General features: G+C 42.0%; 14 protein-coding genes across 19 annotated transcripts; 4 read left to right on the top strand and 10 right to left on the bottom strand.

Moving 5' to 3' along the window:
- Window positions 1-54,669: 54,669 nt before the first annotated feature.
- myca (MYC proto-oncogene, bHLH transcription factor a) lies at window positions 54,670-57,383 on the bottom strand. The gene is made up of 3 exons (XM_083678172.1): window positions 57,161-57,383; window positions 56,086-56,748; window positions 54,670-55,610 (listed from the first exon to the last, which is right to left on the bottom strand). The coding sequence occupies exons 2-3, from the start codon at window positions 56,723-56,725 to the stop codon at window positions 55,018-55,020; spliced, it is 1,233 nt and encodes a 410-aa protein (XP_083534298.1). The 5' UTR covers window positions 56,726-56,748; window positions 57,161-57,383; the 3' UTR covers window positions 54,670-55,017.
- A 2,861-nt stretch (window positions 57,384-60,244) lies between these two features.
- On the top strand, window positions 60,245-71,431 carry ankha (ANKH inorganic pyrophosphate transport regulator a). Of its 2 annotated transcripts, none has more exons than XM_083694032.1 (12): window positions 60,245-60,706; window positions 62,126-62,248; window positions 62,786-62,904; window positions 63,787-63,870; window positions 64,055-64,225; window positions 64,457-64,591; window positions 65,400-65,492; window positions 65,628-65,720; window positions 67,928-68,057; window positions 68,244-68,367; window positions 70,153-70,252; window positions 70,477-71,431. In XM_083694032.1, exons 1-12 carry the CDS (start codon window positions 60,580-60,582, stop codon window positions 70,606-70,608), a joined length of 1,431 nt encoding a protein of 476 aa, XP_083550158.1. In that variant the 5' UTR covers window positions 60,245-60,579; the 3' UTR covers window positions 70,609-71,431. The 2 variants fall into 2 exon arrangements, with proteins under 2 accessions (XP_083550158.1, XP_083550157.1); XM_083694031.1 differs by having other exon boundaries at window positions 62,032-62,248.
- A 59-nt stretch (window positions 71,432-71,490) lies between these two features.
- LOC310813157 (uncharacterized protein) lies at window positions 71,491-80,836 on the bottom strand. Of its 3 annotated transcripts, none has more exons than XM_083682019.1 (11): window positions 80,503-80,836; window positions 79,401-79,772; window positions 78,538-79,224; window positions 78,194-78,394; window positions 76,537-76,863; window positions 76,204-76,292; window positions 75,906-76,012; window positions 75,658-75,801; window positions 75,358-75,489; window positions 74,505-74,774; window positions 71,491-72,822 (listed from the first exon to the last, which is right to left on the bottom strand). In XM_083682019.1, exons 2-11 carry the CDS (start codon window positions 79,550-79,552, stop codon window positions 72,595-72,597), a joined length of 2,337 nt encoding a protein of 778 aa, XP_083538145.1. In that variant the 5' UTR covers window positions 79,553-79,772; window positions 80,503-80,836; the 3' UTR covers window positions 71,491-72,594. The 3 variants fall into 3 exon arrangements, with proteins under 3 accessions (XP_083538145.1, XP_083538147.1, XP_083538146.1); XM_083682021.1 differs by having other exon boundaries at window positions 78,194-78,391; XM_083682020.1 differs by lacking the exon at window positions 80,503-80,836 and adding an exon at window positions 80,101-80,269.
- Window positions 80,837-81,578: 742 nt separating this feature from the next.
- On the bottom strand, window positions 81,579-83,120 carry otulina (OTU deubiquitinase with linear linkage specificity a). The gene is made up of 3 exons (XM_083678483.1): window positions 82,910-83,120; window positions 82,526-82,647; window positions 81,579-82,275 (listed from the first exon to the last, which is right to left on the bottom strand). Exons 1-3 carry the CDS (start codon window positions 83,021-83,023, stop codon window positions 81,852-81,854), a joined length of 660 nt encoding a protein of 219 aa, XP_083534609.1. The 5' UTR covers window positions 83,024-83,120; the 3' UTR covers window positions 81,579-81,851.
- A 9,915-nt stretch (window positions 83,121-93,035) lies between these two features.
- pou6f2 (POU class 6 homeobox 2) lies at window positions 93,036-164,334 on the bottom strand (the record flags this gene model as incomplete). The annotated part of the gene is made up of 9 exons (XM_083669666.1): window positions 93,036-93,540; window positions 97,552-97,720; window positions 101,095-101,242; window positions 103,514-103,723; window positions 109,267-109,404; window positions 123,323-123,690; window positions 144,176-144,395; window positions 148,183-148,280; window positions 164,163-164,334. 9 exons carry the CDS (start codon window positions 164,332-164,334, stop codon window positions 93,036-93,038), a joined length of 2,028 nt encoding a protein of 675 aa, XP_083525792.1.
- A 6,864-nt stretch (window positions 164,335-171,198) lies between these two features.
- vps41 (VPS41 subunit of HOPS complex) lies at window positions 171,199-184,767 on the top strand. The gene is made up of 29 exons (XM_083665038.1): window positions 171,199-171,408; window positions 171,993-172,031; window positions 174,119-174,226; window positions 175,796-175,873; window positions 176,325-176,399; window positions 177,401-177,463; window positions 177,698-177,763; window positions 179,268-179,387; window positions 179,511-179,657; window positions 179,815-179,881; window positions 179,974-180,071; window positions 180,155-180,284; window positions 180,407-180,522; window positions 180,612-180,668; window positions 180,860-180,921; window positions 181,043-181,124; window positions 181,410-181,502; window positions 181,636-181,763; window positions 181,935-182,079; window positions 182,353-182,394; window positions 182,496-182,546; window positions 182,662-182,799; window positions 182,948-183,002; window positions 183,095-183,235; window positions 183,346-183,482; window positions 183,749-183,848; window positions 183,957-184,001; window positions 184,124-184,203; window positions 184,455-184,767. Exons 1-29 carry the CDS (start codon window positions 171,388-171,390, stop codon window positions 184,533-184,535), a joined length of 2,565 nt encoding a protein of 854 aa, XP_083521164.1. The 5' UTR covers window positions 171,199-171,387; the 3' UTR covers window positions 184,536-184,767.
- Window positions 184,768-184,966: 199 nt separating this feature from the next.
- LOC310804745 (uncharacterized protein) lies at window positions 184,967-189,811 on the bottom strand. The gene is made up of 6 exons (XM_083670068.1): window positions 189,676-189,811; window positions 188,952-189,154; window positions 188,646-188,825; window positions 188,374-188,484; window positions 188,132-188,255; window positions 184,967-187,865 (listed from the first exon to the last, which is right to left on the bottom strand). Exons 1-6 carry the CDS (start codon window positions 189,701-189,703, stop codon window positions 185,137-185,139), a joined length of 3,375 nt encoding a protein of 1,124 aa, XP_083526194.1. The 5' UTR covers window positions 189,704-189,811; the 3' UTR covers window positions 184,967-185,136.
- Window positions 189,812-189,865: 54 nt separating this feature from the next.
- esco1 (establishment of sister chromatid cohesion N-acetyltransferase 1) lies at window positions 189,866-198,659 on the top strand. 3 transcript variants are annotated; one of them, XM_083672392.1, is made up of 11 exons: window positions 189,866-189,935; window positions 190,595-192,656; window positions 192,999-194,828; window positions 195,007-195,094; window positions 195,276-195,336; window positions 195,431-195,539; window positions 195,724-195,855; window positions 196,104-196,193; window positions 196,329-196,472; window positions 196,616-196,800; window positions 196,920-198,659. In XM_083672392.1, exons 2-11 carry the CDS (start codon window positions 190,596-190,598, stop codon window positions 197,086-197,088), a joined length of 4,869 nt encoding a protein of 1,622 aa, XP_083528518.1. In that variant the 5' UTR covers window positions 189,866-189,935; window position 190,595; the 3' UTR covers window positions 197,089-198,659. The 3 variants fall into 3 exon arrangements, with proteins under 3 accessions (XP_083528518.1, XP_083528517.1, XP_083528519.1); XM_083672391.1 differs by having other exon boundaries at window positions 190,595-194,828; XM_083672393.1 differs by lacking the exon at window positions 189,866-189,935 and having other exon boundaries at window positions 192,165-192,173; window positions 192,342-194,828.
- Window positions 198,660-199,814: 1,155 nt separating this feature from the next.
- LOC310810497 (uncharacterized protein) lies at window positions 199,815-218,175 on the bottom strand. The gene is made up of 5 exons (XM_083678280.1): window positions 218,053-218,175; window positions 210,083-210,737; window positions 208,764-208,920; window positions 206,891-208,132; window positions 199,815-204,634 (listed from the first exon to the last, which is right to left on the bottom strand). The coding sequence occupies exons 2-5, from the start codon at window positions 210,722-210,724 to the stop codon at window positions 200,772-200,774; spliced, it is 5,904 nt and encodes a 1,967-aa protein (XP_083534406.1). The 5' UTR covers window positions 210,725-210,737; window positions 218,053-218,175; the 3' UTR covers window positions 199,815-200,771.
- Window positions 218,176-224,132: 5,957 nt separating this feature from the next.
- Window positions 224,133-226,389, bottom strand: sox17 (SRY-box transcription factor 17). Its single transcript, XM_083684656.1, has 2 exons — window positions 225,996-226,389; window positions 224,133-225,491 (listed from the first exon to the last, which is right to left on the bottom strand). The coding sequence occupies exons 1-2, from the start codon at window positions 226,291-226,293 to the stop codon at window positions 224,602-224,604; spliced, it is 1,188 nt and encodes a 395-aa protein (XP_083540782.1). The 5' UTR covers window positions 226,294-226,389; the 3' UTR covers window positions 224,133-224,601.
- Window positions 226,390-245,026: 18,637 nt separating this feature from the next.
- sox32 (SRY-box transcription factor 32) lies at window positions 245,027-246,122 on the bottom strand (the record flags this gene model as incomplete). The annotated part of the gene is made up of 2 exons (XM_083678158.1): window positions 245,027-245,709; window positions 245,912-246,122. The coding sequence occupies 2 exons, from the start codon at window positions 246,120-246,122 to the stop codon at window positions 245,027-245,029; spliced, it is 894 nt and encodes a 297-aa protein (XP_083534284.1).
- A 7,741-nt stretch (window positions 246,123-253,863) lies between these two features.
- On the bottom strand, window positions 253,864-255,716 carry mrpl15 (mitochondrial ribosomal protein L15). Its single transcript, XM_083669227.1, has 5 exons — window positions 255,555-255,716; window positions 255,157-255,314; window positions 254,768-254,933; window positions 254,359-254,482; window positions 253,864-254,266 (listed from the first exon to the last, which is right to left on the bottom strand). Exons 1-5 carry the CDS (start codon window positions 255,657-255,659, stop codon window positions 253,929-253,931), a joined length of 891 nt encoding a protein of 296 aa, XP_083525353.1. The 5' UTR covers window positions 255,660-255,716; the 3' UTR covers window positions 253,864-253,928.
- A 161-nt stretch (window positions 255,717-255,877) lies between these two features.
- On the top strand, window positions 255,878-259,429 carry lypla1 (lysophospholipase 1). Its single transcript, XM_083684170.1, has 9 exons — window positions 255,878-256,155; window positions 256,552-256,583; window positions 256,755-256,820; window positions 256,950-256,997; window positions 257,093-257,163; window positions 257,281-257,354; window positions 257,742-257,843; window positions 258,090-258,266; window positions 258,420-259,429. Exons 1-9 carry the CDS (start codon window positions 256,087-256,089, stop codon window positions 258,471-258,473), a joined length of 693 nt encoding a protein of 230 aa, XP_083540296.1. The 5' UTR covers window positions 255,878-256,086; the 3' UTR covers window positions 258,474-259,429.
- A 220-nt stretch (window positions 259,430-259,649) lies between these two features.
- On the bottom strand, window positions 259,650-262,526 carry LOC310808316 (regulator of G-protein signaling 20-like; the record flags this gene model as incomplete). Its single annotated transcript, XM_083675153.1, has 5 exons — window positions 262,476-262,526; window positions 261,203-261,363; window positions 260,479-260,562; window positions 259,986-260,220; window positions 259,650-259,841 (listed from the first exon to the last, which is right to left on the bottom strand). Exons 2-5 carry the CDS (start codon window positions 261,358-261,360, stop codon window positions 259,650-259,652), a joined length of 669 nt encoding a protein of 222 aa, XP_083531279.1. The 5' UTR covers window positions 261,361-261,363; window positions 262,476-262,526.
- Between the last annotated feature and the right edge of the window lie 25,832 nt (window positions 262,527-288,358).

Here is a 288,358-nt window from a genome sequence, read left to right as displayed (position 1 = left end):
ACACTCTCCCCTTCCAGATCTGCGCCACGTGCAGCCAGAGGACTTGCTGCTATAGAATATCATCCAGCAAGCACTTCCTTACAGTGTGTGGAATGACTATTTTTGGCTGGACCAGCACATTTTTCCCAGATGAAAATAAAATGGCCGTTGAGGTTTTCCAGAGCACAGCATAGATTCACATAGACTCACAGGGAGACAGCTGTGAAGCGTTCTGTAGCTTTTAAAAAAGGCCTCTGAAAACATGTGGCCTCCTCCTTTGGAGTGCAATAAAACAGGCTATTTGGGTCTACGTAATTACAGTCTAGACATGCTTCTTATGCTGCACACCCAGAATGTGTGGAGTACCATCTGATTCTCAGATTACACACACAAGTCATATTTGGGCAGCATTAATCTGGACTCTCACGCCTCAAGATCTTGCTTTGTCACTGAAGGTGGTGGTTAGGGGAAAGAACCGCACAGCTCCTTAAATTGTACGGCGTCAAAAACATTTTGGAAATCCGCTTTCATATGATATTCACCCACATTCTGTGGCTGTTGGTCAGTAAGATGAAGGAGCTCCAGCTGTGACAAGTGTTTGATGTAAAGGTCCCAAATCTGCAGGACTAGCAAACAATTTGTCTTTTGTGGTGTTACAGTAAATATAGTAGAATCAAAGTTATGGATAAATTGATGAAGGAATAGCAATGCCTTTTCAAGAGATTTTTGAAGTTCACTTCAGTCCTGGTCAACTTTCAAATGAGTGGGGTTGCAACTTCAAAGATCTTCAACATGACACAGACATTCTCTGTCAACTCAGGGGCCTCTTCATGTATGATATCCAGCTCACTTATAGAATATGTGTGCCTATACGCGATAGTAGTTACCGGCTAGACATGTATGCATTCACAAATCAGGCAATGGCAACTGGCAGGAAGCTACAGTACAAAGGGAAGAATCCTTTGCTAGGAGGTACGTAGGGGGTGGGGGAGGACCTTATAACAAGACTTGCAACCAGAACATTGCAGGTTCAAGTCAACTTTCAAGCAATTTTGACAAAAGTGCTTTTAATGTTTTTGTTTGCTAATTCATGTTGCTAATGTGAATGTTTTCTTATGCCTGACAACTTTTTGTTGTATTCTATGTCAACATAAAATCCAGATATTCTGTCCATTGAAAATACATTAATCGTGACATTAAATACAATGGGGCTATCGCTCTGACTAACTAGCTTAGCATATCCATGCCGTCTGAACCCAACAGAGACGCGTATACAGAATTTAAACTCAGCTGCTTAAACAGGATTGCTGTGTTCTCAGGTCTGTGGTTTAGAGAATGTGTAAGTCTATCCATGATCTTCAATAGCAATGTACTGCAAAAGTCACCTCATTTTACACTAGGGGTCAGTGAAATTGTGTGTTTGCTAAAACCATGTAAATTGATGGTTTAGGCAGAGATTACAGAATATAAACCACTTTATTTTGATACTATGATATATATATATATATAAATTATTATACGATTAACTTTTCCAAATATCATCCATTATGTATAACTGGTGTGATTTTATCTGTGAATGTTATTTTCAAATTATTGATTATGTAATTACACTGTTTCACCACACAAGGTGATGCTTTTGTGTCTACGTAGCCTGTTTGAGGTCCATTATAAAAACAAATTAAAAAACTCACTTGCTTTGTTTTGCCTTGTGTCATACATTAATATCCTTATTCCTTGTGCAATAAATAGAATAATTTTACATCCACATGTTTTACACTGTTTATAACACATACTGTAGCCTAATAAAAATACTGTGGAATAAGGACAGGGTAGTTTAATTGATTTTACCTACAGAAGAAACATAAGTAGACTATTCAAATAATACCTAATAAATGTGTTGATGATTGCATGGAAGAGGAAGTCAACAATTAGTGAAACTGAAAAGTAATGTATTTCATAGATTCAAATGATTTCCTGACGACTTTATGTGATGTATGCTAGGCGATGAGCTTACTAGACTTGCAGTCCCAGACAGATTTCCTGCGAATCAGTTAAATGCCTGATTGATTTGACAGAGCAATCATGGTTCACTACATCACAGATGTAGGGTAAACTAGGCACATACATTTTTTTGTGGAACGCACTGCTTAAAAATGCCAGGTGACAAGAGCAATAGCCCCATTAATCCTACACTGAATAGCTGACAAAGAAGGTTATGAAGGTTATTATATGATTAACGGCTCAATCAAACTATGACTTGAATACATACATACACCCTTGAGTACTGACTAACAGTAGGTACAGTAGGCTCTGCCAGGGATACATGAGTCTATGATGAAGTTTCAGCAGCATATGGTGGTGATATAATCTTAGTGCAGACACTCAAATAAATCTGCTTAAACACCTTCCTATTTCTCCAGATGGCATAGCAGAGGTGAAGTATATTTAAAGTACTTCCAGTAGGTACAGTTGGCTGCATATGAGATCAGCTCAGACCTCTGATTAGGCAAGTTCTGGAATTCACTGGATCTTTCATAGGTGAGGCCTATGTCCTCTTTGAAATGATATCCAAGTCAATGATACAGTACTACTAAAGTACTACTTTTTGTCTGATAAGCCTTCTATAATGTGTGAACATTCATCACTGAAACTAAATGAATCAAAGAAAGACCTTTTCAATAGTTAACATCAATTAGAAGCGTATCTATTAACTATGGTGAATGTCACTTAGACACATGAGAGCCTTCTAATCTTCCAGGGCTATGATAAACCACATCCCATTGGACACACCATTTATGAAAGAGACTGTCTATCAATCAAAGTCTCCCTAATGGAAGATATGAAAGGTGTGACGTTACTGAAACAGTAATTTGACTTGTCCCTATCTCTCCGAGAGGCCAGCATTGTTCCACGTTATCCCTTGTACCAAGCCTCTCAGTGGAAGACGATAGACAAGGACCAGGATCCCTATACGTCAATATGGAATTGTGTACGAAATGCTCCTCGTCGAAGGAATGGAACCTAATGGGAAAAATGTCCCACCTCATCACCACTTCCCTGTGCTGCCATAATGGAGCATCCACCGCCCTTAATGGAGCGTACCTCCCACCTCAAGAGTTCCTATTCACTCACTGTCATCATTCACGGCCATCACTTCCTCAGAATGTAATGGTTTCAGAGGTTCCGCTTTCATCCCATTGTCTCTGCGCCTCTGTCTCTCCTTCGCATTTGGAACCCCAAACTTGGAGGAATGGCCTCTTAGTGGGGCGCTGGGGTTGACCTCTGGGCCCCCTCCAGAGGAGACTCCTTCAGGTTTTGTTTTGAGGCTCCGTCCCCCTTGCCAAGGCGAATCAGACCCTGGGCGGGTCAGGGAGAGAGGGAGCCACTGGGGGTCTCATTGTCCTCCCATTCATTACACAGACAAGTGGCCCAGACTAGACACTTAGCACTCCCTATAGCCACACACACTCCAAGGGACAATGTCCACACAAAGTGACAGCTCCTATTGGGAGAGGAATGCATTTGAATTGAAGGGGTTCAAAGAAGCGTACCAGTAAACCAACGACATGGGAATATTTGATTGGAGAATGCCAAGTGGTATTTCTTCCCATTCTATCAATTTTGGTCGTTTGGAAGCCTCATATCAAACTACAGTATATTATTCAATGCAATACCAGGAAAATGTTGTCACATTATGTACAATGACATGATGTATTGGTCATCAATAGTGATGTAAAATGTTCATCAAATGTTCAACAAGTTGTAACCCCTCTTCATAGAAATGGTGATACCAAACAATTTTTCATACCCACCAATTTGATACAATGTTGACTGTGTTTTTGGTAGCACTTTACATTACAGCTTGGAATAAGTGGGTAATAGCATGGTAATAATCAGGATAATTTCCAGTAATTACTGATAGTTACCAGTAGTTATCAGTAACAAGAAAGACAATTACCTTGTTATTACAAGGTAAGGCAGATTGTAGTCCCAGTACACTGGGAGTCCACACCCCAGCCGGGGAATGGTCAGGTACTGGGCAGTCTATGAGCCCACAGAGTCCCTCAGGTCCTCGCACCTGCTGGTGCTAGGTACCACGCTTCAGCCTCTGATTCCCAGTCCCGGGAGGGGCCTGCCTAAAGGGGCCGGGGGAGAGGGAACGCCCTGGAGGGTATCTCTGCTAAGGGTGCTGGGGTGACTGGGCTGGTGAGGCGACTTGGGGATCTTTATTGGTTTCTTCTCCAACATCGGTTAATCCTTGAGGGGGAGGAAGGTGGTGTCGTCGAGACCCACCCTGAACTACCCAGCTGGGTCGACGGGGCCATCAAGGATGTCAGGCTGTTCTTGGTCTGTAATCTTGGTTAGTAATCTCTATCAGATAGCTTGCTAGCCTCGCTGCCCTTGTCCTCCTCATTCAACTCCATACGCATTGTCGCCGAGCAGGGGCTTGAGGCAAGCCTGGTGATGGAGGATGAGTTGAGGGGGCCGTCTCCATTGGAAGGCTGTGTCTCCACAGCAACAACGCCCTCCACATACCTGAGCCTCAGTTGGAGTACCTCAGTTGGAGGTACCTCACAGAACAAGGTGTTGAGGACTGCTGTCTGTGTGTGGATTAAACCCAGGTGGGAAGACTTTGTGATAGTCTTGCTTCCAGAAGGCACGACCGCATCCATTCATATTAAGGAAGTTGCCACACGCACAACAGCTGCGAGGCCAACAACGGAAAGAGTAAATTCTCCCTAGAGAGAAACATTTCACCCACACACCAAAGCAGTACAGCAATGAAGCTACACTAAATGGTGGAAGATAGCTAGTGCGCCAATTATCTGAGGCCAACTACTAGCATTGCCATTTCGTGCTAGCTCTTCCTTGAATGCCGAGCTGAACCGCAGGATCAGAAACAACCTAATGCCCCGGGAGAATCATAGAATTCTTAGTGGAACAGTTAAGATAAATTGTAGCTAGCTACAAGAACAAAACTACAGTACGCTTTGGACAATCAGCAGGTGAAGAGTGGAAAGGATGAAATGGCACGCGTGCAACATCCCTTTATTGGGACGGGTGATCAGCAGGGCTATCACTTGGCTATCACTTGCTAGCATCAGCGGTCTGTACTAGTGATTGAGTAGAGGTCTTCAGCAAAAGCCACACAGAATGCGTGTCCCATAGCAAGGGATCGAACAGAGTTTACTGAAAGAGAAATAGCATTTAATTCCGTACTAACATAACTTTCTCTGTTCAAGCATCTTTAATACAAAATAATAACATGAAAACTACAGTCCAACTTACCTTATAATAAGGTAATTGTCTTTTTTGTTTCTGGTAATTATCAGTAATTACTGGTAATTACCATGGTTATTACCATGTTATTACCCACTTATTCCGAGCTGTAAAGTGCTACCGTGTTTTTTTTTTAACATAAGGTTTGAGTTTCAGTGTATACTCATATCTCTCCTTCCAGTTATTCTCCTCAGCAAACTACAAACCTGCAGTGTACAAGAGGTGATCCACCAAGGCTGGAGCTGCCGCTCAGGGCTGTGGGGGCTGTCATCTGGTCCTCTGGTACCAGCTTTGTGCTATAGGGGGCAGGAGAGAGCCAGGGGAAGAGTAGTTGATGCTGGACCTCACAGGCAGGGCCAAGGGGGTCGTTGTCGGAGCAGGGCTGTGTGGAGAGGGCTGGGGAGAGATTAGGAGGCAGCTGAGAGAGGGCACGCGGCCGTCCTCCTGCACACATTCCCGCCATGGCCAGGTGCCAGACAGCCAGGATTAATATAGGATAGAGAAGGGGTCTAGGATTGGCAAGGATGGTCACAATCCTCACACTTCCATATACGTACATATAAAATACTGCTCACTGATGATTGGAATGTATGTAAATTAGTGGGGCACAGATTGATTTAGAAGATAGTAAGAAAGCTCTTCCTCTCAGTCATTTAATTTAAAATCCCTATTATTAGCTTCATGGCCACTTCCAGTGTTCCTACATTTCCATAGCCATAGGACCTATGGAATAATATTTGCTTTACCATGCTTGTCCGAGCACTCTAATTTACTGGCTCAGTGCCTCAACATCATCCGTTGTTTAAAGCTACAGAACAAGCCAAAGCCATAGCATCTCTTCAGTCTGTTTCTCATAGATACATTTTCCTTTCCTTTAATCCATAGAGGAGAGTAAGAGCTGAGTATTTAAACCCCCTGTAGATCTATTGAATAATAGTCTGGTACCTGAGGAGAGCTTTAGTGCATCACCTGACATTATGCTGTTTTATTTTCCTTCCTAGCAAACAACCTGAGGGGTTCACAGGGGGTGTATAATCTTTTGAGAGATGGAGCTCAATCAGATGGAGTGTTTTTAATAGCCTCCCCATTGGCTGTTGGAGGTACCCTCTGTCCAAATTTAATCAGACCTTTTCATACCAGGAAAGTATAAATCTATGGCTAAGTGCTGGCTAAGTAGGAATTAGTCTCTTTAGAGTCTGTTTCTCATCTGGGTTATTTGTGGATAAAACAGCTGGAGATTGATAATGGGTGATAGGGGGCCAGGTTTCCTTCCTCTGGCGGACCCAGGATGTAGTAAAGCCTTGGGGGCATCCAGTTCATCAGTCCTGTTCAGGCGAAAGCAGAGCTCTATTAATTATGCAACAATTCATTATTGACATAATGTTGGACTTCACTTCAGTGTACTGTACATCAACAGGAAAACAATATGAGCATTTGGGCATATCACTTTGCCATTAGCTGGGAAGACTCAACGCTCATATTGGACCATTTCAGCCCAACTAGGCCAATGCAGTTGTGACCAAAGAGGCCGCAATGAAGGCAATCAGGTTCACCACTGTCACAGACAGGGACACAAATCCTCATTTACGAGGTGACTTTTTGAGAACGTGCCCACCCCCATTCCCAATGATCTAACATCACAGAGGTAAAACCCCAGACATTGTGAACGGTAGCGGCCATACAGTGATGCCAGGGTCTCACACAAGGTATTAAGAGCTCTTTGATCTCAACATGGGGGCCAAGAACTGAAATCCAAGCAGCTTCTGTAGATGAAGGGCTCATATTAACTGTAAAGTCTTTTGGCTGCATGGGAAAAAATAATGTTTGAATTGGTGAATTAATGAGATCAATACAATGCTATGTGGTATGAAAATGTTTGCTTCGAGAAGTAGAAGGAAAAAAGATCTCAAGTAAATCCTTGCATGTGGAAGCCAGGTCAAACACATCTGCTTCTCTGTGACATGGAGAGCATGACTATGAGAGGGAAGGTCTTTAGTCTTAAGTGGAAACAGAATCGTTTCAATGAGTTAAGTACAGGTCACAGTGATGGTTCCACCCATGGCTCCAGTAATGAGGCAAAGCAATGACCATGTTACCCCTGGATGTGGCTGCAAGGTCATTAGTAGGTGAGTTTTCCTGTTATGAGAACATACGGTTTCACTTATCAAACAATTGTGCGATCATTTGCAGAACTCCTCATGTCAATATTTCATATGGTGCAATGGTACTACAGTATAGGCTTTATCTGTCTCTGTATCCACCCCCGACTTCTACCCCTCACACTTGCCGTTGCTTTCACCGTCATGGAATGTATTATGTCATTGACAGCACACACAGAGCACACATTTTCACCTGGTTTCCCAGGCAACCAAACCACAGCGGTTTCCTCCCTGCTTATGTCACAAGATTTGCTTAGTGAGAACCTTCATGCATGTTTTAAAACTTGTGAGAGAGTGACCAAATCACAGTATAGCAAAATGTCAGGTAGAAAATTCTACAGGATACTTGGGTTTTTCCCTAATTTCCCACAGAGTGAATACACTGGGAAAGTGCTTGCTAATGTCACAAAACGATTAATGAGTGTTTGCTTCAGTATATTTCTTTTGTACATAGAAGGATATGTTGTAAAAGCGGGGCATATTTTTTCCAGCACTCATAAACAGAGGACACTGTGTTCAAGGATTCTAAGAACAGTAGAATGACTGTGACCCCCCCTCCCCACACACACACACACACGCACGCACGCACGCACGCACACACGCACGCATGCACGTACACACACACACACATACTGTACACGCACACACACACACACACACACACACACACACACACTGTCTAACCACTTGTAAGAGCTGGCTTTGACTTACAAACAGCTGGTAATGGCAGTTAATCGAGTCCTTGGCTCAAAACTAAAACCTTTCTTTGGCAGATGACAGCAGACCACATGGTTTGACTTTCTTCTCTCTAATAACGCGTGTTATTACACACACACACACACACACACACACACACACACACACACACACACACACACACACACACGCAAGCACGCACTGCCTTGGCACTGAGTCAGGCCTTATGTGTGACTGGCATGACTGGGTATCTCCATGGCAACAGGGATGCTGGCAGTGCCAAGGGAGCAGCTGGTAGGTAGTGGCAGATTAGTCTCCAAACAGATTTACTGGCAGTCAAGTACTGCATGCCGCCGAAGAGTTTAAGAACAAATATAAGAGGATCTATTGAACGTGAGCAAAAACAAATAAAATTTGTAGTAGACCACTGAGTAAAGGCAATCTGTCAGCCCAGACAATCTGCCAGTTAACTGGAGGCATTGGGGAGTGTGAGGGACATGAATGCCACGCTATCTAAGAAAACTATGGCACGTAACTGTCAGATAATTCCTAAATACTTTGATAGTAAGGCAAGCTCACATTGCCTAGCAAAGTGCAATGCTGTACACTCTTGTGAGTGGAAGAATCTTCTGGCACAATTTACTAATCAGGCCTCCTCAATTAAATCTCTCAATGACCTTTATGTTATGTGCAGCGCTAGTGTGTGATTTACACCAGCTCTCGTGCTAATTGTGGATGAGCTAGCCTCATTAAATGGCTGTCTTGTAGTATTTTTTTTATCTCCACAGGTAGATTTTTATTAGGACTGTCGTCATATCCAGACAGTTGACCGGGGCAATGTATGTGAGGCCAGCATATCATCCTTTGACAGTCTAAGATTGAAGTATGCACTCAAGCACTAACCTTCCACCAGAGAGCTGGTGTATGTCTCCCAGCGTTTCAGTCTTGCTGATGTTCTAGGGTTCAATTTGTGATCTGTATTTCAGAAACAAACTCTTATTGTTATTTATATGGGTCCTTACATAACTGTTACAGTAACATAACAGACCAATTAAATGTCCTCTGAATTTCTACCACGTTGTAGGACAACAAAGACCAGTTCTTTGTACACCACTAAATCTTAGCCAAAGGACAAAAAATTGCTCTGACTATGATCTATGAACACATTATCTCATACACTCATTGAGCACTTTATTAGGAACACCTGTACACCTTCTCATGTGGAGGTGGTGTAATGGTGTGGGGAATGTTTTCTTGGCACACTTTGGGCCCGTTAATACCAATCAATCATCACTTGAATGCCACAGCCTATTTGAGTATTGTTACTGACCATGTGCATCCCTTCATGGCCACAATTTACCCATCTTCTAATGGCTACTTCCAGCATGATAATGCACCATGTCAAAAAGCAGAAGTCGTCTCAAACTGGTTTCATGAACATGACAATGAGTTCAGTGTTCTTCAGTGGCCTTCTCAGTCACTGGATCTGAATCCAATAGAACACCTTTGGGATGTGGTAGAACAGGAGATTCACAGCTTGAAAGTGCACCTGAAAAATCTGCAGGAATTGTGTGATGCAATCATGTCATCATGGACCAGAATCTCAAAGGAATGTTTGCAACATCAATGCCATGAAGAATTGAGGCTGTTTTGAGAGCAAAGGGAGGCCCTACCCAGTATTAGTATAGTGTTCCTAATAAGGTGTTCAGTGAGTGTATGACTATGAGTGTTTTTTTAAGACAAATCCTTATGAGAAGCCATTGAAGTCTGCAGTAAGCAAATGAAACAGTTCCTGCTTGAGTTTGAGTAATGGCCTCTGATGAGACAGCCTGATTCAAATTCAGACCGTGTGAGACTGTCTCAGAAGGCTTGATTTCCATTAGAGCGTTTTATGTCCGCAATCGCCCTGATTTACAGACTTTTATTGCATCCTCACAAAAAAAGCATTAGGGAAGTATGCAGTACAGCCGCCATAATGGCCAGACGCGCTGCTACAGGAGTTAATGAAAATCCCTCAATGTGCTGATAGGGGGGATAAGGGGGTTTTGTGCGATGAAGTGACCAAGGGTAGGGAAACACACATAACAGACAGCAGACATTGGAGATTCGATAGGATCGGAGTTACAGTAAATCATCCATATTTTCTCAAGTCATTTGTTTCATCAATCTCTGTTTGATGGTGCTTAGTGTCAGAGAGAGTAACTGTCTGATGAATCTATGCTTGGAGGCAATCAAAAATTCTGACAGGATCAGTCACTGGCCACTCACGTACCACTTTCAATTTATTGCCTGTGCTCACCCCTAAATCCCTCCAGAGGAATCTCTCCATCATGCATGTGACTCTGATTATGACCACCCACAGTACCACAGATTCTTCAGCATTCTGGAGATTATCTGACAACATACATTTCCAGGAATGATCTGTAGCTACTTCCCTTCCTTAAAACTATGGATATAGAAACAGGCAGATTTAGCACTCCTGCTTCCCTATTCTAGGACTGAGGTTAGATAGCCCTGGCTAATGAATAAATATCTAATTGATTAAATATCTAAAGTCTGACCATAGACCATTCCTCAGTATTCCCAGCCTGTCTGACTCATTAATTTTTAATCTCACTAACAAGGCTCCAACTCTCCTGAGCTCCACAGGTTACTGCTCTATCCATTGCACAATCACACAAATGGTCCCCCACAGAGCAGCCAAGAGGTAGTTCATCTCAAACTCCTGTCTGCTGTTGATCACTATCTGATAAGAGTCAACCCCTGAGTGATCAGGGTTCATCTCTCACTGTGGTGAGAATGTTGAGAATGTCTTAACATGTGCACCCTGTTCCACAGGAACTCTGGAACCTGACTGCTAGACTGACTGCTGAGTGTCTGAGCAGGATCAGACTGGACCTGTGTCTGGGTTATAAAACTAAATAAAACATCTGTAGTCTTCATACCACTACCTGTTAATGAATCAATGGGAAAGAGACTCAAATCAACTGAGAAAATTCTCTTTGTTCTCAATGTCAAAATCAGTGACATCAAAAGGTGTGCCTCACTAAACCATTTAACAAATAACAAGCAGGGAAATTGTCAGATTTTTTGCTGAGCATGTACAGTCAAATCCCAGCCTAAAAGACTGTCAAGGGAGAAGGGAAGGGGAGACCAAAGAGAAAACACTTAGGAGGAAGATTTGCAAACAGAGGTTGATATTAAGTAGGACTGAGACTTCCTAATCCCCATGCACAATGATATGAGGGACAAGTCTGGGCATGTCCCAGTGAGGCCTCTGCCACCCACTAATGGGTAAGTAGCCTACAGCTAGGGGGCCACTGAGTTTGGGGGAACTGGCTTTGGGGACTCTCTACAGACCAGCAGCTGCCTTTTGGGCGACTTTCACCAGCAGCTGTCTGGGGACAGAGCCATGTTAGATAAAGCAGAATTGGGAAAAACAAAACACAGAAGAATAGGGGCAACAGAACGGGAGCTGGGCCACCTGCTGCCACACGGACAGAACACTTACTGGCCAGATCGATCTGAGAGGGGCTACAAGACCACTTACTGTACATGAGATGGACATCATATTCAAATGTTTTATTGAGATGGACAACATTTTTAAATGCGGCAATATAATGTTGGGCTTTAATGTTCTACATGTGTAGAAAATGATCATAAATCAATCATAAAATGTATAGTCAAACAAAACTTAGGTTCATGAGTATTACTACATGGAAACTTACACAAAAGCAGCCAGTGGCTTGACCAAACTTTTTTTTCTAAACCCTCCTCTTATGGAATCCTATAGCCTGTAAGATGGGTCCGCTAGGCCTCAAACCCCAAATGAAAAGCCTTACAGAGAGGTTTGGCCATGGAATGAAGCAAGTCTGTATTCCACACATCATATATCCCTTCCTTGTCCCAAACCTCGGAAGAGCAGTAAAGATAGCTTTCACTATACATGCATTCATACAATTTGAATGGGTAATAAAGAAGGTGTTTTTCGTAAGAAGTGGATCCATACTATTTGCATAGCCTGACTGCTAGTGGTGTATACTAGGAGGTCTGGCTCCCTGTCAAATATGTAGTCAGAATGGAAACAGTTTTTGGCACAGAACACTTCAGCCTCGTTGCTGAACTTGCAACGCTGTGTCATTCTTTAGAAACCTTTATTAAAACAGAAAAGAGGCATAACTGTCAGTCATGTTTTTCACCCATTCTAGTCCAACACAATGGAGTTCACTATGTTCCTGTTACCACAGTACAAGAAGTACTGAACACCACAGTACACAAACTGTATTCTATCATTTCCATAATTCCAAAAGCTCCTGATTTTAGCGAAAGTTTTTTATCAGAAGTAGTTTGAGATCTTCAAACATGAACAGTTCGGATCACAGTGTGTGAATTCAGCATTACAGTAACATATGGTATAGCACTATGGAAAAGCATAGCCACAGGAAAGTACATTATAATTGGGCTGAAGCTCAGACACTGGTCTTTGTTCTTGCAGAGGAACGCCATTAGCCTTGCTATTTACCATTTGACAGAAACAAGCCTCTTGGTGGACTATTCTTTCTGGTGGAACTACAGTTCTATGAGTCATGTTCTTTTTTATATTCAAAATTGGGTGAAAAGTCAGAATAGTGTTCTTTTCTTTTTATAGCTTTCTGGGCTACGCTCGGTTTCTCCTTTGGCTTGTGTTTAATTCGAGGCATATCATTTTGTCGTCAAGGACATCTCTGCTGCTGCTTTGTGAGGTTTTTCCTCACCCAGGAATTATATAATAAGTCTTTCTGAATCAAGGCCTCCGCTCCTACAGGCGTCTCTCCCAGTAAACCCGGTCCAGCTTGGCCCAGCTCCAGTCCAAACAGAACACACTTTGTCCTCTGCTCTGTTTTTGGCACCAGCTGTTCATGCACCACTCACTCCAGCAGCTGACTCCTTTGTTTTAATAGCAATTTTTTCTTTCTAAGTCTCCTTTTTCAGTTTGATGTGTCAGTTTTTTCCCTCTTTTTTTTTTTTTTTTCCCCCTAGTTTCTGTTGACATTTTTTTCTTTCGGTTCTTTTTTCTTTCTCTCTTTTCTTTTCTTTTCTTCCCTGCCACCGGCTGCAGAAGAGGCTGTTAGGGGTTGTGATGTATGGGGGACAGCTGACTCCCACCTGCTGCCCAGCAGTCATCCTGGAGGGGGGTTACGAAGCCGCGCCATTGGCTGATCCAGTCTGCGTGCTGGACGAATCAATGCAACTGTCACACCTGTTCTAGCTCTCTGCAAACACTACCCATACTCATTAGAGTTCCATGTTTCTCTGAAAATGCATGATGAAGACGTAATTGTATTTTCCTGCAATTCTGAATGATTTACCATAATTAAAGATTTAGAGAGTCTGTTATGGATTATTAATGCTGAATAAATATGCTGTGTTCATTTAGGAGGGACGGCAGAATGCTCGTTATGAAAGACTTCGCAACCAATAGCTCTAATTTACTTCCAACAAACAATGAAATGCTGGCTAATTGGCGACAGAAAAGCTCTTAATTAGCATAGTCTTGTGAATAATCCTGTAATTGATGTAGTGGATTCACCATTGTGTCATTGGCAGAATGAATAGTATTTCTCATGGTGCCTACTTGTTGTTAACACAGCATGGCACAGGTATGACAGCTGGTGACCTTCTCCTTTCTGTGAATTACTCACTGGCACCGACTGGCACAGTGAGCATCACCGCCACACCCCCATTGACACCACTATTAATACTGCTGCTAGTTGTTAATTTTCTACTATTTATAGCCCACTACTGTAGATGTGTACTATTAATGCCATTACCTCTCTAGTTACTGTACCACTGTAAACCTTACTGCAAACCTTTTGTTCTACTGTGTGTGTGTGTGTGTGTGTGTGTGTGTGTGTGTGTGTGTGTGTGTGTGTGTGTGTGTGTGTGTGTGTGAGAGCATGCATGCATGTGTGCATACTTGTATGTGTGGGGGGGGGAACATAAAGAGGACGTCTGGTGATTGGGGGAGAAAGAAAGGAATCAATTATGGTGGCAGTAAAGCAGAGCACTTCAAACACCCAGGGACAATGTGCAATTAGAGACAGCTTTTTAATGTGGCTGTTAGGGACCTGCCACGGAGCGCTGATGGCCAAGCTGTCTCTCAGTAAGAATACCACGCTGGGGAGAGAAAGAGAGAGAGAGAGAGAGAAAAAGCCACAGTAGTGATTCATGTCAGGCGCTGTGTGACTACAAATGGGTTGGACATTTTTATGACGCTACAAGGAAACATTTCAATTTCTGATATCAGTATGACACTAACACTATTTCAATCATAATGGCTACTAAAGATAACATTTTGATATTGTTGTGTGATGTGTTTTCATTGCTGAGACCATTTATGAGACCTAGGGTACAGTACAGGTAGTTATGGTACTCAGTTGTTATTTTTATGCAACAGCTAATAAACTACTAGGCTACTTGTTACATAATGCACATTGCAAAGTGACATCATCATGATGGCTACAGTATGGGTTCTAATGTTTCCATAGCGTGGCTACAGCTACTAGTTGCTAGTCTACCCTCAGTTATGGATACGTGTCATTCATCAATCAGAGGGCACTCAGACCACTCAAGGCGATTATTTTGAAAAGGAAACACAAACACCAACGCCCTTCTTTCTGTGGGTAGAAACACAGTTATTCCCAAGATGTTCCACTAATGGCTACCTCCTCTCCTCTGTGTCTGTTTAAACGGTTCACTCTCCACCCATCCACGTCTCAGTCAGCACTACTTAGGGACCGAGGCGGAAATGGCTCGCTCCTTATATACCTGACGGATGGAGAGAGAGAGAGAGGTAGGGAGGGGGAGAGGAGATACACACACACACACACACACGCATGCACACACACACACACACACACACACACACACACACACACACACACACACACACACACACACACACACACACACACACACACACACACACATCTCGAGTCAGCTGCCTGATGGGAGCAGTTTGTGCTGTGTAATTACAGAAAAAAGAGAGGGGAATGTGCTGATTAATGGGAGGTCCCAGTCAGTCTCTCTCTCTCTCTCTCTCTGCAGCTCATCTCATTACCGCTCACTCTGACCCGATGGTCCCTTCATTAAGCCTTAAAATGGCCCGTTAAAACACAGCCGTATGTGGTAGCCTCATTAAGGCATTGGAGATTATAATAACCAAACAAAGGCTCGTTTCTAGTTGGTCTAGACTGCTGTGATTCAGCCAAGGGACAAGTATCCTTTGGTGATGGAAAGAGAAGCCGGCCGCTCTTTATCTCACTTGTGTGTTTCATTGTTAGCATAGAAAAATTCTTGAATGATGGTGGAATGTGTTTGAATGTGAATTTGCCGAAAGTGAAAGAGAGATAGCGTTGATCCAAAAATATCAGGTGACAATATTAACACTGATATTCTTACTGTGATAGTTAGAAAATATGCAGGTTTCTCAGAATGCTGCTCAGGTGACATTTAAAGGGGCCCCAGGAAGTGAGCACAGCAGATTGTACAGCTTTAGACAAGAATAGATCACAGGTGGTTTAACACAGATCATCATACAGACGTTTCCTGCGTTGTCATGTAAAATGTCAGTGTTTCAAATATGGTAGTTGTTTCAGAGACCACCTTGCCTGACATCTTGGAATAAGGTGGTCTGAGGGAGGAGGATTGTAGTCTTGGTAAAAGTCTTGGTCTTTACTGGCTGATGGTCAGAGAAAGCAGGACTGTTCTAGTTGTAGGTCAGGGGAGGTTGGTGGAGGTTCAAACTGGAGGACTGTCTAATACATGCAGTACAAGGAGTGTTCCATTCCAAGTGTTTCATGTGTTTGATATGTGTTTGATACCATTCCTCATTCCGTTCCATCCATTACAACGAGTCCTCTGATTTCTACCTCCACCAGCTGCCCCTGTTGTCGGTGTATGTGCAGTGAGAGTTACAGCAATTTGCTCTAGGGAGGTTGTTGTTGGAGGTAGTGGTCTGAAAATGGGGAGTTGGTTAAGTAGTTGTTTACATTCCAGGTTGTATCTATCTGATCTCTTCCATTGTCCACAGACACCTTCGCCACACTACTCTCTCCCACATCCAATCAATCCTGCTCTAGCCACTGTCTAGAGAATACATACATTGCCGTGGAAACCGAGTCCGCCTCGCCGTGCCGGACAGCAGAGGGGAAAGAGTGACTCATCATGCTCAATAAAACAAAGAGCAAACACCGCGTGCGTCAGGGCAACGCTCTCCGGCTATAAATGTCAAAAGCATCCATTCCCCATGGAGCGCGCCAGCCAGGACCACAACAGAGAAGAATGGTCTGGCACAAATACAGAACAACAGGGTGGCTGACCTTTATGACATTTAATTCAGCACCTGGGAGGCCTAATTCCACTCAGTGACGATACATCCTGATTAAAGGCCATCAAAATGTGTTTTATGAAGACAGGAACCTTGGTGTGGATTCTCCTTTAGAGAAGGCTAGCATTTCCAGTAGAGGCATTAGCCTTACAGGGATTCTCAGGGTCACAGAAGGGTGAATTCCAGTTTCAGAGTTTGGAATGACTGATCGATTTTCAGTGTGAAGTGTATTTGTCAGTTTTTTACATTGACCACACTTTTACACATTCTGTAAAAACATGTTGCAAGACATTTCTGTAGAGCAATTTAATAATAATCTTCAGTTTTTGCACATTTTGCATACTGTTGATTCCCATCCATCTAGTTTTGGACTTCATTCTTTTAGGTTCCCTTTGCACCATCTGGTCCATTCACAACACAAAACGATTCTCCATACCAGAGAAATAAATGGAGCTTGGGCTTTCATTCTGTCATCCTTAATTGCCTACCTTTGAAAAAAGAATGTAGCAGTTTACAAGGAAAAGGAGTTGAGAAAAAAAAAAAAAAGCTCTTATATGTCATGTAACATGTCATGTTTCATTGTATGCCCCTGGAGAGAGAGTACTCCCAGCAGGTATCTGCTGCTTGTGCAGAATACAGCAAACAAACAGCAGATTATCTGACTGTTTAACTTGGAAACATAGAGCACTTTATCTATCCATCTAAGACAACTTGACAATGAAATACCTCCCTCTGACCATCTCTGACCCTCTGAATCAGGTGTGACAACATGTGTGCAGAGTGTTGCATCAGACCTCCAATGACAAGCAACGTTTGACCAATCCCTTTCTCTTTCAGTTTTGGTAGATAGAGGGAGCTGCACTCCCGTAGTTAGGGTCATTGTGAATGAACGCCTGACTGTGACTGTGAGTTTGATGACGCTTGTAACTTCATGTCATTGGGTAACCACCTCTCTTGCGGGAGGGGTGTTGATACAATGACTGTGCCAGAGAACTTTCATTCTTTGCTGTATTACACATACCAGAACTACTACTGTCTGTTGAAATCAACTGTTCTCTTACAGACAATGCATTCATCTGAAGTTAAAAAGTGAGCTGGTGAAATGTAATTTATGGATCTTACATGTCAACATTTGATTCCTGACACTGTTATAGAAAGAGGAGAATTTAATGGGTCATGAATGTTACCTGTACATGTAGGTACATTTGCTTGTGTCTGTACATCTACTATTGACAGATTATCACAAGAGCTTGGATAACTCTCTCTTACATCTCACTATGATCGGTCAATAGGTTGATATGCCTACAGATTCACATGAATCTACATTACAGCGCCTCTGATCATCCATCTGGCTTAACCTTGTTTCATTGGCCATAAACATTGCAGTTATATTGCAGAAAATGTCTTGGCCAAATATTTGCTTCTCTTTAAACTCCTGGTTCACTTTTCGTGTGTTCTCTGTTTGCATTTCCCTGACCCACGGTCAGTGTCAGAACGATGGCACGTGTGTCCCTGACGAACCCTAACCCTGATAAGATGCCAGTGGAAGAGAAGAGAGAGGCACTGACAGAGACCTTGTGGGATAAGAGCAGGGAGGTGAAGGATGGGGCGAACATCGACAGACTGCTGCTTCACACACTCCTCCCACCCTGCCATCAATCACCCCCTAGACATCACACACCCATACACCCACTGCTGTGAGCTAACCTCACACATGTACAGTAGTCTACTTATATATTCTGAGCGCTCATTTTTCTGCCTGTCTGTCCCTTGCCTGTAATGTAGTGGCTTACAGTATGTCGGTTACATGTTGGTTGGTTGTTTGGTGTGGAGAATCCAGAGAATATTTTGGGATGTGTATATTATTCATTGCTTTATTATCTTATCTGCAGTTAGCATATTAGTAAAAACCTCCTGCTATGCTCCTCTTCAGTTGAGGCGAGCTCCTCCAAATCCCCTGTCTGCTTAATTATCCCTCATGCAAATCAGAGATCAATGCGCTTGCAAATATTTTGAGTGTGTGTGTGTGTGTGTGTGAGAAAGAGAGAGAAAGAGAAAGAGAGAGGGTGTGTGTGTATGTGTGTGTGTGTGTGTATGTGTGTGTGTGTGTGTGTGTGTGTGTGTGTGTGTGTGTGTGTATGTGTGTGTGTCCGCCCGCCTGTGCGAGCATTTTGCTGCAGCACTTTTTTTGAATTGCTGTAAGTGTATATATGGAATTAGCTGAGGAGGACAGGATTGTGTGGATTAGGCCAAGAGATTTTACTTAATGCGGGTCCAACTCCTGGGCTGAGGGTATGTGTAATTCACTTTGGCGTCCTTGAAATCGCTACTGTGAGAAACTCAGCAGCTGCAACAGAGTACTGAGCGTCTCCAGATATGCAGGATCCAGCGTGCACAATCTCCCCTTTCTCTGAAACAAGATTGCATGGGGGACGGGGACAGGGGGATGTGTATGTAATAGCGGGGGTTTGAAAAGGCTATTGCGCCTAAAAATATTCTGTTGGTGAGAGGCATCAGAATGTGATGTGTAACCCCTTTCCCCAACTGTTCTTGATCCCATATACAAGCATGTCACAGGGGCTACCGGATTACTCCTAAAATGTGTCCATCTCAAGAGAGGGGCATGATGAACAGCTTCATGCTTCATGCGTTGTAAATTGTATTGATCAGGTAGAGGGGAGTAAGACTTAGGTAGTGGGTACACAGTCCCCATAGTAATCAAATAAAAAAATCCATGTACATTTTGTATTTTTTAGCTGAACGCCATATCCCACCCCTTGTCAATCTATCTACTCCATGGTGTACCGAAAGAGAGCAGTCCTACTGTGACCAAACTTTGTCTTTGACCAACCAACCTACCGCTGATGCACCTCCAGCCCACCGCACACTGCGGCCCCCCACACACTCACACACACACACACACACACACACTCACACACACACCACACACACACACACACACCCACACACGCACGCACGCACGCACACACACACACACACGCACACACACACAGTCAACAGCTTAAATCACAAAGGGATGGAGAGAAACCACATTGCACTGGGTATAACTCATCGTCAGCATGGCGTCCAGCGCCACACTAGTCTGGGGGGTCATAAACCACCCCAGCTGCTCCCATCCATTCAAACAAAGACATAAAGCAGTGAACAAAGTGGCCAGGGCTACGTGCTGCTGTATAAACTCGAGTCTACTGGGTTATTATGTACCACGGCTGTTCTCTTCACATCTATCCCACTGCAACAGTACTAAGGGCTGAGGTGTGTTACTATGGGACTATAGCCAGAGGTCACCTGACCTGGCACAGGCATACAGTATACAGTAAGAGGATTAGAGCACACACACACACACACACACACAGAATTATCCTCTGATGTCACTGTCTACTGTCTAGCCACAGAGAGGCCTCATCACCCCGTGGCCGGCTGGCCCCCTCTGACAATGGAGTGGGAGAGAGGCACGGTCTAGCCAATCAAAGCCTGGCTATGACATTGTGATCATTTCAGAGGCACAATTCAATTCTCACCCCCTCTGAGCTTGTGGTGGCATGAGATGCTTCTGCACATGCTCAGATGCTCAGATGCCCCATGCCAATTTTTGGGACTGTGACACTCTGCTGACACTCTGCCCGCAGGTGACAATAGGACCATATGGAAGAGGCCTAGGTGGCACAAAAAAAAATCCATTAGGGCATTTGTTCTTGGAGACAGAGTGACAGATGGAAGTTCCTGCCCTGGTGGTAAAACAGTGCCCTGTTAATGGGCATCCTTATGCACAGTGTTGTCTGATGCCTCACTAGATGATCAGCAAAGTCAAATAGCTTGAAATTATTTGACTGCCACTGACCGCCATAGTCCAGTGTCAAAGGTGAAACAGGAAAATCCAATGGACTATCATTGGCTCATATTGCTCTGTGAAACTCCGCCCAAGCATAGACACAGTCGGTCAGACACAAGCACACCGGACCCTTTCTGTCCAATTATGTAATTTTTTACGACACTGCGACACAGATGGCACTTGTAGAAAGACGTCTGCCGGACAACAAACTCCCAGGGTCTGTGATGTGCTCTCTCAGCATTTTCTGTACTAAGGTTAAGTGAAGGCTGTTCATTGTGCTGTCCTGTACACTGGGTCCTAGGGTCTGCCTTAGTCTCACCTGGGATTATCCCCTGCCTCCATTAGTTAATAACCTCACCACTAAACCTATCTTAAGCCCACCGCTCCAACAATGGACAACATGTACCGCAATCAATCAGCATTTACCCATAGTACTCACCAGAGAGAGATCACAAGGGCGGTTTGATCAAAGTGTATTGGGCATTAAATTGGTCATGTATGCTGTAACATCTGCTGTGTGTAATCGCACAATCAGGATGATGTGGATGCAGATGGCTTCCATTTTCATCGAATTACAGAACAACATATGTATTATTATTTCCCTGAGGTTTAAGTGTTGATTGCTTAATTCTCATCAAAACCTCTGTGTGATTCTGTGCTTAGGACTGTCTAGCTGCTAAGTGCAACTCACAATAAATTAAATAAATAAATGACAAGGGTAGGGTTTGTTGAAATCCCCAGCACTTCCCCATTTCCCTGTGTATACTTTGCCAGTAGGTCAGATTGACCAGGACAAATGAATTGAGGTTAAGGTCAGAGAAACATTGAGAACATCACATCATTATTAGCTCATCTCATCTCATTCATGAATGATTTATGGGGGATGTCAGAATCATCCAGACACATGGCCACTCAGTCGCTGTATTGGTCTAGCTTGTTCAGAAGCCAACCAAGATGGAGTGATGTACTGTCTATGTTCATGGATATCAGGATTTCTAAGTGAAGCCATTAAACGTGATTTAAGACCATTAAACGTGATTTAAGACCATTAAAAGTGATTTAAGACAAAAATGTTATTACACTTCCTATAGTAGGCCCATCTGTGAGAGAAATATTAAAAATAAGTTCTTATTCTACATAATCCCCATGGTGCTTTTACAAAGTGAGAGAGAAAAAAAGTGTGAGGGAGTGTTAACTGTCTTCTGTAGGGCCATTCATAGTCCTGAGCCCCTGGAAATGCTGGTGAGGAATTCTCGGAATGTGACTTCTCGGCAGAGATCAAAAGGGGTTGAACATTAACTGTGCTGAACTCCCAGCCCTCTGGCCCATCTCCCGGGAACTGCCTCTCAAGTTCAAAGGTCCTGCAGGAGCCAGTGAACGCAGTGTCATTTAGCAGGTACGTCACATAGAGCAGTTACATGTACAGTAAGGCCCCTGGGGGTCCCCGCTGGCACTCTGGGGAAGGCTTGGAGTAACCTATGGTGCTAACACATCAATTTGAATAAACTTGTGGAAACACACACATACACACACACACACACACACACGCACGCACGCACGCACACACGCACGCAATAATTGATTGATGAAAGGAAAGTCCTTTCAAGAGTTTCGGTGCTAATGTATGAATTCCTCAGGGTTAAATACTCAACATAGTACTTCCCTGTAAAGATGATCACAACACTGCAATTTTGCAATAAGAGAACAAGAGCTGTACAGTACAGGTGTTTTTCAAGAGCCACTGGGGCTTAACCTGAGGTGATGATGGTTATTTAAAGGAGCTGTCAGAGTACAGTGCCACACCTGCAGTATCTGAGCCCTCAAAGGACTTTGTTGAGAAACTCCCATGATGATTCCCATGGGAACACTCACTGGGACACCTTGAGAAACAAGGGTGCCCCCGCCCGCCCCTTCCACCTATCTGAAAAGTGTCAAAGCTGGATGCAAATGAGTAAAGATACATTTTCAAGATAGAGACCATAAATAAGTGATTTTTGTTCAGATGATCTGATCTATTCCACTGATCTATTCCGTCCACCTTCCCTGGCCCATAATTAGAGCTGTCATACTGACATCAGTAGTCAGCAAACTCAACTCAGTGAAGTCAAGTGAACATCAGTGTGATTGATCAGAACAAGGCCCGCTGTGAACTCCAGGGATCACACGTCATTATGGCACACCCATGACACACACCTACACACAAATGCACACACACCTAGACACAAATGCTCGAATGCACACACAAATACACACACACACACACACACACACACACACACACACACAAACACACACACACACACACACACACACACACACACACACACACACACACACACACACACACACACACACCTCTCTATAGACCAGTAGGGGGCAATGCCTGGGGTACAACCATTGTACATACAGGAGTATCTCTATACTGAGGCATTGGCAGTCATCCCAGGTAGAGAGCAGCAACTAATGAGCAGGCTTTTGGATGGGAGCCATGTTTTGAGCCCAGTGAGGGATGGGGACCGCCATGCAGCAGCTGTGGGTCTCTGTCACAGGGAGGAGGGGTGGGGTTGGCAGGAGGGTGGTGTTGGGGGGGGGGGGGGGGGGGGGCACTATGTCTCAGTTAGGGGTGCACCAGCTTCCTGCTGGGGGGCCAGGGCAGATTTATGACCCGGTACTGAAGAGTAAACGCCTACAGACAGGATGTCCGGAGGGACCGGAAGCATATAGATATGTGAGTGTGTGAGTGTGTGAATGTGTGTGTGTGTGTGTCATTCACAATTAATCTTGTGTGACAGAATGATGGTGCTTTTCTAGACAATAGGACATAATGTACAAACTAAAAATCATGTCAAATGTGATCCAAATCTTATTCGATTGTATACCCTTGTAAAGGTATAGAATCACAAAACATTTAAAAAATCATAAAAAAACCCAGAAAGCTCCTCGAGACAAACATACATCTTAAACACATTGAAGATAGAATATGCCTTCGCCATACATTTTTATGGAATTTCTGTATTATTTTGGGACAAGTCACATCTCATTTAGCGACGTGACATTGTTTATCATGCTAATTCTGATGCATTTTTGGACAAGTGTAGGCTAGCAGAAGACTTTGCTAGGATGTGAAAGTTCTACTAACTTTGCTTAGCTAGCTAGCATAGCGTAACTTTTTCGATCAGTGTTACAAAATGTTACGGATAAAACACTAGTATCAAGCCGCAACATATTGTTTTGTTTGCCTTTAAAAGTGACGTGACAATAGTGAATGACGTTTCAGTTTACCAGGCCATTGAAGAATGTGGTTATTTAGAGGATTTTCTCACTATTCTAAATTTGTGTGCCCTGGTATGTACCTTGCCCACTTTCTCTTGGAACGTCTCACTCAGAGGAGGCAGTGACTATATTGTACATCTCCCTGTACTGTACTGTACACAGTACCGTACACTTCCCTGTCTGACAGTATGACGGCGGTGCCGCGGGTCAACTCTGGGCAGGGCAGGGCAAGGCAGGGCAGCAGCTGTGGTGGTCCCAGCCAGGCCAAGAGCCATGGTGGAGTTATTTCTGGGCAGCTAGGCCCAGTAATGACATGCATACTTGTGTGCAGCGCCGGAACACAGAGGAGCCCTTCTTGTACACTGCGCCTCAGCGCCTCCCTCCCCACCGGGCTAACAGAACCAACCATTCACAGCCCATAGAGCCCAGCATTCACTGCCACACTTTAGCACATGATCCACACACACCCACAGCCTCCCTAATCAGCCCTATTTATGTGTGTGGTGACAAATAAAACAGACATTTAATCTCACAGGGCTTTGGGGGCACACAAAAGACAATCATCTACTTATTCAATTGAGATAATGACAGAGCGTTTTTCATGAACTAAAGGGCGTTATTCCCCCAGAGTCATTCCTGAGGATGTGATTCTTTACTGGATGGCCACCATTTCCGAGTTGAATCATCCTAATATGTTGTTACTTGATTGGCCCCATTCATACTTCCTAGTCCTAAATTTCATACACTTGGTATATTCAAACCACTAGATTAGGGAGACGTGAATGGATTTGTTCACCAGGGTTGACACTTGCGTTCAAACATATTCACGTCACAAGATTGCCCCATACTGTGCACTGTGCAATTTTCTTTTTGTTGCAGAATGCACCCAGTGAACTTTATTGTGTGTGCTGCTCCTCTTAGGATAAACTGTCATTTGTGGATGCACATGATACTACGCTACCTCTCCAAAGCTACAACAGGCACCATATTAGATGAGAGACGCTAAACGCCAACGCGTCCCAAATTATAAGTCTTTATCCAATTGTGGTTTCTCTGAGAAATAAAGTGCTTTGAGGCTTTGCAGTGTTCTGGAGCTAACGTCACAAGACTGCTGTTCCTCTGATCTCTGTTTGACAATGACACCACAGCTATGCTAAAAACCCACAATGGCGGGAGGAAAGTGGAATGGGCTTTGCAAACACTAGTTGGCTCCACAGTGTCCCAGACTCCAGAAGTCGAAGGAGAAACTCTTCCCTCCAAGACATCTCCATTAACAATGGATGAGTGGAACAAATCCATTAGGAATGACGACAACCATTATAAGATCAGGAGTCGCTGTCTGCGTCATCTCTTGAATCTGGTCACCTGTCAACCCCGGCTGATAACCAGACAACACAAACAAAGATGAAGACTGAAATAACTTATTTTCACCTTCTGGTTTTATCAATTGAATTACCTGCTACCCTCATTCTGAACTCACCCTTTGACTGCTAAAAGAAGATCTGAGGTATTATTGGCACTGTTATCACTGACAAAAAGTCCACACATTCCTAAATACCCATGTCCTTGTTGTGGTTTGTGGGGGTTGTTTCTGGGGTGTTGCTGGACTTCCTTTTTTATCGCCTAATTCTCATTTGAAAGTCAATCACCCTCTAATTAAACATGCTGACTGCTCTTGTTAAATCCACAACGAGAGACTTGTTTTGAAGTCCACTAACAGGCTCTCCACGCTGTCATTAACATTGAAATGCTCACTAAAGCTAAACGGTTTGATGTTCAGCTGTGCAACTCATGCCTCCTATGGATAAACCTCAAACAGTTTGATCATTAATAATTCTGATTATGTTAGTCTCTCTCTGCTTGCCATTTGCAATTCCGATAAGCAGTACCTCAATAGAAGCAGTGAGCAGGAGGTGGGGGGGGGGGGGGTGAAGAGGGGGATTCCTACATCACCGTTTCCCAATGAATATCCCAAAATGCTGACACCCCTCCAGAGATCTCCATCCCAGCACCCTGTCCACATGGGAGTCTGTCTGAGCCAAAAATCAACACAAATGGCTCAGAAGTACTTTCATGTAAGTTCTATGGGTTATTTTGAGTTGATGTGTAATTTGTAGATGTTTTTTTTTATATCCTTTGAGGATTTATAAGTAGTTTATGGACTTTATGTATCAGTAATAAGTTATAATCATCATTGGTTGAAATTGAAAATCATGCAATCGTAGTTTTAAATCTTGCCAAATAGTGTCAACACATTGATGCTAAGTGAATATATTGCACAATTGAGTTGAAAATAGAAATTCTGTTGTAACCCCCACTGTACAGTCAATGGATGTCCACATCTTTGGAACATGCTGTCTTTCTTGTCAATGTATTGCCCAAGCTATCAAGGAGAAGCTGAGAACTTACTTTATTTTTTGCACAGCTTTATCACAAAGAGAATGATGAGTTGTGTCCTCCTTGAAACAACTTCACTGAAGCAATTTGACACTATAGAGCAAACAGTTGATACCTAAAGCCCTCGCCATACAACAGCTGAAAAAAGACAGACACAAAACTTGCCAGTTTTAGAATGTTGTGATAAAAATCAGAAACACAATTCTGCTTATTTAACTGAAATGATCTTGCTAGCTCCCAAATCCCAGAAACAACAATAAACATGCTAGCATTAGCTAAGTGATCCAACTAGCTAGAAAGGTAGTAACAACAAGCTGTCAAACGAATTGCTGTGACAGCTCTGTCTTGAATCTTGGGACATAGAGATCGAGAGGCTATGACATCATAATTAGTGGCACAACAGGTTGGCCATCTTACTGTGGTCCAGTTCAGACAAGTTACCTACAGTATACGGCTCTTTCAGATTCTTAGCTAGACACACAAAACCAATTTTAAAATATGCAGACACTCGACCTATCTTCCTTTCAAACAGCCTTTTGAAACTATGTAAATTTGATCTATTACAAGCATTATGAATTTGCATTGGTGTCAATGGGAAACCTTTGCTCATATCTAACCCTCTTACAGATTTTAAGTTAGACCCACCAAACCAACTTTAAAATGTGCAGTCTTACTCAAATTAATTAACTTTACAAAGTTAGATCGAGTTAGATGTACTTTTTAAAAAACCCAATGACCATATGTTTAACATGCTACAGCTCTTAAAACATTAAAGCAAGAAACACCAACCCACTTTTAAAATGTACAGATACGCTCAACTTAATTTACCTTAAACCTGCTTTTTGATACTTATAATACGTTTTAAGCTATAAGCATTTAAATTGGTATAGATGGTGTTATTATTTGAAAATGACAAACAATTGGGATATTTTATTAGGCTATATTTTAGAAAGGCACAGTGTTTACATAAGCATTCCATTGTATTTAAATTGTTATGAAGTAAATAAATGTTATAAAGTAAATACAACAGAAATATAGTGCCGCTATGTCATTGCATTCAGTGGCATCACAACCTACTTTACAAAATATCAATACTCAATTAAAACCGTTAGCTGTTATAATAACTGGTACAGTCTGATAACTTGCGAGCTCAAATTATATGAGGTTTCAATGGTTGCACTTGTTGCACGACAGAAAACGTTAAGAGGAAACCATTGCGTTTATTTTAGGAGCAGGTAACCAAGCACAAGCTGAACATTCTGTGAATAGGTGACAACCATCATTCCTAGAAATGTCAGTATGGTGATAAGCATTCTAGCACAGTGACGAAGTTGAAGCACATACATCCGCAACAGCTTTCTACTTTTACATGTCGAGACGCAGAGAATTTCACATAAAGGTGGTCTTGCAGCAGGGCTAACCACAATAGAAACAGACATTGCTTGTAGTCATGAGACAAATAGTTTTGTCTCTAGAATGTTGTCTAATGTTTGTATCTTCCTGTGTAATGCAATAACTTTATTGCATAAATCAAATGTTCAAGCTTTGTAGATTTGATTCTTGTAGATTCTATTATTCTATTGTCACTTTATTTTGTTGTTGTTTGTGATGTGAGCTGCTGTAACGCCTTAATTTCCCCTCGGGGATCAATAAAGTACCTATCTATCTATTATCTATCTATCTATCTATCTATCTATCTATCTATCTATCTATCTATCTATCTATCTATCTATCTATTTCTTTACATGTAGCTAAATCTTTAATGGGTCAGTCCTATAGACACATACAGTGGTATGGTCTTTAAGGGCTGTACTGTATACAGCAGCTAGCTCATTTCTCAACAGACAAATATGTTATGGAGTCTATATTTTTTACAGGCTAAGATTCCACCAATTGTATATTAGCAACGTATATACTGTATATTGTATATGAATGCTGACATGAGTTTGCCTAACCAACATTCACACATCCTTAATAACGGCTCCATTCCTAGTGAGGGACCAAGGGGGTTCAGAGAGCAACGGTGTCAACAACAAACAATACCCCATGTGCAAACAAGCATCTCCAGCAGCTACCGTCGTAACTTTACCCTGACACCCCTTTCCTAATGTCAATAAAGACAGAGAATCTCAGGCATACACTTTTATTTTCTCTTTTGCCATCTGATCTTCCTGTCTTTTCAGTCTAAATGAGAGCATTTGTGTTAACTGAGTACTGTTATTTACTTGGTCCCACACCCTCTGCCCGCATGGAGAGTTCATTGGATGAGAGGACAGAGGTCAGCCTCTTTCTGAAGGCAACTTCCTGAAGGATCAGCTGATACTGCTTTTTTACTGTCAGTTTTTATGAATGGAGGGACAGTACAGTTGTCACAGATCCACACCAGATATTTAGTCTTAAAATATTATCATTTATTTAAAAAAAATAATAATTCTAACGAACTGAATAGAAACTAAAGGACAACAAATGGAGGGACAACAAATAAAAGGGCTCTAACAGAGGAAGATCAATCAGGCTGAGGATGAGGTTCAGACACCAGATTACACTTTGCTCCTCTGTATCAGTAGGTCTGAAATGATGATTCACCAGGGGAAGGCCCTAGAGCAATAGTTCTCATAACCATAAATGTATGTATATAGAGAGAATTTTCTTCCCCTGACAATGACTCAGACAACCATATGCAAAGTTTGAATACAGAACAAACACTCATTTCACAGTAAAATGTTTCCATCCGCCTCCTCTGTGTTGTGATTAATAGACTATACACTATTATTCTAACGCTTGTTATGTGTCAGTTGAGATCAGTTTTGTTTTACACATTTCGACAGACAATTTCTAGGTAAGAGCTTCACATCTTTCATTTAGGATCATAACATGGGTATAATCAATCATCAATCAATCAAAATTACATATGTTCATAATCCACCATTTGACCTAGGTTTTAATTCATGCAAAGATGTGAAATTTTCTGAACCATCGGTTATCAGTGGACAGTTGGACCTTTGATTGGTGAAACAGTGACGAACCAACTGATAAACAACCTGATGTTCAGATGCCACAGAGGAGACAAAGGTCTATCACAACACAAGAATGTTTTAAAATAGACTTGAGTAAGTCTCAGCAAATCCTTGGGAATAAAGCACATTATTTCATTAGTGTCCAGAGGACCCTCCACTGGAGGGAACACAAAGAGTTTGAGCATTCCGTAAATGTCAAGGGTGATTATCAGGTCTCAGTGCTCTTTGGAGAAAACAATATTGAGGGCCAATTGCAATAGTTGAGACTGTTGGTAGACCAAACATGACTTTACATGCAAGTCATTTGATGTACTATACAGGGGCTGACTAAGAGACCCTTTCATTTAGATAACCTATGTGATGTACTGAAAATCTGCAGTTATGAATGCTTTGCCTATTAAACAGTAAGTTATAATTTAATAGTACAGTTTGTACAGGCAAACATTGCTTTAAGGTTTATTATACTCCTTTGTGACCTGAAGCCAAGAATACCAAATGTCTTTGATCAACGGCTGTGGTTTGAATTTACATTGGAACTTAATAGCCTTTTACTATGCCTTAACATCCAGAGTGTTATTCTAAGAAATCTTCCTAACCCAAACAAAGTGATGGGTTTAAATGAAATAGAAGAGGTTGGAGACATGGAGGCCAGTGGAGCATGATTTGTGGAGAGTGCTTTCCCAGATGAGGGCGGATCAGTGGAGCTAGAGCGAGTTGTAGCCTGCATGGTTGGGCTGAGGGCTGATTCAGAAGCGGGCATACTTGGAACACACTTCTGCCAAGTGTGGATGTACTAGTCGACCCCACACAGCTGCCTCCCACACGAGGCCGAGGACACCGCAGTGAGCACCTCACCTGCACTCACAGGGGGTCCACACACACACACACACACACACACACACACACACACACACACACACACACACACACACACACACACACACACACTTGCTCCTACTCCAGGAGGCTTAGGAGTTATATATGTCAAACTTACAAAATGTACACACACACACACACACACACACACACACACACACACACACACACACACACACACACACACACACTCACACACACACACACACCCACACACAAACACACACACACACACACACACACACACACACACACACACACACACACACACACACACACACACAAACACCGCATACTCAAGTCCACCCAACCAGGACCTGATCCATCCATTAGGTAAAGGGATTAAATGACTGACAGTCATTTTAATTGAGGATTAGCTGATAAAGACATATTCATGCTTAATGGGTCTGTTGTATTTATACTTCCCTGTGACCACTGTGCAGGGCCTGTGGACAGAATGGCCTCAGTGGCCTCAATACAAGGTGAAGAATACTATAGCTATCTTCCTTGATACTGGGAACTGGTTTTGAGTTCAATTTACCAGGTTAGTTAAGGTCTAACTAAAACTAATTACCAAATGAGTTCAAAGTACATTACGCTATGTTGTTTTTGAACATAAAACTATGGCTTTACTACCTGCCTTTCTCATCTCATGTTACCCCATGAATCTAAGCCACAACACTTTTAATTATTAAAAACATATTCTTTTTTATCAAGAACTATCTTGCTTTTTCCAAGTCGTTGCATGGAAAAGATTAGTTTCGAATAATTTGTCACGATTACCTGAAATACTCAGTTTACATAGTATATTTGACTTTCTAGAAACCGAAAACCAATACTAACTTGTTTCCTGGTGTGTTGTAACAACTGTGCTGTAATTGGATAAGCTGCTCCATGTTTAGTTTCAAATTACTTTTAGTCATTACAGGAAAAAAGAAAAACTGCTTGTAAGTAAGGGCATCTCGCTATGACCACAAACCGATACCACAGCACTGTTTAACACTTGTGAGACTACGCTAGAGATGAGTAAAGCAGTTTCATGTGTCCAGTAATTAGTACAACGTGCCAATAACGCCTCAGAATGGGATGAGCCATTGTCCACTCAGAATGTGAGGTTTCAATACATCAAGGGCCGACAGTTGGCAAAGTGGAGATAATAAGTCACTGTTTTTGCATTAAGGATGAGATATAGCATCATAAAAAATTTACTTTCCACTAATACTCAGTATTTCCATTTACTTATTCTCTGTTGCAAGCTGCATTAACTATGCAGAGAACCCATAGAATGGCTCTCAGCATTTGTCTTTGACTGTCATGCATGTTGTCATTATAAACCTTTGTTATAATTTATTACAAAATGTTACTGAGTTCAATTTGTGAATGAAGATCGCTTCCATTTATGGTATGTAAACCTACAAAGAGGAACTTCAGCTTCAGTGGTATTGGTTTCCCCACAGCAAAATGTCTCAGAAGGCATTGAATGACACATAACTTCTAAGGGTTGGAATGTGTTGTTTAATCAAGTTAAGGCCTAATAACAATATCTTGTATCTTGTATATTCCAGATTCAGTTAACTTGATTGAACAACACATTCTAACACTCGGACAGGAGAAGTTACTTGTCATTCATTGCCATCTGAGACATTGTTGCAACAAGAATTGACTTATATCTTCTTTTTGTCTGAAATCTTTGGTCAATATTTGATCTTCAATTAAATTGTTGCCGTGCAGTCTACGATCCATATCACTGAGTGACCAGAAAGTCCCCTTTACTTGACATCTGACTTTATTGTTGCTCAATGGTGACTCATAGCAGTTAAGTCATTGAACTTTTAGATTGGTGAAATTCTTTGATGTTTCTCTCCATATTCGTAGGATGTTCACTCACTTTGTTATAAAATACATTTTAACAAAACAATATGATTCATGTTTGTTCAGTGGGGTATTTCTCTAACATTCAAAGATTCAAGATTCAAGATTCAAAGTGTTTATTATCATATGCACAGTAGAAAACATGTTTCCCTGTACAATGAAATTCTTGCTTTGCTGTCCGCAGAATGCCAACCAATGTAAAATATACAATACTAAAGAATATACAATATATACTAAACAAATGTACAAGACAGCAAAATTTAAGGCATAAAATAAAATAGCAGCAATAATAATAATAAAACAGTGCAAATGTAGCAGTGCAATTATGCAAACTGGAAAATTCAGTTATTTGAGGTAGTAAGGTTATATTAATCTCCTATGGGTTGTTTAGGAGCCTGATGGCAGTGGGAAAGAAGGAGTTCTTCAGTCTGGTGGTCCTGCATTTAACACTTCTGTACCTCCGACCTGAGGGTAGAAGTGTGAACAGTCCGTGCTGGGGGTGGGTGGGGTCCTTGAGGATGGAGGCGGCTCTCCTGTGGACTCTGTGGTGGTAGATGCTCTGCAGAGAGGGCAGTGGAGTCCTGGTGATTTTCTCAGCAGTCTTCACCACTCTCTGCAGGCGTCTGCGGTCCATAGCAGTAGTGCTGCCGTACCACACAGTGATACAGCTAGTTAGGATGCTCTCAACAATGCAGCTGTAGAAGTTGCTGAGGATCTTGGGCGACATGCCAAACTTCCTCAGCCTCCTCAGAAAGTACAGCCGCTGTTGGGCCTTCTTAACCAGCTGAGTGGTGTTAAGTGTCCAGGTGAGGTCCTCGCTGATGTGGACGCCCAGGTATTTGAAACTGCTCACCCTCTCTACTTCAAGTTCCCGGATGTACAGTGGCCGATGAGGTCCCCTCTTCTTCCTCATGTCCACTATCATCTCCTTCGTCTTGTCCGTATTGAGGGTGAGGTTGTTGTCCTCGCACCATGTTACCAGACTGGCCACCTCCCTCCTGTAAGCCGCTTCGTCCCCGCCAGTGATGCATCCTATCACTGCGGTGTCGTCTGCAAACTTTAGGATGGTGTTGTCCTTGTGGGAGGCGACACAGTCGTGGGTGAACAGGGTGTAGAGGATGGGGCTGAGGACGCATCCCTGTGGAGTGCCAACATTTGTAATAATGCTGGCTGAAGTCCTATTACCAATATCACTAACATATCATTAACATTTTATCCAAATAGTCCGATTTCGTAACCTAATACAACTGATAATTACCACCAAGCACTGTTGACAGAGCAGTGCTACTGTCTCACAGCAACCTTTGAGGATATACGTACATGTACAAGTTGTTTATCTGGCCTCCATTGATTTAGTCACCCTAATTTTGGCCATCCTTCAAGGGTAAACACTCCAATAACGTTTGAACAGATTATAACAGAGACAAGCGGTTTGAATCATTGGTATTCGTAGAGGATTATTTACACAATGAACATACTATACACATTATTTTACCCATTGAGAGAAGCATCACAACAACAGAACACTGGGTTCATGGTTGAGAAAAGGACCATAGAGGTTCACCATAGAGTACCTGACCTCAGGTGTGAAGTCACACCTGCCCCTTACAATGGGACTGGAATAAACCCTGGAGCCAGGAGCTCGGTCTACTGCTGCTGGTGAGGTGTGAATGAGACTGCATGTTTTACACCTCCTAGTGTAAACGCAAACAATGCTGCTGCTGGCCAGCCGGGGTGTGAGGGATTTAGTCAGTGGCACATTGCTGAATGGGAGCATAGACTGCTGGCGCTGGTGAACAAACACTGGGCCACATCAAAAGGGAGAGAGGGAGAAAGGGAGAAAGAGAGAAAGGGAGAAAGAGAGAGAGAGAGAGAGAGAGGGAGAGAGAGCGTGATCTGGGCTGGGCCACAGCTTTAGGTGGTAGGGAAGGAGGTCAAGCCAGTCCGTTTGATATAGCCTTAAGTTACCTCACCACAATCCCTGACATCTCAACACTGAAGATGCCTAGTAAATACATTGAAAATATCATAAGACCATACACTAGGAGAGACTGTCTGATTGGTTTTGGGTGACACCTTTTTATACAGTACCTGTGTAGTAACTGTAATTTCTTTTGTAAATGTGCACTTTCACTCAGCTCTACATTCATACACATTCGTTTTCAAAATATCAACCTATGTAGCTTATCTCATGCGCATAAAATAAGTTGTTTCTTAATTTATGTTCCACCTTACCTGCTGTGTGCAATGAGACAGCTCATAGTATGATAGATAACACACATTTTCTTTAGCTTTGTGTGGTCAGTGTGAGTCAGTGTGAGTAACCGGGATGACCCTAATTTACTGTCATAACTCCATTACTGACCATTACTCTGTATTCTATATGACAAGCTCTGTCCCTCAGTTCCTTGAAAGGTTCCTTGAAATGTATTAAGTTATTAAATGTCAAATGTAGCCTACTGAGATTAATTCTGATTCTATTATTCACATGTTCACAGTTATGTCATGTACATATTTGTAGTGATAACAAAAAGGCATTTACTTGGGTGCTTACTGGCGTAGTACACTAATGCGCATACCGCATCATCGCAAGGTTCGTGGTTTGATTCCGACCCTTGACATATCTTGCACGTCATCCCTCCTCTCTCTCACCCATCCTTCCTGTCTCTATCCAATCTCTACTGTCTCTATCCCAGTCAAAGCAGAAATGCCCTGAATACATATATTAAAGAAAAATGTACTGTACCTTGCAGTGTGAAACATGCTGTATCTACACTCCTTTAATGTAGTAATTATCTTGTCAATAGTGATGGTAAAACTAAACAATTGAAACAGGTTAAACCACTTCAGGACTCCATTCAAAGACACTGGTGAAGTCGTGGGCAGGAAAAGTGAAAAAGGTTTCACAATTTCGCATACAGGCAGTCCTGTTTCTTCCATGAACAGATTCTTCTCAGTTTTCAGTTTGTACATGAGAGCAGAGAAATATTCTATTCTCATTTTTGTGTTTTTACTTTGCAGTTTATGTACTGTAAAACTTCCTCCTTCCAGTAAGTTCTTTGGTGAATTAGTACATGGGAGGTGATTTCTCAATTACTAATCTGCAGACTCCCCTTCAGTGAAGCATAAACTCATCAACTACCAGACTGTGTGGGTAGAATATGAATGTATTTTTCGGCTGCTACAGAAGACAGCAGGGGAATATCTTGAAAGTTACGCTTCAATGATGACATCAAAAGTCTCCGACCATAAAAACCCCTGTAACCCACACCAATGCCATAAGACAGAGGTCTCCACTTCATCGGCGACAGGTGTGTGGGTACACATGTCACTGTACTGTACCTATGAATCATGTGTGTCAGTGCATGTGTCTTTCCAGTGTGTGTGTTTGTGTGTGGCGTGCGTGTGTGTGTTCAATCGTCTATAGCCACCTCCGGTGTAGGCTCCGGTGTATGATACGGAAGTTTGGTGGGAAAGTCAGTCATCCTTTTCCACACTTGGTGTCAGGTTGTCTAGGAGGGCCCATTTTCTCGTCAGTGTGTGTGGGCATCCCAGTTCATTCATTACCTCAACCTTTTACCTCTCGATGTTCACGTAGCAGCTTAGCTTCTGTGTGGGAGAAGATGCATGGCAGGACATTCCTGACTGTACTTGTGAGCAAGGAGTGGGAGTTGACAGCGGTTTCTTTTAATGAGGTCTTTGTTTGTTTAACCCTCTCTCTTTTCTTTCTTATCTAATTGAGCTTCAAATGAGAGGGAACAATGAAAGCATTTTATTTGGTTGTGCACCGATTACTTCCTTTATAATAATACCACAATAATGCTGCACAACCTCAGTGAAAGTTCTATGGAAGTGAGGTTGTGGTGAGGGAGGGGTGTAAAATAGGTGTGTGTGTGAGAAATAATAAACCGAATCAGTTATGAGTCATATCTTAAGAAGCTACAATGAAATCTGAAAATGACTAGTCTAAAAATCCCATTAACTGTAGAGATAAAAAAAAAAAGATGTCTTTCATTTTAGCAATTGTCTTTTTCTATGTGTTTTGAATGTGCACAGGTATGTTTTATGTACTGTACAGTATGTGTTCGTGTGAGTGAATTTTCTGTTATAAATTGTATGTGTAGGTGTCTGCACATTCCCTTCAAGTAGATTCTACTAGAGTGTAGTTATGCAGAAAATCCAGGTTTTGCTCCAGTGTTTGGTTTAGTGTAATTAATGGGCTTAAATTGCCTGTGGGGCAGCAAAAAAGAACACAGACAAATGAGCTTCTGACAGACTTGAAGATTTATTAACACTCAAGCATCCTGCTGCAGACAAACACATTATAAACACATGATATTATGACAACAGACTGATTGGTCCAGATGCTACAAAGCATTCTGGACATGTGCTACAAAGAATAAAAAAGAGGTAACAACAGCATAGCCTCATCATATTTCAGTCCTGCAGGTAAAATATAGTACACTCCACTACAAATGTGCACACACACACACACACACACACACACACACACACGCATGTACACACACAGGCATGCACGCACACACACACACACACACACACACACACACACACACACACACACACACACACACACACACACACACACACACACACACACACACACACACACACTGACTCACATGGGTGTGCATACACAAACATTAAATTGACCTTCCCATAAACTCGCATTACACAACTCATATCCTCTTTTTTTACATTCAAATGTTTTGTTTTACAGAAACCTGACTAGCATAACAGATGAAACAGATGAAACAATTGATTGAAGAACTTCCAATCTCATTAGGGAATTCTGAGGGCAAACACCATGTTGACTCCAACGGTCACCCTCTATGCTACGAAAGACAATACGTCACAAACTTCAGAATCTGAACAAAACTCGAGAGACACTCGTCATTTTTGGAGACTGGTGTCAGCCTTATGATTGATAGCCTGTCTCCAGTTATGTTTACATTCTGCAGTTTGTGACGTATGGACTTCCATAGTGTATTCTTATGATGATGAAGTATGTATCACCTACAGTCCTGTATACTGAAGGTCTGTGACGAGACATACAGTACAGGTACAGGTACAACACATACAGTACTGCTCACTGCCTCAGACTGTACATGAGACTGTCCCTTTAACCAGGCTGTGTTGAGCGGATGTAGAGTATGACATTTGTAACACTAGGTACTTCCCGACCACAGTTCAACTTCACAGCATACTAGAGTACCTATGGGGCCTCTTCAGGGTGGGTTGGTTTCAAACACCATGGCTATCAGAAAAAGGGAAGTAGTCAGTGTGTAAGACAAAACTGCCTCTTTCCGATTTTATTTAATGTCACTTATTAACATCATCAGGCCTTCGACAGACAATTAGCATCTGTTTGGCTGAGGAGGGAGGGTGGAGGGAGAGTCTATGTTGGTGAACACTGTCTAGGGATGACTATCCCAGCCAAAAGCACTGGTCTGATAACAAAGAGGTGTGAGGGAATTAAACTCTTGAGAGTCAGAATAGGGGGTTTGTGTCATATGTGAGTGTATGCATGTGTTTTTATGTGTGTTTGCTTTACATGACCACAAAAAGAATTAGACATCTCAGAATTAGACATTAACAATCACTTAAATCCAAGTCTTGATTTGAGAGATCTGTGTGTGCTGCGTAGTCGACAACAAGGGTCTTCAACAATCCCCCTGCAAGACACAAACAGAAAAGAAGACACTTATGAGAGTGCAACCACAAAAACAGTTGCTGATATGACTGTGCATGCTAACTCTTCTCCCCTTCAAAAGACATTTACCAGAAGCGTCTGAGCTTTTCACACTTTAATAGGTCTGTATGAATCACTAAGCAGAACTCAGTGACCTGTAGACTACACACAGTAGCGTGTATGCACATTGAGCTCTATGAAAAATAGAGGAAGTGAATCGATGTAACACTTCTGTCAAACCAATACTGATCCATGCATAGTTTCAACCATATTAAGCCAATGACAGGTATGCACTATGAAAGGCACATGTTGTAGTTAATAAGTGTTCGGTCTGACAGCTACGGGCAGTTGTGTCTGTGAGGGACACTTCAAAACAGGAGAGATGTCATTCACTGAATGCAGTGTGTTTTGAGGAGCCAAAAAGACATCACCTTGGATGATCTTTCAGTTGTCTTTAATTAATATTTGTAATTGCACTATATATAATATAGTGCAATTGCTCCATTCATGCTCCACTTGATGCTGCCTAGCTGAAGGGAAGGTCACCTCTGGAATGTCGATTCAGAACATGTCATATCATGACAGCGATGATGCGTCCCACAGTCTCAATAGGTCGCTTAACATAACTGTGAGAATGGACCCCTAAGGGTGTCACGTTGTGTGCTCAATGCACAATGGGGAAAGATGTTTGCTAACCGTTTAAAGGAATACTAAAGACAATGATCTGTTATTGTTTGCCCTTTATCATATTCTTAAACAAATAGGCCTTCTCTCTGCTAAATAGAATCCATCTATCCATTCTTCATTGATGACATCACTCTCAATTATATTGTTTTCTTTTCTCATGTCACTGAATTATGACAAAGAATAGCCTGGAAATGCCTTACAGAGGGGATTACATCTAAAAACCTAGTCCAATATCAGGACACAATGTCCTTGTCTTTGATTATGCTGTATCGGAAAGTGTGTTATGTTGAGTTAGAGAAAATAACAGCAAGGCTTTGGTTTCTTGTGGTGGATGTCATTATGGCTTGAGGGTTTTCTCCCCAGGGGTACTACATACAGTAGTACAAAGGAGCCACAAAGTGTCCATGTAGGGTAGTCTAAATGAACCCTTCAATGACAGAAAGACTCACATACACTCACTGAACACTTTATTAGGAACACCTGTACACCTTCTCATGGTGGAGGTGGTGTAATGGTGTGGGGAATGTTTTCTTGGCACACTTTGGGCCCGTTAATACCAATCAATCATCGCTTGAATGCCACAGCCTATTTGAGTATTGTTGCTGACCATATGCATCCCTTTATGGTCACAATTTACCCATCTTCTGCTGGCTACTTCCAGCATGATAATGCACCATGTCACAAAGCAAAAGTCGTCTCAAACTGGTTTCATGAACATGACAATGAGTTCAATGTTCTTCAGTGGCCTTCCCAGTCACCAGATCTGAATCCAATAGAACACCTTTGGGATGTGGTAGAATGGAGATTCACAGCTTGAAAGTGCACCTGAAAAATCTGCAGGAATTGCGTGATGCAGTCATGTCATTATGGACCAGAATCTCAAAGGAATGTTTTCAACATCTTGTGGAATCAATTCCACGAAGAATTGAGGCTGTTTTGAAAGCAAAGGGAGGCCCTACCCAGTATTAGTATAGTGTTCCTAATAAAGTGTTCAGTGAGTGTATATGGTATTTTCATGGACATATTGATTGCCTCCATCATTGTCCTGCATGTAGGATACTATATGGCCCCCTTGGTGTGACTGGTTAGACAGCTGACTACTGTAGCTGTATAGGTATGGAAGCCAAACGTCACACATCACTCAAGAGGGTATTTCTGGGAGGGTGACAAAGTATTGAAAGGAATGTGTGTGAGAAAGGGAGGGGTCGTTAAAAAAACAGGACTCAACTGACATGATGCCCCCTCCCCCACCCCCCTACTCATGTGAAGTCATGTCTTGCTATTTCTGGATGGTTGGTATCTAAGAGTGACCTGGCTAAACTATCACAGAGGTGAAGTCTGCTGTAGCTTTCACATGTACAGTATGTACGCTAACTCACATGAGACAAGCACACAACAGAAAGGGGACTGCAGAGACAGACACACCTAAAGACATACTGTACTGTGCTATCATTAGCGCTCACAGTTTAACACACTTGAAGAAGTGAAAGTATAACCACACTGCAACCACTTGATCTAGTATGACAGTTTCTTGCCAAAAAGAGACAGAGTGACTTTCCTCCCCTGTTCATGGGTGAGTGAGAGTGGGGAATCCCATTTGACTTGGTGTTGATTAAACCAGGTCACCTGATAACAAAGGGTGTTAAAAGGCCTCCTTCAATAGGTCACATGGGGAAGAGTTTCACTGCAGCCCACACAGTCTAATTTATGAGGCTGAAGGCACTGGAGCGTTGAACATTCCTAACAGAGCATCTGCGCATCTTCTATAGCCATACAATGCTTATGAGAGGAAGTACACCTATTGCAGCATTGGCAGGCTAAAGAAACCTAAAGTAATACTTATTCACAATGGGAAGTCTGATACTATGGTAATAAAACTTCTTCATGCCTATCACTAAATGAGTTATTCTAACTGATGCGATTTTTTTCAAAGCTCCGTTTTAATTGGGTTAGGCTCTGTTTTATAGGGTGTGGAGTCAGAGGATCCACATTGATTCGCCTTTAACTAGCAGACTGAAAGCACCGTCAGCCCAAGTGATCCGTTACTAAACCTGCCAAACTCCAGGTGCTTCATATCTCTGCTGTAACTGATCCTTGCGGAATGTGCAATAGTGAATGTGCAACAGTATCCATGCCAGCAGTCGGTGGCCAGCAGGCTGTTTCAACAGGGCACCACCACCAACGATCTGGTGGCCGTCATTCATCGACAACAAGCTCATTACCCATAAGCCATTAGAGCAGATTAACGCTCTGGGGATCGCCCCCTCAGGGGAAATGACCTCTGGGTTAGGTTAAAGGTCTGACCTGGAGTCACTGGCAGACTGACCACTCTGGTGAACCAGGGACGTCAACAGTGACAGTGCGACGACTGAGTAAGAGCTGAGTCAGTCAGTCATATGAATTGGCAGGACCAGCAATGCAAGGATATCAGACAACTGGAACTCAACATTGAACCATTCCTGGTTTATGGATCTGGCAGACTTAACGATTGACCCCCTCTGTCCTGTCCTGCCCCGGAGGGAGCAGCAGGGAAGCCTTGTCACTTAACACTATGTTATGTGGTGGTTTTCCTTTGAGGGTTCAGACCCAGGTCTTCCTGAACAGCTGAACAGCGCTCATTAGTAGTCTCTGTTTTAGGGATTACCCACTGACACGCTGACCAACAGCTGCTCAAGAGAAGAAGGTCAGGGGGGTGCAAGGGGACAAACGACTTCCTAAAGACCATAGGACAACCACTATCAAATTGGTGTCCAAACATGTCTTATACGGCCATTCGTTGCCAAACCAGAAATAAATTGGCACAAAAGGTCTTCGACTGCCCTCTGTAATGAGTCAGCATTGCTAATGTTGTACCTCACACAGCGGCTACGCTTGTTAAAGTGTGAGTCTGCCAGAGCCCACACAGCATAGTGAGGCACAGTAGTCTTTAAGGGATGGTGAAATTTACTGGTCACAAATGGTTGGTATAGCTTCACAATTAACATAAGGTAAGGTATGTAAGGTATTCTGTAAGCTAAATTGAATACACATTTTACTCTTAATGTTTTATGAGTATAAACTAAAGTAAACCTGATAGGAGCCTATATAACAGCTGATGCGTGAGCCATATCAAATTAGACAGCTATCCGCTTTAAGGCTTGGAGAGTCTTCATCTTCCTCAATGTCTTTTACATGAGGAGCCAGTGACAACATCACAGCTGCTGTGGTCATCCTATAGAAAGATGGAGTGAAAGGTCGTCCCCCCAGCTGAGGGCTATAAATTCAGGACGTAAAACATGGTCAGCCGATCCACTCAACAGGTGCAAATATAGAATGAATGGAGAAAGGTTTCGTCTCAACGAGAGAGGAGAATACGAAGTATTCCTATATGAGGACGCCAACTTCTGATGCTCCATTGATACACAATGCCAGTCTGTGTACGATACTGTGTGCCATGATTGCACTACTACAAAATGTCCAGAATACCTTTTGGTGGTAAGCTCTTCTCTTCTTTAAGGTCATCAATATGACAGAGAATGACTGAAAAGAGAGCATTTTCAAGAGTTGGGGAATTATTTACTGTTATGCATTTTAGGATTTCTATACAATCCCATTATTGTTGCACACTCAAGAAGTCACACCAAGGCGGAGAAAGCTGATCTGACCTGAGCAGGACCGTCATACTGTCTACTGTTTTAATTATCTGATAGCAACTATTCAACATAGTCGGAAGTGCCCACTCAGCAAAATTACCGTCTTAGAGAGCTGATACTGTAATGTACAGTTCATGGTGCATCCAAGGGGGAAGATGACATCATATCCCTAATTAAAAATACAAGACCAATTGTTTCCGAGCCCAAAGGCTGGATTCTCTGTTTCTCTCCGTGATTATTTGTCTTTCATCTTCACTTCCAGTCATTTAGAATGTGTCCCACACAAATCCAATAAACTAACAGCCAACCCTTTAGATTAGCATCCTGCAAGAGACCACTCACTTCCTGGGAAATGAATAACACTATTGTCTTTCTCGAAGAATTGGGTGCAAAAATTGAATTTGGGTCTTTTTCAGTTACTCTCCTAATTTGCTCTTCCTGTGAAAACTCTCAGGAATTAGAGAATGTTAATGAGGCACAACTGGCCCTGAAGCAGTAAAGATGACATAATGCTAATGTTGTTATGTCAATCACTTACATTCCCATATTTGACATCTGCCTCGTTTACTTTATGAAAAACCTCACTTAAACATCTTAATTTAGTTTTTTATAACCTCATGGTAAAAACTGTAGAATGAGCCTTGGGTGCTACATGTTCTTTACCCGAAGGCTTTCGGGAAGACTTTATTAGGAATATTTCTGTGCAAACTTGCATCACCTTTGAAGTTGATCACATTTGCATACAGTTTCATGGGACATGAAAGACAGTTATGATTTTCCCCAGAGTTTATCTCTCCTGAGTTATTGCTTGTCAGTTCATAATTCATCTGCCATTGTAGATTATAAAGATATGCTTTTGATTTCTGTAAACATCACTAGTATTCAAGTCATTTTGTGTAGATTTAACCGATGAAAGTGAAAACAGATCTTTTAATAGGTTATATATACTGCATATCTGTTACAACAAATACAGATGAATCATGACAATAAAAGGCTGGACAGTGGCCACCCACCAGCATCTGAACTACAGGGACACTTCTCGTGCTTGAAATTATCCTATCAATTTATTTTTAACGAATGTCACTAATTTATTGGGCCCTTGATCTTGTACAGTAGATTCCAGTTTAAACATGAAGATGAACCCATAACTCTGGAGGGTAGCTTTTGGGGACTAATATATCAGTAGTTAGTCCTCTCTATCCTCTTTCAACATTCAACACAAATACATGTGCTTCTGATTAATGACTAACTCTTCCACAACGAAGTAATCGCCAGTTAGGGAGAGAATTAGTTCAGCAGTTTATAGTGTAATGGAATTTGCTTTGTTTCCCTGTAAGCACTCAGATATGGCCATTACTTTTAGCCTCTGTTATCTGGGCTTAGATAAAATGAAGCATGTGTTCGGGAAGCCGGCGAATATCTTCCATTCATTTATTCGGGTGCCTTTGAACTCTCGCAAACGTGGAAGGCTAAATATTTACATGTCGGTCTGTGCTTGTTTAACATTCGAGACACACTTGCGCAGGAGAGTAAATGAATGAAAAAGGTTTAGATAAAACACCTTCAGGGGTGTGATGACTGCCAGGCCACTCTGTGATGCTGCTCTTCCCAGGTTCAACCTCCAAATGAGGGCATGGGGAACCAGGGAGCCAGGGAGGCTGGTATAGGGGGCTCAGCAGAGAGCTAGAGCACTGCTGACACTGCTGTCTGTCTGGCTAAAAAGAAGAGATCAGTGCATTTAGAGTTGGCTCAGGCCCAAAGAGATTAAGTAGAGGTGTGGACTGGAGCGCCATGCGAGGGCATTATGGACAAAGAAGGTAACCATCTGATCAGCTGCATCTCACCTCATAGATTCACAAAAGCATCAGCATGTTTGTAGTGTAGGGTCAGATTAACTTATCTCAGCCAACATCTGTATTTGGCTGATGTTTAGATAATAACTTCCTATGCCTATGATCCATCACCACCTAAGATCACACCTTTCTGAACATTTTCATAAAGGGAGGAGGGAGATAGAATAGAAAGAAAGAGAGAGAGAGAGAGAGAGATAGATAGATAGATAGATAGATAGATAGATAGATAGATAGATAGATAGATAGATAGATAGAAATAGAGACACACACACACACACACACACACACACGCACGCACACACATGCACACACACACGCACACACATGCACACACAGATAGAGAGACAGAGACAGAGAGAGGGATTGAAGCCACACTCTCACTCTTAATCCTTAATCAGTTTACATGCATTTGTAGGTCTGGCTTATTCTCTCTCTGAAGCATCTGTCTCTCATTCATTACTAACACAGATAAGAGCCTTTGTTAGTGCTGTTTGTACCACAGTCTGATATAGTTCAGTCTCCTATAGGAAAGTTGTATTCTGGAAGTTTCTGAATTAAAAAGACAGTTGATCTATGCCCATGAGCCATTCATAAGTTATATTCTTGCTTAGATCAACTGTTTTACCCCATCAGAACCCAAAATATACTGTAGACTGTTTTACATTGTTTGTAAACAATTCAATTGCAAACAAACACTGTATAGCTTCAAAAAACTATATTTTGTATCTCATGGATTGTCAGTCCTTGCATCCATAGCTCTGTCTATGAAATTGAGAGTGGTTACATCACTCCAGCCCCATCCATCAACTGCTTACCAACAAAGTGGCAGTCTGTGTTTAAATTCATCCATTATGCTGAAACTCTCAACTGTAAGGTGTTGGTATTGACCGAAGTTAAGAAAAAAATGTGGGGTTACTAGGAAATTAAGCAGCATCCTCTTTCAGCCACCAAAAGTGCTAGAGACTTTGTCACAATCAGTTGCTTGTGGGGGGGGGGGGGGGGGGGACCACACTGTAATCTGTTGGTGGCACATATTGTTCTAAAAATGAATCAGCAGCAACTGAAAACTGCCCCATTCTGCAGCTCTCTGATAGAGAAGAGGACAACGGTCAATGGCACCAACAGGAAACACTATCTATACCCATATCACAGTGAGCTCAGCTGAAGACTAGCTATCACAGAGGGTGAGGGTAGAACAATATTTGGTATAAAAGACTTTGTATACACCCGCTCCCTCCCAAACACACAGTGAAATTAGTTAAAAGAATGATTGGTTTTTAAAATAATGTGATACTGTATTTGTTTTGACGAAGAGCTACATACACAATTGAAATGAAGCAGATGCTCCAAATTGTCTTGCTGAGTTCAGTTTGACACAAAAATCTCAGACAATGACAATCTGTGCAGTGAATTAAAGGCTCTGGACCAATCCTGGCATCGGGGAGACTGAAGAATGAGGGACTTTACAGTGAATCTGTTGGAGTCAGAGCAGCATTTGTTCAGTATGGCAGGACTATATTAGATTTCAACCAACATCATTCCAGCATGTGTGGGCATAATACATCTGTGTGTCACACTCATCATATTCCAGACATACATTGATTGATAATTGACTTAATAGTCAGGGTTAATACTAGAAAATGTCAGCGTCAATGCCCTCTACGAATTTTGCTGGGGCATTTCCGATATGAACCCTTCGTAGACAAACTCAAAACCTTTCCAATATCCTACACAGTAATATCCTTCATCAGTAATATCCTTCATCTTATATGGCACTTATATAGGCATGACCCAGGAGAGACCGTTCTCTGAGCCTAATCTTCAACCAGTTTCCTTTTATGAACAAAAGGACAATCAATAAGCTAAATATAGTAATAACATAAAAATGTCTTCAATGTTTAGTGGCTCAAAGATGAAAGTTTCAGAAGGAGCAATACTTTTCTGCTTGGGGTCTGATAGGACATGTCCCAGATATGTCTAGGGTGCCCTGTAGAGGGGGCCTGATATCAGGGTATGTGGATATAGGCTACGCTACTCTACTTGATATATAGCAGAGGACTAGAGAGTCTATAGAACCATCAGCATTTGAATGCATCAGCAGTATATTATACACAAATACCCATGAGATGACACCACCAGATTTTTGTCTTCTTACTGCCAATCCCCCTGCTACAGTATGAGAACAATGGAAAGAGACAAAGCCGTAACAAAGTCTGCCTGAGAATAATGAGCCATCGATTGCAGTGTGTCTGCTAACTTTTCAGACATCGACAAGTCACAGAGGTGACCTGTGAGCTAGCTACGCAGCCGTGCTCTGGAACCTGTGAGATGATGAAGATGGAGAGAATGCTAAGAGAGGCAGGGGAGATGTGCAAACGAGCTGAGGCCCCAGGGGGCCCATCTGTTGTGGGCAAATAAACAGACAGAGCCTCAGTCAGTCAATGGGAAAACAGCCCATGTTCTTCTCCCCTGTGAGGCACAGAAGACAGCTCCATTAATCAAGCCCGAGATGAGCCTCCTGGTCCCTTAGTGACAGAATAGTACAGAAGAGGATAGAGGCGCTTCACACTCTCCTCCCCATTGTAATGCCATTACAGGACAGAGGTGTGAGCTTCTGCAGCTTCTGCGATTCTGTTTTCCTCATTCTGTCAGTGTCACCACTGGTGTTTTCACAACTGTCTGCCAACAAAAACTGAAAAACCAAAAGGTGAGAGAGATGGGTGGGGTGAGAAAGTGGTTTGTGGACTCTTGTTCGTTGATCCTGCCCATAGGTTAATATTTGCTAGGGTTTAACTACTTAAAGGTGTATTAACATGTACTGTGCATAGAGTTAGACACATAAAGATCCCATTATACAAAGCATACTATGTATTCGTGTGCACATACCATAGCATAAAGCAACACCTCAGATAGTGCCAACATGAGGTGGCGGTCTAAAGGTTTTCTGTGCTGATAGGCGCAGAAGCGTAACATATCTCCAACATGAAGATAAGATACAGTCCCCCTAGCTCCCGGTCTTAGCCGGGAGGGAGATGGGGGTGCAGGAGGAAGGCATGAGAGAGACAGGAAGATGGGGCACTTTAATAGTACTATATGATTCAGCAGAGGTATCACTTTCCCCAGATGGCAGGCTGGCTATCTCCTATTGCTTTACATAGGAGGGAGGAGTGAAGAGGCAATCAAACCCTCCCTGGGGACCAACAGTCAGAGCTTCAGAGGGGAACTATCACAGAGTGTCCTCAGCTAAGCATCAAAGCCAAGAGGACAGCAGAGGAGGGAGTCTAAGGTCCACGAAGCACCATAAACCTATTAGACCTTGAGGACATGGCAGACACTCTGGCTAACATGCTCTTCGCTAACCCATAGCAGTCAGCCCTGAACTGCTTGGGATTTCTACAGCAGACGTGATTCTCTACGGCTCCACCCTCTAACACCTAACCGTCTGATGTGGTTCAAGCCAAAGCCCCAGGTCGACTACAAAATCAATCCACACTTCTCCTCCTTTGGTGGGTGTTGAGCTGTGTTAGTCGCCTCGCTGAGGGTTAGATTCCATCTAAATACAGATCAGGAGGTGACAAGTTGAGAATGTTTTGTTAGTACCTTCTTCTGCTGTGGAAAGATTGAGTATTCCAGTTCTACTGCGAGGTGTTCTGTGGCTAATCTGTGGATGGGCAGCCAGGATCTAAAGTCTATCACACAGAGATCACACCTCTCCGCTGAGCTCACCTCTCCACTGCAGACCGACATCCACCCAGACAGACAGCTGTGAGGGACAGACATGCCACAGGGTAAATTTGGCATGGCAGCGTGGTCTAGGTGTGAGAGGATGTCCTGTGATGCCTGGTGACACTGCGCCCATGTCCAATCTGACAGCAACTGACACAGCATTGGGCTTCGGAGCCAACTGCTGTCACACTTGCTTGGCAGCCCCCGAACATACCACAGCCCAACTGTGCCAGAGAGGTTAGAGGGAGAGAGAGTTATTTCTACCTGGTTGGAAAAGCCTGGAAACTACCTATATATCATTCTGTATGGGGAACTATATAGTCTATATCATCATGATCAAACATGTGAAATGGCAATACTGTTTGAGTACTTTTCCTCCACTGAAGCTGTGGAATCTCTCGAAAGAGATCTGGCTAGCCTATGACCCAGTAGTAAATGTGCATTAACCTTCTGTAGACACTGTCAATCAGTCTAATTAACCCTGCGAGACAGACAGGCAGACAGACAGCAGACTGACCTACGACCCCTGATGAGAGGCTGATGGAAAGAGTTGGCACGTTTCCTGACACAGAGGTATTAATATTTCATTAACGTTGTTTGAAAGCTCATTAAAGTGCACAGTGAACTGGCCCCACACTGGCAGCACACACGATCCCATGTTGGGTCGGATCTCGCTCTGCCATTCAAATTAATAAATGGAAGAGGCTAGCGGAGACTGACAAAGCAACTAGGCTTGGGGCTATTATTCCCCATGGCGTGTCAGATAAACAAATGCTGTTAAAATTTCAAACAAAACAACAGTTAAATTGTTCAACATAATTAGTTCATGATCCATATATCTTTAGGTTCATTAAAAACCTTTTCTGACGTTATATAGAGGCTTGAAATGAGTGATATATTCCCCTTTTGTGTATCACACAATCTCCATTGTGTACATTGTGTACATTGATACATTCTGGTTCTCTGTGGCTCAGTTGGTAGAGCATGGCGTTAGCAACATTGAGGTCATGGGTTTGATTCTCGCTGGGACCTATATACTACAAATATATGTCACTCACTATACTGTAAGTCGCTTTGGGTAAAAGTGTCTGCGAAATGGCATTCAGTATATATTATATATACCCTCTAATCTTGGCAAATAAAATATGTATTGTACTTCCTCTCCACATGCACATGCCACACCAGTGCAAACTTCATTCATTGTGTTTCTAATGCCATTCATTGGAAAGGCGTGGGATTGTTTCCGTTCAAAAATCTGCTCCTCAGCCTTTAACCGTGGCAGCACATACTGTAGCCTATTATGTGGGCCAGTCGAACAGTTTGTATGAATCACTGTTCCTTCCTGTGTAGCTTGAGGTGAACTGACAGCAAAATCAAACACATTGTTTGTCGAGCATGAGTCATCATAGCCAATAAACCCGGGAAGTGGGACAATACCTCCCTCCTGATGTTATCCTTCTCTATCTGTCAGCTAAGGTCCTTATTTCCTCCTCATTCTAATCCTTCCAACCCCTGAGTATGTGTGTGTGCGTGTGTGTGTGTGTGTGTGTGTGTGTGTGTGTGTGTGAGTGTGAGTATGTGTGTGTGTGTGTGTGTGTGTGTGTGTGTGTGTATGTGAAAAAGAGAGAAAGAGAGCGAGAGGGAGAGAGAGAGAGAGAAAAAGAGAGACAGAGTGTGTATGTGTGTGTGAGAGAGAGAGGGAGAGAGATAGAAAGAGAAAAAGAGAGACAGAGTGTGTATGTGTGTGTGTGTGAGACAGAGAGTGAGAGAAATAGAAAGGGAGAGATTGTGTGTATGTAAAATAACTGTCCGGAAGGGCATTCAGCATCTGATAACTCGCCTTCTACACACTAATGTTCTCACACTCTCCCTCCCTCTCCTCCTGGGCCCTGTCTGTCTCTTTAAACTCAACACTGTGCGCTATTGACTCACAGAGCCCAGCACAAATAAGGCTGTGTGCATCATGACAGAGAGGAAACTCTCAGAGGAGAATTAGCCCCTAATCCCGCCAATACGTCAGGCTGTGGTAGTAGGGATCACTGCAATAAAACACATGACAATGCTCTCTGCATTCTGGTTTGTATTGATGTCCCCGATATCCAAATACAAAAAGAGCCGACAGATTCCAGCCATTCAGCAGCTTTTTATCAGTGTTCCATCTGAGCATGGGATTGACCGACGGCCATGAAAAGTCGGGTCGTGACAAAAGGCTTTTCACACAGACTTTCTATGAGATCACTGACTGTGGTCGTGTCCTGAATCCAACTACTGAGAGAGAAGGGACTAAAAGGGGCCTACCACATCTAGTACTTCTATTGGTGACATTCTGATTATGCCATCTTATAGGTAGACTCTATTTCTGTCTATCAGCTTGTTTTTCATACAGGTACTACTTTTTTATGTATGTAGTACTATTATAAATGTATCTGTTACATTACCATACTATGAAGCTGAGTGAATATGTTTTTGAGTGTACAAAAAGCATTGATACCTATAATTTCAGGCACTTTGTATGGTGTTTACATGCATGTATCTGAGAAAAATAGACTGCAAATAAAATTTTACACTGGTGTTACAGCAGCCACGCAACTACACTCCATGTATGTGACGATGTAGCATGTAGCACTGACTACAAATGGAGTCTATCAACACTCTTACGCCTGTATCATGCATGTCTCATGAATGTGGATGTTCCACTTCTTGAAGATTTCTTCCTGGTTTGACTCTGACCGTGGGTGTCGTTGCTTAGCCCAGACAGTTTTTAGTTACATTTGTTGCTGTGGTAATATTTTGGGCCGCATAAGGCCCCATTAATTCTAGAAAAAAATCCAAAACACCTTGCAGACACTCCAATACAACTCATATGACAGAATACCTTTCTAAAGACCTATTTTTCGGAAAGGTCATTACACATTAGCATTTTTGTTTTGTAAGTAACAAAATGCTGCATTACAAGTTTACAACGTAGTAAAGTGACTTTTGAAAAATGTAATGCAGATAAAGTCTTCAGAGGGGGATTCTGTTACACTGGTTTGGAGTGTCTGCATGGTGTTTTGGACATAATTCCAGAATTAATGGTGCCCTATGGGGCCTAGAATATGACTACATTACTTTAGCAAGCAAAATATAACTAATAACAAAAACCTGTCTGGGCTAATCAATTACAGCCATGGTCAGGGCCAAACCAAGACAAAATGTTTAAAAGGTGGAACATCCCTTTAACGTCTTCCTATATCTTTGATAATATTATTTAAGAGCCACCTCACCTACATAGCAGGATAGTTATACAATATAGCTATGGCCTTTATATATGTCAAGGCTGTGCTAGAACAAACCATTCACTGTGAAAGTAAAGTGTATAAGTATCATAGTGTGTCAAACTGCACACAGAACCAAACATGGGAAAGACATTCCATGAGAGGTACAGTATCGTTCGTCTGCTTCCCTCCCTTTTCCACTCCCCTCTCTAGTTGAATATTCTTTAAACCTGCCTGAAGCTAACCAATGACTTCATTCACCAGAGGGAGCAGAGTTACATAATACCCACACATGCCTGTGTGACCACCCTATAGCACAGCTCATAAGTTTTCAATCAAGCCTTCCCGGAATCTATGTGGGGCTCTTTACTTGAACAGCTCTCTCATTTGAGCCTGAGCAAACATTCAAATCTAAGTAATTAAGAGCTCTGAAAGCCCAAAGTTCCTTGAAATTGGAGCCTGTATTTCATTTGAATTCAAACAAATAGGACTAAACTATACACTAGACATAATTTGCCATGGCTAGGCATTACCTTAACATCTATCTGGTGCAACGACCCAAATGCCTGCAGACAAATACTGTTTGAACATTCTGTGGTCATGAAATGATGTTGCTCGTAAATCCCTGATCAGCTGTTGACTGGGTGGAGAATTGGGAAAACCCCTTATCAGTAGCTGATTCTAACTTATCACTTCTAAAGTTTGGTGCTTTTGGTGTTGTGTTGAAGGGGCAACTAGCCTTTTCCTCCACAACTTCTCTCTAACTGTGCCTCCCATGGCCCATCTCGCTCACACTGAAAACATTGTGCAGGGAAGCACTTGGCAGGCAGACGTGGGTCCCCACTGCCAAAGATAACACAGACTGGCTGCCGACTAATGGACAGGGAAAATGGGAGAGGGAGGGAGAGAGAGAGACAGAGAGAGAGAGCAAGAGAGAGAAAGAAGGAGAGGGAGAAAGAGGGATTCCAAGAAAGTAATGATGTCATCAGAAAATTATGTTGTAAAACGAGACAGGGGCGCAGCAACAGAGACTTCTCTGACAGACTGCTCCACGGCCCTCCGTAGGAGTATCAGAACTTAATCTACTCCAGCTTCTCATTCAGCAAAGACACATTCTTACTGGGAGAATGATATAACATCAGACCCCATGTATCCCCTGCCTCCTCACGTGAGTGTACAGAGAGGGTTTGTGCACCACCCACCTCTTAACACAAAGTGGGTTGACTCTCACCTATATATTACCCATCCTATTCTAAAACAAAAATAGTAAATACAGTATTACTGGTGTGACAGAAAGTCGTATAGGCTGTTGCACGCCTAATGCCTACAGCTAGAGTGCTGTCTACTCTTTCTGGACTCTTATCTTTAACGGGGGTGTTACAGGGACTGTGCAGGAACTATTCATGGCACCAATAGCCACAAACGTAGCAAATGTTAATGACAATGAATCATTGATCATTAACTGATATCGAGTGCCAATGAGAGACACGACACATGCCTTTCTCTCGGTTTTCTTTGGACCTCTGTAACTTGACCTGGAAGCACAATGACCTTGTATACACACGCACGCACGCATGCACGCATGCACGCACGCACGCACATACAGGCATGCACACACAGACAGACAGACATTCACGCACACACACACACGCATGCACACACACACACACATACACACACACTCACACACGTAGAAACTGACTAAGAAGAGGAAGTGTATTTTAGTGATCGACAATCCATATGGACTTCTCTACTGCTAGAGCTGGATGAGTGGGCAAGGTGATATGGCATATAAACTCCTCAGGCTAAACACCATACCCAGGCTGCAGTAATAAGCTCCATGCATACCGATTTTGTTTATTATTTACAAATAGTGGTTGTATCCTGTCTGAAACAATGATGGCTACAGTGCATATTGACATGGATCGCTATTTGGACTACCTTTATGTCGAGTAACGAAGAAAATATGGCTGCCCTACCATGTGGAATATATTATTGTACCATAAAATGGGCTTGTCTATGAAGTGAAGCCATGCAACCGAATGCATTATCACAACATTGTAGACAAAACATGCAGCAGCCATATTGTATATGGATAAATAAAAAATAAACTCAGGATTTAATTAATGTTGGGATGGGGGGTTTTGTTTGATGGGGGGTTTTGTTTGATGTGCAGAACTGAGCCATACAAAGAAGAAAATACCTATTAAAAATAACCAGCAAAAACAACAACCATAACAACAACAACAAATCTACATGAACAATGAAATGTACCCTACAATAATAGGTTGGAGAAAAGATAATAAAAAATAATAAACGTCTTTACCATATCAAATGGAACAGTTCAGTGAACGAGAACTTGAATATAGACATACAAAATAAGGGGTGGGGGGGGGGGGGCGTGGATCAGCCTATTGATCAGAACGATTGACAAAACGTCAAATCACACATTGATAATAGGAACTTTAGGAAGTAACGGTCAATAGCATCACACGCAAGATAAGTTTTAATATAAACGAATAATATTTCTGACATCACTTGACAGCAAAGAAGAGATAATTTATTAGATAATCAGACTGCTAAAATGGAAGGACTTTGTTTGATCATAAAACAATCGATTGAAAACGATATAGTCCAGATAATATCGAGAGAGCAGCTTACCCCGTTCCCTCTGACTGCATTTTGTGGAGTATTATTATTTATATTCCATTGCAGATGAAAAGCTGCGTGTCTTTGAAACACAAATCTCGACCTCCTTTCCATGTGCTCGCGACCATGCGCTCCGTGGAGCGCTCTGCATACAGTCAGATACAGTGCGTGACGTCAGGATAAGGCTGCTCTACACTGTTCACCACAGAGGAATTGAAGCTATTATAATGATGATGATGATGATGATGATGAAGATGAAGATGATGATAATGATGATGATGATGATGATAACATTACCAGATCAATTTATGAACAAAATGGATTCACTGGTGTTATAAGCCTTCTTGTTGCAATTTTTTATGACTAAAGTCTGCATTTCTAAATGCAATCTACTTACATTTGTAGTTGAACATATCAATCACTGACTTGATGTGCATGTGTCACTCAGCTCTTCATGTGTTAATTTGTTGGACTCCTACAGCCTACTGTTACAAACCAATGAAAAGATCTGTGCACAGCTGGGTATGAACTTAGATAAGCTGTGGGATGTGGCTGACTTTATTATGGTGGAAGTGCTTTGGCAAATAACTTCTTACAGTTGGTCACCACAATAACTGTCTGTGGGAGTGCACTGTGCACTGTTATTTGAGAGTGTCATAAGATAAATGATGCAGATGTCTGGATTGGTACTAAAACAAGTCTCACTTAGTGTCACTGAACAGATTGTACAGTATGGTGATTCATGATAATCATCAATAACTGTGAAAGGATGTCATGTGCACTAGGTACATGCATTTCAATACAATTGAGTTTAGGTTGTAGGAACAGCTCATCTTGTGTGTCTGATCAAGTACAATTTCAAAGAGGGCATTGACCATTGAGGCTACTGCTTCAGACACTACAACCACCTGTGTATAAGAATATTTAAAAAAATAAATAGGGAGGATGTCTGACTTCTATGTCTCATCTTCAGATCTTTCTTCAGCTTACCTGGGTCGTCTTCACATGGACCATGCAGAACATCAGATTAACATGACTGTAGTGCTAGTGATTGATAGTGCACCTGTTATCTAGTGTGGAAGTAAGGTGTAGAGTCCCAGCACAGCTGCCTTCATTTAGAGAGAAGAAAATGAATTTGACCTCTAACCCAGACTCTCCATTGCATCAATTAGCATGTCTAAATACTACTATTGTGTTGAAGTGTAAATCCATAGAGAAGGCATGGTTGTGCAAATGTTTCCCTTTCATCATCCCATCCACCATGTACATCACCTGTCTTTGGGAACCCACTTTATCATTAGTGGAGAGGAAACAGGAGTAAAAACAAATAAGACTTGTTTTCAAAAAGAAATGCATTTATATTTCAAAAGAATCTAGGAACATAATATGGAAAACCATACACTGGAAACAAGTGGGTCTGAACTTCCAGACAATTGAGATCCAAAAATACATTTCATAGGAAGTATTAAGTAATAATTATATACAAAACATAAAAATGTATATTTTAGGTTGGGCACTCAAAGTGTAACCCTATTTTTTTATATTTTATTAATAAAAATAAACTGTTTAAATATTTTACCACCGATAACTTCAATTGAGGCAGTTTAACATTGAAATCAGACAGATTCCAAAAAAATTAATTATTTTGCATTTGCATGCAATATCAACTATACACACCAAGTCTGAACTTGCATATAAAATGTGAAGGCCAACAAGTCTTTAACATGAGCTCAAACATGAGAGTTCTGCAACTGTGCAAGCTTCTGTTTTAAATGTTCACTTTTCCTCCTCAGCTGCTCTTTTTGGGACACTAGTCTCTGCTCATCCGTCTGCATGCTGTAAATGCACTCGGTTGCCTTCTTCAGGATGACCACTTTGGCCGCCTTCTCATTGTTGGCCACCTCCGGGATCTCGTCCCGTAGAGCGAAAAAGCTCAGCTTGAGCTCGTTCCTCCGCTGGCGCTCCAGTACGTTGTGAGTCCTTCTTTTGTCGTAGTCCTCCGAGTCAGATGTCCGGGGACTGGAGCATTTGCGGTTGCTGCTGATTTGTTTGAGGACCCTGCCATTGCCGCTGCTGTTATTGCTCTCTAGCCTCAGCCTCTTGACAGCTGGCTGCTCATGCCGCGTGGAGGGGTGGGCGGCGTAGTTGTGCTGGTGGGTGGAGACATGGCACCTCTTCAGCACAAGGGGACTGTGATGTCTGGTCTCTGACGTGCTGGAGTCACACCGCTTTACTGACTGTCTCTTCTCCACTGTCACAACATCAATCTCCTCATCGTCTTCTTCTTCTTCTTCCTCCTCGTCATCATCATCATCATCATCATCTGAAATTATACATTTAACAGTCCAGTTGAGAAAACTATAGAATCACTGTTAGAAATCACTACTCTACTCAACAGAGTAAGTCCTTATGTGAGGGGGAAAAAATCTCTGCATTCCACTCTCCGCCCCCCTTCCACATCAGCTGATTCTTTAACATGGCAGCTTAGCTAAACCCTTCCCCACAAACGCAGACTGTCTGACGGCATCTTGAAATACAGCATGGGTGGGGGAAGTTACGCAACTGCCTATTGCCTGGCTAACCCATGGCACAATTTCAGCTTCATTTCATCAAGGACATGCGCGAGGTCTAGTTGCCCCAATATATCCCTAGTTTATCCATGCGCATGAGAATATGGACTACATCCCGAGGCACCGTCGCCTGGAATCGTGATCTGAGGGAATATACTTTGCTAGAAGCACTGAAAACAGACGCTTCATTAATAATAGGAAATAAATTATTAGCATTATTCAACATACCTGAGTCACTACCACTGCTGCTGCTGCTACCGCTGTTCGGTGGGGTGTCCAGACCCAAATCCATGGGTGGCATCATCTTGCTTTGTTTAGGAGTCTCGGTTATTGGGTAGGGAAAGACCACTGAGGGATCGATGCATTCTGACGCGGATGTGTTGAGATCCTGCAAGTAGTTGGCGTTCAACCGAGCCGTAGTACACTCCGCGGTGACACCAACAGCTGATTCCTTCCTTGCAGCCTGGAGGGAGGCGAGTCTCTCAGACACCACTTTCTCCAACTTGGCTGCGGCGGAGAAGCCGCTCCACATACAGTCCTGAATGATGATGGACTTGAGAAATGTTTGAGAGTAGTCGGAATCGCATATGAAACTCGTGTTTACAACGTCGTCACCGAGAAATTCGGTCACCATTTCGAGTTGATCCGCAGTAGATGGGAAAAGACTGGAGAGGGATGGTCGTCGGCTCGGGGAGAGGGGAGGAGTGGGCAGCAACTCAAATTTCTTCCAGATGTCCTCGTTTGGAGCCGGCGGTTGAAGTTGCTGATGATAGAAATCCTCATCTTCGTTGTCAAAATAGAAATATGGCTGGAGAGAATCGTAGTCATAATCGTAGTTTTTACTCGTCAAACTTGAATTCAGCGGCATGGTGTCTTCTCTTTTCTGAAATTCTGAGTGAAATGGAAGAGGGAGCATAATTAGTTGTTGATTATAACATGCACCAAACAAACACCAGCTTGCATGCAAAATGATGACATTCCATTGGTAAATGGCAAAGCATGCAACATCACAGAATACCCTAAAACACCGTTAGCTAGCATGCAATATGCATGCAAACAGCAGCTCATACAGGTCTGCATTCGGTGCAGTCTGACAGGGTATTTAAACGTGGTCAGTTTGCAAAAAGCTGAGGCTACCTAGCAAACTAACTATAAAGTACAACTTGATAAAGTAGCATACATTGCAAACATGCATTTTAATTCAATTGTATAAAGTTCGTGAATCTTTACCAGTTAAATAAGCAACGTAGTTCGAACGGCATGGAGAATGCAATGTGTCATGCTCGAGAAACACCCCCCTTACCTTATGTTTGAAAACAAAGTGGGAAGTAGAGTCCGCTGGAAGATGTCGAAGTCAAATCACGCCAAAAATACCGAATGACGAAGTATTCCAATGCGATAGTAACATTAATCCCTGCCAGCATGTGTGACAGTGAGATCTTGTTTTGCTAGTAGGACTGTCTGGCTGAGACGCATGCATGAAGCTCACGGGCTTGGTCCGCGGTGTAGAATGATGCGTACGCTGTCATTTGCTGCATGAGAATCACAGCTGAGTGTTCCGCGGGTTCAATAAAAAGGTTGTTGTGCTCTTGTTTCAACGTATCCATCCGCTGCAAATTTTCCCGCCAAACATCCACTGCGCTTTTGAGTCCAAAAATTTATATTATCGCGTTGACTCTCTTAATGATAATTATTTTCACAGTCGCCAACATTATTCAGAGTCGGCAAAGGATTTTGTTGTGGCAGTATGAATTAGGAGTTTATCATTCACTAAGAACTATTTGTTGCGGAAGGACACTAAGAGGGAGGAGTTTCAAAAGCGCAGTATTCCATTCACTAGGGGCATGCAAAAAGCTCTGGTAGGAGTACCCCCCAGACTTATTATTCCACCACACACGTTGGAAATTACGTGCATGCAAAGGTTAGAGACTGCCCTTTCAAAAGTGGTATATTTGTTCATCCAAAACTGGTCTTCGTATTGAATTGAGTTGTGTGAATATATTGTGTGAATATTATGTACAATTTAAATCTGTACCTTGCCATAGAAGATTGATTGACTGAAATGCACACCTAGTTAAATTGCACAACACTATCATATTTAATTTGCCTACCTGAAAAAAGTTACTTCTCAGATGATAGATTTAGTGGTTTTGCAACAACAACAACAACAACAAAATAACATATAAAATAACATGTATTGGGATCTGAAATCCTTTTTAAGCAGCCAAAAGAATTCACCTGATGGAGCAACCCCTTATCATGCAGCAAAAAGACATGTATAGCACCAGCTGATGCACGTGAACAAAATTAATAGGCTACCTACAAATGTAGAGGGTATTGAAGAAAAGGTAGGCGATACTGTAAGGAGACTTGTTTGGTCTAAGTTTTGGCTGCTACGCTTCATTTGACTAAACAAGTCGATTAATAGATGGAGGCTGACTCCTGCATTGGTACTGTACGTTTGTATTGGAAATGAGCACCTGCACAAATTAGTCAGTTGCCAAAGCTAACCCCAACACAGTAAAGAGGAAAAGCCTCTATAAGTCATACATGTTGACAGACAGTTTTGAAATCGATTGGCTTGCTCTATTGCTGCTGTCATTCTGCGGTGAACGCCGGGTAGTTGGATGTGCTCACCAAAACGTGAGCAATGCATGATGCCGTTCAAATGATAAGGCCTGTGATGAAGAAATTCAGTGGGTATAGAGCACCCCCTGCTGTCTAAAATACAGTAGTGCAATAAAGTTGAGTGTCGTCGGAGAACAGAACAGGTGGATCCTATATGAGTCAGTTGGTACTGTCAAGAACATGGATTAGGTTTGATTAGGTTTAGTTAAGTATTGACACAGATACAATTAATATACACGCCAATGCTTATCTAAACATATATGCAGAGAATACAGATGGGTAGGCTATAGGCTATCATGTGTTAGTGGAAGCAGCCCACATGCAGCCACCTTTTTGGCTGCTGAATATACACTTACTGAGAGCTTTATTAGGAACACCTTCTCATGGTGGAAGTGGTGTAATGGTGTGGGGAATGTTTTCTTGGCACACTTTGGGCCTGTTAATACCAATCAATCATCGCTTGAATGCCACAGCCTATTTGAGCATTGTTGCAGACCATGTGCATCCCTTCATGGCCACAATTTACCCATCTTCTAATGGCTACTTCCATCATGATAATGTACCATGTCACAAAGCAAAAGTCATTTCAAACTGGTTTCATGAACATGACAATGAGTTCAGTGTTCTTCAGTGGCCTTCTCAGTCACCGGGTCTGAATCCAATAGAACACCTTTGGGATGTGGTAGAATGGGAGATTCACAGCTTGAAAGTGCACCTGAATCTGCAGGAATTGTGTGACGCAATCATGTCATCATGGACCAGAATCTCAAAGGAATGTTTCCAACATCATGTGGAATCAATGCCACGAAGAACTGAGGCTGTTTTGAGAGCAAAGGGAGGCCCTACTCAGTATTACTATAGTGTTCCTACTAAAGTGCTCGGTGAGTGTAGATCTATACACTTTTCATCTACAGTTCAAAGTAATAGGTTGAAGAAGAAAAGACAGTCAGCCATCAAATGTAGCCCAGGAAATGGTGGGTTATTGGTTTCAACACTGACACACATGTTATAAACAGACAGGCCAAAAACATCCTATATTGATTGAAATAAAAATGATTGAATAAATTGGTCAGAATTGAGAAAAGAAGAACATTCCTGTTGGTATACTAGTCAACCAGAAACAACACGTAGCAAAAAAGTGCACATTATCAACGCTGATTGTTGCCATACACGCTATCAGCAAGGTTGGGCACGGACAAGCAATCTCCAATCCACCACCTTTTCCAGTTCTTTGGATTACAGCACTACCACAAATGGTTGACAAAAGCTTTTCTATACAATATTATTTGTTACACATACAGACTAGACATTACAACAACCTTTAGTATTCTTATGGCCATTCTCCTTTTAGCCATAGGGGGGCATCGATGCTCCATTTCCAGACCGAGTGATGAAATCCCAAATCTCTTGAACTTTCTTGATTTCATTTGTCATCAAAGTTTATGTCATGTAATGCATTGGTGAATTTCTGATTCACTTTGCTTTTTAAAGCGAAGTATAACTTTGTAAAAATATTACATTTGTGTTTGTGTTACACATGCAACAATCTTATCATTCATAATTTCTATTAATTTGTAATATCTATTTCAATATGACTACGAAGATTATGGTTTAGGCTTTTCTTTTAGCATATCTTTCATTCAACTCTGCATTCAATCAAATACCTAAGTTTAGAATTTGTTGCGTCAAGGAGGGCGTAGAAGAAGGGGGGCTTTTATGTACCCACGTGTGGTTTCTGTGAGGGCGGGATGGACTGGTGGAACGCAGATGCTGGCTTCAAAAGCTGGCTATGGAATACCCGTCTATTGTTATGATTTAAACCGAGACTTTATCGCAAAGGCATGAAGGACCTTGGCATTCTAATTTAACACAGCTTGCTGTCACCTTCTCCTTCACCAATGCCGAGCTATGGAGAGGCGCTCATGTGAAATTTCTGGTGACCTTCGCCTCTGTACACCGAAACGTTTTTCTTGGAACCTCCGTTGCAGGAGCGTTATGACTAGTATTTTTGTCAGTTGAATTGGTCTTATTTTGCGACGACTCAGGTCAGGTGCCGATCAACCCAATCTTTTATAATAATCAAGACCGAGGCAGATGCCCCTCGTTCTGTTACACCGGCTGTATTATGGTGGAATTTCCATCTCTCATTCCTTATTGGCCTCTCATCCGCTTTCTGGTGCCTTTGGCTATAACCAATATAGCCATCGACCTCGGCGAACAGGTAGGTTTTGCGCCATATTTAGCTAGCGATAATATGTTTTCGTATTTTCAATCAGGAAATGTGATGATGAGGGAGGCTAAGCTAGCTAGGTAGCTAGCTAGCTAGCAAGACCCTGTACGTCAACACGCTCCGCAGCAGCTAGCCTGGCACTGTACGCACTGTCCAGAAACCGTCAGGATATGATTTGCTTGGCAGAAGATACTGTTACCTGATATCTGTCCATACAAGGTGTTTGTTACGCGGCAGCTACAAAATACTCATATGATATGTGCTCTTTATTTTTAAACGTTTTATGATGCTAATTAACATTGTGCGAGGAAGAATTAGTTAGCTTGCTGGTGTATCCTATTTAGATGGTGGCAGATATGGGTATTATTACAGGAATGGGATATACCTTGTCATGTATGTTGATGTTATGGGGGCCTCATCCGCCATCATCATCGGTAGAAAAGGAGAGGAAGTATGTAAATCGACATTTCCTGAATTGTTGAGTTTGTTTACCAGGGTCACAGCAGCAATGCAATAAGAGGATCAAAATATCTAGTTCTCCATCAGTCACTCATTGAACGGGAGAGGAGTTATGGTTGATGATACGTGTTCACTATTTCATTCAATTAATATATCTAACCTTTTCATTTGTTTAGGCGTTTTTGAGGAAATTGCCATGATGCATGCAGATTTCTGCTATATTTAGTCGAGATTTATTTTTGGCCGTTCCCCTGCAGAGCAGCCCCATGTCAGTGACAGGTCCCATTCAGTCTCAGCCAAATGACAGGCCTAGTATCCTAGCTGCTATTCTTGCCCAGTGGACAATTGGAGTCCAAGTAAAAGGCACAGTGAGGCTCATAGAGGTTAGGATTATGCTTATGTAACGGCTGTGTGAGCTGGTATAAATAGCACAAGGCAGCTGTGGATGCTCTCGAGGCAAACCTAAATGGAAATGATTTCTTATTCGGCTATGACTAATTCAGTGGTTCTGTGTCAAGGCGCTGTGTAATGGAGAACCGTATTTATACATCTTGCCCCAGCTACACGCATCATATTTTCCATCCCATTATGTTAACAATGTTTTTCACTGAATTGCTTACACCAGTCTGGTGTATGGTACCACTCTCTTGATATTATCAAAGTAAACTACTTAAGGAGTATGTAAATCTGTGAAATTATTCATTTATACTGGAAAAGAGCAGCATATCAGATTTTATTGGAGCCTATGATCTGAGCCTTGGCTATTAAGTCTTATAGGGTAATCTTCTGCACTCTCAAAGAATTATAGAATTAGAATTGATTTTTCATTATGTCCTCAAACTTCTGGTCCTTGGCAGGCTCTCAACAGGGGTATCGCCACAGTCAAAGAGGATGCGATTGAGATGCTGGCCAGCTATGGCCTGGCCTACTCTCTCATGAAGTTCTTCACAGGGCCCATGAGCGACTTCAAGAACGTGGGCCTGGTGTTTGTCAACAGCAAGAGGGATCGAAGCAAGGCTGTGCTGTGCATGGTGGCAGCTGGGACAATTGCATTCATCCTCCACATCCTCATAGGTATGCGTCTTTCACTAACAGCCTGTGTTATTCCAAATGATTATTTGAAACAGTCTATGTTTTGTTCAATCATATCATCCTAATAGGCTATAGTTAGCTGTGTTGTCTCATCATAATACTCCAGTCATCTACATTTACATTTACATTTATGGCATTTAGCAGATGTCTTTATCCAAAGCGACTTACAGCAAATACTGCTTGCAAATACATTTGTTTAAGTAAGTGAATCATCTATCCATCAGTCATCATAAGACAAAGTAATCAATGCTCAGACCAGGGGCCATTGGCAGTCACAATGCTAGAAGAAGATTTTTAAATTATTATTATTTTTTTAAAATTTATAAATAAACAAGAGGAAAAACTTGTACATGGGGGTGAAGAGGTCTCTAGGGTTAGGGTTAATACAGGGGGGTAGTGGGGGTGAAGAGGTCTTTAGGAGGGATTGTTAAGATGTAGCCTGAAGAGATGGATTTTCAATCTACGGCGAAAGATTGGTAGTGACTCTGCAGTCATCTCTCCCCTCATCTCCCTCCCCAGCCCACACAGACTTAGGATACTACATTATCAATAAGCTCCACCAAGTGGATGACTCTGTGGGTGCCAAGACCAGGAGGGCTTTCTTCTACCTGGCTGCCTTCCCGTTGTTGGACGCCATGGTGAGTATGTGGCACGACTCTGCTCTTACATGAACCAAAGTGTGGCCAGTCCGAGATATAATCATGGGAGAGAGAAGCTTAAAAACACCTGACCTAGAATTGTATTTGTTATAATCCCCTGCTTATGGCCTGGTCTTAAATAACGCTAGGTTATCAAATATAATAAGTATATGGTAAATTTAAAGACATATAAGGGTTGTAATCCCACACCTAGGGGAAAAGGTCACAAGAAAACAGATGGTCCTAGAATATTTGGAGAATGCAGTCAGAAAGGGTGAGATCAGATAGTGGGGGTTGACTAGAGGGTATGAATACAATGAAGTACAATGGATCAAAGCTGCAGAAACAGGATAGATGAGTAATAAACACAGTTGTAAACAGCCAGGACAGATGGCTTTTGTAAACAGCCTGGGTCAATCAGTCTTTCAACAGACTGACCGACGCCAGGTCAGGTGGGAGTAGCCCCCTGGATGACGAAATGTAGTTCTTGAATGTTATTGGTGTATGTAGACAGGAACTAGAAGTTTGTTGAATGGAGGGCGTTGACCTGTGTGATGTTTATAAAAAGACAGGTAACGGAAGTGGAAAGGGTTCAACTTTGCAAATCTGAAACGGCTTCTTTCTCTGTGAATAAAGTCTCTGAATGAATCAACAGCTCTGGTTAATGGTATTTTATTTCAAAATACTATTATTTAAATTCTACGACAAATTCTCTTGGCTTTTCGACCATATAATCTTTTATGTGTTCAAGAAAATGATCAGAATGGAATGGATCTTCAATTTGCTGTTTCCAAACAGGACAAGTACACAGGATACTTGGTTTACTGACATTCTTTGTAACATTGTATGAAGTAGTAATTGTGTCTCTTTTGTTTTCTTCAGGCATGGATTCATGCGGGGATCCTCCTCAAGCACAAATACAGCCTCATCGTGGGCACTGCCTCAATCTCTGATGTCATTGCTCAGGTAATGAAACAATGAATCCCTTGATTCTTTATAGAAATCCCTATTACAGTGAAGATAGGTCTGCACAAATGGCAAGTAAATAACGCAATTTGCTTCAAGAGCAGACTTGGGGCTCCGTTTGGTACAGTAGGTTGTGAGGTGGTCATGAAGGTACTGCTGACGGTTCTCATCTTCTCCATGGCAGGTTGTGTTTGTGGCCATCCTGCTGCACAGTAACCTGGCGTGTGTGGAGCCCCTCCTCATCCCCATCCTCGCCCTGTATATGGGCGCTCTGGTTCGCTTCACCATTGTGTGCCTGGGCTACTACTGCAACATCCACGACAGCATCCCAGACTCCAGTGGACTTGACGTGGGGGTATGCTGCCACCCTCTATATTACCCTACTAGGACTTTAACCATTTACTGTACATGGAATTTGCGTACAAAGTAATTTACTTTTACTAATAGGCATACTATAGTTGCTGGTATCATTTCCCAAATGGGATGAGGGTGACAAGCTTAATGGCCCTGATGAGGAGCTAGATTCAAATCCAGATCTATCATACTTTGGTATGTCTAACTAATATTACTGGTCCTTCTCTTGCAGGGAGACGCCACCATTAAAAAGATGTTGAGTTTCTGGTGGCCTCTGGCCCTCATACTGGCCACTCAGCGCATCAGCAGACCCATCGTCAACCTCTTTGTGTCCCGAGACCTCAAGGGGAGCACTGCTGCTACAGAGGTCAGTGTACTGTAGCTACCCAACCCCATACCATATCTATCTCAGTCTCATTCATAGGATTGGGCAGCTGGCAAAGGCAAAATGGCTTTTTCCACAGCAGATTTGAGATGTTGGTGTTTGGGATTGTGAAGGACTTAAAGCATTAGTTTCTCATCCCCTTATTGGGGACCTCTTGACTGCCAGCGTCTTCATGGCCTGGATTGTGCTGTTACTGTATTAAGACAATGCTTTCCTATGAATGCCTGGAGTGCCAGGGATGCACTGTAGGACACAGGCTTTCCAACTATCTGAACAATAGAGGCTAATTCTCGTTATCACAGATGAAATGCCAAAATTCAAACAATCTCCCTCTGGAGCTTTCGTGCTTGCTGAGACCTACTGTAACCAGAGGCAATACAAAGCTGTTTACCAGAGAATGTACTGGATATCATCAACAGCTCTGGCTGCCAGCGGTTTGCGTGATTCACTGTATGCATGTGAAAGTCAGTCAGGGGTTGATTACACTGACAGAGAATGAAAACATTCCTACGTGTCTCTACTGTTCCTGTGCGATGACTGTCTGTCATGGCCTTGTTTTTGTCTGATGACGTGTGAAGATGACAAGTGCTTGTCTCGACATAAGCATGCGAAAATCCACATACGGTTATTGTTATAAATCAGCTTGTGCTCATAATTTACTTTGCGTATAGGTTTTGGCTATTCACTCATACTCTAGTCTCACATCTTAGCTGTGTTTCTGTGTGCTGTCCAAAAAGGATATTAAACTAACATGTGAGCACTAATGACTTCTCTGTCTCTGCCTGTCCAGGCTGTCGCAGTCCTCACAGCTACCTATCCTGTTGGCCACATGCCCTATGGCTGGTTAACGGAACTGAGGGCGGTCTATCCTGCTTTTGACAAGGTAAAACAAAACCCTACCCTCTAAATGTAACCTACTGACAAATGTTGTATTTGAATTACCTTCAGATATAAAGAGCACAAGTGGCTAAAGCTAGCAGTTATTGTTCACCACTAATGCTGCTGTCTTTACCAACAGAATAACCCCAGCAACAAGCTTCTCAGTGGCACCCCGGTTACCAAGTCACATATCAAAAAGTTCACGTTCTGCTGTCTGGCTCTCTCGCTCACGGTGAGATGGATGGATACATTTTTAGTTTTTCATAGGTTTTCCGATATTTTGTCCAAATTTGAAATTTGTCCTACTTTTGAAATGTGAAATCTCTTGTTGGTAAAATTTCATAGACTCAACAGAAAAGAGTGTGTGGAATTTAGAGGTTTCTTGTGAAACCAGAGACTAGAGTAGCTTTGCACTCGTGTTCTGTTTTTCAGTGTTGTGTCAAGTGTGCCACTACCACAGATTGGGAGATAAACAGGTCAGGTTTTATGAGCAAGATTCACACAAGGGAACATTCTGTCAGTTTTCTGTTGTGACATACTTGCTTGACATATTTTTACTCAAAGCTTCCCTGCCTTCCAGAGTTGACCCACGCAGGTTACCACAAAATCACTTTTTTTAATTACCTTTTTGAAAACAACTCATGATGAGAAAAGATGGAAGAGGGAGGAAAAAGATGAGACCTGATAGATACACAATGGAGCTTTCAAAGCTGTGGATAGAATCAGCAATGTGGAAAAAGCTTTCTCTATCCTTATGTTATGATGGAAGGTATTTCTACTTGGTATTTCTACTTGGTGTTTTTGTCAGCTCTAATTTTGACTCCAGGGTTTCAGGTTGCAGTGAGGGAGAGAGAGAGAGGCACATCAGGGTGGAATCTGTCAAAAGGCTGTGGTGCTCTTGTTTCCGCTACTATCACCTCTCCTGTTTTTAAAAGGCACAATACAACTGGTATTCTCATAAAATCTATCAGTTAACACATGCAGAAGGCCCATGCAGATGTATTGTAGAGAAAAGTGATGAATGCTGACTTAACTCTCTCCTCCAGCGCTACATGTATGAATAGAGGTGAGTGTGACAACAGGTTATTTTTGTTGTTAAAAAGAGCTATTGAGAAAAAGAGCTGAGGTTGAGAAAGAGAGCATTCCAACAGGTCTGAATGATCGTCCCTCTCGTAAAGCAGACCGTTTTCCACAATTTTGGCTTCAATGTCAGGATGCAAACCATACAGGGTCGATAAATGCAAGGTAGAAGAGAGAAAGTGAAATAAACAAAACAGATCAGATAGCCCAGATCAGATAGCAACTTGTCTTAACGACTTGGAATTTAAAAACAGGAAGTTTGCAGCCAAGATTGGGTCTTTAGGAGGGGAGGAGGAGAATGGCATGCCAGATGTGTCATAACAGCCCTGTAAACAACAGGGTGTGGGAGCATGCCTGCCCAGCAAAGCATGTTGGGTCAGATAGGCATGGCTTACGGGCACAGAACTGACGGCCCTCATGCCACAACATGTCCTAATTGCGTCTGAGCGAAAGGCAAGACAACAGAACAACGTGTGCAGAGAGCTGGCTGACAACTGAGTGTAAAGACACATGAATACAAAACACCAACACACCACAAGTCAGGATCTGAGTAACAGAGCAAATGGGTTTTTAGATGTTTTCCTTTTTGTAATAACTAACTGAGTCTGACCTACCAGAGGAAAACCACTGAAAGATTCATACGAGAGAACCGTGGCATCAGTTAGTCACTAATCTTTTTTCCCAGACACTACTGCCCAATATACTCAGAAGGTCTGGTGGACCAATGTGTCTAACTTGGCCTTCGTTTACCCAATACAAGGAACAGAAAAAACCCCAGACACCTAGCCATTGGCTTTACCTCACATCAGTCATCTCCCACAGCAGTCCCCCCCCAGTGCTTGTGCACCACACGTTTCTGATTCAGAGCCATGCCTCGCAGTCTTGTGATTTGGTAAATTCAGGCCAGGTTTGAGTCATTGTTTTTCCAGTCTTATATGTGGTGTGCCTGGGCACGAGGTTAGATAGTGCCTATTTAGACCCCTGTCCTTTTCCTGGCTTGTATGACAGATCATGTACACTTGTAGCAAGTAATCAGATAAAATCATCAGTATTGCTCTGCTTATATATTGCCAATACAGCATTTTGAAACCAGAAGAGTTTGTTGATAACCGTTGACTTTACCTCCTGATTTTGGTTTGGAAATGTACTGAACAAGGTTAAGGCAACCAGAATTAATTAAATTCTACCACATGCCTGGCTTGTGTTATCTTCAAAGGGACCACAATCAACCTGAAACCACTCAATGATCTAATAAATTTTAATGAGGCGAGGCATGTTTTGGCTGTTTGTTGCAGAGTTATCCAGCCTTGTGGTGTACTGAACACTGAGTTAACTGTGTGGTTGTTTCTGTTTGCCCAGCTCTGCTTCGCAGTGTTCTGGACCCCTCACATCTCAGAGAAGATCCTGGTGGATATCATCGGGGTAGATTTTGCCTTCGCTGAGCTGTGTGTGGTTCCTCTCAGGATCTTCTCCTTCTTCCCTCTGCCAGGTAAGAAACCATGTACAGTAGGCACCATTCAGAAAAAAAAGTCACAAAAGATTTGAGCAACATCCTGTTTCAGTTGCATCCAGTGACACTCAATCCAAGTGTGAAGGATTTATATGTGAAATTTGTACTGCTATGAGACATGTTGGGACAAGAGATCAGTGTGTGATGTGTCCACTCTGTGTGCAGTGACAGTCCGGTCCCACCTGACTGGCTGGCTCATGACCCTGAAGAAGACCTTTGTTCTGGCCCCCAGCTCTGTGCTCCGCATCATCGTCCTCATCACCAGTCTAGTTGTGCTGCCTTATATGGGGTAAGGGAACACCACAGTAGACACTCACTCTCTCAGCCCACTCAGGCTCAGTTGGTAGAGCAGAGCACTAGGGTTGTGGGTTATATACACTCACTGAACACTTTATTAGGAACACTATACTAATACTGGGTAGGGCCTCCCTTTGCTCTCAAAACAGCCTCAATTCTTTGTGGTGTTGATTCCACAAGATGGTGGAAACATTCCTTTGAGATTCTGGTCCATGTTGATATGACTGCATCATGCAATTCCTGCAGATTTTTCCAGTGCACTTTCAAAGGTGTTCTATTGGATTCAGATCCGATGACTGGGAAGGCCACTGAAGAACACTGAACTCATTGTCATGTTCATGAAACCAGATTGAGACGACTTTTGCTTTGTGACATGGTGCATTATCATGCTGGAAGTAGCCATTAGAAGATGGGTAAATTGTGGCCATGAAGGGATGCACATGGTCAGCAACAATACTCAAATAGGCTATGGCATTCAAGCGATGATTGATTGGTATTAACAGGCTAAAATGTGCCAAGAAAACATTCCCCACACCATTACACCATTGCATGAATGAAAAGGTGTACAGGTGTTCCTAATAAAGTGTTCGGTGAGTGTATATCTGTGTCCTGTGACAAGGAATATATCTGTGTCCTGTGACAAGGAAAATGTGAATTTCCCGGATGGTAAGTATGAATCCCTCAAACCACTATTTCAGTCGTTGAACTGCATGTGACAAGCCCATTCAGTAATTCCACTGAAGGAAAATTGGATGTTAGCAGAATTGTGACCAATTGTGACCTCCTAATCTAGAGGACATGTATGCATTGCCTAGCAACACCTCATCCAGAGTGAGAGACAAGACCGAGCAAGTAGACAGACAGCAAACACAGGAGTGGAAAATTATTTCGTCTTCTCAAAACCATCCATCTATACCAGACAATTTCACAATCACACACCTCCAACTCATATTTTCTATAACACTCACGCGTACACTCACTGAGCACTTTATTAGGAACACTATACTAATGGAACACTATACTGGGTATGGCCTCCCTTTGCTCTCAAAACAGCCTCAATTCTTCGTGGCATTGATTCCACAAGATATTGGAAACATTCCTTTGAGATTCTGGTCCATGATGACATGATTGCATCACGTAATTCCTGCAGATTTTTCAGGTGCACTTTCAAGTTGTGAATCTCCCGTTCTACCACATCTCAAAGGTGTTCTATTGGATTCAGATCCGGTGACTGGGAAGGCCACTGAAGAACACTGAACTCATTATCATGTTCATGAAACCAGTTTGAGACGACTTTTACTTTGACATGGTGCATTATCATGCTGGAAGTAGCCATTAGAAGATGGGTAAATTGTGGCTATGAAGGGATGCACATGGTCAGCAACAATACTCAAATAGGCTGTGGCATTCAAGCGATGATTGAGGGGTATTAACGGGCCCAAGTGTGCCAAGAAAACATTCCCCACACCATTACACCACCTCCACCATGAGAAGGTGTACAGGTGTTCCTAATAAAGTGTTTGGGGAGTGTATGTTTTTGTTCTCTCACTCTCTCTCCATCTCTTTCTCAAAGACACACAATATACAACACTTAAACAGCTGAGTTTATATGTGGCAATATGACATTTTAGGCTTATGTGTAGTCTATACGTTGCTCCCAAGAACATATTCCCATAAAGTTAGCCTTGTACAATATGTACCATTGGCTTGTTTTATGAGCTCTACTGGTCAGAGTGGCTCCAGTGTTGATGAATGCACTGGTCTGTCTGTGTTTCAGTGTTCACGGGGCCACACTAGGGGTTGGATCCCTATTGGCTGGTTTCATAGGGGAGTCTACGATGGTCGCCATAGCTGCCTGCTATGTCTATCGAAAACAGGTGAGAAAACATATAAATTAAAGGAACATGGGAAAACATATGTCACTGTACATGTATACTCTAAATAACACAAACCCTTAGCTATACTCAAATTATACAATTTCACAGTTAACTGACAAAGCAGCTACAGTAAACTTAGGAAAAGATGGAACCCTAACAGAGAAGTGATGCAGAGCAATAGAAAATTAATTGCTGCTCCACCCTTCTCTCTTTCTCTCTCACAGAAGAAGAACAACGAGATGGCCAACGAGCTGGTGGTGGAGGTGGATGACTCTGCTCCCAGGAGTGAGGTGAGCTCCAGGACCAGAATGGATGCCATAGAGGAGCTACAGGAGGAGGAGGAGGAGGAACAGTAGTAGAGGCTCTGGAAGAGGGAGAGAAGAGCTGAGCTCCACAGAGGAAGGAGGCCATGGGGGTCACTGGACCTGAGAGGAGAGGAACAGAGGGATCAGAGGGCACTCTTTTTCTCAGGGGTCCTCCCTGAGAAAGGACGATCATCCAATCAGAAGATTGGAGACATTGATGGTGCCTATCGACCATAATGGCACGCACTGTACAGAAAGCCATGCACTGAAGTGTTCATTGATGTACATACGGTACCTTCAGGTCTTCCAGTCCTCTGGACAATTTACATATTTTTTCTGTCATTAACTACAAAGAAGATGTATTTAACATTTACATCATCTTGTTCACTGCTAAAGGAACAAGGGGAACTGACACAGGAGAATTTGTCCTCCTCTGCAAAAGGAAACAGAATGTCTCTTGAGTAATAGTGGAGTTGCCGAAATATTGAGATGTATTATTATTTTTTATTTTATCTTATTTATCAATGTATAGCACCATAGCTTTATTTGATTTGAACGATGGGGACATTCTAAACTGTCGGGTTGCCCAATTGTATTTTACATGAAATGGTGTACAGACTATAGTTGTATTTTATATAGGCGATGCAAAGTGTATATTGAATAGCTAAGAGGGGTCAGGAATCCCTCAGTATCTTATTGTGTGTTATACTGCATCATTATGCTTGTCCACTATCCGTACAACCTGGGAGTCTCTACATTTATTTTATTTTGCCAAGCACTGCTATTTTCGTAGTAGCATATTCAGACTGTTTGATGTACATATTGTATAGGTGTTATCTTATTTGGCTAATAAATTGATCTATTATTATGACAATCATTTTGTATCCATCTTCATACAAATTAGCAAGCATGTAGTAAACCAATATCAGCACACATGTTTAAAAAATGTTTTATTTTTTATTATTTCTTTCAAACTGCTACCATCTTCTACAAAATCAGTCAGTAAGAAAATTATTCATCCAAAATGGCATAATCAATTTGTTAGCTTTGTATTTCTCTTTCTTGCTCAGGACAGGAGCAAGGCAAAATAGTCTCCAGCATTCCCCAATGTTCACCCTTTTTTGTGCATAAATTACTAAGGCAACATGGAGGACCAAGCAAGGCTTAACAATAACTATAACCCAACTCAGTGGCTGGTGGTTGAAAATGAACCAGAAAACCATTACCAGTATCTGGAATCTGCAGCAACATTGGCACAATGTTTTCTTTCTCTCCAAGAGCACCTTGGCTAAAGACAATAAGTTATACATCTACAGAAGAATCAACAGTCAGGGACAGCTGACCAAGCATGACGCCTCTGACACAGAGACAGCATGACCATGAGTTTTTAGGGAAACTAATAGTCCAGTAAATAATTCCTGCTTGGCTTAGGACTGGCTAGAAATAATTGTATTTCACACTTTAAATTAAAACATAAAAAACTGGGATACAAGACTATATACTGTATTGTCATGTACCAAAATTGGCCTTAACATGGCTCCAGTGTTTCCCTCAAAAACAATCTCAAAAAGGTTTAAAACCCATACACATGAAGTAGTCTATCTGCCCTGGTATAAATGAGCATGGGTTGTGAGGAACAGCTCTCTGCTCACTGTCCTCTTCTGTTTCTTTCCTGCAAGAGGACATTTTGACACAGACCCCGTTTATACCTGGTGTTAAACTAAATTGCATCCTGGGGTTATGCCCCCATTCAGTGGAATCAGATGTTTGTTTTACCAGTTGTAAACACAGAAATGATACATTGTGAAATGATCATGTTCTGACCTGCCTGATCACCCCAGGTGTTGTGATTGTGAAATGTGCTTTGTCAGTGTCTGGGCCAAGTGTAACATCTGATTATAATGTAAACACAATGAACATCTTGGAAAAGAATACACACAACACAAGGTGTCAATGGGGCCATTGTGTCAATGGGCAGGAGTCTAATCACCCATTGAACCTGAGGAGTGCTTTCTGTTGTGCGTGCCATGACCTTCTTCAGTGGTCATCAGCTGCAGTGAGTTCCTCTGGGACTTGTAGTCCTCCTGTGATCTCTCCCACTGGGACATTATAGTGGCGGTCATCCTCAGTGACCAGACACACGCAGGGCCAGTCGTCCTTATGGTCATTAGGGTAGTATGTGACAAACTCCTCTGTGTCTGCCATGTACAGTCTGTAAACCTGGATGGTGCACTGCAGGGCATGGCCCAGGAGGAACATCTCCACCTGCAGGAATGACACAGACTTGAACTTCATGACACACTGAACCATGCATTGCATTTCACAACTTGGGGGTTGGGAGCAGTGGTAAATGAAAAAGTAGGTATTCTGTTATTTTTCAAAGAGACGCTCTTTTCAGGAAGGCAAAACTAACCAATATAGGCCTAATTGCACTAGTGTGTACTGTATATACAGTTTATGTATTACAGTATATGGTATGGATACATATTAATGATGAATTTTACTTGAGGCTACCTTGAAATGTTTTACATCTAAAACCAATAGGCCCTATGCTGTGTAGTTCAATACAGCTATGGTATGATCCCCCTAATAGTTTAACTTAACTTGCTAGTAAATTATCCAATAGTCTAAGATATCAAGCTTATCCAGTCTGTTGATTTAATCATTACATAACAACATGCGTGCGTTACAGTAAGTTGCCTGCCCCCTAATCATCATTTAATTAGGCCTACAAACCAATGATGACTACCCTACAAACCAATGATGACTACCCTACAAACCAATGATGACTACCCTACAAACCAATGATGACACTGATATTATTGTGTCAATATTTTTTGGAAGAGGGTGTGAACTTCAATTCAAAAGGATGGGCAACAAGAGCAACACAAGCACATGCATTGATATGGTAGCCTACAATTCAAATAATTTTTTGTGAAAATACTAACTGTAGATCAACTGTCCATGTTGGGAAGTTATAAGGAAGAGCAAATGCTCTGCTTATTTTGAATTGGTTCCACATCGCGTGCAGCCCACAGCCACCAGGCAGTCTGGTCATTCACGTGAACCGCTTATCTTTATTGGCTGCTGTAATTTTATACAGCAGCCAATTAAGTCCACAAATCTGCACTCATTTCAATTGTGGTTCAATTGCTGTAAATAAAAGTCACTCTTGTGCAGGAAAAAGGGAGAGATCTGCATTGCATATCGCTTTGCATATAGCGCAAGATACATCAGAGCGCATTAGTGTCCACTTGTTTCGCTGCCCTCTGACATAAGATCAGATTAAATTCTCTCTTCTGTTGCATCTCTGTTTTTTCAAGTCTCTGGCAGTCTGTCGCACAGCTCATTTTGCTATGTATGTTTAAAACATGTTCCAACCTGTTACTGAACCATTCACATTGCCCCTGAGGCTGAGGATGGACTGACTGATGGTGAGGGCAAGAGAACAGAGTGTACAGTACAATTTCAAGTGTGTGCGCACATGCTATTAGGGTGTGGTTTATGGGAAAGCTACACACCTCATGACAACCGTCCCTGTTTTTGTTCAGCATATTGTAAAACTACAGGCTAAATTGCTTCACTTCACTAGTGGTTTGGAAAGGTATATTCCACCATATTAACGAAATGCCCTAAGCCTGCCAGAAAAGTGTGTTCATAATAAAATTGATGTGACATTTCATAGATTCCCATAAATACCTTTTCAAATGAGAAAATCAGCGGTTAGGCATGTATTTACAGTAAGTGCACAAGTATAAACGCAAGTTAATTTGAACAGGGTGCTGTGTTTGTGTTTTCTACAGTGAGGCAGTCAAACAAATGGTCCTTGCTTTACCATATAATGTCAGCCGTTAGACGTGTCTACGTATGAACGCAAGTTAATTTGAACAGGGTGCCGTGTTTGTTTTTTCTGTGGTCAGGCGGTCATAACGGTCAATGGTCCTTGCCTGCTCTAGCCCGCCGCTGAAGCCCACTTGGCTCAGGTGGTTGGAGAGGAAGGTGCGGGGGCAGTCAGAGTCGTCGCGTGCGAACAGTAGCCAGCAGAATATAGGCACGTCCCCTCCCTCCTGCATGCAGGTGTGGATCTCTGCTGCTCGGCCCAGCATGAGGAGCTTCAGGGCCTCCAGGAGCCCCAGCTCCTCCTCCCCTCCCTGGAAGAGACGCTCGCACAGACGCTGCCTCTCCTCCGCACTGGAGCAGCTCACCGCCGCCTGCCACTGGGAAAAACAACGCAGATGCATAAACATTAGCACTAGCATGGCTATATGTCTATACACTGCAGTGCATGAATATTACACATTTCTTGATGGCAACTCATGACTTCAGTGTCAGATCTCATCATGAGTGTGCCCAATTTTGCATTAATCACATATTTGACATATTTTAGGGTAACGTTAAGGCACAGCTACCAGTCATCTTACGACACGTCTTTGAAGTGTGGAGTGTAATCAGGAGCAGAGTTCCTCACAAGCTGTCTAGAGACACTGAGTGCCAGCCTGTAAATATTGGGCTAATGTTGGCCAAAGCCAAATGTTGTGATTCAGTCTACGTATAAACAGTTTCCTGAGGACTGGGGGTCAATCCTGTCCCCTTGTGTTTATTATTGGACTGTTCGAATAATGAGACACAGAAATCCACAAAGGAGGGTACAGTGCGGTACTGTACAAACTGCAATCGTAGCCCTCCAACATATGGGAATAATCATATGTCTATTTATCCATGGATGGTCTGAGTGTAAACATGGTATTAAAACATGTTGAGACTGTGTATTATGGAGCTAAGTGAAGACATGGGCGATACCCTGTTCTGGAGGAGTTCCATGTAGCGCTTCAGCTGCTGGACCGCATCCTCTGTCCCCTCCCCCTGTCTGCACTCAGAGGGAAACATCCACTGGCCAATCAGGCCCTCTCGTGTCTCCAGCTCCTCTGGCCACTGGAAAGAAAAACATACGGCAGACTGTTATGGCAAACCACACTGACCATCAGTAAATGTCCACTCAGTCCATCAGATGCACACTGTGGTTGAGTGTGTACAGTATAAGGACTAATGACTTATGTAAGCATGATGAGTGTAAACACCCAATGTTATGTAAGCATGTACCATGGAGATGTCTTCATCCTGTAGCCAGGCAGGCAGATGTGTGCTGTGAGAGAGCACCTGGAACAGAGTAGCTCTGAGGGCACAGTAGTTATCACCTCTCACTCGCCTCAGGCTCCCAAACCTCTGAGATAACTCCATGTAACCCTGACATAAGAACAGACAAGAAGTATGGGTTAGTGACTAAAAGATAAAACAATGACTGGTATGAATGTAATTAATATTACCGTACTAAAGCATCATCAACTTACCTTTCTGATAAGGGCACTTTTGGCAGTGTTTCCCTTCCATTCTTTCTCACTGTAGGACAGGACATCCACTGTTGGAGCCAAACTGCATCTGTCCTCAACCTTTGGAACTGAGACAGGGAGAAGACAATGAGAAAGTCCATATTAAAATGTTGTGGTATCACAACCATAGGCGCTGAGTTGCGCCTATGGTCAACATTGGGGCGGGGGGGCAACAAAAATCTAAAGCAAAACTTGCATCGAGGAAATTATCGAGGCGACACAGTAGTAAAAAAATGTGATAGATTGGAAAGTGACTGACATGTTATTTGAAACAGAGGCTCTGGTCCTGCTTTTTTGTCAGGCCCTGGAGAGATCTCCTCTTCTCCTTGATACAGGTCTTGATCATCGCTGAAGATGAGAAACACACAGAGGAAGGCTTGTTACAGTGTAAACATACACCTCAACTTAAAGATAGAATGTAACTTCATTACATTTCAGTTACAGTACATAGAGAAACTGTTATAGTACGTTACTGTAAACATTTACAATTGAACTGGGTAGATAAACCTTGTTATATATTTCCCAGACACTCTCTCTAATCGAGTCATACTCTGACCAGTGCTGAGATGATACAGTGAGGAACTTCACCAACCTATTTCCCAGCATCTCCACAGAGCCATCCTGCTCCCTCACAGGCAACACCTCCACCTCCATATCAGCTGACGTGCTGGGTCCCTGATGGTCTTCTTCCTTCTTCTCCTTCCCCATTTCAACCCCAGTGACAGCCTCAAGGGCAGCACTCTCCTCCATTTCCTCCTCCTCCTCTGCCTCATTTTCCTTATCCTCATCTTCTTGTTCCTTTGCTTCTGACACTACTTCGTCCTCCACTTCCTGAACAAGGTCCTCCAAGGCTGTGACTTCATTCAAGCCAATGAGTTCACTCTTGAGATCAACCTCCTTCTCCTCAATGGAGTTCTGACTGGAGAGAAAAGAACCAAAAAAGCTTCATGTTTGGCAGACATCACAACCTACACCAATCTTCATGAGAGAACATCTTGCTTGTTATTGCTCTATATCTCCCCCTTCTCTAGTTGCACCTCAAACAAGACAAAGCATTAGCCCCTTTTTATGTATAATGTTTAAATCTTTGAAAGATTAGGAAATGTTGTGACTCCATATCAGCCCCTTGAGGAATCAGGTATGTTAGCAGTCTGAAATGTATCCACTATCCAAGCAGACAAAGATAAATTGGTGGCACATGTCTAGTCCCATCCTATGGGGACTGTTTTGCCCCAAGATCAACAAGTTTTCAAGCTAAATATTTCAAGTCAATGTTTAGTAACTGACTTGTATGTCGCCCCATGGTTAAATTTCCCAGGTAAGTATTACAGGTCACAAATGAACTCTGTTTCTGTTAGTACAATCACCAAGAAATGACTGGACGTTTCATCCCACGATTAACAGTTTTCAAGCTTGTATTCAGCCTACCGTTAGCAACTGCTTCAACTGCTGGCTGTCCCCAAAAATGAACGACTGTGAATCTGTGTGTGCGTGTGTCTCCAGTTATGTTTAAGTAGGCTTACATTCTGCAGTCATAGTATGGACTTTCATAGTGTATTATGACCAATGATATAATTCATTTACATTACATTTAAGTCATTTAGCAGGTGATTTTATCCAAACCGACTTACAATAAGTACATTTGTAAGTAAGTGAATCAACTATACAAGTGTCATTGTAAGTAAAACCTTTGATAAGAACAAATGCCATTGGCAGTCACAGTGCTAGAGAAAGGAAGTTAATTTTTTTTTTTACTCGCATATGAAATAAGAGAATATAGATATAACATGTAATATGTATGTCTAACCTCACCAGCCTCAGGCAGGCTACCAGTGTAAACCGCCATGATCAAGTAGGCTAAACATGAAATCATTGATATATTGCCATTTGTCAATATCTAATTTGTGCAAATAAAAAATACAAATAATGGCTGTAGCGTCTGCAGCAGGCTCAACGAGAAAGTAAGACAAATCAGAAGATTCTGAGTGAGTTATTTGTTATCAATACCCAAGGCATGAATGTAGACTTACTTACCTTTCAAATGTACAGTAAACACATTGAGAATATTGACATTTGTAAAAGGCCTGTGATAATCTAAAAGACAGGTTCCCTCTACTGGTGATATGGGGAATAGCAAAAACAATACTATGTGATGGGTTGCACTGCTGATTGGATTATATTGAGCTGTCAATAAAGCTAAGCAAATGTTTTTTCTTCTATTTTGTAACAATAAATATGTCTGTGCTCACCTCTTTTCAGCCCTTGAGGAACTTGCTGGCACTGGCTCCTTGGCTAGGCCAGTAGTGTTTTGGGCCACACCATTCTGTTTGGGGTCTGTGACCTCTGCCCCAGGAGAAGGCTCTGGACTGTCATGGCCTCTGTCCTCTTGGCTGTCTTCTATGTGAAATGCAGGGCTCTGATTCTCTGAGTCAATCCCCTGTATTACACTGCTAAACAAGCGATAACCAGAGAAGATTATTGTATCAGTTACTGTATCTATTTCCTCTAACCATGGAAAATGGCCCATAATGGAAAAATCCCCCAAACAGTGCCGCATCAAGTCAAAATGGTGAAAAGATACCATCTGACTTACCCACTGGGAGATGCAAGTGAGGAGGAGGGCAGTTGAGGGAGATCTCCAGTAGAGGCTGAGTCTATACAGTTCTCATCATGGTTGGACACAGAACTCTCCATACAGACCTCAGGTGTGAGTTGGGTGTCAGTGAGAGATGTGTCTACATTGCCACAAGGAGACTTCCTTGAAGGTTGATCCACAGCTTTGTTGAGGGCTGCTGTTGAGCCATCATCATCCACTGTTTCAGGGGTAATGTGCTCTGTGACTGTGGATATCTCAGCCTTCAGAGTGGCAACTTCAGAACATCTGTCCTCAGCCTCAGGTGTGATGCCATCTGAGTGTTCCTTCAGAATTACAGTGGCAGTTTCCTCTGCAAGTACACCCTTTATCTCAGTAGAAACCTCACCTGTATCTCTGGCACATTCCTTAGGAGGGAGATCTAAAGTGCATCTCTCAGCTTCTAATGGTCCATTCTCTGTGGCTGTGATCTCTATGGCCCCATCCTGCGTTGTTAGGCTGAAGTTTTCTATGTATCCACTGTTAGTGCTGGGAGAGGTCTCCTCAGGTTGTCTGGCTGCTGTCTGAATGGGTTCATTCTCTGTAGTCTGAGCAATCTCTCCATGTTCTTTGGGCAATGCACTCTGTTTCACCTGCACAGTCACTACCTCTTCCTTCTCCTTGGTCTCAATATGGTCTACTGGTTTCCTAAAATGGAAGACAGACAAAAGCAAACTGAGATGACTTTCTACCATACACAGACACAATATTCAACAACAAACCTAAACATGTTTCTGATTATTTTAAGAATGTCATCATGTGGACTAATTAATAATAATAAAGATGCCTAATCTTATCAAATTGTCATTGAAGCATTATCTTACCTCACATCATCGGCATCTGTATCATGTTGAAATCCAACCACCACCCCAATCTCAGCTGGGGTCGCTTGGCCCTTTGCAGCATCCTGTAGTAAACCACTTCTCTCCTCCACATTGTCACAGGGGCTAGAAGCAGGACAACACCAATTCCCCATTTAGATAGCACCCTTCCTCTCCCTCACACAGGCAGGTCTGGGTAGAATGGTCCGCAGGGTCAGTTTGAAATACGCAGGTTCCAGTTTCAAGAGATTTCAGTAGTCCATTGCAGACTATTCAGGGCACATATCTCAAAATCTTTGACCAGATCTCCAATCCAAAAGAAGGAGACCACATCCATGTAAGCGGGAGAACCCAGGTCATAGCTTCTGAGATGACCTGAGAACAAGAGGATATTATTATCCGTTTAGGTACATTTTAACTGTAGTCTATGCAGACTATCATCATTGTACGAATGTGGCATCTATCTTAGTATTAGTATAGGACATACTGAGACAATTTAATAACATTAGACCATAACATAAGGCGCAGCATGCAAATGAAACATACATACTAACGCCGTGGTGTAACCACGCGCGTGCGCCACTATTGTGAATGTTCTTCACAGGCGGCCGAAGAGAGAAAGCGCGACATCTCAGCAGCTTGCCAACAGGCTACAAATAACACATAAGCTACAACATTATGAGACATTTTTAAATACAAATACCATATTATGCACTGCATGACTATTATTTCCCAGGGACGCAGATCGAGAATGTGATATGTTCTGTGTGATCAAGCTTGTGCCACCCCGTCCGATGCACGGAAGTGCGATAAATAAATGTGGAGGGTGTGTCTCCCGACAAATTTGTAGTGAGGCAATGATTTACTTTGCCAACTGATTGACGTAAGGTTGATTCAAAAGTTGTTTTCATTTATTTGCTGTAAAAGATCAATGATCAACGTTTTCTGATGTTCTATTGCCTATATCATCAAATGTAACACCTTGATGTAACAACGCGCTATAACAATGAGTGTAGCTGTAACCTCAACTGACTTGATTAAAGTGTTCACAATGTAAGTTTGTAACTATGTTTATCAACGGGTCACGATGACAGATTTTACCTACCTGAATGAGGGCAGGCTTTCCTTGAAGACGACCGCACCGCAGGAAGTGATATTTAGTTTCACTTTCCGAATTTGGGCTTGCCTTAAGGGTTAAAACAGCCTTGTACTAAATATAACACTATCATCTTACGCCCGGGGACCCGATGATGGACGTATAGGCAGGCTATACACGAACATTGCCCTCATCTAGCCCACTTGCCTTCTTTCAACCCAGAAACCATAACCTATCCTAACAGGATAAATTAATGACCCAAAAATAACATTTTTACTACAGCGTCACACTTGTTGCATGCAAAATATACCCAAACATCGAGATACGTCCGACAAGTCGACGACAGTGTGCATGTATAATGCATATATATCTTTCCAGTGAGACCATATTACTTCCGGGGCAGTATTGAGTCATTCATATTTTCCCTCATAGCGTCATCGCATGAATTAGTCCTTATTACATACATTAACATAGTGATGACACAGGCTGAAGATTTTCGGTACGTGTGCTAAAATGAGACTGATATATTTCCGATTGTTTGCTCTCCAAGTTACTGAAAATAGACGGTGCTTTTGTTCAAACACTCTGCGGGACAGAATCTCAAATCGAAGAAATTAGCAAAGCCTACGCTGTACTATGAATTGGCTCACTGCAAGGCAGCTTTGACCTAAGTTGTCTTGGAGAGCTGGTGTGCAGGCTTTTGTTCCATCGCAGTAGAACCCAGAAACAGATTTTCACAAAGCCCAACAGGTTCTACAGAGTGACAAACTGTCTCTCCTACTGTACATATTTTATAACAGCTTGACAAGTTTCCAGCAAATCCACTGATAATTTGTCCCCCGGAAAGTGTGAGCTACAGTATGGTGGAGTCATAATGGACATTATCTTACAGGATATCTGACAACAACTGTTAGAAATGTATGATAACGCATCTTAATGCAGGACTGAATTAGAAATTCACACAAAACAACCCATGTCCAGTTCCATATGTCCTCTGTTGTACATGTCTGAATTAGATTATCAAGAGAAACAAAATAATTAAAATCAAGACAATAGATTGTTATATACAAGTTTATAATGTGTTCTATACTACCTATACAATATTAATTATAAAAGCAACAAAGATCCAACTCACTCAAACTAAAACTCAACCATAATGTGTTGGCAGAATCAAATAGCTAAATCCAAATGTGAGGCAATTACCACCTTTGCCAATTATATCTGATTTTCAAAAAATGTGTCTCAAGCTGGATAATACAAACAAAAACTATGTATTATAAAATCGCATATCTTATATCTTACAAACCATATGAAATGTTCACACTAGTTCAGTTTTCCATGGTGTAATGAGATACAATTCACTCCGCTTTCTTCAGCTGCTGTATTTGTTGAATTAGCTCCTCTGGCAATCCAAGTTCTGACACTAAGTCCAAGCAGCGTTGTAGAAGCTCATCTAGGATTTCATCTGTGCTTAGAGAGGGTTCTGTGGAACTCGAACAGGGCTTTTGTGGCTGGCTAGGCCCAAGGTTCATATCTCCACCTTTCTTACAGCAGTTTGACTCTTTGCATTCCTCTCCGCTGCAGCCAGAGTCTCCCTGACCAACCACCAGATCTTCCATGCTCTCTGAGACACTACTGACACTGGGTGGAACACTCTCCATGGCCTTGTTCATGGCCTCCAAGAGAGAGTCCTCATACTGTACGACCCGCTGCAGGAGATCGGTCACTGAGGCTAGGGAGTGGTTGTCTGGCCTCATGAGATGGCACCAGGACCCTATACCACTGTGAAAAGGGGCACAAAAGGGCAATTGATTCAGACACAATGGGAGAGAGAACCGAGTGGGACAAGCACGTGTCATACAGAACAGAGGGGACAGAACTGTGTACAGCACAGAGACATTCAAAGAGATATTTTCATGTAAGAGCAAGAAGAGAATGGAAGTGTTCTTTGTAGGACATTCAGACCAGCTAGAGGAACATCAGTATAACTAACTAGTTAACAGAACCAATATTAGGGTGAAAAGAGCGTTACCTTATGATTCCTTTTAGCCGCCCTATTGCAATAGTACTTGCAGCTCCTTCTTTGTATCCCACATTGAAACCGACCTGGATAGACTTATCTTTTGCAGTGTCAATGCCATCTACGTAGCCGTCCTGTACAGAAAACCATAGAACAGCATTGTTACATTGTTTCTAGAGCGCTGTTCATTTGTATCCAGTTGAACTTGCACAGTGGCAACATAATGCCCGTTGAGAGTACTGAAGTATTGCTAGAAATAAAAGAACAGCTCTACTGCTGACTGAAATGATTATTGACGAGGCCTATACCAATAGATTATGTACAAATTGTTTTGCGTCTGTACGTCAACAAATGCTAGTTAGGGAATATTGTCTTTGCATGTCTCCATCAGCTTACCCTGATACGCTTCTTCATGTTGGACTTCCATTCGTTGTTCTGTAAATTAATATCGTCCGCTTCTTCGTCGAATACATCTTCTCCACTGTATGAGACAGACTTAACCCAAGACATCGTGGATTTTCAAATAATTTTTAGTCGTTTTAATGCAGAATAGAAACGTTTTGCTACCTTTTGAGTCTGGGTTGACAGCGATTCACGTGAGCCAAAGTTGATGGTGGTTGCGTCATAACAATGCGCATTACGCGGCGCTAACATTCTTCTTCTTGTATAGCCACAAAGAGATACCCACCTAATCAACTGGGGTAGCATACTGCCATCTACTGCGGTGGAGTTAGAATAACCCATAACTCATATTGATGTAGGTATGTTTGGTAGCCTGCAGGTGACGCTAAACCCATACTACAGTGCTGATGAGGGAAAACATTTTATATTAGGTGAATAGTTGTCATTTTTGGTTTCTCACATGCCTACATTTGTATGAATACAAGTTAAAAACTGACCAATGTTAGAACACTGTAGGCTGATCTACAGAGGCTGAAACACACTTCACTCTTAATTGTGAATAACATACACTATCAATGTGCGCACAAGTTGCCTCATCAATATCCTACATGTTTGATATCATCAATACTATCTCCATCCCACTACTATTTCTAATCGCAGATGTTGTCAGACATACATCTAGAAGAGCCAAACTAAATGTCTTATATATCAATCCAGTGACAATTGAAACAACATCCTCTTAGAAGTCTCTGTGGATAGGCATAAAGGCTCTAAGTCCACTCATTCCCTGCATCAAGCACTTTGTCCATCTCTTTGGGATCTCTGCCTGAGTGCGGACAATCTTAACTCATTAAAGCCCCTTCAAACTGAGGGAGGGATGTTAATTTCATAGTAAAATTACTGCCACAATGGAACAGATAGAATGACCATTACTTCCCTTTTCTGATTACTTTGTATGATGCAAGAAAGACAATCTTCTGTCTATATACGGAACTGGTGCCCCAACAAACACTTTTCCATTAAGAAAGATACAAAATGTCCTTTGGGGGTCATTGTGCACGCAAAGCAAACATTAAGTACTCTCTCCAATAGCTTTTCATTTATGATGTCCGAAATGTTGATATTTTCACTTCAGCATAAGCCTTCCTAACATGACATTTCAGATTTTTTTTTGAGAGACAGGGGGAAAGGTAATTGATTGCTTTTTGAAAATAATTGATGCAGTACAATTGATATCTAATTACCAAAGTCTTACTGTACATATCTCACAGGGCTAATATTCAATATCAAATATAAAAACCATCTTGTTGTGGCATAAGAGTGTTTGTGTTTTATGCTCTAGTTACAAAATACATCCACAAAAATGTATTGTCGAGCTTGACTGGACATTCGTTGTTAATGTCAATATTCAGACCCACTTTCCTATCTCCTGTTCAAGTTTCAAACAGAACAATATGTTATTTGTGATGACAAACACATTATCCACTCATTAATATTGCATTTTCCCCCCTCTCTTCTCACCGGTGAGAGGAGAAAAAAAATCTTCATCCAACGGCTTTATGGAAAACACAGGAGAGACAGAATGGTGGTGGACAAATGCATTTCTCCTAGGTGGAATCCATTTTCAGGAGCAGGACTACAATGGCCTTGAGAATACTCGGAGGCCATGGTGGACTTGTCTGTGTTGTGGAAATGGAGTCAGCCCGGAGGCCTCATTCACATCAGCCACACCTTCAGTCCCCTAGCTCAGAGAGCAAAACAACCAACCAGGGCAATCACCTGACACATTTCCATCCAATTTCCACTGCAGAATGTGTTCATTTCGGCCTAATGGCATGTCATTTTGCTGGAGCCTTTGGTCAAGAATTAATCCTGGAATCAAAACAGATTTTCCGGGGAGAATCTTCCATCAAGTATTGATTTTTTTACACTCACAGAGCCTGTACTCCCTAATTTAACCTGACAGCCAGCAGCACAATGGACTGGGAGCACCTTGGCATCTCACAGAGGGAACTCTGCTCCTCCTCCTCCTGCTCTCTCTCTCTCTCTCTCTCCCTCTTGTTCTCTCTCTTTTACCCCCCACCCCCCTCTCTGAAGAAGGAAGAAGTGAAAGAGAGGTTGGGAAAAAGACTGTCGGACGTATAAATCCTTTGGTTTCTGAAAACACGGGGGTAAAGCTTCCCTCCCTCTGTTTTACCTCTAATTATGTTTTCAAGTATAGTGTAACTCGGGCAGGTAAGGCTGAGAGGGAAAGGGGGAGAGTGTGTTGGGGCCATCAGGTATCATTATGGGCCTGTTGACATCTCCCTGTCTTTGAGTGATTTTCATCTGTGATTTCCCCCAGCCATTTTTCAGAGATGTGCGAAGAGGGTCTCATCATGGCCCCACAAAAAAGGCCAAAGTGTCTGTGCAAGGCCCCCGCTAATAAGACAGCCAAGATGCGGCCAACCATACACCACTCCTCCTTCACTCTTTCTCTGACTGCCTTTTGATGTGTTCTCTCTCTCTCTCTCTCTCTCTCTCTCTCTCTCTCTCTCTCTCTCTCTCTCTCTCTCTCTCTCTGAGAATATACTATACATGTATGTAGAGGTTAGGTGAGTGAAGGTACAGTAGATGAGGAGGTAGATGTTGTCCAACAAACATCTCATCAGAGGAGCAGTTATCTGCAAAAACACTTCAGCACATCTGAGGAGGAGTTAGGTCCTTAAAGGAGCAGGGCATAAGTTTGTTGGAAATCTTCGAAATTCAGTTCAAAGTTCCAAACAACAACATTCTACCTAATAATAATATAACCCCTGAGATGCATGTAACCTGCAGTGTTGGACATTAGCTGTTGTGTTTCTGCATGCACACACGATTAGAAGAGACAGCTACCTGAGACAAAAAGGCGAAAATCCACTCCCCTAGAACACCCCTGGCAGTAACAACATGTTTGTATGAAAACTGAGTGTCGGGTAAGACACTCCATTTTAGAAAGTGTTTTTTCCAAAGCAAAGTGTTCGTAAATTAAATATTTCTTTCAAGGGATCTCATTCCCTGATTGCAACCGGTTAAACTTAGTCATTACAACCATTAGGAAGCTTTTAGAAAGCTTGAATGTTACATACTGTACTGGACCTATAAAGCTCCTGTGATCCATATCAAAAATTATAGTACTCTCTTAGAGGGCTTTCCAAATCCCTGTACCACTACACTTATACAACTCTAGAATACAACCCTCACTGTGTCTTACTTAGTCTTTTTCTTATGTAGACAATTGGAGATTAATAGATGGTACAACTGTACACAATAAATAGAGGTACAATACTGGTGTGTCAATTCACTTACTTTACTTAGTTCTTCTATTTATAAATTGTATATTTCAGTTACATTCTTCCAATAAATGTAATGGAATTGACCCCAACCCTGATAGATTCCCATTCCTTGAAGGTAATTTTTGCAAAAAACAGTACATTTGCAATCACTCTCAAAATGGTTATTATTGCAAATATTGTAATTTATGCAAACCATCAATGACTGATAAAAATAAGAAGTTAGAAGTGACAAAGTTCCCAATCATGAGTAAAACCAACTATTTGTTATTGTTGGTTGGCTGAGCAGACTCGTGCAGTTTTGCCATTTCAGTGCAGACACATGGAGCACCAGGCCCAGTCTGATGACCTGATAGACAATGGAGGCATCACAAAGTCAGGAGATGCGCTCAACACAGGGAAGGCAGAAAGTTAAATGGGCTGTGGGGCAATGCGATCTCAGGGTTCCATCTCCATAAAAACCTAGGCTATTAACTGCTCTACCTTCAAATGCCTCCAATTGTGCCATCACTAATAATGGTGGGGGGGAAAAAGCAACAACACCAAAAGCAACACGGGATCATATGCATGGGCAACCTCAATTGCATGTGAGGATTGGTAATTGCACCCCCAGAGGCAACTGGGTGTGCAGAGAGCAGCAAAGTGGGGGACGCCTCAGCGACTTGGGGCTCAGCACTGAGTGTATCTACCAACGTCTCAACCTTGGGGAGGAAGTGAAAACAAGGAGGTGGAGGAGATGGTGGGTAGAGGTATACACCGACAGTTCATTTACCAAGAACATCAGCCCCGGTGCGCATTGTCTGAAAGATAAGGAAAGTGAATGCCTCATGCCTTGATGGAAAACAAAGGCAGCAATTTAAAACCATCTGCATCCAGCCCAGCCACTCTCTCCCTCCACCTCTCTCTTTCTGTGTCCTGACTGATATTGAAACATAATCCATTTGGACCGCCGACATGTCATAATATTTTCTCCTAACCCTCTTTCCCTTTCAGGACAATTTCAGCTGGTTGCAGGTTGAACAGGAATGTATTATATTTCAACAAGTCAGTCAGTTGACTTTTGCAGAGAGCAGTTAAGTCAGGAGAACTGATTATTTCTATTTTGACAGTCATGGATCAAACTAGACAGGCTTATTTGTATTTTTCAGAGAGAGCAAGAGAGAGAGAGAGAGAGAGAGAGAATGAGAATGAGAGAGAGAGGTTTAGGCTGATAGACTGCAGTTATAAGGGTAAATAATAATACCAGTGTGAAAATTACTGTGATTATACACTTTGAAACTCTGTAGTAGTCAAGCTTTATTTATGTGATACTCTGCTACACCGACCATGAAAACAAAAGAGAGTGTTTTAATCAGTGGCATAAATGAGGGTTAGTGGTGAGACATGATAAAACAAAGAGCATCAGTCACCCTAGAAGAGTCTAATCTGTGTTTTATGTCTACACCTCTGCTCAGTCATACTAGATTTATGTTAAGACAGCATATATATATATATATCTTACCTGTACTGTACCTGTACTATTGGTGCTAAATACAGATCAACCTTCTTGATTTCATTGAAATAGGAAACAGTGAACAACACAATCATTGTTGTGTGGTGGCTCATTATTAAGGGTCATGGACCTTGGTAAAGATTTGAGGTCATCACCTTTACTATTGACAGTACTGACTGATTACACTTAAATAGCAAATGTATCACACATCACACTTTCGCTACATCATCATTTTTTTTATTAGTTATTTTCTATTTTTCATATTCTTGACATATTAGGTGTTTTGAGTCTGTGAGAAAGCGCTATACAAATTTAAATGTAATGTATTATTATAAAAATGCATCAACAAAAATTAAAACTTTCTAGTGATGAATTGATGGACTGTGATAAATCATTTGGAATTGGAGTACTTCCGTCTCTTCTATTCATTCAATTTCTATGATTCCTGAGTCATGATAGATAGATAGATAGATAGATAGATAGATAGATAGATAGATAGATAGGTACTTTATTGATCCTCGGGGGAAATTAAGGTGTTACAGCAGCTCACATCACAAACAACAACAAAATAAAGTGACAATAAAAAAAAAAGTTAAACAAAAAGTTATTTTAGTGCACTGGTCACTCACTGAGCTACTAAGCAACTTTCCTATTTGAAAGCATTGTTGAGTTTGCTGCTAGACGTGAATCTGAAGTTTACCTTTTTTATCAACAACCGATGAACATTCTAAGATATTTACAAAGAGCTATGGGTTGGAAGAGCTATACCTGTACAATTACATTGTTCAAGGAAAGAATGAACGTAATGGAACAAATACAAAACAAAAGAATATCAAATAGCCCAAGCTATACCTCACCCATCACTTCACCACTTAAAAATACATCTACTATTTCAAAACGAGGAGAGAAAAAAAAGCTGAAAGGAAGGCAAAAAAACATCTTCAACATCAGTTTTCAGCCTAATGTTAATAATTTATGTTGTCTGTGCTTTTTTATTATGATTATTTATTTATTTACTACTTTCTATTCACCCAGCCAGTCAGTTTTCAAAGGCTTCATGGACAAGAAAGCTGTTTCAAACTTTTGAGTTTAGTTTCAAAAGGCTTTTACGCAAGAATGTTTTTTTTCTTTTCTTACACTTGTCTCGTTATTGTTCTCTGGTAAGGCAACGAAATGAAACATTGATGTGAAATAACCCTGACATGTATTCCTTTCTATTGACCCAATGGAAATCTAAATGAATTGCTACTGACCCCAGAGGCTTGCAGGCTGTCCGCTTGCTTTTAGGTGCGAATTCTGTATTGAAAGGTTGTTCATTGGTGGTACTGTAAGGCATTCGTGGTTGCTTCTTCTCTCTCAATCACAGCACTGCAGAAGTGCAGAGAAAACTCTGAGATGTGGAGTCATTGTAAACAATACAATGGAAAATAAGGGCAGGGTGCAGAATTCCACTGGGTTAATATGATCCAATGATTACGTGTGTTATTGGGAATTGAGATGCACTTGCAGTGGCCATGAGAAAATAATCTTTAAGTGAAAAAGATGTTTCTTACAACTAGTCACAAATGAGGTGAGCTCAGGGAGTTTCTGAAACCCAGTATACAGTATTACTCCAACTCCAGTTTTACGTAGTATCTGTTGGTGTCAGTGCATAGTCATAAGAATCCACTAAAACAATAATTTTACTCTTGTTTTTATATTATATGTGTCGTAACAGTGTTTTTACTTTAGTAATAACAGCATTGTATTAACATGTTGTTGTAACATAATACATGTGTGTGACTTATTTTCACCATTCACTACACAAGAAAATTAAGTACTTATTAGATGTGCGCATACTCTATAATACTAGATGCATCACATAAAATGAACAAGACAGGCCATTCATGTCAAACAATTGTTTATTATTAATTATGGTACAAATAAATGTGACAGACTTGAAGCTTTTTAGAAATACACAAAGTGCTGCTTAACTGACCAAACAGATATTGCTCTAGAGATAACGTACAGTTTTCAGTCTATAAAATTAAAAGCAACCTTTGCAGGTTCATCAGCTTTGGTTTCGAGGTCTTGAGTAATAATAATATTTCAAACCAGTTTGTGTGAGTCTGTTGATATCATTTGAAAACATCTATCTTATCTAATTATGATTATCATTTTTACATAACTGGGTAAGATCATAAAGCCTTATTTGTCCCCTATAAAATAGGACACATCCATGATACTGAAACTAAGAAGTGTACATCACAAAGCCATAGAGGGAGAAAATAAAGCAAAACAATAAACAACGTCTAAAAAGTCCTATACATGTGACCCTGGAAACCACTTCACAAAGTAAAACAAGTGTGTCATACAGAATCTCAGTTCAGACATAACCCCCCGAATGAGAATTGAACACTACTTACAAACATATACAGGAGTTGTTTTATGGTGGTATGTTATATGGTGTTTGTATGGCATTGCTCACAATGTACAGTACGAGGACAGTGCTGAGGTAACACTTTGAATGAAACTACTTATCTACTCATCGATTCTCTCCATTATTTTAAGATTGTCAGCAACATTAACCCATTTCTCTGTACAATGTGCATATAACTATAGAGCTTTGGTCCAGCAATCGAAAAGTTGAGCAAAGGCATAACTCCGTTCTCTGTGTTTTTGTTTTTGGTTACAGCTTCATTGTTAAGCCTAAGAACGTGTCTATAGTATAATGTACCTACAGCCTCATCATCATTTCTCATATGTTTTGTGTGGTGAAAACATAGATGCTTGCTGGCTTGAGTCTCAAATCTGACATACTGTAGAGGTGGCACTATGAAAAATAACTCAACATGGTCAACTATAAAACAAGCAGGTGGTGCTAGAAACACATGAAAACAATAATTCATGGTAACTGTAATACAGTCAAAGCAAGAGTCTACAATAATAGTTGTACTCTTGGCAAAAATGACACTGGGGCATCCTGTACACTGTGAACCCTGCACATCACAGCACATCAACTGTATTCTATATCATGATAAACATTGATTAAAATGACATATAACTTAACTGTTCTTGAACTATTGACTTGCTATATCCAAACGGGTATAGTATAACACTGTAATAGTTAATAATGTTTCTTGCTCTTACATATTTGCTAAGGATAATCATTCTAAATCAGGGAATGTGCTCAATAAACACAAGTAATAAATGGATACTATAGAGAGCCAATTAATTTGTGTTTTTAGAAGCCTGTAAGCTCTATGCCACAATGAATATACAGTACATTATTACTACATCAATGAATGTGTATCCCTGTAATGTAAGCCTTTGTAAGTGTATGCAATGCACTCTATGTTGCTGAGAATGCAGCAATGGACAGGAGACTGACAGACTGAAAGTCAACCAATGTGACGTGGAGACGGATATTGAACGAAACACATACAGACACACAAACGTGAAAACATTGCAGCAAATTAAAGTTCACTCATCCTGACATATGCCACTTATTCTCTACCTTTATCTCTTTTCAAGAGATTTCATATTAATTCAACATTTCAAACATGATGGGGGGCAATTTTGTTATTTATAATGAAGAAATTCAACACAGTGGCAGTGGTATATTGACACAGCAATGCTCAAGTAATATGGATTAATTCAATCCTCAATGTGGGTCTTGATTATATAAACAACACCTGTGTGGAGTGTGAGCTAAACATTATAATGACACCCTGTTTAAATCATTTTATCAATATATATAATAACACAAAATGCATGATTGCTGGTTCAAATAGATTTTTACAAAGGACTATGACATGTCTTATGGACTTCAGATGATTTGGCACAAGCAAAGCTATAACAATGAACTTTATCATTGTGAAGAATTCCTTTCTACACACATTTTATTTTAATATACATTTTAAAAAAAGAACAAATAAAAGAAAATAAACATAATACGCCAGTATGAAATTCACATATCTTGATTGAGTGTGAGTGAATCTTGTAACTGATTCAAATGAGCAGAGTTTGATCAGCAGCAACATCAATGGAGGCCTCATTCAAAGAAAGAATGGTTAAATAGTTACTCTAATCTTTATGCTAAAGGGAGGTTAAAAATAATATAAAAAATGCTATCTGAAATGCTAATGACACTGTACTTAAATTAATGTGATTTGTGTTTTTAGTCTTAGGCTGCCTTTTGTGTTTTGTTTTCTTACATTTTTTATATTGCAATAAAAAGGGTTTTCAACAGACAGTTTTCCTTTTGAAAGCAAAACGTTATTTGGCATTCTGTTGGCTTTTGTGTACAGCAGTTAAACTCAGTATACCCAGAGAAAACACCTTAGAAACCCCAAGGAAAAAGAAAAGAGAAAAAGAATGTAGGCACATTAAAATAACTAAAATGTTATTGGCCAAGATAAAATATTCTGAAACAAGTCCTTGAGCTGAAGTAATGTGTTCTTTGGCTATCAGGCTTTGGCAACAGAATGACCTAGCTCCAGACACTTCCTTAGTAGAGTTGGTGGACACACAGAACCTCTATAGATAGCTGCTGAGAACCCCTTCATTATCTGGACAGCCTTTAGTTAAATATTGTTCCTTCAAAACATAGACAATCTCATGAAATTATTAATAAATACCTGTAAAAGTTGTACAAAGTTACACTGTGTGACTGAAAATAGCTGCAGATGAAAAAAAGAATCTGAGACAAACAACATTATGCCATTATTTAACAGCAAAAATGCATTTACAAGGTTTTCAAAGAGAACTCTGACATTGTGGTTTCAATTTGAAGACAGATAATTGTTGATATTTACATACAAACCCAGGAGGTAAAATGAAGTGAGACAAAGATAGAATGTATACCCAACCTCACATATATATCTTAGATTTTTTGCCAGTACAAATGTAAAAATTTACAACACATTTACGCTAAAAAATTATTCTTAGTATTCAGATGCAACAGACTTTGGTAAGTAGTTAGTGTTTTTGTCTTTGATTTTGGCATGATCTCTTTACTAAAATCTCCCTAATGGAAACCCAAATTTGGACAAGATTCTGGTCTAGAAAGCCAGAATTTTAAAACTCTTTGAAACAGCACACTGTACATTTTCTCAGATATTACCATATTTTTTCTTGTTTTTGGTTTTTGCCAAGGTCATCTTAAATAACTGTGGTAATCACACTGATAACACATATTTTTGTTTGCAAACTGTCATAACTGTCCATCCAGCTGACTTTATAAAAAGAGAGGAACATTTTTCAGTCTTCATTCCACTTGGCTCATTCACCTTGTTGTTAGGACTTTCCTCTTTCACTCCTCAACTGTTTTGGTCATTCATTTCGGGAGCTCCTCTAGAGAATCAGTGAGAGGGTCCATAGACGCACCTGGGCCGAGGTCGGGCTTCAACCGCTTTATTGTGTTTTTCAAGGCTTGCCTCTTGTTGCAGAACCAGACGCGAACCACCTCCCTGTCATAGTTCAGCTTCTCTGCTATTTCGGTCATTTCCTGTCCAGAGGGGTGTGTGTTCTTCTCGAAGTGGCTGTTGAGGATCTCGAGCGCCTGCGGAGTGAAAGAGGTCCTCCGCTTGCGTTTTTTGGAGGGCTCGCTGCCGATAAACTCGGTCAGGTTCTGCATGCCGGATCGGTGGCGGGCCTCGGCCTCCGCCATCCAGCGCTCCAGAACGGGCTTAATCTTGTGGGCGCTTTTAGGTGTGATGTCCAACTTCTCAAACCTGGCAGGATATAAAAGGCCAGGGTTCAGTTTGCCTGTCAGACTGCTACCTATAGTGTTCTCTTGGGCTTCCTGTGGTAGGAAAAAGTGGCTTCTCAGGATGGTGTGTCTGGGGAGAATTGAGAGAGAAGAATCTTACTTAGGTGCCCTGCTGGGCCAAGGGATAACCTGCCTGCCTCAGTGAACCGGAAGGGTCTCCTCGACCGGCTGCCACTGGGACAGAGACTCCCACCTGCCTTGGTTACATCCATGTCAAACTTGTTTTTCCCAGTTCCAAGTTCTAGCTGGTGGAAAGGACATGTGGTATCATGTTGTGGAGTACTTGTCCTGGTTTTTGGTTGGCAGTGGTTGTGATTCTCTGTCCCAAACAGGCAGTGGTGGAGCGACGAGACCCTGCCATTGGCTAGAAAAGATTGTTGAAATGGACCAAAAACAAACCAAACACCTGACTATCATCAGGCACTGAGCCGAAGCAGTTTAAGATCATTGATATAATTTAAACTAATATATGACAGTTAATTACTAAATCATCGGTAAAAATACGTTTAATGTATAAAGGGGTTAACAAATTATGCATTGAACATTATTCCCATACCCTCCGTCCTATATTTAATATGAATACATTTCCACCCTTCAATCTTAAATATTCTTGCAAGTTTATGGATGCATGAAGCTTAAGTGAACATATTCTAATTCAGTCTATTGTGCTATTTATAGGACCAAAGAAAAGTATGAACAGTAACACAATTATGGCTTGTTGAATTAATATTATCTTAACAAATAGGGAACTTTACGATTACAGTAAGGGCTGAGTATCTGTATAGTTCAGCCCCAAATCACATATCTCAGTTTCAATAAAGTCTTTCAGCTTGGGGTGAACTACCCCTGTCAGCAGCAGTGCTATGTGAGATGAACACAAAGATGGCGTTTGTGTTGGATGTGATGAAGATGATGGACTTGGGGTAAAGTCTCTGGGTTTGTCTCATGGCTGGTAATGGGGGTCAGTGTTGTTTCAGATACCTGGCCTTTAATGAGCATCCAGACATCTGTCTAGGTGAAGGGATGTGCTGAAGGGCAGGGGGAGGTGATTCACCTTAAAACAACACCTGTCTTGCCCTCTAAGACCTGGACTGAGCATTGACAGACGCCTTTGATGGAATCTGACTGGCAGGTGGACAGACGCCTCTGAGCCCCCTCTCTCAGGAACCCCAAAAAATGCATGAAAGACATTTTTAGTGGTGAGGCGGCTTGTTATACAGCAGAGCGATAGGGATGTAAAGCCCAAGACCTACTGTAGGGACCTTGCATTGTTTCTCTCTCTGTGTTTTTAAGGATTGTTGGTGCATTTCTCCTCCTTTCTCCGCAGTATTATTTATAACCCCCCTCTTAAACAGCGGAGAGAGGACAGTCTCATACTGGAGAGAATACATTAGTAAATATGAGGAGTGAGAGAGAGACAAGACATTTCATGGATCAACGGGAACCAAATGCACTAAAATGAGTCGAGAGCTGCTCTACTAGCTTCTTAGTGAGGACACACTCCTCCTAGCTCATAACCACCAGGGAAACATAAATCTACAGTATACCGTTTACCCCCTCCTCTCTCTCCACATTCTTAAAAGTAGCTTTTGATGCGATGCATAAACATTTCTAAGTGTAGCCCAAAATGACAGTTGCCAAAATGCCTAGAGAATTAGAGAATACAGGGAACAGCTATTGTATGGGGTATTAATTCAACATGCCAGGGCCATGTAGAGAAAGAAATGCATGTGATTAAATATATATTCAGAGGATGTTAAGACATGTTTCTGCTTAATTTGATGTGCAAATTAGAGACAACAGCTTCCTGTCATGAGATATGAATCATTAATGCAGGGCGGCTGTGTTTTAGTGTGAATTAATGTTGTAAATTCATGCAGCTTAAACATGGCAACACATTTCTTATTCAAGAATTATGTGAGCAATGAGTAGTTAAGACATCCATGTGCAGCGATGCACGGCGATCAAGAGAACAGTGAGACATTGGATCTGGCTGCAGCTCTATGCCTAGGAGAGGTATATTGAAATATTTTTTCAATAAAATGTTTTAAGCATTTGTGAAATCATGCCATAAATCTAAATTTTGTAAAATACAAAATAGTTGATAGCAACATTTTCATTTTTTGGGGGGTGGGTGGGTGGGTGGGGGGGGGGGGGCGGGGGTGAATCAGAAAATATAGTTGAATGACAGCTTGTATTTCCTGTATGTTGAAAGCACGGTTGTGATAAGACCAGATCAAAAGGCAGTCATTGGTCTGATGATGTCCTCATGTGATGTCTATGCATCTGTGATAAGCTAATAAAGCATTTTCTAACAAAGTGAGCAATAGAATCAGACAAATGGAAACATCTGTCACTGTCTGTTCCACTGAGCGCCAGTCTACAGCCCCAGAGCTACTAGGCAGTCCCCTCATCTTCTGAAACTTACATGTCTCTCTTGATGTTAACTAAACTAAAGCATGTGAAGCCTACCTCTCTACTTAAAACATCAGGAGATGGCTGTCATGTCCAATGTCATAAAGACCAAAAAAAATGGGTCTTAACGGCATACTGTAGATAAAACCACAAGGAGAGACATTACCTTTATTTTGAAGCTAATGGCTTTTAATGTATGTTATAAATATCTGAATTATGCATGGTTGTAAATATTTCATGTGTGATTTTTAAGACTTTAAACATTAGTTTGAAAGGGCTGTTCCTCATAAGAACCCTACCTCCCTGTACAGTTTCACATTTTATCGGCTGTTTGATGTTGATGCAATGAAATTTTTAAAAGCGCATGGCAGCAGTGTGTCACATAAACAGGGCAGGTCATCAGCCAACCACATGCATTTTCAGAACGGCATTAAAATTAATACAGGAATAACACAGGGCTAACTGCTGAACATTGTTGGCAGTGAAGAACACCACTATAGTTGTAAAGCATGCTACAGTATAAACATATTTTAAATAAGAGGAACTGTGACATGACATTAGCTACCATGAGGTCATAGCTAATCGTACACTCATTTGACAATGTGTTCAGAACAATTGATTTCACACACAGGTTTAATAAGCAAAGCAGAGTGTGAAATGTATGCATAAAGAAACACAAAGCCATCATCGGTATACAGTACTTCCGTTTGACAATTACAAAGTATATTGTAATGCATTACCTTTTAGGATATCAATTGTGCCTATATCTAACTCTACGTTGCGTTGTCTGATTAGATATGGATATATGTCTAATGGATCTGGTTCATTTAGAAGTTTATTGCAAGAGTTGACCAAGTGGAAGGATTGAAAAGGAAGAGACACATTATATCTAGTAACATTGATTATCTAATGAATATATAATGCCCCCATTTATGACTAAAAACATTTCCTTACGGCACTGAAGAACATGACAATCTTATTAACAGACCTGTCCTGTTAAGCTGTCTTACGCCAAATATAAAGTGAATGGCAATAGACCTTAGTAATTATTAAATGCGTTAAGTGCTTCATGTAATACTGTACATGAGGTAATGTATTTTGCATAAGTATGCTGTCGTGTAAGAGTAGAGAGGGAAGAGAGTAGGGGGAGGAGGGGGACAAAGTAGAGACATGAGAACTTAATTTGTCTGGATGGTCTTCAATTATGTATTCATTTTAATATCTTAATGATGTGTGTTAAAATATGAAATGAAATATGGATGGAAGACATGGACACCAGAAGATGATAAGCACTTTCAAAGATAGCACTGTAGAGTGCATACAGTACATCTGCTGTACTGGCCTACATACTGACAAGGAAGAGCATCTATCACGAGTATTATTGGATGTAGATTTTGATTACTGTAGGCATTATAGGAAATATCTATTTGAATATTGATAAAACAGTGTACCTATATTCTTTTAATAGTACAATGAGTTTGGTATCTTAGATTATGTGTAATTGTGATCAGCACCATGATCAATTTGATTCAACGAATTTTTTTTACTGGATAGGAGGGATGGGAATATTGCAACAGTACCATAATCCAGAGACATCTATGGTAAGCAATGCTACTTAATTATTGTCAGTTTCACATTCGGATTCTGCACCTCATGTCTTTCTTACCTGCAGATGGCAGACTGACTGTAGGCGGGACCTTCGGCGGCGCTGAGTGCCTGGCCCACCTGAGTTTGCGTCAGGCCCAGGGACAGGCGGCGGATCTTGAAAGCTTTGGCGAACTCCCGAATCTCTTCCAAGTTAACCCCATCTACCTCACTGGGGGCGGTCTGTGGGTCTACAATACAATACCAATGGATTTATCAATTAAATTATACCTACTTTTCACCTAATATTCTACAATGAATATACAGTATGTCCCCATATATTGTGACAGTGGAGGACAGAAAAACTACAGAGATATGATACAGCATATGTGGCATAGCTAACCATTACTAACTCTCAGTTGGTAATGACTGATTCTGAGGTTCTCTACAGTCTTTTATTACATGTGAATTTAATAGGAGGATTCATTGACATGTCTACATAGGTACAGTATACATTCCTCAGTAGTGAAAGCATGGCTTGGCATCTAACACAACATTGAAAATGTCCTCCTTTGAGCTTCTACATAAAAGCACATGGACACAAACAGCCTCAGCATAAAGCATGTCCATTCAAAAGGTTCCAATAGTTTCTTTTGCCGGGGTGCCTTGGCCATTCTTGGCATTCCTCCCTGTTACATTGTGAGAATAAACAGCCAGAAAGCAAACAGTCTCTCGCTGCTACATAAAAGCAGTCTCTGGAATGTATATTAGAGAATCATTCCCATTCATGTGGCCCTCCTCAGGGAAGTCAATTCACGCCTACACACAGCCTCTGTGCTGTGTGCACTACTCAAGTGTTAAAAAAAAAAAAGACATCCAACTCCGCTCTGAAAGAATACACTTTATCCAGCAATGTTGTTTGTAAACTGCTGTTTTGCGGACCACATTTAAGCGACTAGGAAAAACTTTGCCTGGAGCAATTTTTTGAAGAATTTCACAGCTAATAAAAAGTGATTTCACATTGTACATCAATGTCAGGTAACCTGGCATCCTGCTTACTAAAGCAAAGTTTGTGCCTTTGAATAATACATCTTGGTCATTATCAATGAATTATTAAAGGAATCCTCCAAGCGGATTTAAGGAAAAATCTATTGGGCTGCCATCTCGCCCAGGCAGCGTGCTTCATAAGTGACGCGTAGCGTACAGTATGTGGCGTGCTCTAGACGTGTGAATGTTTGGGAGATGTGGGACCAGAAGCGAGGGGGAGGGGAGGACTAAGCACTCTTACTGCTTCTATCCTCATCAGATATACCTTGATGAGCAACTCATCACTCCCATAGAGAGCAAATTAGTCTCTTTAGTTACTTCAGTTATTTAGTGTAATGTTGAATTCAATGCAACATTGATCTTCTTTGACCAGCTTTTATAGCTAACAGTGTGAGGACTCCCTTTTCCCTTGTTTGACTGTTTTCAATGCCAGGTGAAGATTAGGCTTACAAATAATGTCAGGTTGTTCCGATTTCATTTACGTTCAAAAGCTTTAAAGTGTATGTATTCAATAGGTTCCAAAACCCTATGAAGGCATTTGCAGACTCAAAAGACATTGAAAACGTTGAAAAGTTGTTATCAGTTGAAAGATTCCAGCAGCTCATTCAGAATAAAGCATTAGGAAACATTTGTACCCTTTCAAAGCATGTTTGTAAGCCTTAGCTTGATCAAGGACGTTGCAAATGTAATCAGCTGGACCACAGCAGTGTAATAACAAGAGGACCGGAGAATGTAAAGGGTATTATGTATGAATTGATGCATGAATAATAGTCCAATCCTCGTGTCTGCAACAAGTTGATCAATGGAAACTTCTTTTGATTAAATTCAGAACTCAGTCGCAGATGTCTTTCGTATGAGTTCAGCTGCAGTTTAGGTGAATTGCCTGTGACAAATGAAATTCCATCAGACTAATACAGAGTTTTTAAGCCGACGTTTACATGTTGCCAGGCTCAGGCCCTGTGATTTATATCAGGTTTACCCAAGGACCAAGCATGGGAAGAATGAAGCTTGTGTTCATTATGCACAGTGTCTTTGATAGTCCAATAAACAAAATAATTGACACAGTCAGGATTAAATAAATCCTTTAAAGGTCCAGTATGTAGTTTTGAGATTTAAAAAAGTGCTAGATGGCCATGATAAATCAGTAGCAATCAAGGAATGAGATCACATTATTAAAGAATGTTCAGTGAAGTACGCTGTTTTGGTCCAAACAAAAATCTATTTCTGAAATCGAGGTTGAGTGCTGGCCTTTACGTACCACTTTTATTTTTTGTTTGTTTACATGGATATACCGCTATTAGAAAACGTAGCATGTGTACGTTTTCACATTTTCAATGTGGCCAAAGAGGGCAGGAACACGCAAAACTACTCGCTTCACCTTTAAAGGGATAGTTCACTTTTTTACACCTTGTAGTCAGATGGTTCCTTACCCTGAAAGTAAGTTCAACATTTGTAGCCAAATCACTTCAAAGTAGCTACCAACCAAGTCAAAAAGTTCATTGATTTGCCACCTTGGTTACTGCTCACATTCACTCCCATAGAGTTTTCTTCGCGGTGGCTAAAGTAAGCTGACGTTAGTCGTGGCTAGTTAAAGACCCCCTCCTTTCCTGCAATTTGTATGATATGTGCACAATGGGATATTGAATAAACACTGTGAACATTTTAAAATTATGTTTTGCGTCGTTTTACAAAACGTCAACGACAGTTTCATATTCTGATTCTGCACCGACATTTTGAGTCGTTTCTGTAAGATATATCGTTGTCCCTATTCTTGACTCACAACAAGCCATTTTAATAGACCAATCACCATTAGTCCTTGTGTGTTTACCAACCGGGAGCATATATGCTGTAAAAGTACAATGTGCATCAATACATCATTCATATTTCTGAAGTAGTTAGCTGGCATGCTGATTTTGAAACAGAAATTGATTTTGAAAGACACCTCACATACTCGCTAACTATTTGGATAACTATAGTTGGACTTGCTGAAGCAAGCCCACTCACTAACCATAATTTACCATTGTCAAACTCAGATTCATAAATGGCTAAACATCTTTGACTGGCTTCGCACCATTGTGTTAGCTAAATACCTCATGTAGTGTGTTTGAAGGTCTGAGGCAGTGACCGCTGTCAGAAAATCAGGGATGTGGGAAAAATAAATAATAAAAAATAGTTATTGATGATCTTTCTTAAAAACAAATACATTAGTTTATGAGATACTCAGGGATGATACAAAACTGAAATTAAACCGACTGGAGGGGACCTTTAAACAACTCCGAACCATGGATTACACCTAGCCCATGGACTACTTTCAGGGTAAGGAACCATCAGGCTATCTGGTGTAAAAAAGTGAACTATCCCTTTAAGAGAGGAGAGGGAGAAACCAAAACATGTCTAGTATGAAAAAACAGAGAAGTGCTCCTGGAATTAACTTCTTGGAAAACTTGTTAATTAAACTAAAGGCTGAAGTCAATTACAAAATGTAAATCACTCTCATTTCATATTACATGTGAAGGCTGTAGTCTGTCTGTTTGTCCATGCTCTTTATGAGTGTGTGTCAGTGGCAATGGCTACTCACTGCTGACCAGCTGTCCCACGCTGAGAGCAGAAGAAGAGGAAGAGGATGAGGAGGAAGAGGCCTGGCGGAGAGGACTCATGTGGGGCATGTGTAGCAGGCTGGGCTGAGATGACGCTGGGCCTGTCTGACCCTGCTGAGCCTGAGGCATCTGTAGACACAGACACACACACACACACACACACACACACACACACACACACACACACACACACACACACATTAATTGACAAAGTCTAAAGCAACAAAACAACCAGCTCAATAACACTACAAACCATCTTCATAATCATCCACAGTGCACTAATTACATAATTATGGTAATAGAGACACAATTATACCGCTATGCCACTGTGGCAATTCGATTTGACACAAACAACTTAATGAGATAACATATCCATATGAAATGAAGGTAATAACTATTCAGATTGACAGTGCAGAATACATTATGAATATTACACTCATTAGACTATCATATCAATAGTGTTAGATTTCTATTGTAATAGACACACAGGAGATGAACAGGTCTGTTTGTATTATATTCACCTACTGCACACTTTTTCTATGAGCAATATAATCCTCTTCCTACCATACAGGAGTTTAGAAAACACCCATAATAATTATGGGATGTTTCCTCTAGTCATCAGACTGGTAGAAATGCTGATAATGGCAGAATAGACATCTGGACACGGCATTTGCCGAATCAAACATAATTTATGACTTACAGCAAGGCGCTCTGACTGCACTGTAAAAACTATGTATTTTCATGTTTCATCCGCAAATGAATTGCTCTTACAAGATCAAGTTGATATGTCTTCACTATAAAGTGAAGGCCGCCTCCTACATAAACTAGGCTAGGCTTCTCCACTCCTATTTCGCTATTAATTATTTTTTCTCCGGGGCATGTGCTTGTTTGTATGGTAGAGGGATGTCAACAGCGATGCACACACACTGTCAAGACTGTTGACAGGCTGGGAGAATTATCTGGCTTCACTGGAAATACTCGAGACTGCCGATTCTGACAACCGTAAATTATGCCCATGGAACAATGCGTGTAGGAGTGGGCTTTGAAGTGCACAGAAAACCATAAACATGATTACAAATGCATTCATTCATTCAGGAGTGTGACCTGGCATTCCATTCCATGCTGCCACACTTATAAAAGTCCCTCCTCAGTGAGTTAATTCATTGTAGCAGGTTTTATAATGTGAGCTATAATTAGTCAAGTATACTTTTTTAGTTGGGGTATTTCTGTTGGGGTTATATTCCAAAATAGTAGATTCTTTTGTTTCCTTTGCTTTCTTTGTTAAGTGTGCACAAGTCCAAAGGAGAACAAAATAATACCCCTTCACATTTACTCTACTCATGCTATAAAGTACATCTTCTTCTCCTCTTTGCTTTCTGGGGTTAAGTCAAGTGTGGTATTGTAATGCAGGAGTCAAACACTCCCTTTAAATCTCTGATTAAGGAGAATTACTACATGTTCAGGTCAAAAAGGACAAAAGGGAGATGATGATGAGAGAGAGAAATAAAGCGGGAGTGAGAGAGAAAAAAGAGAAAGAAGCAGGAACACAGAGGGAGGGAGTGTTTGAGTTTTAAGTGGGGTGATGAAAAGTGTTGTTTTCCGTTTGCCTCTGCAGGGGCTCTGCAGACTGCCAGAGACTGAGTCTGAGAGGTTTCCTGACAGGTGCTTCACACACACGCACGCACACACGCACGCATGCACAAACACACACACACACACACACACGCACACACACACACACACACACACCCACCCACACCCACACACACACACACACACACACACACACACACACACACACACACACACACACACAGTGTTGTAAGGATGTACAAGCCTGCTGCTTATTAGCTCCTGAAAAAAAGTATATCATCTTATCAAAGTCTTGACAGATTTTGGCAGGTGCACTATCACTCTTTCTCTCTGTCACACTTCTGTAATCTTAACTGCCAGAGTCAAAAGAGTAAATGTGAATGGTTTTATCGAAATGCCTCCAAACACTGGAAGCAATGAAATGTTACAGTTAAGAGTTATGTTTTTGAGAGGAGAACCTTTTCATGTTGTGTTTAGACATTAGATGTGAAGGCAGACACTTTTCACGAAAAACATATGGCTGACTAGTTGGTTACTTTTCTCATAAGTCAACATTGCTCAATCTACAGCTTTCAAGTAGATCTTCCTCTCACTCATGTTCATAGTTACGACTGTAGCTCCATGCAGTTTGCGTTTTTGTTAGTGTAGTTAATGCCTAGTTAATGTGTTTTCATGTCTTAATGTGTTTTCATCTGTGTGTGAGTGTGTGTGTGTGTGTATGTGTGTGTGTGTGTGTGTGTGTGTGTGTGTGTGTGTGTGTGTGTGTGTGTGTGTGTGTGTGTAAGTGATGGGGTAATGGGAGGTTACCTGCTGTCCAGGCTTGATTGGTGACAGCGTGATTCCCTGGGTGTTGATGACAGGCAGGATTTGATTGCCGATCACGGTGGCTATGATCTGGCCCTGGGCATTGGTCAGAAGCTGAGGTGTAATCGGCTGGACCTGCAGCGCTGGGTTTCCGCCCCCTGATTGGCTTGAGGGCCCTGCAGAGTTGGGCATCAGTGGGATCGTTCCGATTATCTACAGAGGGGGGAAGAGGGGGGAGGAGGAGAAATCAGTTGGTTTGTTCCAGTGATCTTCAAGGAGAGGGATGGTCATTAGAAGTACCGCATTGCTCTTGTGATCTCAACAGCACAAACACGACTGCTTCTTTTACAGTACATCAGATATGAACTTACACCCATCAAAGAAAACATACAGTATATGTCAATACTGTATATCAGTGAACTCACAAAGACTACTGCATTACCATTGTAACGTTACAGTAGTATCAAAGCCAGAGCAGTTGATTGTTGAGTTAGTGTGTGTGTGTGTGTGTGTGTGTGTGTGTGTGTGTGTGAGGGAACGCAGAGATATGTGCTACTCTGACCATCTGTCAGTGAGGCGGTTTCATAGGGTAAAACAAGTGAAGGCAGAGCAGACTGCTGGGAGCACCACTGCAAAGGTCAGCTCTGAGTACCTGTGTGTGTGCTGGTGCAGACCACTGACTGTATTATCCATCACCAGGCCAGCAGAGTGACGTGTGTGTGTGTGTGTGTGTGTGTGTGTGCGTGTGTGTGTGTGTGTGTGCGCGTGTGTGTGTCTTTGTCTATGTCTGATAAGGGGACAGTTGGTTATGTGAGAGACACCCCTCTTTCCCTTTCCCAACCACACACACACACACACACACACACACACACACACACACACACACACACACACACACACACACACACACACACACACACACACACACACACACACACACACACACACACAGCCACCCCACATTTCTAAATCAGCTCCCCATGGGTCCCTGAGGTACTTCACCCCCTCCTCCAAGCCCCTTCATCCCCAGTTCTCCTCTCCTCCACCGCTGTAATCAGGAAGTGCAGATCAAAGGGGGCGGCAGAGTGTCACCGCAGCATTTTAGCTCTCAGAGCTGCCAGAGTGTGGCCAAGAGTAGCGCTTTAGGGGGGGACTTAGCGCCTCTTCACAATGATGAAGGTTAATGTCATCTGGGGACTGGTGCTGGACAGCTTCAGAGCTGTCTACCCCTCACTGACAGGGCCTCAGTAGCCAGCCTCATTATGCTGGAGAGGGGATAGAAGGGTCTACAAGCTTAGCTGGAATATTTCAACATGAAGTCTAGTCTGTACCAATAATGTTAGTATTTCTTATATACTTGCAAAAATATTGAAAATACAAAATGAATGGTAATTCCATCAATCTTTTTGGACAATGTTTTAGGGACACAGTGTGGCACATGTCTGCCTTTGGTACTGCACATGTAATAAAACACAAACATAATTCAAAGTGAACAGAGAACACATGTACCTGCTACAGTACCAGTACCAGTACCAGTACCACTTCTGATTTACACACAGTTGCAAACAGGACTCTTCACCCTCTAGTCTAGCTACCTCCTCCAGCAGCATCTGTTACCGCTGTTAATCTGATTCTCTCTGCTGCTATGCCTGCCTGGTCTCTCCCCCCCCCCCCCCCCCCCCCCCTCCTCTCGTTGACATAATGGGGAAGGATCAGTGAGAGAAAGGTGGGCTGGGCGATCTGTAATTCATCCCCGCCACGGCTCATTTGCTTATGTTGCTTCGCATTAAGGGACAGATAATTTATCTCTCTCTCTCCTCATCGCCTCTCCACCGCCAATTCCCCCTGTAATGCCCTCCTGCCACTTAGCATATTTTATTGCACCGCCTGACGCTCATGTCTCCCGACGCACCCGCTTTGCATGCCTTCACAGCGGAGGACTTGTTCCGCTCAATTATTCATCCTCATTGGACTAAGTGGTTGTTCTGTACGCACAATAAAAAAGCAGGGAGCTGACAGCTCGGCTCTCGTCCCCGGATGCACTGGTTGGTAGACTGTCTCAGTCAGACCTCTCTGTCATATGGAGGGTGTTCCATGGCTTCAGTCATTTGGCTTCTCCCCAGGGGAGTCGCTTGTGACACTGATGACAGATTAATATATGGTAATATTGTGAGGGCCAACTTGTAGATTCATGGAGAGTCAATGAGGGAAATACATTGGTTTAGTATTGTAGGAAGAGTTGTGGTGTCCTATGTCGAGGGTCACACACAATGGCACTTCCTTACATAACCTGCTAGAACTTGCCTCCTCCCTTTCCACCTCTCCTCTCTTTGTCTTTTCTTCTTCTCCTGTGTTTGTTCTTGACTCTAGACAGTGTGGCGTGTCAGAGCCCTCGTCCTCCTGTCCTCTCCCTCTCTCCTCTCAGCAGAACTCATTAAGATTATGCTGCTCTTGTTTCCACAGAAATGTCATCTCATCTCTCCAGCCAGGACATTCTGCGGCGTTAGCCATGGTCGCCAGCCAATATATCTGCCCATGTTCCCTCCTGCTCCCTTCGTGCTGAGAATAGAGACCCAAGATGGGGAAATAGAGTAATGTGACGTTTGGACATAGGTCATTACATTGTCCAAGAAGACAAGAATATATGAATTTCAATGGGCATGAACAGACATCGATTACTTCAAATGTTCATCAGACATACATTAGCAAACCAATACAAATGATGTATATATCACATATATACTGGTAAGTTAAAACAGTTGTGCAAAAGAGCTAAAAAGGGAATGGCGGAGCTTACTACTGGATATGCCCTTCCTCTGAGTACTCAGGGTCTCCATATGCGGGAGTGAATCTGTATTTCCCCTGCTTTGCAGGTTAACTGAGCATGTGTGTTCTACCAGGTGCTCTCTGCATTAGGAGCAACAGTGTCTGCCCAGTGGGCTGTGGCCTTTATCAAAGACATGCAGCACAGGAGCCTAGTGGAGGGGATGGATGGGGCCAATAGCATGGGCTCATAGGGGGTTTCCATAGGAAACACAAAGATGAGGCACCAGGTCATCAGAGCTGGGACTTCCCACACACACACACACACACACACACACACACACACACACACACACACACACACACACACACACACACACACTTTTTGGGGTTGTCTCCACTGTTCAGGTCATACTTGAAAGAATCCTTAATCTTCCTTAATTACTTATCCCAACTCTCTTCTCTGAATACTCTTGGTTTCTTTATGGAACTAGACAGGCCACAGTAGAATGTATGGTAAAACAAAATACTTTTAAGTAAATACTTCAAGTATACGCTTTGGTTTTGCCTCAGAAAGACACCAGCACATTCCCACTGTATAGATTAGGGATGGCTCTATGCTGCCCTGAGGCACAGGCACACTGTGTACTGAACATTGTTATTAAGTAAACATTATTAAATAGACAGTCTACAAATAGACAGGAGACTCTTCTTGGAGAGTAGAAGATTGGACAAACGTAATTAAGTGTTACGACCACATTGAACTTATAAAAGTGTATCAAATCTAAAAGTTTTTCAAGGCCCCTGTAGCCCACTCATCAGAAAACAAGAGAAATAAATAAAATGAGTGCAAATCAGAGGGTCACTCACTGTTATGCTTTATTCAAAAGACCAATGTCTCTGTAAGACATCAAAACATATCCCTGACATAAAGGTCGTCAGCACAGAGAAAATATAATTATTTCAGCTCGCAGCCATTCAGACATCTGAAGATGTGAAATCTAGTCTTTATTCACACTGCACATTCAAAATAGTTTTGCCTTAACATAGACTCACAACCCGAAATGATCCTTCCAGAGAACATAATGGAGTCAAAATGAATGAAGGTTGTTATATCAGTACCTTGTTCAAATTAATCTCTGCTTCCAGAAAGGGGGAAGCCTCAGTGTTTTATGAGAGGCACTCAGATTCAAGTATTAACAGTTTTCACACTTCTGGGCCAAAGAGTTGAATAAACAATCGGTTCCAACCATTTGATCTAATGTTGCCATTTTGAATCCCATTGATCGCCATAGCCACTGTTCTAACCACTACATTACAATATCAACAAAAGCAATTCTCATTCCTCTTTATCTCACTCTCGAGGCAGAATAAAAACTAAAGTCTTATAAAAGCCTGTCTTATGTCTCCTGTTTGGACTTTTCCACACTGACACAAGTTCTTCTTTTATGGTTCAGCAGCCTCTGCGGGTGTGTTTGTTGGTCCTCTAGCCAAGTTCCAGGCATGCATTAACCTCTATAATGCCTGCAGTATTAAGTGTGTGTGTGTGTGTGTGTGTGTGTGTGTGTGTTTGTGTGTGTGTGTGTGTGTGTGTGTGTGTGTGTGTGTGTGTATTTCTGTATGTGTGTGTGTGTGTGTGTGTGTGTGTGTGTGTGTGTGTGTGTGTGTTTGTGTGTGTATGGGAGGACCCTGCGTTAGAGTGGTGCCTGTTTCAGAGCCCTCAGACTGAATAATGTTTTGGAATAATGAGGCGGGGGAGCAAAGGCTGTAGCCCTGGGCTTTGACCGTCTCAGTGACCTGATTATGTCAGCCAGTGTCAGCCGCCAAGACACTACAAAAGCAGAGCATCCCATCAAATCCATCTCCATGGCGATCTGTCCCCAGTGCTCCAGGCACCTTCTGAGCCAGGGAAACCCATACTGTCTCATTAGCAGCGTTTAGCATCAAGAGCTAACACAGGCTAACACACACACACACACACACACACACACACACACACACACACACACACACACACACACACACACACACACACACACACACACACACACACATGCTGTATAGAGTACACATGACTACATGACTATCTGCACTGATACACACACAGACAACAAATATGTGAAAACATTCAAAAAAATAGTATAATAATTGTATAATAATAATAATAATAATAATAATAATAATAATAATAATAATAACAACAATTATAATATGTGCATTCACCAGTCATAAACCTATTGATAAGAAAACCACCATAGAGCTACATGTACTGTATAGGCTCCTTACTGTACACACACAACCCCACATGCATTAAGCTGGTCCCTCTTATCAACACCAGAAATAGCCAAATCTAGCCATTCTTCAAACAGTTCTTTTTAAGCAGAGGGATGAAAACAGGGGTTAAGGTAAATAACACAGGCTGGCGTGAAAGGGCACATTGTCCATACAATCTTCCTTTAATATGTGCTGTGTGCACCTGCGATAAGATGATTCATTAGATAGGGCCCTGCTCTGACAAGCATCATCGTTCAAGCCTCTGGCTACTGATGGAACAATTCTGCAGCCACCCTGTAAATATGACAAGGTCAGCATTTTACTGCGACGGGCGCATGCGGATAAGAGAAAAGAAGGGCTTTGTTTATTCCCAAAAAGCTTAGCATATGCCAGGATGGCTGCCACAGTGCTGAATCCCAGAACAAACAGCTAGAGAATAAAGAAATAAACCTACAAAAAACAACTACAAAAGATCAGTATTGTGTACCTAATAGTCCTTGGAATTGTGTTTGCATGTAGGTATTATGTTTGTAAAAGATTATTTGTAGATTTGATTTTCCAGGCTACTATACATACAGTTCAGTAGCCTGGGAATACTACTGTAACCAGTGCCATCATCCCTTTACGGTAGCAATATTTCATTTCACAAAATCATAGAGCAGTTATGTACTGTGAAGTACAGTCTGGCCACCTGTTTTGTTGTTATGTGTGGGACTCACCTGTCCTTGTGCATTGGTGACCAGTTGTCCTGTGACTCCTTGCAGGTTTGAGAGGGCGTTCCCAAACACCTGTGACCCGGCGATGGAGCCCATAGCTGCTGCTGCCGCCACCGCTGCCTGGCTGGCCAGAGGGTTCAACTAGAGGGACAACATCAAATGTCACTGTCGTCAACAGATAAAGTTTATCAACACAATGCATAATCTATATACAGTATATTCTAGAAGTATACAAACATAAGAGACCAGTGTAGGGTGGACAGAGCAAAGCTTTAGATAGTAGAGTTCCTAGGCGTTATTGTTTCCATAGGCAGTGCCACTAGGTCTATGTAGTCCATCATACATTTCCCAGAGGCCCATGCTCAAGAGGCGAGTGGGAGGCCTCCGGTGGTGGGGGGCAGGGCAGGGGGGAGGCTGTGAATAAGTAGCCATTTTACCACTTTAAGTGCTTCCTGTGGCCCCCAGGGCTCCACTTGGGCCTGGCTGAGTCTTTCTGCAGGGGCAGTACAGCCCCAGACCATCTACCTTGAACAATAGACTCAGCCACGGTGGCCATACATCACTGTAGCGCCAACCACCTTAACGCACTCAGACTCAGAATGACTCAACCACCATAATGTGCCACCACACTGTTACGTTTAAGGGAGACCGAAGGAGAAGAGGGTTAAAAATTGCCGTCTTTACCTCACGGGTAATGGACTCATCTGGACTGGCCCGTGGTTTCAAAAGAGGTTTCCCATGTGGGGTAGAGGCTGTGTGTGGACTGTGAAACCCAGCCACGTAGCTGAGATTACCCATATAAATCAAGCTAACCACTTATTAGAGGCTGAAAATGCACTGCTGATTTGGTTGTAGTGCAGCAGAGCAAAGCCTTATTAGGTTGAGTAAGTAGATCAAAGAGCAGGCAGGCAGAGGAGACCAGACAATTACTCACCGGGATTGAGAAATAATAGAAACACTATAGCTTAGACCCAGACTAGGCTATTCCTGGTTGGTAATAATGTTGGGCTTGGGTTAATACATATTCAAAGAGGGCTAGTAAAACAATTGAAAATCTGAGTAGACGATAAACATCTAGTCTGGCATGCCAGCTATACTCTTAACACTTACGCTAGGTACTGTAAACTACACCTAATACAGAGTCAGTGCAAAGAGGTTAATAAATATCAAACATCGGATAGACAATATAATATATATATATATATATATATATATAACATAACAATCATTTAACAAGACTATGGATAGGCCTACAGTATATAAATACATAGTTTATATCCATCAGCTCCAGACACTTATGGACAAAGTATCCATAAAGTTATCAAAGCCTCCTTCACCAAAGGCATAAATTCTACTCATTTTTCTCTCCCCGCAACGGCTCTGTGGGGATTTGAACTTTGTTAAATTGAGATCATTCAGTTGCCATTCATCTTTTCTCTTATACCACCACCATATATTATTACGCTTTCTGAAATCAAATGATGAAAAAATGCCACAGAGCGATCAATACTTTTTCATTGACAGTAAAGGTTAAGCACATTAAGAATGACACTGCATTTGTCTTATGAAATCATATTTCATGTTGGTGGCCTCAAATTGGTCGTGATTGATATTGTGTCCCCTAGTCTGAAAGTCATCTGTTTTTTTTTCTAGATAATCGCAAGATTCTCTTTTTTTTATGTGCTCAGTGTTCGTCCTTCTGGACAACTTAAGTCTCAAATGTTAAGAAATAGTACGTCAGTCTTGTGACTTTAGAGTTTTATGAGTTACCCGTGCACTTTGAGGATCTCATACAGGCTTTTAGTTGTCATTGACAATTTGACATCCGTCATAATCTGCCAATGATAAAAACATTTGCACAATATCTCCATAAATCTCTGGAGGGTTGTAAAACTTCAATTTGATTTATTCATGCTCTTGTGCACGAGCAAGTCAAGTCACAATTTACAATCAATTTCCTATAGCGAAGGTATTATAAAAGGCCAGAGGAGCTGAACACAGGGAAGAAACATGTATTTCATTACTTGGCATACAGTAATCGTTTTCAAAACATGTCACTCTTCTGTGAAATATGTGCCCTGAAGGATTCATGTCATTTTGGATATCCATTTGTGGCGATACCCACTGACTTCTAACCTTCTGAACTTATCTCATTCATTTTTGATAGCATTGAAGTTGATGTCAATAGAGATAGGAATAATCTGTTTATTTTTCGCATCCCATGGAGAATCAGCAGTAGCTCGAGCCAAAAAAAAGACAAAAAAAGAACAGATGAACCCAGCTAACCCAAAGTGTCAAATGCCTTCCTGCCAAAAAGTTGGATTGATATCTAGACTGACTGTTGGTACAGACGTAGACTGTTCGGACTCTTCTCTATGATAAAATATTCAGTGTCACAGTGCCAATAGTTTTAGCATCATTGTACGTGTGATATTGAGACACATAGATTATATCAAAATACAACACTTGTCCTCTCATGCTGCACCAAGTTCACGTACAGTAGTAACCATTTTTATTTTTAATCATATTTCCATAATATTACAGAAACAAAAGGATCAGATCAGATATTATAAAAGACTATGAGAGAGAGAGAGAGAGAGAGAGAGAGAGAGAGAGAGAGAGAGAGAGAGAGAGAGAGAGAGAGAGAGAGAGAGAGAGTCATACACCCTCATCATGCTTTATCACTGTAGGAACGGCGCTGGATTTGAGAGGGAGCTTATCTGGGCCCAAATCTTAAAATAAATACATGTATCTGTGTGAGAGTGCTGGGAAGGGATGGATGGATGGTGATATCAGTCAGGGATTGCATTAACAGATAATCCGCCTGTCGTCTGTGAGTGGAGCCACTCTCTCTGTCCAGGATGGGGGATTTGTATGAGTGAAAAGGGGCTTCAATAGTCCAGCCCTAGGTGAGAGAGAGAGAGGATTTGGTGACAATGGTTTGACTGACTTCCTAATGTAACTGGTCTGATGTTGGGTATTTGGTGATACCAGTAGTTTACTAGGAGTGATGAAGGTACAGGTGAAGGGGGAAAACCCAAATCTGCCCCCCTTCTTGAGATCCCTTCCCCTGGTGGCCAAATGGCTATTGTGAAATCCTACTTTGAAGTTTCTGATTGGTCCACTCTTAACAACTCTTCATTTGAATACCAATGGTGGAAAAGCAGGTATAAAACAGAAGGTTGAGGAACATATCATTATCTTTGTCATCTGTTGTCTCAGCTGTTGTCTGTGAGTATACAGACCATGTGGTCTATTTGTTCTCTCTCTCTCTCCCTCTCTCTGCTCCTCTCTTGCTCACCATGAAGGTAGAATGTAACATTTCTTTATGATTTATTTGCATTGTGATAGATATATTTGTTTACAATGTTATTAAAGCCTCATTTGATTTATTCTTACTTGACCATTCTTGTTCTAGTCAACCCAGACTCAACAATTATTTGCACATAGTGTTAGATTAAATTAAATTGAGTCAGATTATTAATATTACAGTATGCTTTGTTATTAACAGTAGCCACATTTCCTTGCATATCCTTCTTATTGTAACTGCCTACCTGTAAGGCTCTACACAGGGGGAGTGGATCAGGAAGCAGAAAAGGGGCAGCCTCCTGGTCTCACTGAATCAAAGCAGAACCAGAACACATGTGGAGTTGGAGAGGTTTAGATCCGTACGACAGATTATGGTATCAGCCCCTCACAGAGACACCTGGCTTCTCTCTGCCGTAGTTGGTGTCATTGAGTGAGTGAGTGATAGGGCATTGGTATCCTATGTGTAGCTATTAGGGGGTCTATGTTTGTAGTAGTAGTATTATTGTGTTTGATATCCCTCTTAGATGCTATGTTATTTCAGCAAATCTACACAAAAAGAGAGCTGGCGGCTCTGTTGTAGGGATCCTATGGCATTGGGTTATATGGATAGCAGCCGAAGGGAAAGCCAGGCATAAGGAGGGGGGATAGCTGTGTTCGACATCTAAACAGGTGATTTTCCGCCACGGTGACTCCTCTCAACGCCGCTCCGGGAGGTAGAAAATGACAGACTTGGCCTAGCGTTTGTGCTGATTGCATGGGAGAGATAAACAGTGATCTTGCTGTTGGTGGAGCAGCATGTAGACACCATTGTGTTCTCCACTCTTTGCATTACCTCCCATGAATAAGGTGTTTATGGAGTGGTGGTGTGGAGCTCACTCGTTCGTCACTGGCTAGGGTGGGGATTGTGCAAATATTGAATAAACAATCAGAGGGTTTTCACATACTAAATTAAATCATTGGAGTATTCAGGAGTCTTCCGTTAGTATTCTATTGTCCATTGAGTATTAGATCTTTACTGCATGATGTAAAGTCAGGTGTGGAAGCACTATACTACTAAAAGTTTATTTGTCATTTTAAAATCTGTTGTCTACCTACCTTCTACACTAGACTGCTGACTGTCACCCACTACTCACTAACCTGATTAATCACCCTTGGTTGTTGCTGAATACAAGGAGTAGGGGTCAGTAGATATGAGAAATAGGCCTGCGATTCAAAGTTTTTTTGTTTTTTTTGGGGGGATAAAGTAGAGAAATTGTTAAAAATACATCTTTTGCATCATGGGCAAAAGGGGGAGTAAATGTAAACTCTATTACGCTCACTGTTGCCTGTTCTTGCCATATGACCATGAGGGTCACCTGGTGCAGCAACCCGTGTAATCTGGGGAATAGGAGAAAAGATAGGGTCTGTGAAAGCGTGGAGAGACCCCTGGAAACGAAAGTGTCTGACACAAACTAACTGGAGTTTATTCTTGGCTTGCTCTTTTTATGTGGCTGTTTTGAAGTAAATCGCTTTCCCAGCCAACACAATGGGACAGAACATGACAGAGGTAATGGATCAGCCTGGTGGAGATAACAAAAGGTAAGCATCTCATGGGAATTTTGATAGACTTGATGCAGGGCTGCAGCCTTTTATGTTTAGCTCCCTAAAAGGGATGCTTCCCTTTCTCTATTGATAAATCAAGTCACCATAATCAATATAGTAAAATATTTACTTTTGATTTGGTTTGCTGCTGCATCTATAAAGAAAACAATAACATAGCATTTTGGGTATAAAAAAGTTCCCAGCATATGAAACGTGCTTTCAACAATATTCAATATTGTTTTGAGACAAATACAGCTTCAAATGTTGTTGTCAAAGTGTGTTTTGTTAACAACTGCCCCAGACCACCAAAATGTGGCAATTACTGTATGGTGAAAATGCTCCTTAGAGTAGACCTGCACAGTGTATACGTAAAGATCAAGAGAGGTTATATGTGACCAGCCTGAGATGCTGCAGAGTGTAACTCAGCATGAGAGGGTACTCTGATGTCCTCAAATGGAAATAAGGATGATAGCAGTAGAACAGAGCATGGCTAAGGTAATGCTATTGAATGCAGCCAGATGCAAGCCATCTGTCAAAGTGGCCCATCCATCTTAAGTCGTCCTGTCATGCTCGTCATCATTCAGCCAAAAGTGTGGCAAAGTGAACAAAACAGGGAAAAATGAACGATCAATAGCGTTATTGCTTCTGGATGAGAGGATACGTTGTCCATCTCTGGAGGAACACAGAAGTTTTCCTCTCCTCCTCTCCACCTCTACTCTCCTTTCCCGGGTCCCTCCTCTCTACCATCGCTCCATCCCCGCCCCACTCGTCTTTTTCCCCACTCCTGAGTGAATGTAATCAGCTGTGACATGAGAAAACACGCTCTCTGTCTGTCAGTGCAGCGCTGGTCCTCTGCTGACTCCCCTCCCCAAACAGCTCCCCTCCGCCCTGCTCCTCTGCCTCACATCCTCTGTGCTCATGTACATCGAAATGCCATTAGGCCTTCCAAAACACCTCTGGTCCCTCATCCCTGGGTGGGCAGAACAGAGAGCAGGAGCCTCTCACACCGTTGGTCCTGCGCTCTAGGGTCCTCTGAGCTCTCTGACGGAGCCACCCCTGGACCTCTGCTCCAGCCATTGTGAAGAATAAACATTCAAAGGGACATTTTTTGAGGGAAGTATGAGAAAGGAGAGAGTCAGAGAGAACAACAAGGACAGCAGACGCCATAAAGATACAACACCTCCACATCAGGTCACCAACCATTCAGTTCTAATGGAAGAGGACCCAGAGAGGGGTGGGTGGGAGCGGTGGGCGCTAATGGAGTGATGTCATAAGCTGCACCACTATGACAGCTAGTTAACTGAGAAGGAGGTTTGGCTGATCAAATGAAATGCATTAACTCCAGGAAATAGATATCTCAAACGGTGTCCAAAATGGCCATATTTAATGAGGCGAAATGCAAATGAGGAAGGAAGAGAGTCGTGAAAACGTTGGAGTGAACTATAAAGGAGTGATGGAGTGTCAGACAGTGGCCGTCAATCTCCCCTCTCATTAGCTTCATGTGAAATTAACAGCAGCTTTAATCATTAGATAAAATCTGCTCCAGCCCATTTGTTGATAATTGTGGGGCCTGGGAGTTCATGGTGGGTTCTTAGTCATCAATCACCACAACAGTGCATTTCCTCTGGTCAGAGGGGACACTGTGTGGCGAAAAATGTAAGTTATATACACCAATCCTTTTATTCTAATTTCTCTTCTTGAGGGATGATCCATAATATTCAGCTTTTTTTCTGATGAATACAATTTTTACAGACTACTACTGCCTTATGTGATAAAGTACCGGTCGCGGAAAGTGCTGACCATTTCAGCATATGATGTGACATATTTGGTGCAAGTTATTTTCGTAGCGTTGTCGTAAACTTGAGAAACATGTTTTTAACCAACCTCTCCTCTTTTGCTGCAGATGTTGAATAGCAGAGGGATTGTTGCTTTGGCTATGAGTGTGAAGTGGATTCATTGCATGCTTGGCCTGTGCTACTTCTCTCAGTTTAATACGATATGAAAAATGAAACAGCAAGTACCAAATGCACAGAATCATGAAATGAGAAAATGATGATACATTTCCCAGGAATTGGTATCATTGCAATTTGATACAAATCCTACAAATATAGAGAATAGCAATTATCTAACACAATCAAACAAAACATATTTCTTCAACTTTGCCAATTTTATTTCAACTGATAATGGTGCATTCTCCATTATTTTTCATTTGAAGGTAAAATGCCATCTCTCTTTTCATGTTGCTGTTGTTTGACATATAAATATAGCATTTCAATGACTTTAATATCCTCCTAATCAATGTCCAGTGATCTTTTGATGTCCTCAATTCAATATAGGAAGGGTCATCTGTGCTGCAGCTTGATAAACACAATAAAGGTAAATGATTATTCTCCACTGTGGTGTCCAAAAATACAGCCAATAATGAAGAGAAATGGGGGAGTTTGAGGGGGAGGCCTGTCATGTGTCATTGGGCGACTCTGAGCCCAAAGATTAATCATGAGAGAGAGGCTCAGTGGCCAAGATGTGGTCACCTCTGATCGATAAACCCTCCGCTCTCTCTCTCTCTCGCTCATACACACACACACACACACACACACACACACACACACACACACACACACACACACACACACACACACACACACACACACACACACACACACACACACACTCACGCTATATCAGCATTAAGTGGGGAGATGAATTGATGACATTTACAGACTTTGTGTATTGATCATCTGCTTTTTGACTTCCGAGGCTCCCTTCTTTGAGGAGTTAAGTTAACAAAATGTATTGCGTCGGCATTGTGGTCCATTAAAAAAAGCATCAATTTCAGTTTCACTCTCCTAATCAAATAGGGCAGAAAATCATCCACCTGGATGAATACAAAAACGCTCTCCCCTCTTTCACTTTTTTCACTTGTTTAATGGCATTCTAGTGTGGAGTGACAGTACACTGTGATCCCATTATGTTAATGCCAAAATAAGCCCTGACTATGTTAAGTTAGCCATGCCCAAAAAATATGCAAAGGCGTTTTCTGTTAACATTCTGTTGGGACCAGAAATAGGACTTTTGACTCAGTCTATGAAGCCATAATGTAATAACATTGCATTAAAAGGGGGCTTTTTGTGGTGCGGTGTTGCACAGCTGTTTTCCGACTGTAGTGTGTGTGAGTAGAGCTGAGCCCAGTGCTCTGTTTGCGGTCACTAATGGGCATCAGAAATTACAGGCGGTAGAATCACGCCCCGCAGGGGGACTGGCCTCCTCAGCGGAGCGGAGCACTTAAGACAGCATCTGGGAGGCCACTGGAGGAGGAGGAGGGGAGGTAGGGGGGTGGGGAACTCAATGTCACGGCCCCAGCCTCATAATTAAAGAAACCCTATTCCGTATCCACTGTTAAGTGAGCCTTGGCTTGGTTCTCCTTCTATCTGAAGGCTCCCCTGTGGGTGTCTAATGCGTGTCGCCCCCAGTGTAAGTGTGGGCTGATCAGGGCACAGCATCCTCTCTACTGGGCATCTGTAGTGGCAGGCAGCCTCTTCAGCCCTCTGCCCGCCCAGTGGATGAAAAGCACCAAAACAGAGAGAGGAGGAGAAATGCCTTTGCAAAGACACACTGAAAGTACTAAACAAGAAATAACTATATAAAACCTACTAATTGCATCTTGAAAAATCGAAAACTCTGAACTCAACCATAATCCACTAAGAAAAACTAAACTCAATCGTTCAAATATATGGTAAATGTGGTTCATTTAATATTCAAGGTGTGTCCACTTTGGGCCCTCAGTGTGTAGATTTGCTTAGCCCTAATCCCTCATTTGAAGTAAATAAAAGTAGTAGAGCTGTCATGGTCAGGCTGCTTCCCTCATCTGCCTCGTATGCTTGATAATTATTCATATGAAATGTGGCGCTGTTGATGGGCAACAGTCTTATTTTCTGCTTCAGTCAACAGTGCACATTTTGTATTTCTAAATTGTGGCGCGGGTGTGTTGTTACGTAAGGCAATTTTCTGCCTTCTTAAGAAGCCACATCTCCTGTGCATTAATGAGGCCGCTGCCTGAGCCAGTGAGGAGTTTGAGTAACCTACAGCGCCACAGGGCCTGCTAGGCTAGCACCTGCTAGGCTAGCCTTAGCCGTAGCCTTAGCAAACATTAACCTTACCACGACAACATTGCTATCTGTATCTGTCAACAAATGAATAAATAGCATGAATAAAAAGAAAATGTGATGCTGTGCTATGTGATCGTTTACAAAAAATTGACATTATCTAATCAAAGTTTGATTATGTTAATATGCCACCACGCATCAGTAGTACTGTATGAACTTGCATCTAATTCACCTCAGACATTTTCCACTTACGCTTGCACTGAGTTTAATTTGTTCAGTGGAAATGAAATATTATTCCTGAGATGTATACAGTAGGACTAATGGACAATTTGATCAACTTAAGTGAGTCCTGTTTCAATGACACGACCACATTATGAGCGATTGGGTTTGTAAAGCATGGGTGCACTTGCAAGGAGCATGTCACTTTAATTTTGATTTAACACGCTGTGGAATTACTATTATATTAGGATGTGCATGGGTAAATTGAACAGGCGTACTTTGAATCTGATCTGTGAAAATCAATTAGTCAATGCGCAGGAACCCATTTAATACACATGTTAGATAATAGGAGCAACGTCCACCAGCCCGAAAAAAATAGATATAGAGGAGGCAAATTGGACAGTGCTGATTTTAACAGCGATTGACGTTAGCAAAAAGTGTACCGCAGCGGAAGACAGTGACATGGGGGTCTGAAGGGGCCTCAGCTGGAGACAAAAGCAGTTGAGATGGGGGTTTGAGACCGAGGGGAGGGAGGTATGGAGGGAGGGGGGAAGGACCAGGGAGGGAGGAGGAGAGGAGAGATGGAGAGAGTGCAGACAGCCCAGACCCTCTGAAAGCCCTGTTGTGATTGGCAGTGGCTGACCTTGGTGACAATCGGTTTTCGAAGAGGCCTCTAATGAAGGCTGATTGCCAGGGAATAGTGAAGGGAGAGAGCCAAGAGGGAGTGAGGAGGAGAGAAAGAATGACCAAGAGGAGAGAAGAAGCGAGGAGGAGGAGGACAAGAAGGAGCAAGAAAAGCATAGAGGCTTAGGTAATTGCAGCACTTGTGGGTTCCGAGGCCCCTGCAGTCCTGTGATGTTGGGGTGCACTAGGGGAAAGAAAGGAGAGTGAGGAGAGAGATGTCTGCAGACGTTTTTGATGGTAAATTGTGGAGCATGGGGATGGGGACGGGGACGGGGACAGGGACGACGACGGGGTGTTTGCAGGGGAAAGGCAGGGCTCGGGGGCTGTAATTACCCCAGTAAGTCTGCAGGATGGAGACTGGACAGCCCCAGTGTGGGGCTCCTCAGACCTCTGACAGGGATGGACAGACGGACCGAGGAGAAGACTGCAGGGGGGAGGCTGTCAGACACACAGACAGACAGACACACATACAGACAGGCGGGAGGGGTCTGACGGAGGCTGGAGACAGACAGGACGCCTCTGTCTCCTCAAGGCCCTGAAACCAGCCAGCTAGACACACGGGACCAAGGTCAAGGGCTATTAGTGAACACACCACACGCGTGTGACAGGACAGCAAAGACAAGAGGCTAAGGCAGAGATAAGGCTGCAGAATACAAGATACTACACACTGCAAGACATTTTCCTCACAAAAGGAATACCACAGTTGAGTTTGAGATAGAAAGAGAATAACTGATTGATTCTCCACTTTTCTCTACAAAGGCAGAAAAATTAAAATGACAAATGAGTGCACAGACAAAGAAACAAATAAAAAAGGAAATGAAAGAAGTCAAATGTGAAAAGTAAACCAAAAAGAGAGGGGGAGAGAGGTGTAAAATCTGTTGCAGTTAAATTTTCGCAAAAGCTTTACCTGCTTCATGTGTGTGTGTGTGTGTGTGTGTGTGTGTGTGTGTGTGTGTATGTGTGTGTGTGTGTGTGTGTGTGTGTGTGTGTGTGTGTGTGTGTCTAAATCTGTACGTGTGTATGCGGGCTGCCTCAGTGGGGCTCCACTGGCTGGTGCAGCGAGGTCACGAGGGCCCGGGCACACAGAATGGAATAAGAGAGTTGATGGGCTGGCCTAAGCCTTCCCCGCTGCCACGGATCAGTATGTACTGCTTCTCCTCCCTGTGCCTGGGCCGATGTAACTCACTGGAGTGGCAAATTACACCAGACCTACAGCTGTAGCTCGACATTATGATTAATTTGATCAGTAATTTCTCCTGTTTTTCATTTTAATCGCCGCGACCATTCTGCTGTGGCAGGTCTTTCAGATCTAATTAAGATCAATTCCGGTGTAACAGACTTGGCGAGCGCCTTTCCCCCCGTCAAATCCCTGAGTTCTCTGGGCGTGGAGAAAACCCTGCGCCTCTAATCAATCAACTTCCAGAAAATCCAGCCGGGCTCCAGCAATCAGCCCATTAACACACTTAAGCAAATTTCATAATCTCCTCCGTCTATTTGTCATCACTGTGGAAGGGAGGCTATCGCAGCAGGCAGCCACAGGCAGGCAGGCAGGCAGGGAGGCAGGGAGGCAGGCAGGCAGTACTTTACTCTGCATGGTAAAGTAGGAGTAGAGAGGAGGCAGGCTGGTTCTGAATGTGAGAGGAACTAACCTCTCGTTCTGCTCAAACCTCAACTGTACAGAAACCTCAGGCACACTGCTAAAACACAGAGACGAGAGACAAGTGTATCAAAGCAACTGTATTGTGTTTTCTCATCCACTACAATGAAAATATTTGGGAGGCAGTGGGTGCAATATTTGGGAGGCAGTGGGTGCATTTTTCTCGCAGGGCAGCTAATTCCATTATTACAAGTGAAACAAGAACATCATTGTCTTGCCAGTAGGGGACAATTACGACAGCAATTGCATCATAATGAGTGTTTGTCTATCTGAGACTCCCTCTGCTTTTACAAACTAATGCTTGAACGGCTGACTGGCATCGTAGCGTATGAATAATAGGAGACCAAATGTGGGTGTTATCAGTGCTATTGTGAGGACTAATTATGATGCCTTAGCTGCATAGATTCCCAATACTGTCACCCCTCAGGGCAAAGCATGGCACTCAGGAAAGGAAAGCTCTGCACTGCCTGCAATGACAATATACACAAGGCCAATTATGTATTATACCAGTCAAGAGGCCTCTAAGGAAGGATTTAATGTAGCCACTACACAGTAGTGTGTGTGTGTGTGTGTGTGTGTGTGTGTGTGTGTGTGTGTGTGTGTTTGCATGTGTGAGTGTGTGTGTGTGTGTGTGTGTGTGTGTGAGTGTGTGTGTGTGTGTGTATGCATGTGGTGTGTGTGAATGTGTGTGCATGTGTGTGTGTGTGTGTGTGTGTGTGTGTGTGTGTGTGTGTGTGCTTGCATGTAGTGTGCTTGCATGTGGTGTGTGTGAATGTGTGTGAATGTGTGTGCATGTGTGTGTGTGTGTGTGTGTGTGTGTGTGTGTGTGTGTGTGTGTGTGGATGTGCGTGTGCATGTGTGTGTGTGTGTGTGTGTGCATCTGTGAGATGAAGGGGGTCACAGAGGGTTCTCCCTAGATGGAAGCCTCTATGGATTATCCAAAGCGATGCTCAGTGACTCTTAACTGAAAATCCAATCATTGACCTGGGTGGTGAGGGTGCTGAGGGTGGAGGGTGCGGATGGTGGGGCCCAAATCCTATTGAAGACTTGGGCGTGTGCCGAGCAAGGCCAGGGCAGGAGCGCTCTGTCCTTGGGAGAGACCCCCACAGTGACACAGCAACGCCCTCAGTGACAACCCCCACACAAACCCAGAGAGACTAAACCTTTTATGCCCCCCACCCAGCCTACCTCACTCACTCACACACACACACACACACACACACACACACACACACACACACACACACACACACACACACGTACGCACACACACTGCACCTTAATCCCATTGGATGAGGCAATATCTTAATGATGCCTGATGTGACCCCTGCGGCCCCCTTGGTGGGAGGTCTATCCATGTAGCTAGACTTTCTAAGAAACACCCCAAATAGACATAAACAAAATCAAATTTTGAGAAGACAATTTAGAGCTTTGCTTAACCATATTATTGCAAAAAAAATCTCCATTTCATAAAAGTCCATTGTTAGACTACGGTCATCATACTGGCTACTTCTGAGTGGACCCTGTGTTATGTTGTGAGTAGCCCAGCCCACCCTGCCCTCAGTCCTACAGTCATACTCATTGCCATAGGCTGGACCATGTGTGTTTGGTGTATGAGCCAGCTAGCCTTTGGAGGCTATTAAATCCAGAGGCTGTTTTTCCTGCTGAGTCTCACCAGGCCGTGACAGGGCCGGAGAGGGGCGCAGAGGGGGAAACAAATGGCCTAACTCATCCTGGCCATAAAGAAAGGTGCGCCACAACCCAATAAGGGCCTGACGCTGATGAATGTGACCGGGGAGAGAGAGGCGACCCTGGCCGCTCTCTACCAGAAATGAAACCACAGGGATATAAAATACGTTATTATCGTCACACACTGACACCCAGATGGACAGAAGGGGAGAGATGGATGGACAGACAAACTGACTAAAAAGCAGGTCGCAGTTGGGGAAGGGCAGGGAAGATAAAGCGACTGATTAATGCTGATGAGAGCTGAGATAGATTCCCTTTGTTTCCAGGAACAGTTTAAGAGGTGTATTGTTGTGGTAGCTGGCTGGGTTTTAGTGTGCTTTAACACGCTCTATGGTATGATGATGACCTTTTCAATGAGATGCACATTCTAATGTCTCAGCACTGACAGGAGAGCTGCCTGCTGTGGCTCTAATACTCTCTCTTGATTAAGATCAAGTGTGGACAGAGCATCAGAGTACTCTGGGTCTGTTGCTAAAGCATTAGCATTGTGTTATCTCAAGGTTGACCTCTGTCTACATAATACAGTAACACACCCCATCGACACTACGCCTATTCAAACACATTCCAGTTATTAAATCATTGAATGAGGCCACCAAAGACTCTGTAGCAATAGGCAAATACCATTCTTCCAATTTCATTATAAAAAATAATACATAATACAATAGTACAGTATGATTGGCATATCATATCATATTTCCTGCAAGCAAATAAAACCATTATACTATACAGTAGTGTAACCAGGTAGAGGTCGGCTCACCTGCAGTGGCATTTGTGGGGTGACGGGCGAGGGCAGGCTGTGGGCCGGCGATAGGTTCTGCCTGTGGGGCGGGGACTGTGGTTGGCCAGAGGTGGTGGAGGAGGCAGAGCCTGGGGAGGGGACTGATATGGAGGATTGCGGTTGGCTGGGTGGGGTCATGTGATGCTGGGAAGACAGCTGGTTCTGGGTGTGGGCGTGGGTCTGTGCTAGGTGCTGTTGTTGTTGTAGCTGTTGTTGTTGTTGTTGATGTTGATGTAGTTGTTGTTGTTGCTGTTGGTGGTGATGGTGCTGTTGCTGCTGGTGGTGGTGATGCTGTAATTGCTGAAGCTGCTGGAGGTGCTGGAGCTGTGAGTTCAGGGATGAGGTAGCTGGCAAATGAAGGAAAACACACCATCAAACTGTTAACAATCATATCTCAAACTATACATAGACATTGAAAAAAATGTGTTATAATAACATTGTAACACATTCATGTGCAATAGTGACAGCTAGCATTCAGGTATCCCCATTTGGATAAATAAGCGTCACACCTCAATACAGATATGCACACAAGTAGAGGTGTAGGACATGTAAATTGCAAAGTGCCATAACAAGGTCCTTTAGGATTGAAACCTCTACCACTGAGTTCCGAAACAATCTGACTTCACCAGTTAGAGGACAAAGCCATCAACATTGATTGACATAATGGCTCTCTCTAGAGCTATACTTTTCATTTTCAGTCTAAGGATGTCACAATCTTTGATTTAATTGCTGAAAATCTCGTATGAACAGCCATCCATCTGACTGAAAGTCTTAAAAAATAACCCATTAACTAATTGAATCCAATAATGGCATACCGTTATCACCTCAATTCTAGATTTAAATGCTAATGAATCTAATGCACTTTTCTACTGTTATACACACCTAGAAATGGATAGACACACACACACATACACACACACACACACACACACACACACACTCTCAAGCACGCATGCGGGCACGCATGTACACACCCACACACATACTATATCGACAATATATAATACCTGGACATGTGTTACTTTGAATCATGTTCAGCCTTTCTATACTGTAGCGCAGAATTCTTCACTATTGAATTTGAAATTCATTGTCTGTTATTTTCTTTTTCCAAAGCCCCTTTGAATTGACAATATTAACCCAAGACATTCAACACATCTATCCTTCTAATCACTCCGCAGGCAGCACAAAGCGAGTGACACAAAACCACATCATTTCAAATGAAAAAATAAAGAATACAAGACATTCATACAAGAAGTCACATTTCCAACTGACCTTTACAGCTCCTTCAATTCAAGTAATTGGTTCATTGGTTCAATGATAAGTAACTAGCTGTGGGCTCTGGGATTAAGAAAAGTTAGCCATTCACTTTATAGTCAATGTACTTGACTTATTTCCTTCAGCAGCATGTCCAGACATTGCACACCAGGCAGCAGACAAGCTAGAGATCAGACACATATTCGCAGGGCTCTTGCCAGGCCTACCTGCAGCCTAAGACTGTGAAGATTTCTCCAGCACCATTGAAGAACCTCACATAAGCTCGACTAGGCTCTATTTGATTGTACTATCTGACAAAATAGTACCATCAACTAAGGACTGTAGGCAAAACATCATAAGGAAAACAGTTCACTTTAAATGATTGTCACACTTAACAACAATTGTCTGCTTACTCTTGGAGTGTCAAGCAAGCTATCTGATGCCACATCAGCATAACTTTACATGACAAGGGAGGTTTTTTTAGGCCCCCAAGTAAGTACAATATAAAGAAACATAGTTTTCAAACAAACAAAGAGAATAACAATAGATCAATGGCAGAAATAATAAAAAAAGAGACAGTGTTGGGGTGACTATAGATAATGCAACGGAGCGTTTGTGAATAGAGGGGTAGACAAGCTTGTATACATACTGAATCAATGCACTTCAATAATTAAACCATGGCTGTTTCATAGTAGATGAATAAAACATCATGGGAGACGTAGCTTTGATTAGCTCGGTCGCTCAGGGTTCTGGACAGGCTAGGGCCAACATTTGATCAACATTCTCCCCCCTTTTCCTCTCCTCTCGCTCTAAGTAGCAGCTACTGTAGATAGAAGAATCCCCGTGAAAGACAAGAAAGAATGCCAGTGTCTCTGGGCCAAGTAAACAGCACACTTTTACATTTCTTCTACCTCCTGACACATTGACACCTCTCTCACACCCCGTCCATGAATTATGTATTGTTGTGCTCCGCAAAAAGCCAAGAGTCCAATTCTCACTTGAAATGTTGGGGCAAGTTGTCTCGCAAACCCTGACAGGACCAGCTTCTTCTCCCTTTGCAAGTGTAATGCAAAGAATAATGTTGAGCATTGTTTTAAAAGAGTGAAAATGGGGGGAATCAAAAAATCTAAATAGAAAGAAAGAAAGAAAGAAAGAAAAGAGAGAGTGAGAGAGATAAAAAGGAGATTTCTGTCAGAAAATTATCGAAACCAGGGGAAGATCAAAGCCGATTGGGAGAATTTCCTCCAGCACCGAATCGTGAGGCCGAGGCAAAGAAGAGGCACAACAAAAGAATATGAAGTGAAAGGCGAAAACAAATACAGAGGGAATATGGAAGAAGCCCCCAGTGGCCTTATTATAAGGGCTCCACCGCAGGTAACTATATTCCTTAACAGCGGTGCTTTATAAATTCTGTCATCTTGTTAAGGCTGTCAGGACTGCTGACCCTCCCTTCCCCTCTAACTGGGCATCCAGGCTTTATCAAGCGCCTTCTTTTAAACCGCAGCTGTCTGATTGCTTTGGCTGAGCACATAATACAGCCGGCCTGTCTCGGCTAATTGTTTGTGCTCTTTCCTCGCGTTAGAAAGAAGCTCGAGGAGGGTGAGAAGAGGGAGGCTCAGTGGAGATGGAGACAGGGCAAAAGGGTGGCGGGATCCTATGGTGCCTCATTATATCTCCACTTCCCTGGTTGCGTGACATGCTCTCCAGTCCCAGTGAGACGTCAGAGCCACCCTATGACTTAGCCAGAGGCACACTCAGAAGTACAAGACCAAGTCCCAAATCAAAGAACTCTAACGTCTCGTCCTGTTTCTTCGTTTATGTTTGTCTTTGTTTCATGTTATTCATTTATTGTTTCCTGTTTATTTTTGTGTTCCTCACCTTGTCTCTCGTTTCAGACACTTCACCACCTGCCCTTGTGTGTTTCCCGCCTGTGTGATTGTCTACCCCGCCCTGATTGGCTTCACCTGTTCCTCATCATCCTTCCCAGTGTATTTAGTCTGTATGTTCCCCAGTCTCTGTGCCAATTCGTCTTTGTACCTTTGTGTCATACGTCCCAGCAATTATTCCTGGTTTTTGATCTACGATTGGTTTTCTGACTTTGCCTTTTTGCCTACCCCTTACTGGATTATCTGCATACTCTTTGACTGCCAACCTGTGTACCGTACCCTGCTTTGCCTGCCCCTTACTGGATTATCTGCCTACTTATTGACTCTTGCGTACCGAACTCTGCTTTTTTTGGAATTATTCTTTTGGATTTAAGTTTTTGTCTCAGAGTCATGCAGTTGAGTCCTCTGCCTGCATACTACAGTCATTACAGTACAAACTGGCCAAACTATGGACTCAGCCGACTCTCGACTTTGTGTGCGCTGCGCTTCAAACCCAGGAGAGATGGATTCTTCGCCATGACGAGCAACTCACCTCAATCTGCCTGGGGGTGAGTGGGCTGTCAGAGTGACACAAGGGTTTCCAGGCCTCCATCGGCAGCCAGGTTTGCCAGCTGGCTGACCAGATCCAGCAGCTGATGGCGTGTCTCGAGACTCTCGTCTTTTCTCCTCCGGTCCCGGCGCCAGTTCCGACCCGTGATCCTGCTCCTGTTCCAGTTCCAGCTCCTGCTCCCCTGCTCACACCACTGGCACCGGCTCCTCACCTCTCCAGACCCGAGCGGTTCTCAGGAGACTCCGGTAACTGTTGGGTATTCCTGGTCCAGTATGGGCTGCATTTCGAGCTACAGGCGTCGTCATTCCAGACGGAACGAGCTAAGGTGGCTTATGTCAGAGCTGAAGCCTGGGCCATGGCCGAGTGGGCTTAGGGATTCTCCAGTCTGCAATTCCCTGGAAGTTTTTACTAACACTCTCCGCAAGATTTTCGACCACACAACCCCCGGTCGAGAGGCAGCAAGAGCGCTCATGGGCCTGCGTCAGGGCAAGAGGCGGGTTTCCAACAATGCCATCGAGTTCCGCACCCTGGCAGCTGATAGTGGCTGGAACCCATCCGCTCTGTTTGATGCCTTTCTGTATGGGCTTTCCGATCCCATCAAGGACCAGTTGGCTCCTCTTGAGCTTCCCCCCCCACCTGGATTCTCTTTTCGCTCTGGACATTAGAATCAACAATTGCCTTCGACAGATCCAGGGCTGCGATTACTCCGGCCGCCCAGAAGGGTCAGTTGCCGATCGCTCTTCTTCATGCTGTCCTCCCCAACGGCCCATCCTGGCGACCGACTCACCACCTTCGGAGGAGCCCATGCAGTTTGGCAGAGACATGCTCACTCCTGCAGAGCGTCAGCGCTGTATACGGGTGGGCAGTTGCATCTACTGTGCTCAGCTGGGTCATTTCATGTCAGGGTGCCCTGTAAGACAAGACTCATCAGTGAGGAAGAGGGCGCTGGCGAGCCAAACTTTTTTTTTATGCTAACCCCTCTCGTTGTTTCACTCCTACTCAGCTTATTACTCCATCCCAGACTCTCAATCGTCCTGTGTTTGTGGACTATGGAGCAGATGAGAGTTTAATTGATTGGAGATTAGCCAAGAGACTTGGACTTCACGTTGTTCCCCTGCCCAAACAATTGGAGGCCAAAGCTCTAGATGGTCACCTACTGTGCAGAGTCACTCACCGCACTCAACCGATTCAATTAATCATCGCCAATAACCACACTGAGTTTCTGAGCTTCCATCTTTTCAACTCTCCTTTACAGCCTCTCATTCTGGGTTATCCCTGGCTCTCCAAGCATAACCCTCACATAAACTGGTCCACTGGGCAGGTTATGGGTTGGGGCGAGGGATGTTCATTCTCCTGCTTTCCGTCCGCTCCTGCTTCAGTATCTCCTCAAGCTCTGGTCTCTGTACCTCCTGTGCCTACTAGGTCTCCTGTCCCTTCATGCCCCTTGGTTTCATCGGTCTCTGACTTCCCAGATCTTTCGAGTGTTCCCTCCTGGTACCTCAACCTTAAAGAGGTACTCAATAAGACCCGTGCTACCTCTCTGCCTCCTCATCGGTCCAATGACTGCGCTATAGACTTGCTCCCAGGATCTGCTCCACCCAGAGGGCGTCTCTATTCCTTGTCGGCCCCTGAAAGGGAGGCTATGTATCATTTGCCCATCCTCTTCTCATGCTGGGGCTGGCTTCCACTTTGTTGACAAGAAGAATAAGATGCTTTGCCCCTGCATCGACTATCGAGGCCTGAATGATATTAACATAAGAACAGGTACCCCCCTCCCTCTTATCTCGTCTGCTTTTGAACTTTTACAAGGGGCTAAGACCTTCACTAAGCTCGATCTCTGAAATGCCTCTCATTTAGTTAGGATAAGGGAGGGGGACGAGTGGAAGACGGCCTTCAATGCTCCTGGTGGCCACTATGAATACCTTGTTATGTCTTTTGGACTCACTAATGCTCCAGCTGTGTTTCAGGCTCTGGTGAATGACATTCTCCAGGACATGTTGAACCAGTTTGTCTTCGTTGACCTAGATGATATCCTCATCTTCTCCCTGGACGAGGAGACTCATGTCCAGCATGTTCACCAGGTTCTCCAGCGCCTCCTCGAAAACCAACTCTTCGTGAAAGCGGAGAAGTGTGAGTTTCATGCATTCACCGTTGCTTTCCTTGGATTTATCATCTTGGAAGATAGCATTCAAATGGATCCTGCCAAGGTTAGGGCATTTGCTGAGTGGCCCACGCCAACCAGTCGCAAGTTAGTACAGTGTTTTTTGGGCTTTGCTAATTTTTATAGATGGTTCATCAGGTACTTTAGCACCATTGCCGCCCCACTGCATGCCCTCACCTCTTCCCTCGGTTAAGTTCCAGTGGTCTCCCCAGGCTTTCCGGAGACTGAGGGAGAACTTCACCTCGGCACCTGTCCTCACTCATCCGGATTCCCGTCAGCAGTTCGTTGTGGAGGTGGATGCCTCAGACGTGGGTGTCGAGGCTGTCCTCTCTCAGCGGTCTCCAGAGGACAACAAGCTTCATCCCTGCGCCTTCCTCTCCTGGAAACTCTCTCCTGCCGAGAGAAATTATGACGTGGGTAACAGGGAGCTGTTGGCCATCAAGGCGGCTCTGGAGGAATGGCGCCACTGGTTAGAGGGAGCGGAGCAAGCGACTCAACTCCAAGCAGGCCAGGTGGGCTGTTTTTTAATAGATTAAATTTTTTTAAACAATAAATGAATAACATGAAGGTTCCAAGAATGTTAAGCCTGATTTGACCCTGATTCTGCCCCAAGGGCTCCCACCTACATTCTGCCCTCTTCCTGTGTGGTGGGGGCTGTTACATGGGGCATTGAGGAAGAGGTTAGACAGGCGAGTGTGAATGTGCCAGTACCAGACGGCTGTCCTCCGAACCGGTTGTTTGTCCCTGTCTCCCATCGCTCTCAGGTGATCCATTGGGCTCACACCTCCCTTCTCTCCTGGCATACGGAGGACTCTCTTCATGGTCAGGCAACGCTTCTGGTGGCTGTTCATGGAGAGAGTTGGGAGAGAACGTGGCTGCCTGTCCTGTGTGGGCCCGGAAAACAAGGTCTCCCGACGCCTGCCTCCTGGTCTATTGCGCCCGCTCCCCGTGCCTCATCGCCCCTGGTCTGACATCTCTCTGGACATGGGGTTACCCCCCTCTGAAGGTAACACCACCATTCTGACGTAGTGGACAGGTTTTCTAAAATGGTGCACTTCATCCCTCTGCCTAAATTGCCGTCCGCCAGGGAGACCTTCCAGCCATTTAAAAAATGATTAACCCTGTTGCTGTGCAGCTCAGACTTCCCAGATCCCTGAGGGTGCACCCTACTTTTCACACCTGGCCAGGGTCAAGCCGGCGAAGGAGAGTCTGCTGGTTTCTGCTTCCAGGACCCCACCCCCCCGGGTCATTGATGGAGGACCAGTATATACGGTTAAGCGGCTCCTGGCAGTTCGTCTTTCAGGTCGGGGTCATCAATACCTGGTGGACTGGGAGGGGTATGGGCCTGAGGAGAGGTCATGGGTTCCCACCAGGAACATTGTGGACCCTGACCTCATCCGGGAGTTCCACCGAGCCCATCCTGACCTGCCTGGGACATCAGGTGCCGTCCCTAGAGGGGGGGTATTGTCTCGTCCTGTTTCTTAGTTTGTTTGTCTTTGTTTCATGTTATTCATTTATTGTTTCCTGTTTATTTTTGTGTTCCTCACCTTGTCTCTCCTTTCAGACACTTCACCACCTGCCCTTGTGTGCTTCCCGCCTGTGTGATTGTCTACCCTGCCCTGATTGGCTTAACCTGTTCCTCATCATCCTTCCCTGTGTATTTAGTCTGTGTGTTCCCCTGTCACTGTGCCTGTTCGTCTTTATACTTTTGTGTCATACATCCCAGCAATTGTCCTAGTGTTAAGTATTCCTGGTTTTACGATTGGTTTTCTGACTTTGCCTTTTTGCCTACCCCTTACTGGATTATCTGCATACTCTTTGACTGCCAACCTGTGTACCAAACCCTGCTTTTTGGAATTAAAGACTATTCTTTTGGATTTAAGTTTTTGTCTCCAAGTCGTGCAGTTGGGTCCTCTGCCTGCATACTACAGTCATTACAACAACTTACTTTGAACTAGTAAACCTCTCATAATCATGATAATAAGGAATAAGCCTCATCAGAGATGGTAATCACCACACTCAGGGGTACCAGAGCAGGGGTCCCAGTCTAACTCTTCCATGAGCAAACCTCTCATAATCATCATGATAATAAGGAATAAGCAACATCACAGAAAAGTGGGGTTGAAGTCAACCAAAGGCATGGTATGAAAGGTTCTTTACATCCATGTAGACTGTGATTTGTAACATATACAAAATTCCTTTTGGACTATCAAACACTCCAGGGTTAGAAGCGAAGTCCCTGATACAGGACACACTGTTTCTCTGTTTCAGAGCAGTCATATGACCTGTGTGGTCCGAGGACCCGGTAGACAAGAATGCTTTTGTCTACTTTTCCAAACCCCTCGTCTCAACCACAGCACCACTGTAAAAATCAACTGTTGTCTTTGTCTTGTGAAGTACGAAGCCAGACTGATTGTCAGAGGTTGAAAGGCTAGGTCAAAACCTGCTCCTTCATCAGACAAATGCTATTTTTGTTTCCTGTGTGGCTCAGGAGTGGAAGGGGAGAGAGGATAGGAAAGCAGCCACCTCTCTCATTACCCGAACCCCCTCCCTGGTCCCTGACAACCCCCCCCCCCCCCCTCCCTCCCTCCCTCCCTCACACACACACACACACACCCATTACAGCAGTTTTCTCTCTGGGCTTGATTTTCAGCTCTGTTCCTTGTTTTCTCTGTTTCCTTTGTGTGCACAGTGTTTTCACATCTTTGTGCATGACACACATGTATGCTACGGTATGTGTTTGTACTGTTCTGAATGCATGTTTCCACTACACAATAAAGAACATACATAAAGACAGACAAGATACAGTAAAAGGGATATAATGTTCTGTGCACTGATAGAAATAAAGTATCCAATGGGTTGAAGGTGACAAGTAAAAGGTGTTCTTATAATTGAAAGAAGAAGCATTAATTCGGTCTCTGCCCATGCTTACAGTGCCATGCAGTCAGCACAGGCCAGGTCAAGGTCAACATGAAAATAGACAGTAGGCTATGGAGCAATAGTAACCATGTTAACACCAAAGGACTTCTTTTTAAAACGTCAAACTGTAGGAAGGACACACCATACAACATAAAGACGAGGAGATGATAAATGTAGTACAGTGTCACACATTATGTTCATGCACAGAAAGAGGATGTGTAATAATTTATAGGGAAATACTGTATTTCACAACATTGAGGAAAACAGGCTCATATGCTGAGTACATAGATCATTGAACATTCCAGGGTTAAATGCCTCATCCACACAATATTTCTATCATGATACTGTGTATATTCTTATTTCAATCTCATGAAAGGTCTTATGTAGGTATGTACAGCATCAATGTACACTAACAGATACATTTAGTGAGACAACACTGAATGAAAAAAATCATAGTATCAAACCTACTGTAGTTAATGTCAATCAAATAAAGTCCACACAAACCTGTCTACTGGTTTTCTTTGCATTATCACAGGCCGATTGAGATAAAATTGGCCATTGAGAATTAATCTCTGGTAGTCCCTAGTCGATCCAGCACCTGTATTTAAGCCTCTCAGTTACTGTCTTTCATACGGTTCTGGAGCCCTCCTCCTCTTCCCCGAACATCGTTATCAGTGCACAGTAGTAAATTACTGACCAATCAAGTGGTCTGAGGAGGTGGCTGGAGTTAATGAAAATGTCTGCTGTACCCGCCCTGTGTTTTAAGGAGGTCCTTTAAACTCTGTTAAACAAATCTTTAACAAGAGAGGGGAGAGGGTACAAACAACAACCCTATTACTGCTCTGCCTCACGTTCTACTGAGGGGGTATATAAACCACTGTCTCAATTGCTCACTCAATGAGCCACACTGATAATTACTCCACTGGAGAGAGATTTAGCGACTATGAGACCTGGTCATTATGAACGTGGACAGAGGAAGGTCATTTTTACCCTGAGGATTAAGTGTGAGCACCACCTAGACTGATAAACGAGATGAAAAGAAAAAACATTCTCTCTGTCTTTCACAAACTGCTTTGAAATAATGTTTTCACTGTGGTTTGTGATTTTAGAGTCTCTTTGAACTTTAAAAAAAGTTATATTATTGATATTTTGCAATGCTGACCAGCCTTTTCTAATGTACAACATGATTTACTTATGGTACATTTCCCTAAACCCAATTGACTACTGTACTGTACATCATTCATCATGAAAAAAACATAATTTGTACATTATTTTCAATGAGCAAAAACTCAACAAATATTCATCTTGTGTACAGGTAACCCATGCATGCAAGGTCATCACTAGGGGACACAGAAACACCACAGCTGAACTGAGGAGGCGGAGATGGAAGAATGTTAATGTAGAACCGACTCAACTCAAAATGAAATGTCCTCTATTTCAAGGAATGCTTGGAAGATTAAGATCAGCCAATGGAAGGGACCCGTCCCATGTCCCCTCCTGTTGGTTACATAACACATTCCTTGTACTGTATGTACATCGAAGGGCTTAACGAGATGAACATCAAAATCCCCACACATTGGTATTACACCCAATAGAACACATGAATCAACAAGTGACACTCACATGGCACTAAAAGGTCACCAAACAGCTTTCAGTATCTGTTCAGGTTTCATATCTATGAACACACATTTCCCCTTCTCAATGTATTTAATTTACAAGCTGTGGTATAATATGAATCATGTAGAGAGTATGGAAAATAGATTCCCGTTCCTTGACAATGGTTGGAATAAACACAGGGAAATAAAACAGGGATAAAAGATCCAACTGTGTCGAAGTATTACCCACAGTCACTGTAGACAATATCAATGTTACAGTTCCGCTTTAGAGGGGCTTAAATGGAGGCGGTAGAGACTTGAGTCAAGTTGGCCACAGGGTTTTAGAGAGTAAAACACACCGCTTGTAGGGGATCCAGAGATAATGCTCTCACTTTGTGATGCAAGGCTACATCAAGCTGGGTTGTAGAATTCTCACTCAATAGGAAGGATTTGGAAGTATCGAGTCCCCTCCAAGGAGATGTTAGAGGTGGGGGAAGAAATCTCACCATGTATAATAGTGGTGTCCTTTTGGTGACTAACTAACTAACTGTACTAACTAACTGGGACTTACTTACTTTAGGGGGATTCAATGCAAATCTTGCTAATAGAAGTTACATGTATTTTCCTTTTAGAAGAAATCTATTAATATAACTCAAACTTACCTTGTTAGACATGATATTCCTTCTACACCACCACACCATCTGAACTAGCCCTTTGATAACTATTATATGGTTCTATATCTCAGGGAGTGACACAGCTTAGTGTCTCCTCTATAAGAAACTAATGGCCATGAGTGCTACATGTGTCATACTGTGTATGGTTCCATAACCCACTCATTGCAGGGAAGGATCAGACTCTCTGTGAACACAGACAGGCTCCTCTCAGTCTTTCCAGTCAGTGGAGAAGCGAGTCTCAGTCAGACATAGGGAGTGGTGTGTCACTGCACACAGACACAGGAGACCCGCTCTCTCTCTGCCTGTTGTCCTTCAGTGTCCCCCCTAAAGCCTGTTAGCCTGAGCAGCTACAGTACTGTAGGGCAGGCTGGGCTATTATTACAGCCTGTTCATGGTCCCATCATGTGTCGTCAGATCGAGGCGGAGGCCGCGAGTAAAAGCCTCATGCAAAATTTATGTTCATGCGGCTGTTTCAGTGGGTGGAAAAATCAATATTGCGGGCCTGATGTACAGAGATGACTGAGTGCTCTCTGACTGACAGTAAAAGCAGGGAGAGATGGAGGGGCTACATTTACTGCTCTGGAAATGGAGTAGAGCGCCTCTAACAGTCCGCTCACTTTAAATTAGGATTTCATTTGGGGATTATTTTGATAACAGTTTTGATTGTGGGAGTGGTTTAAAGAAATGATGCCATTAGAAGATAGAAAATAGAAAAAGGGATGAGATATAAGAGCAGCAGCTTGTTTTTTAAGCCGCTTTAAAAAGCATCTTTCATTTGTGGTTTCCCGGCAGCTGCATTATGGTGTTAGCATTGCCCTGCTCACTCACTCACACCCACAGTTATGAAATTATTGTAAAATAATGAAAAGACAATGTGGGGATGAGTAGGACATCATAGGCCCTTTGTTACGCAGTACTGTACACTGCCTCACTTACATATGCTTTTTAAAGGGATGCAACTACCCATAGTGCATTCGGGGAGAAATACAAGAATAGAGAAAGAGAGAGAGAAAGAACTCAGTGGGATGAAATAATGCCAAACAATGGAATTTGCTCTTCATTCTTCTAGCTCCATCTTCTGTCTTTAATTATTCCCTTTGGTTGTCAGAGGAGCATGTAAGCACTATCGCACAGCACCAACATGCCCACCAGCACAACATTGTCAGCCCCAGTGATGTGGAGACTTCTGAGTGACACGGAGCCTCTTGTGATTATTAATGCTCTTTAATACAACACAACACAGCAGCCACTATGATTAGGGGGAAAACAGATTTGAAAAAATGCATAGACAAAGATGTGTCAGAAATATGATACGTATAATGTAAACCGCAAGCACCACTACACACTTGAGATACAATTCATACCTCACAAACCATCGAGCGAATAAAGGCCAAATAATCTATAAATGCAGCATCAAAAATGTAATTCATAATACATGCAAACAATCCGATATATTTCTTACACAGCGTTTAATATAACCTCAGCTGTTCCTAGTGGGATTCTTTGTGCCGGTTTAGTAGTTTCCTCCTGAATCGCATATGAGATATTTGAGGGCCCAGAACGATGTATGATGAATGAAGTAGCACGCTACTTATACGCTTATCGTGCTCAGTGACTAGCAACAGGTTCAGCAAAGGGCAGCGGCAGTAAATGAAATTCCCCACCGGGACAATATATCATCAGAAGAAATGTATGCACCCGAAACTTACAAGCCTTCTCCAGATGCGGACAAGGTACTTGATGGGGGGGGGGGGGTGTTGGAGGGGTGAATATCAGGAGGAGAAAGCAGCAAAAGCAGATTTGTTGAATCAGTTCTATTTTCATATTGGCTGATCTGTGTCTTTTAACCATTTCACTGCAGCAGGAGAGAAACAAGGGCTAATTTCACAGTGAGAGCTCTGTGAACAAAACCCCCCATGCTCTGTGGGAGAAAAGGTGCTTAGTCTACTTTGTCATTGTGAAATTACGGCACTGTCATTTTGGAAACATGGGCCTGGGAGATGGAGAGGGAGAAGGAAAGGAAGAGAGTAGAGGAGGAGGAAGAGATGTGCTGGAAAACACACTACTTTTCTCTCCTCTCTGAGATGTACTTAGTGATGTACTCTTATGATCAGTGAGTAATAGATCTCTCTCCTCGAAACATGCCCGCCTGCTCAAATGCTACACAATCCATCTGTAATGTGTCTGCGGTTAGTCCTCATATAGCCCCCCGGGGACTCCCCCCACTCCCACCCCACACTCCTCAGACATCCTGGGGGGCCTTTTGAGCTACACTGACACTGATACCAGCCCCCACCACCAAAGAAACCAAGGCTATTAATTAAGGTAATTAGGCCCTGGCCAGCAATTAGTAACCACAGATAGCTTTTAGCAATGGCCCAGCCACAGTCTTTCCCAATGGCCAGGGGTTTGTTTCCGCACCATCTGCTGACAGATATCACCACAAGCTCTTTGGTTTCAGACGCCTGGAACTAGACACCCATGTTTAATAATGACCTCTGTGTGATCTAGGCTAGCGTGTAACCCCCCCCGAGCTTGCTCTTTATGCACTTTGTTTCTGCTTTGTTATTGCTTCTTTCACTTTCCAAACATGCCAGACCACCCCCTATCAAAACCATTATGGTATACTAGGTCTTTGTGGAAATAGGACATGTTCACTGCACAAGGTATTGATTGATATTAGATAATGCGGGTTGAGCATAAGTAGTATTGATAAGCCGATAAGCTGGTATTGATTTTCTGTTATTATTAAGTTGATGCTGGTTTGTATTGATAACCCGGTACATTTATATTGACATAATGATGTATTTCGATGACACTTGAGCTGCTATTCTAGACAAAATAATATTTATGTATATTCAAAGAAGTGCTGTTATTTATCTCTGGTCATGGCGATGGCAATGTCTAAAAAGAGAATAACCTACAACCCAATGTTAAGAATGTCAGTAAATCTTTGTGCATCCCTTGAGGAAAATTCAGTTCAGTACAGCCTCTTTCAAATCCTCACTTGGAAGAAATAAAAAGGAGACAGCAGTCATTCAGCAACAATGTTTTTTTGTCACCCTACATCTAAACCTCTAACCCACAGAGATGAATACAGCCCTATCAGCCCAGTTGTACACTACTATGGAGTCTCTGTAAATGCTTGGCTACAGGAGGTGTGTATTTATAATGGGGTGCCTCTGAGTAGAACCGTGTGATAACAAATGGGCTGAATTCATATGTGCAACAACAGAGGACAGATCATGCAATAACTCACATTACTGGAAAATAGAAAACAAAGGATACAGCTGCGCTACTTTACACAATTCTATATTTGAGGCAATCTGTGATAACAGTATTTTCATTCCAGTTCAGTCCCATAAAATTACCATTAACATTACAAGTGATGCAGAACACAGATAAATGTAAAATGTCACCCAATTCTGCCAGGCGGATATTCCAGTTCCACAAGATTACCATCTCTGTCTGCTCTCTCCCACTGCACCTAGTCTAATATTTCATTTACAACATTTCGTAAGTTCATTTTCCTCTCATTGACCATGTAAATGACAAATCAATTTTCATTTAAAATGCTTGACTACAGACTGTTCCTGAAAGCTTAGCAATCTATGGCAGACCTTTAATGTGAGGGGAGCAATTCTTTTGGAAACCATCTGGTGAGAGAAATAAAATGAGTAATTCTGCACATGCTAACATCTCCTGGATAAGCAGAGAGGTACTTTAGCGGAAATATTGAATGTAATGTTAGGACGTTTAGAAAAATGTTTATAATAATAATACTAATGATTATAAATGATAATGATGATACTACTTATGATTATACTACTTATTATCATTATTATTGTTGATTTAAACTATAAACTATACCATTAAAGACATTCTGTGTTAAACAAATGTATATTTGCTTTTAAACACCAGCACATTTTCCATCCCATATTTGACTGAGCATGGGACAGAGGGAGCCAGGCTAGACTGCTAATGTAATGCATTGTTATAGTCCAGGAGTTGATGGAATGAGAGCTGGCTGGAGTAAGGCGAATGTGTTCCAACTTATTCATGTAATTTAATGCCAGTCTGAATAGCTCAAGTCATTTCAGGGTTCTCTGCACCGTCTCTCAGTCAAAAGAGAGCACTGTATACTCCCACACAAGCCTTTATTGTCACCTCAAATCAGTGGGCAACACACACTATTACTATATTATATAAAAGACGTGTACAAATAAACATGCTACAGTCTCACCCTATACAGTGTACAGTGCAGGTATGTGATGTGCAGCCAGTGTAGAGTGTATGTTTATGACATGGTGTTTGTTAAATGTCTCTCTGAGTGTGGTGCCACAGTGAGGGCAGATGTCAGGACCTGCTGTAGTGAAGCAGCCACAGACATATCTGTTTAGGATTGTTATTGTCCTCGACCACACTGGCATGAAGAGTGTTTACTCTCTACTCTTTCTCTCACTTTCTACTTTTCTCTTTCTCTCTCTCTCACCTTCTCCTTTTCCCTCTCTCTCTCTCTCTCTCTCTCTCTCTCTCTCTCTCTCTCTCTCTCTCTCTCTCTCACACACACACACACACACTCCCCCCTCTCTCTCTCTCTCTCTGTCTTCTCTCTCTCCCTCTCTCTCTCTGTCTCTCTCTCACTTTCTCCTTTTCTCTCTCTCCCTCTCTTTCTCTCTCTCTCAGGCTGCAGCAACTTGCTGTCCTGCATTATGGCTGAACCAGAGTGACAATGCCACCATCCACAACACAAACGACAACATGTGGCAAAGCTGGGATCTGTCAGGTCATTGTTATGATGAGTAAAGCTGTGTTTGTGTCAGACAATGCTAGTTTCTTACAGACACAGGATAGATTAAAATTACATATACCTTCCATAGGGAGTTTGTTGGATTTATTATAGGCTTATATGGTCTTATTCATAACAGTGCCATTCATGACGCAACAACCCAACTGCAAATTGAGAGCAAATCATCTACATGTTTTGCAATAATGTAGACTCACAGGTGAAATTGAATTACATCTCTACATCACAACAGATCTGAGATACATCTGAGTTTAAGCAATGTTTAAAGTCTCAAGGGATCTCTGTGTACAGTAGGTGTGTAGGTGCGTGTGTGAGCTCCAGTGAAAAACGCGTGCGTTTGATTCTAACCTTTTGAACACTGTTCTGTACATTTTGATTGGTGAGATTCCCCCCCCGCCCCCACCCCCCACTGTCACACTACGAGGCAGTCACCCCACACGTTTTTTTCCCATGCTGCTTATTGAAGACAAACAATAAACCAGTGGCAGATATCAATGGCGGAGATGAGAAGCCAGGCAGCCATATCTGCTGGGGGATTGCCTAGCGCAACCTGCCTCAGTCTCCTCTTCATCTCCAACACCACCTCTCACTCTCAATTATTTGGCTGCTGTCACAACAAATCAATCAAATTACCGCTCCAGGACTGTGTGCAGCTGCTCCTATTGCATCGCTAGTTGCATTAGCTTTGAAATGTATGAGGTCTACATTTTATCACTGTTATTTATTTAATGCTACTCTCTCTCCCCTGCGAGTCATCTTACAGCCGCAGCAGAGTTAAATCATTAAAGGGGACGACATGGAATACACACTCCTTTAGAAGACTTGAAATTAAACAGTGGAAGGGGGGGAGAGGGACTGGGAGAGATGCTATTGTGTTGAGGTAGAGATGGAGGGGTTGATCTAGGGAAGGTATGGGTAGAGATGGGGGTGATAAAGCAGTCTCTCTGATATTGTAGTATACGTTGATGTACAGCATGCATCCCGTGGAAGCATACAAACAAATTTTGCTTTTTAATTGCTTTTACAGTTATTCCCTCAAACACACCCACCCACCCACATGCATACTGTATGCACACACCCACACACGCCCGCCCGCCCGCCCGCCCGCCCGCACGCACACACACACTCATATACTGTACACACACATATCTACATTGTGGTGTCGCAATGTTTGACTACAAAGTAAGCCTGAATGGCATGTTTGAAATTCACCAACTGTGCCAACACTGAACGGTGTAAGGAGCTAGAGATGGAGAGGCACCCCAGGCTTCCTCAGAGCTGTGGCCCGGTGAGCTAACCTCTTAAAGGAGCGGCGTACCCCCGGCAGCAGTCAGCCGACCGAAAGAGATGGAGTCTGACATGGACTAACTAGTGTGGAAACATTTGTCTCTTTCCCCAAGGAGCCCACCCTTTGGTGCTTGTAATGAGCACAGCTATTTCCCTAATTTGTTTCATGCTATGCTAGAAACACTCACAACATAGGAACGATACCACCGCACGTTTCTCGTCAAAGCAGGATGCATGCCTTTGATTGGCAGTGACACAACTTCTCATTAGCGTTGGGTGAAAGGGACGCAGGCATTTATCAGGATCCCTGAGTGCGGTTTCGTGTTTCCTCCGGACGAGACACGGTAGCAGAGGAACAATGTGCTCACCTCACCATTAGAACTCAGCTCGCTCTGATGTAGTTAGTGTAGCACGCTGCCTGCCTGGGTCTCTGGCTGAGAGCAAATCAGATGGGATGTGCTCATTAATATGAAAGAGCTTCAGTAGATGTGCTTCCTGCATTACCTTTGAGTGAGTCAAAGAGAACTGCAGTAGACAGACGATGTTTCATTCCTTTTCCCCTCCATTGAGCATCAGAGCATTACAGCTGTGCTACTTTTGATCCAACTTGTACTACACGTAGTGTAATGCAGTACTGTCAATTACTGTTATGGAAATCATGTGATATGTAAACTGGGAAGGAAAATTCAATATAAATATGATCATGGTTTTATTCTATTGAATAATGTATTTGCAAATGTTTTTTTGTCTTTTTTTGTTGGCTTACAGTATGGTGGATTTTTCCAATGCAGATATAGAATAATGCCAACACATTTATCAGTCTTTTAATACATACGTAATCATCACATTCATAGACTTGGTGCGTGACCCTAACCTAGTTTGTATCCCTGTGAAGTCAGCGAGAATTGTGTGTACTGTGTCACAAAAGATAACTTTCTCCCTTGTTTAGTTTCAATGGGAATTTGTTTTTACAGAATGTGTCCTGGCATAAATCATTCTGACAAATAACAAGTTACACTGGTGCCTGTGTTTACCGCGTCTGTCCGCCACAAGATCACGCTCCGTTTTATTCAAGCAACAACAACAAGCTCCAACTTTACAGCACACAACCCCATTACAATGACTGTTATTCATCACCGTCTGAAGAAGGCTGCCTCAAACTCACAACTCTCCAGCCTTCCTCGCACACTCATCTACTCCACATTCATCTTTAAAGAAGGATCTTTAGATGAGTAGTGAGAAAACGCCTGGGGTGTCTAACGAGAGATAAGTCATCAAAGATGCTTAGCGGAAATCGCTTAGCTCCTCTTTGCCCTGCTTATATCATTTGTGAGAATGTTTAGTACCTTGCATAAAATGAACTGATAGGGGAGAGCACAATGGGGATTACCTAGCCAATGCTGCTAAAAAAAGCACACTTTAGACAGTCTGTCAGAGACTTGTAGAAAAGTGTACTAGACTTATCCTGGTTTTAGGCACTGAATATTTATTCTATGCCACCCCACCCTCCCATCCCGGTTTCCCAAGACAAACAGCCTTAATAGTCGCTCATTAGTTGGGTCATTACATTTAAACACAGTCAGAGCCCAGAGCTCTTCACGCCCCGCCCCCTGGCCTGGAGTCTCATTACTTGCGCTCTCGGTTTGTCTGTGTCTGTGATCTGATGCTAATTAGTGAGCAGCATGCGAGGCTGTAAAACACACTTGCTCCCGAGGTCGTGAAATGAGCTGACTGGTCCCCGGCTACAGTGGGGCACTGCATTAAACGTGTGATTAATCAGGTCTGGGTGAGAGCCTGGGGGGGGTAGTGTGTGTGTGTATGTGTGTGTGTGTATGTGTATGTGTGTATGTGTGTGTGTGTGTGTGTGTGTGTGTGTGTGTATGTGTGTGTGTACTTATGCGTGTGTGTGTGTGTGTGTGTGTGTGTGTGTGTGTGTGAGTGTGTGTGTGTGTACTTATGCGTGTGTGTGTGTGTGTGTGTGTGTGTGTGTGTGTACGTGTATGTGTATGTGTATGTGTGTGTGTGTGTGTGTGTGTGTGCGTTTGACAGAGGTGCTGTGCCAGCAGGCCTCACTCTGCGTGGCTATGATGAGCACAGACAGGGGAGAGTGGACGGAGAGCTGTGTGGCCAGAGGGCCCTGGACACAGTCAAGACATTTAGCTTCACTCGTGACTTGTGTCACTTTCTCTCCACAGAGGGCCCCTCACTGGCATCCCCCTTCAGAGAGGAAGGAAGTGTGAACGGGCAGTCTGTCAATGCGAACGCTTAACAAGAATTTGCCGACAAGGCATTTCTCTCTAATGTGAGCTTCTTTTTGCAACAATTTATTTCTTATTTCTTGATCACATGACTGAAAGGGGTTTTGTTCTCTTCTCTAAACATTATGACAACGTGTTTGTCAGTCAGTTATCACTCTGGGCCTCTGGGCTGTCCCACATCCAGTATACTCTCTACAGTTGTTGACGTGTGAGACAGGCCTGGTGGGCCCATTACCGTCCTCTTTGCTCCAGGATACATTGAGAGGCATCAGTCAGTGGGCAGACGTGCGTTGTATTAAAAGCTCACCCCATAGCGAAGGATGGACAGTGTTATTTATGCATGTTTGTGTCCATTAGCCTTCTACAGTACCTCCACATTTCCTCACTCAAAACCATCTGTCCATCCATAACCCTCCTTTGAAGGGGGGAGACTCCTCTAGTCTGCACTTTGTGCTTCCCTGGCATTATTGTAATCTCCAGCCCCCTACCCCCCCTACCCCCCCTCCACCCCACCCAACCCAAAAAAATACACTTCTTTACATGCAGCCTGGCATCTTTTTACATTAGCAAAGGCCCCTCTCATTCAAGATTCATGACTGACGGTTTCCCCATCCATCACTCAATCTAATGGTATAAAAGAGACAATGTTTTAAACATTAAAATGAAAACCATTTACAACTATGATCAAAAGAGAACACATGGGCATTAAAGTTTAAAAGGCGAGGATAAGTACAGCCCATGTGGATGGACGGATGGATGGATGAGGTGGAAAAGAGAGAGTAAAAGAGGAGAGTACAGTGCACTCTTATGCAGAGGAAAGAGACATAAAGTGCTTTTGCGCTGCGCTGCAAAACGCTGACCTGTAATTAATATGGTTCTTCCTTCTGGCAAGTGGAGGATGGCGGCTTTTTGGAACAGAACCCCCCAAAGTCTTTTAATGTGCTCTGGGGTTTATCTAACATATTTTACAGGTCAGTATTAGACATCACCTGTGTAGCAGAGCATACACAGTACAGTGTAGAACAAAATGTTTGACTTTGGTGCATGGGGTAACAAATGATTACTGCTGTTATCTTGTCATTGCTTATATACTGTACATGCAGTTATTCCATATCCTTACCACGGTTCAGGAAAAACTTTAGCAAAGGCTGAACTATTGTACAGTACATGAGAGTTTATGGTGAATGAGAGTTTAGAATTTTAGACAAAGTCACATTGAGTCCAATTCAAACTGTTAGAATTCAGTGCTGGATGTATTAGAACTTAAACTCTTTCTCTTTGTGTCGTTCAATGACTGCAAGACTGTATTATGTCAATGGAGAACCCCTCATACATTACATATAAACCTAACTATGGAGATACCTAATTCCCCCTCTCCCTGTTATAATGGTTTGGCTCGGACAACAGCTGTTGGAGCTGAACTGTTGGAGGACAATCTTACCTTGCAGGTTCTGTAGGGGGAGGGTCATGAGCCCCCCTGCAGCTGCAGCAGCCACCAGGCCTTGGAGGTTGGCAGTGGGGAGGGAGAGCACCAGCCCCTGCTGCCCGCCCAGGTGCCCGCCCGTGTTGAAGGGGATCAGTATTGGCTGGTTCAGGCTTGGCGCGCCCCCCGACATCACACCACCTACGGCGTTGGCCAACTGCTGAGCCACCAGCAGAGACTGGAACAAACACATACAAACAAACAAATAAACACAAACAGTTAAAGAACCTTGTTACTGAATTCCACAATGTACTACAGTAAGAATGAAAAAGTATTGATGGCACAGTACATTAGAGCCAACACAGGCTTCAAATCCCTAATATGAATACAATAGTAGAGAGGTGCATCACATTCACATCATATTTCATCAGTGCAGTAGCAAATGTTTTTAAATGGGCATGGCAAGGACGAAGAATCGTGCTATAATATACATCTCAAATCAAATTGAGGAATCGATGAGAAAATAGGGTCAGCACGCTCGAAAAGCAGATGTCACTGAAGTGACTGAAGTACTCTAATCAATGTGTTTTTGATGAATGCAGTTGTTTTTTGTTGCTGACTTGTGTGCTTTGCTTCATGTCACTGAGTGACAGTTAAATCACACTGCTGTGTGTGTCAAAATAAATTCAACCCCTCGATGGAGAGCAGCGCAATTCCTTTTCAGAAAGATGCAGAGTGGTTTGCATTTCAACACAATGAACCCATCTCTGATACCATTGAATCTGCCATAGAATTGTTCCATGCACTTTCAATAATATCAGCATTTTCCCTCTTTTGGTGGGAGAAGAGGTACTTCACTCACTTCATGTCAGCACATTCACTCGCATATTATTCAAAGTTGAATTTGTGCAGTCTGACCCACTGAGGCTAAGATCTGTTATCAGGGACTCACTGGGAGATTTTGCCCAGTGGAAAAGCAGTTTGGATATAGTTTTTCAAGAAAGTGGGTTTGGCAGAGTGCTTTGAACCAATATATAATTCCTGTTCTTTACACCAGATGGAGAGGGTTGTGTCATCGTTGACATAGAGTATAGTAACATCAACATTTTCACTCTGATCTGATTTATCTTTCAATTGGTCAGGCGCAGAGTGTATTCATATGACATCATCAGGGGAAACAAGGAAGACAATTGGCCTTCAGTGCATGATGTAAAACAAACATAAAGTAAACTGTTTGTATGCCTTCCAAAATAGCTGTAGTGCCTTTAGATATAGAGTATGAACAGGGAGGAAAGTGCTTCACATCTTTACTGTACTGTATGTCCAAGCCTATGCTAATACAACTCTTAAACATTCTAGCTCAGCTCCTCTATGCCTGCCTGCCTGGTTGGCTGCCCTGTGGCTTCTAGTCCCCTGACTTCTCCACTGTGACCTGAGCCCACCAGCCTTTAACTGCACTTGTCAGCTATCTGCTTCTGTTTTGCATGGGGCGTCTGCAGCTAGCAGAGAGGGGAGGGAGAGGAAGGGGTGGACTGGTGCGAAGATGCCACCATACTCCCAGACCTGGTGCTCCTGGGTGACAGCCGTGTCACTAAGATAACCCTGCATGGTGCGGAGAGCGTGCACCAGCCCCGACATAATCACAGTTTAAGGAATGTGATGTTACATGAGTTTAAAGCCAGGAGGCTAAGAGAGATTTGAAGGTGAAACACAGGACAGGGAAGTAACTGTAACAATTGGAAAAATGTGTTTTTCAATGACAGAAGGGATTTTGTTTAAAAGAGAGTCTGGAGACCAGTCAATGTGCCAGTAAATAGAAGTGTACATATGGCAACTGTTTCATGTGAACAAATGGACCCAACAACATACCTTATTTCATCAGCAATAATGATTTGGTTCTAAATGTTAACTATTCTTTCAACATTCATTACATGTTACAGTTTGCTTTGAAACCCTACAACAATTCACAAGAGTGACAATGGCTGACTGCTTTGAAAGCATTCAACATGACATTTGTCATTAACTTTAAATAAGGAATTAGTCATTTGAAAGCTCAAAGAAGCCTCAAAGGACAATAACAAAGGCGAGCCCTTTTGTCTGCCACCATTGACATATGTTTAATCTTGCTTTTTAAACTAAATTTCGTCTTGAATTGGAGTAGCAGATAATCAAAGACAAGTCTTTGAAGATTTCATCTTCCAGTCAAATGAAATGAGATTCCCACGCCTGACACTGAAGACAGCGCTACATGGAAGGGAATAATATTAAAAAAACAATTCTACATACATCAAATATAGTCCTGATTTATCATTGCAGGCACGTGTTCGCAAGCTTCTGAGCACTTCAAGTAAATAAGACCCCTTGCTGTTTGTCTTCAGGGCTGTGTTTGCTGGGCGCCTCATGGCTTTGAGAAGAGGTGTTAAGAATTGATTTAATCTCTTTCTACCATAAAATAATAAAGGCGAGTATGCAACGGGTGGCACATATATACATTTAATCTGAAGATCACCTGTGGATAACTAGCATCTTACCCCCATCCAGCCACAAAGTGAGCTAAAATTCCAACGCATCCGCACAATTGCCTAATGCAGAGCATTACAGTAAATAACCCAGTCTGTTTCCTGTGGGTGTCCGAATAGTTGTGCATCTCCCTCTCCTGTGTTAGGCTTCCCTGTCTCTCTCCACACACATCTCTAGTATGGCTGCCTAGTACAGCACTGTGTGTATTTGGCATGCCTGACAGCTGAGTGTTGAGGAGTGGTCTCTTAGGGAGAGGACACGTGGGTGTGTATGTGTGTTTGTGGGTGTGCGTGTATGTGTGTGTAGGTGTGTGTGTGTGCTGGTGTGAGTGGGGGGCTCTGGATGGGGGGCTAGGATCTAGATGAGGTGCCCTGCTTCTCTGCCCATCAGGGAAGACGCAGGCCTTTCAATCTGCCTGGCAGCTCTAGCACTGAGAAATTGCCCATAATCACCCAGATAGCAGACTTTTGTCATCCTAACAGCGAGTGGGGAAACCAGGGGGGGAAGGTGGATTCATGTTGGGTAAACTACCCTAGGATAATGGTTGTTCCCACAATATCCGGCTCTGCAGTGAGAATCTATCAAAACATATTGATCCTGGAACACGAGAATTGGTAATGGCATGTGGAGCGCCTTTGTTTCTGAAAAGTGTTAGCTTCACTGAGACTGTACTGACAGCATTAATATATTAGACTGTGACTGTTGGGGGAACAGCCTACTGAAGCTGAAGCTCAAACACAACTTTAAAAGATTAGTCCATTCTATCAGATTCCCTTTTATGGATCCATGTATTAAACAGTGAACATACTGTATCTCTCATCACCATAGGGTTTTTAATCAGGCTTATTCTGTACTCACTCACTGGAAACAGAGAGAGTGATTCACTAAGGGATTCACACTCTGAAAAAACTGGCTCAATGCTCTCAATGACTCGATTCCCCTCACATTTCCTCTTTTGTTTACCATGATGAGGATTGATTGAGTGTGGAGCCCTCCATTGAATAATACTGAGTGCTATGTGAGTGACAGTATGTGTGTGTGTGTGTGTGTGTGTGTGTGTGTGTGTGTGTGTGTGTGTGTGTGTGTGTGTGTGTGTGTGTGTGTGTGTGTGTGGTGTGTGTGTGTGTGTGTGTATGTGTGTGTGTGTGTGTGTGTGTGTTTTCAGAGAGGTGACAGTGAGCGGCACTAATGAGATAGATGTTCATTAGACACTGTTGAGCCACCAAGTCAATACATCTGATTGCTGGTACGCTCTTATTGAGCTATTTAGTAGGGTTGGGGGTTGTGTGTCTTTGTGTTGAGGAGTGCAGCGGATATGTAATACCTCTATTTATTGCTAATCAAGAATATAAGGCGGTTACAAAGACTTGTGATGTATTGATTAATTCAGAGGAGGATTTGAGATCATTTTGAGAACATTTTGATGTTTTGATATGTGTTGTTGATTGTGTGTGTGTCTATCAGGCGCTGTGTGTTTGGGTTCAGGTGCAGCAGAAGACACTCACCTGTGGTCCTACTGAGTAGGCTGGGTGATTCTGGCCCAGCTGACTCTGCTCTGAAAGACTGCTGCTGGCATCAGATTGGACAGAGCCATCACGGGCCCCTGGGAGAGAGAGAGAGGGAGGGAGAGAGAGAGAGGGTGAGAGAGAGAGAGAAATACAGATATACTATAACATTAAAGCAACCATAAACCGACACAAACACAAATGAACATACAAATACACACAGACACACACAATGCCAGTCCGTGATGTCACACAGCTTCTAGTAAGGCAGGATGGAGGGATGGGGGGGGGGGGTGGTTTGTGTTTAAGTGCTTTATCAGTAACCCTCTGCAGCATGCTTAACAATCAGTGGTGAATAAATTACCAGCCCAGCTGAGAGGCTCATTGACGGGGGCTGATGGACGCCAGCCGCTCCCCGACGGCCTAGATTACAGCTGAGGGATGGAGCTGAGCTGAGCTGAGCTGAGCTGAGCTGAGCCACAGAGCAAACACACGGGGCCACATTATCCATCCATTTACATGGCTGAGTATCACTCATCTAGCCCCCACCCCTTGTCCTCTCCTCTCTGTGCCTGCGGCTATGAGACACAATTAGACCTGTTAGCTATGAGGGCACAGCGGAGCACATCAGATCAGACAGAGACATGATAACAGGCCTGCTGATGGCTGCAGAGAAAACAAAGAGCCACTCAGGGTAGGGGGCTAAGGTGATGGCGGGGGGTGGGACACACACACACACGCATGCACGCATGCACGCATGCACGCATGCACGCATGCATGCACTGACTATTGGCTCTTATAACATTATCTATCTCTTAGTACAAGCTTAGCTTGTGGGTGGAGGAATCAAAATGTTTTGTGACCATGCTCTCAAAATACATTCCACTAGACCTGCAGCTTGCCCCTATAAGGCTGCTGTATTCATTGTGTCTAGACGTAATACTGTATGGATGGTTGTGTATTAAGTGAAATAATTCAAGTGAGTTATTCAAATAAGGCCCTAAGTCAAGCATTTGATTTTAATAAAATAAACCATCTATGCTTCACCGAAGTCAAGAATAATGGCTCAAATAATATGGGTAGACATTAGCAAAACAAGCTTTGTGTTAAAGCAGTTATGCAGCAATGGCAATAACAAACACTGCTTTAAAACATGCTGTATATCGCTGCCTTATAAGTTTGAAGTGGAATTTGTAAAAGAAGAAACCAAAGAAAACAACGTGGGAGAGAGGTACTCTAGAAGGTCAAAGAACATGAACAGTGGGACCTCAATTTAGGCAAGTTAGGCGATTCTAGCGGATAAAAGCTTTTATAATTCCACAGAATGACCTCCTGACAAACACAGCATCTTTGACTTCATTGAACAAAAGACTCCCATGCATTGAATAAAAGACTCCCATAAAAAATGTCTGGTAACCATTGTACAGACACTGCAAGGACTGCATCTAACTAAAATACTTTTGCTCTTGAATTCTTAACCAAACTGAACACAGTCATACAAGCACAAGCACTGTTTTTTGTCTCCTTCACAAAACCTGATTCAGGCTTTAGGACTATCAAAGATTCTAAACCACTCATTGTCTGTCTTGTGTAACTGCGCAAATGTGTGCATTACATCTAAAACCGCTCTACCATACAACAACATCATCTCATCTTTACATAAAATTCAAATAATTGGTGAATGTCATGACCTACCAAATGAACCTCAAGCATTTGATGGTTGATTTGAAAGCCCGGGGGGGGGGGGGGGGGGGGGGGGGGGGCCTGCTTTCCTGGCTGGTTCCTACCTCTGGCTCGCTGGGCCAGTGTCTACTGTAGATATTGGTCCACATACCCCCTAGCTTGTCAACCTTATACCGTCACTTAGTATTTGACGGTGCAGTCTCTTTTCACCCATTATTTCTCCCATTATGGGTCACACACAGTCCACAGTCCTGTAGATGGATTTGAAGACAGGCTGATTAGTAAACTGGTCTGAAAATATGATGACAGTCGATGGCTAAAATGGTAACCACTATATTCTATTTACATGTGTTTACATGTGAATTACTCTTTGTGTTTGAGCCAAAGGGAATGCCTTGATCAACTGCTATCAATTTAAGTGTTTTGGGTTAATTGTGTCATAGAAGAAGGGGCACACCTAGCAGACATCCTGTCTGCGATCAAATCGTTACACCCCTTTTTCTCTATTTTGATATTTGAATGTTTCATAGATGGGTGTATAGTTATATTTGATCTTATTTTAACGTGTGTTTTATGAATAGTATGTTAATGTCATTTCCATTCTTGTGTGATTTTTCTTTCCAGTATTTTGATGTGTGGGCCTCTTTGGCTCAGTTGGTAGAGCATGGCGTTAACAGCACTAAGGTTGTGGGTTTGATTCCTGTTGGGACCATATATACTGAAAAATTTATGCACTCACTGTAAATTGCTTTGGATAAAAGCGTCAGCTATAAATGGCATATAATAACATTCTGCAGAGATTCAGTCTTTTTCTCGTCCTTTGCTCTATAGGATTTAAATCAAACTTGTACACTAACTATTCTACATTCCCTCTGGCGATCTAAGACTTGAGTTCAATGCTCACTTCAGTCCAACCCTATTACAAGCTTTTTTTTTAACAGTGGATCATATGTGTATGTTTTATACCCAATTCTAATATTCCAAGTTATTTGTAAATTTCATCCTCATTCTTCATAATCTCACACAGTATTCAAAGCAATCCAAAAATGTTCTTAGACACTGAAATTATTAAGTCAGTCAAGCATCTCATTCAAATTTGTTAACATTAATCTTACATTTTTAATCATTTGCCATTGCTTAATGACTCATGTAACTGCATATTAACCACAACAATAACCATCATGAATGTCAACACAGAGCGGTAATCTTGACAGCAGAATTGAGCAGTGAGCACTGGCAACGGTTAATCTAATTAGCATATCCATCCCATCTCAATAGCACGGATGAAATAACAACTGCTTGACTTTGTTATACTCCTCCAATCAAAAAAGTCACTCTTCTCTATTATTGATGAGCGAATCAGAGTTTACAGAATGCATGACAATACCATCAATAAATAATGAATGTATAAGTAGTGGGGCTTCACCAGTTGTGAATATTATATTCCATTTGATAAGCAGTGCAGAAGGATGGCTTATTAAATAACTGCTGTATGCCTTTCATTGCATCATCTTACAATAACTTAGCAGCTTAAAGAGAAACCCTGATCCCCCTGCAAATATGTGTAACGTTAACAGATTTAGCTCGGGGGGGAAAAATCGATAATAAATAAATGCACATGCACATCTTTTCCCTAAGGTGCTGGTATGATTTCTTTCACTAAATTAAAAACCTGACAGAAGAAATATCCAGGGAGTCAATCTTCAATTCCCTTTTATTGCACAATGTGTCGTTCTTTTTAACCTGCTTATCAAATCTGAATGTCTCTTAAGTGGATTTCCTTTTATGCATTAGCCCTGGACTGACAATAGCTTTGTAATGGCATGTGGAATGATAAAAGGTCTGCTGAAAATAATATTTTGCGTCCATTTCATATACAGGTCATCTGGTAGATAAAATTGAATTAATGAATGTCTAAGATGACGTGGAGATGGGACAGTTTTAGTGCATGTATGAAGTGCATGTATGAAGTATTGTTTGTTAAGAAAAGAATGCTGTTTCAAATGAATGAATGTATGTATTTTTGTTGAATAGCTTTGTTGAATAGCTAAGCCCTCTATGGTCCACATTGGCATGCTTTCGCTTGGACATAATGGATCTCTTAGTATTCTTAGTCTCAGTATTGTTGCACATACTGTACTGTACCATTGAACTTTACAGTGTTAAATGTTTGTATATAAAATCTGATTTATTCACTCTGTGCTGTTTTTAGCTCTACTGGAAACTAAACACTACCTACAAAATGCAGTTTAATCACAGTCAAGTCCTCTATACTTTACAAAAATAACGATTTGCTATTACACTGATCGGTGGGAGCTTTGGAGTGGCTTATGATGTGGAAATATTCACAATATCAGTCGCTACATAAATTCTCCTGCATTGATCGCCTAAGTGGCAACTGCAGAGCAGCTTTCAATGCCACAGAAGGAAAAAGGGCTTTCTATGGCGTGCAAAGAGCTATATTTAATTGACATCATTTGCTATGCGTCTCAATGCAGAGTGCTGCCCCAAGGACACCACCACACAAAACAATTAGCCAGGATTTCATAAGGCAATCAGCATGCCACCTACTCTAATTCAACCGCTTCATACATTGACCATCTGAATGAAATGGGTGTTATTGAAGGCTTTGTGTTTGACTTAGTTTTCGCCCCAGTGCATTTATGAATCAATTCTTAGTCCATAAAAGAAGCTTTAACACTTTTAGTAATGCTATTTTAGTGAAAATGCATTTGGATAAATGCATCAAGTACGTTCTGAGATGTGGGAGAGCCCTGGTAATGATTTATGCTTTTCAAAATCAACCAGCCTGACAAAAGCTACCTTTTTTATGGGTCTTTACAAAAAGCCTGGCTGAGTGCAACTGTTTGAGTCTGTCTGACTATTTAGCTGGTCACATTGGGTGTGATATATTGAGAGTGATAAAGCTTTCCATCTCAAAACAGTCTATTTATATCTTTTATGACAACATTAATTAACTGAATCAGTTGAATTGTGAAATTATTCCTAATCAGTATGCAAACAAAATGTAAGAATCTTTTCTTTAAACTTATCATACAATATCTGTTTGTAAAATGTGAATGCTTGTTCATGATCATTGTTGATTGTTAAACAAAGGACAGTATAAGCCCATGCAGGACAGAGGATGGATGGGTGGCCAAGCATCAGAGTGGGCCAAACAAATGACAAGTCACATCATACACAAGGTTTAATTCTGTCAATACGCGACCAATTGTGCTGGATTGTTTGGCCATTGATTTCACTAATGCTGCTGGAAAGCATGACGTGAGCTTTTATGGGGTTGGCATACACACATCATGCACTACGTACTGTACACACACACACACACACACACACACACACACACACACACACACACACACACACACACACACACACACACACACGAGAGAGAATGAGGAAGAGAGAGGGTAGAAGAGAGGGGGAGGAGGGGGGGGGGCAGAGAGAGAGAGAGAGGTCTCCTACTCCCTAGATATTCATACAGTACATTATGCTTGAAAATACTTCCCTCAAGAGAGGGGTCAGAGAAAGAAGGTAATATACTGTACACTGCAATATAATCATACACCATCCGTGTGCCAGAACCAAGACAAATGTGCTAACATGCTGTACAGTAATACTCTCCACCTGTCTCCCTACAGTAGAGGCCTATGTGGAGGCATCTGAAGGTCCAGATTGAAGTATCTCTTTTCTCTTTCATTCAGCACTCTGAAGCCCTCAACAATAACACAGGGCTTAATGTGCTGCCAATAACCCCTGCTCCTCTTGGTTTAGATGGCTCCCCATGGACGAGGAGGAAAGTAATACTCTGTTTAGAGACCAGGGAGAAGAGGCTGCTAGCTGGTTACAGGTCAATAGCATTTTTCGGAGTTTGAACACACCAGAGACCCGAGTGCTGAGTGGCTTGCCTGTAATACCATTAGCTGCATTACATCCGTACCAAGTTTGGAGAGCTGTCATTTCCTTAATTAAGAGCCCAGCATGGGTCTCCACTGGTCACAGGGCAGGCCAGTCTCTCTGGGCCTCTCGCATTAAAGTTGTACTTCTGCTGGGCAGAGAGCATAGACTTTACAGATAGAAATATCTCCCTCGCTCATTAATTATTCAGCAAATAAGTGGAATTAGGGAGTTGAGGTATTTCACATGAGAAACAGAACAGCAAAGCACTGGACAGCATGGATTGGATTTTTCACTACAGCAGTTCTTCTTCTTTAGGGTTAGGGTTAGTAATTCTGGAGTAATTACAGAGCCACACCAGAGAACACCGGAAGGAGGGAGGGAAAGAGAGAGAGAGAGAAAGAAAGAGGTATAGCGACCTCTTCAAAATCTCTTTGTGTTGTTTACATGAAAATGTGTTAAGAAGTGTTTCCTCTTACAATGACACACACATGTGTGCTGCTTTCTATTATATATACAGCAAAATGATAGATTTCTTGTATAGACCTCCCCTGTAACTGTTGCTACTGAATGGCGACTAGGTACTCATCTGTATGTAAATGTTGCTCTTCATAACAGAGAAGGAGCATAGTCCAATATTTATCCTCTCACTCATGGCCAAGGGTCTCCCTCCAACAATGCTCTCTGTAGAGAGATTGGCTCTGGCCCTACTCTTACCGGTCTCTCTCTCTCTCTCTCTGCAGTAGAGAAGCAGAGAAACCAAGAGGTGCTGGAGCACAAGAGGAAGGGAAGAGGAGAGGAGAGGAGGAGGTAAATTGGAGAGAAGGGGTAATGCTCATTTCAAAGGTCAAGAAGGAGACGATGTGATGAAGAGAGAGAGACGGAAGGGGGGATGGAGAGGACCAAGAGGAGGGAGTGGAAGAAAGAGAAAGAGAGAGAGAACACTTTGCACATGACCACATCTGTTGCGGCCCATTCTCCTCATTCCCCAAGCAATGTAAACCTGATTACCTTCAGGGTTGAAAGAGACAAATAACAATCCAAATTATTATTCCTTATCCTTTTATGGCCATCAGTAAGGCGTGGATGGACGCTGAGATCAGGGCTTGCCTGCCTGAGAGTACTCTAAGCCTTTTAGGAGAGGAGGGGAATGTCGAGGTGCCTCCCTCACTATTGATGGGCGCCTCTCCTTAAATTACTTAAATGATATTTGTGGTAAATAGGATTCCACCAGATGCCCCCTTCATCCCTGTCCTGCAAGAGGGCCTCTCTCTTCTTTACTCATCCCTCCCTGACTATATCCCCCCACCTCCTGTTTTTTTCACAAAACCTTTAGCATTATTTTATACCCAAATTGCTTTACATCACAAACATCGAAAACCTTTTGAGTAGTGTAAAAAAGTAATTTCCCAAAGTATGATTCTATGTCATCATTTCCCCAAAGTATCTACAGTAAAAACTGACGTTAAAACAAAGAGAATCATGTTTCGAGGTCTATTTGAACATTAGCATGCACATTCAAATCAATGATGTCAAATCAATGGAATATATATATATATATATATATATATATATATATATATATATATATATATATATATATGTCTATGATTCAAATGTAACATGACAGCACACCCTGTCCAAAGAGTGTCCATCAGCCTGCGTTGCATCTGACCAAGCGAGAACAAGTGAGGGACAATTAGAGGCAGCCAGTGGCGTCTGTGGTCGTGGGTGGAGACAGAGACAGAGACAGGGGGCCGGTGTGGTGCGGGGCGATGCAGGGGGCTAGACACCCACATGTCACGCTTGACACATCATCCTGGACCCCTCAGGCTATCCAAGACTAATGCTGCTTCAATGTCCCACTTTCTACCCCCAAGTCCCACCGAGCACCCACCCCACACACCCCCCCCCTGCCCCCCCATACCCTACTCTTCTCATCGCCCCCACTGTCATAATGGTATCATGATAATAATGGATTACACTATGGTATAGCATGGTATAGCATCTATCATCCCAGGATACTGCATAGCACACCAGTCTGTACAAGAGTAGGTTATACTTCACATCATCTCCCATGTGAAAAAGCGTACAGGTACTAACCCAAATGAGGTTTTCTCTAGCTCACTCTAAGCTAGAGGTTGGCTTGACAGTGTTTGAATTTGAATGTAAAGTTCTTAGTTTTCCTTCCCTGTGGTGGAGTTATTTACTAGTATCCATTGGTGTACAGTAACAACAAACAGAGGATAGAAGCAACCCTCCACTCGCTCTGGCTGAATCTACTTTCTCTCTCTCTCTCTCTCTCTCTCTCTCTCTCTCTCTCTCTCTCAACGTTCTGTGGTGCCGTCACACAGTGGAGGGAGACAGGACAGACTATCGCTTTGAAGCCCATAACTCCATTCCCGGGAAAAAAGAAGCATTGCAATGTCATTCCACATCCTCAGATATGAAGGGGAAAAACATAATAACTTCTCGATAGCCTGGATCCCAACTGCCCTACACCCCCCCCCCCACCCCCACCTCATCCACACACACACACACACACACACACCCTTCTCCCTTCTTCCCTCAATCTTTGGTTTCAAAGGAAGCGAATCAGCCAGAAGGACAGAAGGTTATGCATTAGTACTGGTCATTGCTCAAAGAGCGAGAGTTATAAATAATAAAAGGTTGTGAAGGACACAGGGGCTGTAGTGTAGGAGAGACATCTGTTGGTTCACGCCACGCGAGTCAAAGACAAGGATGTAATTTCCATTCCGAAAATGTGACCCTTCCAACTTCAATTATCTCAACAACGACGAGCGCGTCAGTGTAGAGACTTGTAACGTCTCTTTGTTTAGCTCGACATGAAGAGTATGTTGATATTGCTTATGGAACCCAGACTATATGGCATATTTTTCTTTGATAAAGATTTTTACTTTAAAAGGGTCCTCCTGAGCAGGAAAATAAGTGCATTTTGATATTGATTCCATTTCTGGTAGAAAGAACTCTATGTTCTTTGCTTTGCAATAGTTCATTATAAAACATGCATGTTTTCAGTTTCAACCATATGCTCAATATATGGGTTGGATTAATGTCACTCCCTTTGAAGTGCTGAGTGTCACTGAGAGTGCTGTCTACATGACTGGGTTTTACATTAACTGAAAATGGATGACCTTCTCTACTTTCCAACTCAAAAACAAGAGGGCCTGCCTGTCATCCTTGTTTTCCTGCTTTCCTGCTCCTCAACTCTATCTGAGCTGGGATTGTGTGACTACAGACCACAGGCGCTCTGGGGCGCATTAGTGAATGTATTACACCTGCTTTATAGGCATGCTTTAAGCTGGTTTTCACGTTTGCGCAGACAGCTGAAATCCTCATAATGAGATCCACCTCCTGAGGAGAGACTCCTTGTCCCTTCTCTGCCTCCTTTATCCTGTCTTATTTACTGAGCCCCCATTCAAGACACCAGGGTTTGTGCCACTTTATTACTTAACCTCTGTGCAGAACATTACGAGCCTCTTTGCATTAGCAAGCAGCCAAACAGAACCCCCCCTCGTCCTGTTAAGCTGATTACACACAAATAATAAGGAAGGGGGGTTGCCTCCAGCGGTGTGTGTGTGTATGTGTGTCTGTGTCTGTGTGTGTGTTTGTGTGTGTGTGTGTGTGTGTGTGTGTGTGTGTGTGTGTGTGTGTGTGTGTGTGTGTGTGTGTGTGTGTGTGTGTGTGTGTGTGTGGAGAGAGAGAGAGAGGTTCAGGGGATGAGTAGCAAGTGGGAGAGTGGGATTGTGTTTTAGGTGTATGAGTTAGAAGCTGATCGTAATGGCCTCTCCAAGATGTCTTCTCAATGTCTTATAACAGCCCAATAACCATGAATGATGAATCATGAAATCATGTAATAGGCCTAAAGTTTGAAGGGACAGAATGTTTCTTCCCTGCGCTAAACTTTTTAGAGTAGCTAAGCATTACTATCAAAACTGGAGACTACTCTTCAAGGATTTTGAAGGATTTTTTTTAAGGCTTTTTTCATTTGAATATAAAAATATATTGTTGAATATTCAAGAATATCAGATACCAGTGTACCAGTATACCACCAATATACAGTAGAGTAGATATGCATTGTCAGATCATAAATATTGTATCTCTTCAAGACCAATCAGTAGACCATTGCCTTGAAAATGGAACACATAATAAGGTAAAGTAGTGTTTTACAGTAAGTGATGTCCCTCTGTCGAGACTTTGTGTTCTGAACAACCTCAAATCACATAAATCGATACAAAATTCCTTTTCCCCCCTCTTGTTGTCTGTAGGTGACCTTTGTGAAAATGTTCCTCCATTTTGGCAGAATCGGTATAAGTGCAGACCATTTCATGTAGACAGTAAGTGTATGAAATGAGTGCCCCTGTCGTTCCGGCCTGGCTCTCTTTGACAGCATGATGATAGAAGCGTCACATCCTTGGGAGAGTAAATGCAAACTGACAAGAGATGAGCCTTCGGTTGCTGAATATAATACCGAATTGTGCTCCGAGTGTCTTATTATCTTGTCTGTTGATGTTTGAAAGGGGGAGATTTGCTTGAGAAGAGAAAACAGAAACTGTACACATCCACGCCATCTCATCCTCTGAAGAAAAAAAAAGTAGTTTGGCCTTCTAACTACCGAATGTCCATTTTTCCCAGGAATAAACAATGGCCGTCACCAGGATTTTTGTGGGGCCTTACAGCTGCTGATGGCTGGAGTGGAAAGACTATTTGCACAACCGCGAGAAATTAGCTTTTAAGGAAAGAGAAAAACCTTTCATAAGTGAGGTAAGCATGTGGTGGGTGGATGTTGCGGCAGGGTGAGGTAGACAACAATGACCCCCACTATCAGTGTATACCCAGTGACCTCCCTGATCAATGCTCTATAGGTTATAGCTGACATAAACATACTGTATGTACTCACAGCTAACAACCTATAACCCCATACACCGTAAGAGTAGAAAGACAAATAAACCCAACAAAATCAGAACCCACTTCCTGCACAGAAGGTGAACCGAGACACACTTGTATGACACCAGACACTCACAAAATGCTCTATACCCCATACAAATTCAAGCTGCAGAGAATGAGAATGTCTGGAACATGAGGGCAAAAATATCAAAACAAGAAAAAAACAAATCCATACTGTACATTGACTTTGTCTGATAAGCTCTTTATCAATTGTGAGCTTTTTTACAATACCTTTCCTTGTCACAAATCTACTTAAGCTAAAGGTGAATGCTACATCGCAGTATATAATACCTCAAAACGGATCGTCCACGTCATTATCTCTTGCTGTACAGTATGTATTGACACCATCAGATAGAAAGAGAGAAACAGTGAGAGAGAGATGTGTGAGCTTCCTTTCTTTCACTCTTTCAGGTATTTCCATCTCTTGCCTCTCAACCCTGGAATTATGGCTTAACAAATTATCCTCAGTGAATTCAGACTCTTCAGCTCCACGCCTCCATGTCTGAATAAAGGCTCTTTCAGCCCCACACTCTCCAAGGACAGGCTTTTGTTGACTGATGCATGGATATTTCCAAGAGCGACTGAGGCTGTGTATAGCCGTATTGTGCATGTTTTGAATCACGTCTCTAATGTTTACATTGTCAGTACCCACATAAGAAATCATTATCGTAATACACAAGAAGAAATTGTCCTTCATGATTTCTGATAAAAAAATAAAAGGTGATTCTATGACCATAGAGAGACTTCAGTACACTCTACTTATAAGCCACATCTAAGATTGAGTTGAGCACATCATAGTATATCATATATAGTATATACACACAGCCCTGCCATGGCATAACATCACACTTCTCTTTTTACCTTTTTTTGCAACAATAATCTTGTCATCCTCTCTCTCTCTCTCTCTCTCTCTCTCTCTCTCTCTTTCTCTCTCTCTCTCTCTCACACACTCTTTCTCTTTCTCTTTACCTCTCTATCTACAGTAGTACCACATCTCCTGTCTGTCTCTATGCCCTGCCAGGTCTCCAGGGCAGTGGTTCCCAGGGCAAGAGTGGGCCCTGCCAGCCCGCCTAGGGCACCCCCCGGGGCACAGCCTACAGGCAGAGCCAAACCATCCCTCCATCAGCCCCACAAGAGACAACAGGGCAGTGCCGACCAGCCACATCTCAACATTAGACATCCTCCTCTACCAAAACACACCACGGGATGTACAACAAAGGTGAGAGGCACACCCATATCAAAGACAAAATGGTCATATGGACGTACTGTATCTTAGATGTACTCAACTCATGGAACATACAAGGGCAATGCCATGAAGATAAACACTGCTCCTTTCATTTTGAGAAATTTGCATTTCATTATGAACTTGAATGATTTTCTTAATTATTATGGATTTATGATAAAATACATGAAATGTATGTAATCAGATAGAGAGAGAGAAAAAGTGTGTGTGTGTGTGTGTGTGTGTGTGTGTGTGTGTGTGTGTGTGTGTGTGTGTGTGTGTGTGTGTGTGTGTGGGTGGGTGGAGCGTGTTGTGTTTGTTTGGGTGTGAGTGTGTGTGTGTGTGTGTGTGTGTGTGTAAGGCAGAGAGAGAGAGAAGGAGAGAGAGAGAGAAAGAAAGAAAGAAAGAAAGACAGAGAAAACAACAGAAAATAAACATGAGGGTGATAAACAAATCAGGTTGATGCTTATTAAAAAAATAAATAACACTGGTATGTCAAATGTTACCTTACACTGGCCTTTGTTTTGGAGATTACAAGGATATATTTTTTTAGGGATATCCTAAAAAAATCATTTCATTGACAGCTGGAAACCTTATACGGATCAGGACTTGATAATTATTTAACGCTCCCCCAACATATATTTCAGAAGTAAAATCCGCCAAGTGGCACTTTATCGTAAGACACCCAAGTACGATACTTCCAGGCTTCATACCATCGGCCCAGCCGACTTCCTTGTCTATTCCCAATCCACACACAGGCACAAACATGATACTGCACACACACACACACACACACACACACACACACACACACACACACACACACACACACACACACACACACACACACACACACACACACACACACACACACACACATCTGTCCTCATACTGCCTCATCATAACGGGATGGCTGTTGTCGGATGTATTATCCATTTCAAAACACTAACTAGTGCTTTTCTCTTGTCTTTTTATGTCTAACGTAACACCACCATGTCTTTGGACTCTGTTGTGTGCAAACACGTAGGCCTCTGAGAGCAGTGCTACTTTTGAGCACCAAAGCTCTCTGAATTCACTTTAGGTCAGTGGCATATAAGACAATGAATCATAAGTCACTGTCACCAGCAATGGATAATGTCACAGACGTTATTAGTACTAACAAGTGCAAATGGCTTCACTTGCTTGCTCATTAGAATTCATCCAAAAAGATAAACAAGTCCCGATTATACAATGATGATAATTATGTTTTTGGCAGATGTATCACACAATAATCACCAATAAGTAGTTCAGATAAGATCCCATTTGTTTTTGCATTTTCATAACTCTTCTACAATACTAAAGCCTGCTGTAATGTCAAACTCTTAGCAGCATAGTACATCTCAGTAGGAGGTTTGACACACCTGCTTGATGCACCCCCTTCTCTTAACTGACACAAATGGGGGGAGAAAGTCACAACAATGGCAAAGAGAACTTGACACGAGAGGAAAACTAGGGTGAAAACATAATGGATTGTTTTGCTGTCAGCAGTTCAGTAGACAAGGAGTAACGGTATGGCAGCTTTTGCACTAATTCAAAATTGTACAGTAACCTGTATGTCTATACTGTACAGTATGGTCAGTTTGATATCATATGTTATATTTATGTAGAATATGTGCTCCAGGAGCACTTTGTTACCACATAAAGACCCAATGGCACAACAGGAGAGATACATTATGCAAGGGCTTGTACCTGCAAAACCACATAAAAACCCACATCATACCTCACATAGAGGCAAAACAGAATCATCTACAAGGCCATATGGTGACCACAGTCACTCAAAATCACAAACTATTATCTTCATAGTCGCTATGCACTGCTTTGGTTTACTGTTCTCAAAGGAGGTCATATAGGCAGCTGTTGAAGTTGAGCTTATGAAACAATGTTCTGGTGTTTATTATGTTAGAACACTAACATCATTATTGTGTTTGATAATAATAATACTGTTAATTAAGAAATGTTATTCAAGATATCAATATAATGAATTAGTCTTGTTTATTGATGACCACAGGAATATCAGTGTGATGGTGCATTACATATCTAAATATGAGCACCCAGATTGCTGCCTTTTTTTATTAGGCCTAGAACAATTAGGAAATCATAAAACAAACATAACAAATAGCCGATATAATCTTAAAGTTACCTCTCTAAAAAACCTTTACCTTTCTGCACAAGCATACTTTAACTGATGGCATTTATTTTTTTTTATTTTTTTATTTTTTTATTACTACATATGTTGTCTAAAAGAAACATTATATCAGTAAGACGACATTGCACAAAAGTATACTTCAAACCATCAAAACAACGGGGCAGGTATAATTTCTATCAATTAATCTAATCAAAACATATTCAAATTGCAAAGCCTGAGAGAAACACACACACAAAAAAAGTCTTGTATGGTGCCTTCATGAAAAGCATAAATCAAAAGCATATATCCATATTTACTCTTCACAATATTTTAAAACATATATTTTAGCAACCCTATTTATAATTAATAATTTTCAGTAATATATGTGAACATGTTTAGAATAGGCTGGTAAGTACCACACAGCATATGTGATGTGAGTGAGTTATTGAATTTATTATTACGTTTATTATTATTGTACTGACTTTGTACTTTCAGATTATTTCATGCCAGCATTAATAAATTGCCAATTCTTCAATTAAAAAGGAATATGTCAAAATCCAAACAAACAGGTTAAAATCATTGAGGTTCTGTATAACCTTTATTTAGAGACTAAGTAAAACATTTATCATAGTCCATATCAGGCATAATGACCTTTATATTTTCATTACACTGAAAAAATATTATAATCTCATTGAACCTACAGTATTGATTCATCAACTATGGCCTATGATTAAATTAGACTACATGAATGAGTGAATTATCTCATAAAAGCATATTTATTCTCTTTGTCAAAACTGAAATTGAGCCTGAACACAACTTAATGGATAGAGAGAGATGGATAAGGACTCAAATGTGGTGAGGTAAATAGACTCAACTTGTCCTGTAATTTACTCTAATCAAAATCATTTGTGATGATTAGATCAATTATTATGTCTATTATATTGTAATTATGGAATGTGCATGGATATTTCCAGAACAACAGTTACCATAACTACATTTCTAAATTGTCAATGACATAATTTTGTGATTTATGCTTAATATGGATAGATATCATACATTATACACATGGTTTATAATTACATTATAATATATAAAATACATATGAATTACATATGAAAAACCCACTAAGAATTTGAAAATAATACATTATGAAGACAATTATTGCCAATACCTTATGAGACATAATGATATTTCTGTCACAAACTAAAAGCCAGGATACCTCAACTCTCATTCATTTCAAAGCTTTAGATGGGAATCATTAAATCACCACATCTATACAACTATAAAACATTATTAGACATAGACAGAGCTTAGTTCTAGATTCTGTCACAACTTTGTCACGCATCTCATATATGATGTTGTCTTAACTAGACCACACACACAACCTGTGTCTTAAATAAACCACACACACAACCCCAACAAAACTCAAGCCTCCAAAATCTAAGACAGCATGGATGCTTCCTTTCTAAATAAATTCAGAAAAGTGTCACACCAATCCAATCTATGTAAACCAAACTAACACTAATTCGTAAACCTGTACGCGTAAAGGCACATTTCAAGATGCAATTACCTGAACAACTCCAGTGTGACATTTGGCACCTGACTGTGATGTTCACACAACATTTACTTGAACATATCACAAAGAGACTTCTAAACATGCATGGGAAAATCAATTAATCAATTAATAAAAAACATCTAAATATCACAGTGTCTATAGGTTTACATAATTAGTTGACATTTGGACAACCAGAAAAAATCATGAAGACAAAACACCCTGTCACCTGAAAGCTTGATTAAAGTACTTCTTCAACATTACAGTAGCATACTCAAACTCTATGACAACCCTATTACTTTATATCCTCCTCCTCTTCACTGCACTTCAACTTAGTTTGGTCTATGACACTGCTCTAGCACCTGCTCCTACACCTGTTCTCATTAACCCTACTCTCAGCACACAGGACTAACCATGTCATAGCCAGCAATACAGTTTCAACAATGGAGACAGAGATGTGTCTATAGACTCACCATAGAGCTTGTTGGGAGTGTCCTCTCTGTCCGTGGCCTCAGAGGACAGGAGCAGGGGCTCGTCGTTGAGCTCGCTGTCTGGGGTGGTTGCTCTGTCCTCCGCCCGGAGTTCCGCCACGCTCATCTGGCTGCGCAGGGAGAGCAGCGGCTTGCTCAGCTGCCCTGTAATCATGAGATCCTGGAGGGAGCTGCTGGGAGCCCAGGTGGGTGATAGAGAAACAACGTAGTTAGATGTGCCTCCTTTCTCGCCGTCTCACTTTCTCTCGCTGGCTTGTTTCTCACTGTCTAACCCCCCTTCACTCTCTCCCTCTACTCTGCCCCTGTTTCTCCCCTCTATCGCTCACTCATCACTCTCCTTCCCCCCCTCTCTCCCTCCTCCTCCTCCTCCTCTCTCTCTCTCTCTCCAGCTCTCTCTCTTTATCTGAGACTGGTGCTGCTCCCTCTGATACAGTATTACTGGCTGCAGCCTGGTGAAGAGCTGTTACGGATCGCATGGCTTTGCCATTATACCCTTTGGCGTTAAAGGTGCTCCGCACCTCTCCAAGGGCTCATTAATACACACATAACACGCCTGTCACAATGAATCATTACAGAGACACACAGGACTGCAATGCCTAGAAATTAAAATCTGCATCTTGTAATGTAAAAGGGACAATTAAAAATCTACATAAATAATTCTCATTAAGTGTGAAACATAAATGATATACTACAAGCAAGAAGTCAAATGGTAACAATATGCATTGAAGTCAGAGGCAACAGCAGCTAATGAGAAAGGCCTGTATCAATCATGACCAGGAATAGTTGAAGACACATTATTGATACTCCCAAAACAGCTGAATTTTATATTTTGTATGTCCCTCAAAACTAAAACTAGCATAAGATGGACTATATTTTCATGACAGTCACTTGGCATATGAAGTAATGTGTAATGCAAAGTAATGAAGTCATTCTGCACCCATTATCTATATGCAACTACATAGAAGTACCACCAGAAGTGCACCAAATGACACAACCAAGAAAATACACAAAAGACACAAAACTGCATACTTACCAAAATGAAGCTCCAGAATATAACTAAAAAAAATAGGTTCAAAAAAGGATCTTCTGAATGTCCAAAAATCTGAGCAAAACGAATTAGAACATGCCCGCCACTGAACAAAAACCAGCTAGTGCATGCTTGCTGCAAAACCAGAGACAGTCCCCTCGACCTTGATGCATCTGAATAGCCACTGTGGGTTCAAGCCTGAGGTTGCCTCCCAAGACAAGCACTGGAGATGTCACCTCCACTCTCTCTCTCTTTCTCTCCCTCCCACTCTCTCTCCTGTGTCCCCTCTCTCTCTGGTGTCTTCCTCAGTGGAGAGCTTCTCAGACCGTGTTCCCCCTCCCTCCTCCTCTGAGACTCACAGAGAACAGCAGGAGCAGAGGAGGGTAAAACTCTGTGTCCCTCTCACCCTTCCTTATTTATGGAGAAGAAGAAGAAGAAGATGACTCCTGTCTAAATGGGTCAGTTGAGTGGAGAACAGATGACCAGTGTGAATGGCGAGAGGGAGAAGAAAAGGGGGGTCAGTCTTACTCCTACGGTCGTCCACTCCACCACCCCCACTCCTGCCAACCACGGTGGTCGATGAGTTCCTGCCGAGAGGGGCTTTTTTAATGCGCTCATCTGGGGGAATCGGCCCTATTTGATATGACACATGATAATCTATGAAAATGTTAATCAATAGAAATAGTTTAAGCTGTCACCGAAAGGCAAGGCGGGCTGGTCAATACTCATATCCCTGGTAACAATGTTGCTTGTCATCAGGGCTTCATTTGTGGAGCACTTAAATATGGGACTACTCTGCGCATCAATGCACCTCTCTGGCCAGCGAGGTAAACACATTTTCTCCTCTGTCTGAGCCTGGGCCTCACTCTGCATGCATTTAGGGCTCACCCCCCCCCCCCCCCCCCCTACATCCCCCATCTCCCACCCCCCATCTCCCACCTCCTCTCCTTTGAGGCGCTTGATAGGTCCACTGGAGGGCAAAATTAATACCTAATTGAATCTTGCAGTCATCAAAATAATCAATAGTTTTTTATTATTTATTCTTCACAGTCTGTTGACTGTTTGAAAGCTCAGAGGGACAGCGGAGAGAGCACGGGCAGCTCTGAAATTCCCCTCGTTTCACAATGTAATTTTCACTGGGGCATGAGAGTTGGTAAGACATATAATAAAACAAAAAAAATGAGAGCTGTGCCTTTTGCTGGAACGTGGGAAAAAGAAAGGAAAAAAGGGAATCTTTTCCCCCACCTACGATGAAAAATAGAATAAATAAGAAGCAACTGACACTTTAGAGAAGGGGCAGGGTCCTCCTCTCTGTCCATTCCTCCATCTCTTTTCTTTTTCCCCTTTTCTCCTTATTTCATCATATGAGGAGTGTGGCGGCACCTCTAATACTGGCATTGCTCTTCCTGACAGACTCTAAACTAGTGCTGAGAATGAGACCACAGCTCTAATCTTCCTCTGGCCTCTGAGGCTGGAGAACTGGCCGCATCTCTGCCTCTTTCTGCCTCCTTCCTCCAAAGCTGTTAATTACCTGATTTAAAATGGAGTGTTAGATGCAGTTCTTTAGCCAGATTGGGAATGTTTGGGAAATTGGGAGTTTGTGTGTGTGTGTGTGTGTGTGTGTGTGTGTGCGTGTGTGTGTGTGTGTGTGTGTGTGTGTGTGTGTGTCTGTGTGTGTGTCTGTGTGTGTGTCTGTGTCTGTGTGAGTGAGGGGGGGGGGGGGTGGTCATGGGTGGTGTGGGGTGATTGTGGGGAAGAGGGCTTGCCTTACTCCCCCTGGCCACAGTGCAGGAACAGGGAAAAGCACTCGACTCTCACCCCTCCTACTCCTCCCTACCCCCAGCGGCCTTGGAGTTGGTGGTCAGCACAGAACCCTCAGCGCTCATCAGATATCCATGCTAATAGCTAATGGTCTTACAGGCACTGTCCCATGAGTCCCCCAGGGCAAGGGGCTTCTACCTTGGACCACTGAGCTCTGCTCTGCTCACACTCAAGGCTTCTCAGGACACTGAAAGAGAATTATGATCATAATCAATTATAATACACCAGAAATAATAATAACAATAATAATAATGTTATTTTACATAAATGTTAATTAGTGATAATAAAAACATTTGTTGAGAGTTTTCAAAATACAGTGTTTGTTGTTTGTTTTCTGCCTGTTCCTTCAGAATGGCCATTTTCAAGTTATTACATTGAAGTATTTGACAGACATAAACATACACTGATTCAATGACAATGATCTTGTTTCATTACAAAGCCAATGTCACTTTTCATGGATGTTTTTAAGAAGAAAACATATTTTCAGCTGAATGAAAGATGAAAGATGTTTAAATTTAGATCCAAATTAATTTCCCGAGGTCAGAGGTGAACAGAGGTGATCCTTCTGTCAAGGAGGTTGTTGGTACACTTACTGTATTTGATGGTTTGTACTGTAGGTCTGAGTAGAATCTGTACTGAGGTCTGAGTAGAATCTGCAGAAAAAAATTCAGTGATAAGTTGACTTGAGAGAATTAAATTACAACAATCAAATGTTTATCAGTAAATATAAAACAAATGTCTATTATGTTTCATATAAATGAGTGATGTCACTAACACATATAGTATAAGGATAATGTTCCCTTTTTAAGTTCCCTTAACCCAAGAGATAGATGCCCCAGTACCTCTATTCTCAAGTACAGTATGAGAGATGATGATTTGTCTCCCCCTTAGGGTAAGGAAACACACTGTACACCCTGTCCACAATGTGACACACAGTCCTGTTCTGAGACTGATGCAACAATAGTGTCCAGCTAATTTATTTGTATTTGAAATACTTTGTACTGAAACCATGCAAGAGGTATTTATCTAATACCTGTAAATATGAATGTATACAGGTAGGCTGTCAAAGTATACAGAGTATACTTCTTAATTGGCTGTGATTTCATATTTTTATTAATACTTATGTCACGTGTTGCTGTAGAACATTTTCAATTTGCATATATTCCTATTGTTTAATTATGATATTGTCAGTTGTTGTTTAAAAACATTTTTTTCAAAGGAACCCTGTATTATTTGAGGCATAACAGCTACCTTGCAATGATATTAAATCATCGATGTGCCTGAAAGAAGAACAACTCTTTCCAGAGCCACAAGTTACTGTCCTACAGGACACAGAAATAAACCAGTCTTTCATATTTCCCATTAATATGATGCACATTTACGATTCTACTACCTCCACTAAAACCAAAATGCTCCCCAATGAGCAGACATGGGGTTAGGGGAGGCTGAGGACTATCAAAGCAGTGCATTAAAAAGAGCTCTTTGAAGCTTGTAAACCAAGAGACCCAGCAGGTTCACAACAAATAAAACCCCCTGATTGGTTAGTAGTGCATTTTTTTGTACATCGATCGGTCGAGCTGACATTCTGAAGCATCAAAGCCTTCGGTGTGTTAATCTGACTCCTCCTACAAGGGCAAGAGACGTGTTGTTTTTGTTTTTTTTGCTGTGAAAAATGAATGCAACAAGGTTTTACCTTGAGGAGACTCAGATGTATTGTACTGTATATGACTGGTCATTTAGGGATGCACCTTCATAAGCATTATAAGCGACTGAACATAGATCTATGATGCCTGGATCTGACAGAAATGTGACTCTGTAAGTGAGCACTTTACCGTTATCTTCTTTTCATTAAACCTAAAGGAGCAGGGCGTAAGTTTGTTTGACTTAATCAGCCACCTTTGGCCACTGCGGTGCATTTCAGTTCGAAGTTCCAAACGACAACATCCTGCCCAATAATAATATAACTTACAGTGTTGCACATTAGCTGTTGTGTTTCTGCATGTGTGCACGATTCAGCCACCAGAGACAGAAAGATGACATTTGTGAGTCCACTCCCCTAAAACACCCCTGGCTGTAACAACATGTTTGTTTGCAAACCGAGTGTCGGGTAGGACACTCCATTTTAGAAAGCACTTTTTCCGGACTAAAACAGTATTAGCAAATGAAATATTTCTCATTCAAGGGATCTTATTCCCTGATCGCTATACCGATTAAACATAGTCATTACAACATTAGGAAGCTTTTAGAAAGCTGAAATGTTACAACTGGACCTTTAATGGTTTGATTATCCAAACAAATATGCGCGTAATGCAACTATATAAGGAGATGAGAGGGAGAGGGAGAGAGAGAGAGAGAGACAGAGACAGAGACAGAGACAGAGACAGAGACAGAGAGAGATCAGAACACCCGGCCATCATCTCACTCGACCACATCACTGACATTACAGCAGAATGACACACCCACTCAGGCACACAGCACCATGGAGGTTTCTCCTCAAAGTCAACTTCCCCCAGCATTACCTCCAGGGACCTGCCTGCCTACACCTTATACACATTCACATGAAAGGTGTGAAAATCTGATTTCCCAAAAAGGATTGGTAATTCTCTATGAGGGAAGAGGCTGCGATCGATAAATCATTGCTAAGTAGATTGTAAAGAAAAAATTATTCCCCGCTGGTGTCAGTGCATTAGGATTCTCCTGAGGATGGATAAGGGGAGGTGGGGGTGGGACTCAATCTCAATAAAGCACAGACAAATCATGCCTTCAGCACTCATCTGGAGCAGAGCCACATGACGGCTCTGGCAGAGGAAGCCTTAAATATAATGCTACTTTGACAGACAGGAGAATGACCACCAATGTTTTCCAATGTATTCCTCCACTGGTGACCAACAGCATTCGTGTCTGATGCAACATGATTACTTTTAGGGCCGAAGGCAACTAGGGAAGGAGAGTCAGTAGTCTTCAGTGACCTATTTGTAAAAAGAAAAGGGCCAAATATGAGCCTATTATAGCCTGCAACAATTTAGCACAACATGTACTGTACACACAGGAACAGCAGTCTTAGATGCCAATACGCTTGTCCGTCCGTCAATATATGGACCACCCAGCTGATGCACCTCTTTAAATGTATCAGTTCATTGGGTTTTGTTGTCACAAGGGAGTGTCAGTCATTAACTGTCTAATATAAACTAATTGCAGAAGGGGGCAGTGGGTCAGATCCACTGTTGCTTGATCATAATTACAGGGGAGGTAATACCCAGAATGTCAACTGGGGTAGGCTGTTGTTGCTCAGACATCAATTAATGGTCTGATCCCAGCCATGTCACCATTAAAAAGACATTTCTCAGAACACACCACTTCTGTTGAAACACATTACCTTAGTCATATTTGTAACTGTTAAGCAGCCATAGTAACCTTCACTATGCCCATATACTGTATTTCACTATGTGCCACACTACTGTGTAACATTTAATATAATTTATCAACAGTATCACTAGTGGTGTGATAAAGGTGCAAATCCTTGCCTCATTGGTGAAAGAACGGGAATTAGTGCTAGATCTAGGTAGTCTATATAAAAATGGAAAGATGGTCACAATAAAAGCGCCCTCTGAAACATGCAGGGCCAAAGCGTGTGTTCACAGCACACCAGCATGGGGTATCGATTCGGCTGGAATCGCTTACATTTTCAGAGAAATGTGTTGATTGTTTCCTAGTAGGTCTTCTTTCTGTTGATTTGGAGGGGTGTGGTGGTAGGACCGGAGAGGACCGGGTAGGACAGAGAGGTGAGCGAGGCAGCCCTCTCTTAACTGAATTGGAGTTGAGAGGGTTCCACTGTCCTGGGTCACAAAAACAGGTGTAGCCTACTTTTCCCCACTGACCTGGCAAGGAAGACGCGTCTTTGCTGGTAGTTCTTGATTTATGCTTTCTTATAGCTAAATGTTTGTCTCTCTATGTTATAACCACAATTTCTCAAAAAAGATATAAATACATTAGTATCACCATGATCATATTATTATTATTCGTATTCGTATTCGTATTCGTATTCGTATTCTTATTCTTATTCTTATTCTTATTATTGTTATTGTTATTATTAGAAATTGCCGCTCTTACACTTGACAAGAGAACTCCAAGACCCATAATGCCGTACGCTTCTTGTTTCTATCATGTGATTCTACTTATGACTGGGGCAGAATTCTGTCAACAAGGAGCGACTTACAGCGAATTTACAGATATCTATTGCTAAATTAGCGAATATTTGCACCGTGATCCTATGCGCAGGACTTAACATGTACATGTGTGCTATCTGCACACTTGTAAATATTGCGTAGATTTGCTTATTCCAGTCTGAAGACCATCATCATGGCGGAAGTGGAAGATCAGGTAAGCATCCCTGTCACTGGCCACTGCAATGTTTTGCAATCAAGGAACCGTTTTGTTTCATTCATTAGCTGTAATTTGTAATGGCTTCTACATTTTGAGTGCATGGACGAGGGAATTATTGGCAAGCTGGAAACACCATCAAACCACAGATATAAAACAGTAGCCCTACTTACTACCAAAACAAACAGACTCAATTGTGCATAATAATGCAAAGATGGTGGTTCTTAATAATTCTCAAAGATGGTGGTTCATAATAATGCAAAGATGGTGGTTCTTTCAAAGACAAGAGGATGCAGGATGGGCATCAGTGAGATAACATTTAGGCTACAGTCAAGCCCTAAATTAATGATATCTGATCAGGCATACAGACTGTGAAATAATTCGATGCAGTTTATCAGATGCAGACATGAATAATGCACATCCACCTAATTCTATAAATAGACTGCATACCACTGGCACTGCTACTGATACGCTGCACGTCTGCAACATACAGTATGTCAAACCCAAGTGGAATCTATCTGCTTCATATCCCCTCTGTTATATGGTGCATCCCAATTCATAAACGTATGTATTGCTTCATTTAGGGCAGGAAACCGAGTGAAGAATCCACAGATGACTCTGAGGTAAGCCACCGTGTTGTGTACAGAAATGTATGTGTCATAACAATGTATGTATGACCATAGGAAAAGAGGAGCATTTGATTGACACTTAGGCTAGGGTAGTAAGTAACTCTACAATGGTTATAAGGCCTAGTTGTTCTGTTATCTCAGAATGTCTGAGTTCCACCTGCAGGATTGAAACATACAGCATTGTTCTACAGCAAAGAAAAGTTGAAATGCCTCCTTGCAGGATCATACTCTCCTGTCTTGGCAATTATTCCATGATACTTTATGCCGGGAGATATTTTTGCTGTCTCTTATTTATGAAAAAACAGTGTATGCAAGAACATTTTTACTAAAGATTCTGCCATATTTCCTTATGTAATTTGTGTTCATTGTTTTTGAAAGTTGTGATGTTATTAAATGGTCTGCATCAACAGCAACAGTCTGGCCATACCAGAGTTGCATCTGTGCTGTTAAGTAGGCTATACTTGCATCATAGTATTCTAGATACATTTGTAGCATCCAACTCCAGCATGTTTCTGTACTGTGCATCTGAGCATCACTTAATAAAACACAGCTTGTCAGACTGGTAGGGAGAGGAGCTCTTTAAATGAAACAGAGAATGTAATGTCAGGAATAGGCTGCACTGAAGAATTCCACCCCTACTCCCTAAAGAAAAACAATTCAGAGAGAAAAAAAATAAAAAAAAACCTCCCTTAAATGAAAAGTCTCCCTGCCCCCTATCTCCTGTCCACAAACAGAATCCTCTCTGCTTTAGCACACAAACACTCACTAGCAAACAAGCACCTGGGACTGCATGATTGTATGTTCTCTCTGAATGGCTACAAGCCGCTGTTTTTTAGTTATTGTGGTGTAGCTTGCCCATTCGGTAAGCGCCTTCTGCCCTGACTGGACTGTCAGCAGACAGACTGGATAAAGGCAGTGTGGTTAGATGTGCTGAAGGCTTTGCCAGAGATTATTGGACACATATAGGAAACAAGCTACATACTGTAGTCCTGCTGTTCCCCTGACTCATGCTCTGTGCATTTCCACATTTGGTCCCAGGTTTTTATTGGCTGTTGGGATTTTATATTCCTGTGTGAGCTCGTATTTAGTTCTCTGATTAATAAAAAATATTAATGGGAGGAAAAACTGGTTTTGAAGAAAGACCATTTGTACTTTTGTGCCAGGTGATTGTTCCAAAGTAGGATTTTTGATTGAATCTGGCCCAAGTAACCATGTGAAAATGTACATTGGGGGCAAAAAGTATTACTCAGCCAGTCTTATCCCACCTGTAGATGGGCAAAACCCAATTTCCCCTGCTTATTAGAGCTGCCAGATACAAGCCTCATAAACAAAACCAAAGGCAACAACACTAACAAAAGTCTTGAAAAGAGTGCCTAGCCTCACTATGAGGCTAGAGTTTGTTTTTGTTATTTGGTATGGCTTTGCAAACCATGACAAATGCCCACGCATCAGAAATTTCACAACTGGAATAAACAGGAAATAGACATGGCGGTGTTGAGTGGGGAAGGATTGTTTTTGAAAATGACATTCTCCCCTCACTGCTGCCTCCCCTACCTCCACCCCAGGTGCTCATAATGGCAGACTATGTTGTTGTGTTGATGCACCCTATAGGCGGCCACCGACTATGCAGCATTGGTTATAAACTGGATTATGAGGAATATTGAGGCTGTGACCGCAAAATATACACAGGAGAATATAGCAACACTAGATGGAGTCAGTGGTTGGATCCCTGGGCGGTTTGCACCAGTAATCAATTTAGGTTTCCTGGGCTGTGTGTGGAGCCAGTAGAGAGGAAGGATGATCTTGTTAAAGATGGAGGGTGGACTGGCTATGGACATTGATTTGTGTATCTAGAAACATTTACCTCCCTGATGATAAAGAATTGGAATTTAGGATGGAATACCCCTTTACACTGTGTGTGTGTGTGTGTGTGTGTGTGTGTGTGTGTGTGTGTGTGTGTGTGTGTGTGTGTGTGTGTGTGTGTGTGTGTGTGTGTGTGTGTGTGGTGAGCCCACCATGCTTCACTGTAGTACACATGCCAGTATAAGGATGAGGTTAATTGAATCATTCTTTTGAACCAGGAAGAGGACAGTGAGGAGGAGCCCAAGCTGAAGTACGAGCGACTGGCCAATGGGGTGACTGAGATTCTCCAAAAGGATGCTGCCAGCTGTATGACTGTCCATGACAAGGTATGTAGGTCAAAACTAATCAGGGTTGTTCAAACTACACTCGATTTAAAATTCCATTGTTTATATACATGTTTGAGATGTCACTTTGCATATTGTTCAATATGGATAGGCAAGCCATTCCTTTCTCACCCTCCTCATCCCTCTCTGGGAGGTACACATCAGCAGCCACCCGCCATTGTCTTTTCCTATTTTTTTTATTCCCTCTGTTCTATCTTTTCACCCCTATTTTCTCCTTTTTGAATGTTGATATTTTTCAGCGGGCCACTCTGAGCTGGATGGCTAATCGTCATGGCACCATGTGCACTCATGCACGCCTGAACAGAGGCAGAGTCATACCTGGTTATGTCTCCGCACCTGATGTTTTATTAACCACTATTGATTTTCATTTATTTATTTTCACTTTGAGGATTTTTCTCCCTTTTTTATCTCATAAAAAAAGCACCCTTGCCAGTGTGAGAGACATTGCTGTGTTGAAATTCTAAATGTGATCTGACTCTCTTTCTTTCTGATATTTCTTTGGTTGTGTACCTCCTGCCAGCTACCTGTACTGTCACACACACAACCAACCCTGCCAGCCCCCCAGCACTGTTCAAAACACCCCGTATTGCTTGAATGTTGCCTCATATTTTAAGTGCCTGAATCGGAATTTCATTTGAACAATTCCATTCTGATAAATCCTTTTAAAAGTCGCTCCGCCTCGCAAGGTTGACCCCTTTATTTATTTATTTTTGGTTATTTTATTTGGGGAGATTGCAGGGGCTCTGTCTGACATGCTCAGCTGTGCCTGTAAATATAAGCATTTCATTATAGACTGCAGTGAAGCATGGTGGGCTCGCCACACACACACACACACACACACACACACACACACACACATACACACACGCGGGTCTGGGGAGGGGTGGGGGCATTAGGGGGAGGGGCTGGAGACAGGCCTAGGTGGAAGAACGCACACTTAATCTAATGCCAAAAACCTCCCAGTTTTTATAATCTATTGTCCCAGCGGACCTGCACATACACACTCATACACTCACTCATACAATCTATCTCTCTCTCTCTCTCTCTCACACACACTCACACTCACACTCACACTCACACACACACACACACACACACACACACACACACACACACACACACACACACACACACACACACACACACACAAAATGTGTGTAGAAGCATAGAACATAAGAACCAGTTGCTGCTCAGTAGAAATAATGGCTTTATGCTGAGCAGGGGAGATGGTTGGGTTGCTGGCAGCATGAGGAGAAGTCAGATGTACAGTGCATTTATTATGTTTAAGCGTTTTAATTTGAGAGAAAAAATACCATTTCACACTGCCTGCTTTAATAAATAGGGTTTTCCCACCCCCTGTAATTTCACAGTTTTTGCCCCGGAGCCCACCCAATCCCCCCCACTCTGCCTGCCTGCCACCAGCTACGCTAGACGGAGTGCATTTTTAATCCTCTTGCCGCCACAGCTTTCCTCAGTGCAAAATTTCGCTAACTCTTGAATTGTTCGCAGGTGTCTTATGGATTAATAGATCTGAGGTTCTTTCCATTTCAGTTTCTTGCTCTGGGCACTCACTTTGGGAAGGTGTTCCTCCTGGACATCCAAGGAAATGTGACTCAGAAGTTTGAAATTGTAAGTCCTCGTTGCCCATACAGTATAATCACTGGTACTCTGAATCAGAACTTTCCCAGTCATCCGATGTCACCCATGAAAATGTAAAATTACACCCAAACTTATTGGAAAAGTCTGGTTTGGATTTGTGCAAACACATGGATACTAGCAAAAGAGTACTGAATGTATGGTTGTTTGTAAGAACTCCACTGCATACTATTTACATACCATGGTCAACATTTAAACTTAAATCACATTTGTACCTACCACTACAGTTAGCACTGACTCATCTAGTACATTTTCCCCTATCAATCACATTCTGCACGATTAAAATTGTGGCATTTTCATTTTTACAGTAGTTTTAGAACTCTTCTTCTAGCACACTTTCTATGTAGGTCAGCCACTAAGATATGTTCCTTGCTGAGATGTCCTAACTGTAGATGAGATGGATGCTATGTTCTTCTCTCCTCAGAGTCCAGTGAAGATCAATCAGATCAGTCTGGATGAGAGTGGAGAGCATGTGGGGATCTGCTCAGAGGACGGCAAGGTGAGATCTCTCTCTGTCTATCCTTGGTGACCATAGATTGATATCTGCACTAGTGGCAGAACAACAGTAGCTATAGTAGAATGTTCATAGTTCATTGGGAAATGTTGAGAACTCACACGTTAGATGTCATTGTATGAGTTTGCATGTTCAACATCACTTTAAATTGATCCCTTCTCCAATATTCAAAACCAGGAGCTATCTTTCTCATATCAGTTTTCCTCTCATAAATCTACACATTTCTACATTTTGAGATTTATAAAAAAATAAAATAATAATCATTCCCTTGATGGGAGGGGGGGAAAAGCTCACTCTCTCCTCCATCTGTCAGTCATGTGGTGTCTATGAATACCCTCTCGGTGCTCCCTACCGTGTTGTTATCTCTCTTCTCCTGATCATTATTACCATCCTCCATGGATTTCTCAGTCAAGATATGCTCTCTGATATCACCCCCTCTCTCGCACTCCAGCGCCAAAACAAGATCTTGTCGCACCGAAAGTGGCGCCGACAATTAAAATCAATGCCGCAGCAATTGTTCGTCCTCGACCAATTCAGTTTGCTGTTAATCCGTGTCGATCATACAGATAATCCCAAATCATCTATGCGAATCAAGTGAGAGAACTTGTGTAAAGGCTTCTGATGTTATTGCTTTTTGTGAAACTTTATTTCTGGGTTTATGACTCACAAACAAGTGAATTGTTATATAATTGTTGCATTAGAGATTGCTGTAGCCAACTGGGGGAAGTCGTAGAGCAAAAGATTAGGACCCTGGTATCAAAGCCCCAGAGGGTTCAAAGAATCAACCTGACCACTAATTGGTGACCCTGCGGATGGCTAGTGTTATCCAATCAAAGTCTTTTTGTCCAGCAGCATTGCCCCTGCATACACAGGTGTAACACTTCCAGACAGCTCCACACGCAGCAATTAGGACAGAAATAGAATGTTTACCATTCTACTGAACAACTTGTTCTTGTCTTTCTATAATCTCTTTCTCTCTTTCGCAGGTTCAGGTGTTTGGACTCTATACAAGAGAGGGTTTCCATGAGAATTTTGACTGTCCTGTCAAAGTAAGCAGGTTTCATATGCTTGTTTTAACGACCACATTTTTATTTCAAGATATGTTAGGTGGCAATCTATACAAGATGACATTGCAACTGCTGTCAATAGAAGCTTAGACTCAGTAGCTACTAAATACCATGGAAATAATAGACTTCATCACAAATTCAAAACAACTCTCTCACTACCTGCTACACACTAAATTGTAATGCACGCTAAACGTGTCCCCTTTCCATGTTCCCCAGGTGGTGGCGTTACACCCTCAGTTCAGCAGATCAAACTACAAACAATTTGTCACTGGAGGCAACAAGGTGACTTTGAAAAGTATTTTTTTCTATATGGATAGAAACCTTAATTCTTAGTTCACTCTGAGTTCACAGGTGTTCAACACCTTTTCATTCAGATAGTGTCCTGGTGCAACAGAATCATTTTTCTCACTAGTGCTTGGCTGAGGGCGGTGTAGTGTGCACAGGGCCTTTGTTGGTTGGTGTGAAAGGCTCTTACTTTCCTGTCTCTTTTTTGGAGTGCCCTCTGGGGAGAGCGGCCCATTTTCACAAAGTGCTGTTCACTCAACAGTGTTTGAAAGGCAATGCTTCACAAGCACAGCAAAATAGATGTCATTATCAGGAGGGTCCATAGTCTTAGGGGCGCACACTGTCTCTCTTCTCTTTACAAAGTCCTAAGATCAACATATATAGACTCAAAAAACATAATATCAGGCATAAAAGTTTATTTTTATTTCAAAAGTAACACCAGTTAATACAATTGATGCCTTTGACTAAATGTATTACTCACAACTCTTGTAACATCAATAGCAAACATATCTACTGTACAACTATTGCAGGAGTAAAAGTGTTTCCACCGCTACAATCACACAATTCACATTTCTCTCTTATGAAAACCCCCATTATTAGTGTTACTTTGCCATTTTCTTTCAATCGGTACTGATTTCTTTCCTTTCTGTGTGCTGAAGACCCCTCCATAAGGCGTCCATGATGAAAATCAATACGCCTCAACTGGAGCCACATCCTGTCAAAGGCAATTCAATTCTGTCTCTACAGTTCCAGTGTCACATCCTCTCTTTGTGGAGAGAACTGTTAACATTGGCAGATGGTTGAATTATACAGCTCCCCTCCTCACCAACTCACTTCGTCATAATAAATACAGGCTATTGTACATCAGTCTGTATGTCAGTGACATTGACACAGTCTTTCAAACCGTCTGAAAGACGTTTTATGTATATGCCTTCTCAAAAGTGAGGCGGCTGTATTTAGTGAATAAACATAATAGAGTGACTACAGGAGTCATATTTCTACAATGCATAGAATCGATGGCATTCCGTTGAAGTGATTTGATGGAATACGGCACAGCCTTCGTCCGCCAAACATCGAAAGAATTTTGGTCATCGACCGTTTGTTTGTCAAAAACATTTTCTATCTCTTTTTCCCCACAACTATCATGCCTTTTGATGTATTCATGTCACATACATATTGAGTGATTATCTGAGCCAGTGTGAAAGGTAAAGGTAATGTCTTCTCATTGGTGTTCAAGGACATTCCACATATCTGTTTGCTTGAAGTTTGAGATCAACCTCATTTTGTATAAGATTCCCTTTGAGGCTCACAAACATATTGTATAACAGGCCAGCCTTTTGTCTCTGTGCTCTACTGCCCTCTGGAGGTTGCACTTAAGAACTACAGCTTAGAGCTCAGAGTACATGGTCGCTTGTATTGATGTCCTAAAGAATGTGCTGATTTGGATATTTGTGCCACATATGAGGAATGACATTGATTGTTTTCCTGATTCTGTCCCAAGCTGCTTCTGTACGAAAGGAATTGGCTGAACCGCTGGAAGACTTCCACTCTGCACGAGGGTGAGGGCACCATCACTAACGTCCAGTGGAGGGCTAACCTCATCGCCTGGGCCAACAATGTGGTAAGGCTAACCGTCTAAATTGCAGAGCGAAACATGGGCCATGTTATAAACTTTGTGATTCTGTGTTTATTGATCGCTTAACTGTCAGAGTCATCATGCTCCGTTTACCTTGGTCTCTTTCAGGGGGTGAAAATCTATGACATCAGCACCAAGCAGAGGATTACCAATGTGCTAAGGGATAATGTTAGCCTGAGGCCTGATATGTACCCCTGCAGCCTCTGCTGGAAAGACAACTCCAATCTCATTGTCGGCTGGGGCTCCTCCATTAAGGTGTGCGTGTGCGTGTGCGTGTGCGTGTGTGCCTGCCTGCCTTCCTGCCTGTTTGCTTGTTTCTAATATACAGTAATAGTCTAAAAGTAACAGTATGGATACCTGGATTGGAATACTATGCTTGTCTAAGTGCAATTTATGTTATTGTTTTCCTCAGATATGTTCTGTGAAGGAGCGTGACCCCACAGACATCAGAGACCTACCCAGCCGCTATGTGGAAATTGGTGAGTGACTACAATATGAATGTAGCAAAACATTCTACTGTGAGAATTTGCCTCTGATGTGGCTTACTAACGTGGGCCTCTCTCTCTTGCAGTGTCTGCATTTGAAACAGAGTTCTTCATCAGTGGCCTAGCACCTCTGGCAGACCAGTTGGTCACCCTGTACTTCGTGAAGGAGAACTCTGATCACATGGTAATGTTTGTTTAGATTTACTATAGAGGGAATAGTATGACCACAGAGCCTTGGAACTTTATTGTTGATGTGTGTGTGTGTAGGAGGAGGAGTTCCGAGCACGTCCCCGTCTGGACATTATCCAGCCACTCCCAGAGAGCTGTGAGGAGATCTCATCTGACGCCCTGACTGTCCGTAACTTCCAGGACAATGAGTGTCGAGACTACAGACTAGGTGAGTCAGTCAAAAACTTCCCCAAGACACGCATAACTGTCATTTATGACTCTTATTACAGATTATATCATATGGTGAGAACAACTAACATATCCTTTATGTGGTGTACTCTTCATCAACAGAACACTCTGAGGGAGAATCCCTGTTCTACATCATCAGTCCTAAAGACATTGTGGTGGCCAAAGAGAGAGACCAAGACGACCACATTGACTGGCTGCTTGACAAGAAGAAGTATGAGGTATCTAATTAAGGCTTAAGCAGTCTTCACATGAGGGCTCTTATAATGCTTGTTCTAGATTTGTTGAAAAAACATTGTATCTTTCACAGGAGGCACTGATGGCTGCTGAGATCAGCTTCAAAAACATTAAACGCCACGAGGTCCAGGTAATGTAGTCTTTTTGGCAATAATGATGTGTACACAGCCTTTGAGGTGGGGAAAAAAAGACTGATGCAGAAATTGAATGAAAATTTGAAAAATTAAAAGAAAAAGAAAAAAAAAAGAATGTGGCTAAACTACTTAGAGTAAAATTTGCAATTCATCATTATAATTCCCTCATTTCGTGTTTCTTAATCAGAAAATCGGGATGGCCTACATCAATCACCTGGTGGAGAAGGGAGACTACGACACTGCTGCCCGGTACAAAGCCCTTTGGTTAAATTACAGAGTATTGAGTGTTTCTTCCTTACAACATTTTAAGCAGAACCAGGATGAGGCATGGTGAAGTGATTATCTCTCTCTCTCTTTTCTGCCATCCCAGGAAGTGTCAGAAGGTTCTGGGGAAAAACATGGAACTATGGGAGAATGAGGTGTACAGGTTTAAAACCATTGGCCAGTTGAAGGTGAGTCATACAGGCTGGATTTTTGTGCTTTGGAAATATTTCAAAAATATTTGCTCATGATAACTAGTTCAGACCTAGAAAATACACTTTGTCTGGCAGTATGACAGGGTGTATTAACATCTGTACACATCTGTTCTCATACCATACAAAGTGATGAGGTGGTAATAAATTAATTAGTGGCTCTGAAAGTTTTTGGGTGTATCAATATTCAGTCGTCTTTTGCTCTCCTCCATATCACTCCCTCTCATCTCTCTCCTTTTATCTACCCCCCCCCCCCCCCCCCAGGCCATCAGTCAGTACTTGCCTAGAGGGGACCTACGTCTCAGACCTGCCATCTATGAGATGATCTTACACGAGTTTCTTAAGACTGACTATGAGGTACAGTCTGTCTGTCTCTTATGGTCTGGTGGTTGTCACACGCTCACACTCTGACATCCACAAATCCTCCAGGAGTATCAAGTGTTACATATGATCTCATTTAGTTAGCGTCTATCTGCTTCCTTCTCCTCAGGGTTTTGCAACGTTAATCCGTGAGTGGCCAGGAGAACTCTACAATAACATGACCATCGTTCAGGCAGTCACTGACCACCTAAAGAAGGACCCCAAGAACAGCACTCTGCTGACTACTCTGGCTGAACTGTGAGTGACCATAGACTGGTTTAACCATTTTCTGATTTAATTGCTAATTGCTTTGACTTCAATATCTCTCAAGACAATGTTGAACCATTGAATGATTGAACCATTGATATCTGCCTAATAGATTGAAAGTCTTTCAATTCCCAATATGCTGTCTTTTGGATGTCCATGCAGGTACACGTATGACCAGCGTTATGACAGAGCCTTGGAGATCTACCTAAGACTGAGACACAAAGATGTCTACCAGCTCATCCACAAACACAACCTCTTCTCCTCCATAGAAGACAAGATAGTGCTCCTCATGGACTTTGATAAAGAGGTGGGTAGACAGCACATGCATAGTACTTATAAAGTTAACAAAGTAGAATGCATAGCAGAAATTTGTTAGAAGGAGTGATCTCTCTGTTGAATATCATCTTGCGCTTCTTCTTTTTCAAATGGTAGCTTTTGGATGTATTAAACCTCAGTCTTGAGCTGCCATGTTATTTTTCTACACACAGCTCTTATTTACTGACATTCAAGACCACAAAGGTCATGAGTCATTTTGTGTATTTCTGTCTGAAGAATATGCTCTCTTTATTCATGTTGACAGAAAGCTGTGGACATGCTCCTGGATAACGAAGACAAAATATCGGTATGTGTACTGTACCTAGCTACGCTTGATCATTCATAGAAAGTTTCAAATGAAAACACATTCATTTTGCTAACCATATTTCTTTCCTCTCTGTACTACAGACAGACAGAGTGGTGGAGGAACTCAGGGACAGGCCTGAGCTATTGCATGTGGTCAGTCTAGACAGCTACTCTTTTTTATATTAAGTAAATAATGAGTTTGTCTAAAATTGTAAGAATACTTAATGATGAACTATTTATTTTTTAACCATGTTCCTCCTTCCTTCAGTACCTACACAAACTGTTCAAGAGGGGCCATCACAAAGGTCAGAAGTACCATGAGATACAGATTGCGCTGTATGCTGAGTACGACCGACCCAACCTGCTGCCTTTCCTCAGAGACAGCACTCACTGTCCACTAGAGAAGGTGACACATTTAGCTTTCATATTATTTCATCAAAACAAGGCTGTCCGATGAAGCACCCAGCTTTAGAAAATAAAAACAATATAAACAATCACGCATCATTTAACTAGCCCAAAACTCAAGTTTCTTGTCACCTTCCCAACTTTTTCAGGCTCTGGAAGTTTGTCAGCAGAGGAACTTTGTGGAGGAGACCGTCTTCCTACTCAGTAAGTGTCGCTCATGTAGGCTATACTAAACCTCTAGCTAGTCAGGTAACAGCTCTTGGTCTCTTGAATCTGACCTGTCTCTTTCCTCATAGGCAGGATGGGGAACTGTAGACGGGCCCTGCAGATGATCATGGAGGAGCTGGAGGATGTGGACAAGGCCATAGAGTTCGCCAAAGAGCAGGATGATGCTGAGCTGTGGGAGGACCTCATCTCTTACTCCATTGATAAGCCTCGTAAGTCACCTGATTCTGCTCTCTCCCATTTGGCAGGTTTACTCAATATAACCAGGATATGTATTTCAGATTATCTGTCTTTGTCTGTCTTTTTCTCTCTCTTTCTCAAGCCTTTATCACTGGTCTCCTCAATAACATTGGAACACACGTGGATCCCATCCTGCTCATTCACCGCATAAAGGAGGGCATGGAGATTCCGAACCTTCGAGACTCACTGGTCAAGATCCTACAGGACTACAACCTACAGGTCAGAGTGTCATCTATCACATCAAACAGAACGTTTTAGAATATCACCATAACTAGTACTTCATCCTACGTTTGGAAATCCTAAGTGAAGACAATCTTGGAACGGTGAATAACATTATAGAATTACCCAACAGAGAAAGTGAAGCCCTTCACTGTATGCTGAATAGCGTAACAGGCAGGGCCACCTCAGCTCAGCTCTCTAAACCTCAGGTAGACGGTCCATCTTATAGCCTCTAATGTTTTTTTTTTTGTTTCCCTGTCTCTCAGATTCTGCTGAGGGAAGGCTGTAAGAAGATCCTAGTGGCTGACTCGCTCTCCCTGCTCCAGAAGATGTATAGGACTCAGATGAGAGGGGTTAGGGTAGATGGTGGGTACCAATGTTTTATGTGAAAGTCCAAAAATGACTTCTTTAAGCATTCATTTGAATGTTATTGATTTTGAATGTAATGCAATACTTTGTTTGTTCCGTTTTCAGAGGAGAACATATGTGAATCCTGTCATGCTACAATATTACCATCAGGTGGGCTTCCTATTTTATCTATTCAATGGCCTTGATGAGGCATCATTGTCTAGAACTTTGTGTTTATGTTTGTTTTGATTGACGGACTCCTGCATTTACAGTATGCTTTTGCTTTATTTTAGACATGGCGCAGCCCTTCAGTGTGGTGGTATTTCACTGCAGACACATGTTCCACAAAGAGTGTTTACCCCCCCCAGGAACGGTAGGTACCCTCTCCTTCTCACTTCACCTTATAGCAGTTGCAGTGCTATTTATGATATACCACCATCTGCATCTGCTCTTAGGTTAGGTCAACTAAATAAACCCTGCCACTAACACTTTATTTGACTCTTATCAAGCATAATGATTAACATGCCTGTAGAGTATAGACAATGGACTTTCCGATGAGTGGAGAGAATTTATTATCTCATGTTATGATGTACTATATCTCACAGCTTATGGCTTCTTTTGCAGATTCCTGGGGTCCAGTTTTGCAACATCTGCAGTGCGAAGCGGAGAGGGCCAGGAAGTGGGATCCTGGAAATGAAAAAGTAACAAGAAATGCCTGTCATGCCATCGCTTCACCTTACCTACTTTGATGAGTGGCATTTTCTCTGAGCTAATAGCCTTTTCCCTGTCACTATACAGTATGTCTTCTGTTGCAGCAAATGCGTAATATTTCCATTAAATACAATCTTTACACAGAAGGAATATATTAAAGGATGCTCTCGTTTTATCCATCATCGCTTGCCTTTCGATGCAGGGTTATAAATAAAATGCAAATTAAATCCCAACTATGTTTGTGTATGTGTGTTAAAATCGTCCACTCATATCTCTACCCTCTGTAACATTGTTATTCTCATACATATAAAGGGAGGCTATTGCCGTCAATACAGTGCCGTCCATAAGTATTTGGACAATGAGGCCAACATTAGAATACTCCAGCTATTTTGATTTGAGATCAAATTATGAATATGAGGCAGAAGTACATAACGTCACATTTTATTGTACAGCATTATTCAGTCATCATTTGGAAAAATCAAAAGCAATTCACAGGTAATAACAATGTAATTACAGAACGCTGTCACCATGTGGTCTCAACAGGTAATTGAGGAGCTGTAAGGTAAAGCTTGCTAAAATCTTTCCTTGAACTTACTCAGTGGGATTTTCTTTCATGTGCTTTCAAAAGCTCTGCTCGATTGAAAGCTGCCCCACAAAGCAAACATTGATAGGGCTTCTCTCCTGTGTGAATCCTCTTATGTCTCTTCAAGAGATCATGGCTGCGAAAAGATTTTTCACAGACGGGACAGACACATGGCTTCTCCCCTGAATGAGTTCTCTGGTGTAAGGTGAGATAATAAGACTGAACAAAACCCTTGCCACAGTCCTTGCACTTGAATGGGCGTTCCCCGGTATGATAACGAGTGTGTATCTTCAGTTCAGATGCAGATTTGAAACTCTTGCCACACACTTTGCACGGATAAGGTCTCTCCTGCGTGTGAATCAGATCATGCCTTACCAATGAGGATGCACTTAAGAACAGCTTGCCACAGTATGTGCAAGGGTAACGCACCCCGGCATGTTGTTTTTGTACATGGAGTTCTAAGGTTCTTTTTAACCCGTAGGCTTTCCCACACTGGGAGCAGGAGAAGCGTTTCTCTGCTGTGCTACTGTGACAACAGAGGATGTGCTTGTTCAGGGCTACATTGGCCTTAAAGCTCTTCCCACACTCCCAGCAAAGGAACGGGCTCTCTTTAGTGTGAGTTCTCTCATGTGTGGTAAGGGCATATGAAAAATGGAACCCCTTCGGACAATGGGAGCACTGGAAGGGGAGCTCCCCGGTGTGAGTCCTCTCATGTCTGATGAAAGCTGGTAAATCAGTGTAGCTTTTCTCACACTGGCTGCAGATGAATGGTCCACTGAATTCATGGTCATCCCGATAGTGTTTGTTGAGGTGCTTCACTCCTTTGAAGCTCTTCTCGCACATGTTGCATTGCAGCGGTTTATGCTTGACGTTGTGTCTTGTTAACATTTCAGAGTCTGGGAAAACTCTCTTGCATTCGGTGCAGTAGAGAGGGTTGTGGGTGAGTTTGTGTGCTCTCAGTATTGACGTGAACCTGAATTCCTTATCGCATTCATCACACTTTACGGTTTTATCCCTTTCTTTTAGGGCCTCAGCCTCAATTATTCGCACCTTGCACACTTTAATCATGTGCCTCCGCAAATCATTTTTGAACTTGAACCCCACCCCACAATTAGGACAGGTGAAAAGGCGCTCCTCTGAGTGGGATCTCAAGTGATATGTCATGCTTCCCCTTACTTGTAGTCCACAAACACGACACACTTTCGCAAGTTTTTTTTTTTTGGTCTCGCTGGGCTCTGGTGTGTAAGAAGGGTCCTGAGATACACTGTTGGGGGGTGAGTCACTGTCTTCAGATTCTGTCTCAAGTTCAGCACCACTGGATGACTCTAGGTTTCCTCCCTCAGACAATGGTTTGTCAACTGTTTTGCTGGATGTCTCTTGGTCATTTTCATCACTAGCTGGTGTATTGCTTTGTCTTACAGTAGAGACCTTCCCGCATCTTTCTGTGTGTCTCTTAAGGCTCGAAGCATCCTTGTAACTCTTCTCACACGTAAAACAACAATGGGGGCGCTCTTCTGAGTGGACTTTCATATGCTTCTTCATGTCACTAGGATGAAGTACAGTCTTACCGCACACATTGCAGGTTAAATTATCCAGGTGCCCCTTATCATTGTGAGATTGCCCCTCATCAGCAAACTCTTTAGGTGATGATGAAGTCTGAGTTTTGGGTTCAGAGACTTCTGCTTCACATGTGCTTTGCTGGTCTGTTTTTGCATCGCTGTGTTTTTCCACAGGGGAAAGGTTATTTTGCACACTCTCTTTGTCTTCAGACTTCTTGGGTGATTTGTCTGTAGGTTCTGACACATCCACTTTACACACATTTTGCTGGTGTCTCCTCAGATCAGATTGGTACTGGAAGCGCTTCCTACACTGGGCGCACTGGTAAGGACGCTCCCCTGTGTGGGTTCTCTGATGCCGCCTCATGTCCGCACCCCGGCTGAAAGTCTTCCCACATGTGGGGCATGTCTTGCAGGTCGATGTACCTTGAGGCCCACTGTAATATTCCATTTTGATTGCTTTAACTGGTCTTAAGGGCAATGTCACGATAGGACAGTCAAGCCTTATCAGCTGCACTGTGGGTTTGTGTATTACAGAGGATATGATCACATTAGGTAGGGTTATGCTTTGTCCACGAGTATTAGAGATACCATTGGTTTCATCTCCACCATCTTTTATTTCAACCGACTCAGAGCTCTGTCTCCTCTCACCCCGATCATCGTTTGCCATTACTTTGTCCATAGGCTCCACCCTCCCATCTTCTCCAATAGCCATTACTATTTCGTTCACTGGTTCCACCTCTTCCTCCACAGTCTCAAGTCCTTTTGGCACAATCTCCACGTTGTTGTCTCCTTCTTCATTACCAGTCTGAACTTGAAGAGCACTCTGGTCTAGAACCACAGTCTCTTCATCCATATCCACCATGTGCACTACATGTTCCACAGGGTCAGCAAAGTCATCATCATCATCATCTATCATTTCTGCCCCCTCATCATTACTAACAAAGGATTGTTTGGAATTTTTCTCCCATTCCTCTGTCCCTCTTTCCATCGTCTCTTCTGCACCCAGCTCTATCTCTGTGTCCTCTGTCAGTGTTATAGATTTCACCACCTTTCCACTGAATGAATCCATGTAGTCAGTCAGTGTTTCTGTTTCTGTCTGTTCATTGGCAATCATTTCACTTTCTACAGTAGAGAGATTGAGAGCTGAGAGAATGCAGTCGCCATCAGTGAGAAATTGAGTGTCTGAAAAGAGAACAGGACAATGAAAGACAAAGGTTAAATAGTAAATAACTGCCCCACTCCTGTTGACTGAATAACACCATGTATCACACTTTACATAAAGTTGCCCCTATACCTGTGTAGTAATGCTGTAATTACCCACGTAACATTATCAGAAGTCACATAGCAATTGTGTAATGGGAATCATTAACACTGTAATGTGTTACAGAGAAATCTAAAATACCAATCCAAAATGTAACATTAAAATGGATCTTCTGAAAGATGCCTACCATCACTATCAAGTTGGCCGAGGTCTCTATGGTATTGAAGCAGTGTTTTCAGCTGCTGAGAGTGAGACAGCGACTCAACACATTCCTCCAGAACAGAGGGTACATCGCTGAGCAGGGAGGCAGCCTGAGACAATGAGGAATAAAGGAGAGGCAAGACAAATGTAGTTCACCCAATGCTCTGGTGTGAAGCCCATGGCTCGTGTAATTTATATTAAGAGATCCTGAGGAATACAAACAAATACCTGTTGGATGTCTGGTACTGGAAGTAGCTTCTCAAGTCTTGAAAGGAAGTGCCACATGAGTTTTGGTATTGCTGCCTCATATTTGGGGCAGAATTTCACAGGAAACACATCCTGAGAGGAAATGACAGTAAACAATATATTACCAAAACATCTGGTAGGAGAGTACTTGGTCTGAAACGAACAGCTTAAATAGAATAGGAGGAAACAGAGAAAAGGTCAGCATTGAAGCAGTTGTTAACAAAGAAAAAAACACCAAAGCCACACAGACGCACCTGGAAGAAACGTTGTCTCTCTTCTGGGTCTTCCAGCAGGGTTTGTATCAGACCCAGGAAGTTTGATGTAGATAATTCAATGTCTTCATCAACGCCCTGCGGGGTCTGCATTCTGTCCAGGTGTGGCTGAATGGTTTTGAGGTCTGCAGTTGACTCCGAGCGACACAACTCAAGAACGAGCTACAACCAGAGCAAAGCAGTCAGGGGTAGTGATGAGGAACACAAAATCATTGTTATTACACCACATCCTTCCCTCTTATCAAGCAGGGCAAACACTCTCTCTCTCACACACACCTTTTCTCTCACCTGTGCTTGAAGTCCGAGAGTGAGCTGAGCCCTCTGTCTGTGATTAAGAAGCTCCGGAACAATCTGTGTGGCCATGGTAACAAACTCCTCTAGCATCCCATAATCCATAACAACTCTCTGCTGAACCGTTTGCCAAATAGCTGCAGAGAGCAGCCGCAGTGGTGGGACCAAGAGGCGCAGAGAAGGGAGAGGAAGCTGGGGACCTAATAATAAGACAGAATTTGTTTTAGTTAAACACACATGAATGATTCTACAAGCATCACATAAAACAGGTGTATCCAGTGAAAACAATATGTATCCTATATTGATCTACATCTAATACAATGTTGGTATCATGATGTTACATTTTCCTATATGTGTTATTGCATGTATAGTTCCAATGTAGTCGTGCTGCGCAGCGGACAACACCCATCCAGGCGCGCAGACCAACAATATAGTCGATCTCAAACACGCACACGAGGTCCCCACTCGCCAGCTATAGTTATCAACTCCATTCTTCCTCGGTAAAACACTAGTCACAAACATAGTCTAATACTTCCCGTCATAGTACAATATACAATACAAAAACATCCCGCATTTGTGCCAAATAATTTTACGGAGGTTAGAGAAGAACCCAACAAAAAATGTTGGATGTTGACACATGACAGTTCCCGCATACCGCAGCAGGAAGTTATCGCTAGCAATAATCTAACTTCTATCATATAAATAAATACAATAATATTACCTTTCTCCCCAGAAATGTTTCTTTGCATATTGTTCCTGCAATGCAGTCACATCTGACAAATGAAACTGTGATGAGGTGATGAAAGTAGTAGACTGTTTACGGGGCTTCACGATATGCTGTGCGTTTCTGGTCCGACTCATCTTTACGGTACACACATAGATGTAACACAGGAAATAGACAGGAACTAGACGTGTGTGTGTTTTTTTTTTCTTCACAGCCAGAAGGAAAAAACAGCTGTTGTTGGGAAACAAAACGTCAAAGTAAGTTTTAGTAACGAATGTGGTTATTTTATAGTTTTATTGTAATGTTAAGAATGATAACACATGACAAGACGTCTACAAATGGAGCTGTTTGAGTTAAATATCTTCGCTTGTTTCTTGTACATTTTAGCTAGCTAGCTTACTAGCTAACTTACATTGAATGAGAGATTGATTCATTTTCTTCTAGCTCCCTAGCAAAGCTGATTGCTTTCAATTTGCTATTAAAAACAAATCTAAAACTACGTGGTGGGTGAATGGGATTTTGAACATACAGTCACTCACTGTATTTGTACATGATGACGACGTAACTAGCTACTTAGCTTGCTAGCTAGCCTATCTGCGTTCAATTACAGCAGGTCACTTTTTCTTGGTCATTAGGGACTAAATTCCAATTATATGTTACGGTTGCATCTCTGCATAGCTTTATAATCGGCTACCGACAAGGGAGTAGCTTGCTAACTAGCTATTGCATTATCATGTTAATGACTAGCTCCATTCTATAGTCAATGACTTTTAACATTTCATCCATGACCACAATGCCCAAGGGACTATCTTCTAGAGCATGATTGTAGTGTTATTAAACAGGTACACCTGCATCCATGTTGATGATGTATTGTCATGTCTATATTTTTGATTGTATCAACACTTTTTCTTGATAGAATGCCAGCCCCTAAAAGAAGATTGGCTTCTCCTGATTCTCAAGCCAAGAAGAGTAAGCTGGATAAGAATGAAATGGCTATGTCATCCAAGAAAACATCACCAGCTACTGCAACAACAAGCACGTCTCACAGAGAAGCAGTGTTGCAGAGAAGGGTTCTTGTGGCTCCCAGGTCCAAGAAAAAGCCTCCAGGACAACCCAGAGAAGGAAATAAACCAGCAAAATCCATCCGCCATTCCTCCAGGGGGAAAACAAGCCTAAAGGCCAAGACCAAGGCCAATCCACCTGTAAATAAAGCCAAGCTGCTGAAATCCACAAGTGCCTCCTCAAGAGCAGCTCCCTCAAAAGACCCCAACTCCAAAGCAGCCTTGAAAAGACCAGCCAAGATTTCCAGAACAGTTTCCACAGAGTCAGATGATGACCTTAGCAATGAAGTCAGCAAATTGGAGGTGTTTAGTGGGAGGGGTGAGGGAGATAGGCCACGCTGCATCAGAAAATACTCCAATGGGGTGAGAGGTAAGCGTACAGCGTCATTAACCAACACAGAAGGAGCTAACCGAGTGTTAACAGCCTCACCCTCTGACCCTGTTCAGATAGATCATAATTATGGTATACCCACTATTTCTGTAAGAAGTAAGCCTGTGAGTGAGGAAAGTGAAAGGAAGACAGTCACAGAGTCCAACAGAAGACCAGAAAGTCAAGGAGATGTGGATATGAAATATCAATCATCTTTGGAGGGGACTGTGGACTTGCACTCTGACAAGATGTTAAAGATACAGGAGGTAGAGGCTGAGGGCAATATGATAACCACCTCTACTGATGTAGTTTATGAAAACCTAGAGACCAAGCTTGGAGCTAAAATAACATCTCCACTACCTACTCATACACCCCCAGAGGAGATTGCAGACTCAGTCCATGAACAGGTAAATCAGAACAAAGTGAGACAGGAGGTAGAGGCTGAGGGAGATATCACCACCTCTACCAATGTCGAAAGCCTAGAGACCATGCCTGGTGCCAAAATAACATCTCCACTACCAATCCATGCATCCACAGAGGTGATTGCAGATTCTGTTCCTGAAGAGGTGAAGGAGAGCATAGTGACACAGGAGGTGGAGGGAGATATCATGCCCAGCTCTACTAAAGAAGTTAGTGAACCCCTAGAGACCATGTCTGGTGCTGAAATACCATCTCCACTCCCAGTAGATTTATCCACAGAAGAGACAGCCAACTATGTTCCTGAACAGGTGAAGGAGAGCACAGTAACACAGGAGGTAGAGGGAGATATCACACCCAGCTCTACTAATGAAGTTAGTGAATGCCTAGAGACCATGTCTGTTGCTGAAATAACATCACTGCCACCTCTAGCTGCATCCTTAGAGGAGAATGCAGACTTCATCCCTGAACAGGTGAAGGAGAGCATAGTGACTCAGGAGGGGGGAGATAACATGACCACCTCTTCTAATGATGTTGGTGAAAGCCTAGAGACCCAGCTTGGAGTACAAATAACATCTCTGCCACCTCTAGATGCATCCTTAGAGGAGACTGCAGACTTCGTCCCTGAACAGGTGAAGGAGAGCATAGTGACAGATGAGGATGAAGGAAACAGCATGACCACCTTGTCTAATAAGGCTGAAAGCTTAGAGACCATGTCTGGTGCAGAATTAATATCTCTACCACCTCTGGATGCATCCACAGATGAGACTGCAGACTCTGTCCCTGAACAGGTGAAGGAGAGCATAGCGACGCAGGAGGAGGAGGAGAGAGACAGCATGACCACCTCCACTAATGACATTGGTGAAAGCATAGAGACTAAGCTCAGTGCAGAAATAACATCTCCGCCACCTCTAGATGCATCCTTAGAGGAGACTGCAGACTCTGTCCCTGAACAGGTGAAGGAGAGCATAGCGGAGGAGGAGGAGAGAGATAGCATGACTACCCCCACTAATGACATTGGTGAAAGCATAGAGACTAAGCTCAGTGCAGAAATAACATCTCCGCCACCTCTAGATGCATCCTTAGAGGAGACTGCAGACTCTGTCCTTGAACAGGTGAAGGAGAGCAAAGTGACACAGGAGGAGGAGGAGGAGGAGGAGAGAGACAGCATGACCACCTCTATTAGTGATGTTGGTGAAAGCCTAGAGACCCCACTTGAAGCAAAAATAACATCTCTGCCACCTCGAGATGTAACCACAAAGGAGAGTGAAGACGCTGTCCCTGAACAGATGGAGGAGAGCACAGTGACACAAGAGGGGGGAGAAGGCATGACCACCTCTACTAGTGATGGTGGTGAAAGCCCAGAGACCCAGTGTGGAGCAGAAATACCATCTCTGCCACCTCTAGATATAACCACAAAGAAGATTGAAAACTCTGTCCCTGAACATGTGAAGGAGAGCATAGTGAAGCAGGAAGAGGAGGAGAGAGATAGCATGACCACTTCTACTAATGATGTTGGTGAAAGCCTAGAGACTAAGCTTAGTGCAGAATTAACATCTCCGCCACCTCTAGATGCATTAGAGGAGACTGCAGACTCTGTCCCTGAACAGGTGAACATAGTGATACAGGAGGAGAGAGAGAGCATGACCACCTCTTCTAATGATGTTGGTGATAGCCTAGAGACCTTGCCTGGGGCAGAAATAATATCTCCACCCTCTCTAGATGCATCTTTAGAGGAGACTGAACAGGTGCAGGAGAGCATAGTGGCACAGGAGGTAGAGGCAGAGGGAGATTTCATGGACACATCTACTAGTGAAGTTACTGAAACCCTAGAGACCCAGCTTGGAGCAAAGATAACATCTCCGCCATCTCTAGAAGCACTTTTCAAAGTCATTCAAGAATCAAGTCTTTGCAAACAACCCTTATCTGATACCAAGGGCTCAAATGTCCCTGAGTTTGAGGTAGTAAACAAATGTGTCCAGGATTCTATAGAAATCCTGAAAGAGGACTGTGACTTTGGTGTGACAGAAAGTCTTGAGTGCACTTTAGACTTACAAACTCCACTGATTGTGGAGGACATGGAGATTGGGCACTGTATTGTGGAAGTGGTTGGAGAGAATGAGGAAGATATGGATAGTGATCTAGAAATCATAGATAGCTCTCAGGAGATGCAACAGCAGGCAGTCCCATTAACCAAAGGGTCTGAAGAAGAGTGCAGTCAGGAAAAAAGTGTAGAGGAGTGCAGCCAGGAAAAAAGTGAAGAAGGCACCAAAAAGAAAGACACAGGTTCCTCGAAAAAAGACATAGGCACAAATGCTGTGAAGAAGGGAGACGATAAAAAGGCACAGGGTGGCGGGGGAAAGTCAAAGAAGCAGGAAATGAACCCCCAGGCTCGTACCAAAGCACGTCTAGCAGCTCTAGCTGAGCAAAAGGCTGCAGCCTCTAAAAGAGCAGCCAACAGGCAGCTCAACCTCTTGGCCCTATGTGAGGAAATAGCTGATGACATAGCCTCAGACAGCATGTTATTGAAAGAGAAGGAGAAGCAGGCTGCAATTGAGGCAAAACCCAGTGAGCCAGAATGCCCACCTCCTGTTACACAGGCTGACACTGTCCGTGTCCCAACTCCTGCTGGCCTTGATGAATGCTCTCCCTCGGCACCCCCTGCTGAAAAGCCTGCTGCAGCTAAGCCCCCAGAGGAGGCACCAAAGAGACGCTTCTTCATCAGCCAGGTTACGGTGCCCCTGAAAGCCCATGAGAAGAAGAAGCTAACCCGGTATCAGAGGCTACGGCAGGTGGAGCTGCAGAGGGAGAAGATGTCCTGGACTCGCGTGAAGAAGCTCAAGTCTGATCAGGCCAATCAGATGATGGCTCCAGAAGTAGAGGCGAAACCTGCCCCATCACTGTCCACTCCAGTAGCAGCACCCCCAGTCCCTACACCCTCTGCACCCACAGCAAGCCCAGCAGCGGCCACAATAGCTGCACCCACTCTAGCCTCAGCCAGCAAAGCAGTAGCCCCCAAGGTCGAGCCCCCCAAGGTGACCTCTGCTCCGGTGTCCACCCCCAGAGCAACCCGAACTGTATCCAAGAGGACTCTTCCAGCAGTACCCCCACCCATGCCCAACGGGCTAACTGCCCAGAAGCCCAAGCCTGTGGTGGAGTATAAGCCTTACAAAGCCAGACCCAAGTACTCTTTTGCAGACTTTGAACTGGATGGAATGGATGACGAGCCAAAACCCACCATGCAGAAGACAATAGTGCCTCCTATATCTATGCCTCCTACATCTAAAAATGGCAAACTTGAGGTAACTTTTTCTTTTGACCTGTCCTGTCTCTTTTAAATGCTATGACATTTATTGTTACAGAAATCAGGCCTTGCCCACAGTGATACTTTTAAACAGTATAAACTTTTACAAGTTTGTGTAAAGTCAAAATTATTTTGTAATGTAGGCCTAACCCTCTTCATCTCCCCTCCTTCAACAGGACTCAAAAATACCAGTTTCCTCCCCTTCTTCTAAAGAGCCCCCAAAAGATTCTGTCAACAAGCAGCAGTGTGAAGAAAAGCCTGCTGGTATTTGCATTTGCTACTGTACCTTTCATTTGCTATCCTACCCTACGAACTAACCAAAGGACCCCTTATCTCTGTGTTATAACCCCATGCAACCATATTGTAATGTAACAAGATTTCCTCAATTAATCTTTTTATTTATTTCTCTTTCTCTCTCTTTATTTTTTTCTTCCTTTCTTTATAGTTACTGCGATTAAGTCCTCAGCCTCAGAAGACAAGACATCAACAGAGAAGATCCCTGACCAGTAAGAATGTGCACCCAAATAACAATGACAAAAGTCTTCTCCACAAGAATGCTAGCACAACCTAACTCGTAACTTCTATGTGTGTCTATTGTAGAGCGATTGTGCAATCAGGAGCTAATGGCAGTCCCCTCTCGGACGCACGTCTGCAGAAAGAAATCAAGAAACTAAAGGAGGCTGACAAAGATGGAAATCAAGCCATCATTGTGAGTATTTGAATCTTTTGCTCAACAGTGTCCACAGTATTACAGTGTTTGGAATTCTTCTGACTATGCATAGCCTATCAGAAGGGTAGCTGAGTAGCTCTTAGGAATGCTGTAGTTTATTGATGTGTTGGAGAGAGTATGCAAGAATCTGATTCAGTACTCGTGTGTTCGAATTGCCTCCTAGGATGCGGGGCAGAAGCACTTTGGGGCGGTGGCCTGCAGTGTGTGTGGGATGTTGTATTCCGCTGCCAACCCTGAGGATGAATCCCAGCACTTGCTCTTCCACAACCAGTTCATCAGTGCGGTCAAATATGTGGTGAGAGGGAGCTCTCATTCATTGCACTGCACTCTGTCCAACTCCTCACCCATGACTCAAAGAGAATTTCTATCAACACACTGGGCTTGGAAAGGCAGATATGCCCACACAGGCATCCATTGCAGATATTCACTGACACACTCCACATGTCCCAATGAAATATCATGTGTAAACCCCACACAGCTACATGTACTTGCAGCTTCTGCTTAACTATTGAATAATCAACTTCATTCTCATGTCTTCCACAGGGATGGAAGAAGGAGAGGATTCTGGGAGAGTATCCTGATGGCAAGATCATTCTTGTCCTTCCAGATGACCCCAAGTATGCACTGAAGAAGGTAGGTTTTGCTCAAATGTTATGTTATTTCATATGATTGATAATCGCTGACTGAATTTAGATAATATTTTAAATCCCTTGAGATATATTTAAAAGGATGCAACACATTAGGAACTCTGTTCATCTTGTTTCTCAGGTGGAGGAGATCAGGGAGATGGTGGACAATGACCTGGGCTTCCAGCAGGTGGAGACCAAGTGTCCCTCCCAGACCAAAACCTTCCTCTTCATCTCCAATGACAAGAAGGTGGCTGGATGCCTTATCGCTGAGCACATTCAGGAGGTGAGAGAGGGGCATGTGTTTATGAGTATAGGACAGAAATTGGAAATATTGTGTGTGGGTGGGGGGGATGGGAGCTAAGAGACTATACATGTACAGTATAGTAGTTTTATGTGGTTATACTAATGGTATGTGTGTGTGTTCAGGGTTATAGGGTGATTGAGGAGGCCGTGCCTGAGGGTTCAGAGGGAGAAAAGGTGATGTTTGAGCGCCAGAGAGCCTGGTGCTGTTCCATTACCCCAGAGCCAGCGCTCTGTGGCATCAGCCGCATCTGGGTCTTCAGCCTGATGAGACGCCAGGGCATCGCCTCACGTATGATCGAGTGTCTCAGGTCAGTCTCACACAGTCAGGAATTCATACAGCCACATGTTTAATGATAAATACAGAATTTCCATGTGTACATACTGCATAAAAACTTCAACATATATTTCTCATGTTGCCCCTTGACAGGAACAACTTCATCTATGGCTCATACTTGAGCAAAGAGGAGATTGCTTTCTCTGACCCCACGCCTGATGGGAAGCTCTTCGCCACACATTACTGCGGCACCTCTCAGTTCTTGGTTTATAACTTTGTCAGTGGAACACGTTCGACGAAACCAAGTCCAGATGTGGTGTGACAGTCTTCTAGTGAAGTGTGTTGGAATCGCACGATGGTGATTTTTTGTTGAGGCCCAAAGGAACTCGCCCTCACCAACCAATCTCTGGATCTGATCATCAACATCATGTGTCACAATCACATTTGTGGCTCTATTAGACTGAATGGATAGCTCATCAGAAACTACTGTAACAAACTCTTTTGAGGAAAAATCTTGGTTTTTAATCTCAGGTTGAAAACAACAAGGTGTTGTTTGAAAAGACAAATTCTCCCTTTAATCCCTGCATAGTATTTTGAGACAAAGAATATTTTCTTTATGTGTTTTTTTTAAGAATTAAGAAATTGCTTTTATTGAAAGAGTTTACATGCATGAAACCTGACAGCAATAGATTACAAAGAGCATTTCACAATTCAACTCATAGTTTTTGATCATGATCACACCCCAGATGGAAGTCGATAAATATAAGAGAAATGCACTAAATTTAACTTACACAATTATTATACTATTATGTGTTGATCCTGTCTTCATGATGCATTTCATTCATACATACTGTAGCTTCTTGCAGAAGTTAGAAGTTGTTGTAATAAGCCTTATTATACATCTTGTGTACACAAGCGGTTGTTATTACACATGTTGATGTTCATCTCTTACATGACATTCAATGGGTCACTCCTGCACAATTTCTCAGAACATGTTTGATTCTGGTGATTTTTTTCACATATAAAGATCTCTACCAATGTTGCTGCCATGTATCATCATTGAATTATATCCATGATTTAAATGGAGAGCCTTGTTTTGGTTGGGATCCCAGTCTGGAGTGCCATGGATTAGCAGTAATGGGAAATGGACTGTTTGATAAAGATGTTGGTTTGAATTTGAAGTGGGGCATTTGGATGTTCTTCTCTTGTTCAAGGCTCTTGAATCAAATTGCTTAAGAGATGTGGAATTGTTCAATCTAGCCATATTAGTCCATTTCCTGGGCAGTTTATACTGTATAATTGTTTCTGCCTCTCTCTCTACGATTGTGCCTCCTATGGATCATGAAGGTAGACTTAATTTCGATGCCCTTAAATTGTTTTTTAAATTGTCCCCCCCCCGCAACACAGCATTTTGCTGAATTTTACTGAGAATCATGCTCTCATTGACAGAATAACCATTATTTTACTTCAAATAGTAGATACTTAGATTCGACCTCTATCGATTTTATAGATGGACATTAACTTTTAACAAGGGTTATGATCATTAATTGTGGATAAAATATAATAAAGTATACATACTATATGAATACTGTCATGGGTAAAATTTAAATGGTCTAAAAGCTCAGGGTTATTTGCTCTTTGAGAGAGTAGATAACACCATCCACCAAGGTTACCACCACAGAACAAGGAGCTTTTGCACAGCGATAAACATTGTGATTAACATTAATTAATTTTTTTCAGTATCTGTGATTCACCCATCATGTTGTTTTTCCTCCTTCAGGTTGAAACATTTGCTTTTAGAAATACTGTGTGTCATGTGTAAGAAAAACATTTGATTTTTACAAAGCTGTCATGTAAATAGTTATTTAAAATAAATAAACAACTTGAACATTTCTCCTGTTCCATTTCTTTTGGTGTTTGTAACGGTGTGCTTTGCTGACTTTAAAGCATTTCCATGGTAGTCAAACAAATCATAAATAATCAATAATAATGTCACAATATTAATGTAAGAGGATTCATGGTTACTGTACATCACATTGTACCATCTTGGGAGTTATTTGGGTTATTATATAATTGTTCAAGGCTTATGCCACCTAGTGGACATGTTAACATGTCCTCTCTAATTCAAAGAACAGCAGTAATTAAGCCTACTGTACATTCTAGAGATGTCTCTGTGTGTCTCTCATCCATCTGTCATGGTGTCTCTATTTGACAGACAGGTAGCTCAGCCTTGTTGTAGAGTGTTCTAATTAGAGTTATGAACATTACCTCAAGAGCATAGGTGGGTGGGTGGGTGGGTGGGTGGGTGTTGTATTGCTGTCGATCCCATATGTCAGAATAGTCACACATTACTTGTGAGATTCACATCTGCTGGCTGACACTTCATAAGTCACTGAGCAAAGTATAATAATGACACACACTGTAGAACTCCATGAACTCCGTCATCCTGACTTAAAGGGATTTTGTCCAACTTTAATTGGGGATCAATCTGGCCGCCATGTTCTCTCTTTGTAGACAAAGTTGTAAACACTCTCCCCTGTCAGTGCATTCCATGGCTCTCCTGTCACAACACTGGCCTGCTCGATGGTTACTTCAGAGAAACAAAAGAACCTTATAACAACATGGATACTTCCTTAGATGGAGGGCGTGAGAAAACACGTAGCTATGTTGCTGCTCCTCAGAGCTCTGATACTGATCAGGGGGGAAATGGGGAAATGACTGGACATTTATAACTGAAACAACAGACCAACAAACCAACAGAGAGTGTTGCAGAGTAAACCTGAAATGTTACATTAAAGGACTGTAATTAATGTCAACTTTTAAACACCAGAGAGAAAAGAAAATACTTCCCTAAATGACTTGATCTGCTGATGAGCCTTAACACACAGAATCAGCACTTTCACTCCCCAAAAGTGAATATCTATAAAAGTGCTCTTTATGCTAACATGACTACAATCAACAAGTATGGAGAAGACACAGGCAAACACAGGTTTTCAAAATACACAATTATTTTTTATTGAAAAACCACATAAACCAATTAAGAGAGATACAAAGTAGTAAACAGCTGCCAACTTTTGAAAGGTCAGAATATCTATGAAACACAAACATGTAGTACTATAAATGTCTACCTGTTATTGCAAGTATCCACATTGCTATTGACTTTGAGTTAGGGTTAATGCCCTAGGAATGTTTTTGCTTTCTGACCTCACGTTCTGATGGAATGATGCAAGAGAAATGCATTTATTTACATAAATTAACATATATTCAAAACACAGGACATCAATTCAAGCATGAAACTACTGACTAACACCAACTACAGTAACAATGTAGCAATAAAATCAACCAACATGCCAAGATCAATCCACTTGCTCTTTGCTTAAATTATGCAAATAGCACCATGTTGAACTTAACACACTCTACACAAGCATGACCCAAAACCATGCAGTGGCATGTTAACTGAGTGAAGGGGATTGCCCTTCTTGCGTGACATCTGTGGAGACCTGATCTGTTTTAAGCTTTTTAAAACAAGATTACAGTAATGCCCAGGATGCTCTTTTATTGGACAGCCCACCTACCTAGAGCAGCACTGGAGGGTGGAAAATACACATTGAAGGTGTTATGAATGTAGTGATAATACCGATAATACAGTAGATATACGTATGCTATAAACAGATATTTACAAAATGTTTCATAACATCAGAAGTTGAACATGATATGAATAGATTCATGAGATTCAACATGTTTTAGTTTGAAAAATGTATAGTCTCCAAAATTAAAAAAATATATATATAAATGGAGTTTATGATGTCTCTTCCACCAAAACTTTAGTTGAACATAGCTTTCTCGATAATTCTTCCCATATGTGATGAGTTATGACATCATACTAAATAAGCCAAAGCATTGGCAACATTATAGTTCAGGCACCAAGTATTGTGTCACCCATGAGAGTCTCACACAATCTCAATAAATATTTGAAATCCTCTTAGTATTTTGTGGCAATGGTTGTCACAGGACTGGGCAGTGCTGGCCACAAAAGAGGTATAGCATCTCCAGTGCATCTGGTTCCTGTGGCCTTTTGTTGACAGTAGTTTTGTTGACAGTTTGTTTTTGTTGACCTTTGCCAGGCTGTACCACCACAACCTGCCCCTCCCCTGGAGCCTCTACAAGGGGATGCACTTTATTATCCAGCATCTTGAACTCTGTAGGGACAAAATCAGGCAGCATTCCATTCTTCTCTGCCCACATTTTGGGGTCCTCTGCCGTGTCTTTATTGTCTTTTGAGACATCAGCCTGGTCACTGCTGCTTACAGTGCTTAGCTCATCTTGGCACAAGTCTGAGTCACTTTCTTGCCGCAGGTTGAAATAGGTGCACTTTGGCACCACAGGCTTCACTTTGTCCTCCAAATCAGAGGACAAAACTGTGTGGAGGGACTCTGGGCCGAAGAGGGAGTAGGGGATGTCTTCCTTTGTATCCTCACATGCATTTTCTATATTTGTAGATGTTTCTGTGTTCTTGTTTATTCCAGTGGGCTCTGAGATAGACTTTCTAATCTGGTTGTTTTCTCTGATTAGCCATCTGCCTTGGTCTATTGGGACACTGTCTCTAGGCCCAACCTGTGCATTGAAAGCGATACGCCGCGTTTCCTCACTGTTTGTCTCAAATGAACTGGTGGCATTGAAGTATGATAAATCAGACTTCACTTTAGTCCGTGCCAAACTGAAAGGGGAAAGAGCAGCCAAACTGATCTTACCAGGGATTTCTCTGAGCTTTAGTTTTGGGACAGATGGAGGCCTCTCACTGTCATGTTCTTTGCCTTCTGTATCTCTCTTTCCATAAAGCCTTTCAATTGTTCTTCTGACAAAGCCTTTGGTAATGGATTTATGTACTGAATCATCCTCACCACTGGATAACTCAGTTGAGGTCTGTGATCGATGACCACCACTGTCTGAAGTCTCTGGTCTGTAATCAGACAGATCTGAGGTATTTGGGCTGGGTAGTCTTATTTGTCCATGTTGAATATCCACTACACTTTTTGCCAAAAACATTTCCTTTATTGACTTGACCCTATTTCCCTCAGGCTCTATGGTTAAGCAGCGACTGGAATCATAGCTAAATGCTAGCGAAGAGGACTCAAGAGTAGATTTTTTCGACATGACTAAACTCTCTGAGGTATTTATAGGCCAAGTTGGCTTTTTATAGGTGTGCACAGGGACTTCGTCTCTGTTTTTGTCATCCTTAATATGGTAATGGATGGTGTTAATCTCAGATGTTCCCCGCATGAACTCATCAACTTGGACTTGCTCATTAGAAAGACGGGATACATGTGTTAAATCATCGCTCTCTGATGTATAAGGAACCTCCATTTGGGCAAACTGTTTGACGCCAGATGTCTCCATAATCACATTTTTCCTTTGGTCTACCGCAGCAACTTGCTTTTCCAACAGGCTAACTCGTTCTGCTACAGATTGTGTTAGTGATTCTTTCAAATCATTGGTTGATTTTTCGTCAGTCATTTCGTAATTTGCATCCTCTTCAGAAGTTTCTTCCTCTATATAGCGTTCCTGATACTCTGCAAAACCCTCCTCCTGCATGGGTTTTTCCATGCTAACATGCTCTTTCTCAAAGCTATACTGCTTCTTTGTGTAACTTACTTGCTCCTCCTCTGAGCTACACGGCATATTCCCAAAGTTTGCCTTCCCTGCTGTATCAGCATTACTAGGATGTTCCTTTATGAGGCAAGTGTCCTCTGTTAAACAGGTAACCTGCTGGTTGACACAAGTAGCTTGCTCTTCTATCAACCTAGACTGCATTTCTCTGACAGAATACTGGCTTTCCTCTTGAGAGGTCTGCTCTTCCTCTGCTGATAAATGCACGTCTGCATAGCTAAAGTAATCTGCATGGCTCTCCTCTTCTAAACTAGTCTTGTCCTCCTCAGATGTTGAGTCCCTTTCCTCACTGCTCACCTGCAACTCCATACATTTAACTTTTGGCTCCTCATGACTTGGCTGATCCTCAATGTGACATTCCTGCACCTCCTCTGAACTAGCCTGGCGTTTATCAGGGGTAGTGTCTCTTTCCTCACTGCTAACCTGCTGCTCAATACATTTAACCACTGGCTGTTCATCCTCTGAGTTAGCCTGGTCCTCCTCAGGGCCAGACATGCTTTTCTCATTGCTAACCTGCTGCTCAATACATTTAACCTCTGTCTTCACAAGGCTTGGTTGGTCCTCCTTCTCCTCCTCTGAACTAGCCTGGTCCTCTTCAGGGGTAGACTCTCTTTCCTCACCGCTAACCTGCTGCTTTACATTACTTGGCTGGTTCTCCTCCTCTGAGTCTCCTTCAAGAGTGGATACACTTTCCTCACCGCTAACCTGTGACTCAATACATTCTACCTCTGGCTTCTCATGACTTTGTTGGTCCATAATGTAACCATTCTGCTCTTCCTCTGAACTAGCCTGCTCCTCTTCAACACTGCTAACCTGCTTTACATTACTTGGTTGATTCTCCTGCTCCTCCTCCAAGTTAGGCTGGTCTACTTCAGGGCTACACCTGCTCTCCTCACTGCTAACCTGCAACTCCATACATTTAACCTCTGGCTCTTCATGACTTAGTTGATCCCCAATATGATATTCCAGCTCTTCCTCTGATCTAGCCTGGTCTTCATCAGGGGTAGATACACTTTCCTCACTATTAACCTGCAGCTCCATACATTTAACCACTGGCTGTTCTTCCTCTGAGTTAGCCTGGTCCTCCTCAGGGTCAGACATGCTTTTCTCACTGCTAACCTGCAGCTCCGTACATTTAACCTTTGGCTCCACATGGCTTGGTTTGTCCTCTGTGTGACATTTCTGCTCTTCCTCTAAGCTTTCCTCTTCCTCATAGCTTGACGACGGGTTCTCACACTTCTCCTTGTCCTCCACAGGACACATCTGCTTGTCCACAAAGCCATCATTGTATGTTAAACCATTAGCCTGCTCCTCCTCTGACAATGTATGTTTGACAATCTGTTCCTCTGTACACATGGCCTCCTCTTCTTTCAAGGCATTTTGCTCATGTTCAGAAAGTATCCCTTTGGTTGTCTTTCTATCTGTGTGGCAAGCATGGTCCTCTGTAGAGCTTTGTTCTTTTTCATTCACCTCTGTAGACTCTTCACCACCCTCTGTTATTATACTAACCCCTGTAGGAAGCGCTGCCAACTCTTCCTTGAGCTTCTCAGGCATGTCAAGCTCATTTATTAGCTCATCAATAACATTTTCATCAATGCTGTTGTCTTCCTCTGGACAAGCCTCAAACAAGAGATTGTGCTCTGAATTGTTGGGTGTCGAGCTGCGACTTTTGGATTTGTCATTGAGTTCCTGGAAGCCCCTCCAACTGTGTAGCAGTTGTGTAGAAGTGGACTTTTGTAAATCTGACAGGCTAGCTTTTAACTCATCTGCATCTTCTATCCTGGCAATTTCTTGTAAAGACTCCATCATTTTCAAAGCCTCAGCACAGCTTACACTGTTTGCATTTAATTCATGTGTGTCCAAGTTGGCAATGCCTTCCTTTAAAGTCATAACAGATAAGAAAGCCAGGAGAACTTTTGAGGATGACCCAAATGTAGAGGCAACATGGGAGGAGAAGTCAGGCAAGCTATTTGACTTCTCCAGACAAGATAGACGTTTGCTCTGTGTGATTTGTCTTATTGAATGAATTGAGAAACAGAGCTTATCTAGTACAGGTTTTATGTCTGGCTGGGTTGCTAGACTGAATGAGTGTGATGTTATCTGTGTTTTTGTTAATGGTTCTTCTCGTGTTGCGCTCACACTGTCTCCTTGATCTGTCTTGCTCAGCTCATCATCACCATTCAACTTCTCTTCAGGATTCACTAACATGGGACTGGGACATGTTGGTGTCTTCTGGTGGGACAATGGCATTGATTTTGATGATAATGGAGTTTGACGGCTATTTCTCGGTAGGGGTGGCTTTTTCAAGTCAACACTTCCAGGTACTGCTGTGTTGTCAAGTGATTTATTTATAGATAATGATGTCTTTTTCAACCTGGGTTTCATAGGTGGTGACACGACCTCCAATGACTGAGAGTATGGTGAAAGTCTCTTTTGCAAAAGGGTATTATGAGGTGCTGGTATCTTCTCTGACAAGAGACTACCTAGTGCTGTCATTTTGACAAGATCCAGGGATAATGTTTTCTTTTTGAGTGAGGGATTGCTACGTATTGTTGATGTTTTCAAAGGGCGATTCCTTGGTAGTGGTGTCCTTTCCAATGTTGGGCTACTAGATGCTTGGGTATTTTCTGAAGTAAGTTCACGAGGTAATTCAGATTTCTCAGAATAAGCTTTTCTGAGTGACAGTTTCTTCTCCAGTGAGAGTTTACTGACCAATTGTGTCCTTTTCACTGAGGGTTTAGTTGGTGATAATGGTACTTTCAGAGTGGAGTTGTTGGATGATGCTTGGTTGGATAATGTCTCTTCGGTTGAATGGCCAGTGGGCGATGTAGCTTCTTCCGATGAAGGAACTGATAAAGGTCTGTCTTCTGACATGAGACTGCTAGGTGATGTACATATGGGACTGCTTGCTAATGAAGAAAAATCTAAGACCCTGTTGGATAGTGGTGTCTTTTCTACTGACATTTTAATGGGAGTAGATGGTATGGTATTTTCCAATGGACGATCACTGGTTAATGCAGACTTCTCCAATGAAGCTCTTCTGAGAAACATTTTCTTTTCAAGAGAGAGATTACTGACCAATCGTGCCTTTTTCATTGAGGGTTTTTTTGGTAATGATGTTTCTTCCAGAGCAGAATGGTTGGAGGATATTGTCTTATCTAATGAATGAACAGTTGGTGATGGAGCCTCTTCTGATGCAGGGCTTATAGATGGTCTGTCTTCTGATGGGAAACTGCTAGGTGATGAGCACATACAATATGAGGGACTACTAGCTAATGAAAACAAATCTAAGACACTGTTGGACAGAGCTGTCTTTTCCGCTGGGGTTTCAACTGGTGGTGATGTCTTTTCCAATGAGAGATTGTTAGATGGTGGCATATTTTCTATTGAGATCTTAATAGGTATTGGTGTATTTTCTACTGATGGACTGTCAGATAGCATTGGCTTATCTACTGAAATTGTCTCAGGTAGTGAATTATTTTCCAATGAAAGGCTGTTTGACAGTTTATTTTCTACTGAGATTTGAGTGGGTATTGGAATGTTTTCCCATTTGTGAGGTGGTTTTTCTGCTGAGGTAATAGTGGCTGAATTTTGCAATGATGGCTCACTGAGTAATGGTGTCTTCGCCGATGAAGGATGAGGTGGTAATGCTGTGTTTTCAAAAGACAGGATTCTTTGTGTAGCTACATTTTCAAATGGACTGTTTGGGAATGCAGTCTTCTCCATAGATGGACAACTTAGTATTTGTGTTTTCTCCTCCAAAGTACAGTACTCCTCTGTTTCATTCACCATTTCACAATTGATTGCGGACACCTCAGAGACACCCCTCTTAGCTCCCATCTGAAGTGTTTGATTTTCTTCCTCTGGGTAGACTGTTGGGTCCGGATGAGCTTTCTCTAACCAGTGTTCAACATATTCATTGATAACAGAGGAGGAGGAATTGAGTGCAGGCAGTGACATACTTTCACTAAGATCTTGAGTCTCTCTATCAATCCTCCTCTCCTGGTGCATGGATCTCTGCCTTTTCAGCGTTCCCTTCACCTCTGCCTCTGCAGAGGTTGAAACATCCAACACATGCTTTGTTAAGGGACCTGACGTTTTACTTTTATATTCACTAACATTTAGCTCCTTCACTGTTGATAATTTATTTGGATTTTCAATGTTAAACTTTATTGTTTTAACAGGTAATTTTGAGTTTTTTGACATAACACTTCCATAACCATTTTCTTGTAGTTTCTTTTTTTGCTTAATCAGACTTTTGACAGTTTTTGGTCTGAATCCATATATTTTCCTTATAGATGCAGCACTAGAAACTGCAGGTTTCCCTTTCTTATGGTTATCTGGAGCATCAGCATTACTCCCTTTTCGTTTTTTGTCTGGTGTCATACTCTGACGAACAAGGTTCTTTTTCACTTTAGGCTTTGAGGACATCCTCTTTGTTTTATTAACATCTTTACTTGTATCTGAGAAGAACTCTGAGGACTCTATCTCCTTGATGGGTTTAGAGAGAGGGTTCCTCTGAGTGTTTACCATTACCATGCTTTTAGGGGGAGGGAGATTGCCTCCTTTAGCCTTTAATGATGGAATGGTGAAGTCAGATGAAAGAGACATGTTGTCTGCCCTCCATTTGCTGATTGACTCTGAGGCTGTAGAGGGTCTCCCCATCTTCATCTCAAAGTCATGACTGGAAAATAAGTGGGCTGTGTCCGAGGTGGCTGGTCTTCCATACATGGACACACCCTGGACACTGAACTGGCTATTAGCAAGGAAATTGTCCTGACAGGTCTGCTGCTCGTATATGTGCAAAACAGTCTCTGTGACTTTCTCCCCACTGTCTTCAATTTGCAATATCTCAGCCACCCCTGTTGACTTAAAGGTTTGAGCCCTATTGTTGTAGTTGTTGTTTTCAACAGAGCCAACTCTCCTTGGTTTGGGGACAGGCCTGGTGCTACACTGCTTGACCATGCAGTACTCCTCTGTCACTGCTCCGTTCTCTGTTTCCTGTCTGTAGGAGTATGAGCCAACCATGTTCTCCTGAATCTCCTCTCCTGTCACACTTTTGATGCTCTCTACTGATGCCTGCTTCTGTCTGAATCTCCTGGGCCCTGGGGTAGGAACCCTCCGGGGATAGACCATGTTCGTCTGTGGTTTTGCATCATCCTCTTCATTCCACTCCTCACTGGCATTGTCGTTCTCATTTGGTGACACATCATCGTCGTCATCATCATCATCATCTTTAGAATTGCGCCTATTGATGGTGTCCATGGCATTGTGACCTTTCTGTTCTAAGGTGTTGGAGTCAGGAGAACCAGTCTCAGGCTCAGACTCAGCCACACAGGCCACACTGAGCTGGTTGGCCACACTTGACCTTGTCAGGGTGGTGGTCCAATGTAGGGTCTCCTCCTCCTTAATGGTCAGACGGACCTTCATCTCCACTGTCATGCTGCCATCCTGGTTCACCCGAAAGGACTTCTCAATGTCATCACTTGGGGCCATGTCCCCCCCTTCACCCTCCACCTCTGTTTCGGCAACCGACTCCAGTAGATGACTGGTCTCCAGCTCTACGGATCCTGTAGGGTTACTGTGGAGGTCACATAAACTTCCTGCAATAGAGTTGTGTATTTGATTCACAAAGTATCTCTCTGACGATGCGGAGAAGTTTCTTGACTTAGTGCCGCTAGATAAGGACTTATTTTTTCCTGTAGAGGATTGAGGATCAAAGCCACATAGTTGAAAGAGTGTAGAAAGATAGATCAAGATTTTTTCAATGAAAAGATATTTCAGTATTTTTGGAAAAAACGATATTTCCATAGATTAGCATATCCCAGAAGCATAAAAGAAAGAAAAAGGGAAAAGTTAGAAAAATACAGTTGTAAGAATATCAGAACTACAGTTCACACAGTTCATACTGCATAATGATTGGCAGCCTATGGATAGAGCATGTAGGTCATTCATGGTATTATGGATGATAACAATGTCTCAGCACTTTCTACTGCTTATCCAACGTGTTGACGGGGAGGGGATAGATTACTGCCAGACAGGCAGTAGCACTGTAAATGTCACACATGTACAACGGTCTAATGGGCTGATAGACGCATATTACATGATGAAGACAAAAGTGACAATGATGAGAATGCTGAGACTGGATACTATATATTTCCAATGTCACTTAAACATTGGACCACAAATCTCTCTCCAGCAAAATAATGCTCTCAACATAATGACAATAATTTAAAAGCATATGGTCTTCAGTAAATATTCCAAACAGATAAATCACTCAAATCACATCCTCACCCACAAAACCCATACAGTTAACATGGTAAGACTCACGGGTCACTGGCTTCTTTCTGTTAGATGCCATTCGACTGGGAGGCAGCCATGTTGGAGCAGATGGTTTCTGTGTCTTGTAGTTTTCTGATTTAAAAGCCTCCCGGCCTGCGGCTACTACAACCCCAGAGCATAATATCAGAGCTGGAAGCCCATCCACCTGCAGTGCAGACAAACAAATGTAAACAAATGTAAATGTAACAAATGTATTTTCATTTTTACTTTGTTTGTTGCATTTTTATTTTGGTAAATAAAAATGGCGCCGCCGATGCCGGTCACAGTTATGAGAGCTCCGCAGAGGCTGTGCGTTTTTTTTTTAGCTTTTATGTGTTTTCTAAATAAGGATCATCAACGATGACCCCACCAGTGCCCCCCTCAAGACACTCACACACTCACTGACATCATAGCACATACGCACACACATAATTATCCATTGCAGACTCATCTTTCACTGTAATTAACTGTACTGTCAACCTGTCATTGACATTGTATATAGCCATTCCATTGTGTACATTGCTTCACCGCTGTTTATACTGCTGCTTATACTGCTGCTTATATTCTATTTATTTTTTATTTTTTATTATTTTTATTTTATTTTATCTTAAAACTTATTGTTGCACTACTCTGTGGCACTGTCACTTTTGCATTTCACTGTATACTTGTATGCAAGTGACAAATAAAGAATCTTGAATCTTGAATTTTCACTGTGATCTTCTAATGACAATGTGAATACATTATTTGAGGAAATATAAACAAAATCAACATAAATCCTTAAAATTGCCCATTTTGTCATCATTACATGGGGCAAGTAGCTATTCAGTTCAGTAGAGACCCTCAATTATGTAAGTTAGGTATTTGAAGGCTGAAGAAATTACATCACAAACATTGTATGTGAGATACAGCAGATCCCATGACACGCACAGACCATCTCCTTAGGTCCTACAGTATCCCAGAATGCCTCTCCAGGTAATTGGATGATACGTCAATAAAGGAGCTTATCACATTCTCCCTTTTTCTGACAGTTATTTATGGACCAAGCGAGTCAAACCATTGTGGGTCAAACATAATGCCATCAGTGGTTACACTTCCAGTCCCGAGTTGTGGGTATCACAACATAACCTTGGCACGGTATTAAAAATTAAACGCTTAAACACATGAACATGTGTTTAGGGGAGGTACATATGGTAAAGGGCACAATATATTCTAGATGCCTAAGCATCAGTATCAGCAGTGGTTTTCTGCTTTTGCAGGAACTTAAGGCACCAGTGTCCTCAAGCATGCATAAAACACAGTGTGTTCTGTCAGTCAGGAAAAACACTTACACGTCTTCCATCAGGTGTGTGTAGTTTGACCACAGGGAATTGCATCAACTCTGACACATAATTCAGCAGAGCCTCAAAGGTGGGTGTGGTCCTCTTCTGAATCATCACTGTGTGTTTTCCACTGGGATCCCCATTCCTGAACACTATCAGCCTCTTAGGCGTGCGCACAACCACAGGGTCCTTCTTCCGTATGGGCCTGTCAGGGTTCAGTCTAGCCAGCTGTAAGACCCGACGACGGGCACTGACAGGCCGGGCATGGTACCAGGGTGGCAGCTTCTTACTGGCTAAGGCCAGGTTGATGGGTTTGACCTTCCGCCGGTCAGAGCAGATGTAGGCCTTCCCATCCTCCAGATCTTCCAGGTTATGCACTGCATGAATTCCCCGAGGGGTGGTGATGTTTCTCACTCCGAATGGTAGCGGGACCTTTTTAGAGAGGCTGTCCAGGAGGGCATCAAAGGTCTTAAAGGTGCGGTTGTTGACGACCATGCGCAGGCCACTGAACTGAGGGTCACCACTCTTGTAGAAGCAGACACGCTTGGTGGCGATGGGGTCGGTGACGTAGGGGTGACGTGAGGTGGTCACTGTGTGCCCACTCCCCGAGGACTGGTCCTGAGGTGGCTTTCTGGGCCCTGTGTCACTCATTTTGACTGATCAGCTGGGCAAAGAAAATGGGAAAATATTAGCTATAATGAACAATTACTTCATCATTTGAACATTAGAATTAATAGTTATATAAGAAATAATTTGGGTAAAATAATTTGAAGAAATACTTTCGCTAAAAGTTTTCTCAGCCTTGTTTCCCACTGACTACTGCACTTGAACATTAGAATAAATATTTATAAAATAAATTATTTGGATAAAATTATTTGATGAAATTATTTGGGTAAATTCCTCAGCCTTTGTTTTGTTTTTCCACAGACTGTTAAACCGATAATGCAGCAGAAACATACTTTTCCAGCCACTCTATAACAATCATAGAATGGTTTTGGGAACTGTAAAGGTAAGAGGTTGGCTCTCAGATAGATATTCTCAGTTTCTGGAAGAAAATATACAAGCCTATAGTACCGTATACTTCTGTATGTAAGTGCCAGCTAGCTTTGATGACATTCCATCTTGGTATACAATGTATCACATTAAGGTTTGTGTGGTTGCCAGAGTTGGCTCTGTAACTATGTTGTTGTCAGTAGAAGCTCTGCCTCAATGTAGAGCACATTAACATTACTGGAACTACTTCATAGGTGTCTATCTGGTTATTCTTTGCAACTGTCCGGTTATCGAAAAATAATGTACTCTCTGGAATGCCCCTTTAGCCAATCAGAATTGCGTATTCAGCAATGCCGTGGTATAAGCAAAGATATTGCATAAACATAAGTATGGCAGTCTTGTTTTAATCCAGACTTTTGTATTTATAATGTCAATGTCATATAGGGCTCACAATACAAAACATTTGTGAGTCCTTAGATCTAGAAACAAAATGCATTTTAAAATGCATTTTAATTATTATCTACATGAGCTGTGTTTTGTTGAAGAAATTATGAATGATGAAACTTGCCAAGCGATTGCCAAGTTCAATTACTTAATAACCCATGTATGACTAAAACGCAGAACAACAATGAAACAACAACATTCTGAAATAATTCTTAGATAACTCAACATAATTCCATTGTTGGAAATGTTTATAGTCTTTCTGATCCACTTTTTGATCAAACGTATCATTATATATATGACCTTAAAAAATAAATTCTCATGAAGAAACATTTGTGCATAGAAACGTTACTTGGTCCATTACAAAATAACCGTTCATCAGAGTTTAGAAAACATACATCATAGCCTATACCTAGTGGACAGCTTTAGGAATGGCGGAGGTGGATGACTACCTAGACATTCGCTTGACAAAAGTAATGTTGGATGTCACTAAACAACTCCTCTTATTCAATAATAAAAACAAATATACATGAATTCAGTTTTACTCAGATAGAAATATTGAGTGAACTCACCTAATTCAACAATTGTAAGAATCCCAATTGTTGTGAAAGTATCCATAAAATGTTGTTCCGTGCTCTACATCATGGCTACTGTTAAACAACTGCGTTGGAGCTACAGGTTATTTCGGGAGGCAACATCAGGGTCAATTTGCTTAATCTTTGCTCAAAGTTAATCTCCCCTACAACAGGGTAGTGTGTTAAGATCTCCTTACTGAGAAAAAGAGTGCATGTGGTTCGCACAGAACACAGCTAGATCAAATGATATAATTGATGTAACTGACATTTGTTGTTTTTAAAGGAAGTTCTACCTGGAGAAATATTCCTACAGTATCTGAAGACAATAGACCAGACCATAACAGTCATTTGATCGTTTCTCAAAACAATAAGAGTGATCATGTTTAGACAGGGTAATATGGCCACAAACATAATTCAATATAAACTTTGGTCACCAACTATGAATAGAAGGTACTGAAATTGATATACCACAATATCAAAATATTAAAACAACAGATGTTTGTGAGGTGAGTGTTGAATATCTTGGAAGGCATGATATTTCATTCACTCGGGCATTACCAGTGAAAATGACCCTGAATACTGACAATAACAATAATGGTAGTAGTGGTACATATACCTCTACATCTCCTTATTAAATGAAAGCAGGCTTGTCCACTTTGACCAGGAGCAGCAGATGGTAGGTACCGGTTGTAATTTTCTAGCAGGATTGTAATCTCATTGGAGATTTCTTAAGATAATAAGGATTAAGGGGCTTTCCATTAGCAGGACCCTCAGAGGTGTCAGTTCATTCTCAATGAAAGAAGTGTACACAGCACAGCACGGACATCTTGGACCGGAATAGACTCACCTTCACTCAAGAGTTTAAGACACCTCACTTTCTCATAAAAGACAGTGGGTTAGGACGTAGTGATACATAAGGGATTATGAATTGTTTAATTTAACAATTTTTCTACATACAAATTACCCTAAAGACATTTTATTTTTGTAATTGTGCATATTTCTGTAGGAATTGTTATTGTACATATTTTATTTGTTGTGAGATGATCACAGAAAAGTGTTTACACAGATTTACAGTAAGTTCACCTGTATCTGTATGCGTGTTCAAATTATGCAAGTGCATCCAACACTGAGAAGCTCTGACTCTATTCATAGAAGGAGAGGGATTAGTCCACAATGGCTTTGTCCTCAGTACATCTGATGTACAAGGTAACTTGGATCAAAGAAAAATCCACACGCTAATTGTCCAAATGTTTTACATGCAACATTACTTTGGGAGTGCATGACAGATGCTATGTTATAATGCTGAAGTGTGTGAGTGAGTGTGTGTCTACTATGTTTGTGTGCCTGTGTGTGTGTGTGTGTGTGTGTGTGTGTGTGTGAGATGTTCCAGGAAAGAATTCCTGCTGAGCCCGACCAGACAGATCTGGAAGAATTCAGGAATGCCACAGCAGGCTCCCCATGCACCCACTGCATGGTCCGTTCCCAAAACAACACAGAGCACAAAAATGTGAAAAATCCTTAAAAGGAAGCTGCCTTGAACAATGGAGGAAGCCCTCAGAGTAAACAGGTAGGCCTGGAGCCTGCATGCTGCTCATTCCAGCCCTCCCCTATAGTGATAAGAGGGCTGGGCGGGGCCGGGGTGGGGGAAGGGGAGGAGGGCACACAGATAGAGCAGCAGTGATCCTGTCCCACAACTGCTACATGCTCCATGCTCCTTTCATACTGAAAATACACTCAAGCTTCATGCTCATGCCTCATGCCAGCATCAAGTCTAACCTTTAAAAAAAATGTCTCCTGTTTCATTAAATGTAACCTTCACTGTCAAGTTGAATTATACCACCCCAGCTGTTGATGATAATTACTGTTTTTCCTTCACACGATTCCACTTAAAAATCACATGCTGCCATAACAGAGGTATCAGTCTCAACATTCCATGTGCATTGCCACCCATACCACGCTCTATTTTTAACCCTTAGCAACTAATTGGCGCCAAGATAGATTCAAACCTATGCTGTTAATGGGAAAAAATGTGTGATATGTTTTGGCCCTTGTTCCCTTTCTATATTTGGCCTGGTGTTCTCTGCAGCTGCTATGGAAGATCTGTCTGCCTGCACTCCCCATCAGACACCTCTCTCTGATAATGCCTCAATTCACCGCCACACAGCCTCCCTCTTCCAGTATATCAAACATACATGTTGAGGTCAACTGCCGCTTATTAGGTCAGCAACATGTTGTAGTACGCAGAAATTAACACATTGTGTTCTGTTTGAAAATTCATTCAAGTTATGTGAGTGGACTCGAGAGACAATAGCTTATTGATTATCCTATGTTGTTTAGAAAATGCCTATATGACCAAAATGAGATCATGGACAAAATTCCAACCATTGCAGCTGCCAGGCAACCAATTATATGAAATACTGTACAACTGTAATCTCACCAACAAAAGTCACGAACAGCCATTCCAATTAAAGGCCAAGCAGCTGATCAAGTTCTTATCTACGCTATCACAGCAATAGGCCACACAGTCACTGGCTCTTTCAGCAAATTAAAAGTTGTCTTACTTTAGCAAAATTGTTATATGAGTATATCATGGTAAAATTCCAATTGTCCTCAGAGGACAGTTAAATGTGGAGTAAACCGAAACATTTAGCCAGCCCAATTTGTTAACGTCAAAAATATGCCTGCTATTCAGAATTCCATCCAAATTACGTCATGTTTTCAGGGTTACACCTTTCTCTTTCCAGCGGAATTCCCAACTATTGAATGAGCAGTTTTCTGCCAAACAGGACTCATACGGTCACTCCACCCACTTACACCCCCCCCCCCCCACACACACACACACACACACACAGACGGGCACACACACACACACTCAGAGGTTCCCCACCCCATCCATTTTCAGCCCTCTGTATCTGCTGTGCCAAGCCTTTAATCTGCCCAGTGACATCCCCGTGTTTCCTGCATGGGGCAGAGAGAGAGATAAGCACACTCCTCAGTACGCTAAATCACTCCACGCGCCCTCTCATTCACTCATACAAGCATTATTCAATTAGCCTGCTCTTACAACAGCCATAGTACCAACCTTTTACAATCAGAGAGTCAAACAACTTCTACTGTAATTAGCCAGTGACATGCATCTATGAGTGTTATTGCAATACAAGCTACGTGATGGGTCCTGCATCCAGTGCTACGTGATCTCTTACATGGCAGGGGCTGAATCACTCATGAAGAACAATACAACTTTAATTTCAACGTGATGAAAAACATGGGAACAAACTAACTGTATTCCTCTAAAAGTTATGGAGCTAATTAGGCTACTACTCCTTTACTGGAGGTTTCCCTACCAACAGTACTCTCTAATATCCAAGCACCTGGAGCAAAAGGTTTTCTATCACGTCATTTCATAAATAAAACTGTTAAGATGTATGGTCTGCATTATGTGCAGACCTCTGCAGTATTTGTCTTCAAAGGGTTAGTTAGTGACAACCTAACCACTAAATAACATTGTAATAAAACATATATCAAAGTCATATATCAAGTGATAAATGTGTGTGTGCTCTGTATATGCCCTGAGGTCCCAAGTCTCCTCTGAGAGTCTGAGTCCTCCTGACCCCGCGGCTCAGCGCCACACGACTGTTAGCTTTGGAGAGCGCAGGCGGAGGGCCAGTCTGCAGCCTGTCGGCCGGGACGGGATGGGGCGTCTATGTTTGCCCCAGATAGCGTCCCGGGGTGAGGAGTGATTTATCCTCCTGTGTTCGGGACGGGGCCCGCATCAGACGACCTTCCCCTGATTAGGGGGTCAGAGACTCTTGCTCACTGCCAGAACAGCCAGCCATGGTGCGGGCGAGACGGGCAGCCTCCGCGAGACACCGCTGCACATCCTGACCACTGCATAAATGGAGTTTCCATACACTGTGTGTACACACACACACACACACACACACACACACACACACACACACACACACACACACACACACACAAACTGTGAGCCAGGAGTAAACCCTATTGAGATGGCCTTGACATTTTCTCAACCCAACAACAAAAGGATGTGCTGAATCTCTGCCCCCCACTGTTAAACCCCTTTCCCTGTGGACTATTAAAGATCACTGTCTTCCTAACATTCCTAAAGCTAACCATCAGGGTTCAGCTGCAGGTTTCTGACTCCCCTGATTTCACTGGAGAGAAGGTTTCATTGTATCCATTTTTCTGGTGACCCATAGAATATATTGAAATGTAATGATCTTTTCTGTAAATCAAAATTTCAACATTTAAAATTGTCAACCTACTGTAACTGTTGAGCAAACAACATAATTGGATTTTGTAAAACAAAACAAAAAGGAAACAACTACTGTGATTCCAATACCATATCTATCTACCACACAGTAGTTATGACCAAGAAGTTCACAGTTTTCACATAGAAAACTGTTGTCAGAAATTGCTTCCCAGTCGTTGGAGGAAATGACTGCTAATCAGTACAGATTAAAAGCTGAACAATACATTGTAAACTATCTACATAACTATCCCCTGCCCATAAATCTTACAGCCATAACCACTATCTGTAGCGGATTTTTTGCTCTACAATATCGAGGGAAACGGAGGACAAATCCTGGAAATATACCAAACAATCTCAGTCAGGGGTATATGCAGGGCCTTTACTGCCCATGTATATAAGTGAATAGCAGCCCTCTTTAGATACCAGGACAATAAGCTTTGATTGATCTGTGTGTAGACCTACATAAGAGGAATGGATGCAATGCTCTGTAATGCTCAGTAAATGTTGTGATTCAATATGACTGATTGATCAATGTACAGTATCTATCTTAAGAAAAGCATCTGTACACTGATCCCCTTCTTTCTTTATTACAAACTACAGTATAGATTTAGCCAGCAAGCGTGGATCAGATATGCACACACAAGCACAGAACAGATATTCTCTCCTGTCCTCTTTCTCTGTTTACTCATCTTTTTTCCCTCTCTCCTTTTACTTTTTCTTTCTTTCTCACACTTTCAAACACACACACACACACACACACACACACACACACACACACACACACACACACACACACACACACACACCTGTTAGAACACAAGTATTGTATAGAAAACTAATGCCCACAACACCACTGCTATGAAATCACTCTTTAGGAATTACTTACTAACAAAATCTCATCTCTATGATCTATGACCAAAAAGATACAACACATTCATATAACACTAAATGTGAAAATGTGACAGTGGTTTTGTGTCATCATGAAGGTTGTGTAACCAGTGAGCTCTGATGGGGATTAGGCCTACTGGGTCTTTCTAGGTCCCCCTCCCCTGTATGCTCCATATAGGACTCACTACAGTTTACATGCTTGCCCTCTCTTTCACCCCAGTTAGTTATCTCCAGCAAATCCCAACCACACCTGCAGAACCTGAGCCTATAGTACTGACACCTGGAGCTGGCACACGGTACTCCTACTGCCCAGGCCTAACTGGCCTAGTCACACTACACACTAAAATAGGTAACCAGATTTTTTAGAGCAAAACTGGTGACATAATTGAGGGGCGTGGAGGGAGGAGGAGGGGGGGGGCAATGTTGCAATTATTAACCCCTGCAAAAACCATTGCAATTATTAACCCCTGCAATTATCAATGGAAAAAATGCAGCTAGAAACAGCTAGCTTCAGCCCAAACCATATATATATATATATATATATATATATATATATATATATATATATATATATATATATATATATATATATATATATATATATATATATATATTTAGTAATACAATTATCCAGTTAGTCAAACCAACCCAACCTCCCAGAGTATATTTGTATAAAACACAACAAAAATATTGCTCAATGTAGGCAGAGTGTGGACATAATTGAAGGATAACGTCACATCAATTTTGGCAAGCTGTTGAGTTTGTACTCGAGTGAAACAAGAAATGAGCTAAATGAGTTATCTTACCATTCCAAGTTGAAGGGTGAACCTCGTTTTACACGAAGAACAATGTAGCATAGAAACTTCACGAACTGGCAAATCCAGTAAGCACCAAATATTTGTATTTTTGTAATAGAAACGGTGTGTGTGCATAGACATATTTGCTCTACCTTTATGGTGCCACCTACCGCGTGGAAATGAATTTCCTCACCTGTGTGTATTTGGTTGAAAGCATGCCGCTCTGACAAACTGCGCGCGACTGACCTCTGGCGGCAAATGTTTTCAATATTTCCAGTCGATCATTCGACTGACTAGCTGCAGTTTCCTAAAAAAAATATTCTCCAAAAAAACAAACAATATGTGACTATGTTAAACCACCATTCAACATAATAATTAATAACACCGCTGGATATATAGTATCAGGATACAAGTGGCCTTCAGCTCATTGCAATGTGGTTCTGTGTCTATGTTGTGTCTATGTTGTGTCTACATTGAACTACATTCTGGATAGGAGACTGCTTGTATCACAAAAGGGAGGAACCTGCTGTCTGCTCTTGGGGAACTGGAAGTAAACTGTTTGCTATTTTAATGACACAGCGAGTTTGTAATTTGTTTGATGTTCATGTTTGCTCAAAAAACTAATGGAGACATTTACTTTCCTGTACAGTCTAAAGCAGCATATAATAAAGGGAAACACCACTAGCAGGACTGATTTTGGAGAGACGTCGACTTTATATCCAGTAGTCATGATGAAATACCATGTACACACTATATAAATAATTCTGTATTGTAGAATATAGATCGTTCAACTCCATATCAGAATAATTGATCTGAGTATGTTAGTTTGACAGCCATCCTCCAACAATTTGTCCATGCCGTTATTTAATAAAGAAATAAATGCACACTGCCTACCATAAAAATGTAAATTGAGATAACAGAAAAGACAACTTTCAGTTGTAGGCCTACCAGCTGGGATAAGTCCTATTGTTGTAGGAAATCCCTGTTTATCCCACAATAATGTTTTTAAAGTTGCACCTGAGCTGAACACACACACACACACACACACACACACACACACACACACAGACACACACACACACACACACACACACAGACAAACACAAAGACAACAAAGGATGCCTGACCCAGGTCAAGACATTCTGCCCTGTCTCACTTTATTTAGACTTTATATTCATGTATTTTTATTTTTTAGGAAATCCTACCGGTGATCCCAAAATGGGAAGAGTGGTGTGAATTTTATAGAACACGGTTTCCTCTCGGATGGAGGATGTTCCCAGCCAATCTTTCATGGATGGAGCAAACAGAAGTCATTGGAACGAGGAAGTGTGGACAGGTGCTCACGGTCAGATTCAAAGATCCACAGAAATAAAACACAATAGAACACATTTATCTTATTAATGTCACTGAAACTCATATCAAATTACTATTAAAACTATGTATTTTCATTGGGAATTGTATATATATTTCATGATTTGATATTACTGAATACCTTTGAATATTTCTATTTCATAGACAAATTTGCTTTATTAATCCAAATGATTCATTACATGATGCTTTATTGTGCTTTATTGTGGTTATACAAAATTAATGATCTGTTTATCTCTGTCAAAATGACATGTCATATTGTTATATTGTCAGCATATTTGTCAGTTTCTATTTCATGTGTCTGTTCATATGACATGTTCATTCGTATGTTAAATGATTATAAATTCCTTTTATTTCTGGTGATGCTGAACCTAAGCCATTACTGGTAAGAGTTAGTCACAGTGTGTCAATGAAGAAAGTCCAACATCCTGTGACAGACCTGTTCAGATGTACAACATTGCTCACTGTTTCCTGAGCCTTGCCTTAAGTGGTGAGGTCTTGACCCAAGGGGGATCTCTGTGACGAAAAGAGGCTACTCGTCACAAACACCACCACTACCACCCAGTAATGTGTGTGGACTGAGCCATAGCCTCATCTCCTTTCAGCCCTGCAAAGGAAAACACAGGCGAGAGGAAACTGACTGCTGATGTAGTCATCTTCTAATCACTACCCGCCTGGACACAAGCTAAAAATGCCCTGGGATGCCATGAGGGGATTCAGACAAGAGCAGAGAGCTGATCAGAACAGCCCCCCAACTGTATTCCCTTCTCTGACTCAAACCCTTTTTCCTGAGAACAGCAGACCACATCATACGTATAGTAATGCACTGGCCATTTCAAGTGTTCATTGAAATATACTAAATATAATGGGTTACAATTAGATTAGACATTCATGGTGTCTATTGTTATAGATTTTACTGACGATGAATTCATTGGTTTGATTTTTGACTTCTATACTCATATCACATGAGTATAAGTTATATCATGTTATGTGAAGCTTATTAGAGTCAACTGAAATGCTTCATAGTTCTGGGCCTCAAAGTGTTGGAATCTCTTTTGAATAACAGAGTGACATCATTCAATATTAAACTGTGTAGTGATATTGTATAAGAACCAAGAGCAAAGCTGCACCTAATGCCTCAGGAAATGTTTGTGTATGGTCTCAGGGAATCTTGGCACAATAACCGATATTGTAACTGAGGTCATAACAAAGAGAAGGGGGACCCACATTATTTTTCGACATCCACACCCACTTGGAGAGCGAGAGTTATTTATACTGGTATGAGACAAGACAAGAGCCAGAATCAAAAGAAAAATAAACTATTGAGTCACTGCATTGAGCAGAGATTGACTTGATGTGTGGACTATATATAGTGGCAACACAACTGGACATGGGTCTGAGAGGCCAGGCCTATGAAAGCGATCAGGCCCAGAGAAGGAGTGCATATGCCTGGGATTACCAACAACCCTCCACACAGAACCCTGGTTTAGACAGAGGACACACCCTCCTCTTCAGCTGTCTCACATGCTGTGAATGCAATCCACTATCAATGACTTAATCAGTACAGTCTCATATAGACTTGCACACTTTCCTTCTCTCTCACTTTTTCTTTTGTTGCTATATGCCTATACTTTTAAATGTTATGATTCAATGTACTGTTTGTACAATACCAAGAATAGTCTCATTGGGTGGCCATTATGACAAAAACCAAACAGGTACTCTATTCTCTGGGCTTTGATTGTTGTTCAGAGTAATAGATTGTATCTCATACATCACTTTGTTTTATGTGCATGTATTTCTGTCGTCATAGCTACACTTGTCAAACACTCCACTGGAGGCCTGCGGCAAAGCCTGATTTTTCAAGACAACATTATTCATAAGTCATATGCTGGCATGGATCTTCTCTCTCTGACACAACCCAGGGAATGCACTCAATCTGTGTCAGTAAATAATCACCTTTCAAATGTTAAAGTTGGTTTAGGTCTAAAACTTTTTAAGCATAGCCTATCTATATTTTTCTTCATGTTGAGTTAATACATTTAATACATTGTTTGTGTTTGTGACTTTATTTGTGAGTGAATGTTTGTTTGTGGTAAGTCTGTATTTGTTACTGTATTTGTGGTTAACTAAGTCTGTATTTGTTACAGTATTTCTGGTTGAATAAGTCTGTGCTTATCATTATCAGTATATTTGTGAAAGGCAGCTACCTGAGGTGAGATTAGTTGTGTGCTGTGATTAAGTGCTCCAGTGTTAATGTAGCGAGCCGCCCGGGCAAGGCTGTAATCTCCCTGCTCCCCTCCCGACAACGAGCGCTGTCAACCAGGCCTCAGGACACACACTCTCTCACACAGTACACAGGAACAACACAGAAAGCCCCTGCTTCCTGGGCTGTAGGCTATGTCTGTCTCTGGGCTTTACGTGTCTCTCTCTCTCTCTCTCTCTCTCTCTCTCTCTCTCTCTCTCTCTCTCTCTCTCTCTCTCTCTCTCTCTCTCTCTCTCTACCCATTTCCCCCACACATTCACTTGTATTCTAATAATGACAATTTGCCAAACCAAAACAGTAGAGAGATCATCTCTTGCCTTAATCTGTGGTAAATACAGCTGAGTGTCATACATGTTTGTGTTTGCTTTGAATATAGCTACCTAACGTTCCTATACACACAGATTCCGGTCACCTGCCACCTCCTTCCTCTGGCTTGAATATTAAATCAGCAAATTTACTCAGCGATTTGCTCTCATCAATTAGATCAATTAGTGGGGGGAGATAACATCAGCTCTCCCAAGGGGGTCTGCCTGGGGGTGTCTACCCCCTCACCCCGACCCCCACACCTCGCATGGTCCGTACAGGTGACCCTCAACCTCTCTACTCATCTTCAGAGACGCTGCAGGGATAGTGGTCTGAGCATGTCGTTATGCAGTCATTAGCTATCACAACAGAGCAGCTAAACCTACCGCCCAGCTGCAGACTGAATTCACATTAATTTCACTGCATTCCACTGCCTGCCTAGCCCAGTGTCATCTTCTAACAGTGTCACCTGTTAGAAGTGGGGGTGGGAAACATTTCACCTGCAGCTAGGGCCTGTTTGGTTGGGGGGTGGAAACCTTATATGTACTGTACGTTTTGTGTGAGTGGTTGTTTAGGGGATTACTTCACCACTGTACTACTTACCTGTAGTTACAGAGTAGTCCAGTACAGTCTGCAGCTACATTTTGCCTCCCTCTCTGGATTAAATATGTTAAATGTGAAAAAACATAATGTAGTCAATCTGAGTTTGATAAAATGGAAGAGGATATAGTGACTCACCCATGCTAGGATATTTTTTTAGCTATAGAATTACCATCAGCAACTTCTTCTTTTAGCAGATTTAGAAACACAGAAATGACATCACCATAATGACTGTGGGAAGGACTGGCAATATTTACCTTGAGATACAACCTCTGCTTGTGTTACATGAGAGATTTCAAAACATTGGACATGAACAAAGTGGACGAATGTACGTCCCTGGAACATGTTTTCTCTGAAGTGCTAAAAATGGAGTTTGGGGTCAGGGTGATTGACCTCTTGGAGAAGAACCTCTTCCTTTGAAAAGGAAAATCTTTATTTATAAAATGCTACCCTCCTGTTCATTTATAAATACATTTCCATATTTCTCTTGATGTGCTTGGTTACGTTCGCCACATCCTCTCTTCCTGGAATGTCCAAAATGTATGAACACTATTTCTTACTTTTGCAAACATCGACAGAAATGTATCAGTATCTATTTATCCATTAACAGATATCCAATAACATAGCCAATCTTTTTCATTTCCAATTTATTTTCCCAATTAATCAATGTTATAGGTGTTTTAATGTAAGACAATAAACATAGAGACATGCCTATTTGGCACTTTTTAACTTAATTTTAACTAACCAAAAAAACAAATGTATGAGATTCATTGATGTGATGACTCTCCATTGTTTGGTATAGGTGTAGTATACACTAATATTTAATGACCCCAACCATTAATCAGGGGAGACTAAATCATTTACAGACAGGATGTCCGCCACATAAACTGCGCTCCCATGCAGGGAAAACAAGGCGCCATGTGTAAGTCAGCCCCTGAGATCAGCTCCATATTGACCAGGCCAGGAAGCAGGCTCAGAGCCTTCCACTGTGGAGAAACTCTGCTGCTGCCAGGTGATCCTCTCAGCCACCATCGGCTCATTCACTTTGCACATGTTGTTGTGAAGTTATAACAATTAATACTTATCAAAAATGTTATAAAAGAGGGAACATTTGGAGAAATAACTGTGACCATGAAAATATTGTGCAATTATTTGTTTTAACCACTACAATATACAGTAGGGACATGAATGACTATGTATTTAATTGATTATCTAAACAAAATAAAGTGTTAACATTATATGTCACTTTTAAATATAAAAAACATGTACATTTATGTTTTAGCAAATTATCAAAAAGTTTTGGTATTTTCTGAGCAAATTTAAAAAACGCATATTTATTTTAAATTGGCTTTGAGCTCTAAAACTTAGAGTGGCTTTAAATAAACAATGACCTGAACTGCACTAAGATAAAAAATAATGGGTGTGTTACCTAAATACATAGTTATAGTTGAATTAATGTGTATGCTATCAGCAGTGAAAAGGTGATGTAAATGAGTAAATAACAAACACAAGCAGTGATCAACTGATCTATTTTGGTTCAAAACTTTATTTTTCAAAAGTGCAAAAGTATAAAACACCTATACATAAACCTTAAAATAGTAACTGTACATTATTTATTATCACAAAATGTTTTATATTCCTATTCAGGAGCTTTCCCGTTACAGAAATGAAAGGGAAATAATAAGAAAAAAATGCATACCAGTGTGAGAACAATCATCATCACAAATCAAATATCTATGGCTTTTTGTTTAGCTCATACAGAGATACATGTTGAACAACAATCCTCAACACCAAAAGAACATAACATACTGCATTTAGAACCCCTAATTAAAGAGTTTGCTATGGCCTTGCGTGTCAATGGTAAAAGAATGAGAGAGAGAGATAAAGAGAGAGAGAGAGAGAGAGAAAGAGAGAGAGAGAGGAGACAGCGAGACAGAGAGAGAGAGACTGAAATAGAGAGAGGGAGAGATTTGAGGTCAAGTTATGTGCTGTAGTAGTTGCAGGCCTCTAGAGAGCTAGAGAGGTTATGAGTTGTAGTTGCAGTAGTACACTGTGCTGGCATCAGATAGCACAGAGGATATGAGGCTCTCGGATCCCTGCATGTTGGCCTCATGTGCCCCATACGACAGACCTGTCATGTCCGCCCGCGCTGCAGATGAGTTCAAGTACTGCTCAAACTCACTGCGGTCCACCTCCCCCAACAGCTCAGAGGGGTGCATCTGCTCCACGCCGTCTGCAGGGTGGGGGTGGGAGTCCGGAGGAGGGGAGAGCTGTCCTGCACCGTGGCCTGGGTGTCGTTTGGGGTGACTGGGGCTGCAGTGTTGGCTGTAGTACATAGCCATGGGGTTGAAGGAAGGGGGCAGAGGAGCACCCTGGGATGCCTGCTCAGGGGCCGAAGAGAGGTGTCTGTGGAGCAGGGGGTTGCCATGATGGTTGGGGTGATGGTCCTGATGTGGGTACTCTGCCCCCTGTGAGTGGTATGCGTATGCGGGCATCACATGGCAGTCCTCCTGAGAGTGAGGCGAAAAGAACATGGAGTCGCTTTCCACAGCGTCCAGTGGGGAGGTGTCGGGCGTGGGCAAGCTGTAGGGTTCATAGGTGGCACCTCCGAGGCCCTGGGCATCACGGTAGTGGCTGAGAGACTGATGAGGCACCTGGTAGCTGTGCTCGTGGTAGCCCAGCGCCAGGCCCTCCATACACACACGCCCGTCCCCACCCAATGATGCACCCTGGTGGTCCGACACGCCATGGACGAGGTACCCCGAGTCGAGACGCTTAATCCTCTTCACCTGCTTTCTCCGTCGGGGTCGATACTTGTAGTTGGGGTGGTCCTGCATGTGTTGGACCCTCAGGCGCTCTGCCTCCTCCACGAAAGGCCGCTTCTCTGTCACAGGAAGGGCTTTCCACGATTTCCCTGCAGATCAATAGCAGAGTTCATGTCAGCTTTGGCATAAGGCATGCAGTCTGGTGATGTGCTCCAAAATAGCTCATCACCATTTTAGTAACAACAGAACTTTTATTTCAAAATAACATCACTATTATTTTTGGATCAGTATTGATGTTGGTAATACACTGGTAGTAACTTATTCATGCTAACTGATGGTAAATGACAACGATGTCATTCGAACATTTTACTCCTTTCTATTTTATAACATTTCACAATTCAACTGGTAGAGAAGAGTGTTTATGGTTTGAGCTTTAGATCCTGAGCAGAGTACGACGGATCACTGAATTGTACGAAACGGTGTGTTTCGTACAATTATAAACGCATTATCATTTTATGTAGTGAAATAATAGCAGCAAAGTAGACTGCGTGAAACATTTGGAGTAGCCTATACAGCTTCCTTCAAATAGCTTACTTGGAGAGATAGAAATGCACAATTGGATAATAGAAAAGCCTATCATTGAAATATCTTACCCAACATTTTGCTCAACTCCGCATTGTGCAGGTCCGGATTTTGTTGTGCCAGCCGCTTGCGCTCATCCTTCGCCCAAACCATAAACGCATTCATCGGTCGCCGAATTCGTGGCTCAGTCTTCCCACGATTCTGGTTCCCAGAGCTGGACGCGCACGGCTCGCTCTTCACCTTGGTCTCCCCGAGGGGGCTGAGGGGGTCTGCCCACTGACAGTGTCCCATTCCAGGCATCATGATTGACATCGCACACCTAGCCTGGGTCTGATCGTCACTGGCGTAACCCGCATCGGGACTACTCATCTCTGTCCAGCTGCGGGCTATGGTGAACCACCGGACAATAACGACTATTGATTACTGAGCGAATATGAAAAATGTTAAAGCTGATAAACAAATAAGAATTCTTAACTATTCCAAAGTGAATAGAAAATATCCGTCACTACTGAAAGTATGTGCCAGAGGGACTGAACTAAAACTGACTACCTCACTCAAATGTTGAGGCGCTATAAGCTCACAGGCAACCAATCACAGAAAGGTGGGAGTGCCCACTACTACTAAGGTGTAAAAAATTTAAAGTACCCCGCCTTCTGGCCATGTGGGGAGTGCGATGTTGTTAGTGAAGACACGCGCGCGAAGTGAAGTCCAAAGCACATTTTTTAAAACACATTGTCATATTCAGATACTTTTCTTTACCAGCAATTCTAATGTGTTTATTGTTGTTATTGATAAATAATATTTTGCAACAGGAATTTGACACACTGTTTTGGGGAAAAAATTCCATGAAATAAAGCAAATCTCAGAAAATATCACACTGATTTCCAAGTTCTTTGTCATGGTTTTGTAAATTGTCTTGGTCATGATATGTCCTACTTTAGCTTCTGCATTTCTTTCACTGATATTCAGGCGTAATACACATATACTCTGTCATCTGTGTATTGGAATAATAGATCTGGTAACTGGAACTTCAGGTTTATGCATGGAGAAAATTATTTTCTAAACGCATCATTTGGATGGAGTCTGCCAGCGTTCAGGGCCATTGACTGAGGCCGAATGACTGATGTTGATCAAAAGAAACGCTAATTAAGGATTAGAAATTCGTATAAGGGATGCTGGTGAATACACTACATTTGCAAACAGTCGAGATAAATTAAATAAACAGCCATCTATGGGCCTTTGTTGTCTGAAGTGCGGGACCCCGGGCCACAGTTAGGGGACACAAGGGTTGTTAGCGGTGGTGATTATTGCGCAGCACGCACGTTGAAAGCACTTTCCAAGTGTACCAGGGTGTCTTTGAAATTCTATGAAAAAAAAATGTGATTCTACTAAAATTATATATAAATGATGTCACTTTTATATAAATGTCAAGAAATACTTGTCTCATCAAACAATTTGATTAGGATAAACGATTGATGCTGATGGTGTTGGAGGGGGTGTGAGTTACTGAGCTCTGATCTCGTCCATGCAGGGTCCTGGATATGTTCGCCGCTCTCCTATTCATCAAAGTTCAAATTGAGCTTTAAAAATGTAGGCCTGACAGCACGAACATTGCAATAAAGGAAGTATAGACAACTTCAGGAAAAAATCACTTCTTCTTTCCAGCAGACCCAAATTTGACCAGATATCACAGATCTAAATGTTCACTGCTCACAAAAACGTTATGTTAGCACCATCTCGTCTCTCTGTCTACAACCCTGGATCGACAGACAGACAGACAGGCATACAAACATACAGACAAACAGGAGAACAAGGAGAGGTACTGTTGATTGACACAGGGTATCAGTACACACAGAGATCCCTCCATGCTGCATGTTTTAATAATCAGCAGAGACCGAAGCCATGTCCACCGTGGTCAGGAATGAAAACACACGCCAGAGCCTGCAGGGGTCCTTATCAGTGCCAGCAGCAGGGCATAACCTGCCAGCTCCGTCTTTTCTCCATCTGTCCTCCAACCCTCCCCATCATCATGCCGTGCAAATACGGTCAGATACAGCGTGTCAGACTGGAGCCGTTCCTCTGACAGGTCAAAGAGGGCTGACAGAAATATGACAGATGCTTATGCAACCTTTTCATGCCCCTGTCCAGATACAGTACAAGCAGGGGCTCCAGAGCGCACTGGCTGACCCCCTTGGGGGTGTTGAAGGGGGGCCTTGCTCTGTCCCAGGCAACCCAGCACTGGGACAGGATCTGTGCTATAATACTGTCAGCGTCTATTTTACCACTGATGACCTGATACGGTTTTCCCCCTAAAGTCCCATGAGACTACAGTGAGACTGTGCGAGATTGTGTGTGTGTGTGTGTGTGTGTGTGTGTGTGTGTGTGTGTGTGTCTGTTTGTGTGTCTGGGTATCTGTGTGTGTGGGTGTGTTCGTGCCTGCTTGTGTGCCTGTGTGCCTGTGTGTGTGTGTTTGTGCGCGTGCATGCCCTGGCTCTCTCCTAGTGTGTGGGAGAAAAAAGACTCTCTTTTGATGGGAGAAGTCATAAAGTCTGGAGTCGCGGCCACATTTCCTCTACAAGGTGAGGTTCAGAGTCGACCCAGAGGAGGGGAGGGGGCCAATAAGGGGAGGGAACACGCCCCGCAGTCCCCCCTCCCCCTCCTCCCGTTGTCCCCCACCCCGTGCCTGGGGAGTCTGGGGCTGGGTGGGGGCCAGGGCTCTCGACGCCAGCCTCTGGGCTCGGCGCTCAGGGAGAGGTCACTCGGCTTGCTTACACAATGGCATTATCTCAGTTCCAGCCTCGGCTACTGCAGCGGTGAGCACTTCCTGTCCCTCCGCGAGCACTTCCTGTCCTTGGCGTAGCAGCACAAACTGTCCGCCTTCCAAGCAAGTTCTGACACACAGTGGAGCTGCTGGTCGCCAGACCCGCTGTATAAATGTCTGTGGGCGGCTTTCTTGGGAATTGCACAATGTGACTGCTGGCTCCTTTGTGTTGAGTTTGCGAGGCAGCGGTGTTAGTTTAAATCACTGGGACGGAAGGCGTATATATGTTAGCACTCTGCTCTGCTCAGATCCCCAGGCACACTCACGTGGAAAAGTATGAACTTGGTCAAAGACATAGAAGGGCAAAGGGTTACCAATTGGCTTATCATTCATGTTCAAACATTAAAACTAATACAAATCTAATGTTGACTACTGTTCATTACTTGTTTAAGAAACAGGTTGTTATTAATCTTGTATAAGAAATCATAATTCAATGTTACATGAAATGAGCACATTCATTCAGTAGTAAATTCCAAGGCCCATAGACAGACAAATAACAAACATGAACATGTGAACAGATGAATGAACACACACAGTCACTGACCAGGCTGGTGCATACATACATACAGTAGACGTGTGTGATTGTCTGTGGTAGCTTTGTGAGTGTTTAGATTCTGTCTGATGATGACTTCCTCTAACACCTGCATATGGGAGAGGGGGGGAGAGAGGGGGAAGGGGGTTAGCAGGAAGGGGGGGGGGAGGTTGAGCAGGAGGAGTGAAGTAGAGGTTAACGAGAGAGCACGTAACAGGTGTTCCGTCGAGAAAGAATCATTATCTACTGCTCTGACATCTACTGTAAATAGAAATACACATTACTTGTCAAAAGATGAAGCTTAAAGATTATTAGTGTCATTTTATAATTGAAAATTAGATCAGTCCCTCATTTTCCATTGAAGATAAGGTTAGCAACTGCTTGTTGAAATCACAAGCAATATTATACTGTATCTCTAATTTTAAAACATCCTTTTACATGCTTTTAAGAATGATCTTACCCGAAAAATCGACTCTATGATCAGATAGCAGATATGAAAGGTTATGATGAGGTTGAGTGTGGTCATGTTTTTTCCCAAGTTCCTTATGTGAGTGAGGTTATGACCTCATGGTTTTGAGTCCACAATCCACTAGTATGATGAAGGAACATGAACAAGAGTCTCTGAGTTGTTTTTTCTCTATCCAACTGACATACTGAACCTGTCAGTCACTGAGGATCCTTCTCTTTGTCTCTGATCTGATGTGGTAACAGTTGATATTACTTTCCTCAGACTTTTGAGTCTAGCCTAAAACACTAAACAATAATTGGTAATTACTGCATAGAGAGAGAGAGAGAGAGAGAGAGAGAGAGAGAGAGAGAGAGAGAGAGAGAGAGAGAGATGGAGAGAGAAAGAATTCAGACCCCTTCACTTTTTCCACATTTTGTTGTGTTATAGACTCAATTTAAAATGGATTCAATTAAAATAATTTGCCATCAATCCACACACAATACCCCAGAATGACAAAGCAAAAACAATTTTGTTTAGATATTATTAATATTAAAAGAAATTACAATTTTAAAAATTATTACAATTGAAATACAGAAATACCTCATGTACATAAGTATTCAGACCCTTTGCTATGACACTCTTAAAGTTAGCTAAAATGCAAAAAGGTCATCAACAAATTATCCAATTAGTTGAATTGAGTTCATCTTAATGCAAGGATAATAGTTCATATAATTTGGGATTTTAAAAACTTTGTTTTTATAGGGTCTCTGATTTGCATAGGAATCAATTGCACACTCGGTAGATTAGGATGTCACTACCAACTCAGCAAATTTCATAATTTTCTATTGATCCTGACAAACTCCCCAGTCCCTGGCGGTGACAAACATACCCATAACTTGATGCAGCTACCACTATTCTTCACACAAGAGATGGTGCAGAAACTGCATTGCATGTGCTGGATTTGCACCAAACTTAATGCTTTGTAGTAAAACCAAATAAACATATTTCCAGCCACTTTCTTTGCTGTATCACTTAAATTCATTGTTGCAAACACAATTATGGATATGAGATAGATTATTTTCCATTAAGGGATTATTTTTGGCCACTTGGTTATTGACCAATTTTGTAGAGTGACTGAGATGATGTTGTCCCATCGACTGTGCTTTTTCCTTTCCACCATTCAACTTTGTAGAAGTCTCCCCAGGCCTCAGGGTCACATACCTGTGCAGTTTTGTTCCTCTCCATTTGCTCAGTTTGTAATGACAACCTCATCCACACAGTGTGTAATTCATTCCTATGCAAATCAGAGACCCTAAAGATATTAATTCCAAAATTACATGAACTATTATCCTTGCATTAAGATGGACTCAATTCAACTTATTGAATGATTTGTTGATGACATTTTTGCATTTTAGCTAATTTTAAGTATCATAGCAAAGGGTCTGAATACTTATGTACATGAGGTATTTCTGTACTTCAATTTTAATAAATTTATTGAAATTTCTATTCTCATTCTGGGGTATTGTCTGGATTGATGGCAAATCCTTTTAATTTAATCCATTTTAAATTGAGTCTATAACACAACAAAAGTGGTCTGAATACTTTCCAAAGGCACTGTAGATATATAGATAGTTTGTATTTGTGTGTGTGTGTGTGTGTGTGTGTGTGTGTGTGTGTGTGTGTGTGTATGTGTGTGTTATTGGTGGTAGACCCCCCTCCTCAGGGGAGTGCTGGGAACATTTTGTGGGCCATGAGCACAGACCCTGATTCTGAGGAAAGGGGTGCACGAAGATGTGTACCTCAGACAAGCACAACAGAGAGGAAACCCTCTCCACTCTCTTCTCATTGTTCTAGAGGCGTTAATCTGTCAGGGGTCTGTTGGGAATCAGGTGGGAATCTCCTTGGGCATGTCATTGTTACTAGTGTAGCTTGTCTGTCACAGGGAGCACAGAACACAGAGCACAGAGCAGATTGTGAAGCCCCTACCAACCCTCCCCCCACCTCATCCCCTTACAGCGCTATCGCCCTTGCCTGATGTGGTTGTGATGATAAAAACATTTTCTTGTTTACCTCTGCAGGTCAGTTTGGAGATGAACACATCCGCCTCATCTTCCCGCCTCGCCCTCACTCTCCCTGTATGTTTGATTAAACTGAATCCTGGATCCAAGACAAATTTTAAATATTCCTTTAGTCATGCTAACATGAGGATGTTTGGAAACTTTTCACTAAAAGTTGTGGTGACCTCTGGATTTGTGAACTGCCAGAGGTCGACCAACAATAAGACGGAAACCAAAAGTAAAATAATCAAAGTCACTTTCCTGAGTACAACGACGGTTGGGCTACTTTACTTGTGTTGCCTCGGATTTAAAACAGTTCCTCTTTTTTTATATATACAGAGAATATTATCTTTTTTATGATAAAGACAAAATCTAAAGACTGAAAATAAAATAAATGCAGATAAGTGTGTACAGTAAGTGTGATCTACAAAAAAACAAAATGTTGTAATGTAATGCAAAATCATCAAGTATATGATGACAGTGACTTGATGTAAGAAAAGACTGGACTGTATATTGTTCTACAGTCACTTATACAGCCATGTATAGTCATAGCATTATCTTATCCAGTATGGTAAACTCAGATTATCGTGACCCACACCTGTCATATACAGTGACTTTATGTATGATTGATAACTAATTGTGTCATTACCATTTTTTCCCAACACCACAGGGTAGAAAGACTGAATCATAAATCAAAATCTATAAATAGAATGACTTGATTGGGATAGTAAAATCAGAGAGGGGTGACCATTAGTTAAGCGGGGAAAGGGAAAACCCACGTTTCCTTAGTGTAAGGTTCTAGGGAGAGTCCTTAGTTTCCTTAGTGTAAGGTTCTAGGGAGAGTCATCTCTTTCATCTCCTCACTTTTACTGCCTTGACCTCAATACACCAGTGAGCAGTGCATTGTCTTGGCTCAGGGCTAATTGAGACTTGTGTTTATCATTTTTATGACTTTATCTGTGAAGACAGAGATATGGCTGACTTCCTGACTCTTCATGCTCCCTTTCAAGACCAATCACATTATTAGGGGTCAACATTGGGCTCCCCATCTTACAGCTGTATTGTTTTCGACCATGTAATAAACGTTCCCAAACTGATAAGATGTTTCTATTTTGGGGTTTGAGCAGCAGAGAGGGGTTTGACACTGATTTGTCACTGGTTACTGTTAAGAGACAACTCCTCTAGTTCCTCTAAGAGTTAAATCATGCCCTCAGAGAGACTTCAAGGCCGCACAAAATGTCTCCATGGAGTACTAATCTCCATTGGATAAATGGCGACAAAATCTGATAAACAACATTAAGATACAATGTGTGTTGTCGGTAGATCAAAACAACTGGTGGTGAGAAAAAGATAGTGATAGATTGTCTGTAAACAGCAGTATTGTTCCTCTGACAGCCAGCAACCACATAAATAGCGCTCTCCACAACTTGACCTGTATTTGACCCTTCCGCCCAAAGAAGTCCCTCTATTCATCAAACCTGTCATACAGTATACCGGGATGATGCATACTGACATTACCATTCCTACTTCATGTCCGACACATATACATGCACATTAAACCATGTCTGTATGCTTTTGATCTGTCTTTGATGCTGCTTGATATGAGTTAATTACTAATCTGACATGCCGGGGCCATATCTGTGAATGGGAGGAGAGGGACAGTGGGGCCTTTGTATGTGACAATCAGGGTGTGAATCAATTCCTCAGGCGGTCAAACACTCCGCACCCTTTCATGTGTGGCCTTTGGCTCGTCCAGGCGCTAAAGCGTCACCACAGAACAAAACGCTGATACCCCGAGGGTGCTAACAGAACACCATGTTGGTTGGGGCCACCAATGCCGATCAATAGTGTTTGATCAGTGGAACACCGCCTCTCTCTCTCTCGATCTCAGAGCGCAGGCCGGGAACCTGTAGATCAATATGGCTAGGCACGAGAGCTGGAGAAGAAGAGTTATCTCTCAGACTCAAGATAATAAAACACCATCACATCCAGCTAGAAAAAATCCTATTGGTACAAACCAGGGGAGGCTGGTGGAGGTAGAAATTGGAGGACAGGGTCATTGTAATGCATGAAATGGAATGAGGACTGGTATCACATGTTTGATACCAGTCCTCATTCCATTCAATGCTTTACAATAAGCCCGTCCTCCAATTTCTACCTTCACCAGCCTCCCCTGGTACAAACTGATCTGACAGGACTGTCTGACTGGACTTATACAGTAGGCCAACATGACCTATAAACACCTGTATAGTATTGCAGTGATATACAGTACAACATGCAAATGTGAGGTTTGTTTTGTTTACATTTGATAACTTATTGATGTTTATTGCTGCAATAGTGTAAAGAATGGTCATTGAGATATTATTTTCTGACATAACGCGTCGTTACTCATTTCCAAAACTTCCTCACAGACACTGTGACTTCTCCTTTGATGGTTTGTGGTGACACACTCCACAAACTCATCTCATATCCCCTTAATGATAAACTAGTGTTACTGTAACAAGAGATCAGATGATAACCCATCCATAATATTACTGTCATAATACCCAAAAGAAGAGAGGTACACAGTCATACAGTCACATCAAGTTCTTAAAGCCATGAACCTTTATCATATCTAACATACATTTATTTAAAGGCGACCCAGTGAACATGCGGATTTGTTCCATTTACAACAATGGCTGCTGTACATGCAGTTCTTGCTTATGAGGTAGAAATTGGAGGACAGGGTCATTGTAATGCATGAAATGGAATGAGGACTGGTATCACATGTTTGATACCATTCCTTATTTCATTCCATGCATTACAATGAGCCCGTCCTCTGATTTCTACCTCCCCCAGCCTCCACGATAATATGAGCATACAGTGGGACTCTATTGTCCTTTATGATGTTACAAGTGACAGGACAGCCTGAGGAATGTGCTATGTGTTGTTTTCACACAGCTGTGGTTTTATGGAGGAAATGCACTGTGTGTGAGTGCTTCCTCCCTGAACTGTTCCCTTTACACTAATGGTGTACAGAAACAAGTATTATTGACAGGAAGATTCTACTTTATAATGCCATTTAATTGGCAGAACACCTACACTCCTACGCATGTTATTATCACTCACAATGCAAGGAAGTCCTACAATATTCACTAACTCTCACACTTGGCTTCTCTCAAATTAATATTCAGATATTCATTCATATCAGAGCAGATGGTTCAGTGTCAGTAATGGTAAAAGAAATCAAGCCTTGTCTGTGAACCTAATTATTTTCCCATTCAACACCTTTTTGGTGTGTATTTTGTTTCATTTTTGGGTGCAAATGTGTCATTTAATTAAGTACATTATCTAAAAATACCATAGACAAATGGAAATATCCAGTTGTCTATTTCAAATGTGTTCTGCACTCTGTGACATACATACACAGGAATCATGCTATCGATGCTTTAGCCTGGATATCTTCTCTATCTTGAACATCAAGGTGATACTTTGTTCAAGTTAACCTCACCTGATGTTAAAACACAGATAATCTCCTGGCAGGTCATTTACACACAATGGTCTGGATCATCAGTCAACTCAATACCCTTAACCAAATCAATGAGCCTTGAGAGTCACCTGAATCTCAATATAAAGGTGATAATACCTCACTCTCCATGTGCACCTAAATGAATGTAGATCCCAAATTAGACTAAAACGGAGCACTCTAATATTAATATGGATTATGGGGCATAGTCGTATATTTTACAAGGATCTAAAAAAGGTGTTGTGTGCTAATCACTAGCATGATTGACAGCAGTGTGAATCTAAGTCTTACTGTTTTCCTCACACTTCACTTTTGACCTTTTAACCTAACCTCAGTGACCAATGTCAGCTGACCAACTTCCCCCTTGTGATATTCTCACAAGATAAGACACAGAGACACTAATATATATTTCTTTTTCAAAAACTGCCAAATAGCACACAATGCAGATAAATGTGCCCCACTACATCTATAAACTGTCACAGATGGAGACCTCAGGGGAACTTCTCCAGTGTCGAATGTAAAACATGGCTCTAATGTTGTGGTTGCTGCACAGCAAGTGTACCTTGAATTTTGCAGTTATTGTTGCATTAGTGCAGCAGGTTAGGCTTTCTGGCTTGGTACCATCCAAAACATGTCTTATCGCTGGGGGGCTGCGGAGTATGGGCCCTTATCAGATGGCCTTGTGGCCTTACAATAACACAGGCTCTATCAGGCCCGGGCAGACCCCTATCTGGCAAAGCTGCCATAAAACAACAATAAATACAGCATGCAAGCCACACACACACACACACACACACACACACACACACACACACACACACACACACACACACACACACACACACACACACCTAACATGGGATGTCCATTCACTAAACACGGACAGGTCATGCATGACACAGGCAGTAAGGGAACTATCTCACTAATGATGAGAACAACCTGATCCACCTGAAGAGGAACTGATTTAAATTCAGTATGTAAAATAGTGATTTGATGGCTATAAGCACAATGCAGTAAGGCATTTCATTCCCTATTATTGTGCAAAACTGCTGTTTTACTGTAATTCACCAATGTGCTGTAATACAGCTTAGATTTCATGCCACATGACGTCACAAATTGAAATCGAAGCTGTGCAGTGATTCACAATATTGTGCAGTGATGATGTCACAGTATTATCAATATTCTGATACAACAGCCATGCATGCATTGGAATTCCATCTCTATTATGTTACAGCACTGCAATGTAAATCCCAATTCTGATGACGTTACAATGTTGTGTGAAGAAACAGTTTTGGAAGCAGAGATTTCCTAAAACATCATTATGAGGTAGTGTGCAGATGTGCCCCTGTTTTATGAGGCACAGATTTGCAGAGTAAATCAAAGCTGCTGATTTCCTCCACAGAGAGGAAAGCCCCTTTACGGAGAACAGGGGTTGATAATGCCCCAGTGTGCTCTGAGCTTCCTCTCCCTCCAATAAATAAATACGTAAATAAAAACACGTCCGACCACTTTAGATTTATTGTTTATTGTAAGTCCATTAGCAGGATTGGCCCAGGTGGGTGACAGGGGCCCCGGGATATCCCTAACTGCCCTCCCCCCTCCTCCTCCAGGTCCCACAGGCACCTAGAACACCCCCCCCCCCCCCCCCCCCCCCCCCCCGGCCCAGGGTAGAATGCTTCCATTTAAGGCGGTGGTGGCCAAGGAAGGGGGATGGCGGGGGTAGAGCTGGGCTGACTAGGCTGAGCCCCTGTCACGTTTTCTCTAGTGATAAGAGCAGGAGCAGGAAGCCATGAGAGGGCAGGAAGGAAGAGCGCTTAAGCCTGGAAGGAGCAAGAGAGGGAGAGAGAGGGGAGCAGGGGAGAGGGAGACTGAGGGTAGGAGAGGAGAGGAGAGGAGAGGAGAGGAGAGGAGAGGAGAGGAGAGGAGAGGAGAGGAGAGGAGAGGAGAGGAGAGGAGAGGAGAGGAGAGATATGAACATAGAGAGGGAGTCAGTGAGAGGAGAGGGGAAAGAAAGTTCAGAAAGGGGTACAGATGATAGGAAATCCAATCAGTCAGCCTACTCCAACCCATAGGGCCTCACTGAAGTGTCTCTTACTCTGTTATGAGTCACAAGATTTAGACAGGTGGAAAGCAGTGCTGAGCAGCCATGCTGGAGTGAGTTCTCTGCTGGGAAGCCCAGAGGGAACCTGCAGTCCAGGAGGAAGTAGGTGAATGACTACATTTGGTCAGAGAGGCCAGTGTTTGTGCAGGAAACACTCTTACATACACCTGCTTCCCACACCTCAGACACATCATACAATGACTTAGATATGACATGAATGGACATTAGTTACCATGTCATACATTGATGGAGATGGTGGTAGCAGGGATTAGCTGGTCTCGCCTAAAGGTGACATCCCAGAGGCAGGTTTACCTTTATTTTAGGCAATTGAAACAGATTTAGGTCCCAGTCACCCAGTAGGTCAACAACTAAACTTGTTGATGATACAGGACTAACGGCAGTTAAGGGTACTTATACCTAGCAAAATAAACTGTATAATAATAAATAACCACAATAATACATTCAATTGGATAACACCTGTTCGTTATTATTTATTACCATGACTACAAATCATGAATGTTTTTTGGGGAAAAATAAATAAATATTTGTTTTGATATTGCTGCAGAGCCGTTTGGTATGTCACAGGTGACAATACCAGAAGCTCAGTTCCACCACACACACATCTCTCGTTTTTTTTTTCTCAATTCCCTCTTTTTAATCAGTCTCTTCATCTAAAAAGGATTTCTCTATTTTGAGATTTTAATCCGGGGTCTGTGTTAATCTCTGAACCTCGCGGATTGGAGGAGAGGATGGACGGGGCATTAAAGCCACTCAACTTCAGCCCGCTCCCACAATTACAAACACAAACGTCAAGGCGACGAATAAATAAAGCCCTCATAATGCCTCTCTCTCAAAATTAATTTCGCGGGGCTCAGTGCGAACAAAGTATGGTCATGTAGGTCAAATAGTCGCGCGGGTTTCGTTTATTTCTTGGCATTTTCCAGTCGGATGTTTAGAAACTTTGAGACGGAAATTCATGTTGACGCCAAGATGGATGTGATCGGGGGAAAAAAATGAATGACAGTTGCATAATAACAACTGACCTAATAAAGATGTTGTTTGTGATATGTCGATCACCACGTGAATAGATGGGGGAAGATCTGCATGTCAGCAAGATGTGAGTTTTGCTGATTTGAGAGATCAATCGCCTAGTAGGTTTATGACATATATTTTGTGTCCCTTTCTAAGTGTCTAATCATCAAGGTTACTTACATTGTCTGTGAAAATACAGGTGATTGGACCACATGTAATTCTACTTCCACTCACCCTCCTGCACAGGTAAAAGTTGAAAACTAGATGGTCATGCAGTGAGACCTCCCCTGGAGTTCACAGGGACTACACCTGAATATTTAATTGTTGCTGCCCTCCTCCCCAATGGCTTTAGTCCTAGATGAATAACATATCAATATTTAATCCATTAAAATGTGCCCATAGACCATAAACTACAATTACTTAATTCCAATTGACGTAGTATCATTGTGTTCAAAATTTTCTTTAATACAACTTTATTCAATTAAATCATTAGCCTACCAGAATAGGTAGTCCCAAGTAACAAGCTTCTCATGGGTAGGCCACTGAAAGAGGGTCTATTACTGTAAACTGTGCTGCAATCAGGTACAGGGCCCTCCCAGACTAAGCAATAAATAAATATGAGCCTATTGTATTCCTGCAGCCTAACTGTCCTTGCTCTCCCGTGCTGAGTAAACGGACACATACAATGGAGGGCCGGACCGCCCTGTCATTCACAATCCCCCTGGATCGCCCCCACCCCCCACAGCTACTCCTCACCATGGGAAACTGACTTTGGAGGAAAGGAGAGGATGACAATGAGGAAAACTGCAACTGATGCTTGTCCCCAATTAGTTTTTATTTCAACACTCAAGATCAAAATGGGCTTGATCTCTTTCTGTTCAACAAAACAGACGGCTCTCAATGCTCACTCAGATTTGAACAGGGCATGCTACAGTGCTCTTGAAAAAAGCAACTAGCCGAAACGTTGATCACTGGCTCGCATTCTGTTTTTCTTATTTTATGATTAAACCAAAATAAATGTAAGTTCAACCTATTGCTTCCCATTTTTCTTTCATGAAGTTCATGCAACAGTATTACAAATAATCTGGACATGATTGTTGATACGATAAATGTTATCTTGTGGGGCACAGAATGTGACACAAAACGATATGAACCCATTCAAAGACAAGAAAACTATAGAGGTGACTCAGACTGTTTACCGTTCATACTCATGTGAGTGTTATTACTGGGAGGATTAAACACAAATTGAAAGTTGTGTGGAGGACTGATGGTCACCTCAGGGTGGGGGGCTTCCTCTGCTGTTCCTCCACAGGAAGAAGGCGGAAAGAGCGCCGCAGAGGACGCAGAGAATTCCACACTTAGATGACTGAGTGAGCAAGAGGCCTTGAAAGAGGTGCTCAGAGAGGCCCCCAGAGGGAGGACATTATTCAGGCCTGTCCCTGCCTGGGTAAGGCCTCCCGATGGCGGGCACAGATGGGCACTGCAGCGCCGTCTTAATCACCGATGACAAACATGGAGTAGTTTTCCAGATTGGTTTTCCTGCCTCTCCAGCTGCGAGTGCGGGGCAAACAGCACAGGAAGAATAACAGAGGTTGCAGCCAGACTCAGACGAGAATGTGGCGTTTATAAACAGAGCACAAATAAAAGTTGAAAGGCGCGCTGCTCTCTCCTCCTGAGAGGGGGAAGTGAGGCCACGTCCTGAGAGAGGGTCCAATCTCCCCGAACACCGCAATGATTCTAAACACCCTGCCTATCAAAACCCACGGTGGTGTCTGTTTACTAAAGCTGTGCCACCCTGCGTCACCTTCTTATGCCACCTGCAAACACCCCCCCATTCCAGAAACATACTGCCGCCTTCTCCATGTGATATTATTGTGTAGCAAGGTGGACAAATCCTAGAGTGAATCACCATCAGTATCAAAGAGCTATACACATACATTTATTGATGATCTATTACTACAGTGCAAGCCCATGTACCTATTACCATAACACACCAACAAAACAACATGATCTTATTCAATTTTACAAACCACACATTAACACATAGGTGTATTATTATGAGCTGCATAATGAGCTTAACTATGCTGTGAGAACAGGTAGATGACATGGAGCATTGCCATACAGTGCTGTCCCCGACAGGAGTCTGACCTGCCACTGAGAATCAGCATCCTGCTGAGAGGCCTGGCCTGGATCACTCAGGCTTACCCTGCTAAACCAATTACTACAGGTGTTAAAGTCCTCATGTCAACATCGACTAACAGGCGCCCACCACTGGGGGAACAGGAGGAGGAGGAGGAGGGTGTGAGGGGACAGCGAGATTGTGCCCCTAATATGGAGAGCAGGTCATCGTGGCTACTGTATGGAAATGTTATGCAGTCACAAACAAACACACACACACACACACACACACACACACACACACACACACACACACACACACACACACACACACACACAGGTATTGACCTTCACATACCTCCCACACCTCACTTCCCACACCTCACTCACAGATTCCTTTACTTTTGAGACCTAAAGGTCACCTAGAGAATACAAATTCCCAAGACAGATCAAAGCCCATTGAAGGGGACCTGGGAATGGGTCAGTTCTTAAGACTTTTTTATGGCTGTGCTAGGGTTCGGAGGAAGTTTGCACTTATTTACAGTCTGCTATTTGCCAGTTATTCACTTAAAAACAACATGGTAAAAGCTTAATTGCATTATTATAATCTAATAAATACCTATCTTCTTTCTAAATTAATTGAAAAGGGTAGCATTTTCTGTCAAGTAATTGAATGTAGCTGAAAAATATTTATTATTGAAAAAAAAGAAAAGAAACGAAAAAAGTATTGTAGAAAATTGCTAATTGTTTCCATGACATTTTGTGATGAATATTAGATAGACTGTATAGTCACCTACAGTACAGTATAACTACTTTGCTCATGAGGGTTATGCCCCAGGTGCAGAATGTATGGAGAAACCAGAGGGTTAGGGTTAGGGGGGGTCCTTTCCTAAGGTGTGTGGACGTGCCACCTGGAAGGGTCGTTAAATCAGTGTCATCAAATCAGCAAAACACATACAGTACAGTATGTGCACACACTCATATACATGCTCATACCCTGAGTCATAGTGCACTCTGAGACACTGAGGAAGAGGTCTGACGTTATTTCCAGAGGACGTAGTGGGATTGCTGCTAAACAAACAATTACTGTGCCAGTAGCTCCTGTTTGACGCAGCTACTGCAGCCATTAGTTTATTATTGGTAGTCTAAGCCAGGTGATTGTTCAAGATATAATATAATAATTTCTAGGATATAACACTTTGATAATATACACACACACACGCACATGCACATACACACACACACACACACGCACACATGCACACACGCACACACGCTCACACACACACACACACACACACACACACACGCACATGCACATACACACACACACACGCACACACGCACACAGACACACACACACAAACAAATACATACCACAGTACACATCAAGTGAGGATGTGTGTGTTAATCAGCTTCAACGTGTGTTTTGTTGACAGGTGTTAGTCTCTGGGCTCAGGAGGCTCTGATAGAGTATTGTATCTGCCCAGCAGGTCACAGGGGACACACCCAAGTGGCCCATTCTATTCAGTGTGTCTGTCAGACCCTGTTACTGTAATCAGCTGTCTGATGCCCCACGCTGGTGCTGTCTCCCAGGGCCCTGTCTGGGTCCACATGCACCCAGTCCAGTATAGAGACCAATGGCTCACCTTATCCTAGTAGACAGGGTTAGGGTCAATTCAGTTTCAATTGAGTACATTCAGTCAGGAGACTTGAAATTCAATCCACATAGAAATCTAATGAGCAATTTTCAATTAATGAATTGTATTCATTATCAATATCCCCAACCCTGGCATGCAGACAGAGGCCATGTTTGGTCCCTGTCCGATGTAACATAACCACCACAACCCCAATGTATGTAAACCTGTTAGACACACAGGTGAAAAACCATTGAAACTGTGGGTCTAGAAATCCACTGATGAGGTCATTGTTATTTGATTGGCCCAATTAGAGCTTGATTGGAGTTTTATTATATCACTTCTTTCATTTTTATCAGGGACACAATATAATTAATGGCTTGATTAAAGGGGCAATCTGGGATTGGTCCATCAAATTTTTTACTTTTAAATTAATGATACAGTATATAGCCATTGATTCTTGAAGAAAATAACTTAAATATTATATAATAACATTCAACTGTCTTACCCCATCAGAACTCAAAATATAAGCTTGTTTTACTCCATTGTTTGTTAACAATATAATTGTCATGGTCAGTCCTTGCATCCATAGCTCATAGTATGAATTTGGGAGTGGTTACATTTCTCAAGCCCCTCAGTCCCTCAGTTGTTTACCAAAAAAGTGGTGGGGAGACCAGTACAGTAACCCTGTAGCCTATTTTGAGCCAGAATAATAGCTGCTTCAGGTACATGCCTTATCATATCTTCTAAGTGGTCAAATTTACACAGCCCCTCATTAATGTGTCTATTTATGTGGTTATTGCTTTCTAGTACACCGGGGGATGAATCAAACAACTCCTCTAATATTATATAGAGACAAAAGTTTGGAGTTAAGAAGCTGTTGAGTGTCTCACTTCCTGTTTGAGTTTCCTCCTCTTTCATAGACAGAGGAGACGTTCCTGCAGGAGAATTCATGGATGGACACTATCTGAAGAGAGCAGCCCTGAATTTACCCAAAATGCACCCCTGTGCTCGAAACAGGAAATCATTCTTCATGTTTGAGTTGTAAGAAGAAAATGTCTAATTATAGCCCACAAAATCTGAAGAATGCACTATGTAAGCAAACACAGATCTATTTTAGGGTTAACGTAAACCTGGGCTATTTCTAAATCAATATCCCACATACAGATATGACTAATATTTAGAGATTTAATCTCTAACTATGAAACTGTTTTATTTCTGGGAATGTCCCCTTAGGACCTGTAACATATTTGACATATCAGGCACCAGATTCCATAAATTCTTCAGAACTGATAACAAGCTCATCCATTCCTCAGTGAGCACCGAATGGATTTCTAATACATTCCAATCCACCAAAAAACATTTCCTCTGTATATGCAATATCACTGAGCCTGCACTAAATATACCTGTCCTTTACCCTCACTGTACATATCATAGAATTATAATCCTATTACGATGGTATAAATATTCTCTCAATATGAACTTTATTAGTTTGAGGGAAGGTATTTCACTTGTCCAACAGCTATGCTACATGTCCTCTGCTGTTTGTTATCGGTCACATTAATATTTTCACTGCTATTGTTGACGTTGTCCCCTGTTTTTCCTTCAGGAAATTCCTGAAACTGAATATTAATTGTTGCTAAGAAACCAAATTACAACAGAGAAACATTGTGAATGAATCAAAATATCCTGTGCACTGAGCTTGTTGTTGTTATATGTATGTGTGAGAGATACATGCACTGTCTGTGAGTGTTTTTGCATGGGTATCATGGGAATCGACCTGACGTCAGATTTCTTCCGTTCATTCAGGTATTGCTGCGGACTGGAAATGCTGAGCGGAGCAGCTCTTCAGGGCCCTAATCAGCCCCCTCTCCCTGGACAGGTCGTTGGATCCCAGCTCCTGGACTTCACCCAGCACTTCCTTCCAAAAAATAATAACACTGCTTACTCCATATTTCCTCATCTGAACCCGTAATAATGAATTCCTTCGATAATGTGTTAATTGAATGTGAGTTGTGTTGTTGGTGACGTGATGTGTTTTATTGTAGCACTTATTGCTTAGCTGATGGAACTGGTCCCATGCCTGTCACAACGCAGGGCTCAACCTCTAGTTAACACTGGGCAGTCAGGTCGGGGCAGGGAGATAAACATTTTTATAAATGGATAAACATTTGGCAGCCAGAGGCATATGAGTCGGGAGATGTGTCGATATTTTGGCATATTTTTAGAGCCTTTGTGAGATGTTTTAAAATGAAACAGGAAGTTGGGAAGTTTATGCCCCTGGCGCCCACCCGATTTCCCTCCCCTGGCCAAGAAAGACACAGCAAGGGAGATAAAACAATGTGTCAACAGCATGGCCCCTGCCAACGGGTGGGCAATTGCCCCAACAGCCTCTCAACTGCCACTTTTGTTGATTTAACTAATAAATATTCAGGTTAATTTGTAACCAGTCATCCATCATAACCCAAAATCGAAAAACAGATTTTGAGTTATGGCTTTCTTGAAAATAATTGATGAACTGTTGTACCTTTTAATGCATCATTCATTTTAATATACTGAATATACTGTAGCACTCTCACAGTACAATTGCCTGTTGGAAAGGACATCAACATTTTAAGTTTTCTTTAGATCAATTTATTAATAAAAAATATTTTGATTGTGAACACACTTTCATCAATAATACATATTGACAAAAAAGAAAACAAACAGAATGCATCATTTAAAAAAACAATGTTAGCAGCTGCACTTCTCTTTTGTGTCTACACAAATAGTATTAAATCTGATTTAAATAATTCAATAATTTAAATAAATACATCGTATCAACATACAAACAAAAGCATTATGAGAGAGATCAGGCTTCCCTGAGGGAGCTCTGCTGGTGATAGCTGGACTCCATGGGCTCTGGTCGGCAGGGGGGCGGGCCCAGGTACTGTTCAAACTCACTACGGTCTAGGTCATACAGCATGTCCAGCTGAACCTGCTCCAGATAGAACTCCAGAGAGGGTCCACTGGAGTGGAGCTGGCCCCCATACGGCCTCAACTCCCCCTGCTCACCCTGAGACACAGGACAGGCTGGGCTGGGAGCACCATACTGAGGGAGGCCATGCTGGGCCTGGCTGTAGTACACCTGAGGCTCTGCTGGGTACACAGCTGGGCTCGAGAACATCAGTGGCTTGTTCAGGAATGTTGCGGCTGTGTCTGGGTAAACTGGCATGTTTGGGAAGGTCCCAGGCATGTTTGAATAGTTTGCTGGTGGGTTTGGGAAGGTGGCTGTGTGTGGGTAGGTTTGCTGCTGGCACTGGTTCTGAATCATGTAGTTAAGGTTGTATGGCATGTTGAAGCCCTGGCTGCAGAGTGAGGATAGAGGGGCAGGGGCCTCCACAGGTGAGGGTTTAGAAGCCTTCTTCAGCTGCTTCCTCCTCCGGGGGCGGTACTTGTAGTTGGGGTGGTCTATGGTGTGCTGAACCCTCAGGCGCTCTGCCTCCTGCATGTATGGACGCTTCTCTGCCAGAGACATTGCCTTCCAGGTCTTACCTGCAGGAAAACAAGTCATATTAGTCATCAACATATTACACACTGATTGTATGACCACAAAACATATAATGGCTATATTAATTTATCATTCCCAGCAGTATCTGAAACATTCATACAAATCCTGCATAATATAATTGTATTGTAGATAACTGTTTAAATAGTTCTACATTTCAGTTTCAATTATGTGAAGAAAAAAAATTACCAAGAATTTTGCTCAGGTCAGTGTTTTCCAGATCAGGGTTGAGTTGGGCCAGACGTCTGCGTTCCTCTTTGGTCCAGATGATGAAGGCGTTTAGCGGCCTTCTTACCCGGGGTTCTGCCGAGGGTTTAGCCTCAGGACTGGAGCAGCTGGTGTCGGAGATCACCGAGAGCGGGCTAGATGGGCCAGAGCCGGGGGACCGCACCTCGGTCATCTGCTCGCTCCTGGACGACGCGACACTGAACTCGTGGCTTTCAAACATTGCTCTGGTTGCGCAATGTTCGAAATCCGATTTTGGGATCCGATCAAAGTACATGGTTACGTATGTATGTGTTTTTTTCCCCTTGAGGTAGCTCTCGTCCTCTGGTCGTGATGGAGACTGGCTATATGCGTTCCCTCCACCAATAGGAGTCCAGGAGGAGTGGATTTAAGGTGTGAAATTCAGGTGTTTTCTCAAGTCAGTGAGAGTTCTGATGCTTCAATCTACAACGCTCACGAAACTGAAAATTGCATTTAATGTTAAATCAAATCAATTCGTATCCTAGACTATAATTTCCCTTTCAAATGATGCAAATATCTTTGTATAATTGTAGAGTGCTCTATTCACAATACTTAAGTCTTTAGCATAGGTCTAGTTTAAGAGTTTCCTTTATTACTCTGAAGTGTAGACCTTATAACACATTAGTTAGGACTACGAATCCTGTTAAACTGAGAATCCCGTTTATAGGTCTGTGCACACAACTGAAAGATTGAAAAGCTATTTGAGAATGCCTGAATTAGTGACCTATAGGCCTACTTTATTAACCTATAAAATATAGTGTTGTTAAAACATTGCTTCATTTACCTCTGTCAGATCATTTAAATTAAATCAATATGACCAGATAGGCTTATAGGTGATCTTCTAAGATCAAAGTTTTCTGGCAGAACTGGTTATTCATTACGTAGACCATGGGTCACGTGTCGATTGCCCACAACGCTTATCGGGTCCACTGTCTCTATCAAAGCACATTTTACAGGGCTGAAACAAACATGATCAAGGCAAGTTTATTATACGATTACCGCGCACAAATATTTACCCAACTAAAGAGATATCTAGACTTTGATAAGAGAACATGATAATCTTGCCTGTATGCATGGGCAACAGAAGATTTCAAGATGAATTTCAGTCAGTATGGATAACATGAATTAGATTTAAACATCCCTAGATAAATGTATATTTTGCTGGGCTCCTAGTAGGTGGCAAGGGTTAACATAGCCTGGCTTATAGCGTGGTCAAATATGTCTTAAAGAAAAATAAGTAAGTAGGCCTAGTCTATTTTAAACAGGCCTTTTCTGATAGCTTGGCCACAACAGTGTTGCCAATGCATTGTCAGGTTTTTTGGAGTGATAAGATTTGGACGGGAAGTTCTCAAAGGTCAGGAAGGAAAAACTATTGGATTTGAGTGGTACTGTACAAGGGAGAGTTTAACCCCCCAGAGAGTGCAAACTTGTTTTCATACATAGTCTACATTTTCACAACTTATGATATTGTTCCTTAGCTAACTGGGATGTCAAATTGACTTCGGTGAGTCAAGAAATGAGCTATGGGCTGGCTGTTAAAATACTGCATTTGTGTTTGGTAGTATTCCATCTAATCTGCATTGCATTTGATGTCCATTAGTTAGTCCATTGGAAACAATTTAACATTAAATGATTCCTCGTGGTTTGAACCAGTCTAATCACTCTTTCTTTTATTTGTACATTTGTTGACATCTCGTTCAACTTTAGTCCAACAATGGAGGTCATTAGGCAACAGCAGTTTATGTATGTTGATGTTGAATCCAGAATACACATGGTAATGCCTACTGGCCCGCACCTGCACTGTTTTGTTGTGGCAGACGATTTGCTGTCATGTATGTCTTCAGGCCCTTCATATTTCAAAAAGGTATAATGGGACTCATTGTGAGAATACACACGGCAACGTGCTTCATACATTTCGGCCTGCACCTGCACTGTCTTGTTGTGACAGACGACATGTAACATGTAAAGGCATTTCTTCAGGCCTCGCAAAAAAGGTAATGGATGTTGGCACCTTGATCAAAGAGGCGGGTCAATACATCAATGGTCAGTACTGATGTGGCCTCGGTTAATTCAATAACAGGGTGATCAATGTATTTCTTTTAGATACTCATCTTTTACCCTCTTCAAAGCAGATGATCCGTCTGAGCGTCGGCACAACGAAACTTTGGGCCCTAAACATAGAGACCTATGTTTGTGAATCGATACGATTAAGCTTGCTTATTAGACAGTCTAATGATACTAAAACGAAGTAATCGAATTTAAGTGAAGTGCTCCAATTAAAGTACAGGCTAGCCATCCTAAATGAGGTTTAATGAATTAATGAGCCATTTATGACAGTGAAATAAAAATGGCAAATTTAGATTTTCAAAATGTGTTTCGTTCGCAGGCTACTGTAGGTCTAGCCCATGTAGACTATTGATTAGAAACGAATCTTGATTAATATGAATAAAATGTACTTTTAGCAGGAGAGAAACAGTAGAGAAACAATACTATAATACACATTTGGAAGTCATTTAGCCCAGGCCTATAATGGAAACAATATTTACATGAAAACATGTTTTTATTTAGTCAAGTAATTTATTTTATTTCACGAGTTGACTCCAATCCACATCAGAGTGTTAAACAACACACACTGCCGGGTGAAAAGCGCTAATGGATTTAATCAATTAGCTTGAATGACTCAGCATGAATACAATAATGTTAGTTTCGGCGGACATTTCTGTAAATTGAGCAAATATTGGAGAATGGTTGACTAATGTTTGACATGTAAAGTATCTTATCTTATTTTGTCTTCATTCAAATGGTAGGCTATCTATTAAACTTTGATATCCTAAAAATCATAATTCAAATGTTCTAAACTTTTAATGGTTTTAACATTTCTTTTTTGCAATAGGCCTATACATTCCAGGTAGATTTGTATCTGTCTGCTCTCACTAGATTCCTAATCTCTGAATGGATGACAGTGGGCTATCAATGCATTGTTTCATGCCCAGACAGGACAGTGCTGCTGTTGAATGGTCACTATATTGTCTGAATGGGGATTGTTCTCAGAGGCTTTCCGATCACAATGTTCTATTGTATTGGACAGATGTCATATATGGAACACTCCTCTCCCTCTCCACTCTGACTTAGAGTAAGCCAGGCTGGCACAGGTGGAGTACAGCTCTCAAGACTCTCCAGTCTTGCTGCCTGCATGAGGAGCACCCTCTCTGGGATAACCATACTGGATTTACCTGGGGATTTTTGGGGGGATTCAGTCTAGGATGGGTCATAACTCAGAATGATCCCTGCTACTTCAATGTCTCTAAGGATTTGGATATAATGGATTTGGATATACTCTACCAATGCTGTGCTCATATCTGTATTGCCTTTATGCACAGGTATAATTTGGCTTTTATAAGTGGTAGTGGAACTATCCCATAATTGGTGTGGAATTCAGTTACATCCCCGTCAAACCCCTTCCCGCATATGAAGAAAAGCATGTGTTTGTTGCTCTTTGAGACTAACCAATATCAACCTTGGTACATTTGCCTACAAGGACAATTGTGCCACAGCAAAAAAGGAGATGGATGAGAAAGAAGAAAAAATAACATGAGGGTGTAAAGCAAGGCCAGTATCTTAGCCTTTGCTAATGAAGCTCTGTATTCCACTCTGGGTTCATTCACTTGACAGAGTTTCCACACAGTGGCCCATCAGAGGATCCTGGGACCTAAGGAGGAGATGCATTGTTTCATAAAATAACGTGTGAAGATCGAGGGCACTATGAAGGACTCTGGTGACAGTGTGTTCAGGGCAGGGACTCCTACTGTATTGTATGGACACAGCAGGCTGGCATCAGATACACACTGGCATGCTCAGACACCATTCTATGCAGCGGTCTGGTCTCACCACCCCCCTCCTCTACTCTACCCCCTGCATCCAGCCAGTGCTAATTAGGTGTGTGAGCATACAAACACAGTAGACTTAGGCCTCAGCCCTTAGCCCTGAGTGCTAGCCTCACACACTCCACTGTCAACAGTGCCCTGCCCTGCCCCATACGTGGGGATAGCTGAGAGGATTACATGCCCCCTGGAGTGGCCTGACTTAATGTGGCCTCATTAGCTGAATACAATGACGTCCCTACCTTTTAGCACAGATAACACACACCAGGCTCAGTCAGACCCCAAACAGAGCAGCTTACACCACCCTCACCACCTCAGACCCCAAATACAGTACTACAGCAGGGTCTATAGGCCAGAGAGAGGATGGGTTTGTATTACATAAATGTGAGGAATGTATTTGACACATTTCATATGTATTCAATATTTCTTTTCAATATGTTTGTAAGCTGAGATCCATCTCTTATGTTTGGAAAATGCCTGGCAAGTGACAAGTGGTACAATGATACGCAGTAAGATAAAGAAGTGAACAAATCTTTACGGTAATGTGCACAAATGTATTGTGCACATTACAATATTATACAACAATGAATTAGGAAAATTGACACAGAGAACAGCAGAGGAGCATTCTTTATTTACTTGTAAATAACCAGAACAGCAACAGAAACAAAGCTGTTGGTTAAGAAAATGAAATGCTAAGAATTACTGTAGGTAAATGTTATTGTTTCAGGCATGTCTTTCTAAAATGGGTTGTAATGCAGAAAAAGTACTTCAATGTTCTTATCTTCTCAGCTGAATAAAGTTTTATTTTTGACTATGATGTCTCATTGGCTTGATTTCCTTGTGAATTACTGGATACAAAAATGTTTTATTTTATGATTGTAAAATACATTGAGATACACCAGTGAAGTGAAAATCTAGCCCACACATGCTGAAACAATTCTACTATTTGCAAATGAGGAATTGTATTCTAGACATGGCCTCTGATAAGGCCCTTATCTGTTGAATTTAGTGGGTTTCCCTAAATCCTTTATTGTCCAGACTGGTGAGCTTTGGTATTTGATGAAGTATTGTATTGTCACAGCAGGCTATTGCACTACAACGAGTGCAGTCTCAGCCCCAAACGTCTTTCGGCCCCAGACCCTCTCTCCCATGCTACTCCACCAGCTTTATCATGGATACTGCATCCCATCCTGGTCCATGATGCTGTCCCCTTTTCCTCACTCAACCAAAGACTTGTCTCCTAGTACAGTACAGCCGTGTTGTTCTTCCAATAGTCTGCTGTACTGTATCACTCCTCCTCCCTGTCCCTTACCCTGTCTGTCTGTCTATCTCACCACAGATTCCTGCCCCATCTCTCCCTGGCAGACAGAGCTCCAAAGTAATTATCTCAAATTATTAACTGGAATCAGTGTATAGCCTTCAGACCTGTGAGACACCATGATATCTGCGTCTGTCCTAAACGGCCTACTCACTCAGAGATAGATAGGAGATAAATTAACCACAATAATCTGATCTGGTCTACTCCGACAACGACACTGTTTGAATGTTTAATTAGATAGTGTGAACTGGTTAGACTCAGACATTAGATTATTTGGAGCACAGCACCATTGATAAATGTAAGATAAACTATCAACACATCTTTTTACTTTAAATGTAGGAGCATTGCCTAGACAATTAGATTGATAGGCCTTGGCTGGCGTTTCTTTTCCAATGTTTTAGTTTGGTCTGTTTTAGCCTACTTTTATACAACTGGGTTTCCTCCCATGAAGACACTGTACATTTGCTAACACGTATCTAATCCAGCGCTGTGTTTTCAGAGACCCCTCTCAAAACTTAACATTTTTTTTTTTTTACCCTTATACTAATACTTCAGACCTGATGCAGATTCAAAAGGATTTCTGTTGCTTTGAAGATAAGGAGCGTAGCTCTGCCATAAACAATAATTGTGCAGTTTCTTTCCTGTGGGGTGATTTATTTAAAGTATTATGCTGTAAGGTTTGGGCCTTGTTTTCCTGGCAGGGCTTGCCATGTATGTATCTACTACGTGTGCCTGTGTGTAGTTTATTATTGGCAACTTGAGATGCAGGAAAATACTCAATCATGAGAACCGCACCTCTTACCCCCTACCCCCTCCCCACCTCTACCCTTACACCTAGGGAAGCAAAGCTATAATGGCTTTCTTATGACTTTTCACTGAGTGGAGAACACAATACATAATAATACATGTATTGTTTACTACAGGATTACAATATTGACATTTGAGAGACAACTGTGTGCAATGTTCTCCTAAGTTTCAATTAATAAGTTGTTGAACAAAGTTCACATCTTTGCCAATTTCAAACAGCTTCCTTTACCCTTGAACTGTATACGGAGCTTTTAGAAAATGGGAAAGATTCTTAAATACTGATATTACAGTTCACATACAAATAAAGCTATTTTCTATAACAAAAAAAGATAAACAAAGTAAAGTTGCTGCAAGTTATATGTCATTAGTGATAGAATAAAATCTAAAGCTCTAATCAGTCAAATAAATATGACTTATTACTCCAAATCTCTGCATTATCAGTATCAGGAAAGAGTGTAACAGTGGGAACTATGTTAAAGCTCAGTTTACACAATGCTAGTAGTGCCGCACACACTCACAAACATATGCTTCCTTTGATAAAGAGTTTTAAACCAGAAGAAATTCTATGGCAGCGTCCCTAGAGACAATATCAGTGTAAAAAATACCAAGTTATTTATAGAGGGCACTCTACGTTTTGACTTAAAAAAATAAATATGAAAGTGATGGGGAGTGTAAAACTGGAAGGGGATTTTCTTATGAGCAATCTTAAGACTCAAATAAGCAATGTAATTTATTCTGGGATGACTGGCAGAGTAGCATGGTGTAAAAATATCTCAATTCAATGGTTCAAGTAGTCAGGGAAATATTCATAGTTGGCTTTTGAACATTGCACATTTGTTTTGTTGCCTTAAGAGAACACTACTGATTATGAACTAATGTAACTATTTTGGACTTTATAGTATACTTAATTCTAATCCTTGCCCGTGCCCTACCAGCTCAATACTCCATCAAGTGGCAATTAGCTTTCCTCTCTACAACATCAATTGGTCAGTTATTTAGGTGTCATTATTTTTATGTGAAGTGATTAAGAACTCTACACCCAAAACAGTACTGTCATTACATTTGCTGAAATCCTTTTTAAGATTACACTAACAGTGATCATTGTCACATGGATGTTTTCTGAACACTACTGTAGGTCCACATGCACTGGAATTTCAGGAATGTGACACATTGACGTGGAATACCTCTGCTAAGGACTTTTGGAAAGGATCATCATTTTTTGATAATGATCAGGAAGTGTTTTCAGAGCATTGCATCAGTGTCTTCATGGCATTTTCCAAACACTTTTTTCAATTTTAGACTGGGTTTTACAGCATAACAGGGCATAGCCCGTAAGTGTGTACCTCTGATTGTGTTCCAAGGGAGGGGGTTAGAATCGTTTGAACGTCCAGTCCAGGATACAGCTGCCTATGACTAATTTCAAACTCCCCTTCTACAGCCAAGGCAGCCCATTTCACATGTAACACACATCGCCAGGCATCTGTTTCCTGTTTTCATTCTTTGAGTTATCTTATTTTCCTTATTTCCCCCTCACCTGTTACAGTCTACGTTCCTTCCATCATGTTGAACATTTCATTTTCTCAGTGAAGGGCATAAGCACCGGACATAGAAATTATTACTGCACTTTCATCTGCGGTCAGTGGGTGACTTATCAAAATCAATTTAACCAAGTTCAGTCAACTATGCCAAGTTCCTTGTTCAGTGCATGGCAACCCCTTGTGTAACCTATCCCCAATCCAAAGTTCTCTATGCTCTTATGAACTAATGGCATTATCATGAAATGCTGCAAGGCATTGGAGATTCTTAGACATGATATGCATACATGACTTGTGTTGACATATCTGAAACAATCTGTTGGCAAATTACACACCATGAGACATTTATTTTTTTCATAATCCATCATTACATTTATTCACACAAACAAACAGGGCATGTTTATTTCCACAATAACCTCTTAAGAATTGTAATATCTGAGCAGTTTCTCATCCATGGGTTTGAGAATCTTCTTCTCTGCCATGTTGACCACCCAACCCGGCGAGAGGCCAAAGAAGATCTGTCTCACATCCTTCCTCATGGAAAGCATGTGGTACAACTCATCCTTAGAAATGTCCGGCAAAACGTATCCATACTTTTGGGCCAGAGCCATCCGGGCTAGCTGAACCTTCTCTGGATCTGACAGGTAACCCCGATTTGCAGCATCTCTGTAGTACGGGACCATGTCTTCCCCTGGCAACATTCGCTTTGGAATAGGCTGTCCACTTATGAAGAATGGGACAGGCTTACAGAGGACCACTGTGAAGGGAAGAATGCAGTGTTCAAGATACTACAGTTATGTGCAATAACAAGACAGGTAAAGGAGACTTAAATGTGCCACTACTACTTACTAAGACTTCTTGGGTCATAAAAACTTGTTGTGATGATCCCTCCGTTTCTCTCAATGGCAGCAATGGCCCCTTCAGATGCCATCTGAACTTCAATGTTGATTTTTGCAGCGAAAATGCCAGCACCCTAACACCAAACAGACAATAGGAATGAGGGATTCAAATAAAGATATTTACAACACAGATCAAACCTGTAGGTGAGAAAACAAGACATCTATCATGACATCTTTAAAATGACTTGTTATATGGTGCCACCTACTGGGCACAATACTGACTGAAGATTCTGTCTGGGTGGCCTCATGTTTTTCTTAAATATATATAACCATAGATGACCATCCATAACCATGACACATCCAACAACAAAACACAAAGCCTATATGAATGTAGACAATAAATAACATCTTCATCTCACCTCATCAACAAGTTGAACACCATAGTCCCTCTTCTGAGGCTGGATAGTCACTCCCCTGCCATTGACCAGCTGTGTCAAGTCAATGGGCTGGGTAGGGTCAACCCGTCCCAAGTCAATCAGATACTGCAGCCTTTTCAGGGACAGGGGCTGGTACTGAGGTCGTCGGCTGAGAGGAAGAGCAGAGATTCATCACAAGTATTCTCTCCTGTCTAATACATTATTTACAAAACTGACCTTGGGAGAATAACAGAGCATGAAGGCTATGGTAGCATCATTGCAGGTCCAGTGCAGTCGTATCAAATGATCATACTATGTCCAGAATCACAAGTTAAAAGGTATAGGCCTAGTTCTACATAATGAGGTGCAACAATGCACAATATTGCTTTTACCTGTGTCCCTCATTGTAACCATATTTGGGGATGGCTAAATAGAATGGTGTTTGACCCCCCTCGAAACCCAATCGAGGGCGGTTGCCTCGCTGCCTCTCTCCTTTGTGACCCCGGCCACTTCTGTTTCCTCCATGGCCACCTCTGCCTCGCTTCTTCTCCTGTAAAATAAGTCAAGACAGCATATGACGCACTGTAACTTGTTACAAAACTCAATCACTAATAATCAAATACAGTAGCTACATCACAGTGTCTTTGGAAGCAACATAAAAACACAGATGATGAGCTCGCAGTTGAGTGTGTGCAGAGACATTTGACAACTGTCACTAGTTAGTTGGTTAGCTAGCATGGCTAACGTGGGCTGATATAGAGGTGTTACACGGCCAACTCATATATCTTACGGCTTTCTTGCTCCCCGGTTCCGGTCGTAGATTCGCTAATGTAATGCGAGGTAAATTTTGCAATACATCTAATGCTTTACCACCAGGTTTTTTGGTGAAAGACATCGTTCTCCTCACATGCCAACGTTACCCAAGGACAAAATCAACCATCATGCATATGACCCACGTGATGCACACGATCTGATACACGGAAGCGGAAGCTTAACCAATCACTGATCTGTGGAGCAACTGGATTTCCTTCTGAGATATATGGACATATAGCATGTCACAATCTTTGCACTTACGAGTCACTGAATTTTCTCTACGCTCGTGAATCGGTTCAAGATTATCTATTTTAAAACTTCGGGTTAGACATTTTAAAGAACTGTTACTAATTACTCTCAACCATCAAGACGTTTAAGGTTCAACCTGTGTGGTTCTCCTTGAATGGTCACAGTATTGTTATTGATCAAGGGCATAACAAATTTATCTCGCACAATTCGGCGGATATATTAGCAATTCTCTTGTTGGTTGTCAGCTGTCAATCCGTTGTATGTGCGGTAACAACATGTCAGCGCCCCTGCCTGCAATTGTACCTGCCGCTCGAAAAGCCACTGCAGCGGTGAGTCTTTATTTGCACTCGGGTGGGTTAGCCTTTTATTTGAAGCGAGTTTTATTGCACAATAACCTGCTGTTTCTTGGAGGTAAATAAACACCGTTCAATTGCCCGCGTCCGTGCAGTACTAACTTCCTGGTGCATATGTGACCTATTGACATTCACTATTTTCAGTAGACCAGAGGGCAGGCATGGGCTAGCTAGACCACTGGCCTTGGGGTAGTCTTCACAGAACATACAGTGCGCACAGCAATGGGCTGTTGACAAGATGTGATGGACTACTCTGCCTTGATCTGTCAAACTACCAGTCATTGAAAAACACTGTTGTTGAAAATGTTGTATATTGTTAGCATATTGTACAGCAGCCTAAAATGTAATTGTTAAGAAATGTCTGTTTTCCAGGTGATATTTCTTCATGGCCTCGGTGACACTGGGTATGACACTATCTATTCTGTAACTCCTGTCCTTCACAAATGACTTCTATGGATATATAAGTCTGCTACATCTTGTCACATGCAGTAAGCTACCTCCACAGGAGGTACTGTAAGGTGACTGTTTTATGAGAAAGTTGACTTGAAAGTTGTTTTGCTTTTGTTCCCTGATAGTCATGGCTGGGCAGAGGCTTTTGCAGGGATCCGGACACCACACGTGAAATACATATGTCCTCATGCGTAAGTCCCTCTGTGGACAAGCACAACTGAGCTCTATAATTTATAATGTTGATGGTGAGGATTACATGATGATGTTTCATTCATGAACTGAACATTTATGGCCTGACAATGTATATTTTTGTGCTGCAGTCCAATTATGCCGGTTACACTAAACATGAACATGTCCATGCCCTCCTGGTAAGAAGAACCAAAGTTTGTTTCACTTATTAATATTCTATACAAATTCAGAGTATCTGCAATGCATGGGCTCATCACTTCCCTCTATGTTATAGGTTTGACATAATTGGATTGAGTACAGATGCAGAGGAGGATGAGTCTGGTATTAAAAAGGCTGCAGAGAATAGTGAGTCTGCATGGTTTTGTTGTAGTTTGTAAGGGCACGTGGTATGGTGATGTTAACTGTATGGACATGAGCTTGATTCCAATAAGATTTGACTGTGATTTGTTCCTCTCTCCTCAGTTAAAGCACTGATAGATCAAGAAGTAAAGAATGGTATACCTTCAAACAGAATTGTCCTCGGTGGATTTTCTCAGGTACAGTATGGTTAAAAAGCGTTCTTGGATGTTAAATAACTATAGAATCAGAAATAACATGCACAGCAACCAATACTGAAATGTTTTAGAATCATCATCTCTCAGAAGTAATATTTGTCTTCTCCATATGAGGGAATCTGAACTTTACTTGGGAGCAAGCATGTTTTATATACACATATCTGTTTGCCACTTTCCTGGGCAATCACAGACTCTCTCAGGGGTGCGAGGAGTAGCCTATATTTGCAACAATTCAATATTAATGCAATCCTTCAATATTAATGCAATGGATTTTCTCCTGCTGTATGATGTTATCTTCACACTTTACTCTGTGGGATAAGATGGTACAAAGAATAGATGTCTCTGTGTGTTTTGGTTTCGTCTTTACAGGGTGGTGCATTATCCCTTTACACCGCCCTCACCTCTCAACAGAAGCTGGCAGGAGTAGTTGCTCTCAGCTGCTGGCTTCCTCTACGCAGCTCCTTCCCTCAGGTATTAATCTATCTTGCATTAGAAGTGGTCTGTGGTTGCATAATGTAAACAGTCTTCAATGCATGTTTGGTGTTTGCCTAAAGTAAAACATTTTTAGAACTATTACACTGGGCCTAGTCATTAGCCAGTTACTTTACCAAATGGCCATGGATGAGGCATGGGTGTAAACATCCAGCTATAGATCAAATCATTTGAAACGTCACAGATTATATCACATTGTAAAACCTTCATGTCTTCCTTTCTCAGGCTTCAGCCAACACTGCGAACAAGGACATGCATCTCCTGCAGTGCCATGGAGAGGCTGACCCTCTGGTACCATTAGTCTTTGGATGCATCACAGTGGAGAAGCTGAAGAGCCTCGTCGATCCAGCCAACATCACCTTCAAGACCTATCCCAGAATGCCTCACAGTGCCTGCCCTGAGGTCAGTATGGTCAAGTAGTAGTGGAGAGCCTATGGCAAATACTTTTAAAAGTGGAAAGGAATGTGCTGTTGATTGATTTAGTTTATGAAAGGTAAATGGATACAATATGTTGTGTTGTACAGTAGTAGTACCTCTCTCTCTTTCATCCCACAGGAAATGATGGATATCAAGCAGTTCATTGAAAAGCAGCTTCCTCCAATCAACTAATGACCCTGTCAGTGGACTTGACCACACACCTCCATCAGAGCTCTTTGAAGTTTGACTGCAGTGACGTTCCGTAGACCTTCGGAACAATTCACTATTCTAACTCTAACGCTAGCTCTGGCTGTTGCTCACAGAGTCATTGACATGGATATGGCTAGAGACAAGCAGAGGAGAGAGACATTATACCTGAAACAACTGTATTCTTGATTGCAGCCATGTGGAAACCTCAGTATTTGAATTACTACAAATGTGTTGCCACTTGTTTATGTACCTATTGGCTATTGAAGACATCTCTTCCAGGGATATGTCGAAATATCTTACAGTACTTGCTATAGGGTTTGAAAAATATTGTTGATTTGCAATAAATAACTTAAACTTAGCAATTTGTATTTGCTATGGGAACTTAAAGGACTCCCAAAGTATCAGTTGTAAGCCTAAACCATGATACAATGGTACAGTGAAATACAAGATTTAATTATTGTGCTTTATTTATAAGAATTGAAATCACAATATATGAGTGGTCACATACCATCTATTTCATTTGTTCACTTTGTATGCTCTATTTTATTTATTCAAATATTTGGAAAAAATGACTAAATCAGCATCACAGTATTCAATATCACAGGCAGGATGTATCAGCTGATACTGAACGTGAAAAGTGACTATTCTTTGAGAAGAGCTGAAAGCACCACCATTTAATATCAATTATTGTTGCACTGTTTCTGTGATATACTCAAACTAAGCTGAAGGTGTAAATGATCTTATGCCAAGGCACTTTCCCTTCTTAACAGGTAAAACCTTATTTCACTACAAATAACCGAAAACGCTTTAAGGCGGACAATATACCTATACATAAATGCAGTGCTCACAGATACATGCTTTTTCCTCATTAAAAAAATATAGAAAAGTGCAGTATCAAGCTCTAGAGAATATATAAAAATATAAATATATTTTGAAACATCTAGGTGTCTGTTCTTGCACGCTCCAAGGATTCAGGAAACCTTATAACAGGTAACTAACCAATTATTACACATTAATAAAGACTGTTAGTAATTACTGCCTATTTACCTGTTCATCTCTATACTGTAAATTTGAAGTACACCAGGAAGTGGAACATAAAACGCATTCAGATAAAGATACATGTGTTATCTAATAGCAAAGTGTAGTGATGGAGAGAGTCTATGGCTCCGGGGGAGGAAGTTCTTCCAGGCTCTTGAGTAGATCTGTATACGTTGTGGAGTTCATGTAGCGTGGGTATGAGTCTCTCTGCATCAGCGTGTAGATCTGCTGCTGAGCATCGTCAAACGTGTGTGAGGTTGGCTCTAACATGTTCCGGTTAATCACCTCCCGAACACGAGAATCTAGACTGACCTGGAAAAGGAAAGCATATTTTACATCTCCCACACAACACAATAAGCAGAATTAAAATATAAAATAAGCTTAAAATATAAAATGATATAAGCAAAGCTTATGATAAGCTAAGTCTTATGAATAGACAAAGCCTTGAAAGCTCACCTCTTTAGGGGAGAGGATTGAGATGAAGTCCTCATATATCTGTCGTACTTTCTCCTCCACCACAGTTTTATTGGTCTCTTTTTTCAGCCCCTCACAAGCCAGCCAGAACATCATGTTCTCTTCACTGAACTCTGTTCTTAGGAACTGGCGGAAGCAGCCCCGCCCTGCAGCACTCTTCATCAGCTTCTCAAACGACATGGTCCAGGACCGCGCATCCTCCAGAGTGGGCTTAGGGCTGTGAAGAGGACAGAGCATATCAATTTAGCATAGTTTATTGTATCTTAGGATATTATTGTCATGATGTAATGTATAATGTGTGCAATAACATAATATAATGACTGTAATAGCTTGTTGATTCCTAGTGGTGACCATAGAGGTATAAAGGCCACTACATGGTCAAGTACGTGTTGCTGTGTCATTTTCCTCACTTATGGTCTAATATTCTCATTGCATTTCTATGGTGGTGTAGGGACCATAGTGTTCCAAACATTACCTGTCATCACAGTTTGTGGTTTCATCTGTCCTCCTCTCATAAGTAGTTCTCTGAATCCTCTCATCCTCAGCCCTAACAGTCAGACTGTAAAAGAGTTGAACATTATAGAAGTAAATATGACTGGTTGATGTCATGTTGTCTTTTATTAATTGGTGTGGTTGGGAACTGGAGGCAAGACATGATGTTTGTTCCCGACTATAAAAACAGCCATGGTAGAAGCAGAACTCTGGGATGTGTGTGTGTGTGCGGGTGCTCTGCTGGGAGGCTTTGTGCAAACACCACTGTCATCCAGTCCTTGAGGACGTCATTGAAATGTTCTGAACACCTGGTGTAGCAGTCACCTGTAGCCTAATTAAAATCAGGTGAGAATCCAGTGTGAGCTGTACAACCCCATTTGGGAGCTCCATGCTATTATACACTGTAACAGTGCAACAATTAGTCCAGATTAATTGAGGGAGATGTGGGGGCCGAGGTCATTCCCACTCCCTGAAGAGTGAATCAGCATGCACACTCACTCTGCACACAACAGGTAGAGCAGTCCTAAGAGAGAAGTCACCAGTGAGGAAGAGGCATAGTCCCTTGCCCACATAGACCATCTAATTCCAAAACACGATAGTCCCTGTTGGCTTCTTCCAGTGAGACAGTGTGTGGGTGGCAGATGATTTCTGTGTTTGTGTGACCTACGAAGAGTGTAGAAGGTGTGTGGGCAGTGTGGTGTACCCACCAGGAGCAGCTGCAGCAGCAGCACCAGCAGAAGCAGCATGCGTTTGAGGCGTTGGCGGGGGAGTTCCCCATCCTGTAGCGTGCTTGAAGGACACTGGACGCTGCTTCCTGGTGCACCTGCATCTGTCTCTTACGCATCTCCACCCGCTCCGACCCCATGGGCTGCAGACCAAAAGACAACAACACCATGCTGAGACCGGTGGAGGAGAGACACACCCATGTGCAGCAGAACATGTCCACAATACAATACAGCCCTCAGAGACCACTCATTTGGACAAGATATGCTCACACAGAATGCAGGCATCAGGCAATATTATGCTATTGTGTCAGGATTTACTTTTGATTATCTAGAAAACGTAAAATGTTTATAATTACATTATCCATTTCATCACAAATCATGATTGTTAAAACTCTATGCATACTCATTTGGAATATAGGCTAGATATAGATTGCATTGTTTGACAACACTACTTGAGACATTGGTCATGAAAGGAGGATCAAGACGAATCCTGAAGACTGTCCAGCACAATCATGTATGTCTGTGGCATGAGGGAATCACCATGAGTGTCGTCAGTGGCTGTCATGTCACGAACGCGCATGTTTCTTGCGGAATGCTATGACCACTTCAATCTCCTTGATTCATTAAAATGATCCACTGTGCGAGCTTCATTCCACTCTCTGAGCAATAATGAAACTTACTACCTTCAGAGGTTTGGAGGCTTAGTAATTGGTGATGCTAAAAATACATAATTAGAAACCAATTATGTACAAAACGCCTAGCTTTGGTACAGTATGAGGATGAGGAGAAAGACGGATGAATGGTAGTGAATGTGATACCGACAAGGCGTTGCTCATGGACCGCAGCCTCCATCAATCGCACCCCTCGAGAAGAGATGCAACATCAGGAATTCTTGGTTTTTGGATCGAATTTAAAAGCATATACGATTGACAATAAAATTGACATTGAACGAAGCGATGAAAATATTGTGTCTTAATGTAACCTATAATAAAATATTGTGAGTCATTTTCTTTCAAATGTAGATATTGCCATCTGACGCAACCATGTTGAGACATTCAAAATATTGCAAGAAATTGTCAAAAAATAATGCTGGCAACAATTCTGGCTCCAGGAATGAAACAAAGTGGTAATCCTAATTCAAGACTAGATTGATGACTGGCATCTAATTTGCCATAAATAATATGTAGGGGACTGAAACAAGCTTGTACCATAATATTTTATTCTAAAGTGCAAATTCTAATGTAACTGTACTTACTGTGTCACCATGAATGCCAGAATACAGGTAATTCTTGGCTCGATCACATCCGTCTGCTCCGGGCTGATACAGACAATTCGGTCTCTCGGTGCGCATGCGTTTTCTTTGAGTGCGAAAAGATTTTCTGTGGCTGCAGCAGACGCGTTGATGGGCGGAACAGTTTTCATAGAGGCAGGCTGGCTTTGATAAAGCATTGGTTAATGTTTTTACATTATTGTCTGAAATTGACAATTTCTGAATCAACATAACGACATAATACACTGTATTGTTTACCGTTATGGATAATAATGAGTGATGGGGTTCTTATTCTTACAAATCTAAACATTATGGATCCTCATGATAGGCCTAAATACAATATCAGATTCACCACACATTTTAGAAAGTCAGGCGTGTAAGCAAGTTGTCACAGCAATAGGCCTAGCCTAGTTCTCTTGTCTTACTACTGTCTTAATGATTTGTAGGTCTAAGATAACTGCGATCAGACAAGAAGATGATATTTTGAGTTGCATCATCTCTTTTTCGTGAGTTAATACAATACATCATAATTCAAGAACAATTCAGCCAGATTGTCATACAGACCACCGACCTCTGGAAACCAACCTGGAAAACCATCGCACCTCGGTCGGAGCAGCGGCGCGCATGCATGAGGTCTCCTCTGACCTGTGTGATCATCAACTACCGCTAGAGGACAGTAGTGATCTATGTTAGAGTTACAGTTTTGGTAGGACCTGCATGACGGATGCTGTGTAAAATTGGTTTTCGATCCAGGACATCTGCTGCTTTTTCTAAACAGTTAACCAGTCCTCACATCTGAATGGAGATCAATCAAGAGTCGATATGAGGTAAATCCAAGATGATTTATTTTTTTATATAAGTTACTTTTATATTCTTAAGCCTACTTACTGCATTGCATTTCGGCGAGACAATTTCGGCTTCTTTCGCATTAGGCCTACACTGCACACATTACATTTGGCAAACTTATCATTAAGTAGCGGACAGCCTTAATTGACTTTGTCAGAGAGATAAAAAAAATAATGAATGTCTAACGATTTCCCTTAACACGTGGCATTAAGATGGAACGGATGCCTCCATCTGTTGTATAACCACCCAATACATAATTTAGAATGTGAATGGATAGGCTACTTGCTTAACTGAAGTTTCGCACACGAGATAAAGGACAAAACAAAACTGCAGAGAACAAAACAGCACCTACAGCTTCAGAAGTTTGGTTAATGAGTCTCTCTTATTCCCGCTCTGTTATTTCGAACTGGGAAGTGGTGAGGGCAGAGCTGCCTTTGAGGGAATTGTATTCACTGTCATGGTAAATAAAACATCGCTTTCTCCTCTTGACTCCTATTAAGGTCAAATAGATGGACTTGGTACTATGAGTTCTTCATTGTTTTATAATATAACGTTTATGTGCTGACCTTTCACAAATGCCAGGTCTGATTTTCCACCAGGAATTTAGCTGTGACCGAAACAGATTCTATTCATGGAGTGTTTTTATTGATAAGGGTGTTTCCATTTCTATGGCTTATCCATTGCATTTTCATAATGAATGAGCGCACACACACACACACACACACACACACACACACACACACACACACACACACACACACACAGTCTCTCGTTCTCTCTCTCTCTCTCTCTCTCTCTCTCTCTCTCTCTCCATACACACACACCCAGGGGAGGAATGAAAATCAATCAAACTGAATTTCTTATTCCTGTTCCTTCATTTCACGGTACAACACTCTCTGTGGAGTGAGAGTCTCTCCCCTGCAGCTGAACTTGCAAATATGACACTGGGAATATGGTATATGGTGATTGGGAGAGAAGCTGAGAATATCCATCCTCCGTCACTTTGTATGAATGACAGTGCTGTAAAATAAATTCAATATAACAGACCATTCCTTCTCTCTCTCAGGCCTCTCTCTCTTTTAAGAGGGTTAAAGCCTGCACACTGAAATTGAGCTTAAGCTTGGACTCTGACACTGTCTTTTTAGAACATTTTAACAGTCTTAGTGTTTCTGAACATAGATTTAGTGTTCGACAGTCCTTTTGCTCCTCTTTTCCTTTTTAAGTTAGCTTATTGTCTACTGTCCTTCTATCATTCCCAGTTGTCTCTTTAACTAAAATATTTTCACAGGTGTAAATGGCTGTTTAAAGATATCAGAAAATAATTTACAAAATAATAAATCAATGAATGAATAAATAAACAAATGAAGGCGCTTGAGGTAGAGCTGTATGGTGGTTGTCATTTGTATTTATGCTTGACCATATAAATATTTTCTGTTATTACAAAAAAAGAAGAATACTCGTGGCAGACAATTCAAATCTTTTTTTTGTAATTTTTTTGTAATCAAATGTTTCTAGTTAATCGATTAATCATTTCAGCCCTACCCAATAGTAATATTTAAGACTGATAGCCTCTTTTAGGCCATGTCATTGCAGTCCAGCTAGGTTACTGTATATTCTCTGGGTAATGTACTATAGCATTTATGAGTGTATATATTTATCAGCAAACCAGTTAGACAGCATATCTTCGTCCCTCTCAGTAAAGCTTCGAGCTTTTATTATGCATGTGTGAACTCTCTGTAATATACTAAATTTATATGTACTGTATATTTTCTCACTTAATTTGGCAATAAACTACAAAGTCCATAACACCAAACAAATTAAATAGCTATTTTGGTTCATCTAAATGCTAAGTATACAACAGCTAAGCCACTGTATTAAACCTATACATAAACAGTATGCAACATAATGACCTCATGGGTTGCTATGTTCATGTCTTTGTAGTTAAAATGATTTTCTGACCACATTCAATTCACAACATAAAAGCATTGGCTATATCAAGTTTAAGTTCTCATTATTTCCATTTTAAAAGTGAAAAGTGTAAGTAAGTAAGTAATGGTACTCAAAACCACTGTCACACTGATATACCTCTTTAATATACAATGTAAACTCTGGCAGCCCTCTGCCAGCTATTAACTCTCAGCGACAGAAGTTCCCACTCTAATGGCTCATCTTCATTTTTATCCGGAGGAGAGTAAATGTGATTTCTACATGCTTCAATCTCCAGAGCTCGTGGCCAGGCTGAAGAACAGCAGCAGAGCTGCAGGGGGAGGAAGTCCAGTTCTGAATCTACTGGGGTTCTGCCTCCAGAACAGCCCGCAGGGCACTCACTCATGGTAATATGCTAGAAAATTCTGCTAGTGCTGCTCAATAAAGAGACCTGTAAGTGTCCAAGGCTAATTGTCAAATGGGTATGGTGATCAGGTATCGTCAGATATACAGTAGTATAACCTCTAATAACCCTCCTCTCCCATTTTCAATCCAATATGTCTAACATTGACATATTGGATGCATGTCTCAAGGATCTTTCCACAGAATGCAAATGGTAAGTCAAGTGTGGGGATGGGGACCTGAGGTGGTGTCAGTTGAGCAATCTTATGGCCTGCGAGTAGAAACTGTCCCGGAACCATGTTGGTCCAGATCTGGATACTCCGGTACCGTTTGCCAGATGGTAACCGAGAGAACAGGGCGTGGCTGGGGTGGCTGCGGTCCCTGATGATCTTCCCAGTCTTCCTCTTGCACCTCCCGGAGTAGATGTCCTGCACGGCTGGGAGCTCTAGGCCTGTGATGACCTGGGCGGTTTTCATCACCCTCTGCAGAGCCTTGTGGTCAAGGGCTGTGCAGCTGCTGTACCAGGCCGTGATACAGCCAGACAGGATACTCTCTATAGCGCACCCATAGAAGTTTGTGAGGATCCGGGGGGGCATGCCGAATTTCCCCAGCAGCCTGAGGAAAAACAGGCACTGATGCGCCGTCCAGATCACTGTGTGGGTGTGGTGTGACCACGTTAAGTCCTCAGTGGACACTGCGGAACTTGAAGCTGCTGTCTCTCTCCTCTGCAACCCCACCGACATGTGCCCCCCCTGCTTCTTCCTCAAGTCCAAGATCAGCACCTTAGTTTTGCTGATGTTAAAGGAGAGGTTATTGTTCTGCCATGAATCCACCAGGACTCTAATTACCTTAAAATACTTAATTCAAAAATGTTTCTCACTTATGTGTACACATGCCATAGTTTATGTGAAGAAAAAAAATCCTGTAAGTACGCCAACAGAACTCAGTATGTCCTTGACATTTAATGGACTTGAGTTTAGAACGGCACTTGATCACATGACTGTTCATATCCGTACTTGGTGTAAGGTCTAGATAGAGTGCAAAGGAACGCATTTTGGAACTCAGCCACAGTGTGGACGGAGTCAAGGTATCTGTCGTAAGACACCGCAGTAGATTTGTCTATCATGTTCCCTTTACAATGGTTGTAGTTTTGGGAACTATCTTTCACAAAATAAATACTTAAAGCATTGTTGTCTTGTCACAATTTTTGGATTTGTTGTGTAACCATTGTATAAAATCAATTATCGCCAATCAATCACATGATTGTCAAGATTGTCATTTGGTAGGGGGTCTCACAACTACCCTACCCATGAAAATATTGACGATAAATGACAGCCTCAAGGGCATTGCTTAAATATTAGTTGGTTTTTAATTACCTTTTAATTGATTCATCAGATTCAAGCGTTTGTTTGATGTACTGTAACTTTTAGGTTTTTAGGACAGAGAAGCACCTACTGTGTTTCAGGAAATCATTTTTAAATTGAAGCCCAGTAATTCCCTTTTTTGACATGGACATGGTGGGGAGACTACTAATGAGTGGTCATATTTGAACATTTTCACCATTTCGATAATGCTAATGACTCTTAGACAAATAGGCAGCATTTGAGTACCTGATTGTCCAGCATGCCACAGTCATTCAGACGGAAGCCACAGATAATTCAGGGCCAGTCATTCATCTATCATAGAGATAGAGAGAGGGAGAGAGAGAAAACGAGAGGGAGAGGGAGAGACATAAGGGCTCACATTGGTGACAGGTCAAGTGAGCAACAAGATTAAAGGAGGAAGAGTGAACTCCTGATCCTTTAACTAAAGGCTGACACTTAAAAATGAATATAAAGAAAAATCCTATTTCCTAAATGTCAAGAGCTACAAAACCTCTTATTGTCATTTCCGTTTATAGATTCCTCATCATTAGCATCTCGGAATTAGTCTCCGTATTAGGCTTTGTGAGATCAGTAGTTTAGCATATTTCCAGGATAAAACATTTAATAATTTCATGTGCTGATCCATCAACTTCTCTGCTATTGTGGAAGGTCATTCACTATAGTACATGCAATTATGACATTGATTTGTTTGGCAAAGTTGCACCCTTGCTTGCCCCAGCCTCCAGATGGTCACAGTACCCTCTGAGATTCGAGCTGTAATTATGCCCTAAAGTAAGAATCCTGGTGCCTATAAATTATGATACATGAACATTCTGTGTCTGAATGAGCATCTGGGATTGTTTGCATGCAAGATAAACTGAGATGGTTAGAATTACATTTCTAGCATTTGCAGTGAGCATAAAATCTTTACTCAGAATGAATGAATTAAAGATTTATGTTTCTCTCCTTCATTCTCCACAGTATTTCTGTGCTCTGCAGTGGTGTGTGTGTGTGTGTGTGTGTGCGTGTGCGTGTGCGTGTGAGTGTGAGTGTGCGTGTGAGTGAAACATTTTTCCTGAGCCTGCACCGCACTGACAGTGTTGCAAGTTTGCTCCCATCTCACAATTTTGATTGGTTGAGCCTTGCTACATTATTCCAGCTATGCCGGCTAGATTGTAGCTCCATGGAAGTTGATGGAATGACTTGAATTATTAGTATGTATTATAATTTCTGATATTCTGATATTGTTTTCTTACATTTTAATCTATGCTTTCACTTGGTCAGTAGTGATTATTATGAAAAATGTAATACAATCCGGGGAGGCTGGTGGAGGTAGCAATCGGAGGACAGGCTCATTATAATTCATGGAATGGAATGTAGAATGGTATCAAACACGTAGATCCTGTTGAGAGAACCAATACATTATAGATAGACATCTGTATAACACAGAACTCTGATTCACATTTGGGAATAGATGGATGAGGCAGCTAACTTCTCAACGATGGCGACAGTCTACTGAGGCAGCTAGAGGACCTGTTGACAAGGTCAAGGGACTGTAAACATTGAACATCTCTTGAACACTTACTCTTGATTGTCAGTTGTGTTGGGTGTTATTGCTGTTTATTAAACCATACAAATGAGCCCCATTCTCATGTGCCTTATGGAGCTCACAGTCTCTGAGGGGACGATAATAGAAGCACTGTGAAAGGCTAATGGACCGCTCAGGACAGAGATATTCTGTATTCATGCCTCATTCACTGTCAAACAGCCACAATCTGCCTGCCGGGCCCGCCACAGAAATGCCTGGGGATCGACTACTGACAATACTGGAAGACAAAGACCAGGCATGCACAACACCAGCCCTTAATAGCATTCAAATTGTGTAATCATTTTTTCCTTGCTACTCTGGTCAATTAAAGACACCCACCTGGTTGAAGTCTCATGTGTTTCTCAAGAGAAGTTAAAGGAGGACTGATGTGAAACTGCAGTATGCTAGAGAATGGTCTAGAATGACAGTGTACATCATGGGTGCTCGCTCTAAGACCTATTTGTCGGTGGGAACTGTCAGAAGGGCTGGTGGCTTTAATGTTCCTCCTCCTCTATTACTCTATTCCCTGTCGTAAGGCCACCTGCAGCAGACAGGGGACTCCAGAGAGATGGTGACTAATTAGGGCTCTATGGGGAATTACGAGAGAAAAAAGGGAATGTTCCCCTCAAAAATAATTGGCTACGACAACGGCTGCTATTATCCTGCCTCAATTAGAAACCGAAATGGACCCCATCCTTAACCATCTCTACTTTTCTCTAGTGTCACAGTAGTTGGTGTACTTTCTCTAGTCATTCATGTCATTGGTTTGATTATATGTACATGATAAAGATGTATCCACACTTTCTACAGTAATGAAAGCATGTAAACCTCTAAATGAAACTATATATAACAAATATCTAGATCATGATGATAGGAATACTGTATTTTGATTGCTAAACAAGCAAGATAAATAAATAATCTTTCTACAAGTATTTTATTTATTTTTTCTCAGTGTCTCCACATTTTTCATCTTTCCTTTTCTTTTTCTCCTGTAGTGCCAGCAGCAGATAAACCCTTGCCTCTGTTCTCCTCTCCTCACTTCTCTGCTGCCCTGCGATGCTGACTGTTACTGCCCGAGGTGCTGCCTCTCCACATCACGATAACCCACACACACCACAATAGGTGAATTTCCAACAAAGTCAAACTATTGGCGTTTCACCCCCTTTAGTTTCAACGGTTTTTGATTGTACATGTTGCTGACATTGAGCACAGCTTGGAGCATAAACAAAACATATTCCTGTTTATTTTTGTTTTCAATCTTCTCTACACTCCAACTGCTTATCTAGACTTCTATAGCCATTTGGAAGTCCATTTCTTGGAAGCACCTTTCTGTGAGTGTTCTCCTAATAGCCAGCATGCTCATTATCCTCCCCTGTTACACAAAGGCCACAGTTGAAAAGAACAATGCCGTTCTGAGTTTTCGTTTGGTATCTGGAGTAACAGTCATATAGTCCTTTATGTGTACAGAAGGCCCTACTGTATGCCCTCATTCTGGAGCTGCTCTTGTTCATGTCTTATCCTCATCTATGAATCATCATGATTCATCTGATTTGTCTTCTTTAGAAAGATTATAATCCTGAAAATGGGTAGATATTTGTTTCTTGAGACAGACAATTATTCTTTTTTTTTTAGGAGAAAACTTTTAGAATTTGAGAAATGCATTATCTTCGTACTTCCACTTGTGCATGTCTATTAGGAATCCTACTGCTCAGTTTGATGAGGTAGTGAACCAGCGGGTATCCCCAACATGGTACCCTGTACTAGTCTGGCCACCTCTTCCAGCAGGCTAATTTACTGGCAGGGGGGTTGTAGTAAGAACTACTCTTCTAAATGATTTTTATCATTAAGTCTGGCTCTGGTTCTAGAGAATGTTCTGGAAGAGATGGAGGATTCTTCTCCTCATGGAAAGTCAGATGCCACAAAGAGGCCGTCAGATTGCTTATTGTTATTTCTGGAGGATAAAGGGATGATCCGGGTGTAATCCCTCTGATGTTGTTGTGAGCGAAATGAAAACATGGTGGTAGAATGTGGACGGTCATCAGCAAGGTCAAACCCAACAGGAGTCTGCAGGAAAGTAAGAAGCTGTGAACTGGTTTGCTAACAGATATTTGTTTACATGCCCTCTGATATTATTCATTTGTAAATGCAAAGATTTAGAAAGATTAGACTTGTGGGGTGGTTTGTGTGTGTGTGTGTGTGTGTGTGTGTGTGTGAGAGAGAGAGAGAGAGAGAGAGAGAGAGAGAGAGAGAGAGAGAGAGAGAGAGAGAGAGAGAGAGAGAGAGAGAGAGTGTGAGTGAGTGAGTGTGCGTCATTTACCATATTTATCCAGGAAGTCATTAATTCAACACAATATCCCCTGAGTAACTGCTTCATGTCTTCCCATCATAATAGTAACTATGTTAAGCACTGAGGTGAGAATATTGCTGAGGTATTCTCGGCCACATCAGAGACATCAACACCATTAAAATCACTGAGCCTTGTGGTAGGGCTTGGGCAGCCCTCTGTACACTAAAGTCATCTAGACTGAGTCAATAAACTGGAGTCCACTGAGATCAGCACACAGAGTTCTATCTGGAGAGGAGCCAACAGATCGCTCCAGACAAACTCTTCAAACAACTTTGTTCTCGCTCTCAAAAGTTTAGGAGGAGAGAGCTGCATTGTTGTTCAGGTATGGAGTTTTTTCCCCACAAGATCTTACCTTCTCCCTCTGAGCATTACTGGCCATAAATTCAGACAAAATGGAGGTAGCAGTAATTCTCCCTCTGCTGCAGGCTTTGTCTTAAATTACCTAATTGATGTGATATTTTGTGTGTCTATGTGTGAGCTCAGTAACGGTTCCTTAATACTGAAGCTTGTTTTTCATCTTTCTAAACTGATATCCTGTTCTCTGGTATATGTGTTATTTATTCAACTTTAAAACAGCATTTTACTGTATAAACAGGCGTTCATTGACATTTACATAAAACTGTGCTTGTAGAGTAGGTACTCTTATGGTTAGCTGTGGTGCATACACCTACAGTATATACAATATACAGTAATAGGAAATAATTGATCTTGACTTACGTGGAAGGGTTTTTTTATAGATTGCTGAAATGAGACCAATCTTCCGACATGGCTCTTTTTAGAAAATATTTTCTAGGAATCCTAGTTTGCAGAATTATTTCTCCTCTAGGCTTATAGAAATTCTCTATAGGTATTGCAAGTACTCTACTCAGTGCTGAGGGAGCCACCAACATATCAGCATGTAAACTCTACAACACACGCTTTGGGAGACAGTTGGTACCACAGTACATCTGCTCTGCGACAGAGTCCATATTAATGAAGTTTACTTTCAGATGTGTTCCACCACACATCTCTAAAGATGTTTACACACACAATCCCAGCTGCACCTGGTGTGTCAAACAAAACCAATTTGGATGCTTTGGTCTCTGGCCATTCAGGGATGCCTACCCACTTTCTTTTTTTATTAGTTCTACAGTAGACTCAGATGGTGAAAGGAGATTGTGTAAAAGAAGTATGTCATATTGTGCATCCAAAATTGTATTTCTTTGTAACAGTTTCAATGGTTGACTCATCCTTTTGGTCCAAGGATCAAGATATCAGTTTCTAAAACAATTTTCTAAGTGCAATATCAGGCATTTTGTAATACGTAACATGCAATATTTAAGATGAGTCCCTACTCTATGTTGATGTTTGAGTAATATACTAGATCTAATTAGCTACTGGTGTGTGTGTGTGTGTGTGTGTGTGTGTGTGTGTGTGTGTGTGTGTGCATGTGCATGTGCGTTGTGTCTGTGTGGTTCCTCAAACTTGAAAGTTTGATGGCACTGATGCGTTGGGGGGGGCCTCAAGTGATTTGGCCAAGAACAAATAATTATCGGGGCCATCTGGAGCTGTGGCGTCTCCAAAAGTGAGCTTGTCCTAATACAGTATATATAATTATATATGTAGCTCAATTTGCCTGTTTGGCTGGAAATTAGCTAAGCAGCACAATGCAAAAATAAGTCATGCATCCTTATAGAGCCCTGTACTACATCTTCATTCATGTACATTGATTTCTGAGCCTTCTGAAATCGGCACATTGATTGACATTTTAAGAGCAGAGACCTTATCATTTCTATGAGATTTGGAAAATATGAGCTCGTACTCTTTGTACTCACCATCTCCTGAAATGTAGTGTTTACAAAATATTTGATCAGAGAGTGGTTTAAGATGACCTCTTCTGATTTGTGGTGCACCCTCTTAGTCCTTTGATTTTGTGCTTTGAACCTTTGCATTGTTGCATCAGACAACTCAAATCATAGTGAATCGTCTTCTAGCTTCTAGCTGATTATCTTTCTTCCTGTGCTTCTTTTTTTTGTCTTTCTTTCTTCCCCACCCTCTTTCTGTCCTTGTCTGTCTCCCAATCTTTATTGCTTTAATTTAATGCTTTTCATCATCTTTTTATTGGGTTGATAATTTATACAACGGGTTTATCAGAACAAGAATTGTGATTGTAGGCGTTCGAAGCCGTGCTTTCCTTCCCCGATAAAGTAACAGACTCGTTTTTTTCATGTTTACCATACGTCACAGTAATATCCCTGGGCAAACACTCGAATTACGAAGATTTGTTTATCACGTTAGCTTGACAACAGTGGTTGTTTTGAGAACTATATTTCTAAGCGTAGTGCAGAAACTATAGAATCTATAACGCAATAAATACTAAAGGCATTGTTTTCTTGAAACAATTCTATGTTTTGTTTTGTAACCATTGTATAAAAGCAATAAGGCAGCTGAGTCCGTGCTTTATCGTGAATATAGTCACAGCTCTGTGGTTCCCAGACAAGGCCTCTCAGCGGTGACTTTATTCACGATAAAGCATGGCCTCTCGTGCCTTATTGCTTAAGTAGAGCTAGACTATTTATGTCCAACTGTCTCCCGCAGGCAAGGTTTTAAAGGGGCCATGTAATTGTTTTAATTAAAATTTCCAAACATCCCTGGGTATCTCAAAGGTCACTGTGTGTGTTTTTTTGTAAGTAAAGTCGTCACTAAATCTCTTTATTTTCCCATTGCCTCCGCCTGTCATTGAAATGGCAGGCGGTGGGGTGATTCTGCATTTTTGATTGACAGTTCGCCTCGTGAGTCGTTATTTCATTGGCAGGCGTATTCATCAATACCAGTGCTTTAGCAGCCAAACACAGTGATACCCAATTGACGATTTTGAGTGGTCCCCAAGTAAATAAAAAATATTATTTGGGGGCAGAAATTTTTTTCTAAACCAGAAAAAAAATGCTTAGAAATGTTTGGAACCATTTCATTAGTTCCTATGTTTTATTTTGTCCCACTCACTTTTTGAAAATGGCCCCACGCATAAAGTAATTGAGTATCCCTGGCTTACAGTGTCTCTTATGTGGATTTATGCAGCATTTCTGTTTGCAGTTAATTTTTGGTGAGTTACTTTGGCACTAGCTTTGTAAAATTGTTAGCAATTGTACTAGGCTAATAAGTTAGCGAACAGGTTGTTTTTCTAGCTTGCCAAATACAACACTGTGCGAGCTCAAACAACACGATAACTTAATCTACATCAGTTTTTTTACATTATATTTTGAACAGTCTTGCGTCTTGCTGCATTTTACCACAACATTTTAAATGGCCAGTTTCATCTAGTCTTGGGTGTTACCTGTACCTGCCTACCATACTGCTAGGACTGGCTAAAACAGGAGGGATGTAAAACCTAAACAAATTATATTATTCGTTATTTTTTATTGAGTTGTACTTGGTTGTCATTGGTGTATTAAAATCAAACTGCTTTTCAAACTGCTGTCATACAAACGGTAGGTCATCACACAATTTCACAGTGTTACTTCAACCTTATAGTGTGAAAATACCATATACAGTACAACACCGGAAAATCAGGGTTTAGACTACTTGGCTCCTTTAAAATGTATTCCCTACATTATGCTCCTCAACTTAATTTCAGGATTGTTTGAAGAAGAGAAGTTTGAATTCTTGAAATATAATGAGCGATGGGATTTAAATAACCCAGTAGATATGGTTCCCTTATTTTTACTTTCCTCATAAATCCCTAGTCAGACTTCAGTAGTATGGAATTTGACAACATACCTTTGCCTCTGCAGAAATGATTAGTACTATACAATGCATTACAGACTATTATCCGGTCCGCATCTATGGTCTATGATACAGTAGATATTCATTTTGAATTACATTATTAGAGTATAATGACTTTTTGCACCCCTTTTTGGATTTGGACAAATCCACAGCAGGTTACTGTACATGCAGTCACTGTGTTTGTGTTGTTGTCTCATTGTGAGCACTGAGTGTTCACCAACTCCACAGCTTTGAGAGTTTGGACATGGTCTGGGAACAGAACAAACATGACTGTATTCTGTCATCTTTCTGTTGTGTAAGAGGTCCCGGCTCCCATATCGCTTGAGTGGCAGTGGTGCGTGGGAGGGCTGTGCCCGGTTAAGTGAGAGGGGTTTTGGGGAGCAGTATAAATCAGTAAACTGAAGACTTCCCACCCACACAAACACGCGCGCACACACACACACACACACACACACACATACACACACACACACACACACATACACACACACATACCCATACCCTACGGCACAAAGAGGACCAGTGGGGGTGCATATAAGAACACAGACACAAGGACAGCCTGAAATATTAACCATCACCTGAGTTTCAGTCTCAGAGGATTTCTACCTCTTTGATTTCCTCTGCAGTCTGATGCAATCTTTAATTCATGGAGTTTAGAAACCACATAACATTATTAAAGAATAGTAGCCATACAAGTCTGAATTCTGCATTGCAATAACAGTATTCTGTACAACATTGGACGTTACACTGCTGTTAGCTAGAGTATAATACTGGATAATGCTATTGTTTACTGCACACTGTATGACACACACAAAGCTATTCATTATGTATGAAAGCGATTCATCTCTATATTACAGAGGAGAGCTAGTCAGAGGGCGGACATCTTTTTATCTTGACTTTGCAGTGGAGGGACTGTCCTTATGGGGTATTGACAGGGGACTTGTGTGATGACTCAATGCACAGTTGCCAGATTGTCTTAGTCTGAGATGTCATTAGAATACTCAAAGGTGATTCTGTAATTGAGTGATAATCTTGAAAGGGTGCTGTCTAAAAGTCAATAAAAAAAAAAGGCTACTTATTAACCTTTATCGAAGCATGTGAGATGGTTTATAATGAGTGCCTTTGCATGGGAGATAAGGTCTTTTGAAGAGACAGCCAGGCAATGCGAACTGGAGTACAGGATACACTGCTCACTCACACACTTCTCATCAAAACCCCTCTCTATTCTCCCTCTATCCATTGAGTCAATGGCCTAAATTTCAGTTCTGTTGGGATTTGTTGCAACAGATCTGAGATGTCGATTTCAATCACTCTCAAATGAGGTCACATGACTGACCAGCCAGTTTAAATGGCTGCACCAGTCCTCTGTTACCCTGTGGAGCTCAAGGCAGGAGAATATGGTGACACTTTAATTAAACTAGGGACTCACTGAGATAACCGTCTGAGAGGGAAGTGTGAAAACACCGCAGTGAGCCATTAGATGTTTCCTCATCTCACCTAAACCTTGTCCAGTGTTTGTGTCCTGAAGTAACACACAGAAATTGGTGTAACAAGAAGGGCATTGGAACTCAAGCATACTATCCTAAATGGAAGGTTCCGGTATCCTGTTAGAATTGAAAGGGCAAGTCAACAAATTGTCCAGAGAACTTCTGTTTCTTGATCCGAGGCACACCGCCGGCCTTGAGGGATGCCAAGGTTCAATAGGAACAGAAAAAGGGAATTGGATCGAACTGAAGCTCATAAAACATTCATCTGAAGGGAAAATAATTCAGATTGAATTGTTCTCTATGCTGACTCTAAGGCCTACAGTAAATATGAGGGACTGAAGTGTAAAACAAATCACAATTACAGGGGGTGGGGAAGTCAATGTGTACATTCAATACTGAACCAACCAAGCGGGAATAGGTTGTATATCTGGACAGTGTTTTCAAGAGCCTTGGTGGATCCAGCAACAATAGTGTTTTGTTAGGTGTTGGATGATGGTGGTACACATTATTGTGATACTGTATTTGTTCTGTCTGATGAGCTTTCTGTTTGATGAAAAGTCTGATGTACCAACAGTCCGTCTGAGAAAGAGGCACAGAGCCTCTTCAGCAGGACAACATTTCACCACCCACCAGGCCCTGCCAACCATTTCCTAGATAATTTATTTAGCTCAATTTACAAATTACAATTGGGTTCCCTCTGGCAATTACAGTCCAGTTGTCCACTCTAGGCCTCCATCCCATTCCCATTGCAGGCAGGACTTCATCCAGAGGCCTTGTGGTCCTACAGTTAACAGTGCTGTTGCTGACGGATGTTCTGTTAATGTCATAGAGGGTTGTGGGAATCATAGCTCCTCCCTCCAGACCAATGATTCACTGCCGTTAATTTTGCCTCATAAAGATTTCCCAGAAGCTAACATGTGACCAAACCTCTGAATACTGCTGCTGCATGTGTCTGATCAGGTTGACATGGTTTACTGGGATGACATATTGGAGACAATATTAGAGACACGTTAGCAATGTAGTTCCAACAGAGGGATTGGATGATGCAATATGAAACAATCTGACCATACTGGCCATCTCTCAAGAACATGAACGGCTGAAGACCTTTGAACTTCAATGGATCTACAAGTCTCTGTTGATTGCTACTCCAGTGTCACTGTCTAATTATAACTTTGCACTGGGTAGAAGATATTATCATAAGGTAATTACAGTATCCAATCACAGCAGATGGGGCACTTAGAGAGAGTCACACATCCTGAAGTGCCTCCAAATAAACCTAGAATCAGAGTATGACATGGTCTCTGTGAAAACAACAACCTCCTGTACTTTTGTGAATGGAGGTTTTGATTACAATACAGGACTGGAACGCATCAGCACTTGACCTACATGTATATACAGTAATTGACGGAGTGATAGGTTGGAGGGTTATTAACTCATGTTGGGAGAAGTAAAAGGGGTTGACAATAGCCCATAATACTGTAGGTGTGACCAGTGGCAGCTCTGGCCTGTGTGGGGCCATAAGCCAGATTTGGTTTGGGGGCCCCTACCTACCCCAACCCTTGTTGTCAACTCACTCATCAACAGCCTATGACAGATCCTCCAACATTGCTTAATGAATGATGTGCACTTATCTAATTAACAGAAAAATGAATTTGGACCACATAGGTGCTAATTCATTTATTTTCAAGTTTTCAAGCATTGCCCCCATCTAACTTTACCCAACTTTTCCCTGTAATCCTTCCAATGGATCTGTGACACAATCAGGGGTGTAGGAGTGATGCCTCTCACACTGGTAGAAGACATCCAGCCTAAAAGCCACCATATGAAGTTGCCACTTGTCAGTCTAATATAACTGTGAGCCAGCCACTGACTGAATGAAAGCCAGATGCCTGGGTTGAAGTCAGGTCATCAGCAACATAGTTTGAGTACGGTAAATAAACCTACCTACCTAAAGAACTAGCCAGCTATATGTTTGAGTATAGTTTGAATCGTTTATTTGCAAAGCCGTTGAAATGCGCTCTCTCTTTGTGAAGTGGCACAGTAGCCCACTCTCCTCTGGCAAGACGAGCAATTATCCAACCTGTGTTATGACCTAGCTTAATATTTTTTTTTTTTTTGCTCAAGTAGTTAGGAATTTCATGTGCCCCCTTAGTTACTTTCCCTTGGCACCTGGCCTGCTTAGGCAGATCGCATCCTTCTCTATGCAGGTCCTATGGCCAGGAAGAGCATCAAGCTTGCCAAATGTGGCAAAAAAAGAAATAAACACACTTTTCAACTACTCAAAGTGCACACTAAGAAGTGAGCTAAGGGAGTTAGATAATTAACTTAATCTAGCTCAAACTCAGGATTTGGTCAAAGTTAGCTTGTTAACTCCCTTTACTTACTATTAAATTTGTCAAGCTTGATTCTTGTTAAAGGGGAAAACCACCTGAAGAATCATCAGAGTCAGTGAAAGAAGGATTTTATTACAAACTGTGTCTTGGTGGGGTCATTTAAAAAAAAAAAAAAAAAATGTAGGGGGACCATTTTGCCTGCTTCTAACTTGGGGGGGGGGGGGGGGGGAAGCAGGCAAAATGGTCCCCTGCCCCCCTATCTCCTACGCCCTTGGACATAATGTATCCATATCCTACTCCTTCTTTGATGTATGTATCTGGGTGTTAAATGTTTTTTAAGTGGGTTAGATTGATTGATAATGGTCTCCTCATTACCCATGGCGTTTAGAGAAGGGCCTATTCAATGTCACTCAGAGCTTTGCTGTTACAGCGAGAGGAGGGAGCTGGATACCGGACTCATTAGCAGGCTGCCTGCCAGCATCGTGTATCTGCTAGCGCCATCAACGTTAGCCTCTGGACCTGTCTGACGCATCTACGGCCACAGAAGGGCTACAACTCCCTCTTAATAGTGAATAGCAGAGTTGATTAAAGAGCCTGAGTCATCCTAACTCTTTAACGGTTCAGTCATTGTGTTAAGGGGTGAAGTACGGTGCAAAGAGGGAGAACTGCAAGTCATTGATTTTATTGGGCAGAGAAAATGCTTTACCCATCTCTTTGACCGTTTGGCTCAGAATATGATTAGAATGCCTCATCTCATCTGATGAGATCCACTTATACCACATACTGGGAGAAGTTGAGGGGCCCATGGAAGACAAATTAAAGACTTCATCACCTCTCATCCTCAACCACTTCACACACAGTCCATGATATCATCCTTTGTGACTTCTCTATGTATGACAAGTGGCAAAACTGGAACCTTGGAACAAGGAGAATCAAGGATTCAAGTGTAATGTAAAGGCTATAATTCCAGTGTGTTCAGTGTAGTATGTACTCTGAGGGCTAGAGGGGTTGGTAATCAGTTGAAGGTTCGAGATGAATATTTAATGTAGTCTGAATATAAGGAAGGCTCTCAATGAAGGTGAAGGTCTCCCTCCCTTTTCAGTATCTCTTCTCGTCTAGTTTCCTGATACTGGGATCAATACCGATATGGCTGCTGGGAGAATAGAGAACACTGAGTCTGTCAGGTAGTCCTGTCAAATGAAATTAAATATGAATCCGTTGCGAGGCTTGAAATTGGGAGCGGAAATATGATCTCAAAACATATGATTACATCCACTGTAATTATCATCCTGGAGAGTGATATCAAATGTACTATCCCCAAAACCAGACAATTGGAATGAAACATGTCCCCAAATCACACATTTCAAATGAAGTCTCAAGGTCTCACTGGACCGTTTTACCTCAAACTTCTAATCAGCTTAATATTAGCCACTGGGAATTTCATAATGTTTTGATACATCCTCTAACTTTGTTCTAAAGATAAAAAAAACAAAACAGAACTGATCTTAACTTTATGTAGTGTGGTGATTAGCTGCCGACAACATCCATGTTTAGGCATTCAAGATGGACCGATGCTTGGACGATGGATCTTTTGGGGGTCCCATTTTGACAGGGCTTATTAGTAAGAGTAATGCCGCTTGTCTTGGAGACACCCCACCCCCCCCAACTGATTGCATCTGCCTGCTCTGCGGGATAAGCCATTTGGGAGTGTTTCTTTTGGTTTGGGAAAACAGATGCCTTAGTCAAAAGTCCAGCTGCACTGGGCACACAGGGGTTTAAATGGGAGAGAGGCAGTCATTGTAGTAAAATACATGGTCAATACCTGTAGACAAGTATTGAATATAACACTTTCTGTTGAGTAATATATTTCAGTCAGTGACTACAATTGCATGCTTAAGATTTTGTTAATTCTGAGATTTTTTCCAGCACTGTTGAGGTCTGGAAAAGCCTTGGGGTATGTAGCTGCATTGCATTTATACATAGCTCAGTCTTGTTGTGTCACCTCATGGCCTGGACAACCCAAAAATGACGAAACCTTGCTCAGGGTCAAACACTGTCTGGAGTGCAGCTCTACTTGAATGGCCTCAAGGTACAGTTCTGCGATCAAAACAGTTTGTGAAGGGTTTGACCTTTCCACAGGAACAGTGGTATAGGTGAGCTGTGAAGAAACACTATTAGAGTTGCTGCATTTGACCAGGTGTTGGAGGAATGATGAGACATTGGAGCAGATACATTGGCCATGTTTGCATTGATATTGAAGCAGATACATTGGCCATGTTTGCTGAGGGGAAATAGGACCACTCAGGAGCACAGCAGCTTGTCTGGTAGTCAGCTGCAGAGGTCCCAGGTGAGCTGATAATGGAAGGGGGAAGGGGATCACAAGTTTCATCTTCAATCTGATTGCCTAGAGTCTCCTAATTAAATTGTGTACCTACGCATTCCCAATTGCGTGTCCTGGTTGACGCATCAGAGAGATTTTTGGATGATACGTAAGTAAATTTGACTTACGTAAGAAGTAAATCTTTATTAACTTTGAATTGCATGGCGGTTAGGCAATATTAGGCAACCAGCGACGAACCAGCGACGTACGGGTTGCAAGGCAACTGTACCACCTTCTGTATTCACCTGCCAGTATAGCTAAAAGCGTCAACCAGGACCCAATTAGGAATGCGTACTATAGTGTAGAGGTACACGATTTTAGTAGGAGACCAGTCTGCATAGAAACAGTGTATGCTGAGGCTGTTTGCCATTTTAGTAGCTGTAAATGTGAAAATAAATTATGGTGCAATGTTGTGTTATTTGAAATACCAGCTACAGTACCCCCCTCCCCCAGCCACCCACCTTCTCCATCACACACACACACTGTGAGTACACACTGACACCTGCCACCTTCTGATTTGAAAGGTAGCACACGTAAAGGGTCATGCAAAAGTGAGAGTCTGGCTTGGGGCATTGTTGTACTTGGAATCCTACTAACCTGAGCTGAACATTTGCCATTTAAAGAAATATTTTCTTCTAAAGCCCATAAGGTATGAATTCAGCATCTTTTCTGATGAATCCTCCTGGTGACTCAAATGTTTCTAATTACTTATTCTACTGTAAAACAGAACACAGTATTGCATGTATTATCTATGTTATCTATGTTATATGTATTATCTATGTTATATGTATTATCTATGTTATTATGTTATATGTATTATCTATGTTATTATGTTATATGTATTATCTATGTTATCTATGTTATATGTATTATCTATGTTATTATGTTATATGTATTATCTATGTTATTATGTTATATGTATTATCTATGTTATCTATGTTATATGTATTATCTATGTTATCTATGTTATATGTGTTATCTATGTTATATGTATTATCTATGTTATTATGTTATATGTATTATCTATGTTATTATGTTATATGTATTATCTATGTTATATGTTAGACACTATGTTATCACCATTTTCCAGCAATTAGACGGCGTCTGTGTATAGTCTTTTCCCTCGCTCCGCGGCCCCTGTCCGCTGATGTTTGTGTGTGAGCAAGTGTGCCCCTCCCATCATGCTCTCAGCAGCTGAGGGTGGGGAAAGCGCTCTCTCTCGCTCTCCAGACAAAACACCTCAGAAATACACAATAATTAAATTGATATCTTTCAGGTATCTGCATATGTTTGAATCTCATTATTCCTGCACATCTGATGTCTGCGACACATTGACCCCACCAGACGCTGGGTATCTTCCCTGGTGATGCTCTGTCAGGCCTGTACTGCAGCCGTCTTCAGCTGTTGATTGTTTTTATGTCTTACGCAGAGACACGTGTTGCCACCTGTGAGTCAGAGGGGAGGAAAGAGAGAAAGAGTTGAATATCATCTGCATAGCAGTGGTAGGAGAAACCATGTGAGGAAATTACCAAGCCAAGAGATTTGGTATAGAGGAAGAACAGTAAAGGCCCTAGGACAGAGCCCTGGGGGACCCCAGTGGTGAGGGCTCATGGAGAGGACAGCGATCCTTTCCACATCACCTGGTAAGAGCGGTCGGCCAGGTAGGATGCTAACCAGGAGAGTGCAGAGCCAGAGATGCCCAGTTCTGAGAGGGTGGAGAGAAGGATCACTCAGGATTTACTGTGTCGAATGCAGTGTTCAATTGGATTTTAATCTGAAGATTGACTTGGCTAGTCAATAACTTTCTACTTTCTGGCCCTGAAAAACTCCCTAGTGGCTATGGCAGTATGTTTTGGGACATTGTCTTCATCCAATGAATTTGGAGTCATTTGCATGTACTCGAGCAGATAAGATGTTTCTGTACACTTCAGAATACATTCTGCTGCTGCTGCCAGCAGTTACATCATCATTTATGACAAGTTGCAGCTATACATTTCTATACAGTTCTAGTGGCAGCTATACATTCCCAAACCATAACACCCCCTCTATCATGTTTCACATGTGAGGTGGGTTGCTGTAAATCTTGGGCAGATCCTTTTTTCTCCAAACGTTCTTCTTGCAATCACTGATAATATTTGTCTTATCTGTCCACAACACATTTTTTCAGACCACTGCAGGCTTTTTTAGGTACTTTTTTTTTTTTTTTTTTAGCAAACTGTAACCTGACAAGCCTTTTTGAAAATAACTAGTGGTTTGCACCTTGCAGTGAAGCCTCTATAGAAGCCTCAGGCAGTCTCTGACACATACTTACCAGGCTGTTTGTGATTGCTGAGCTTACTAGTGCTTTCTTTCTTTTTAATGATGTTCCAAACTGTTGTTTTTGGTAAGTCTAAGGTTTTGGCTATGTGTCTGGCTATGTTTTTGACTGATTCTTTCAGATTCTTCAGCCTAATAATGGATTCCTTGATTTTCATTGACACCTCTTTGGACCTCATGTTGATAGACATCAATAGCAGACTCCAAATCAATCAATAGTTTGGAACCTTTGGTACCCTCAAACAGGAGGACTATGTATAAAAAGCAAAAACAACCAAATACCCTAAAATAAAAGCTGAGAATCTCTACTTTAACCTCATAGTAATTGTTTGATTTAAATTTGAAAAAATGCTTCACTGTGACATTACTTACACAGGGCACTGTATATATATATTTTGTTTTCACATTTTAGAAATCATCTCGCAACCCCCCCAAATCATTTATATCCAAGTTGAGAATCACTGTCCTAGATGAGAGAGGTAGAGAAAGAGATACAGTATTGTGTGTGTGTGTGTGTGTGTGTGTGTGTGAGAGAGAGAGAAAGAGAGAGAGAGAGATTTCCCTACCTCTAATCTACTCCAGTCTGTTATGAAGAGAGCCCATCTGTGTAAGGCATAGGACTGCCCAGGGCCTGACCAGTTTGGGCTTCTCATTATCCCAAAGGGGCTTAGTGGGAGTCAAATCTGTGACACAGTCAGGGTTTTTAAGTCTCATACTACATAGTCCTGAATCAGAGCTCATAACCAGTCAGCAGTCACAGATAACACTATTCTTACATGCTGAACCAATCAGTCATAGGACACTGGTAGGTACATGTAACAGATGGTTCAGAGACCACATTTGTGTGATGGGTAACCTTCCCTGAGACCTTGCATTACATCCCCAAGCTAATGCCTTGGTTCCAACTTAGAGGGCTAAGACAGTGTTGTGGTCTACAGGAGATCAGAGGTCAAACCCATACAGAGTCAGCCATTCACACGGGCAGAGTGAGATATTCTTAGATGTTGAACCAAGCAATTATATATCAGTCCCATTGAGTTATGAGCCAACCTGCCATAAATGAAAAGAGATTGAGATTTGTCTTTTATTCTAAAAACTTGAAGTGCTGTCACATATTCCTTTTGTCAGTATGTTGACCATAGAGTTTTCAGTTTTAACAGCATTATTTTCAGTGCTAACAGCATTATGCATTTCCATACAGAATCTGTTCCCGCCTGTCAGATACGGTAATGAGCCAGTCAGGGTTTGTATTGTCTCTGTCTCACATAATCATTGATCAAGATTATTGACTTCAAAACCGCCTTTCAATTGCGTTCTGGGGAGTTTGTGTTGATTATGATGACAGAGATGTTGTTGAAACACACACACACACACACACACACACACACACACACACACACACACACACACACACACACACACACACACACACACACACACACACACACACACACACACACACATGCTCATACACACTCATACAAATGCACACAAATAAACACACGCATGCACGCACTTCGCCCTGTCCTTGAGACTGTGTGAAAATAGGAATACATGCTACAGAAAAAGGATAGGTGATTTTGGTTTTAGCCTTCTAAAAGCTTTTATTACAGTTATCTACGAAACTCTATAACTATAAAAATATGTATTAAAAATGCCACCTCCCTCTGGTTCACTCTGAGAGGGATAAATTGTTGATTTTACACTGAAGATAATACAGCTTCTTCAACAAGCAAGTCTCTCCTAGATCCCTCAATAGCTCAGTCGGCAATGCTTTCAGTCCTAGTTTCCCTTCTCTTTCCTTTTCTTTTCTTTCCTTTCCTTTTTGTTCAAGCACTCAGTGTAAGACTTCCTATTCCACAGTCACACACTATCCCTCCATTTTCCCTCCACATCCACAAGCACTTGTTTCTGGTCAATTGCAGCTCACAGCACTCCTCCAAATCTTTCAGTGCCAGAATAGCTCCATTCCTTCCTGCTCCGTCAGATGCTGGTGCACCCATTCTCAGATCCATCCTCAGATAATTAATCCAATTTGGATTAATTATCATCAGAGCAGCTGTATTTTCTGCATTTTTTAAATGACTCTAAATTAGTCTAAATGAACACTCTGCTCAGATTATTAGTCTTTATAATTTCGTAAAGCTAGTGACAGGCGTTGCCCTTGAGATTGGCTCTGCTAAACTGTGGATTGATGAGATGGGGGAGGATGAGTGGCCGAGAAAGAGATGACCACGGCCATCTTCCTCAGGCTACTCACCCTCTCAGAGAACCCTCCTAGCCTTCTAGCTTATCATGTCACATCTATCAGGTGAGCTGTGGCCACTCATTGGTCTTAATGTGTACTGTATACCCTGTGCTGTTAAATCATACCAGCACACAAGAGGGTCATGCCAATGTGGGCGTTCGGAAAATCATCCAGAGAGTGAAATGGCCTTAGTGTGTAATGCATCACAGTAAAAAAGTGTTGACTATTACTCTGATGGGAGAGAGAATCAGCGGGCAACTGACTTCACTCATTACTTGTGCAGACATGAGATTTTTATAATGTGGCTATTGTCTACCCCCGTTGTTTAATGTGCATAAACATTGGTGCCACAGAAATATCATTAGACCTATCCTCAGAATACACAGATCAAGCCAACAATCACAGGTTATGCAGGATTTAAGGTTTAAGGATACATTTTAGATTTGAAAAGGCAATAAAAGCCGGGATGTGAAGACTCAAGAAGAAGGCATCCTTGAGAGGCTTAGACCCTCTGTCACTGCTGTGCTGTCCAATACACAGTTATAGTGTGATATTGGGCCCTAACCATTCTAACTCAAGCATAATTTATTTCTGCGTTCTATAATACAATACTTTCCCTTGTTCTGCCAGATTTGTAAATGTTCAATATTCATGCTGTTCTTATTATACTGTATTTATTTTCTTACTTTGCCTGCTGCCAATTCGGCTGGGAAATTGACTATGCCAAAGGTGTGCAATGATGATGCATTTGGTGTTTATTTTTGTATGCTCTTAATTTTCTCTCACTCTATGTAGTCAAGTTAGCCTTGCAAATACATGTAGCTGTTTGAGAGAATATATACAAGTGGTAAATGCTTTATACCTCTCTGGCTCATGCTGTCACCCCTCTCCACTCTAAATCGTTTCCAGTACTAAGAGGATTTTTTCCCACATTTTACCAAAGGGATAAGACGCTAGACTCACCCAGGGCCGTATACTATATACTGGGCTATATACTTCTTATACTCCTGTTCAAAAAACACATTTCTGCATGTAAACAAATTGGCAGCATTCCACACTCAGAAACTTCAGAGACCCAGATCACGACTACAAACGCGCCATACATGATACAGTAGCCTATAATATTATGGGTGATGGCCTATTAATATTACTACAGCCTTTCAAAACATAAACGCAATAGCACAAAGCACACAAGTCATGTCACGTAGCATCAATGTAGCTATAATGGCAAGGCATACACCATAGATCGATATGATGCAATGTAACACATCAACGGAACAGCTCAAGCAAGACCCGTCCCCCTCAAATGTGCGCCTTTCCATTATGCACACATTTCAGACAAAGGGTGCTGTCTCTTTGAAGAATTGTCCAAGGCTACAGCAATGATAATCACACGTTTCTGAAAGCCATTAATTTGTAGCCAACTACAAGACATGATACGCTGGACACGGACATGATATAGAAAGGCAAAAATACGACAGTTACTACAAATGACACTCTGGAAACAAGGACTAAGATAACATACAGATTAACATTTGTGATATTTATATATTATACAGAATAATATTACTTTTTTAGACCTTATAGTCAGGGGAATGGAGGGAGCAATCTTAAAAGTCATTGTTTAATAATACAATCCACTGAAGATGCAGGAGGTGTAGTCTCTCTCCTCCATACTTTCTATATTCATGCCTGGTAAAAATGTCATACAATACTCTGATCTGCATTTCTATCTCATATATGTATGTAAGTGCATGTGCATGCTTCAAAGCATGTCTGAGAGCAAAATGTGGTATCAATGATTTACAACAATCAATGATTTGTTTCCAGCACTGTTGCTTCTAGCAGGTATGTTTTAATTATTACTGCATGCTAAAAATGCATTACCTGCCTCATAACCTACAACCATTTGCTGTTAAGATGTCCTTCTTCTGTCCAATTAATTTATTATTTCACGGCTGTAGCACAGTATTAGATGGGAAAACAATCCTTCAAGTACATACCCCTGACTCATTCTCGGAACAACGTCAAGACAATATGGGGTGTTTAACAGACTGGCATATGACACCAAGAGGATCAGAGGAAGCAATGTAAATGTAGGCCAGTGACATTAAATAACAATGACTGTTCCGCATTCAATTCTGCATTTAATTATACATGACTTCCAGCCCCCCCCCCACACACACACAACCCTGAGGTCAGAAGAAAGTCACTGTTATAGTAGAGTTCATAATCCATTCATCTCCACTTGCCCCCTGTGTAGCTTTTCACACTGGCCTGTTTATCAGCTGTTCAGGTCTGATTTATTAATTTCATATATTGAGTTGAAATGCTAAGGGGGATTATGAAGACATAGGAGCGGTTACAGACATCAGAGATGGGTTACAAATTGGGTTTCCTTGTACGACTGCCTTGTGATAATGTTTTTATAAGTTCATGTACCACAGAAAATGTAATTACAGTCTACACTCAAATGTACAGTGAAGGGTAGCTGGGAAACAAATTGAACCATAAGCCTGAGAATTTCTGTGGGAGTGAGATTTTATGTGACATGCTGTTTCAGGGAAGCCACCTGAAATGGGTTTGTCTGTTATACTCATCTGCTTTGACTGTAAACAATTCTGAAAACTTGAATTTCGGACGTGTGTATCAAGTTTTATTCTTTTCAAGCCATTGTCTTCACACTGATCAAAGTGGTTGACTGTTTTTTAACAATGAATTTTAATAAGTGTGTATTTTCATCAGCCTTTGCAGACCTGGTGGGATCAAAGCGTGTGAGTTAGAGAGAACTGTAGCCAAAGGACTGTTTTATGAAGGAGCTCAGCTGGGTGGTGGCTTTACCGGCTACTGTACCATCATTAAGCTGTAG

Source organism: Argentina silus (assembly GCF_951799395.1).
Source record: "Argentina silus genome assembly, chromosome: 1".
Classification (NCBI taxonomy): domain Eukaryota; kingdom Metazoa; phylum Chordata; class Actinopteri; order Argentiniformes; family Argentinidae; genus Argentina; species Argentina silus.
Note: the sequence above shows the minus strand (reverse complement) of the source record. Positions and strands in the feature narration are given on the sequence as shown.

Excerpts from the sequence above, each read along its gene's own strand:
- myca (XM_083678172.1), bottom strand. The coding sequence starts at position 56,725 with ATGCCGCTGAATTCAAGTTTGACGAGTAAAAACTACGATTATGACTAC. Across the intron at positions 55,611-56,085 it reads CAGCAGTGGTAGTGACTCAG|ATGATGATGATGATGATGAT; the intron begins GTATGTTGAATA and ends GTATAATTTCAG.
- ankha (XM_083694031.1), top strand. The coding sequence starts at position 60,611 with ATGGTGGAATTTCCATCTCTCATTCCTTATTGGCCTCTCATCCGCTTT. Across the intron at positions 62,249-62,785 it reads CATCCTCCACATCCTCATAG|CCCACACAGACTTAGGATAC; the intron begins GTATGCGTCTTT and ends CTCCCTCCCCAG. Across the intron at positions 64,226-64,456 it reads CCAGTGGACTTGACGTGGGG|GGAGACGCCACCATTAAAAA; the intron begins GTATGCTGCCAC and ends CTTCTCTTGCAG.
- LOC310813157 (XM_083682019.1), bottom strand. The coding sequence starts at position 79,552 with ATGGGGAATTGGTGTTGTCCTGCTTCTAGCCCCTGTGACAATGTGGAG. Across the intron at positions 78,395-78,537 it reads TCACTTGCATCTCCCAGTGG|CAGTGTAATACAGGGGATTG; the intron begins GTAAGTCAGATG and ends TCGCTTGTTTAG. Across the intron at positions 74,775-75,357 it reads TGGAACTCCTCCAGAACAGG|TGGCAGGCGGCGGTGAGCTG; the intron begins GTATCGCCCATG and ends TGTTTTTCCCAG.
- otulina (XM_083678483.1), bottom strand. The coding sequence starts at position 83,023 with ATGTCTTGGGTTAAGTCTGTCTCATACAGTGGAGAAGATGTATTCGAC. Across the intron at positions 82,648-82,909 it reads ACATGAAGAAGCGTATCAGG|GACGGCTACGTAGATGGCAT; the intron begins GTAAGCTGATGG and ends TTTTCTGTACAG. Across the intron at positions 82,276-82,525 it reads CGGCTAAAAGGAATCATAAG|TGGTATAGGGTCCTGGTGCC; the intron begins GTAACGCTCTTT and ends CCCTTTTCACAG.
- vps41 (XM_083665038.1), top strand. The coding sequence starts at position 171,388 with ATGGCGGAAGTGGAAGATCAG. Across the intron at positions 179,658-179,814 it reads GCTGGGGCTCCTCCATTAAG|ATATGTTCTGTGAAGGAGCG; the intron begins GTGTGCGTGTGC and ends TGTTTTCCTCAG. Across the intron at positions 183,003-183,094 it reads GGAGACCGTCTTCCTACTCA|GCAGGATGGGGAACTGTAGA; the intron begins GTAAGTGTCGCT and ends CTTTCCTCATAG.
- LOC310804745 (XM_083670068.1), bottom strand. The coding sequence starts at position 189,703 with ATGCAAAGAAACATTTCTGGGGAGAAAG. Across the intron at positions 189,155-189,675 it reads AAACATTTCTGGGGAGAAAG|GTCCCCAGCTTCCTCTCCCT; the intron begins GTAATATTATTG and ends TCTTATTATTAG. Across the intron at positions 188,485-188,645 it reads AGAGACAACGTTTCTTCCAG|GATGTGTTTCCTGTGAAATT; the intron begins GTGCGTCTGTGT and ends ATTTCCTCTCAG.
- esco1 (XM_083672391.1), top strand. The coding sequence starts at position 190,596 with ATGCCAGCCCCTAAAAGAAGATTGGCTTCTCCTGATTCTCAAGCCAAG. Across the intron at positions 194,829-195,006 it reads CTAAAAATGGCAAACTTGAG|GACTCAAAAATACCAGTTTC; the intron begins GTAACTTTTTCT and ends CTCCTTCAACAG. Across the intron at positions 195,337-195,430 it reads ACAGAGAAGATCCCTGACCA|AGCGATTGTGCAATCAGGAG; the intron begins GTAAGAATGTGC and ends TGTCTATTGTAG.
- LOC310810497 (XM_083678280.1), bottom strand. The coding sequence starts at position 210,724 with ATGAGTGACACAGGGCCCAGAAAGCCACCTCAGGACCAGTCCTCGGGG. Across the intron at positions 208,921-210,082 it reads ACACACCTGATGGAAGACGT|GTGGATGGGCTTCCAGCTCT; the intron begins GTAAGTGTTTTT and ends TCTGCACTGCAG. Across the intron at positions 204,635-206,890 it reads AGAGTTCTTCTCAGATACAA|TGAATCCTGAAGAGAAGTTG; the intron begins GTAAAGATGTTA and ends GTCCCATGTTAG.
- sox17 (XM_083684656.1), bottom strand. The coding sequence starts at position 226,293 with ATGAGTAGTCCCGATGCGGGTTACGCCAGTGACGATCAGACCCAGGCT. Across the intron at positions 225,492-225,995 it reads GGAGTTGAGCAAAATGTTGG|GGAAATCGTGGAAAGCCCTT; the intron begins GTAAGATATTTC and ends ATTGATCTGCAG.
- mrpl15 (XM_083669227.1), bottom strand. The coding sequence starts at position 255,659 with ATGTCTTTCACCAAAAAACCTGGTGGTAAAGCATTAGATGTATTGCAA. Across the intron at positions 254,934-255,156 it reads GGTTACAATGAGGGACACAG|CCGACGACCTCAGTACCAGC; the intron begins GTAAAAGCAATA and ends TCTTCCTCTCAG. Across the intron at positions 254,483-254,767 it reads GTGTTCAACTTGTTGATGAG|GGTGCTGGCATTTTCGCTGC; the intron begins GTGAGATGAAGA and ends GTTTGGTGTTAG.
- lypla1 (XM_083684170.1), top strand. The coding sequence starts at position 256,087 with ATGTGCGGTAACAACATGTCAGCGCCCCTGCCTGCAATTGTACCTGCC. Across the intron at positions 257,355-257,741 it reads TCCTCGGTGGATTTTCTCAG|GGTGGTGCATTATCCCTTTA; the intron begins GTACAGTATGGT and ends TCGTCTTTACAG. Across the intron at positions 258,267-258,419 it reads CTCACAGTGCCTGCCCTGAG|GAAATGATGGATATCAAGCA; the intron begins GTCAGTATGGTC and ends TTCATCCCACAG.